Below are 236,266 nucleotides of genomic sequence, written 5' to 3'. Positions count from 1 at the left end.
AGATCTATTCTGGAATTAAAGGAAAGGCTATTCCTACCAGTGATCTGACCAGTGCAATACTGCTAAAATGATAATTTTACATCTTTGAATCAGTTCCAAGTACATTAGGAAGAGGCATGTCTCTATAAAAGGCATCTACATGCCTGGATAAATGGACCATTCCTAAATGGCTCACGAGGTCCAGGAGAGTGATCCTAAAGAACTGATGTGGATGTAAATAAACATGCCTGACCCCAGTGAAAACACGTTCAAATACAAAGATTGCAGCTAAATTTATCACAGGGCCACATGCTGCAGACCCGCACCGAGCCACAGCAGAGCCCCTACACCGAGTGAAGCTTTAAGTGGACGGGCTCGCTGTTGACGTTTCCATAGCAACGGACCACAGCTTCCTCAGCTCTGCATGGGTGATCGGTAGCGCGGCCGCCCCCAAATTCCCAATGTCGCTCAGGCCGAAGCTTAAGAACACACATTGGGTCAGCACTCCATGCTCATAGCGGCCCTTCAGATCCTGTGTCCAGTTCATAAGCGCCGTCGAACACTGTGATGCGTTAGGTCTGCCTGGTGCCGTGTGGGTGTGCGTGAGCGAGTGTGTGGGTGTGAGTGTGACTATGAGGGTAAGAACATGGGGGTGTGAGTAATGGGCAGAGCAGAGGCTTCTAAGGCAATTAACCTTGGCTTCTTTTCATCTTTCCTGAAACATTTCTTATCTTTTTCCATCATGGGGCAAATATTGGCAGGACAAAATGCCCCAACAAGCCATTTCCATAAGTCTCCACTTTATACATTTTAATTGAACATTATACGGCATCCCCCCCCCCGAAGAATTAGAGTACACACTACAGGAGATATTATAGTAATTTTGTGAATCAGTACAACTCTTGAGCTGCACTCCACCTGGTCCGCTCAGTGTAAGGTCATAGCTTGGTGGCCCTCCCCTACTTCCCTACTAAACTAAAACTAACACTTTTCCATTGTAAATTATGTGAGCCGTGCTTGAACCATAATGCTCTGACGTGACCCTGCATGGCCCAAAGCGTGACCGTACTGATTGGTTTGGTTGTGTCACCACCATCTGATTGGTCGAAATTGCACAGAGATTTTGGTGCTCGGTGTTGATATGCATGGATTATCTGAATATATATTCTATATATTGTTCATTATTAGTAGTATCACAATGCATTGATGCATTCCTGATAACTGTGACCATTAAAATTTCCAACCACCTACTTAAAAAGTACTATACTACCAGCTGAACGGAATGGATTCGTAATGCAAATTTCCAGTAGCGAATGCCAATTCCAATGGCGTTTGATGCTGAAATATAATGGCGATTCTCACAGACTTGCTAGCAGAAATTAGCGCATAGTAAATCATGATGTACACCTTGTGAACAATAAATGTCTCTTCAGTTTTATGTCACTGTCGCTCTCCAAACCTGGCAACACCTTTACTGAACCGACCCTTCTGCAGTGGAAAACCGAAGTGAGCTGGAACCGTGCCGTAACTTGTGTCTCTTTGTGGTATGGCACGGGTACGGCTCGGTTCCTGTATGCCAGTGGAAAAGCGCCAAAAATGAACAAACACCATTTTGACTGTAGAGTGGGTGGGCATTTTTGGAGTCTACAAATAGCTCAGATGCAGAGGACCAGGGCAGATTGGCATTCAGCTGACAGAAAGGGGCTTGACTTCCTAGGAATTAATTTCCCCCTTCAGTTTGTGGTTCCATGAGTCCCTTAATGTCACAGCAACATAAAATGGTCCCCAGTGACCTTTGACCTTGCATCCCACGGCCACGTTGGATCTTGTTCCCACATCTCCAGCAGTAGCTTTGCAAATTCTATTTCCTGGGCTATACAGGGCACACGGACTGGGAACAGACACCTCCACTTAACTTGGGGTCCAGCTGAGAGGAGCACACACTCCTGGGGGGTGAGTCAGCTCTGTGAATCACTGCATTCATCTCAGCCCCAGAGAACAGCACTGCCATCCAGCTCCTTCCGGTCATCTGGAGCCGGGTCCACGTTCACTCAGCTGAGCTCGTACCGGCGTCCTCCCCAGCCTGCTGGCATGCGGACGCCACTCCCTCCTCCCGTGTTGGCGTCCAAGTTCCGGGCTCGCTGAGAATTAAACAAAAGGCTCCGAGTTGTGATACAGCTCTTTGTGAGCCAGCTGGCCAGCGGCCGCATGAATTCGAGCGCACGACGTGGGAGAAAATGCGACCATCATCAGCAAGGTCACAACAAATATGGAGAAGGGACACAGCTTTGGCTATACAAAATGTAAACTTGAGAAGAAAGACGTTATGTCTTGCCAGGATTATTATTATTCTAATTTTACACTTTGAGTAATAACTATTGATTCTTGTAGTAAAATAATAAACTTGTAAAATATCTTGCCTTTGTACGTTTAAAATACATTATTTTGAAAATGAATCACTAAATGATGACTTGCTGTGTTATTTTTTGAAGACAGCTATGATCTATCTGTGTCTGCATTTTGTGCGGTTTGGCATGCAAAGCAAAGTCAGATGACCAAAAAGCTGATGTCATATAGTTGTTGCCAAACATGGCGACTTTCCAGGAAGAGGCCAGCATGATTTCTGAAAGACCAGCTCCCACCAGTGTGTCCTGCATGCGTCATTTTAAAATGCACCGGTCTTGCTGCAGGCATGCATCCCTCCATTTGAGCCCGAGGAGATCCGACACAGAATAAACCATGCAGGGCATTTACAATCGGCTTGGTTGATTTAACTTTCCAGGATACTTAGCGCCATAGTTCCACTGATCAAACTGCACAACAGTCCCAGATGCCACTTTGAAATAACACAGACTTTTGCATGCTTTTCTAGGGAGTCTGGAGCAGCCAAATCCAGCATTCTGTTATTGGACCAAACTCCGTGCATTTTTTTTTCCCTTTGACAAACATCTAGTGCAAAGGGTCAAGTAATGTGTTATCTAGCCATAAAAACTGAAGCTGCTGAACTCTGTTTACAAAATAAGATATTTATGAAGATACGAAATCAGTCTGTGATGTATATTAATAAATCTGTATAAATATAATTGTGTGTGTTTCACAGCTGGTGTGTGCTCTGCCTCATTGCCTGTGCTTCCTGGGGTAAGCTTGAAGGTCGTGGAGGGTGACCTTCAGGATCTGATAAAAAGCTACGTTTTTGCATCATCTCTCCAGCTTAGTGTGAATTACGAGTTCTATTATATGTTAATTTCCAGGTTGAGGGAGATCAAAGCAATGTGTGATGCACCTGAGCCTACCCCTCCCCCCACCACGCTTCTGACCAGGGTGCTGCTGTTTGGGACCATATTCTCCACCAGGAATATGAAGCCAGCCCCCTACCCCAACCCAACCCACCCCATCGGCAAACCAGCCAGGAGCACTGAAGGCTGATGGGAAACAAACGAGACAGAGATTGGTGCACCGATCGAGCAAAGCGCATGGACAGATCATGAAGGAGAGGTTATGGTTCTCCAGTGCCTCCCCGGTAAATCTCCCACGTCTCAATTTGTCTGCCTAATCAGCATCCCGTGGCAACAATTTCCTGCCCTAACAAGCTAATTTGCATCTCTTATTTGTTTCTGGGGTCCAAAAATCACAGTCAACAATATCCGCCTTGGAGCGGATCATTGGTGTGTGTGGGTGTTAATATGGTCGACTTGTAGACATTTCTGGTCTTTTCAGCGAGTCTATCAATCGTCGCTTAACATTTATGCAGTGGCATTTGCAATGAAGTGATTTACATCCCATCCCTTCCACACCAATTTTTTCACCCAAACTTGGCTGATTTCATACAGTCATTATAAAGTTTTCATCACAATATTACCATGAAGGTGCAGCTGATCTAATCCTACTTTCGCAAATATTGGATTAATGTTTTCGCCTCATACACTGCAAAGTTTGTAACAGTATTCTAGGTTTGGAAGCCCTTTTGATAGCACGCTTTATAATACATTGATCAGATTATGGCGTAATATTATTTATAAGGTGGTCTCATGCCCGCTAGGTTATGGGTTTGATTTCTGTCCCTAGCTTTATATAAGGCTAAGTGGAAGATGGATGATACCTTTAAAATACAACAATAATAAAAAGCATTCAATGGCCCCAGAGCTCCAGCCCTCAACATACAGAAGATCAAAGTCACAAGCATATGAAAGTGGAAGGTTTGCCTGCCGCAAACAGACGTTCACGCTCCTGGTCTCTGGCAGATGGGCAGAGCCTGGCGTTCTCCTCCTGCACACCATATGTATTATTAAGCAATCTGCAATATACTGGGGGAATCAAACACCTGCACTGCTGTCATCGAAATCAAGACCTTAACCACTGCTCCACCTAGGGCTTATATCACGTAACTATAATGTTTAAGAAAAATCATTATTTGCAATTAATTTTAGTTATAAAAAAACTGTACAGAACAAACAACATTTAAAGATTTTGTATTATTTTTAGTATTATTATAAAATGATTAAACTATGTAGGTTTCCTTCTACTGAACAGATTTTGTTCAGCAGCTGGCAGCTGCTTGTATTTCTGTTCAGATCTGCTTCCTACTGGATCAGACCCTAATTTGGAAATATTTGAGTCAATGTGACAAACCCATAGCTGTGTAGCTGTACCAATGCGCAACATTGTCGTCTGCGATGCAAGAAAATTAGCTCATTTTCTCTGCAGCGTGCCTGCTTACAAGAGCTGCTCGATATACTCTTACTTTCATTCCGTGTCCTTTCTGCATGATTGCCTTGGTTCAACGGCCAGCATCGGGTGCAGCACTGGCGAGTCGACGTCAATCATTTAGCAGCACTGTGTGAAAAGGCAACAAAACTAGGTGGGAGCTAAATCTAAGGTAGATACGCCCACAGCCACAGCGAGCAAGGCAGGGGCGGATTAAGGTGCACAGGGGCCCCTAGGCTACAGTAGTCTGTGGGCCCCCCAACCCCGCCCCCCTCCGCACCAATGGGGGCCCCCTTGCAGGCTGGCACACGTGGGGCCCCTAGGCTTAAGCCATATCTAGCCTGTGCGTTAATCCGCCCCTGCAGCAAGGGAACACCCAACAGATAAGAAAGATTCATTTGCAAATAGTCAGATAGATTCCTTAGTTAGTTAGACTTTATTGTCCCCTTTGAGGAATTTCTTTTCTTCAGCACTGTACATCCCAGAGGAATCAACATCACATTTTACACCACCTGTCATTACATAATGACAACACAGAATATAACGCAAACACCATTATCAATCAACGACAGGAGAGAGTACAGCACAGACGGCATGCAAGAGAAATCCGAAGAGATTGTCGTTGGCCTTCGTTACCAACATTACTTCTGCCACCAGGTGCCGTAGTGGATAAAGTCACACACTGAAGCTTTACCAGGAACAGCCTTACTGTTGGAACCTTTAACAATCATCCAGAACCTTTCTGCTATAACAGCAGGATGCATAAATGTGCGAAAATGCCACTCAGTGCTGGCTGAGCACCTAAATTCTAATTAGGTTTAATTAATAATGTGTCCATCCCTCTATGATGCATAACCAGTGATGCGGCCATGTTTGCCGCATTGCCGCCCCACAGGAAAGTACACAGCTGCCGTGTGCTTGTGCATCTTACCCGCAGACTGTTAAGCAGCACGCCCTGCGTGATGTCTCTCCTGCTAACGCGCAGACCTTTGATGGACCCGCAGCGGCGTGCCACTGTGTGCCAGGCCCCTCCCAGTCACTCGACTCCCGCGCCTTCACTCCTTCCCAGTAATCAGTGCTCGGTGGCTCCAGCTTGTGCAATAATGCTGTGTAAATGCAAGGCTTCATTTTATATTATCATTTTTCTCATTTCCTGGCATATAAGGTACCTTCCTTCCATTTTTACGACCCTGCCTGGAAGTCCAGAGCAGCCTTCCTGGGAACAAATCCCTCGTATTCAGCAAACCGGTAGAGAAGTGGGGGGGAGGTGGGGGGGTGGACTGGATTGTCCCTTAGGAGCGCTGCCTTGAGTCGAGGTCATGTGACCAAGAGCAGCAATTGAGATTCGTTGGCATGGCTGTAGTCAGCTTCACGTACACACACATGCCAATCATCACCCTCATCCCAAATGATCCTTGATAGTTTTCTCTGCTGTCATTTCTGGGGCACTAACCACTATCCTGATCCAGCCCACCAATTTGCATAAATAGCAATAAACTGCATAAATGTCATGCAATCAGTCAATATAATGTGGTCAGCTGGCTGGACGGTTTTTGTGATCCCACTAAATGACAGACTCAATCTACACCTTCATTTTCGCCCAAGGAAGAGCTGGATCTCCTTGTTCCTAAGAGCAGGTTATTAATTACAGCAGATATGGCCACACAGCTGTGTTGTCTCGCCAGGGTTTGACGTTTTCCATCTGCCATACAGCAAACTGAAACAAATAATTAGTTTACCTTGCAATGACCACGCAGTCATGACATGAAAGCACATCCAAACATCATTATTATGACCTATCTGCTGCCTAGCAACCGTTCTCCAGCCAATCGGAGCACAGTATCGGCGCTGAAAGGCTGCCAGCCGTGGCCCGTCTCCGTAGCGGGAGCCATGTGCGGAGGGGACCTCGGGGATGTGGACTTTCAGAAAGTGCAGCACAGAGCCGAGCGGGGCAAGGGGGAAGGCGAGGCTCCCGTTTGTCACCCTCCGTGGGATGCCATGGTCTGTACCTCAGGAGGTCCACGATGACAGTTTAAGCGGTGGTGAGAAATGGCCTTGGGTCTGGGGGACGCTGCTGAATGTCCTGTTTATAGCCCCTCAGTCTTCCGCCTCCCCCCTGCAAACACCACACTACAGGATGCACTGCCTCACTCAGCTCTATGACAAAACGAGCCCTTAAGGTCTAACCATACGTGAGGTATAGTGTACGCTTTCCCCAGCCGCCTTCACAGACTCGCACCTTCATCTCGATTCACTCGAGGGAGCCTCTCTGTATGCCGGCGCTGAAGTGGCCAGTTCCTGTTTTCCTTCCTGCACGTGTTGCCTGGTTGCCATGGCCGCGCGCGTCCACCTCCTTTTCGCTCTCGAAGGCACCGGCATGCGCTCGGCGTTCATGTGTCGCTAGCAGATGAAGAGCATCTGCTGAGGAAAAATGACATCCGCTGGAGCAGAACACTCGATTGTTCTCGGAGGAGAGGGCACACACCCGTGCCAGTTGAGGCCACTCCTCACGGGCCGCTTTGAGAGGCCGAGGCCCTGCGTTAGAAGGTACATGGCCAGACACTCCCCGCTCAGACAGAGGGGGACACTCACACAAGGTGGTGCTGAGGAAAAACTGACCCCAGGCTTTTGTTGCCGTGGCTTCCAGATGGGCGCCACCATTGGTAAAACATATAGCCATCATTGCCGGTTATATTGTGTTAAAGCATAGCGCCCCCCAGAGGCGTGGTCAATAATCAGTAAAACGAAAGTGGCAGTAGTAAAAGCATCCCTCAAACATTCCTTATGTGCTTTTTGACTGTGATCAGAAGTCAGCAGTACAGTCACATGTCCATGGGCTCTTGAGTAGGGCCCTTAACCCCCAGCTTCCCCAGTGTTGCAAGGTGACCCCCACGGCTATGACCCCCCAAGCTTACTCACCTGCATGTGTCCATGTGTCACATGGAAAGTAAGATGGGACAAAGCAAAAAAAAGATTTCCCCATTGGGAATAATAAAGTCTCTTGCTATTTTTGTTATATTCTGTGAAGGAGTGGTGGCTCTGAGGCTAGGGATCTGTGCTAGCAATTAGAAGGTTGTTGGTTCAAATCCCACTAATGCCTGGAGTGATTCTACTCTGTTGGACCCTAGAGCAAGACCCTTAATCTGTAATTTGTCCATCCTGGGTATGATGTTAATCTACACCCAACCCTATAAGGAGGTCCTCCAATTTACAGGGAAATTTGGGGGTTGGTGGCAGGATTGACACTCCAGCCACTGGAAAAACACTCACACTGTTCCATTTGGACTGGTGTGGTGCTGAGGTATCACCCGCCACATGACTGCACTCAGGTTCTCATCCCTGAGGTGGTTTGTCATATGATGGGTGCAACAATGCACTGTACCTCTGCGATGGAGTGAAAGTGATATATTTTGTCAACCATATATACCGCACTAAACTGTTTCCCTAAACAATTCAGCAGTGGCCATAAAGTACACACACGGATATCACACACTCCCATATACAAAATGTCCATAGTAATATAAATTGGCAAAGACATTACACCATACACCAAGACAGTTTTCATGAACAGTCAGAAAAAGGTAAGCAATGAAAGAAAAAGGAATAAAAAGCAACAGGAATGACCCTCGTTAAGCCACCTCAGTGAGTAATGGGTGAGGAGATGTGCAATTGTGTTCTGACGGGAAGGTCTCGGTCGCCGAGGCTGCGGAACTGATGCATTCAAGTCCACCATCAATTTAGCATCGATTCATCCATGAGGTTCTTACAAATAAGAGCTTTAATCTAGAAGGCAGGTGAGGCTCTTACACTCTCTCACCTGCCAGCTTATTAACGGCCCCTGAAGAAGCAGAGGAATAGTAGAGGCAGGGAGGTATCCTTTGACTGCAAATAACTTCCTCGTTTAGAGGCTGTCAATTAAACCTTTGTGTGTGGCACCTTATTTGCAGATTTTTCTAATCTAGTTTCTCTTTATCAAATCCACTTGTCACTGTATATCTGGTTCCAGTAACTGCACTGTGCATTTTCAATTTCTAATGGATTCTTGCTCTTTAAGGAGAACCCAAGGTGGAATATGAAGGCCAGAGTCAGTATCACCGTCGCAGCTTTATAGCTTGAGTCACTTAGGAGACTTCTGGTATTTTTTAAAGGATTTTACTGCCTTTGCAGTGGCGCCACCAGCTGGAGATAAACACCCCACCCTCCAAATCGATTGGGGGGGGGTTTTAACATTCAATCCCTTTTATTGACACATATTCTCAAAGAAGCAGGACTCTGAATCCCAATTGCTGGACTGCTGGGCTCATAAATGGCCACAAATGCCCAGAAACACTCCAAAACCCTCCAAGACACTCACACACTCAAAGGGAAAGACTTCCGAGGCGGGGGAGGGGGGGTGGGGGGGGGGGAATGATGGACAGGTCTTGTTGCTTGGCTACAGTCTCTCTCTTAAAAAAACAAAAATCAATGCGCTTCCATGTCACAAACGCTTTACATAATAGACAGTTTAATCACAATCTCTTTCTCTTTAGTGACAACTGAACTGCATATTTCCCAACCATTTAATAAGCAAATTCAATTTATTCACAGCAAAAGCCCATAATCAACGTACTAAATCAATGGGCCAGAACAATATCATTAATTGCACAACTAGAAATTATTACACAATTGGAAAAAAAAAGTCCAGAATTTATATGCCTGACTAAACACCTAATATGAACTGTGTGCACGACTGCCCTTGGTCTGTACTCCATAGACAGTCGACGGTGTGCTTATGTCACATTTGAGTTCCAGCTGGCTGCTGATTCCACCTGCACCGTGGCCCGGCTGAGCTCCACTAGGCCGTAACTTTTCTTGCACGGCTGCTGATGGCTCCTCCGTAACAGCAGCAATCACCCAGCATCGATGCCCCGAGCATGCCTATTTTCACGGCCCACAAAACTAGCAGCTCTCGGGTAAATCGGCAGAAAGAAACGCCGTCTGGCTGACCCGTTCTGCAGCGGCCATTTTCCCTGAGCTCAGACGTTACTTGGCACGGAGAATGAGAAGTTTGCATAAGCGTCCGATTTGCATTCATGACTGACTCCTCATGCACGCTGAGCAGAAAAGTGAGAGCTTTCACCGGGAACAGGTTTTTGGCTTTAGGCTGTCTCAACAGGTTGCTTGGCAACAGCATCAACAACAGAGAGCAACATTGCCAGCAATGATGGCCTCCTAGCCCGCATTAGCCAGCTAAACAACCAGCTCTATCTTCCCCTCTAACGAGCAAAATCCTTCTTTCAAAGACTGTACCAACCACACAAGTGGAAGGCTGGTGCCGCCGCACTACCAAAGAGGCCTAGAGATCCCATTGCAGCCTGAAGGCTCCCCCGGAAGAGCATGGAAGCCATGACATTTTTCTTCTGCTATGGGATATGCAAAAAATTACACATCAATGCCGTGGCCTAGTGTGTGACTCATGAAAGAGCACAAGAGCACGAAAGGCAGACACATAGAGACCCTACAGACTGTAAGGAGAGGAAGAGCTAGAAAAAGAAAACACATGGGGAAAAGAGGATGAATTGAAAACAACAGTCAAGCCAGTTAATTATGTTGCGGTTCAGGGTCTTTCAAGACCAGGATGCAACTGGCCTTTGTTAACCCAGCAGGCAGGAGCTTCAACAGAGCTTTCAGCTTCCTGAACATGTGGTTGTGGGCAGGTTCTCCCTTTGCCAAAGCATATATAAATACCCTTTGACTGCCTTTTGAGAGGTCAGGTCAGTCCAGCTACCCCATGGGTCCCAGACCTGTTCAGTATCAAATAACAAGCAGTGAGAGGTCCGGATGGGGCTCAACAGAAGGCAGCACAGAACCCAGACAAATGCTTTTATCACTATTCTGCAATTCAGACTTCCACATATGCGCTATTTTTTTGTCCATCGGCAGTAATTCCCAGTGTTACTTTAGTTATTAACTCGTTTACAGAGATTGGCAGACTTCCATGGCTCCATCAGGGTACTGGGCCCTAACCTCGACAAACGGACGCCAGCTGCCATCGCGGTCCCTGTTTTTGGCGGACGAACAAATCAGTAAGTGACAGAAGACAAATTCAAAAATAAATCAACCAAATGCTACTAAATCGGACTGTTGATAGAATCACAATCGGTTACGACATTGACAACCATGTGCGATGACCTGGATTTTCCCGGTACCACACAAACTGATCTCGGTACAGCGCTCAGATCCACATGGATGGAGCTTGTCTGTCAGGCTTTTTAATTAAAATCAATATCTCATCATTAGAGTCATTATTGCAATGGAATCGATGACGACGGATTTCAATGAACCAGGAATGCAGCTCTACTTCTGCGTAGCTCCTCTAGGGCAGATTCAGGTGCCATTGGCTGCTTCCTTTTCTAAATCCTTTCATGTTCTGCACGTTGCATTGCAAGCCCCCAGCCCCCAGCCCCCCACCCCCACCCAAACTCCCAGAAGTCATACATTTTAATTTGAACCCACCTTCTGCATCTCATGTCCATTGTTCAGCGCCGGCTCACTCTCCACAGTCATCACTCTCACCACGCTGAGCAAAGGCACTTCATCCCGGCCAATAATAATTCCCAATTCAGTCAATATTAATTCTTGGCATTTTTTTTTATGTCTGGACTGAATTCATATTGAAGCTGCAGCCTTTCTCCATCCTCCCCTGAGGAATAAAAAGATACTAGTGCTTTGAAACACCCTTTCTGAACACAGGGCGATGGCAGAAAAAGATGAAGAGCAAAACAAACACTGAGTCCCAGCCTGCGTCCGTGTCTGCTGTACAGATGAGTTTTTCCCAGCAGCACCTATGGTTTTCCCCATAACTCCAGCTAATTTTCCCGTTGCTTTGGGGAAACGTTCCCTTGATATACAGTTTATTTATGCTATGCCTTGTGTGGAGAATTGTCTACTGAAAAGAAACAAGAATACAATCTCGTATAGCAGCTTATCACAGAAGCATATTGTCCACGTACAGGAGACAACTTCTCAGACCTAAATGCACCTAAAACTAAACAGGATTATGTTATTGAAACGTAACTCTGAAAACACTCCAAGAATGACATCAAAACCATCTAATTTAGCATCTGGCTATAGGCTGATGTAAAGCTGAAAGATACAGGAGAGACAAATGCAAAGCAGGTAGTGTTACGGTGTGCTGCCTTCCACAGACAGCTTCTGCTGGCTGGCTTTAGTGTCCCATGGGCAGTGATTGATGGCCCACTGATATCCTCCCCAATGTGGGTAGTGAAACCTCACCTCTCCCATAACTAAGAGAAGCAGCCGGTGCCAACTTTCAATATGCTGCCCTCTAGCTGTGGGAAAAAAAAGCCAATGTGTACACTTCTTCTCCAGTTTCATCACCTGGGGAGGGGAGCCCGTCGTGGCGTTTAGTGTATCACCAGCCACAAGCGTATCAACAGGAAATGATCCACTCATTAGACACAGAAACACAAAGTTTAACACACAATAGAAAATACAGGAAGTATATTCATCTTCTAACCACTGCGGCCTGCAGTCTACCCCAGGCAGCAGAGGGGTACATCCTACGCAGGGTGTCGCTCCATCACAGGGCTCACGCACTACAGGCCAGGGCTAGTCAAGTCACGGTCCTCAAGGGCTGAGCCCTGCTGATTTTCCAGCATTCCTTTACCTGTGAGCCAGGTGTGAAGCCTCTGACCAATCAGAATCAGTAATTATTAAACTAGAAAACAAGGCCTGGATTTGTAGGCAATTTATAGAGACCACTTAGCCTAACAGCAGCTCTGGGACTGTGGAAGAAAATTGAAGTTTCCAAAGAAACCCACAGAACACAAGTCACAGGACATGCCAGTACATACACAGAGTGGGAGCAGGATTCGAACCCGCAGCCTTGGACAAGTGAATTAATAGCGCCATCCACCCCCAAGGAAAGGGATCCCAGCCCAAGAATGAATTAGTAATAAATGCGTCACATAAGTAATCATATAAACACATATATAAACACATGGTGCTCCACCCTCCTGCTGACGTGGAAACAGACGCTGCAGGTCAGTGAGAGAAGTGAAGCCAGCCTCAGACAGAGCTGTGAGTGAAGCACTGCTCTGTCATTATAGTGCCCGGAGCGGCACTCAGACACAAGAGAATGTTCCAGAATTCTGATAGATAGAAACAAACACATGTCACTCAGTGAAAACAGTGAGTGTTTAGACCGGGATATTCTTTTTACTGAGTCTTGACAGCAAATGTTTTGACTGGGAAAGTCATGTCACTGAGTCACAACAACGAGTGTTTAGACTAGGATTTTCTTTTCACTGAGTCTCAATTGTAAATCTTTTGTCCGAGATAGTCATGTCACTCAATTAGCAAAATGTGTTTTGACAACGATTAGCATTTCACTCAGTCCTGACAGCGAACTTTTTGACTAGGATAGTCATGTCATTGAGTTACAACACTGAGTGTTTTAAACAGGAAAGTCTTTTCAGTACCTGTTACAGACATGACTCTGAATATTGATGTGTGAGATGTTTCTCCTTCAGTTACAAACACAGATACCCCAAATGCTTTTCAACAGCCTCTCCTGTCATGGCCAGTCGCATGCAACAGAGTGCACGTAGAGCACATATACTCACTAACACAGCGTTGACCTCGCCAAGACACGTCCACTTCTTTACTGCAAAGTAGTTATGCAGTCAAGACCACCTAAACCAAGACCAAGTCATTACCAAGACCAAAGTGTATTGAGACTGAGACAAGACCAAGACCAAGACCAAGGCAGGGCAAGACCAAGTCAAGTTCAGAAGCAGACTACTGTTTGAGTCTGCATAACACAACACACTATAAAATGTGGAGCACAGGCACCATCTTGGGGCAGTACGCCCTAAAATTTGCGTCACAGTATAATTTGAACCATTCTTAAAATTTCAATCTAAATGCTTCTGTACAAAAGTAAATTTTTTTCCAAATAAGACACACCTTATTGGTTGCATTTGAAGTAGGATGTTTTACACCCAATCACAGTACAATGTTAATCCTTTGAACCATATCAAAGGATTAACATAGTCACATGAGTTAGTCACATTTGCTGTATGGTTTTGTATTCAGGGTATTCTAGGCTACTCAGATATGGCATAATCTGATGTGTAAATGCTGACAACAGTCTTGTTATCCTTTTTATGAGGAAAATCTACTTGTGGTTATAGGAATTTCTCAACTTTTTATCTCATCTAATATAAAAAATTCCGGGCACTACAAATATGATCTTATGAATGTTTAGATTGGAGTCTCTATGATGTGGGAATGCAGGGGTTTCATTGGGGGCCTTTCTATGGCTTAGTATTGTGAAGGAATAGATGGTTAGTGCCAGGCAGAAATGAATATCTTTGATTTTGCATGCATTTGGTCACTTGTTGAAGTTATCTGATACACAGCAATGCATGGTTATATATAATTACGTCATAATATCTGAAAGAAATTTAAATAGAAGAGCATTGTTTCGTTTATGATCCATAAATATTAAGCTGCTGTGATAAAAAATGAGGCGTTTTGATGAGTGGTCTTGACTGGTCTTGAAATAAAACCTTGAGTCCTCTATGTCTGAGACCGAGACAAGACCGAGTCAAAATGAAGTTGATTCTGAGACAAGACCAAGACCGCAAAAAAAAAAAAAAGTATAATCGAGACCAAGACCGGTCTCGAGTACTACAACACTACTGCAAAGTGCAAATCATCTGGATTTATACTCCAAAATCCGATGCCAGTTTTCTCATTTCACAGTCCCATCAACTTTAAGAACTCTTAAGCATATATATTATTTATCAGCCAGCCTTCATCTATTAAAAACCAAAAAATCTTAATAATCTCCCTGGTTTCCATTTGGAAGTCATACAATTAAACTTCAGACATGCATCAACTTCCTTCTAATGAATCCTCTTATAGTATTTGCCACTTCCTCAGTTAATAAAAAGATAAAAATAAAACCCGAAGTGGAAGTTCAGGCCCAAAGACTCTTGGGCACCACGCACCCTGACACATTTTGCTAGTTTATTGAGATTGACAAAAATTCAAACTAAATAGATGCCAAAAAAATCTCTCAATAGTTTATGGTTACATGAAGATTGTTCCCATTCAGTTTCAGAATTATCTTGTTACAAAAATATTGCCAACAATTATATACAATTTTCTCAAATAGTATCTGAAACTAGCCTGCAGCAATATTTATATAAGTAAATGCTTAATGAGGAGTCTAATGTATTCATTCGAAGGATTTCTTTTCTTCATAAGTGTAAGTGCAGACCTCAAGGACTCATTGAATATTGATTTTTAAATTCTTGTTTGTGGGGGAAAAAAAGCATATGTTGCATGGTTTTCCTGCTTTTTATCGGACGGTTAACCACCTATTGTCATGCAGACTTGGCACCATGGATGCAGTAGGAAGTGCAGCTGCCTTGAGATTTCACATTATGGGCCAACTGAGAGGTCAGCAGGTGGAGTTAAATCAGCTCAGAGGTGAACTTGGAACTGCTTTTTAATTACATAAATTCTCAAGCAGGAGGCTGAAGAATCAGAACTGCAGCACTAAGCTCTATTTTGGTTCGGCTGTGTATGTTGGCCGGCTGAGATCACAGAGCCTCCTGGCAAGGGCCTGTCCATGCTGCCACTCACCCGCGGACTCGTCAGCCATGGCGATTTGCATACAAATCAAGCAAACTGTTATTCACGCAAAATAACAGATGCGATTTATACTGCCGTACAACAGAGAAAGGAGGACTGTCTCACCAGTGAACGTTTAGACATTTTCACTGTATAATTTGGAGGCTTGCAGTAACAACGACGACACTGGATTGTGGCGGAGACACACACTTCCTTGTTTTTCATTATACAAACACATACACACTCGGAGCCCTCTAGTTTTTAATCACGTCTGAAACTACGACATGCCATAATCACTTGAACTCTGGATATGTGCAGAAATGCTCTTTTAAAATAAGAACAGATTTTTTTGTTGACAGAACATCAAGAAAACTGCAATTTGAGTTATTTTTTCTATATAAATCTTAATTAAATAAATGCCAAAAGACATGAGCTTTTTGCAATTCAAAATTTTAAATGTAAGCTCCAGCAGTGAAAGGTCCTGCATACACATACACACACACACACACACACACACACACACACACACACAAACATACACCAAGATGGAGAGTCGGTCTAAGTTGTATGGTGACACTTGGGCTGAACTTTATTTAGACAAGCAAGATCCCTTAACACACACACACAGACACACCAATACGATTGTGACATCACGAGTGCTTGAACTGGCCCATTCAGCATAGGAGGAAATGAAGAGGATGGCATTGATTGGCCAGGGTACTTACCCACTATCCCCACTCATATTCCAGTATTTCCACCCTTTTGTTTAAAGGACAGGCTGCCAACCGACTCTCTCACATGCATGAGAAACAGCATGCCGAGTGGGGGCTCAGAGGGGGCGTGCGGCTGTCACCTCGAAAGGGGAGTGTCTTTGGGGCTTGATGGGATTTGTGCCTCCACCTTTATGGAGGCAGTAAGGAATGTTAGCTCTCAATAGAGGTGGAAAGTTCAGGTCCAGAAACTACAAATTCAGACCAAGGTTTTGTTTCAACCAACCAGAGTCACAGTTACACAGTACTCAACTGGTTGGTTGAAACAAAACTTTGGTCAGGATTTGTACTCTCTGGACCTGAACTTTCCACCTGTAGTTCCCAACCAAGCTGAAAGCAGGGGCTTAGGAAATGGGGAGGGGGGCATATACCCCCCAATATTTAATTTGGATTCATTCATCTCCCCAGTAAATAGACTTTTGTATTTAAATTATTAAGTTGTGCTCCTCCTCCCATATCAATCTCTCACGCTGTTGGCTGAAACTAAATAATGCAGGTGACATCAGCTCATCTGGATATCGGTGTTTTCCTCATAGGATTCACAGGAGTGACTGAATAATCTAGTAAAATGAAAACAGCTGTGCAAGAAACAATAAAATAAGAGGAAAAAACTTTATTCTATTTTGGAAATACAAAAAACATATTGCCTTCTTTACTAAAAATACAAAAGTGGACACGTCAGCATTAATTTTAAGTTATACTTGCACTGTTCCTCCAGAACAGGACTCACATGTGTTCAGTGAGGAACGTGGGAAGGCAGCTGAAGCCGGGGATCTGGCTGCGGGTGGAGGGACTGAAGTCCTGCAGGAAGCCTGGCCTGGGATCCGGCTGCGGGTGGAGGGACTGAAACCCTGCAGGAAGCCTGGCCTGGGATCCAGATGTCGGTGGAGGGACTGAAACCCTGCAGGAAGCCTGGCCTGGGATCCGGCTGCGGGTGGAGGGACTGAAACCCTGCAGGAAGCCTGGCCTGGGATCCAGATGTCGGTGGAGGGACTGAAACCCTGCAGGAAGCCTGGCCTGGGATCCGGCTGCGGGTGGAGGAACTGAAACCCTGCAGGAAGCCTGGCCTGGGATCCGGCTGTGGGTGGAGGGACTGAAACCCTGCAGGAAGCCTGGCCTGGGATCCGGCTGTGGGTGGAGGGACTGAAACCCTGCAGGAAGCCTGGCTTGGGATCCGGCTGTGGGTGGAGGGACTGAAACCCTGCAGGAAGCCTGGCCTGGGATCCGGATGTCGGTGGAGGGACTGAAACCCTGCAGGAAGCCTGGCCTGGGATCCAGATGTCGGTGGAGGGACTGAAACCCTGCAGGAAGCCTGGCCTGGGATCCGGCTGCGGGTGGAGGGACTGAAACCCTGCAGGAAGCCTGGCCTGGGATCCAGATGTCGGTGGAGGGACTGAAACCCTGCAGGAAGCCTGGCCTGGGATCCGGCTGCGGGTGGAGGGACTGAAACCCTGCAGGAAGCCTGGCCTGGGATCCGGATGTCGGTGGAGGGACTGAAACCCTGCAGGAAGCCTGGCCTGGGATCCGGCTGCGGGTGGAGGGCCTGAAGCCCTGCAGGAAGCCTGGCCTGGCCTGGCACTCACCCACACCCAAAGCGTTAGGAGTCATACCTGGAGCTTCCCTGGGGAGGCATGTCTCTCGTGTCTGAAGTGTTGACAAAGGGGAGATTTTCCTGGGGTGTAGAAGAGGAAGAATATGAAGGGGGGCAGTGAAGTGGTTTGGGTGGGGCTTGTGCTCCACTGCCGGATGTGTCCGTGTGCACAGAGGTCATGGAGGTCATAGAGGTCACGGAGGTCATGGAGGACCGAGAAGCCGAGGAATGGAGCTGGGGCACCCTACCCCCGGAACCTATCAGATTGTCCCGTGACCCGAAGATGGGGGGTGTGGGACTCCGTGACTTGGTAACTCGGGGGCCCTCTGAGTAGCATGGACCCGGGTACAGGCTGTGCAAGCGGGGCATGTCATACACCCCAGGGTCTGGCTGAGGCTGGAAGTGGGATTGGACCTGCAGCTGTCTCTCATCCTCAGTCTCCCGTCGCTCCTGAATGGACGCCATGACGGTCTTGGGAAGGCTGTCGTAGCCCACCGGTGAGGGGTTCTTCGGATGGGGGGAGTGTCTGCCCACCAGGACTGGGCACGGCAACTCGGGCAGCCATGCTGAGAACTGGTTCGTGGGCTGGAATGGCAAGCGGCATCCCAGTGAGGGCGGCCCAGGGTGGGCTAGGCAGTCCATCATGGTGAGGGCGTTAGGGCTTGGGTGGAGTAGGCTGTCATAAGAGAGGCTCCCATTACGGCTGTACAGCATGCTGGGTGTCAAGGCGCTGCTGTGGGGGGCCGAGTCCTCGGGCTTGCCGGGTAGGGCCTGGAGCTGGTCCCGGTGCTGGTGCGACTCCCTCAGGCTGAGCGAGCGCGAGTGGAGGCTGCACGAGTCCAGCTGCAGCAGCGGAGACTGCAAGGCCCAGGGCGCAAGCTGGTTCCTGCAGTCCGGAAGGTCCAGGTCAGGCTCAGAGAAGTAGTCCTGGCCCCTGGGGACGCCATCCAGGCTGGCCGATGCTCTGTGACGGCCAGATATTGTGACCTGCATAGGACACAGATTAGGCACCTTACAACCCTTCACACCTGAACTGAAATTCTCAAATCATTAGGTTATGGGTTGGACAAAAGAACAACCAAGGAACCCTTATGAGCAGCCTGGCGTCTCCTAATGTCACACTCACCTGCTCTCCCGCTGCGCAATACTGCACCTCCGCCACAGACCCGAAGGGGACCTGGTACTTAAAGAAGGCTTGGGCAGATAGGCCTTCAAGAGAGGCAGAAGAAAAAGATTATACTACCAGCAAGGTCTTTCCGTGCCGCATGAGCAGATCTGGCAGGGAAACTGGGAATACGTGTCACAACAGGATAGATGCCTGGGAACAGGAAGTACACTTCCTGCAGTATTGCCTACGCAGTGAATTCTGTTCCACTGTCCTTGTACAAAACACCAACACCTTTTATCACACCTGCACCGGATGACTAATTTTTTTCCCCCTTACATCAGTCGCTCTGTTTCATTAAACACATCACAGCATGTTCTTAAATACTCTGATTGTCTGTTGGCTCATTCAAAGTATTACTAAATTCCTCCACCAGATGGCAGCAAAACTGCAATCAGAGGAATGATGACGGCCTGACCTGGGATTCAGAGACCTTATCACAGACACATGTGCACACAGGAAATAGGGCTTCTCATTCAAATGAAAACACTCAATAAAATAATTATTGCACCACTTCATATATATTACATAAAATAATTAATATTCAGACTACCATATGCATATTTCATATATATTTATGGAACATTCTCAAGAATTATTCTGGTGAAGAATAGATTATAAGACTGATTCTTGTAAGGAAATTCTCCTTTTGCCTATCCCATCTCGCTCTTCTTGGTTCACACATAGGTAAGATCAAGCTTGGGGGTGGGGGGGGGGGGAGAGCTGGCGGTCAAAACCCTTGTCCAGTGGCCCAGTGGTGACATCAATCTGCAGGCCCTGGGTCTCACACTGGTGACCGTATCATAAACACAGAGTCTTAAACCACCGAGCCACACACTGCCCCCAAATTTACGATGTGGAAGCTCGTTAGCGGTTTGTATTTATATATGAAGTCATGGCACATGCCTAAATATTCTTGCGTTTTGCCCAGTCTCATGCTTGCTGTTGGAATCTGCTGGCATGCAGGGGCCCCACCTTCGCCGTCAGCCAGTCTGGGTTTCGGCTCGCAGTCCTCGCCAGGGTCCGGCCTGGGAGCAAGTGTGATCACATCCAGACTTCCTTTAGACTGACCAGAACAGGAGGAGGACACACAGACAGGTGTTAATGGAGTTTTAAACTGGCATCAGGGTTAGCGGTCCTTCACACTGGCCATGTGCCCCATACAAAATTAAGTGTTTCCAAGAGAGCTCCCACGAACCCCTGATGCAAAACCAGTACTATAGAAGCTCAGGTGCAGAAGGATAAAAGAGGAACGTTTATGGTTCGAGCTCACCTTGGTCCAGAAGATGTTACTCTTCCCATTGTCTCTGAACATGAAGGTCATCTGTCCATCTGAAAGCTCAGGCTGAAGAAAGGGCGGTTGGATAGAGACGGAGGGCTGCTTCCTGGGGGGCACCATGTATCTGCCAATCAGCACAAGAAATGGAAAGAATCATGTCCATCAGACCTACCACGTACCTGAGCACCATTAGTAGGTAGTTAGAGTAGGAGGATAAGTGCTAAAGGCAGAACCCTTCTACACATCATTATGGTCAGTTCCTGTGTTACCTGGGAGCGAGGGGACTGCACAGGACGTACTCGGTGTTGCCCCAGCAACCACGTGAGAAGGGGTTGACCCCTCCTTTGAACTTGCCGGTTACCTGTAGAAACCAGATTTATTTTGTTTACACTGCAGGTTTGGAGGTATAGGATGAAATGCAGCAAAGGCAGGTTTGGAGGTACAGGATGAAATGCAGCAAAGGCAGGTTTGGAGGTATAGGATGAAATGCAGCAAAGGCAGGTTTGGAGGTACAGGATGAAATGCAGCAAAGGCAGGTTTGGAGGTACAGGATGAAATGCAGCAAAGGCAGGTTTGGAGGTACAGGATGAAATGCAGCAAAGGCAGGTTTGGAGGTACAGGATGAAATGCAGCAAAGGCAGGTTTGGAGGTACAGGATGAAATGCAGCAAAGGCAGGTTTGGAGGTACAGGATGAAATGCAGCAAAGGCAGGTTTGGAGGTACAGGATGAAATGCAGCAAAGGCAGGTTTGGAGGTACAGGATGAAATGCAGCAAAGGCAGGTTTGGAGGTACAGGATGAAATGCAGCAAAGGGGCACTACTGACCACCTCAAGAATAATGCAAATAATGCAAAGCGATTCAGTTCTAGCCCAACACTTTATACCTCTCTGGCCTCTAAACCAATCAGTTTTTCCCAACCCAGCCCTTGGGGACCCCCAGCCAGTTCACCTTTTTGCTCCCTCCCAGCTCCTCTGACCGAGTCCACATTTCTACTGAACTGTCTCACGCAGGGGTGGGGAACCTGATCCATGGAGAGCTGGTGTGTATGCAGGTTTTTGGGATGACCTCTCAATTAGACAATAGCAGTCATTCTCCAGTCCTGGGTTTGATTCCGCTCCCCTGGTTTAAGGTGTTCCCGAGGATGGGGTTGGAAAACATCGCACTAGGCCATGATTTTCCTTCACAGGACCTAAGCTGGCTTTCTCTTACCTGTTCATTTGTTGTGCGCCCCCTGACCACCAGCACCATGTGGAAGCCAGTGAGGCCACCCACTGGGATAAAGAACAGGCCTGACACGCACATGACCGCCAAGCTGGTCAAGGAAGTCAAGGTGTTTCCATCCATTTTTTGCCACAGCACCACAGTGAAGCTCACACTTTCATTGAATTACCTCATGTACATGATTCACTGTCACTAAATGTACACTAAGAGATATTTATTTAATACTTCTAAACAGATTTGGCTTTACGACTGTCAAGCGAGCGTTTACTAGTGAACAAAAATACTCCAGCAGCGCTTAGTACTGATACCACTAACATCCCAAGGCAAGTGTTCTCTTGAAAGCATGCAGGACCGCAGAACAGTCATGAGCGTGATTAATGAATCACGAACAGCATGAGTAACGATGACCCGCAGACACATTTATATTCCACTGTACAGCTGAAGGAACCCAAAAGCGGCTGCCGGGTGAAGGATAGAAGGGATGTAAAGATACGTGACAGTGGTCTGCAGGGCTTCCAGACGTTCCAGGTGGTGCATTACAAAGAGGAGGCCAAAGGAGAAGACGCCCACCATGTGGATGCTGAGAGACAGCAGGAACAGGAAGAAGTAGCGGTAGTTACGTCTGCCAATGCAGTTGTTCACCCAGGGGCAGTGATGGTCGAAGTCCTAGGGGGCAAGAGCTGAAATTATAGATGCGATCTGGGGGGGGTGATAGCCGAATGGGTTCAGCCTGCCCCCGGCCCTCACCTCCACGCAGTGGTCACACACGCTGCAGTGGGAGCAGCGCGGAGGTCTGTAGAAGTGGCAGGAGGCGCACCACTTCATGCGCACCTGGATGCCCTTCACCTCCACGTTCTTGTAGAGTGGCGCCCGGAAGTCGTCCTCCTTGTCCTCCTCCTCCTCGGTCGCTATGGGGGAGACATGAGGAACCTTGCAGGCGTGAGCCCCCGGCTTGGAAAAACACAGCCCAGAACAAATCCTTCCCACTAATCCAGAGCAGGATCTTATGCCAATTAAAATGCTGAAATAGTGGTTCATTCACTGAATTTGGATCAGATGGTGCAAGTACATAATAAAACTCTACACAGACCTACTCACTTTTATCTCAATGCCACACATTAAAGTAAATGAGTATTCACTTTGTAATTATACGAAACCCTTTAAAACAGAGGTGATGTTTTTTTAATATTGGCTAAAAGTCAGCACCAGCACCATTTGTTGGTTCTTGTGATTGTGATGGACATTAGGAAACACTCTAGCTCATCGATTGTGTTAATGGAAATAAGATAAAGTACCACAAGATGTTTATTTTATTTTTTTTTTGGGGGGGGGATACTGCCAACCCTTTAGTACTCTTCTTCACCACACTGTCCTCGGAGGTACAAGATGAAATGCAGCAAAGACAGGTTTGGAGGTACAGGATGAAATGCAGCAAAGGCAGGTTTGGAGGTGCAGGATGAAATGCAGCAAAGGCAGGTTTGGAGGTACAGGATGAAATGCAGCAAAGGCAGGTTTGGAGGTACAGGATGAAATGCAGCAAAGGCAGGTTTGGAAGTACAGGATGAAATGCAGCAAAGGCAGGTTTGGAGGTGCAGGATGAAATGCAGCAAAGGCAGGTTTGGAGGTACAGGATGAAATGCAGCAAAGGCAGGTTTGGAGGTACAGGATGAAATGCAGCAAAGGCAGGTTTGGAAGTACAGGATGAAATGCAGCAAAGGCAGGTTTGGACATTTCATACCTCTCTGGCCTCTAAACCAATCAGCCTCTAAACCTACCTGTGGTAGGTGTCTTCAGCCACAACACTACAAAGAGCTGTTCATTTGCCCAGTTAAGTACTTCGGTCACATAAAACCTGGGAAAGGTTAAACCACTCACACAGGAGAGAAGGTGGGATTACCGACCTCGGGGGAAAACGCCAGAGTCCATGAAGGTGGCCATGCCGAAGTTGGCCAACACAAAGACGAAGACGATGCCATTGTAAAGCGGGACGATGGGGGAGATTGTGCGGGTCAGCCAAGGGCACCTGCATCAGGAGAGACTTCAGTAAGGTTCTACCATCACAGCCAGGAGCTCAGTCAGGACACATGATGGTCGAGAGCTGACTGTGACTGACAAAGGTGGTCAGTGCTACGTGGCTTAATGAAAAAGGCAGGGACGCCTCCGTAAGCACTTCCTGCTGCGTCAGGCAGAGCCTGAACATTTAACATCACGAGGGATCGCAGACGGACTTTGAATCTGCCTGTGACAGGTAGAAATTCAGCCCAGCTGATGGGCCAAGTCTGACAGACAGCAATTAGACCATGTGTGTGAGGCTCAGTATTCGTACTGCGATAGATAGAGAGCAACTGAAAGAGTAGGCACTGTTCCCAGGTCAGTGAAAGTACACATTCATAACAAACACATTTATGCAACGATCCTTTGATATCGAGCGAGCTGTGCTGACACAGTGCCGACTTTGGCGATTCTGTTCCTGCAAAATGAACGCATCACATCGTCCCACAGGACGCCACTCCGGTGAAACCATCTACAGCAATGAAGCTGGCAACCGTGCATCTCTCTAAATGCCAAAAATAGCCAGCCTCCACTCTCTCTTCTCCCTTTCGTGACTTCAGTTTTTCTGGGACACAAAGAGTGTTTGCTTTGCATTAATTCAGCGTGACTTTTTAAAAGCGCACCGTAAAGACTGAAGCATTACTGAAGTACCACAGCAGTCACAGATATTTATTTATTTCTTTTTATAGCCTGTGTTTGGTGTGAAGATAGACCAGGATCTATAGAATAAACGTGAGGCTAAGAATAGGCAGGGTGTTTGAATGTTAAGTAAACTTCTCAGATGCTGCCAGTCGTGTTGGTCTGGGGAAAGTAGCAGTGCAGACTGAATTCTAGAATCTGTGTCCTTAGGTGGATATTTCATGTCCAGAGAGAACAAATCCAGGCCAAGATTTTGTTTCAACCAACCAGTTGAGTACTCTGTGACTGTGACTCTTTATACTCAACTGGTTGATTGAAACAAAATCTTGGTCTGGATTTGTACTCTCTGGACCTGAAATCTCCACCTCTGTCTGTATCAAGTTATATTGATCAGGGAGCTCCTCATCTCAGACAAAGGGCTTCAATCAAATTCACACATATAGAACTGAAACCAGTTTTAACCTCAGATGGTCCTTCACCTAATATCAGCCATATGGCCACTATGCTCAGTTCCCTCACTGATCTTCAGTCTGTCAAACCAGGAGTTCTAATGGTTCTCGACAAATGTGGGCTCCAACACATTTTCCTTGGCTTCCACTTGCCTTTCAATTCTCCAGCAGCCTTTGGCAAAGTCTACCACCAGATGTTGCTCACTGTTTTTTCATCTTGTCTGGAGAGGCTGAGCGATTCTGATGAGTAACCCACAAAGCCTGTCAAATCCTTTCAGATGACTGCTCATAGCGGTAAAAACGCCCTGTTTACAACCTGGTGCGTCCCGGCGAGCAGTGGCATCGTGAGCTGCAGGGTGCTGAGCTGAATGGTCTACACATCATACTCTTTATAGACACAGTTAAAGGGCAGTGCAGTGCATTAAAGACTGATGTTGGGCTCCAGGCTCACAGTATTCAGAATGCTATAAAAATGGAAGTACAATTATCTCAAGGAAGGAGACTTTTTCGAACTTTGTTCAATGGCTGTAACTTCCACCTCTAGACTGTGGTAGTTTGGTGGGATTCAGAAAACAAATCAAGCAATACTGACATAAACTGCTGTTCTAATGGTTTGAAATGCCCACAGCATCACAGGAGTCAAGCCAATGAATGTAGAATGTAAGAAAGTAAAAGATTAGTCATCTTTAAATGTTCTTTTCTTTGGTCACAGAGGGAGCACCTCTGACACAACTGAAGCAGTGATTTTCCTGCTATGAAGCGAGGAGGTGCCAGACATCACGAGTCACACAGAAATGAACTCGACGCCACCCGACACTGAGCGCAAGGCAGCTGTGAGTCTCACAGGACATTTGTGCAGTGTTTGTCACAGACCCAAGCCAATGGTGTTTGGAGGCCGATCCCAGATGACAGTGGACTGGCCGCCGGCGTGGGCAAACTGCAGTCGTGGACAAGATTTTCATAATTCATCATTCAGTTACCTGACACCCTAAAAAGTCATCTTTATTGCTTCACACGAGATGTCTGTCACCCTCCAGGAAGTACGACCGTTCTGCCTGTCACACAAAAATAATCCATAAGGTGTCTCTTCTTGATGATGTCACAAAGCCACAGTTTTAGGCTGATTCACATGAAGCACACCGTGTCTTATCAGCCTCAAGATGGCTTCCTTTTCCTGAGCTAACCTCTAATTTTGTGTTTTTCTTGATATACAGGGACCCTGCTGAAAACAAATGTCTCGTGTAATGGTTTCCTAAACATCCTATTGATCCAGGTTTTGAATGGTACAATCATAATAAAACAATGGATTCTTTCCCTTCTAAGGTTTCACTTTGCCTGACAAGAAAGGGTTTACAAGCCATTTATTCCATTTCTTAAATCGCAAGTCTATTTCTATGAATGCTAGATAACCGGTCACAAATATGTCGACCACAATCTACTAGTAGCCTGCAAACACTTATTATAAATCAGATTAATTTTACTGTCGTCACCCCCCCTCAATTCCCCGGTCTACAACTTGTATATGGTTACCCACCCCCCCCCCCCACCCCCCGCTTGATATTATCCCGTATCAAACACATAGATCCCCAGGGATACCAGATAATTTTCTTTGTAGAAGTAGCGCTCACCATAAATAAGGTTACAGACCCCTGTGCTATACGACAGACACCCCGCATGACCTGCAGGGGCGTGACCACCACAGCGGGTCAGTGCTTCAAACCCAGAATCCAGGACCAGGTCAGAGGCCGATAAAAACATTGCAGTCAGGCATCCTACATATCTATAGCATGAGAATTTAACACGACTGACTCAAAATTCTTGAGTTTCTTTCATTTCTCAAGCTGCCTATTCCCATTACTATATTTTGTCAAGGCTGAGTACCTGTCATTAGAAATGTCAGAAAATTTATGCTTTTATGTACAAATATTTGTCCAGGTCCTCACTCAAATTTTCAAGACCCAATTAAATTCTCTCCAGCTCAATGGCTCTACTGAGATTCATAAAGCTGTGGGCAAGTCCAAGGCAAGTCTAGGTTTAACTGTTTCTGTACCAGTTTGGTCATTAATTTAGACAAAGATCTGTCATACTTTCGCTATCCACTTCTGTCTTCTGTAGCAACCATCTATAAGAATAATTCATCTGAACCTCTCACATGTGTAACCTATTCGCAGCCTTTTCCAAGCTCAGTCTTCCATCCATATTCCATAAGTTACCCAACATATAGTCACAGAGAGCCTGGAAGCTGTCCCAGGAAGCCTGGGGCACGGAGGGGGCGGGGGGGATGGGGGCAGCAGTCCACCTCCCTAGACCTCTCGATACATCTCGAGTGGGTGGAGTACCAGAATGAACCTGAAAACAGAACATGGATGTTGTTTCCATCACGTTGCAGACTAATGGCTGCTCGTCCTGTTTGGTGGTGCCTACCCATGATGGCCTGGTGCTTTGTGCTTTTACACAGGCAGGACTGCAGCTGGCCTGAGATCTGAGTATGCAGACACAGGAGGATTCCCTTATTAAACTAAATAATTCACAAGCCTAGAATGGCTGACTGCAATCCGGTCGGACCCTATGGGTTGAGAGTTCTATAATAGCGTTTCCCAATCCGGTCCTTGTGGGATCCACAGGCAGTCCAGTAGGGAGCTAGGAGGGAGCAAAAATGTGGACTGTCTGGCAGGGAGGTCAGAGGGAGCAAAAATGTGGACTGGACTGACTCCAGTGGTTTAGTGTAAATACAAGTACATCTCTTGCAAATACTCAGTCTGACCTTTTCCTCAAGGTTATCATCCTCTTCCACCGAACAGCAGTGGGGGTGGGACAGGCGGGGGATTTTACGAGCCCAAGAAGGCAGGTTCGGTCTTAATCTGGGCTACAAGACAAAGCCTGTTCATATGGTAAATTCCAAGAGGTTATTTATGAAAATCCAGGTTAGAGGAGTTGAACACCAAGTGGAGGTTGTACAACCCAATTCTGTGCTGGAGGGATTAGCCCATAGAAAAGCCCCCCCCTCCCCCTCCCCCCATAGCCATCTGGAGCACATAGAGAGTTGATTACTTTGCAAAATGCCTGGTCACCACAGGCCCTAATGAAACAGTGCAGTGCTATTAAATTGTCTGGCCCTGTGAGCGACTGCTTTCTAATTTGAAAGTATCCCCCCTCCCCCTGCCATAAAGAGATGCTGATTCCATCAGAAACAAGCTACTGTAAACAAAAAGAAAGTACTTACACATCCAACTGCAGCTTATCAGACTAAACATGGAATCAAACAAAACTCTAAAAAGTACAGTCATAAAAAGATGATATTCTTTAGGGATACATCAGGAACAAAGCATCCTTTCAGTAAAAAGAAGCAGAAGCAGAACATGCAGGGACTGGGAGGAGATGAGGACCTGGCCTGGGAGTCCCCCTCGCGTCCACATCACCTGTCCTGGCCTGGGAGTCCCCCTCGCTTCCACATCACCTGTCCTGGCCTGGGAGTCCCCCTCGCGTCCGCATCACCTGTCCTGCCCTGGGAGTTCCCCTCGCTTCCACATCACCTGTCCTGGTCTGGGAGTCCCCCTCGCGTCCACATCACCTGTCCTGTCCTGGGAGTCCCCCTCGCGTCCGCATCACCTGTCCTGTCCTGGGAGTCCCCCTCGCGTCCACATCACCTGTCCTGGCCTGGGCGTCCCCCTCGCTTCCACATCACCTGTCCTGGCCTGGGAGTCCCCCTCGCGTCCGCATCACCTGTCCTGTCCTGGGAGTCCCCCTCGCTTCCACATCACCTGTCCTGGTCTGGGAGTCCCCCTCGCGTCCACATCACCTGTCCTGTCCTGGGAGTCCCCCTCGCGTCCACATCACCTGTCCTGGCCTGGGAGTTCCCCTCGCTTCCACATCACCTGTCCTGGCCTGGGAGTCCCCCTCGCGTCCGCATCACCTGTCCTGGCCTGGGAGTCCCCCTCGCGTCCGCATCACCTGTCCTGGCCTGGGAGTCCCCCTCGCGTCCGCATCACCTGTCCTGGCCTGGGAGTCCCCCTCGCGTCCGCATCACCTGTCCTGGCCTGGGAGTCCCCCTCGCGTCCGCATCACCTGTCCTGTCCTGGGAGTCCCCCTCGCGTACGCATCACCTGTCCTGGCCTGGGAGTCCCCCTCGCGTCCGCATCACCTGTCCTGTCCTGGGAGTCCCCCTCGCGTCCGCATCACCTTTCCTGGCCTGGGAGTCCCCCTCGCGTCCGCATCACCTTTCCTGGCCTGGGAGTCCCCCTCGCGTCCGCATCACCTGTCCTGTCCTGGGAGTTCCCCTCGCGTCCGCATCACCTTTCCTGGCCCAGAAAAACAAGGGGGTCCCTTCGCTTATCCTGGGCAGCATCTCACCTTCTACAAATGTGGCACAAAGAAAAGGAGAACAGACTGACAGCTGGTGATACCCATCCACCCACTTTCTGTACCCGCTTGTCCTATTCAGAGTCATGGGGGGATCGAGAGCCTATGGGCACAAAGCAGGGAACAACCCAGGATGGGGCATCAACCCCTTATAGGGCACACTCACACACCATTCATTCACACCTACAGGCAATTGGGTAACACCAATTAACCACAGAATGTTTTTGGACTGGAGGTGAACCAGAGTACCTGAAGAAAACCCCATGACGACATGGGAAGAACATGCAAACTCCACACACATGAAACCTTGGCAGAGACTAGAACCCAGGACCCAAAGGTGCAAGGCAACAGTGCTAACCACTGCACCCCCACGCTACCCGTCAGTGACATCTGATTTTTTAATTATTATTATTTTATTTAGAAGTGTAATAGTTTGGGGTCACGGTCAATATAGGGTGTGCCAGAGAGGCAGAGAAAAAGCTTTACTATAAATAAACGCTGACCTAGTTATTAACGAGTAACCACAGGAGCACAAATCTCTGTGTCTAGCTGGAAGCGCTGACAGACAGTGTGGCTGTGTGTTCCTCGTCTGAACAACACCCCAGGGAACAGCACTGCACAAAAGCCAGTGTAAGACTAATGAAACTGCACAAAACCAGAATAAGAAAAATATTAAATCCTCTCTGATGACACCCAAATTAGCAGAGAACATCCTGTATGACAGGAGGAGGGTGACTGTCTCCTACAAGCCATGACCGACTGCAGTGCTTCCTCAGAGTCCCAGTCTGATGTCACTCACAAACATTTATAACTAATACTGCCCAGTCACATTCGCCCACCTGCTCGGACTCGGCTGATAAAAGCAGGGGAAACGGTCCGGGTTTCATGCATTTGTAAAACACACCGTAATTCACACAACGACCCATAGATTAGTCAACCCTGCTATGGAGGATTTCTGTTAACTAAGGAGCCGGATTCCCCCCTCTGATCCTGCCGACCGCAGTCCACACCGCTCCTGTGAGGTAACCAGGGAGAGGTGACAGTGAAGACTCCAGTTCTGAAGCATGCATGCATCCATCAAGTCAGAGGGCAGGTAACAGAACTGTACAGTGCAGAGTCGGCGGGGGAGGGGGAGCACTGGGGCCTGCAGCAGGACACAGCCTGCCTTCCTGCCTTCACTGCAATGGTAATGGAAGGGTTAAAAATTACAGCACAGCAGTGAAATGCAGACACACACACATGTTTGTACTCATATCTTTGTGGGGACCATCCTGTCATTTCTACGGGCAAAAATTATAACGACATAAACCCCTTTAATCACTAGTAGCCAATTTTTTTTTTAGTTTTTTGATTGCAGTCACAGATTTAATTTAATTGAATTTCCCCTTGGGGGCACCAAAAAAATGGTCACAACAACGTCAAAATGACGTTTTTTATCCCATTATGGGGATATTTGGTCCTCACAATGTAATGCATACCTAGACCATACACACACACACACACACAGAGTTTATAACCCCAATTCCATTTCTACAAAATTGATTTTAAAAATGTTTTGCCAATGAGCTTTTATGTAATAATGTTGCAAAACAAATAACACATTTGAAAGTCATTTGTCCATCACAATGCCTGTATTATGGGGTTTGGCTGTTTCTGTGGGCAAGTCTTCTCTGATAGCATCCCCATAAAAGCTGTGCACACACACACACACACACACACACACTGAGACCCCAGGTGCCCTCCCCAAAGGCACCGTTAGAGCCGGTCCTCAGTCCTGGGGGAGCAGGAGAGCGGAAGCGCGTGCCGGGGATTTGCATTCTGCCGCACCGAGCGATGCTGACGTTTCCTGTTGTGATTTATCCCGCGTGCTGTGCAAGGCACCGAGCCCGGCTCTCCGATTCCCCTGGATAAAGGGAAATAAATCAGGCGGGACAAGTCCTGGCACCGAATACTCCACCCAGGAAAATCGAAGGCAATAACATCTCATCCGGGGCGAAAGCCTCTGCAGCCTCTGCTGCCCGATAGGTAGTGGCCCGCAGGTACCCATTAACAAACTTTCCAGACCAGGGACTTTGGTAATGAAGATATCAAACACCCCCCCGCCCCCCACCCCGCCTCCCAGGCAGCCCACCCCCGACTGCTCTGTATTTCCACCCTAAGTTATGGACTGCTCTTCCTTAAACAGGACACGGTAACACAAGGGCTCCAAGAAGAAGCAAACTATTAAAATGGCCGCCGGAGATCCTGAGAAAATCAGCCTCCTCCTTTTGCGTCAGCTCACTCTTCTCCTGGCGGAAGCCGGCACCATCAATTATGAGGCACTCCCAGCGTCGGCAAGGGCGAACGCAGGACATCGACAAAAAATCCCAAACAGCAGACAAAGGTGCTCTTTTCTTTGAGCTGTTCGTCACTGTCAGACCCCACCGAAGTCATAAGAGATTTTTCTGAATCCGCCGCCTCACAAACAGCCCCCTCTCGTACACACGCCCCATCAGTAACTGCATGCAATGTACCCTCTCAAATGTGTTACTGACCCAGGCAGCTGGACGAGAGGCTGACACGTCCCTCACTGCCTTCTGCAGTTTTGTTTCAGTGACATGCATGTATTTCCATCCATAACCAATTATCCAGTGAAGGGATGCAGTGACCCTCTAAAAACAGACACAAGGAGCACAGCCGTTAACAGACCTTGGCTCGGCTGACTTGGACACATCCAGGTATATGGTGAAGAAGGGGCTATGAGATGAGACCCCTTACCATGCACTGCAGAACACGCCTGTAGTGGGGGGGGGGGGGGGGGGGCATGAAATCATGTCTTCTCAGTTTGCTTTAAAAAACTCAGATAGCTCCTGCCTCAATCATTTTGTCAAAGCCAACTGACCTACACGTTTTTGCCTTGTGATGTATGTCGAGATTTGGCGAATTGTGCCAAATCTAAATATCTAGATATGCGGTGTAAAACAGAGTTGATTGGTACATTTCAAAGCGTAACACTATTGGCCTCACTGCCATATATCTCTGTAAATAAATGAATGAATGAATGGCTGTATTGCCAACACACAAGACTATCCCTGTCTGTGCAAGAAAGACAGAAAGGAGCCAGGGAGGATACAAAATGCAGAAAAAAATGAGATTATAGAGTACAAAATAAACAGAAAACAGAATATAAATAAGTAAACAGAATATAAAAATGAATATAAAAGGAATGTAAAGAATAAAAATGTAATCAAAAAGAGAGAAAAAACACAAGAAGGAGGTGTTTAAATAAGTGATGTTATACATATTCCTCTCCTTGCGATTCAGTTTTACAACAAATATGGAAATATTACATGTTTCAGCAGTGTACTTAAGAAAATATTGCACGCAAAAATACACAGATATAATCCAGGCTTTTATTAATAAAATGTCAACGGTTTGCATTAAATTATTTGTAGGTAATTTTTCGTGACTGATCAGTACTGCATTCTTAATGATGCTCCAAAAGTCACCGAGCTTGGGCCTGCCCCCCTCCCCCACCCCCCCGGTTCTGTGGCCCATGTTCCTCACCGTTGTTGATAACGTTAGACCATAAGCAGCCATTGATAGCCCGGAAACATCTCTGCCAAAACCCTGCTGTGCTGGACCGCTTTTAGGGTACATCTGTGCTCTGTGGGTTAACAGGCCCTTTGCAGTGAGACTCCCGTTTTTTCGGCCTACGATGCTCTGATGCTTCCACCTATAATCGAATATATCTGCAAACGCCATTTGGAACAAGGACACTTGTCAATCATTGTCATCTAAAGTGTGCATCTCTGCTAGCTGTTGTGATAGTAAATCAAGCAGCACCTTGGATGCAGAGCCAATCGAAAAGCAGAATTGCCGGGCTGCATCACAGGCCACACTCTACAGATAACCAGTCAGGCGTTTCCCATGGAAGTCTGTGGCCGACCTGTTTCCAAGCAACCGTGGCTATTTATAGAGTCTATTTGAATGTCATCTTCAATTTTGTTCCATCTACCCTTGTCATCACCCCAACTTCAGGAGATCACACAGTCCCCCCCCAACAAAAACAAATAAATCAATCTGTGATCTCTATTTCACTGGGATATTCAACAACATTAGCAATCTCTGCAATGGTTTTGAGAAATGTCACCTCGACCGTCCTCTATCTATTTTTAGACAGGAAACTTTTTTTAAGCATTTGACGAGGGTGAGGCAACAGATCTCCAATGGTTTTAGGGTCAGACCGCAAAAACAAAGTTTTATGTTACTGAACAGCACAGAAATGCAGCATTTAATTCAAAGTAAACCAAATTTATAATCCTAGTTAATAAAACACCTATCAGATATTAATCATCAATTAGTGGTGTGTGTTCTTCATTGGGAGGGGGGGGGTTGAGATTTACCCTCAAACTCAGGAACCTCAGAATATTTTGGAACCTGAGTATTTTTTTAATCACGCATTCTAGTCTACATGCTTCTGGGTAGGATGGAACATAAACTCCTGCTGTTGACTGCTGGATGGAGGATAATTGCATTTTTCAGATTTTTCTGAACTTAGGACGCAATGAATGATGCGATTGGCCTCGTTTGGTGAAGATGCAACTGATGCATCCTTGATATTTGAGGCGGGAAAAGAACAACATCTGGGGATATTTACTGTCCTGCGTACTTCTGCTCTGTATGGGAATTGGTCTTCGGCAGTGGAAGATGACATCAAACAGGTACACCAGAACACAAGTACGACCAAATATGCATGCTGGCCTAGGCAAGACATTAACAAATGTGTTCTCACCAAGCAAGAAAAGCTGAATTAATTGCTAATTATTCCCATTTTCACTCAAAACTAGAAAGTGAGCGCTAACCAGTGATCTGAATACGTGGTGATTATTGACAACTGCAGTATAGGGTAACTCAGCAATAGGCCTGCCTGCCATTCTCAGAATTCAAATTCGCAGAAACCCGGGTTTTGTCTGCGAGCAAATACTTTGATAAACCATTGAACAAAGTCTCTGTAACAGGAGTGACTGAATTTGCCCCAACCTGTCAAGCTCTTTGTCTGACCAGCATTTAAGATGCAAAAGGGAGCTTGCCTTGCTTGCTAGATGTAGGCTGTGCCAACCCAATCTTCAAAGGACCCAGAATCATCATTCATTAGGAGAGAAGGTAACACCTCAAATTTCACAAGGATAAGTATATCTCTGAAGGGCCCAGACAGTTCCTGATCATTGACTATTCTTCTTGACAGAATGACACGCTACAGAACATGCAGTGCAAGGCACAGTTACATGTGGCTCGGCACATTATTGATGTCACCTTGCCGAAGAATCATGCAGGTTCCCAGCCACCAGCTGGCCGACCGGCTGTTCCTGGCCTCTGGTTAACTGGGCTGCATCCTTCAACTGCAGCGTCACTATCTGGCCTCTGGGGGCACAAGTCTGCCTCACAACTGTGCGTATCAGTGAGATCTGAAAAATCAGTTTAACCTTAAAAAAAAAAGAAAAAGAATGAAGGCCACGAGGTAACCTAAGTCACACCAGCAGCAAGTTAGGATAATAAGGTACAGTAGAGTATTTTTTTTCTTTTGAGCAAAAGTGTTATGCAGGTATGACAAGCTGCAACAAAACTTCACGGGAAGAATGTCACTACTGAGCGGATCCAATGATCAATGACAAGGGAGGCAAGGAAGCCAAATTTAGGGAGATCAGGAGGTACGAGGGCTGAGCTCTCCTCTGACGCTCTCCCAGCTGATCAGGAGGTACGAGCGCTGAGCTCTCCTCTGATGCTCTCCCAGCTGATCAGGAGGTACGAACCCCAAGCTCTCCTCTGACGCTCTCCCAGCTGATCAGGAGGTACGAGGGCTGAGCTCTCCTCTGATGCTCTCCCAGCTGATCAGGAGGTACGAACCCCAAGCTCTCCTCTGACACTCTCCCAGCTGATCAGGAGGTACGAGGGCTGAGCTCTCCTCTGATGCTCTCCCAGCTGATCAGGAGGTATGAGCACTAAGCTCTCTTCTGACGCTCTCCAACTGATCAGGAGATACGAGTGCTGAGCTCTCCTCTGATGCTCTCCCGCCCCCTTATATTGTATAATTTTATATTTTTATGTGTTCAAGGGCCCCTGTAAAGTGCAGGGCCCACTGAATCTGTCAGGGTATCCATGCCCCTCCGACACCCCTGATTACAGCAGTACAGTAACTGCCAACAGCCCCGAGCACCATTGCATTCACCACACGCTCGACTTAAAATCAACACCAGCTGAAAAACGATGCCAGTGCATATTGTGTGCTGTCATACAGCCCCGACCTGGAGGGGATTAAACCGAGGCAACCTGGCCGCCTCCCCAGATACAGAGACAGTGAAAGATTGTCCATTTGCTCCTGCTGATTACTCCAGCTAATACTATTAATTCTAACAAAAAGAGGAATTAGATGGGGTGACCCTGGCGGAGCACAAGCCATTTCCGGTGATGGCCGCTGGTGTGTTTCCACATCACTAAATCAAAGCACTGACACATAAGCTCATGTGTCCCACTGTCCCCCAAGCCTCTCCTGGCTAAAAGACATGCAGGCTGCATGCTTGTAGCATACAACACTCCACCAGAAAACAACTTATGTGTCTAATGTCAAACATCTATTGTGGTGATGCTAGTTTGATGTTTTCATCAGCTGAAACCTACAGGAACCAGTGAAGAAGAGTCCATCAATCCATCCATCCATTTTCCGTACCCGCTTGTCCTCGCAAGGGTTTAGAGCAGGGGTGGCCAATCTTATCTGCAAAGGGCTGGTGTGTATGCAGGCTTTTGGATAACCTTTAGGTCAGCTGTTTAAACCCAAGTGTGTGGACTCTTCAGTCAATCAGTCCACTAATTAGTAATCTAATTAGGGAGTTGCAGCGAAAACCTGCATACATGACGGCTCATTCTGGGTTAGATTGCCCACCCCTGATCTATAGCCTACCCTCGGCACAAGGCAGGGAATAACCCAGAATGGGGCAGCAATCCATCACAGGGCATGCTCACAAACCGGTGAAGACGAGGGAAAAAATCCTGTAGAGACAAATCATGTTTCATCAAAGAAGCCTCGGTATTGCTCTGATGTTTTGAACGTTCTTCTCTACTTTGTGTGCTGGCCTGTGCTGACTATGCCCAAGCTTCCCAACCGGAGAGTACACTGCTGCATTTTCTATTTCCCACATTTTCTTCCGCCAGACAGCATCAGGAAAGGATCCAGTACAACATCGAACCGTGTCAACCGGGAACCAGAGTGCCAGATGAATCCTCAAGCCTCTAGTTTCTGACACTTGAGTCATGTTTAATTCATCCACCTGCTTTACTAAATAACTGCTCCAGCACAACTCCATATCAAGAATCTTTGGATGGTTATTCTCCTTCCATGTGGAACTTTGTAAGATCCCTCAACAAATAACATCCCTCACAAGTAATATTGAAGGACACACTTTGGTACTACTGCAATCAAATGAATATGTGACTCCCAGAACAGTGATCGTAACAATAATTGTTCCCAGGTGAAACTGTCAGGATCGTGGCACACACGAGGACTGTACGAGCAGGGCGTGGCACACACGAGGGCTGTACGAGCAGGGCGTGGCACACACGAGGGCTGTACGAGCAGGGCGTGGCACACACGAGGACTGTACGAGCAGGGCGTGGCACACACGAGGACTGTACGAGCAGGGCGTGACACACACGAGGGCTGTACGAGCAGGGCGTGGCACACACGAGGACTGTACGAGCAGGGCGTGGCACACACGAGGGCTGTACGAGCAGGGCGTGACACACACGAGGACTGTACGAGCAGGGCGTACAGTCCAGGGAGACAGTAGGTAGGCTAGGGCAAATATAATAAAGTTACCCTCTCTAAAAATTATTCAGTGTGATAATTTCAGTGGTGCAGAATTTACCGGAACTGCGGATGATACCATGACAACCTTTGCATGCTAGACCCCCCCAGAAGGAACACAGAAACTGCTCAGGCAGATTCAAAGAAAGATTCTCTGAATATGTTGTTTAGTTTTTAATCTTGTTTTAACTGCCCCACCCCTATCGAATCTTACCATTAGCAATGACACTAGGCAGGTTATCCTGAACATTACAGGCGCTGCTCACTTAACAACCAAGTTCCATTCCTACTACTAGGTCGTTAAGCAAATTGGTTGATGAATGAGGAGCCGCCCATTTCCGATATTTCAAGCATACTGTACAGGTAGTGGGTTTGTGTCAGGCATCACAGTGTGGAGTTTGCATGCTCTCACCGTGTTCACGTGGGATTTTGTCGGGGGCTCCGGTTTCCTCCCACAGTCCAAAAGCGTGCAGAATAGGTTGATTGGTGAGTCTAAATTGGCCCTGTAGTTGTGTGAGTGTGTGTGAGTGTGTGTGTGTGCCCTGCAGTGTGTTGGCGCCTGCCCAGGGTTGGTTCCTGCATGTGCCCATTGTTCCCGGGATAGGCTCCGGTCCCCCCCGCCACCCCGGTTGGGATTCAGCGGTTTCAGAAAATGGATGGATGGATTGACATAAGTGGTACACAAGTATGCATTCACCTTTAAAGCAATACGTGCAGCAATCGATTGTTGTATCAGTACAAATGCGTACTTATTTTATGTAGATTTGAGCTGATATGACAAGAAATGATCCTGCTTTTTACCCTTTACATGCTAATTCGTACTTTCTTTTGCGGTATAAAGGTTAAAATACATGGTAATTTCATGTCACAGCAGCGCAAATGCACCTAAAATACATGCACATTTGCACTGTTAAAATCTATTGCAGCACATATTGCTTTTAAAGGTTCATGCGTATTTGCGTAACAGTCATATATATGCATCCCTGTTTATGTTTACACAGTGCAGTACTAGTTAGTGTAATAAACAGAATAGAGGAAATCAGCTCTAATAAACATTACGTAGGTTTGCATACTGTAAATATACAGGTAATCAATTTCAGCACAATCAGAATACTTTAGAGTATTAGCAGCAACATGGATATTTATTAATTGTTGAGTTTAACTAGAGGTTTCGAGTGGTCAATTGCACACCTGAGAACCAGAACATCTCAACCTGAATGAATTAAATTCCCCGTTTCATTTCTGCGGACTTCAGGACCATCCCAATTAAATTCCTCCTTATCTGCAGCCTGAGAGCAGCCGGTCCCTTCAGCCACGAACTCATTACAGCTCCACTGTCTCTCCCTACCTCAGCTCTCCTCCCCATCTGGCTCTTCAGCACTTTCAGACGCAAACAGCAGAAACCGGCAGAACCTAAATTATGTCCGGCCCATAATCTCCGAATGATTCCTGGAAAGCCAGAGTCTCCAAATGTAATTGAGTGGGAGCAATAAAAAAAATAATATGGGGGGCTGGAAATGAATCTGGCACGCAGATAGGTGGAAGGAGCTGCCAGCAAGTGCTGCCTTTGTTTTGTCATGCCGCCATTCCCATTCTTCCAGCCTTAGTAGCCAGTTTTCTGGGGCACAAAGGGAGTTTCCCACAAACTCCTATGCCAGGGGTGGCCAATCAGGTGTGTTTTTGGGATAACCTTTAGGTCAGTTGTTCAAACCCAGGTGTGAGGACTCTTAAGCCAATCAGTCCTCTAATTAGGGAGTTGAAATGAAAACCTGCGTACTCAACAGCCCTTGCTGGATAAGGTGGCCCACTCCTGCTCTAAGCTGTCTGACGACAGAGTGACCCTAAGGCCCCGTTCACACCTGGTATTAACATCAGTCCTGCGTGATCCGATCACCAAGTGGACAGCACTAAATACAGGTGTGAACGCAGTCAAAACGCATTGAGATCAGATTTCTCAGACCACATGCGGAGGTGGTCTGGGACACGTATATGGCCACATTCTTATAGCAGTGTGAATGCGAATGTGTCCTGGGCCGCATTGAAGGACCGCCGACTCAGCTGACGTTCTCGTGTGAGCAGAAGTGCTCAATAAATGCCCGAGTGGTATTTGACATATGATTTATGTCAAAACACCTGTCAGTACAGAATGAGCCACTGTGTAGTAAACTGCACTGTGTAGTAAACTGCACTGTGTAGTAAACTGCACTGTGTAGTAAACTGCACTGTGTAGTAAACTGCGCGTATTTTTTATACAACACCAACAAGTAAGTTTGAATCTACTGGAAAGATGGTTTAATATCGGACTGTGGTGACCCTTTCGTATAGAAACCTTGTCAAAATATTCCATGAACAATTTGGGAAAAACAAACTATGTAAGAAGGTGTGTTGGAATTTGCACAGATCATATTTAATGCGCACTTTCATGAAGCTTCCTTATTTATGTCAAAGCTGCTCCACGCTTTGTTAATATTGCTGAACGGTGCCGGTAAAAGTTACATGAACGTAAAGTTAAAGCGCGTAGGTAACAATGTATGTCCATAGCCTGGAAAATGGAAGGTTGCAACACTCTTCTCATATTGTTTGGAAACAGAAGCCATCTGTATTACGCAAGGAAGAGGCGCATTCAAGGTAGAAAAACCAGCACATTGTATTGTGTCACCTTGAGACAGCCACTTGTCTGTTTGATAAACAGAGATTGTGGCTGACCTGGCCATCTGATCCACTGAGCAGGTTTAGGGATGACACCATAATCCATAATCCAGATCCCGGGTTCTACTGGGCTGTGAGGGGTACCACTGAGTCTGGCACACAGTATCTGGCACGCCAGCTGGGATGCCTAAGACCAATGAGAGAAAGTCCTAAACCCTGACACCCCATCTGTTGGGGTAATCTACCCACATGCAGAGAATCTGGGTCTGAGGAGACAGAACTGGGTAAATACAAGCCGATCCATGGACCAGAAATTACTATGAGCACCATCTCAGCACAGAAGATTAAACGACATATCTGAATTGCAAAGACTACTGCAAAAGCAGACATTTTCCTCATCTGGTCACCTCTGTTTCTGGCACAGGGACACCCTGGCGCTTGGACCCCCCCAGACTGTTGAGTCATGAGTATGGTCCCTTTTAGCACCTTGCCATCTGCTGCCAGCACTCTGTGGATAGAAGCTGGAGGTTAAAGGTCTATAGCACGGATTTCCAGGGTCATTTCAGACCCATGTCAGACAGACAGCAGCTCCATCCCCTGCTGTCTAAGGCCACTCCCACTGGCCTGAAGCGCACTGGGGCCTGGCGTCCGTATCACGCCGCCTCTTTAAATGCCAGCGCGAGGAGAGTTCCTGGGTTGAGGTTAATCGCTGGCAAACTTCAGATTGTAGCCCAACTATGTCAGCAAGGAAACATGGAGATAAGTTGAAGACTATCCCAGTTACTCTAAGGCAGGGTATGCAGGTTTTTGGGATAACCAGAAGGTCAGCTGTTCAAACCCAAGTGTGAGGACTCTTCACCCAATCAGTCCTCTAATTAGTGACCTAATTATGGAGTTGCAGCGAAAACCTGCATACACACCGGCCCTTTGCGGATTGGCCACCCCTGCTCTAAGGAATAAATAAAGAATATATAAATCAATATGTTATTGATTATAACGAACAAACTAAAGCAATGAGGTGGTTCTGTCCCACAGATCGTACCTCAGATGGTGACTCCTGGATATTCTGCCCTCACTCCCGTTGCCATAGCAGCCATAATTTCAGCTGGGACAGGGAGCACATTTGTCAGTGGATATAAAGATTAGGATTAGTTTTCTGCCCAGGAATAATCTGAAAGTAAACCTTCTATTCTTTGGATGAACAAATTAAGGCCAAATATCAAAGCAAAGTGATATTAGGCACCTCAGCCACATGGCATAAGGTGACATTAAGCATGTATGGAGCAAGGTCAAAGGTCAAACTCTGGCTTGATATCAAATAACTCTTGTTTTTTTTTCTCTCCTGATGTGAAGGTAGATTAATTCAGTCAGCTGTCCTGAATCCATTCTGCTTCATCAAAATATTTGCATTAAAAAACAACTTACTGTATAATACCACACAAATCCTTTGGCTCATAGGAGTTTGACTTACACAAAAATGTTATGAGGGCAGAAGGAACAGTGATTGGTTCAGAGAGATAACCAATCAAATTGTAGATGAGGTGGGTCCAACCAATCAGATGCTTTGGTCCTGCCTCCTCTAGTTGCTGGGATCCACCTCCTCTACAATTTGACTGGTTATCTCTCTGAAGCAATCAAACTCCCACAAGCAATCCTTCATCAATGAAATACCAGCAAATCACCAGCTGGATCTGTGACCAGAAGGCAGTCATTTAACAAAATGAAAGTAAAGGTTTCTGCCAGCGCGTGCAGGCCGCCAGGTGTCCGTAATACTGCCATCTCTCATAGAAGTCTTTCCTCAATCAAACAGGATGAGATCCTTGGCAACGTGAAATACAGCCCCAGCCAGCAGAGTTTTCGTATGTCACAGATGCTGGGGCAGCATTTGAGAAAAGTATAGCTTTTACCTCGATTTCACAGTAAAACAAACCAACGCCTGTGTATGGGCAGTTGTCTGGCACTGATCTGAGCTTAATTGATTCAGTGTGGAGACATGGGAGATATAGCATTCAGTCTGGAAGCACTGAGAGGCTCTGTGACAGGGAAAGGCATGTAGATGACAGAGCGCTGCCCCCCGGATGAGCACTGCGCTTCATTTGGGTGGGGGGGGAGACAGCAGCCAACTAAGCCGATTAAGCTCAGGAACACAGCCCCCCTCTGGTCTGGGCATCCAAGGGCATTAAAATATTTCAAGACATCTCCTAATACATCCACAGTGCGCAGTTTAGGTGCTTCTTTTTTAACATCCCCCCCCGCATGAAGACAGAATGAAATTTACTACATGGTGGAAATTCTACAAAGTGTTCTTTTAAAATGTGCACCGTGTAATTTAATAACATTTCTATAAAGTGTAATAACGGGAATTACAAATGCGGTGCCAAGTAAAACTCTGAACTACAGACAGCCACCGATGTAGAGACGTGGTAAGGCAGCAATAAGTACGCAAAACGGGAAAAACTCTCCCGGGCGTTGTTTTACATATATAGGCTATATTATACAGGACTCATATTTTGAAAACAGGCCGATGGGCCTGATGGTTAAATATTATTTCTTTTTTTCTACAAAATTAAACGAACAAGCATGCAACAAAACGATTTAATGTAGCCAAGACTGGAGCGCAAGGGTGGTCATAATTTTAGCCAAATAAGAGTAATTAAAATTAAGTAAATTAAGGCCAATCGCGTGGAGCGAAGGTTTCGGTTAGCGAGAAATTTCATTAAATATAAATGAAATGATATAGGCAGGTGGGATAGCTGTAGTAATATGATATGATTACATTTGTCGCAACTAATTAAACAACATAATTTACGAAGTACGACGTACTCAAAACAGAGCATAAAACGTCAGTTATTATAGCTTAAGAAATGAAAAAGTTTTCCATTCATCTACAGTGAGAACACAATAAAGAATTATATAATAAAGGCAAACAAGAGCAATTATACTAAAACAACTTTTATGCTATTTTACGGTTACGCATTAAGCTGCCAAATAAAGTCGCAACCGCAACCACTTCAAATTAAAAGGCGGGTTAAGAGTTGCACAAAAAAGGGAAAACTGAAGAAGTAGTCAGTGGGTGCATCTCTGCAACAAAATAACAGCAATAAAAACCAAACACCTGCGAAACTTACGTGAAAACGAAAAATAAAGTTGTAGAACCGACAAGGAGTGTGGCAGCGCTGGACACGGGGATAAACGTTGTGGGTTTAAATGTCTTTCCAACGATGCCGGGCATTCTGTAATTTCCACATCCCTTAATTATTTAATTCGACTGAGCAGTCGTACTGAGATCCACCGCGCCGATCCGCAAAACTGGGCTACGTCGGCAAGCGCCTGTGCTTAACTGGCAGGAGAAAAACGGAAAGCGCACATATTCCAAGATGGACAGAATAAGCATTCATCAGCTGGAAATCCCACTCGGGCAGCCCAGTCTAGCACCGTTATAAAGGAGGAGTCTGCAGGGTCCAGGGGCGGATTGTCCCTCAGACACGATCCGGAGCAGCTCGGTCGGGGTCTCACTTTGCGTCAGATATTCCTCGGCAATTCACCGGTACTCAGATACACCTGTTCATAAAACAGACTTCTTTACGTAATACACCGATGCACCTCTTCCGGAGCATGGTATCTCAAAATTTTATTTATTTTGACAGTGTGATTATAATCTGATTTCACCAAAACGAATCCCAGTACTGATTTTTTACAAAGCGTACAAAACCTTTGGTAAGCGAACGTAGAATATTATTTAACTTTTCGATGTCCACGACGTTGCGAGCATGTAATGATTTAATTACCCGTGAAAATCAGTTGCATAATATCAAATCCACGCAGGTCAGTATATCTTAGTTAGGCATATAGCCTAATAAACACATTTGCTTCACTAAAATAGAAATGACATACAAAACGAGCAGTCACGTAATTTAAATCATACAGAAACGGTTTTGTATGCCAGTTGTATAAAAATACAAGGTTTAAACAGTTTAAACATCTGGCGAAAGAACCATATTGTATTGGAATAAACATTGTATTCCCCCTAGTGGCAAATGTTTGAAAAATCTTCGCTTAAGGCTGCATGTTTAGCCGATCCGTAATGGATAGTATTGACGAGATAAACGATTAATATCTCAGGGTTGCCAACTCATCTGGCGTGACACTCACCCTTTCTGAATTCGCAAGCAATCTTACGGCTAATCTATATTATTCCATTATAACCTTAAAATTAGCTGCATAAAAAAGCGTTGGGGTAGTTTGCAAACCATACAAACATACATATAAATAATTATAAGTGTGCAGACTTGCATCGAACTGAAAATCTCACGCCAGCCAGCTGACAAAAGTTGATATCTGTTTAGCCGTAAGTTTTAAATGGATTTAATAGAAGTAAAAATACGAATATAGACAGGTCGTTGAAATGCAGAGGGAGTAAAATCTTTCCGTGCCACGGGCATATGCCACTCGACATGCCACCGCTACGTGCGCATGGCACTCGACATGTCACCGCTACGTGCGCATGGCAGTGGCAGCTGCCACTCCACATGCCACCGCTACGTGCGCATGGCACTCGACATGTCACCGCTACGTGCGCATGGCAGTGGCAGCTGCCACTCCACATGCCACCGCTACGTGCGCATGGCAGTGGCAGCTGCCACTCCACATGCCACCGCTACGTGAGCATGGCACTGGACATGTCACCGTTACGTGTGCATGGCAGTGGCAGCTGCCACTCTACATGTCACTACTACATGAGCATGGCACTCGATGTTTCACTGTTATATGCGCATGGCAACCGACCCGGCACGGCCATCGGCGCATTTCACGGGACCCGGCACGGCCATAGGAACCTGTCACTCGACCTGGTGTCTTCACATATCGGCTGTCATTCGACCTGTCACCGCTACGTGCGACTGTCACCACTTAAAGCTTGGTTTATACTCGCAGAGGTGCGCGCGGCGAAAATGACTGCATGGTGGGTCATTTTGCGTGGTGGTGGGCACGGTATTTTTTGTAACTTCGGAGGTTAGCAGAGGATTAGCAGGAATAAGCTTTCAGAGCACTTGTAAATTACCCAATATTGTCGGAGACTATATAAAAACATTCGTTTTTCTATGTATTTTTGTCGAGATGGGAATTCACACGCATGTTATCTTTGACATTTGTTTATGTCCTTGAGTATTGTTTGTTTTTGGTCACATTTCAATACATTGTTTTATGTAGCCTAGTTACACCAACTATTTGCAAATCTGCATAAAGTTTAAATTGTTTCTGAATACCCCTTTATTTTTAATTATCCCTCACCCATTTGTCTGTTCATACCTTAAGCACCAGTGTTTTATCAAATTTTACAAATTCAGAGGCCTATAACGACCCCATTTCCTACACCGTTCATTTGTACACTAGTCATTTGATCTGGTATTCTCTGTATGCATCTGTCACAACATTCTCTCAAATTACTATTAAACAACCAAAGGAGATCAAGAAAATTAAAATTGTCATTAATATTAAGACTACTGTCAAGGCTAAATTAAGCAATACGTTTCAATCTAAATTATAATACTATGTTGCTTTTAATATATAGTAACAGCAACCTAAAGTGACAGAAATAAAGTGACAAGAAACACGATATATATAATCACACCAACCACTTCTTTAATAAGACCTCTATAATGTTCCCTATTTGCATTTCTATGATCAAAAATAAATGATGAACGCGAAAGTCTTTTTTATTGTACCGTAATATACTTAGACCGCAATCTGTTTCTAGTAATTAGCACTTTTGTGTGCTCATAACTGCCCATCCTGTTTCACAGGTACATCATGAATTATCCAATACATAACTGCACACACGTCCGGAGTAATTTACTGAGGGGGTTCAGTCTTGAAACGGCAGCTGGCAGGAGGAAGTGACGTCACAGGCACCCGTCAAGACAGGTAGCGGCAGCTGCCACTAAGAAGTGGCAGCTGCCAGTTCTTAGTGGCAGCTGCCACTTCTGTCCGTCGCTAGTGGCGCTAAACAGTGACAGGATCCGTTCGGGAACAGTGCCTGCCGGTAGTGGCAGGTCTAGTGGCAGGTCCCGTGGCAGGTCTAGTGGCAGGTCCAGTGGCAGGTCTAGTGGCAGGTGCCGTTCAGATACAGTAGAGAGGCACCTACCCGCCACTCCTGGAAGTAGCCTAAACCAGAGATTCTGTACATCGGCTTAATGATCATTTTGTGAATATTATAATTATAAATAGTACAACTAAATGCAGGAATTTTAACGTAATTTTATACAAAGCTTCCTTAGCTATAGAAGTTGAGGAAATTAAATAATTTACATACCAAATAACAATAGTATCTAGAGATGTTTCAATGTAATAAGAAATATTATTACATTGTAAAATTAATAAATATAATATAATAAATATAAACAGTACAATCATTGTCTTCTCAAATATGACAATGAAGAGTTTTGCAATCAACAACAATAACATCATGCATAGTCATACAAGGATTAAACAAGTCCTCAATTTATTTCCGTATCCCAGTTTATCCTAGCCGATTCACAGAATCTCTGGTTTACTTCCATGAGCGGTTGGTAGGTGCCTCTCTACTGTATCTGAACGGCACCTGCCACTAGACCTGCCACTACCGGCAGGCACTGTTCCCGAACGGCAGCTGCCGCTACCTGCCTTGACGGCTGCCTGTGACGTCACTTCCCCCTGCCAGCTGCCTTTTTGGGACTGACCCTTACTGATAATTTATAGTATTTCGTGTGCTCATACCTGCGCAATCTTTTTCGAAGGTAGCGTCATCAGTGTTTACGTGCAAAGCGCATTGTGCCATCTCATAAGAGATTGAGATAGTAATCAGTAGTCTTTTGTGTGCTTGGACTTCATACAGTTTTTACAAATTCTAAGTTGCAAGTTCCATATTTTTCTTCATTACTTATAAAAATGCTTCGTCTGTCGGCACATTTATAATGCATATATCGCATTAATGTCATGCCAGGGTAATTTTAACGACACACATTAATTAATTCGTCTTTTAGCCCTGATAGAACTTTAAAACTGAAAAAGAGATTAGCACCGATTGTTACAGACAGTAAGCAAATGCATTTATTTATTCTTTCAAATACTTTCGGGAAACTGAAATCGCAATTGCTGAATCGAGAAATGGGGATTCACTTGTATTTCAAATTCAATTAATTATAATCAGTGCTTGAAGTGGGCCAGAACGCAGCAGAACGCAGTTCCGGAACTTCTGTATTTTCGTCTTTTGGGTTCCGCCACTTTTTTCTGCGTTCCGGTACTTACTGAAACTGATCCGACGCAGCGACAGTGGCCCGAGAATAGACAATATCACAAGACCGATAAAAGACTACATTACCCACGAGCCACGACAGTGCCCTATCATATGCATCCACTGAGTCCCAACCAATCGCATCAGCTTTAGCCCTAGTCTATTGTTAGGCCTACAAGTATCACACTGGTCTGGTTCATGTTGTTTTAATGGTTTTCAGTATTCCATTTGCGAATTAGAAAAAAGTAGCCTATGCCTATAGGTTATTGCTTGGAAGAATGATTAAATTAAAATAGTTTTTGAACCAACACATCCTAAAGACTTGATTTTTTTTTCACCGCACAAATGTCAAATGACGGAAAATTAGAGTTCCTGCACTTATTTTTTCTCACTGATTATAATATAGGCTACATGTATTTTACGATTCCTCAGACCACACTGTTAGAAAGACGTTTCTGTGCAGACCCGAGGTTGAAACCGTGAAACTCGCTTTCATTTGTAAAACAATAAGTGTTGATTGGCGCTGATGAGGGGGCGGGCAGTTTGTGTGGGGAGGGGGGGGGGGGCTCCACGAGAGGTGCGTCCGAGGTATTTCGTAGGTTTCAGGGATTCTAGTCCAGTGGCGTATACAGACGTGTATAGTCGCGTTGAGACCGATGACAGACACACATATAAGTGGCAGCTGCTGTACTGGTAGCAGTGACGTGCGAGTGGCAGCTGCCAGTGCCATGCACACGTATCGGTGACATGTTGAGTGGCAGCTGCCAGTGCCATGTGCACGTAGCGGTGACATGTGGAGTGGCAGCTGCCAGTGCCATGTGCACGCAGCGGTGACATGTCGAGTGCCATGAGCACGTAGCGGTGGCATGTGGAGTGGCAGCTGCCACTGCCATGCGCACGTAGCGGTGAGATGTCGAGTGCCATGCGCACGTAGCGGTGGCATGTGGAGTGGCAGCTGCCACTGCCATGCGCACGTAGCGGTGAGATGTCGAGTGCCATGCGCACGTAGCGGTGGCATGTGGAGTGGCAGCTGCCACTGCCATGCGCACGTAGCGGTGACATGTCGAGTGCCATGCGCACGTAGCGGTGGCATGTGGAGTGGCAGCTGCCACTGCCATGCGCACGTAGCGGTGACATGTCGAGTGGCATATGCCCGTGGCACGGAAAGATTTTACTCTTACTGTTGAAATGCAAGCTAGTGCAGCTGCTTCAGATTTTACTGTTTTAAAGCAACGCGAGTTGTAGGCCTATACACCGGATTATGATTTTGTTATGCCACTTTATTGGTGGCATATTTCATATTCTTTATTACAAGACCGCTTAGCGCCACTGGTGTGAAGCTGTGAAAATCCGTCAGTATTTATGAATATGTTACACATGCTGTGCGAAACATTATATATTATTATTTTAAATGATAACCACAATCCGGTTCAGTTCTTAGTGCTTCACAGGCAATTATCATCCAAAGTTTACAGAGAGAATTGCATTCTTCTATTGCTTCGGACCGTATCGCGTTTCATAATCAAACAGTTTTGTCCAAGCCAACCGCCGTAGTTGCAAATTCCACTTCCGCGTCAAATTGAGCTTCATTTTCAATTTGTGAAGACAAGCAGGCGTTTATCCACATTTCGTAGAAAGCCTTGTGGACGCAGGGGCAACCTCTTTGACGCTGAAGGGAAGCTGCCTGGATTGTGTACTTTCGCAGTTTTTTTAAATGGCGTCCAGGAGAGCTCTGAAAATGATTTTCGGGGTTGCCGGGGGGTCGGCTGCCCTGGCGGTGACAGCGGCTGGGTTACGGGGGCACTTAGGCAATGTTGGGGAAGATCAGCGTCGGAACAACTGGAATATCTTTACGCCTCTTGGAGCAGCGCAGCCGCATCCATTGTCTCTGGAGAACCAAAATCTAACTGTTACACCAAGCGGAAACGACTGGGACATCAACTGGGATAAGTGCGTCCATTTATTCCATAAGAAACGATATCTCAAAGATAGCTAATGTCATATTAATAATCGTATTTAGCGGTCTGCTTTGATTCGTAATGCACTAAATACGAAAAATGCCACCTTGATACGTCTACAGATGCTACCGAAAGAGTTCTAAGTTGCCAGCACTCACGCAAGAAATCACACGCAATTTCATTTTATTCCACTACAAACCTAAAATTAGCTACATCAAAAGCGTTGGGGCGGTTTGCAAACCATACAGATTATTTACAAGGTAATGAAACGGTTACGTACATGTAAATGTGTGTGCAGACTTGTTTAACGTGTCTGTCTCTGAAATCCATTTTGTCTCTATCTTAACTAACAGGCGTGACCCAGTGGCCGTTCTAAACTCGAAGATGAAGCGAGAGAAGGCTGTGAGCAGCACCGAAGACCAGACCACGGAGCTGCAGAATAACAAGCCCAGAGCCACTCGCCACATTATCCTGATTCGGCATTCCCAGTACAACCAAAAGGGGAGCGATGACAAGGAGAGGTTTCTGACATCCTTAGGCAAGGGCAAAACTTTGGGTTGAGCTTTGGTGGGGGGGTTGTGGTTGAGGGCCCAGGGTGTTGTATTGGCTGGTTTTGATTACCCCCCACCCCCACCCCATAATTTTCCTGGGGCTGTGTCCATGGAAAAATATTTTGATTGAGGAAAAAAACCTACGCATTCTATGTTTTTGAATGTCTATGGTAAAATTGCATTTTGATCAAAATGTCTGTCAGAATTTGCCCCACCCCTCATTAAAATCTCTCATTTTCTTCATTCTAATAAGAAAAGGTGAAGGGGTTTAAAACCTGTTTTTGTGAATGAATCCTCCCAGGTCGTGAGCAGGCTGAGCTGACCGCTCAGCGACTGGCGACCTTGGGTTTGAAGTACGACATTTTGATTCACTCCACCATGACACGGGCGACAGAGACGGCGGACATCATTGGAAAGCACCTCCCAGGTCAGGAGAGTCAAGCAGAACCAGCAGTCTAGCACCTGAAATGTTACTGTGTCATCGCCATTGCGACTGATATTTAGCTGCAATAAAAGAGCAACTGTTGATTGGCTTTACAGTCTGCACAGCACCTTACTTTTGAAAATATATTAATTAGAAGGCATTATTTTCTGTGAAATTTTGTACAAGTCGGTGTGTTACACAATAACTTCTGGTTAAAACACTACCGTCTGCTAGTCACATCTAAACTCTGGCCTGTTTGTGTGAGGAAGAGGTGAAGAAGATGAGCTGTGATTTGCTGAGGGAAGGATCTCCTGTCGAACCTGTGCCACGGATTGGCCAATGGAGGCCAGAGTCTGTGGTGAGTGATGCCAGCACTGCACTACAGGAAGCTGTAGGACTACAGATATGACTTTCTAATTAAATCAGCATAGTAGTAGGAATCCTGACCGACCTCATCTCCTGGCAGTATCATGAGGACGGTGCCCGAATTGAAGCAGCTTTTCGGCGCTATATTCACCGTGCTGATGTCACACAGAAGCAAGACAGCTATGAGATCATCGTATGCCATGCTAACGTCATCCGCTACTTTGTGTGCAGGTGCGTTCCTCGGCTGTTTATTCCTGACACACTGTTGTGACTTGGGTCAGACCTCGAGCTGATGGGGGCACCTTCTCTTCTGCAGGGCTTTGCAGTTCCCTCCTGAGGGCTGGCTGAGGATGGGCTTGAACAATGGCAGCATCACCTGGCTCACCATACGGCCCAGTGGCCGTGTGGGGCTCAGGATGCTGGGAGACTCGGGCTTTATGCCCCCTGAAAAGCTCACACGCTCATGACACCCTCCCATCCTCAAGTGCTCTACATCGCCCCCTGGTGGAACAGCAGCTTATCTCTAAGGGAAATACATTGCCAGTTCCCTTCTAATGTTCCTGCAGTAATTCTAATTGACAGAGTGCTGATGTGTATATATGCTTTTAAACGTCACGTTTACCATTTCATCCAATCTGTATGGAAAGTACCTCAGAAAAGCACCCGAAAAACTGCCGTCCATCTTGTCAGGAAGACAACTTTTACAGCAGCATGGCTGTAGTGCTAATCAGCTTCAGATCTGAGGCTGTGTAATATACTGGTGTGAATGTTAATCAAGGGTATTTTTAAATTATTAAAATAAAACTTTTTTATGTTGAGAGGATATCTTCTTTTTTAAGGAGATGTGTGGCGGGGGGGGGGGGGGGGAGTAGTTTGAAACCTGTCATGCAAATGATTGTGTTAACCCTTTAGTGACATCTGTCTCACACCCTATTGGTTTTCCAGCTGAACTGTGTATTGAATGACATGGCGCGGTCCCACTCATTGTGGGTTTTAAAGCCATGTTTCTCCCATCACTGCTTATCTGTTTTGAGCATTATCTCCTCAGCTGAATGCAACAGTAATACCTTCTTGGTACAGCAGTGAAATTCCCCATGTCAGCAGAAAGCAATTTGATCCAATGTTTACAGGTATTAAACTGCAGCACATTTGAGAATGAAGGAGAAGGTGATGTGTGTTGAGAGAGAGACGCTGTGCGTTTGTTTGGAGTTTGTCCATGACCTTCACCAAAGGTCCAGGTGGAGCTTCAGAATGAACATAAGAACATAAGAAATTTACAAACGAGAGGAGGCCATTCGGCCCATCAAGCTCGTTTGGGGAGAACTTAGCTAATATCTCAGAGTTGTTAAAATCTTATCTAGCTCTGATTTAAAGGAACCCATGGTTTTAGCTTCCACTACAATAGCAGGAAGACTATTCCATACTCTGACTACACGCTGTGTAAAGAAGTGCTTCCTCAAATTTGTTTTAAAATGTTCTCCCGCTAATTTCCACTTATGGCCACCAGTTCTAGTATTTAGACTAATATTGAAATAGTCATTTGGCTGAACAGCATCCAGACCCGTTAGAATAAGGTTTAATAATAATAGAACATATGGCAGCAAAGGCCCTGCCGTAAGCAAACTGCTCCAGGAAGTGAGCAGCGCTTACACACTTAGAACAGGATGAAACCGGTGACGTTTCATAACAAACTGCTCCCCAAAGAGAGACCCCTGCTTTCAAACACGTGCCTTACACTGGAATTGTTTGGGTAAGTGTATTATTACAGCCTCACATCCAACATGTAAATAGACTGATTTATGCATCCCCCCCCAAGAAAAGGACACTACAGGCACTAACAAAAAGTACAAATGGTCAGACTGAATCCTAAAAAATAATGCTGTAATGTTCTGCAATAAAATATTCTACTAGAAGGTCGAAACAGACTCTAGCTTTAAAAATTAAATGATAGATTCTGAGTTTCAGTTAAATTCAACAAAACTTCTGTGCCATTTAGGGTTTAAGAGTCCAAGTTAAGTAAACTAATCTTTGTAATGAAACATCCTGGTCAGTTCTGCACTGCCTTCAGCCAATCAAGCTGAGCCTGGGCATTACAGTGGACGTACGGTCACAATTATGTTCCATCTCAAAGTGGAAGGTGGTGCCCAAGAGACAGACCTGTCTTCATATTACATCACTTCCTGGTATCTTAGCGCTTACTACACATTTGTAAACTTTCACCTCTATGTAAAAAATCAGTTTGTGTGCCACCTCAAAGGCAGTGAAGTGACAGTGACTACTTGCAGTGCACTAATGAGAACACCTGCATAAAGGCAAAACTACACTTAAATAACAGCATTGTTTTAAAATAAAACAAAAGCTTTTATAAAATGTACATATTGTGTGGTTCCTGTTAGAAGCTGTGACTGCTTGATGAGACACTATTGATCTCCTTTATGTCACCTACTAAGTCTCCACTCTTCTTCAAGGGCACCACTTAACGTTTATAGCTTGACACCCTTTAGTCAACATACTCATCAAAACAGCTGAAAACAAAAGTTTTTTGTTACCTTTCTCAAAAGGTATCATTTACGTTTCTCTCCTGGGATTCAGAAATTGCAAACTGGTCATAGTGGCCAGTCCCTGAAACAAACACTAAATAAAGCCATGCCCAGTAACTCAAGCCTTAAGGCTATTTTTTACCCTCTAAATGTATTTCCTATTTAGAATTAAAAACCAATATGGTACATTTTAGCAGTATCTAAATAGACTGTTGATCTAAACATCTTTATAAAATGTCAAATTAAAAACAAAATAATTGCTGGCGTAACAGTGACGAAAGCCAGCTGTCTGGCCAGGCTGGACCGATGATCAGCCCGGAGAGTGATGGAAGTGGCTTTGGTAAAGGCGATGGATGTGGTTGTAGCGGGTAGGATTGGGACTGCCAGGGGAAAGGGTGGGGCTACAGGGTGAGCCTGGAGTCCTGGGCCAGTTTTTCTCCCCCACCGGGCTAGGCCAGCTAAAAAAAAAAAAAACGACCATCAACATCGTCATCTGTATCATAGATGAAGCCGATAACTTAGGAGAGACAATCGAGGAACTTCTACATGCAGAATCAACACTGTACATGGCAGGGAGGGTACAAGTTTGCAGGAGTAATGCAGGAAAGCTGAAGCTGACTCACCTCTGCATTTGAGAAGATGTGAAGCCCTGGATTGTGCTTTTCCACTTGTCAACGCAAGGATACTTTCGTGGGTCAATGTCTACGCCTTTGAGAGCGGACAAGACCTCAATGTCCAGCTTGGTGGGAGACTCACTGGGAGGAAAAGCAAGCTGTATTTACTTTAAAGAGAAAACGGGTGCAGGGATATCTGGGAGTTGAAACTGTTTTTTGTTGACTTACCCCTCAATGAAAAGACCCTGTCTAACAGGTGGCGTTGTCCTGACTGTGAGGTCTTCCTGTGAGCCGTGCAGGGATCTGTATGAAGAGCTGGAGGATTCGGAGCCATCCTTACTTGGCTTACGATTCTGAAGAGCATTCGTAGGGGCCTCGTCATCCTCGCCCTCCTCGTCCTCCGCCGTGAAGTACTCCTCAGAGCTGACACTGGACGTGTCCTCGGACTCACCGTCCTCCCGGTCCCCCTCGCAGGTCCTGTCTGAAGGCCTTTCCGAGTCCAGCACAGATGCCTTCTCGAATTCTGCCATGAGGTTGCTGACTGGGGAGGGGAAGCCGCCGGAGCTCCTCATGGTGGCATCTTTCCGAATCTCCTGGGCATCTTCATGTGGGCTGTTCTCATCCAGAAAAGCCCCCACAGAGATGGAGTTGCAAATGTTTCGTGTCTTTCCTAGGACACACGATGAGCCAAAGTTGCTAGATAAGAGTCTTATCATGGAAATTTAATACACAGTGGCTAAAACTGCTTGCCACATGAATACCTTTAATGCAATCACCGGTCCTGCTCTTCCTGGTCTCCTCTGAATCTGCCTCACTGTAATCCTTCTTGTTCAGATATCCCTCCAGCACCTCCAGGCCATCCGCAGCAGCCAGATTGACAAAGGTGCCCAGAAACTCCCAGTACTCCTCCCAGAGGTAACCCAATTCATGAGCCAGTTCCCTGTTGAAGAGCCCCCCCCCAGGCCCCAAGATAACATCAGTTAGAGGTTCATTGTCCAGTGCTGGTCAGTAAACTCTAGGTAGTCATGTGAAAAAAAGTACATCATCTTTCAGTTCAATGGTTTTATGTGTCATTTTAAAAAGAAAAATCCGGTCCTTACCAGATTCTAAAATCATTTAAAACTAACCTCAGATGCAAAACACACAGATTTCACTGTGACATTATTTAACAAAAATGAAGCCAAAATTGAGAGCCCGCGTGTGAAAAACTAAGTACATGATTCAATAGTTTTTAAAACCACCGTTAGCAGCAATAACTTGAAGTAATTGTTTCCTGCATGACTATCAGTCTCTCAGAACATTGTGGATGTATTTTGGCCTACTCTACTTTACAGCGTTGCTTCAGTTCATTGAGGTTTGTGGGCATTCGTTTATGGACAGCTCTGTTAATGTCCCGCCACAGCATTTCAATCGGGTTGAGGTCTGAACTTTGACTGGGCCATTGCAACATCTTGATTTTCTTTATCAGCCATTCTGTTGTAGATTGTGCTTTGGATTGTTGTCCTGTTGCATGACCAAATTTCAGCCAAGCTGAAAAAACCTCACATCTAACTCTACAATACTGTGGTATACAGAGGAGTTCATGGTCGACTCAATGACTACAAGGTGCCCAGGTCCTGTGGCTGCAAAACAAGCCAGATTCATCACCCCTCCACCACCATGCTTCACAGTTGGTATGAGGTGATTGTCCTCATATTCTGCGTTTGGTTTTCACCTGAGGTCGTTTTCGCCAATATCTCCACTTTGGTCTCGTCTGTCCAAAGGACATTGTTCCAGAAGTCTTGTGGTTTGTTCAGATGCAACTTTGCAAACCGAAGCCGTGCTGCCATGTTCTTTTTAGAGAGAATAGGCTCCTGGCAACCCTCCCAAACAAGCCACACTTTTTCAGTCTTTTTCTAATTGTACTGTCATGAACTCATTTAACATGCTAACTGAGGCCTGTAGAGTCTGAGATGGAGCTCTTGGGCTTTTTGCAGTTTCTCTCAGCATTGAATGGTCTGCCCTTGGGGTGCATTTGCTGGGACGTCCACTCCTGGGAAAATTGGCAACTGTCTTGAATGCTTTCCATTTGTGAATAATCTTTCTCACTGTAAAATGACAGACTTCAAATTACTTGGAAATGGCCATTCTCAGATTGATGGGCAGCAACAATTGCTTCTCTAAGATCATTGCTGATGTCTTTCCTCCTTAGCATTGTGGTAACACACACCTGAATGGTCCAGACCAGTAAACTTCTGTTTTTATACAGGAGGTCACACTTGCTGACGATCAATTAATCAAGTGCATTTCGTTAGCATCACCTGGCTGCTATTTACCCTCTTAATTCCTATAGAAGCAGTAAGGATGACACAGTGTAATATGTCATGTGTTGTTGTTCATCTGAGGTTGCATTTACCTAATTTTAAGACGCGCTAAGGACCAGATTATTTTTTATTATGTCCTGATACATAAAACCTTAGAACTGAAAGAGAATGTACCTCCGTTTTCACATGACTGTACACCCAATGGCAGCTCGGAGTTAATTAGGCAAGGACTTTGACAGCGGACTCAAAATAGTCATCAGATGACCATACACGTGTCACGCAGGTTGTTTTCTGTTTTCAAGACTTTCCTGCACCCATTTGGGGGCAGCGTGTCGCTCAATGAGCTAAGCCTGTGTGCCCATGATCAGAAGGTCGCCGGTTCGAGCACGGCTTCGGCACGTCTGTGGCTCCTTGAGCAAGGCCCTTAATCCTCAGCTCCCTGGGCGCCGCTACAGGTGGCTGCCCATTGCGGTCAGCTTGCTCTCATCAACATAGAGCAAGCTGGGAGAGGCGTAAAGAGAATTTCGATAGTCAGTTATTATTGTTTTCAACCTTCTTTACTCTCCACACACCTGCCAACTCGTTCTGCACCACGGTTAGGGTCAGACTTAAGAATGTGGTGGAAATACGAGGCCCGGTCTCTGGGGGGATTTTTCCACGTCTTGCGAAACTCCTCAGCCTGCAGTAAAAAAAATTAATCCATTCATAAACTGCAGAAACATCTACATCTACTTCAGTGTCCTGTATTCTACATGCATCTGGACATTTACAACAATTCCTGTACCAACAAATCAAATAAATTTTGTAATAAAACAGGAAACCTACAGACACAAAGTTAATGATGCTACCTTTGTCTGGCTGAGTGGACCAGCAACAGCTCTAACTGTCATGACAGGATCTTTGGGATTTCCTTGTAGTTCAGGACCCAGCCAATGAGGAACTTGATCCAGATGCTCAGGTGACTGGGGAGCTCCAATCACAGGCTGGGAGGAATTGTCTGTGGCCCTCAGTAAGGGTACATAGTACTGATCTGATTTGAGAAAAGATGTCCAGATGAAGAACTATGTCAAATACCTCTCCCAGTATGAATGACCCTGGATATTTACCTTCCAGGTATTCTTTAATCTTTTGTTTTATTTCCTGAGTTTTATTTTTCCTTTCACAAATGACCTGTGAAAAAAAGCAAAATTATTTCAGATGGTGAGTACTGAATACTAGAGATTTCCTGATCAAGTTTTTTTGCCCCAATACCAATGAAAGTCATTTATTATGTAGTATCTGTTGACACAGAGTCCCGATCCAATACCTATATTTTCCTAGATAATAGGCCACAGTTGCACAGTGCACACTTCAAGTACATTAAAGGTATTAAAATCAATTAATTGTATATTGTATAATCACAATTGAATACCTCTGTAGTACACTAAGGTTTTTTTCTTCAAAATAACAAGGTAAACAGACTAAAAGATATAAATAGTTCCCTCAATTCCAATTAGTGCAGCATAATTCCAATTAGCTTAGTGGGCTAAGCCGTGTGCCTGTAATCACAAGGTCGCCGGTTCAAGCCCAGCCTCAGCACGTCTGCGGGTCCTTGAGCAAGACCCTCAATCCCCAGCTCCCTGGGCGCCACTACGGGTGGCTGCCCTTCGCGGACAGCTTGCTCTACAAAGAGCAAGTTGAGGGAGGCGTAAAAACAATTTCCCCACGGGGATCAATAAAGTATCAATTATTATTATTATTATTATTATTACAGCAGTAAAACTAGAAAACTCAAAATGAGTAATATAATCAAAACTCCACTTCAACTTGCTTAACATAAATATTCACACTCACAACAAATAAGAATCACAATTCCACTTAGTGCAGCATCACAGAAAAACTATACACAGAACATCCAGAACAACGGAAATACGAATTCCACTTGAAAGTGGGACAGCAGCTTAAACATGGAAAAAATCAGGTGCTACGTATTGGGGGAGCAAAGGTAAAACCTGAATATCCAAATAAAATCGCAAGGCACTCTTTTGTTATAAAGAAGTTTACATTAAAATATTTTTTTTTTTTGGTACCATATTAAATTAGCATTAAGTACTAAAGTAGTATTGAACGCAGGTCCGTTTCTACCGCCTCGTGAAATGCTTATATTGCAGACATTACAAGGGGCTATCGGACGCCTTTTGGTTTTCATTTTACACTATACGCACACTGCAGACATTTCAGAGGCTTGTCCTCTGTGTATAACATCACACGCTCTCAGTTTATGATACCTGTGTGACCACTGACTTAAAACAAAGGATCAGGCTAAGGCTTGTACTCAATACAGTCAATACTGATCAATTAAAAAATGCAGAGATTGGCTCCCAATCCGATACTTGAGTTTGGATTGGGACATCCTTACTCAATACAATAAACACTGGAGGCTAAGCCCTGTAATGTATTGTGTGTTCAGGCCCACTTACACTGAAGGGTTTCTGGCTGTACTTGTTTTTGCAGTTTTTGTCAGTATCTGGATGTGAGCACAGTACTTTCACCACCTCAGGACACCCAAACTTGCAGGCGAAGTGAAGTGGAGTTTCAAAAGCCTGAAGGAGTAGGAGACATACCAGAATGACATTTCAGCATCACAATAACTGCTCTACTGGAGGTATCAAGGTACAGGTGGGTACTGGCTACTTTATCAGGGATGTTGAGGTACCAGTAAGTATTCACTGCTTTGTCATGGGTGTTGAGATACAGATGAGTGTTCACTACTTTGTCGAAGATGTTGAGAAACAGATGAGTACTTATGGCTTTGTCAGGAGTGTTGCGGTATCAGTGAGTACTCATAGTCAGAAGTGTTGCGGTTTTAGTGAGTACTCAATGCTTCGTCAGACGTGTTGAGGTTTTAGTGAGTACTCACTGCTTCGTCAGGCGTGTTGAGGTTTTAGTGAATACTCACTGCTTTGTGAAGCGTGTTGAGGTTTAAGTGAGTACTGAATTCTTTGTCAGGAGTATTGAGGTATTACTGAGTACTCACTGCTTTGTCAGAAGTGTTGTGGTATCAGTGAATACTCACTGCTTTGTCAGGAGTGTTGAGGTACAGGTCTACAACATAGCGGATCCGGTTCCTCAGCATGTCTTCCTTGTCGTCAGGGTACATGTGACGCATGAATTCTGGGTTCTCCAGGGTGTCCAGGAGAAGCTGTGCAATACCAGGCTGGTTCTCCTTGGCAGCCACGTGCATGATGTTGTACCGGCAGCCCTCCTGCAAAATCCAAGTGGCTATTGGTAACATAGCCCTGTGCATCATAACTGGTAATGCTGTATATGTTGCCATGGAGACTGTATCCTTCTGTACCTGCACTATAGTGGGATTGTCTCCTGAACCAATGAGGTAGCGAGGATTGCTCCACACTAATTCGCTGAAGGCTGCCCAGTCCCCATTCTCAACGGCTTTCCTCAGCTTGCCAGTCAGGTCCTGTGTGCGTGGGGTCTTGTAGTTGTTTGCCTTCTCCCCATTTAGGTGCTCCACCTCTGGATTGGGCGGCTCATCTAACGGGACAGAGATGTCACACAGGTATCGCCAAACCCATGCTTCACTTCATGGCACCAGAGCTTCAAAAGTCACGCCGCTCAAATATTTACACCCCTGAATCAAGGTTATTAGGAAACAATATGCAAAAGATAAATTCAGCTTACAAGCAGAGCACACTGCTAAGTTTAATTACTGGTTTAAAAGAACTTGATCTCTGTGCCCAGCTGGTTTACACTGTTTCCTTTAATGACAGTGAGACTGTCTTTATAGAAACAAAATATTGCCAAGATTAGGGGTGTAACGATATTACAAACCGAACCGAAATATCGCGATACACCAACCACGATACGTATCGCGAAACTCTCGTGGCGTACCGCGGTACTCTCACGCCCCCTGCTGCCCATTGTTGAGGTTGACGTCACTTGTCTCTAACTAATTTAACCAATTTAAACACATCTTTATTTTATCACATTTGATTAAATTGTATTAGTAATGATGAGCTTTTGTTCTAAATTTTGTTCTAAATATTATATTCTAAAGTTAGTATTAGAATTGTTTTTTTCTGACTAGTCTATATTGGAGGTATTTATTTAATTTTTGTTGTTTACTCAGGTATCCTGACTGTACTAAAAATGTGATGGCAAAGTTAATAAAGAAAAAGTTTAGTTGTTCTTGTTATTAAGTGAATCTATTGTTCCTTAGCATTGCTGTTTAGATGACATCAACCCTAAACCCACAGCAAACAGAACCGAGGCTCCAAAACCGTGAACCGAACCGAATCGTGCCTTTGGTGTATCGTTACACCCCTAGCCAAGATACACCTGCTGCATTCTTCCATCACCGAGGCAGGGGAATAGTTTTTCGAAGGGCAAATCAGAGCATTCCATATTTCGCTTACACATATTTTACTAACAGTTGGGTAGTTTAGCACAGCTTTTGAAAATGTCAGCCAGTTCAAGGACAAACGTAGAAGAGGATAAAGGAAAATCCCGGCACGTCCAGATCGCTGACCTGGCTTCCTCGGAGACAGGTCTGGCGCTGTCCCGCAAGGTGAGGAAGAGCTCTCGCTGCTGCCTCTGGCAAACTTTTCAGCAGCTTCTCGGCTGGAGAAGATTTTGAAACGGGCTCCCTTCATCTTCTTCACAGCCTTCATCGCATCTTTCTTATTTTCATAAACGTGGACTGTCTCTGTGGGGGGGGGGTGCAAGTAGATGGTATCACCCAAATCAGGCTCCTAAACTCTTTCTACTCTTTAAGTATCACTCAGGCTACACAGACTGCCTGAGACCAAACACCACCAAATTAGTATGGTACTGTTCTGAATGATCTCACTTTTTCTCTCATATATGTGGAAACAAATCAGGAAGCCATTTTCCTTTCAGACATCTGAAATACCACTTCACAGTGGAACAGCAAAGGGACTCACCATCGTCAAGAATTACATCAAGCATGGGGGGACACACCCCGTAGAACTGGGAAGGAGATTCATGCCTGTCCCTCTGGGGGGTAAATCCATCCTCTGTGTTGACACAGCTGGTTGCTATGTCTAGTCTGGCCATAGACGGCTCCTCAGGGGGGTTCAGCCCCAGGCTGTAGCCAAAGTCTCCCCCATCGCACATGTTTGACGGAGAGGCGTCTGTGTTGCTGTTCAGCTCCGATGCTTCTCCATCACTTCTCTGGCTCTCCAGGATAGAACTGGCTAGCTTTTTCTCAAAGAGGGCTCTGGTGGTGGCCGTGATGGGGCCACACTTGAGGCCCGCGTTGATGATCTCCATGCGGAGCTCATCCGGGCCCAGGGTCCGGAGCCGGCTCAAGACAGTCTCCATGAGGTTTGTACCTGGGGGGTGGGTTATACACTCAATGCTTTGTTCCTATGAAAGAAAACTTTGGAAAATTATTTTTTAATGAAATATTCATAAGCCTTCTGACTGAAGCTTAAAAGCAAAGTTGCCAACTTTTGTCAGCTAGCTGGAGTGAGATTTTCAATTCCAGACAAGTCTGCACACACACTGACATGTATGTATGAGTTTTATTACTATGTAAATAGTCTGTAGTGTTTGCAAACTTCTCCAATGCTTTTGATGTAGCTAATTTTAGATTTATAATGGAATGATATAAATTTCCTGTAATATTTCTGCGTGAGCATGGGAGTCTGAAAGCGTGAGTGTCACGCCAGATGCGTGAGAGACAGCAACCCCTTACAAATTAAATCAACATAAGCATCTGAATGTCGACTGTCCACTATTAAGAGCTTAATGAGCATTTTCCGTTACCAGAAAACAGTTTAGAACTGTTTGTCTAAAATTGACGAGGTAGGTATGGACACTTAAATGACAAAATAACGAAGAAGCATGCTTAAACCAATTAACAGACAACTGTACTTACAATTAATGACAAAGTACACCTGTCCCAGAAAATGCAAGTGTACGAATGAGTACCTACTTTCCTTACTAGGAGATCATATCAGTCGGATGTTTATTAAATCAGTTAAGCTCCCTTATTTGATGCATGTCATCGCTATCGGTCCAGAACCTAACTTAGTTGCATTCTTCGGATCCCCCTCGCGCATCCTATTTCTGATAACTGTCAACACTTGCGTTTTAATGGCACCCGAAACACCCTATTTTCCTAAGCAGCGATGACAAACAGCAGAACTGTCGGTGGGTGATTTACGATGTATTCCTAGAAACTATAAAGGTCTACACAGCCAGGCAGGACCCTGAAAAGAATACGCAATAGAAATATCACAGAGCATGCGCATGCGCAGTGCGGAGGGGCGGTTCCTGCGCTCAGGAAAGGTATTTGACACGTGGGTGGGGTTGCCAGGTCTGAGAACGGAGAAGGAGCCGTACAGCAGTGACCGTGACTTCGTTTTAGTAATATTTATATATATTCGAAATACATACGAGTGCCTCGGTGATGGGTGACAATGGACCTTCCCGTAGGCAGGAATCTTGATGATTATGATCACTTACGTTATATATATACACGATATTGCATTTCCAAGCGAATTTTGCGTCACTTTTATACGTGCGTAGTATAACTGTGAGTCACCGAAAGACGGATTCATGGTAAATCTCTGTCCTGGTCACTGGCAATTGAAACGCGGTGTTAATGGCTGGGGATCACAGATTTTTTTTTTTTAAAAACGACCTTAAAAAACACAAGAAAAAAAAATCTAATTACTAAGTACTGATTACAATACTCATTTACTCCCAATATACTTGTAATTAACGACATAAGAAAAATGTAACGCCAGTTGAGTGTCACTTTTAATAATTATAATTAACATGTCTTAGCTATACAGGCTACCTTATGGTGTACGGTTTCGAGTTGTCACAACGATTATTGTAATACGTCCGTTGTATAGCTAACGTATAACTAAACCATAACTCCGTTCTCTATCCAACGACAACAGATGGGGAAAAATGAAACCATAAATCAGAACGGTGTCAAATGGCATACGGATATTGCACGATTTTTTGTAATTTTGGCTAATCGTTAGTTTTACTCGCTATTTGGTTTTTGGACGACTTCTTGGTATAAGGTCGACTTTATGCCGATCGTTTATGTGAATGTGTACGTCGAAGCGATTTACCAGTGTCAGTCTTTCACATGTCCACCTCCTTCTTCTTCTGCTCTACAGATTTTTCCCGGAACTCCGTCTTTGCACCGATATGGAAACACCGCCCCCCACCGGGAGTTACGACGACATGCTTCCAACTCATAAAAACCGTCCCATGAAAATACTAGGCACTAACTTCAACTGAAATACAGGAAGTGGCCCTATCGTGGATACTAAACCTCGTTTTACAATTTTTCCAAACTCATTGCGTCGGTGAGGGCAGTGTGCGGCTAAACATTTGTGCCTGTGATCGGAAGGTTCCAGCACGGCTTCAGCAAGTCTGTGGGTCCTTGAGAAAGGCCCTTAAGGTGCAGCTCCCCGAGCGCCGCAACAGGTAGCTGCCCTTTGTGCTCAGCTCACTGTCACATACAGAGAGCAAGATGGGGGAGGTGAAAAAAGAACTTCTCCGAGGGGATCAATTATCATCATCATCATCCCCAGAGGAGTCTTACTTTTAAGAGCTGAATCGCTGAAATTAAAACATTCGGGAATAATGTGTTTAATACACATATTTAGTAATGTTGTAATCAATTATCAATTAAAGTAACAAAGTAGTTTAACATTTTCTATCATTATGTGCATCCATTGAATTTCCCCCACTGTTAGTGAAGAGAAAAGATTTCTTGGTGGATTTTAAAAGCATGGAAGTTGCTACATTTCAACACAAATAAAGGCTCAGACATTGAGCACCAATTAGATTCTGAGCCAAGTCAGGAAAGTAGCCTTGGATGCTGCTGTACAAAGAGGCATTGAATAACATTGGTCAAAGACCAGAAGGCTGTAGGCTCACATCCCACGGGGGACAGCACTACTCACTTACAAAACTTAACCTGCTCTTTCAAATGACCCAAAAGTTTCCTTTGGACTGGAGATGCAGATTCAGAGAGTCCAGTCTGCTCTATTTTTTGTGAAGACTAGACTCCCAGAAAATGCAGGCAACAGCATTTTGAAAATATATCTGAGATCAAAGCTGTTACTTATTTCTATGCATAATAACACAGGTAAAATTACCTTAGGCATCCTCTTACATGTAAATGCATTTCCATAAAAATATTTACAGCCGCTCTTATAGGGGTTAAACAGTTGTGTTAAGTATCACAACTAACATTTAATGATAGTAGATATTAATAATTACTTACAGTGCAGTCAGTACAGAATAATGTTTGGATCATAGACAATATTAACAAAATCGGTAATGCTTTTGGACCCTAACTGTAACATTTCCAGACACTTCCCTGCAGTCTCAACACAGTTAGCCAAATTACCACCCATAGGCTCAACAAAGCAGGTGTTAAATCAAACTTTTATTTCATAATTACCATCATACTTTTTTTCCTTTTTTGCCTTGTAAATTTCCTTTTTTTTGTTTGCACATCTAAAGCTCGTATACAGGAGTCTAAGCAAAACACCACATAACCACAAGGTTGACACAGAGTCTACTGCCGCCCGCCAGTGTCTCCCCTTGCTGTCGGTTTCTCCGGGACTGCGAGGGTGTTCCTGTTCCTGTTCCTGTTCCTGTTCCTGTTCCTGTTCCTGTTCAGCTCCCGCCCATGGCCAAGAAGTCCAACTTGTGCTTCCATCTTCCAGCTGTAAGTGGAGCGCGCCCCTCCCCCATGTTCACCTATCAGGACGTTATGGTGCCGGCTTTGCATAGATGGAAGGTCACAATGTACAGCGGCCCCCCCCCAGTCTTCCAATGAGTTTAGAGCTGTCTGTCCCTCCGGTAACCATGGTAACCTATCCAATGGTTGCAACTGGTGTTCATCTAGAAACAATTAAAAAGCCCAATCAACTGGATTTGTATCCTATCCACAACATATACACATTTCTTTTGTCTTTTTTTTTTTTTTTTTTACAGAAACTAAATAAGATACTTTAACATTGATTTGTCTGCATATCTAAATTAGGCAAAAAGAAGAACAAAATTTTTTACTTTGTCAGAGTAATTTCCATGTACCAAACACTGTAAAATAAAAATAAAAAGCACTGTCAGCGAGACAGTGTCTCCCTCGGATAAATAATGAAAGATCTTATATTAAAGACGCAAATAAAGTACAGCTGAAGTGAATTCTGCAAAAAAGTACAAATTCATATAAATGACTGTACACTGAGGATAAGAAATTTACATTATTCAGTATTCAGAAATTCACTTTGCATGTGAAAGGTAAAAAAAAAAAAAGTTTGAGAAGATTGATATATTACTATCAAGTTTTAGTCATGTATAGAAGGTATTTTGTGAAGTGTCTCTCTGAGGCCCACAGCCACTGTTTGTCACCTGTGTGACACGATACGTTTGTCAGTGTATCCCGCAGACCTGTGGCTCACGTACTGCGCTCCGTCACTGAAACGCCGTTAAGGAGAGTCCGTGTTCGGTGGCCGGCCACGGCTACCGCGCCTCCACCTCCTTGTGGCTGCGGGAGGGGGAGTAGTCGCGAGGGTCCGGGACAGTTCTGCGGGGGGAGGTGGGCCGGCCACTCCCAGCGGGAACCAGGGGCGGGGGGGCCCCCAGCGTGGCGGTGGGCGGCGTCCGGTTGAGGAGCCCGCTGTGAGGGGCGGATGGACTCAGCCTGGGGTAGTGCAGGCCCCCCAGCGCCGACATGAAGGGCGGCATGTGGGGCAGGTGGCCCTCCATCGGTGACTGGTGCAGCTGGTGCAGTCGGGCCCGGTCCAGCTCCTCCCGCAGCCGCAGACGGTCCCGCTCCTGTTCCCGCCGAACCTCCAGCAGCTGCTGCTCGTGGTGCGAGTAATCGTGTGGCTCACGGTCCCGGAACGGCCGCTCCGAGTCGTACAGGGCCTGGAAGCGCTGGCCCGGCAGCTCCAGCCGCCGCTGCAGGTCCAGACTGTGGTAAGCCTCTCGCAGGGGGCTCCCCCAGGCGAAGGCTGGGTGGGGCAGGCGCTCGCGGCTGGCGGGCAGCGGGCTCACCCCCAGGAAGTGGGGCATGCGGGCACGGTCCAGGCTGCTGAGGCTGCCCATGGTGTGCATGGGGCCTAGAGGGAGGGGCAGCGAGTGTGGCAGGTGGGGACCGTGGAGGGAGCTGGGTATGGAGGGGTCGCTGCAGCGGGGCGAGGCCTGGGAGTGCCGGGGGAGGTGGTGAGCGGGGAGAGGCCGGGGGGCCGAGTCCGAGCTGCCCGTCGGCACTTCCTGCTCGTCTTTGCGCTCTTCCTTGATCTTCAGCTCATGCTTGGCATAGTGTAGCACATCCCCGGAGGGCGGGTCCTTGGGTGGAGCGTGCGTCTCCGGCAGGACGGGCTTGGTGCCCGGCGAAGGGCGCCGCTCCTGGCTCTCCTTCACCTTGACGTCCAGATCCCTCTGGCGCTCCAGTGGCTCCCTGTCAGCCTCGCGATGCCGCTCTACACCGCCGCCCTGGTGGCGGCCCATGTCGCTGGCGCTGCTGCTGCGGATCAGACTGCTGATCTGGTAGCTCGCTGGGGTGGAGGCAGGGGACGAGCGGGTGGAGTGACGGGAGTCCCTGAGCAGTGACAGAGAGGAGGGAGAATGTATTATATCATATATCCAGCTAATTAAAAACACTAAATAAGAAATCCTAACACCTTAGTGAAGAACAAATACTTATGTACAAATATAAACTATGTACATCTTCAGAGGGAGGGAAAAAAAACTGCAGTTCTTCATTTCCCTGTTAGGGGGCAGCACTGACCTCTCTCGCTCCCTTTCCTCCTTGGCGATGGACGACTCCCTTTTCTCTGACTCCTTCTCTGAGCGGCTCCGCTCCGGCTCAGGCTTGGGCCACTGCGGGGGTGTGGGGAAAGACGAGGGGGTCCGGTGGAGCCGGTTCCAGGGGTCGTGGTGAGGGCTGCCAAAAGCCGGCAGCCCGTGGGCCTCCTTGTGTGCGAAGACGCCAGCAGAGGCTTTGAAGGAGGAGAACAGCATGCCGTCAACAGGAAGCCTTCAGCAATGCCAGCTCTGATATTACGAGCTGGCTGACTGGGCGTTAGGTTAAGTACCGATTTATTTTCACAGGATTGTGCAAGGCTTATATGCATTCCCGATCACAACCAGAAGGGGGCACACAGTTCACACCAATTACCAATTAGAGAATTGCCGTTGAGCACTGCATACAACTGCATAACGAATCTTCATCCCTCGATTGTGAAGAGACTTTCAGCCTTGGACATTACTAAGAACTGACGTGTTGAGTGACTCATAGCCAATGAGTGCAGAAGTTGACCCAGTGAAGCCAGATTTGGGGTTTTAATGGGATTGAGCTTAGGGTCTAGTTTGATCCGATTGCTTTTAACTGGTCTCTAAGACTGCTGAGGACCGGCCCACCTCCGCAGCCTCACCTAGAGGAAGCGGTACCTGCCTACCTGGGGCAGGACGGGGGCTGGCGCTTACCCAGGGAGGGGCTGCCCAGTCCTCCGAACGCGTTGGCTGAAAGGGTGCCGAGGCCACCAAAGGTACCAGAGCGACTGAGAGGATCTGCAAAATGCCAGATAGGGGGGTTAGCTATGAAAGGCCCCCCCCCCACCTCAGCCATCCTACGGGAGAGTCGCTTCTTGGCTTTTCGATTTACGAGAAGCTCTTCCCTCCAGGTTCTAATCAGCAGTTGGATCACCGACCCCAACTGACGTCACGTCAACGAAGCGGCGTCCTACAGTCTGCAGTCTACTGCTGACCTGGAAAAGTTTCAACTGCTATTTCTGGTTTTTGGATGATTTTCTTAAATGCTCTTTGTAGCTACAAGGTCCGGCAGGGGTTCAGAAACCTCCTCTGTTCTAATATGCCAGCAGAGTCGTATTCACTGGACCCACACGTCAAATCAGTAAGCTGCGTAAATGCTGAAGTGTGCTTTTCTGGGAGCCAAAGCTGAAGTTCATGGCTGTCGATGTCGAGCGTTCGGTGACAGATATGACCCTTGATCAACTGACGAATTCCCAGCTAGAGAGGGAGACGCGGCGAGCATCTCAAAGCAGACATGGGCGTGCTGGCCGGTTACCATGACGACGAGAAAATGGCAACAAGCCAAAGCATCCCTTCCTGAACCTGGTCGCTACCTTCAGCGGGAGTGGGGAGTGTCTCACCTGCCAGGGCACTGGTGGGAAGGAAGTGGCTGTGATGGGGGGAGGGGCCATACGGGGACGCCGCAGGATGGCCGGAACCTGTAGGGGGCAGAGCAACAGCTCAGGTAACCTGCACAGCAGCCCACTCTGACAACACATACTACACCATTATGCCCCCTGGTGGATGGTCTTGGTTTGACAGCAAGGGATGCTTTAGCTTCTGACTCACTGCATATCATAGCTGTTCTATGGATTCCCCCCCCTGGAAGACCACATTGCTGGTCTTTATTTGCAAATAAATCTTCAATCGTTTCACTTCTTGTTGAATTAACGCTAATTCTGGTTTCGCTTCCATGGTGAAGCTTGCGCCAGTGGCTATCGGGACATTTAAGTACATTAACTCCTAGCAGGGCCAGGCTGTGACCCTTATTCTTAAGCTGAATTGTTCCTGTTAGACTCAAAATAAAATTACAAGCTGCATTAAATCATTCTGTTGACTAGGCAACAAAAGCAAACGGCAACAAATAACATTTTAGGCAATGACCAGAACGCAAGCCCGGATATGTCTAATGCGTTTGGAGACACTGGGTCAGTAATAATAGCGCCATCCTTAGTCAGTACAGGGAAATGCAGGGAGAAAAAGACCTACTGTGTCTAGGCCCCTGACCTGAGGAGGAAAAGAGAGGTCGGGCCAGTTCGTGGGGGTACGGCAGCCCCGGGAAGACCGCGGCGGGGCCTGGTGAGCGGCTCAGCAAGTCCAGCTTCCCGCTCAGGTCCAGTTTGTGGGGCTCCAGCTGCATCTGCTGGTAACACAAAGGGGGCACAGAGTAAGGCAGAGAGGAAGGCAGGGGTGCCATGTGTCATAGCAACCTGTGCTAGCCCCGCCCATCAGTGCCCCTCCCCCCTCCCACTCACCTTCATTTTCTGCTGATGCTGGTGAATCTTCCAAGCGATCTGCACGTGGAGAGCACACCACTTCCCCGGCTTCTGGAAGAGCCAAGAGGGACAGAAATGACACAAGTCAGTGAGACCTTCATTTTACAGGGTACTTCTGGAAAACTCATTAATATTCATAAGAAGCGCTACCTGATTGACCAGTGAATGCCTTAGAGCTCACCGACCAATCAGGTAGCTTTTCTCATGAATATTAATTCGTTTCCCCAAACCACCCCCTAAAATGAAAATTTGCCTCCAGGACAAGTGTCCAAAGGACACCTCCATTGACCGGGGAACATGGACGGCAGCCCACAGATGGTGAGAAAATGGAGTCGTCCTTACCCTGACCAACGTCCTGAAGGGGTCTGACACCTGTGATGAGACAGAAAGAAGCGTCATGAGTTTTTGATAATGACAGGAATTAAAGACAGGGTGTCACAGGGAAGGTCACCCTGCAGGACGAGCGCGGGAGCTCGGCGGACGTGTTGGGGGCCTCACCCGGGGGTCCTTCTGCAGCAGTGTGTGGGGGGCCGCCCCAGGCCGCACGCCGATGTCCTGGCACACACAGAAACGCACACGCGTCTTAACCAAAGTACAAGAATTTGGCCTGTATATTATATGAGCATGAAATGTCCAAAAGTAAGAAAATATGAGATATATCCAAAATGCCTGACTGACTGACTATTGCAAATTAAAAAGTTTGCAGGGAATATAAGAAAAGCAGTAGTACGACCACAAACACCACTATACTAGCAGAAGGGTCTTAAGGAATAAGCATGCTTCACAGCCCCCGCCCAACACCGGCCCCCCCCGCCCCCCGGCCCCCCCGGCCCCCCGCTCTGTGGGTGTAGCTGCCACTGACACCGTGCTGACTGTTCTGGTGGTTCTGGTTCCGCACGTCGGAGAGACTCACCTTGGGCTGAAAGGCCCCCTGCAGTTGGCTGAAGGGTCCAGCATGGGGCAGCAGAGGGCCCAGGCCTGGCATCCCTGGGGGGCAGGTGGGGAAAAACTGGAAGGGGGCAGAAAGGAGCTGTCAGACCCCCCCTGGCAGTCTGCTGACTTCCTGCCCCTGCAAGCATGTTATTCACGCTGCCAAACGCAACCCCCTCTAGGAGTCTGTGAACCTACGCTGGCGCTCATTAAACAGCGCCCCCCCCCCCCCCCCGTGCATCAACGCAACAACCGTCAACAAGGAGAGAAGAGACAGCTCCTCTCATCCCAGCACCAGGTCCTGTCTGAGAGAGGAGACGCCGGCATGCCCCCCCAACGGGACTCACGCTGTGCCTCAGGAACGGGCTGTCCAGCTTCGGAGCATACTTGTCAAACTGGAAGACAGAAGACGGGGGAGAATCGCGTCAGCGAAGATGCCATTGCGGAGTCCGGATAACGGGCAGACATTGTGAACATTGAGTGCTGAGCTGATTGCGGGTCAGGCTTCGCCGGTCGACCTGCCGCAAACGCCCACGCCCAGACAAGCATGCTGCCAGAAATGGGGGCGCAGGGCTCTCAGAAAAGCCAAGATGACAAGAATCCATGCTTTGCGAAACAGAACAGAATAGACTCGCTATCGCCCCCTTGTGGAAGGGACTACGGGGTATGCTTTTATGCTATGCTATGTCGCTGTTTCCGGAGTCCGAACAGAGGCTGGCTTACGCCTTACCTGGGGGCAGTGTCTCAGTCACACACCACCCCCATTAAAGCCTACTTTTCTGCTATACTCTCCAGCTCCCGTTAAATAACCAAAGCAAGGAGAGCTTGTGACGGTGTTTAAGCTTTAAACAGCCAGAGGTGCCTATAAGCTGAGGAAGGCCCTGGATCTCCCACACATGCGACTAAGGCCCCACCTACACATGCACTCCCCTTGGTGCCGTTACCCTGGTTTCTTTGTGGGGGGGGGGGGGCTACTTATCCTCACGTTTTGGGCCCGGGTACGCACCATGGGCGGTGCCGCAGGGGGAGTGATGATGGTGGCCGGGGGCAGGCCTCCGGGGTAGGGCGTGAAGGTGTGCTGGTGGGTGTGCTGGTGCTGGTGCTGGTGCGTGTGCTGGTGCTGGTGGAACTCAGCACGCAGGAGGGAGGGGGTGGGCGGAGCGCCGCTGCGATCCGAAGACTGAACCAGGAAGCGGCTGTTCAGCTCCTGCCGCAGAAGGTTGTGCTCTGGAGAGGAAGGAAGGGGTGGGGCTTAGTAGGGAGAAGCACATGCCCCGCCCCCCCCCCCAAAAGGGGAGGCTTCCCATATAAGGAGTTCACAGTGGTATGTGGTCATGCACCAATCAGAGTCATCAGTCACCAGCAGCAGAGAATGCTGGGAGTCACCCCTGCTGACCTCACGCTGACCCTTCAGCTTTGGGAGGCTCTGCTTACCGGGATAGCCTGCACCAGGGTGGTGTCCCGCGATGCCATTGGTCGGTAGGGTCGGAGGTGGTGGCAGCGGGGTGGGGCTCACAAACATGGCCGGGTGCCGGTGGGCGGGGCTCGGCAGGGAGTAGCCTGGGAGGCTGGAGATGGCAAGTGTGGGAGCAGCAGAGGGGGAGGCGCGGCTCACCGCGTGGTGGGACGAGGAGGCGTGGTGCCGGGAAGGGCCAATGCCTGCAGAGCTGCCACTGCTGCTGTGGGGGCGTGGGAGAAAAAGGGGGGGGGGGCATTTAAATCATCAATAGGCAGCGCGAGAGAGAGAGAACAGGTGTCACAGGGTCACGGAGGTCAGGGGGCAGGACAGGGAGACACTCACCTGACACTGTGAGGACTGTCGTACTGCAGAGACGAGTGTGACAGGTGGCTGGGTACAGCCAGGGCGTGTCGCTGAGGAGGCGGGACCCGCTGCCCCGGTTGAGGCTGCGATTGGGACTTCACGAGGGGGGGCGTGGCCGCCGAGGCAGCCACCTCCTTCTTGATTGGCCGTGGAGGCGGCGAAAGCGCGCGAGTGGCGGGGGGCGGAGCGGCGGCGGCCGCGGGGGCCGGCGAGCCGGTAGGCGGGGAGGCGAGGGTGGGACTGGCGATGGGGGGGCCGAACGGCACCTCGCTGCTCTGCTCCTGGCTGCGCTGGAGGCCCGATACCTGGGCGGAGCTGCAGGTCTTGGAGTCGCGGGTCTCATTCGCGGTCAGGCCTGTGCGCCACAAAACACGCCGACATCAAACTGGGGGCGACTGTTATGGTTGTTATGGCACAATGTGATGTAATAAATAACACTGATACTTTACTGATCCCCATGGGGAAATTCTCTTTATGCCTCCCTCAACTTGCTCTCTGTGGGTGACAGTAAGCTGGCTGTAAAGGGCGGGCAGCCACCCCCCCTAGCAGCACCCAGGGAGCTGGGGGTCAAGGGCCTTAGACAAGGAGCCACATACATGCCGAGGCTGGGCTCGAACCGGCGACCTTCTGACAGACACAGAGGCTTAGCCCACGGAGCCACACATTGCCCCAGTGGTGAATGACTGCTAGTCAGGTGATGTCCCGCCCACAGGGACAGCCAATCCAAGCGAGTCTAATGAGCTTTCCGAAGCCGCAGGTCAAGGTGAACCCTCTAGCGTCTTTTTGCAAAACGCGAGCGGCAGAAGCATCGTACAGAAAGGCGAGGCTCGTTGACCTCAGCCCACGGGCCGCGGTCGTCCTGCAACGACGAGCTCCTGTCGGACATTAACAGGCCTGACGAGCCACTGGAACCTCAAATACCTTTAAAAAACACCCCCCCCACCCGTTTAATCACGCTCTGGGGCTTAGGAGACCCCGACTTAATCGGGAACGGGGTTCACACAGACACACGCACTGCTCACACTCAGCTCTCCTGCGATTCCTCAGTAATTTCACCACAGCCTGCTGAGAACCGGCGTCCCCAATGACACCTAAAAAAAGAGCATCGCTTCTAACCGCAAAGCCAGTGCTACCGTGGCAACATGGCACATGGCCGGTGCCCAAAGCACTGCGAGTACCACGGGGAAATCACAGTCATTACTGGCAGGAGCTGGCTGAGGGCGCCGGCAAGCCGTGGTGCATGCTGGGAGGGACGTAATAGCTTTTCCTCTCCCGGGGGCGGCTCTCCGGACATCAGTGACAGAAGGCCCCCTCCTGCCCGTGACGGCCGCTTCATCACAGCACAACAGGCTCTCATCCACCCCCAGGCCCTCGCTCCATCTCGCCCCAACCCCCCAAAGTGACAGCGGTTCGGAGGAGGCGCGCTTGTGGGTGATCGCCGGGTTGATGCTCGCTTTGGGGGAAGACTAGCCACACCGACAGAACATCATCTCCGAAAAGACGACTAGGTCGACCTCCGCGATCCAAGGGACTTACTGACCTAAGGCTAAACGTGTCGCATAGGGCTGGACGATAGGACTTCAAATCAATATCGTGATTATTTCAAAATTTTACCTCGATTTCTTTTACACTGCCCTCATAGTTCTCCTAAATATGCTGAACTATTAAAGCTGGGATACTTTTTCTAATGAAGCAGTGCATCTCTTTGTGATTTAAAAATAATTTAAGGAAATACACATAGACTATTTATGGCTATTTAGTGAATATTTCGAAAAGCACAATATGGTCAAAATGAAAACATCTTGTGAAAAAGGACACATTTAATTTGAAATAATTGTATTTGATAAAGTGTTTATGTATCAAGTACAGCAAAATCCCGTTATCGTGGACTCGCTTATAACGGAATATCGTCTATAACGGACGAGGTCCGCTGGTCCCGACCGCGCGCCTTTACGAACACGCAGAAAAGCATCGGATATAGCGGACTCGCATATAACGAAATTTCGATTATAACGACAAACAATTTGGGCCGCTTTTAGCTGTAGTTTTGTTCGGCTATAACGGACATGCAGGCTCCGCCTACAAGGCGTGTGGCGTGCCGGTGATATCCAGCGCAGATACGGAGTCGGGATTATTAAGTCACGCCTCTGGTCAGGTAAAGTTGGCCGATTACTACATGTACAATATAATAATCTATACCACAAGTGTGTCTGCTGAGGTGTGGCATGAGTAAATGGTGTCCTGTAGTTGTGTTCTGGGCATACAGCAACTCTGGATGTAACGGACTGTTTTGCCAGGTCCCTTGAAGTCCGTTATAACTGGATGTTACTGTGATCGAACAAATCGGTGGTGTTATCTTTGGTTGCCGAAATCGTTTTTCTGCAGAGTTTACATGTGACTTGTGTTTGTTCAGTGTCATCTTCACAGGGACATTCTTTTTCCGTACAAGCTGCTTGGGGTGAGGTCAGTTCATTGGCCCGGCGTTTGTACTCATGTCACCAACACCAGCTTCACTTTGAGTGAACGCCGATTAATGTTCAGTAGGACATAATATAGTATTGTTTTAAGTTTATGAATATACACAATCAGGGAACAGATTTGACCGACATGAGCAAAAATAAGTGGGTTAGAGGTTCTAAATGTCTGTATCAATCCACTTTTGGTTAACTGCTCAGCCATAGTGTCACATGACTGTGTGTGTGTGTGTGTGTGTGTGTGGGGTTTCTGTAATTCACCCCAAATCAACAAAATAAGGCTTGATCTCCCGCTGGAAAGCCAGATCAACCAAGGATCACCAATGCTGACAAATCCCAAAGTGCCCCAGCAAAGTGAACCTGTAGGCGTTGTGATCTCCACAAACCAAACGTGCGCCGCGGCCCACGGCTGCCCCCCCCACCCAGAGTCTGCGCTCCTGGGGAGGAGACCAATACGTTCAAAAGAAACAACCTATTAAGTCAGGCTTCAAACACCATCTGCTGCCAAGCTTCCTAAGCCTTCTGGCACGGTTCCGAGCTGCTAGCATCTGCGCCAACCATATCGTGCCACTTGGACGGCATGCACAAAGGCTCAAAATTAATCGGTAACACTGGGCTGCAAATCCTATCGGAGATTAAACGCCCCCGCAGGCAACTTGCCGCACACTCCGCTGCTGACTGACAAATGCTTGCACACCCCCGGCACAGGCCTCAAGCAAAGCTTATGGGAAAAACATCCCCCCCCCCCCCCACATCGCTCTGCTCGCCTACGTACACCCTGCACCTTGCCTGTGCACTCATACGGCTGCCTAGTGAGCGACCTCACTTCTCTGGCAGACATCAAAATCCAAGAACCAATCAGGATGAGCCCTCGTGTCACATGACGAGGTTGCTGACTGTGCATTAACACAGACTGCTACTGCAAAGCAAAGTGCCTTCGTTACACAACCTGCTGTGTGAAAATGGGAATGAAGCGCAACATGGGGGGGTGAAGCAATGTGAATCACAAGCAAAGAGCCCACATTTGCTGATCACTGCACCCCCCCGGCCAGCTCTGCCCCGCTCTTCTGCTCTTAATTGGAAGACAAACACTCAGATGGGAGACAAAGCTTAATTACTGTCACCGTAACAACGGATCAGCATAAAAAGGCCGGTAAATATTTAGAGAGAGGAATACGAGTTTGTTTGAACACGCCTGATTAAGATTCCAGCACCTGCTGAGACTCGGCTCACATCACAGATAAATGAAAATGTAAAAATTAATAATAAAACACAAACAGCTTCACAAACTGACACGATTCATGAGCCGTGTCTAACTCAGATGTACGCATCCGGCTAACAATGGCAAGTGCGTTGCTCATCGATGTCCTACTCTCTTCCAAACCATCGGCGTGGATGCGGAGTCGACCTCGCTGTGTCAGTTTTAAATAGCAACATAAAAAAAGGTGCATTTCATGTCTCCCCGCAAGAGTGATGTCCCTAGAACCCCGCAAGAGTGATATCCCTAGAACCCCGCAAGAGTGATATCCCTAGAACCCAGCAAGAGTGATATCCCTAGAACCCCGCAAGAGTCCAAAGCACCACTGTTCTTACTCACTGAGCACAATGTAATAAAACTTAAGTGCAAATTCAGACTTCCCACCGCACACAGCCCAGAGAGACGTCTCAGAGCGCCGCAGGGTTTAACCTCACCTCTGCTGACCGTGGGGGAGAAGAGCTTCTCTGATCCGACATCGGATGCCTGAAAACGAGAGGAGAGAGCGGGGAGGTTAGTGCCACGAGGTTGAAAGGAAGCGGCCGACTCAGCAATCGCCTGGCGCACGCAAGACGACTCATCTTCCGCAGATCGTACCATTTCTGCTACGAAGGAGACATCTTAGATCAACGCTGCTCACCACCCCCCCCCCCCCATCTCACTTTTCATACATGGGAGAGGATTCATATTCCAGAACACTTATACCCCACCAAAGTAGAGCCAAGGGGCCATTTCCTGTATCGATCTTGCCATCCAGAAGACGCGAGGCCATTCATACACCTAAAACAGCAAGCTATTTATGTATATGTCATGTAGGTCATGGACCGGAACAGATGACTTCTGCTGGACCGTCCCAAACCAAACAGCACCCTACTCTGCCAACATCACCAGTCTTTGGTTTTGCCAGTCCAACATATACATGGGAAACTCCACACAGGACCCTAGCTGCAGTTTCTGAGAGATCCAGCGGAGGGCAGTGTCGCACCATCCACGGCAGGGAAGTGAGGCACCAGCTGGCAGAATTCAGCAGGGAAGACAAAAACAGACCATCTCCCTCAAGCACCCAACCCCCTTCCCCCGAATGGCACAACTGGCAGCTCTCCTCTATATCCTTAGGGACGGCTGAACGCTCTCGGGGGATTCAGACTCTCAGGGGTGGGATAGAGAAGGAAAAAAAATAAAAATCTTTCGCCGAGAGCGACACACTCGTCCACCGCAGCGTTAAAAAAAGGAAAAACATGTGACCAAGACGGCCTTTTCCTCCAACGGCCTCCAGTGAGCAGAATCCTAATTTTAATGGCCTTTTGAGGGGAGTTTAATACTCTGCTCCTCTCCAAAAGCTGGACCGGACTCTTCCGGAGCTAGCAGCCCCTTCGGAGTCGCTCCGCAGACTGAGAGGCATGTCATACGCAGCAAAACCCGAGAGGCCCTCGGGCCCAATCTGCCGAATCGGGGACTGTGGGAAACGCTGCGTCCTCAGTCAGTCAGGTGTCCGGCCTTGGCTGTCCGCTATCAGTTACCTTCCACCACATCCTGTGTGGGTTTCGCCGCTGACAAACATGAGTGGCTGGGGGAGGGGGGGTAAATCCCACCGGGTGCTACAGGCCACAGACATATGTCACTGGGAGCTGGATAAATTGGGGTTTAGAAAATCACTGTCAGCTGATGATCGTTCAAAAAAAATAAAGGGAAGAGAAAGAATGCCCTGTGCTGAAAGACGAGTTATTATTTCAGGGACAAAAACAGCACGCGAATTATGCAAACTCTGGAAAATCCCAGACTAAACATTGCTAAAGTTTCCCCTGGATCTTGAACGCATTACTGGTTCCTGACAAACTACCAGAGAACAAAAGTCCTGCATGTTGGCACAAAACACACACAGGAACAGCGTATCGATTTCTCTGCTTCTCTGCGCCTTTCTGAAAACACTGGTGCGTTCCCTCCCCAGTCCCTCCCATTACTTTGCAGTGGGGCTCCCCTGGATGAAACTGTCCTTGTTGACAGAGGGTTGAAGGGTTCAAATCCCAGGGAATTGCTGTTATACCCTTAACTGACATGCCAAATAACACCTCAACAGAACAGGACAGCCACAATGCACTGATGAGAAAACAAATGATGACACGTTTCAGCGCGCGCACACACACACACACACACACACACACACACACACTGCTAGCTTTGGGGGGCTCTAGCCCTCCCAGTCTGCAGGGGCCACGCTCTGAAATACTTCACACTCCCCTTGGGGTGAGATGACCTCTGACCTTTATGACAAAGGGGCAGAGGAGTGAAACAGGAAAAAAAAGCAAAAAAAAAAAAAACACACACCAAAAGGCAAAGGGTTTCCAGACAGGAAGTGGGCAAATGCTAACATTTAAAAAGGGCGGAAACTCAAGCTGTGCTGGGACTGGATGCCCTTGGACAGGGCTGCCGGAAACCCGACCTTTGGGGACGTCGGGTAATTGAGTCCGAGGCCCGGGGGCTCGCCCCTGCCCCCCAGGGGGGCCATCCACGGTTCGCAGCTTTCCGCCCGCACTCCGCTCATTAGGCACGCTTTTACGAGTCAGTTTTCTTTAAAACCATGGGGAAAAGTGGATAAAAAGGCAAGAGGCCAGCCACAGCAAGGTCGCCGGGCTCGTTTGGGCCTGCTCGTCAGTGCTGTGGAATGTCCCGTCCCACACACACACATACACACACACACACACACACACACAGGTTTGTAATTATAACTTTGTGGGGACTCTCCATTAATTTCTATGCGGAAAACTCTAATCCCAACATGACGACCTTAACCCCTAACCCAGTCCTGACCTTAAGTAATCAAAACTAAATACGAGACTTTAGGTATTTTTACTTCTTTGATTGCATTCACAGATCTTTGCAGGGAACTGAAAAACTTTTGGTCCCCACAATGTAATATAAACATAATCCACAGACAGACAGACCACAAAGCCCAAATACAACAGCATACCACCTTGTGTTTGCCTACTAGAGTTTCAACTATGAAAAGAGCTTACACGCACAATTAAAATCAAATTCTCTGTATGTCACTACTACAGCGATTTCTGTATTTTGCCCAAACTGCCTAATTCCTCAGTGTTAATCATCACCCTGACCTTGCGGTGTTATTTATGGAAGATATCGAGCGGTTAAGGATTTTGTGCCGGTCAATAGCGATCATGTTTCAATTAACCTCCTCCCGCAGATACTTTGGGTCCGTCTCAGCGGTTCAGCTTAAACCACAGTTCACTTATTCCTGTCGTCTTCTCTTACTCGGAAGGCCACTGAGCTACTTCAGGCACAGTGACCTTAGCAGCTCACGCAGAAGCTACCGGAAGGATGCTGCCTTCATGCTGGTGTGAAAGTGTCACTTTGTAATGTTTACTTTGGAAGGTCAGTCAAAAGTTGATACTAAAAACAGGGCAGAATGAATGTGGGCGTGGCCTATTTGAAATGCAGGCGGCCAATGGGCAGGGTCTCAGTATCATTCGAAAAGTTGATCTGACAGCTTAGGCATTTCTCAATACGCATACTTGACCGTACTTGTGTTCTCATGTACCCATTTTATGTCATCTTCCATTGCCGAACACCAGTTCCAATACTCAAGAACAGAAGTATACAGGAAGGTAAAAATCCTTGGATGTCGTTTTTGCTCCGCCCCAAATATCCAGGATATTTCGGCCACATCCTCCTCAAACTAGACCAATCCCATGATTCATTGCGCCCCAAGTTCGTTCCTGTGAGGCAAGCCAGCAAGACTGGTCTTGCCAAGACCCCAAATACGATCTTCACTTAGCCAGTGTTCCCCAATCCGACCCTTAGTGACACCCAGTCGGTCCATGTTTTTGCTCCTTCCCAGCTCACTGCCAGACAGTGAAAATTTTTGCTCCCTCCGAGCTCCCATGGATTGTCTTGGGGTCCCTGAGGACCCGTTTATGAAACTCTGCTCTAAGCCACACTGAAACTCAGGGTGATGCCGGTTTGAGTGGCGGCCACCACCAAAGGCTGAAGCTCCAGCGAGGCAGTCCAGGCGTGAAATATCCTCCTCGGGCTACAGCAACTGCTCATGTCCCGCCTCTCCTGCTATAGAAAACCCCTTTAAGCCAAGAGGCGGAAAGCGGACTGTCACAAATCAAGGAGACGAAAAAGCCCCAAGGCAGAAGAGGGCAGAAGGCCTCACAAATAAAAGCCATAAAACCCATCAGAGACCACGAGGGACAAAAGAAGGTCACATGACCAGCCTCTAGCCATCCAGGCAGGTGGTAAAACAAGAAGATAAAAGCAGTGGAAATGGAAACCAAAACGTTTAGCGAGATTTCCTGAGAATGAGAGGGTAAGTAAAACTCCATCATTTTCTGAACAAGTGACTTTCCTTCTCCTGCACATGGGGTCATCAAGGTGGGTCGGCAGTCGGAACGCACCACCCGCTGAACCCCCCCTCCATACGACGGTCCTGGGGCGGGGGGCAGGATCCTTCAGCTTGCTGACGTGCTGCCTGTTTAAACAGCGCACACCTTTACCCGTCTACGGAAGCCCACCATCTGGCGCAAGCAGCCCCTTTCTCCGCATTAGAGATTGACGAGTGAGTTAATGCGACTCCCTTTCGCGTGACGCTCCGTTCATTATTCATGCGAGGAGGACAAAACGAAGAAACACTGGGCTGAATCTCAAGGAGAACATCTTAAAAGGCAGTTATGTGGGGGCGGTGGGGGGGTAAAGAAGGAACGAGACGCTTTCAGGAAGCCGCATGCCATATACTGGCCTCACAGGGCACAGTCCCAACTGGTGGAACATTGTTGGGATCCTAGTCCTGTCTGCTTTTGGAGATGGGTGAGGCGGCATCACGCCAAAGCCGGCTCCACGGAACCTGAAATGCCTCCCTGCAGCCTGTCAAGCTCTGCAGTCTCGCTAAGAGACTACAGGGGGCGCTGACTTGCCTGCATGAGGGTACATCACTGTAGAACCTCCAGGGGAGAACATTCAGGGCTCTCTCCTGACCAAGGAGAACCCTTAAAGACCTCTTCCCAGAAAGCAGCAGAGCTTTGAGAGCGGTAGGTTAATACAAGGATGGGAGACCGTTTTGGTCCTCGTACCCGGAACCACGTAGGCAGCTTCAGGCAGCACTGGGGATCCAGGGCAGATGTAAACACGGGAGTGGAATGAGGGTTTGCTTGAGGGGGGGGCAAGGAGATTTATCACACAGAGCCTAGAGGCTCCCCTCAGTCACTGACCCGGAAAATCTCTCATCCCACTATGATTCTGGCATTTAAAAGAAACCCCCCCCCCAATCCGAAGTCTCTCCTGCTTTTACATTCCTGTGTAAAACCGTTTATAATTTCCCTTTATGAATTTTTGGTTTTCAGCAGTAAGATCTCACCACTTAAACAGTGAAAACAGGCATCTAATGAGGTGATTCCACGCGCATCCCCGGCCGTGAGCAAAAAGAGCTTCCGGTCTTACTGATCTCCCAGAAATGCGGGTCGCAGTGAAGCCTCATCATAACAGAAGGATTGAGATGCTCATTCAGCTCATGTTTTTATACAAGTTCCATTACGACATCCACCAAAGCTCCACGCAGACGGACAGAGGCGGAGCCGTATCAGAGCCACACCCCTTCACCTGTGAGATTACTTTGCTACGTGCCAACACACCACACTGCCCAAAGGCAGGGGGGGGGGGGGGGTCTCGGTCTCACACTGAACAGAGCCAACACTTAGCAATGAGCCAGCATAATAAAAACTCCCATAAAACTCCCTTGTGTACTCTTGTAAGCACGCCCTGGCCCAGCCATAAACAGGCAGAATACACCACACACGCATCCGCTCCTCCGCATTACACATTTTTAAACACTCTTTAGCATGCAGGTGATCGAAACAGGCGTGGTGTAGCCATGGTCACCGACAAACGGAGCCCGATTGGTCACATCTGGCCGTCAGACCCTTTGATTGGCTTCTAAACGGAGCTTCCCGTCTTCCTGACTTGGAACGCGACCAAACCGGACCTAAGCCACTGTGCCGGCCACATGAGTGAGGCTGTCAGGCCCATTCAGTAGCCCCCCCCCCCTCCCAGTCAAGGACAGACAGGCTGCACCGTGTTTTCAAACACGACGGATTCTGGCGATGGTTTGTCAAACCCAAGATCAACACTCTCTGTGCATCAAAGAAACGGAAGAAAACATACCATGAACACAGACCTGAATCTATGCAGGGATAACATCCTCTCACCCTTCAGAGCAATATGAACATGACTTAACAGATAGTGACCCCAGCCAGATAAAGAGGAAAACTCTGGAAGCTGTCCAAGGTGCTCTGAGGTTCGTTGGACCAAAAAAAAAATAAAAAAATCAGATAAAATAAGGAACACAGGGCACGATTCAATGCCGACCGCCCACACATATCCCGTAGGATACAGCACCTCAGAGGTCCAACGATCGGTTGGACTGGGGCTGATTCCGTAACAGCGCACCATCTCCCCCGCGCAGGTTATACAGGACGCGGCCTGCCCCCGTTCCGCTATCGCCCCGGCAGCACGATCAGCCCTGCAGATCGCAAACAAACGGTCCGGCCGCTTATCCGCTTTCCCGCGAAGACCCTGCGCTTATCAAAACGCCTCGGGAGATAAAAAAAAAAATGAATGAGTTTTCGAGATGTATGAAAGAGCTTTTCATGGACCCAATTCCACTGTTGCCTGGGCTGCGACCAGAAGATTAGCGTTCGGCTGAAGAGATAACGCAAACGACGGCGGGCGGGAGGGCTGCTTGCAGTCGGGCTACGACCCGGTCAGGTGGCTGCTCTGAGTTTTCATGAATGACATTATTCTCCTGCACGGGGGCAGTGGAGGGTGACATAGGGCAGAAAGAAACAGAGCCGATTAAAGCTCAGGTACACTGAACCGCTACAAAGCTACAAATGGCCACAGCATCTCTTCTGCGCAGAACGAGAAATAATGACTCCGGAGACCACATTTACATACACACAAAAATAGAAAGAATTAAATAATACATATGGCACATGCAGGCTTCTCAAATGAGCCCTCCCCAACCCGACTGATAAATTCAATTGCTCTTATAAGCAGAAGTCAAATTAGTTATTTCCCTCCCTTTTATGTGCATGAAAATGTTGGTTGCACACCCCCACTACAATCACCCTGAGAGCCACCCCGCAGCACGCTCAGTGTCCCGGTCCCGTGCCAAGCCGAAGGGGCACTCCCTGATGTCAGAAAAGCATCACTCAGCGTGGGGGGAATCGGCGCGTGCTGGGATGCAGCCACGGAGCGGTAGGCACCCTGTGACCTGCGCCCACACTACACTGGGGGGAGACAAATGAAGGGAGGACTTGTTCCAATTTACCATTAGTAAAACATGCATCATTCAGTTTTAACAGGTAAGCGGAAATAAGTGAAATGAAAGCATCATATATCGGCAAAACTTACAACCAGCTGACTAAAAGCCGACGTTGAAGGGAAAAAGGTTTAATATTATTAATGTATTTTAGGGGGAAAATGGGTACCTAAAGACGGAAGCGAGATGTGATTGTCTGCTTACATTCTGATGCAAAGGCATTGGGATGTAGGTACAAAAATCAGCAAACCTTCGCGCAAAACGACACCCAAGCGCTAGATGTAAAGGATATACATGCAGATCTTACAGCATCCAACGCCGACTTGTGTATTAGCTTCGGTGAAGCTGAAAGCTCACCCCCATTCAGCGAGGTGCTACAGCACGGCTCCCCACACGCGTGACATCCCAACGACATGGATGTAATTATAAGAAACTGGCACGACCGCAGTCCGATGTTTATTGTTTGTCGAAAGTAAATCATTCCGATTAAAAAAAATTAATAACTTGTGCGCTTTACTCCCAGTTTGAAATAATACAACGATGATGCACGACGTAAACAAATAAGATTATAAGCTTACCTAAATCTATAAGCAGTGATCCCCGACGTACAACAAAAAGCATGCATATCCAATACCGAGGGCTAATGGCATGTTATACCTAGTTCTCGGAAAACACTTGCAGTTCAATCGCTTTCAAAACAAGTAACATTCCGGGAACAGTCCATTTCACCGATGTGCATAAATAAAACGGCTTTCAAACGAAATCTACGTCCCGTAGTTTAATGTTTTTTTCTGTTTTTGTTTGCTTGGTTGAAGCAATATCCCCAATAATTCAAAAGGAAGTCAGACACACGTCCCTTGGCTAGAAAAACAGGCAGATCGGCGCTGAATCCCTCCTGGCGCCCATTATAAGAAGAATCCGAAGTACCGAGATGAACCGATGACTGGAGGGGAGCGGGAACAAAAAGCGTGCGGCGATCCCGAAGAGTACCGTGCCTCCCAGACCTTTTTATTTATCTTCAAGTTGTAAAATCCACAATTTCTCACAAGCGACGGCTCCAATAATCGGGAGCAGCAGTGGCGTCGCTCTTCTCGACAGCGCAGAAGCGCGATTCACTCCGCGGAGTCGGACGGACGGAGCTCGGAGCGGCCGGGCTGGCTGGGTGTGTTTTAGAGAAGGGGGGCGGAAAAAACCCCGACACGGAACCAGACCAAGCAAATCAGCGCACGGAAAGCGCGATCTTTACTACATGTCAGTTCAACTTGACGTTAGATTCAACCCCCAAAGCCGCCGGTAAAGACCAGCGGCAGCGCCGTGAAACTGCATCGACGCAAAGGGAGCCGCTAATTGCGCAACAACGAAACATGAGCGGCTGCCTCGCGTCCGCCTTTTTTTTTTTTTTTAACACTCAAAGGCAACGCACCTTAGTGAATAAAACATGAACCTTTTCAGCCGCCCGGGGAAGTGCGGCGTCCTATAATAGTCCCGTTGTGGAACGTGCTTGTGTTTTTAAGCATCCCGCTTTCCTCAGGCGTTATTCGGTATCTGATATTTTCATTCACCTTTTTTTTTTTTGCGGGACCACACTGCATGTTTGTGCATCCCAAGAAGAAAATGCTTCTGGCATCTATTATAACAATTTAAACGTGCATCATTGCAGAACCTAGACAAGGGCTAAATTTTAATGCACTTGCAGTATTTAATTCTAAATGCTGTATCATTTGACGATTCAGTTGATATTACCCTCAGCAGGGTGCTCCAGGTGGATAGTGTTGCAATTGACTCATTTAATTGCGTTTGGCAATAATCTGACAAGGGAGGGAAATGAGCTAAAGCTCATTGCTGCATATTTTTTAAAAAGGTATTTTCCAATTTTTTTGCCCCTAAGGGGGCGCGTCGATATAACCACATTTAAAGATACAACGTGGGCACTGTTAAATCTTGGAGACAAACACGATTTATTTATGGTCTCTTCCGAAAAATAAAAAATACACGCAGCGGGTTTTGAGTAAAAGCACCACACTTAAGGATGATACATGTTCTGAAGACAGCGTACAATTTATGTTTTGTTATTTTTTTTGACTTCTCGACATCCATCGTCGTATCATCTATCCCAATGGAGACTTATGTTCATACGCTTCATTTAAAAGCAGTTAGTGTTATCAGTAACGCACCGCAAACTTCACGATGGTATTACTAATGCTGTAAAACTTGGTTTAATTTATTCACTCCGCCCCCCATTCTTACCCACCCACAATAAAAGCGTGAAATCTTGGACCGTTCGCCTTGTAATTACCCATATGACTGTAATTATGGGTCAGCGCCTACCGGCTTCGTGCTCCAGAACCACTCCGCCAAAACAAGTTAGTGCCACCCCGTGCATGTCCGTGACAACATCCCTGGGGGTTCATAAGGACAACAAAGGCTCCCTGGCCGACTCGATTACAGGCCGTCAGGGACCTTTAAAGGGCAGACTGTCCTGCGTCCGCGCCACCAAATCTCATCTTTAATTTTAAGCAGCGTTTCCAGGACAATGGAGGGTAAGGGACCGCAGGGGGGAGGGGGGGGGGGGGGGGTCATGTCGTGCTTGTCAGGGAACTTACTGCTTTTCAAGTGCCTGCAAGCTCAGGGGAGACAGCAATAATGAGCAATCCTCAGCCGGCTGTGTGCAACATTCGCGGCGTTTCTGGCGCCAGTTTCATGAGCAAACTCTCTAAATAAATGATTATGTCCTGACAAACGGAGAATTAACCCAGAACAAAACCAGCCAGGATAACAACGACCATAGCCTGTTTGGAAACTCATCTAGGGTGGGTGGGTGGGGGGATTCACACAAGAACACTTCAGCAGAGTCTTCGCAGCTACGACACTTTGGGAAGCCAAATCCTGCCAGCGGTCCTCTCCTTGAGGCTGAAGACGACATTTTGACAGGGACAGGCCATGCATTCACGAGCTCATGGAATCAAGGCGTCTCGGGGGTGAAAGCTTCAGCCCTGCGGAGGAGGAGGTGACGTGTGGGTGGCTGGGACAGCCAGAACCGCGAAGACAGCCAAACAGTTAGGAATTTGACACAGGAGAGCGCCTGTCCCTTATCTGACACGGCCCAGACCAGCCAGCCTTAGATTAGATGCAGGGTGTAGGGAGGTAATATGCAATCCCCTAAGGCTGGTCCTGGGGGTGTTATATGGGGATTAACGGTCTTATACGCATCCCTCCTCATTAGCCAGTGTTCCCAATGCGCGTGGCGCTCTGAGAAGCGCAGATGTTGCACGCAGGCCCCCAGGGCAGGGGCTGAGCCCGGTGCGAGGACGTGTCCTCCAAACGGCCATGTGCGAGGAGACTGACAGGGAGCATCTCGCTTGTTTGTGCTGCTCCCAGATTCCAGGCTAGCGACGAGGCCCGGACTGCGGAGGAAGAAAATGAGCAAATGCTGGGCCTCGAATCGACACGGTACCGGGATCACACCACAGAGGGGCCGGTTCTGCCACGACGTTCTCAGTGTGGGCTGCTGTGCCTTTAAGAGCAGAGCACAAAAAAACCCCCCACAAAATTCAGATCACATTCAAGCAGCAGAAACCTGCCAGAAAGGTCACTTAGTTGAATCAGCCGATTTTTTCTTTCTTTTTTTGACGTCAAGACAAACTTCTTGAGAACAGGAGAAAAAAAATTCGCCAAATGGCAGGCAAAGCGATGCAATGTCGGAAATGCTATGTCATCATCTGAAGTTTACAGGTATGATGTCATATTGCTGATGACACTAAGGGGCAATAAGCCTGACATTTATATTCACGTCCCCTTTGTAAAAGGTTCTTGGAAGTAAAGCCATACATATTACAAATAAGTAGCAATTACATATCTCTTAATGCCATAAACTAAAAAGTGTAAGCAAAGCAGTTAAAGGACACCACGTCTTACGGCGCCTTCTGCTGGCCATACAGTGACCTATCCAAAGCCAAACCTCACCATACATTCAGATATTGGTCCATTGCAGAAAAAAATCTAAAGTATGGGTTCAACTGGAAAGAGGGTAAATAGTCCTATCAGTTGTAAGTGCATTCAGACAGGCTGTAGCGATATGTCTTCGCTTTGTACCTTATTGGGGCTGCCACATATTTACTGGGAAGGACAGGAGGGCAGCACACACACTTGCACCAGTAATCCATGAAACCACAGGACTGGGCATGCTGTGACTGGCTGCAAGAAGGCTGGGTCCGGGGTCATACTTACTGCATTTTAAACAATGAACGAGCAACATTCCACAGGTCAAAGGTCACTGGCCACACGAGATTTGCCCAAGACCCTCTGACACCCATTAGTAGTCAGTCGTTTCCATGGGAGAATTAAAAATATCCGGCGAGCAGGAGGTGGTTAGCTGCCTGAGTGGGGGGGGGGGTGACAAATGACTTGGTGCCATTTTACCAAATCTACGCCACGTGCTGAGATCACCTCCTCCCAAACTCTCACCAGTGCAATTCGATCCTTTGGAGAAACCAGGACCCAAAGCCGCCAGGTTTCCGCTACGAGTGTCTCGCTGTGGCTCTTGGCTGCGGTCACCGTGGCAATGGGATCGCCACTTGGACTGGGCGCTGCAGTTCATCTATGAGCGGGATCATTACTTAGCTCCAAAGCTGCACTTGAACTATAAGTGGGATCATTACTTTGCAAAGCTGCAGTTCATCTTGAAGCAGTATCATTACTCAGTCCCAAAGCTGCAGTTCATCTTGAAGCAGTATCATTACTCAGTCCCAAAGCTGCAGTTCATCTCGAAGCAGTATCATTACTCAGTCCCAAAGCTGCAGTTCATCTTGAATCAGTATCTATAGCAGCTCATCTATAAGGCTATCAGACTTTCATCACATTCAATATTTTAATTACACTGAATTCAAAGATTTTTATGAGTTTTTGCCATTGTTAAAATTATTCCTTTAAATGCTTTTCTCGGGAGCTGTTATTCATTGATCTTCCACTTCAGTACTGTGCAAATACACCTATTAACTTCACAGTAATTCAAACACTGTAGTATGTGGTGCCTCGCAAACCAAACTAGGCTGTTCTCAGATGTATGGAATCGCTTCCAACCTCACCACAGACCTGCCATAAAGCCCTCACTGCACGATAAAAGAGCCAAACACCACACACAGCACACCACTGTAGAGACAGAAACAATTCAGTCTCACTTTCAACAGCTTCAACATTGGGTCAAAGTCAATTTAAGTCAGTTTAGGTCTGGCTTGCTTTTAAGAAATGCTTCTGGTAAAATATAAATGAATATATAACCCCCCCCCCAATTGTGGTTTAGGGTGACAGTACTGAGAACTTGACCAGCAGTTGCATCATGTATTTGATCTCGGTTCCCCAGGGAAAGTTTAACCTCGGATCACATCCAGGGGTGTGCGGCGCGGCCCGTGTCCAACTCCGGGTCCTAAACAAGGTCCGGCCCGGCGTAATGACAGCTCCATGCCCCAAACAGACCGCTGGGCCCATGAGCCGACCGGCACAGAGCATTAGCGACATGGCGAGCGAGCAGGAGGGCGATGAAATAGGAGACTGAGTCGTTCTGGGACCAGCAGGGTGTCAGAGAGCCTGGGGTAAGACGACCCCCCCCCCCCACACACACACACCCCCCCCCCCCCCCGAGACAGCACCTGGGCCAAGACGACTGAAGTCAGCCCCTGAAATGACTTCCCTTTGACACAAGAGCTGGGTCTTTTCACGGTAGATTAAACCGATTCTGAAACGACTCCCCCCCATGTGCGACTGGAGCCAGCAGCAGTGGACAGGGAGATGAGCGAGGAAAATCTAGGAGGGGGGGAGGCCTTCACGGGCATCATTACCGCGGACATACAAGGCGAGTACTGTTCGAAGGGCTCCCACAGGGATTCTTTAGCATCCTGTCGCTAACCCCCGGGTGCCCGCGTGCTCATTAACGAGCCCCCGGCCGCAGACAGACGGACAGACGGCCAACTGGCAGGGCTCTTTAAGAGGCACAAAGACAGCTCAGATAAAGTGGCCTGTAAACGAGAGCCGGCACTGGGCGTCCGGTGAAGCTTTCAGAAGCTCACAGAGCAGGGTTAGGTGTGGGCTGCCACGGCGACAGCGATATAAATACCCTGTTACAAAAAAAAAAACCTTGTGCCTATAGTGCAGGAATAATGAGACTGCGGCATAGGGCTCTGGCTGCGTCCAGCTAGGAGAGAAAATGACTCTCGGTTGCCATGATTACAGCAGGCTGAGAACATGCAGGCTTTTATACATGCTGCTCAGACACCTGCAGAGGAAGCAAATGCGGCGGCACACCCCGGCCTCTAGGGGGTGCTAGTTTCCAAATGAGGCAAGAACCAGTTGTGACCAGTCAAGCAGGCACCGGCACGGTACTGGTGATAAAAACCAGGACCTTCTCTGACCAATTTTCACCCAGGTACTGCTAACAGGGAATGGACGCTGTGCGGCAGGAAGGAAGAGTCATGTCTAGACTTCACTCAGACATGGCGGCCCGGCGCGCAGAGGCCCCGCCTCCCCAGTCCACGCTATTCCAATAAAAATGGGAACCGTGTGCAGGATGAAGGGCACTGCGCCGTCTGCCATAAGAGCCCCTTTTCAGCTCATAATACCGCTTCCATTAAGATGCTCCGCGGCAGTTTACTGTTTGTTTTCTCTGCACAGATGTGCTGCAAGCCTTGGTGCTCCCGGTGGATCAAAGGCCTCACTCCCCCTTCCCCCTCCCCCAACCTCAAACAGGGGTGTGGATGTGGTGGTGGTGGGGGGGGGGGCTAATGTGATCCAAGCCCACTGCTTCCTTCACCGATCCTTTTTCTTGTTGATAATTCAGTAGCTGTTCACCCATCGGGCCACCCCCGCGTGACCGTGACCGTGCCCCTGACCCCCCCCACCCCCACCCCCACCTGCACCGTCGTTCCCGGAGCTTCGCTCCTGGCTGTTGGCTGTTGGCCGTGTCTGAGCTGCACGGCAGCACATCAGACTGTCTTAACAGATTTGGATCGGCCGCATTTTCGCCGGATTCCAGGCTCTGATAACTTAAAAATAATAAATTATCGTAAAATAAAACTTGCCACCCAGCGGCAGCTCAATATCAAACACTTCTGCAATCAACCTGGGAAGTTTCCGGCACTGTCTAGCAAAATCCAGCAAGAGCTATGTGGGATTCCACTTCCATTGTTCCCAGTAGAGCTTCTTTGGGAACTTATTAAAAATAATATAAATCTCCCAGCACAATTTCCAAGAGCAAATGTCAGCACAGATTATTCCTGAGGTGTGCATATAGATTTCCACATGTGTGATAGCACAGGTGCAAGTGTGTGATGCCTTTGACTGACAATCCAGCTTTGAGCTTATTAGAAGACAAGCGTACGCATCACTGAAGTCCCACATTTATGGAAATCGGATTGGATACAATAGTGATCACAGTCCAATCAGAAACATTCTGTCCACCCCTGCAGGGCTCGTTGTCCTGTCAAATTTCATCCTACCCATGGATTTTGCATTCACCACCACCCCCCCCCCCCCCAGTGGAAACACACAAATACACAGTAAAATATATATATAATCATAAACATACATATGAGAATATTCAGAATATTCCATTTCAATCTGTTCAGACACCTCAGTTACTTTGAATTTGGTAACTGAGAGAAATTTGGTAATTGGGGGGACAAAAAAATTCAAAGCGAGTGGGAGCACGTTATTGGTTTAGGGTTTTTATGCTTAAACCCCCCCCCCAACCCCCCACCACGCCTAAACTACATTAACAAGCCACACTTCTGTTTTTTTTGTTTTTTCTTAACTGGACACTAAATAGCTGGAGCCTCAGAAAGGACATCTGGACGTTTACTGGGCTTCCAGATTCCACATTACCGAAAAATAAACGAGACATTGTAGGCTGCGCGGTGCATTGTGGGATTGCAATTTACGCCATCGCTAAAATCCGACGGAAGGCTAGCTTTATCTGCCACACCAGGAGCGAGGGCGCCTTGGGTCCCACCTCGCCACGGCAACGAGCAACCCATAATTACAGGCCTGTCCAGCAGCGGGCGATCCGGCGACCACGTGCTGCCCGTCAGTCTGCCAACGGGACATAAAAACAGGGCAAGTGCAAGTGGGGAAACAGAGACAAATGACACTGCATCATTAACTAATTATGGCCGATGCTTTTCTATTAATACGGCTTTATTTTCCCAGTAAGACAAATTAGGATGGGGCTCAGGAACGTCACCGTGAGGAACTCGGCTGGGTTGGCCTGCTTCCCCTTGGCTGAGCTCACGCTAATGAAGAATTTAAATCTCACAAGCCGTCCCCTTCCTAAGGATGTGACACAGAAAGGCTTGGTGCCTCATGGGAAATTGGAGGGCAGGAGGAGGAGAAAAAGACGGCGGCTGGCTTTGGTGGTGGGGGGGGGGGTCACTATTAAGTAGGGGAGACATCACAATCTGTATTTGCCACTCAGTTTGTGTCCTTGGCTGCAAAGCAAAAATAGCTTCTTCGTTTCTAACAGTGCTGCTGAGTATGTTCAGCCGGAGAGGCTCACGCACAAAGGTGTCCCCCCCTCCCCCCATGATACCGGCTCTGACTGAAAGCCACATACATGCAGCATCGCTACGAATCACAATCGCTGATGGCAAAAAGCACTTCACAGGAAGCATAAAACCCAATGTGTGGTTTTTGTTCGTTTTACACATGGACAGAGAAGCCACACAAAAAAAAACAACAAACAAACGAATCACATAAAAACAACACGACTACTTGTGGCTTACAAACCATTTTGTTACCTCTCCCCCAAACCCCCACCCCCCCACAGTTGCACGCTGTCAGGTTTAATATACAGCAAGTTCAAACTGCAATTTCTGCACTTTTTTTTTTTTTTAAACAACCTCAGGTCTGACTTCCCGCATGTAAACAAACTTTTTTGTAAACGGAACCAGATAAAAGTATTGCAAGGGGTTTCATTTCAGGTGCAGCTCTTAATGGGGCAGTTCACCCTAAAAGCAAAACATTTTTCAGATATGCTGTAGTGCTATTTATCCATCTAGATTGTTGTGAGACTTGCCTGGTTATTGGCCGTAGAAATGTGAGTCTTCTCTGAAATATAATGAGACTGAATGGCACTCCTTGGTGGGGATTAAAGAACCAGAAAAACACATTTGAAAAATTCAACAGCAATGTCTCACAATCATATCGTATCGCAAGTCATGACCCGGTTATTCAAGTAGGGCTGGAATTCAGTCAGATAGGAATCGAGAGTTGACTCCAAAATATTGTCGGTGTGTGTCGATGATTGGTCACTATGGCGCTGTCACTTTGCCACCCTCATTGAATTGGACTATTTCCACCCAATCAGAGCGATCAGTTCTTGGTCGTTGTTTACCTCAGTGTATGTCAAAAGTACAAATGAATGAAGAACTTTGATTATGTGATTAGAAGAGTGAGGTGAACGAAACAAGGTAATTTATAAGTTCAACCATCAACGCAACATAGTTTTGCGATAACTTTATTTACTGTCTTGTTTAAAGTTAAGTACAGTATTTGTAATAAAATGCAGGCATTTAATAAAACAGCATCACCTATAATAAAATATTTGAAGACTACCCATCACCAAGGAGATGAAACAGGAAAGTCTGGTGCAGGTTTAGTCATTAACCAGCTAAATTAGTCAGCTCTCCATTTTACTGTATGTCACTAAATAAGCCTGCAGTTTTTTATGACTATTTCAATTAAATTAACGTCAAAGAAAAGTAACTTTGAGACCTGAGATATAACAATAGTACCTACGGTCATTTTCATTTAAACATGGATTTTAACATAAAGGAAGTTTTGTTTGCATGTTTTTTTGTTGTGGAAGTTTTGTGAAACTCATTTTATTTTCATACAAAGTATGCAAACGACACAAATGATTAGGTATACTGTTATGTATATACATTTTAAAAGGTATACTTGCCAATAAAAGATTAAATTCATAAAATTTATTGGCAAGTATCCATTGTCGTTCATACTACTCTCACTTGCTCCTTTTACAAAACCTTTTTTCTCACATATTTTTAAGTCTTTGGAATTGAGAATCTGGAAAATTGGTGTTTGTAATCAACTCCTGCGACTGACTCCATCAATTCCCAACTTTTGGAACCATAATCAGAGTCAACTCCAAAATATTTGTAATCAAACGGCCCCTAACTCAACATAATCCACAGACCTTGTAGTGAGCAGTTTCATGTAGGAATAATTTTCTTTCTAACGAACTCCACACACCAATCGCATCACTGCATAGAAGACCGCACCGGGTGGGACTGGGCCGATATCTGAATGTGCATTATCCATTACTGCCACAAAAACATCATGATTATCAATCATATCTAAACATGTGATCATGAATGAATGAATATTTATATGGCCTATTTTGCATTTCTATTCACAAACAATACAAAGGTAACACTGTTTGTTTAAAAATGCCCTTCAAACAGTGCTGTATAGTCTATAAATTCCCATATGTGGCAAAAACTACGCAAGAAAAAATGTAAGCATTGTTTTCACCTTTTATTTTGAAACAGGAGCAGGAAATATTTCCCATATGAACAGGGCACCGGTGGTTATTATTGTATAACAAAAGTACACGATGCCCAAATTATGATTAACAGTAATGATCATAATCACAAAGAAAGATAGGAAGCTATGCTTTGGTGCACATTTTTAGTGAGAAACACAAGAGTGTTTACTTTGCTGGGGTTTAGCTGTGCGTGTCATGGACACGCCAAGTTTGCGCCCTTTTTGCCGGGCTGTGCTTATCACAGAAAAAGGATTTTTCATGTGGTTGTTTTTTAATCCAATAACAGTTTGACCCGGTGAAAATATCATTAGTTGCAACTGACAATGAAAACTCTTTCCACACACATTGCGATTATATTATATATAGTTGGAAAATATAGATAAGGAAAAAAATATAATATTTATCAATAATATTGATTGCCTGCCCAACCCTAGTTCCAGGGCTCACATGCACCTGAAATTGTGACTGGCTGTAGACATCAATGCTAGCACTTTGGTGCTAGGTGAGCTAGCAGTATCGAGCTATCATTGCCCCTAACTTAGATAGTGTGGTTGCTTTTCGTTATTGTTGGTAGCTGGTGCTAACTGATACTGCTAACTCACTTAGCAACACTGAGATAGTTAGCGTTAGCGCTCAGCCGAGGAGGACGCCATTGATGTTTACATCCGGTCACATGGTCAGGAGCATGAGGGCCCAGCGTCCTAGCCAGTGACACAGATGGTGTGTGGAGTTCGGCAGATAGAAAATGGTTCCTGAATGATACTGCTTATCTTGAGTAACTGGGTCATAATTTCTGGTAAGAGCCATTGCTGTCGAATGTATTTTTTGGTGCTTTAAGCACAGAAAGAATTCCACCCAGTCCCTTTATATTCAAGAGAAGACTAATATATCTATAGGCAATATCTCCAAAACTAGGCAACTCTCACCCCAACAATCAATTTGTGGTGAACTGATCCTTTAAATATCCACTTACAAAACTTACTTTTTCTGTACAACACATCTTTATATTGACAGACTAAATAGATTTACAACTTAGAACAGGGGTCTCAAACTCCAGTCATGGGGGGCCGGAGCCCTGTGTAGCTTAGTTCTTTCCCTGTTCCACCACAAATGATTCAGCTCAAGAGATGTGAGGTAATTAGCACAAGGAGTTGAATCAGGTGTGTTAAATGAGGGGAAACCCAAAAATGTGCAGGGCTCCGGCCCCCCAGGACAGGAGTTTGACACTCCTGACTTAGAAGGATTCTAAGCTGTATACACCATTGCCATTAACCTCAAAAACATTTCCTGATTTCAATACAATGGCATCTTTTGAACCCTAAGCTCTCCCCCACACAGACATTAAAGACAAAGGAACAAAAATCATGGTCTTATTACCTTGTCATCGACGTCACTCTCGCTGTCACACTGTAAGGAGGAGGAGAGAAAGAAGCATGAATATTCAGCCGTTTACACAACCAACCTTTTTCACCTTCTGCAGCAGCGGATGGCATCAGCACGAACTGTACGTTAAAAACCTTACATTTGCAATTCTTCAGTGAAATTAGTGGGTGTGTAAGTATCATAAACAGCTGTGGAATGATACATATTCAGATTAGGGCCACTGTGAAGCTCTGGGACGGTACAGAAACAGCCCAGTTTAAGGTCCTGGTCGATCCATCACTCTGGCAGAGCTGCCGTTTGCATACACTGTGAACAGCGCGCACATTGTCAGCTGGTACCAGGCAATGGACACATCCGGCCTACACAGACGAACAGATCATCACTCCATCATCCTTCTGGCAAGGAGATGTCACCACGCCGATGGTGACGGGTGAACACACACACACAAACCTGCTGGGAAGAACCCAGCAGGGCCATATCAGGACTGACAACTTTTCAAGACAGAAAAGTACAAATGCATTCTGGGAAATCCCTATGCTAAATGCCCGGCTGCCCCTGCTATGGGGGCAGATGTCCCCGGCTATGCGGCGTCCACACATGAGCTTTTAAGGATCGAGCACTAAATGCAGACATTCATGAGCAGAAGCGTGAATGTAACCAACCCCTAAACCGGGATGGAACCGGCAAGGCGGGGGGGGGTTAGGCAGCAGGCCCAGCATGCCCTCCGAAAGGCACCGCCTCTCGAAACCTTCTGGCGAGGTTCCAAAACCGCGGCGAGATAAGAGGCCCGGCGACACCACTGCGGCAAAACCAGAGATTTCAGGGGAGGTGGGAGGGAGCTTTTCGCACCTCGCAGTGTGAATTCATACTAACTGGCTTATCACGCCCTCGCACAGGAAGCCCAAACCGCACGCTTCAGGGCCAAGCCTGCGACAGCGAGATGCACTCCGAGGCCTTGTGTGCCTTCTGCTTCCAGCGAACAAATGCACGTTTTTAGCCAGACGACCAAGAGCACCGCCTTCCGCTTCTCACACTGTCAATTTTTAATTCATTTTAGTTTCTTTTTTTTAATTAAGGACTTAAATCTGCCACCTTTAATGACATTTACAGACACCTTTAAAGCAGGCCAGACACACGCACGTGCGCACGCACACACACACTCGCTGTGGCTCATCCCTCAATGCCGACACAACAGTTCCTACAGCGACTCAAATCCACACTGAGACCTCAAAGGGATGGCAATTACTAAACAAAGGAAGCCATTACCTTCTAATTTCCAGCCGCTCTCCTGCTCCGAAGCCATTGAGGCAGCATTTCCAAAGCATCTGCCGGGACGGGCCTTCGGTTAAGTCCAGAATCGTATAATAAAAATGTCGGCCCAAAATTAAATCCCCGGGCCAATTTCAAGCGCTTGACAGTGACGATGAAACCACCATTTATACAGAATAACAGGGCATGAAATTTCCATTTCTTCTTGCCGATACTGTCTGACACTTTTCTGGCTGTTCTTACCCCTGTTCCTCTGCACCCCCGGGGGTTCAGTCACTGCTAATTCTGTGCTAATGTTCGGTTGTCCCCAGAACCCGAGCCCCAAAGGGCTTTAATTACATGTTAATGAGTTCACCGGTAACTTTCCCAGCTGCCCTTGTTGCGCTGGGCCATACTTGAGTTATAATTTTTCCACCCCTTATTGAAAATGAAATAACTCTCTGAAGGGCCCCTAAGGAGACATGTGAACTACTGTGAGGGTCCCTGACGGGCGATAGAGCAGCCAAAAGGATCACTAAAGGAATTAGGCAGCTAGATGGAGACTCATCCGCTCTACATCTAAGGGGCCTCTTGGCAAGGGTAGCCCCACTTTCTGCTGCCGGTTTCGGGAGTCACATGACCGCAGGCCTCCAGCAGCAGCGGTGACTCACAGCAGTGCAGGTGACAAACCAGCCACAACCCACCACCTCCAACAAGATGGGGAAAAAAATACACCCAGGGGACAATCGGGACAGGGCAGGGCAAGGCAGGGCATGGGGGGGTGGGAGGAGGGGGTGTCTCGAGGGAATTGGCGAGCAAATATGAAACCTCCAAAGAAAACAAGTCTAACTAGAGAAATAAATCACACAAAAAGCAGTCTGATTAAAATGCATATCAAGAAAGACACAACACACAAAGGCACAACACTTTTGTACAGCAAAAGGTTCGGTTAGGTAAGCGATCCACAGGAATTATGGGTAATAGACAGCGAAGGCTCCTGCCTTTACCTCTGAGCCGCAAATATGGCAAATCGAGAGACTGCATATATTCCAAGGTGCTTTGACTGCGGTAAACACCCCCCACCCACCACTGCCCCCCGGGCTCCTTCAGATCATGATCGCAGAACTGATGCCTTTTCCACAGCCACAAGCAGAACCTCTCAGACAAAGCATTTCTTAAAAAACCTCGCATTCCCCACAAACGCGGCACTCACAGACAAACACAGACTGCACTTTATTAAAGAGCAGACTGAAATCATCAGCAAGGACTTTCTAACAGCCAAATGGTGGCTGCGGACTGATCTGAACAGGCATTAACGGTCACGCAGACACCTAACGAGCTTCAACCAATTAGCCAAACGGCTTTCCGGGAACCAGACTTAAACCTGTGTGTGTGTCATGTACAGATTACATTGTGGGGATAAAATGTCCCCACAATAGGATAACGACCTTTTATCTTGACGGTGAGGTGACCATATTTTTAGTCCCGCAAGGAGAAACCCAATTTTATAAAAATCCTTGACTGCAATCAAAACAGCCAAAAGTCTCGCATTGTGTTTGGTTACTTATGGTTATGGTTAGGGCTGGGTAGGTATTAAGGGTGTCATTGCTGGGATTACAGTTATGCACATAGAATGGATGGATCGTCCCCACAAAGCTGTAGATAGAAACGTGTGTGTGTGTGTGTGCGGGCATGCGTGAGTGTGTGTGGGCATGCGTGTGCGTGTGTGTGTGACCGTGCGTGCATGGGCATGCGTGTGTGTGTGTGTGTGGCCGTGCGTGTGCGTGGCCATGCGTGTGCGTGACCGTGCGCGGGCATGCGTGTGTGTGTGTGTGACCGTGTGTGTGTGTGTGTGACCGTGTGCGTGTGTGGGCATGCGTGTGTGACCGTGCGTGCATGGGCATGCGTGTGTGTGTGTGTGGCCGTGCGTGGCCGTGCGTGTGCGTGGCCGTGCGCGGGCATGCGTGTGTGTGTGTGACCGTGTGTGTGTGTGTGTGTGACCGTGTGCGTGTGTGGGCATGCGTGTGCGTGTGTGGGCATGCGTGTGTGACCGTGCGTGCATGGGCATGCGTGTGTGTGTGTGACCGTGCGCATGTGTGGGCATGCGTGTGCGTGGCCATGCGTGTGTGTGTGTGTGACCGTGCGCGTGTGTGGGCGTGCGTGTGTGTGTGTGACCGTGTGTGCATGGGCATGCGTGTGTGACCGTGTGCGTGTGTGGGCATGCGTGTGTGTGTGACCGTGCGTGTGTGTGGGCATGCATGTGCGTGTGTGTGGGCATGCGTGTGGGCATGCGTGCGCGTGTGTTTGCGCGTGCGCGTGTGTTTGCGCATGCGTGTGTGACCGTGCGTGCATGGGCATGCGTGTGTGACCGTGTGCGTGTGTGGGCATGCGTGTGTGTGGGCATGCGTGTGCGTGGGCATGCGTGTGTGTGTGGCCATGCGTGCGCGTGTGTGACCGTGCGCATGTGTGGGCATGCGTGTGTGTGTGTGTGACCGTGCGCGTGTGTGTGACCGTGCGTGCGTGGGCATGCGTGTGTGTGTGACCGTGTGCGTGTGTGGGCATGCGTGTGTGACCGTGCGTGTGTGTGGGCATGCGTGTGCGTGTGTGTGGGCATGCGTGTGCGTGTGTGTGGGCATGCGTGTGCGTGTGTGTGGGCATGCGTGTGCGTGTGTGTGTGACCGTGCGTGATGCTCTCTTGATGCACCCAAAGCAGGAGACTCAGCACAGGCGGCTCGCAAAACCACGTCCTGCACTGGCTTTGATGATCTTACCATGGATGGGGAGCGAGAAACTGTGGGGGGGGGGGGGCTGTATGCAGCGAGCAGGAGCCCCACAGCTGAATGGCACGGCACGCAGACCCGGGGGGCTGCATGTGTGAGCCGAGGCCACGCTGTGTCCACAGTCACGCCGGGGGCAGCGTGAAGGGAGCAGGTTCTGGCAGACAGGAAGCTGGCCCACTTGGAGCCAGAGCGAAGCTGCAGTGAGCGGAAGATCTATTTTAACTGAGAAAGTCGGACTTTCTCCTGGGGGGGACAGGGAGGTTGGGGCATGTGCAGCCATCCTGGGCCAGGCCCGCGGGTGAAGGAAACAGCGGAGCTCCACAGTCTGTAGCGGAATGAGGGCAGGGGCGGGGGCTGTGATGGGTTTCCATGGCAACAAACGCTCTATGTTTCTCGCAAATCACTGATTGTTTCCTAGTCATCGGAATGAAACAAATGTGGGGGGGGGGTGGATCCAAGTGTCCAAAATAAATCCATTGATTAGCACAAGCAAGGCAGAGGGGATTTCGTCTTTACTGAGCTCTTCCCAGTAAACGGTTGCTGTGGACTAAGGCCGATTCCACCGGGTGCAGCTGGGAGGGACATGACTCTCATGCCAGGCCTTAAATCTGAGGCGCAGCCCTGAAGACTTTCGCTGAAATAATATTCAAGTTTAATTTTCTCTCTCTCAAAAAAATTGACATTTATGCATAATACATAGGCCAATATGAGACAACCCTGCAGTAATTAATTTCCAAGGAACCTATTCATAAAATAACCAATCGTCTCAGTTGAGCGGAAGCATACCGCTTCATGAATTCTTTCCTTAACAACAATACAATATTCAGAAGTTCAGCACTGTTTGGGGTCTGAGGTTTTTTTTGGGGGGGGGCGGGGGGGGCAGATCCCACGGACTCATGGTCCCAAAAAGCCATGCTGTTTTACATTCATTATTCATTCATTATCATGGGACAATAATTACGGGACATGAGAAGAGAGGGAGACAAATTACCCAATTAATCAGCAATTAGGCCTGAGCAGCCCGTTATTGCGAGAAACTATTGGTAGGTTCATCATATGAGAGACAGCTGTCAGGGAGACAACTGTGAGAGTGTAATAACGGGGGGGGGGGGGGGGGAGAGCACAGGCCAGGGAAAACGCGACAAACTCCTAAAGAGCAAAGACACACTCTGGACTATCCATCAAACCGGGACCAGCAACCTCAACACTGACGTTGAGTGGACACCCGACATATCCATGTAGAAATGGCCAGTCGCTCTATCGTCTGTTACTTAAAGATCAGGATAAAAGAACCCACTACTTCGATGACTGATATCATCAGACCAACTATGTCTTCACCCTAAATTAATTCAATTCAGGATAAATTACTCGCATGAATAATGTACGGAAGAGTAAGGTTAATTTCTCATTCATCGTAGAGTATGGGGCTACCTATACCAGCAGCAACATCAGCGCAGACCTTCTGCAAATCCCGGGGCTAAGAGCAAAGCATGCTGGGGCATGGAGAAGAAACTTGTCCAAATTTTGGATCTGGACACACCGGCAAGGGGGGGGGGGGGGGGGGGGGGGGGAGTCGCTGGAATCCAAAACAGCATTGTTATAGACACCAGCCTGACCTCACACTGAGCAGGTCAATTACATCCTAAAAACACGAGACCCTCTCCTACACCTCGCTCCACCCAGGGCAATCAGGCAGATGCACATCCATCTGGAGCTTCTCCATGGTAAAGTGAGGATGAGACACAGCCGTTTCTCATTTTCTTCTTCCAGGAAGAGGTATGAGAGCTATTACCCACATTTATGCTAGAACTAAGATCTGAGCCCCTTGCCAATGCACTACAAAGGAAGACTGGCCTGCTAAGACGTCAGCCCCATATATATGATAGCTGTAGGTCTTCTGCTGTTCAGTAATATTCCAAAACAAAGTAAAAGCAAATTGAAAGGCCAGTTTGCAGAGTACCTGGTACTAAAATAGCAGGCAAGCGGAGGAATCAGAATCAGGAGAGAGGAACCGACAGGACCTGACCAGTGTCACCATTCCTCCAAGGTCTTGCCCAATCATTAACAGAAACCATTATGGCAGCCAGGCATGCAGGCCAACTGACAGCTGCTCCCAACATCTGGAGCACAAGAGACACTGAGGGGGGGATTTAGAAGAATCTGCAGGAAGTCGGAAGCTAGCGTGACCCTCCATAGGATATTGGCAGACTGGCTAAGGGACCAGGTTCTGGAGCCGCTGTGGCCGCAGGAGGTCAATGAAAACGCTTCCAGGGGGCGAGGGGTCTGAGGTTTCCCGCCCGCCGAGATGGGCAGTGCCAGCCGATCCACCGACCCACCATCTTCCACCCAACCTTTAAGTTGACCTTCACTCCGACAAAGCCATGAGCATGTAATGGTGGCCTGTTTGGCAAACATCACGTCGGTCAAGTGACAGAAGCTCGAAGCCACCCCAGAAGACCCGGACACTCCTCGTCACGCATGGAGTAAACACGCAGGGTCAAGCAGCAGGCAGGATGCTTTAACGTTACGAACGTCAGCGGAATCCCAAACCCGTCATTAGCAGAGCTAATGAGCTGGACGTTATCTTTTTAGTGGCCTGTCCGTGTTTCACGAGCCAACAACAAAACGCGTCGCTCACTAGCGCACACCGGGGAGAAACTGTTCCTCTGTACACCCGTCACGTTTCAGATTTGGGAATTTTTCCCTCCATCTCTGGCATTTCCTGCTAGCAACACTCTGTTGCTATTTCCACGCTTGGCTTGGCTGCGTTGACCGCACTGTAAATTCGGCATGTGCACAGTTATTTTCCTCAGCAGCAAATAATCCCGCCTTTCATCCCGAGTGCGTCTTTCGTTCTCCTTTCTTGGCCAAGCGATGGGGAGATCTGGCATAGCCAGAAACGGGTGCACCGAGGACAGCCAGCGCCTGCGGTGATCATGGCCCAGTTCTGGGCAAGGCTGTGGGGAAGCATTGGGTTCCAGCGATCCCTGGCCTGCCCAGAGCCGGCATCGTACTGGAACCCTCACTAATGCCACAAAGAGCAGCATAACGAGGACTCTGTCACCTGGCTGACCGCACTCGCCGCTCCACATTCCCAATCACCCTCCCTTCCTCCATCCATTTTGCACCCTTATTTCAGTTCGGTTCCTGAAATCCCTCAGTGGCATTCTTAGCTTCTTAGCTTCTTGTGAATTTCATGGGTGAGGAGAGCTGAGGTCCTCCAAGGAGACTTAAAGAAAATAAACAAGTCTCCACAGCACGGCAAAGGGCACAATACTCCGACTCCCAGCTCTGGAGTGTGAAAATCCCTCCCCGAGTGGGAATGCTGGGTTTACGATGAGCCGCTCCCAGAGCTGAAAGGTCAGCGCGGCTTTATGGGGTCGTGTTCCCCGGATTTACGACACCGATTATGAGCGACAGAGGCCTCTCCTGTGGAATGTGGCCTTCGACCTTGGCTTTGTGTCATGACAGACTAATTGATTCCTATGAAGAGGTGGGATATCGCCTTTCAATTTGTGGCGTAACGGCCTGGTAATCACACCGATGCCTCTGTGATCCTCCTCGCTCAGGCTAAACCTAATGAGCAGCGATCATGGTTTTCAAGGTAGATCGCTCTCTGGTGGAATCCTCAAAATTTTATTAAATACACCAACTCATGAAAGCACGACCCCAAACAAGAGCCCATGTTAATCCACAGCCAATGGGGTATTAAAAAACATTAGGGGGCACTCCATACACCTACAACTATTAAAACCCTACTCAAGAAACCCTCATCTGTTCCAATGTAGAGAGGGGTTCCTAATTGTTGCACAGAGAGACTGATAAGCAATCCTCTCTAGACTGTAATACAGTAATACATCAATCCTGTAGCTTCCTGAATGACAAAACAACAATGTAACCTCAGCAGACAGTTTTAAGGGGGAGAAAAAGACGTGCTAATTAATCTGAATGCTTTACACTGCGGCTGTGACACAGATATCGGCGTGAGCCTTGACAAACGTGCAGAAAGATGGGCGTTCTGGCAGAGCCAGGTTGCCCATGTGTTCCCAATCGGCGGAGAGCAGTTGGCGCAGGTAGCAGAGCCGCGATTTATCGGATGGTAATTAGACCCAGATGGCCCGCCCCGAGCGCACGCTACACCAGCCCTTCCAAGCCCTGGCCAGCCCAGGAAGGATCTTGCAAACAATGCGAGGCTATCATTTAAAAAAAAAAAAAAAAAAAAGCGAGAGAGGTCTTAATTATCCTGGAAGGGAAGGCCAGGCACGGCACGAGACAGACAGCGAGCGGCTTGGCCGCTACGTGGGGGTAGGGAGGTGGGCCAAGCGCGAGCGGATCAGGATTGAGCTCCCCCGCAGATGTACGAAAGGCGAGAGCAATCCCACTCGCCGATAAAGGAATGAAAGCGGCCATTTTGTTCTTGGCTGGGAGGGACAGTGTAAGAGCTTAGCTGGGGACGATCCAAAGGAATCAGGAATGAGGAGGAATTATAGGGTATTAAAGGAGAGCAGAACTATGCTTTTCAGTCAGAAATAAATAAATCATGCCCAGCCCCAATCGAGACCAAAACACTGGGATCAAACCTGCTGGGGAAGAGAAGCTGGCACTGGGGTAGACTCCTCCCGCGCTGCCTCCTCGTCCACAAAAATCCCCGTTCAGGCCGGAGAGCCCTTATCTCCTTCCAGCACATAAGTTCCCACTTATCCTGAGCCCTTTTCCCCTCCCAAATGAAGTCCTTATCTGGCCAGTTCCGTACCTATCATGGCGATCCAAAGTGTGGCCTCTAATCACAGGCCAGGACAGTCTATCTGAGGGATGAGTACCCAGCATGCTTTTGGTCACGGAACAGCCAATCAGAGAAGGCAGGCGCGAGAGCAGTGACTCCGCGGCTGCCTTTGACGGAGCTGAGATGGTTTTTCACACCTCCGTGTCAGAAAGGTCAGCTAGCAGCGGAGGGATGCAAAGCCAAAATCCGCCCTCCATGTGATCCACGCACCCCGGCCCTTGTGGATAAAGTAACGCGCACACGCACACACATACACGCACACGCTATAATGGCCAGCACATAGCAAACCGGAAACACACAGACAGAGACACTTACAAATACAGGTCACAGCATACCACAAGTGACAGGTTGTAAATCGATAACTGTAGCTGCCAGAATCCACACAACAAGCACGGAAATCCGAAGCGGACGGATCGGAAGAATGTGATGCAGTGAAACCAGCGGCAGGAAGCGGCCTGTTTGAAGCCTGACCTTTAATAAACGTGCTTGTTTACAAAAAGATGCAGAGAAGGGCACCGCAAGGCGGCCTGCATGCATGCGAGTGCGCAGCCCGCATGCGACTGCGCAGCCCGCATGCGGGGCGCGCTACCTGCTACCAGGGTGCTGGAACAGGAGCAGTCAGACTTCCTGCATTTTTGCCCTGAGAGCAGCAGAAGATTTCAGGTGAGGTTCATTTAAAAAAAATAATTACATTTCACCCCCCCGGTGTCTCACCAGGGTTCGGATCAAGCCGCCATCAGCGACCCAGGACTCCCAGAATCCCCCAGCAGCGCGTGGGCCAACGCGGCATAAGCGTGGCACGGTGGGGCCTGACAGATGGATACACCACATTCCCTAACACACCCATGTCACCGCGGGTGGCCAACGCCGAAATGTGCAAAGAAAGAAAAAAAAAAAAAAAAAAAGATAATTAGCTGGCAATACATCCGGTAGCAACCTGCCATCTAGCTGCAGCGAGAGCGGGTGGTTAGGTTCAGCTAAACCTCTCAGTGCTATATATTTTAGGGAGGGAAGACATTGCACTGGGGGGGGGGGGGGGTGGCGAGCAGGCAGCGTGTCTGATGCCGCTCTGAATAATTCATTTGTAACCCCCCTGCACCATGTAACGCTGACACAATTTGCCTTCTTGTGGGGGCGTTTTACAGTGCCTGAGTCACCCTGACAGGGGCTACATCACACGCCAGACTGGGGCTGCGACCATGTGTAATGGATGGGGGTGGTAGGGCTGAACGGCAGGAAAATGAGTTTAGATAGATAAAAGCGGGTTTTATGGCATAAAGGCAAACTAACTGGAAGAAATACATACTGCTTACGATCATAATAAGGCTCATTTGACAGCTATGTGGGTGCGACGGTCTCTCTTCTCCCAGAACTATTTTGGGGCGAACCAGCTGTTATATGAAGCTTGGCACCCTGTTAACGGCAGGTCCACACAGGACAGGAGACGGCCCAGCTGACATAGAGGATCTAGGGAGAGACACCAGCCTCGTCCCCGTTGACGGGAGGCCCCCTGGGGCCGCAGGGGCCTCTTCTGGGCAGCAAATCGGCCTTAAATTTGATATCCCCCAGACAACTGCAAGCTTGGCATGTTCATTGAGAGACACCAGAGAGCCGCCCATACTGAGCAGAACGCATGGTGAGCTCAGGCCCAGCCCCCACGGTGGAGAAGACGCACCCAATAAGGCAAATGTGTGGGGCACCTTGGCAGAATATCCTTCCAGCCAATAGGATCAGTTCAAGTCAAAAGTCTGGGGGGTGGGGGTCACACCATTAACAGGGGATTAGGGTTACATTGCAAGCAGCAGTGTCACCCACTGTATTCATCTGGCTGGCGTGAGATTTTCAATTCGAGACAATTTTGCACACGCATTTACATGTATGTAATAGGTTTATTACCATGTAAATAGTCTGTAGGGTTTGCAAACTGTCCCAACGCCTTTGATGTAGCTAAATTTAGGTTTATAACGGAATAATATAGATTTGCCGTAAGATTTCTTGCGTGAGAGTCTGAAAGCGTGAGTGTCATGCCAGATGCGTGAGAGTTGGCAACCCTTACGCTGAAATATCTGCCAGGGTCTTGGGGCGCCTACCCGATGCCCAAGTGTGAAATTCTCTGCTTAATGTCAGCTACTCTCTGCATTACAAGCTGTTAAACCGAACCAGAGCCCCCACCCGCTCATTCCAGACCATTCCACACCCAAATACATAAGTCTATTGTACACAAACATGGATCTCGTACCCTGACATGCTAACGGCTGCCTCTCTCATTGCCAAGTGAGTCCATTTCCATGAACTGGTACACAGATAGGTAAATACACTGATCCAGTTCTGCCTTCAAGAGCAGCGCGATAGCAACACGCAGTCTTGGGGGGGGTACCCCTATTCTATGGGTATTAAACGTCATTCTTGGAGGGCTGAGTCTGCTGATTTCCAATCCAGGCTCCGCACCTCCCCCTCCAGCTAACTGTTCCCATTAGCAGTTAATTTTACGAAGCATTCATGTTATGCCAACACGCTGTACTGTAGTAAAGCGTGGCTTAATTACAACTTAAAATGAGCAGTCTTTACATGTACTATCATCTTTCTGAGAAAACCGGCAGAAAACCGAAAACGATCTGGCTAATTAAGCGAACGAGAGTGAGATGAAGTGAAAACTCGCGCACACACAGTGCCTGTGCCCCCCCCCAGGTACCGAGTCTGACAGCTCTGCTGCCAGCCATCTGTTACGGCGCCCCCTGTGGGAGGCGGGGGAGGCCCACACACGCGCCTGCTCCCTGGCTGAACCGGGCAAATCGGGTGGCAAGGGAACACCAGGTGAGCCCGGCATCAGCGCGGCGGGAAAGCGACGCGATTAAAGCCCGGCCCGGTCCTCGGTGGGCGGGGCCAGCCCTGCGGTCACCACGACGAGCGGCGCTCAGTCGTCGACCGAGACGTTTCAGCAGCACAGTCCCACTGTGCGCGCAGTTCTCTGGAACCCAGGCACCTGTGCCCACACTGTCATTCCCATGAGCTTTCACGCCTTGCACCCCACCACAGGAAGTAAGGTGTGGGGCGCGCTGTGAAAACCACAGCCCTGAGCGTTCCCACTAGCACCGGGCGCCGAGGAGGGTGCCAGAATCCGAGGACCGGTACCAACTCATTAATCTGCAGTAAATCTAGGGGGCCACATCGAGTCGATACATCTTTAAGAATTTAACATGTAACTATTAAGCTATTAATCAGGAGCTAAGCCTGTCAGAGCAGAGGTGTTGAAAAGGTCAGTGGGTCGAGAAACAGCCGGAGAGAAATGACTCGCTTCAGGCCAGGGCTATTTTTGCAGTCTCAGAACGCGAGCGGGACGGGCCAGGACAAGACCCGTCCAGCAGGACTGCCACCAAATAAATATTCATAGTGCGGCGGTGCAGTTTATCCAGCCCGCGCAACCAGGCCACGGCGGAGCGATCGGAATAACAGAAGCTTCCGGAAATATTACAGCACTCTGGTGTAGCCTAGAGGCCTCGCTTTCTACCTGACAGAGCCCTGCAAGCTGTTCACCTCATAGCCAAACCATCTGTGGCATATTTAATCACAGCCGACGGCACAGGAACGCAAAACAGCTTTGCCCCCCCAGCCAAAATCAGTGGCACAGCCAGCTTATTAAGCCGTTAACACGGCCTTTAAGGGGCAACTGCATTAAAAGCTGCCCCTGCCAAACACAGCCACGCTGTGGAGGTCGGGAGTTAAGCACGTTCGGATTGGGATAACGACACTAATAGCAGGCTGTACAGGACGAACAGAGACGGTATTACAAGGAACCCGGGGAGAACCGAGTACGTTCCGTTACAGACATGAATGATCACCCCAGACAGGCAGTACTTCGTGTTTTACCTGCGTTTGTCCAACTGGGCCAGAGAACATTAAATCCCATCAGAGAGAACATGCCTGCCAACTTCTAAATAATATCCTTGCTGGATAACATTGTACAAATCAGGAGCCTTGCATGGACAGGGGGTATAATTACATGGTCTCAGAGCATGCCGCAGCAAGGGTGGGGTGAGGGGGGCTGGGGCAGACGCGAGTCTCACGCTCAGCCCCGCACGGGGAACGGTGTGACTGCACGGTCGCTCCTCCGCTGGGATGGGGGCTCGTTCCACGCTGAGGGTGTAAGTTCAACAGAAACAGTATACCGGCAAAACGATAGCGTCTGATTTTTGTCACGCATGGCTGCAGGTTACAGTACGCTTAAGTAGGGCCGCCCCGTGCTTCGCGCATGAAGAGCCGCTTCAGGAGCCCCGCAAGGCCAAGGCGGAACGCGCGCGTCGTGAAAGCCGCAGTACCTCGGTCATGCTAACCCAAAATGGCAGCTGCGGTGACCTCGTTTAGCAGGAAGCGGACTCTCCGAGCCGCCAGATGGCTCGGTGGCAACAGCTGACAAGTGACGGGAACCAGCCAATAAATAAAAAATAATACATAACACATTACCGCTTGGCTCCCTGCTAAGCCCGCTGAAATCCGGAAGGAGCGAAAAAGACCCGGACACTTGACCTTGTGAACGTCTGGGGCCCGATAAACAGCAGTGTTCCGGAGCCGGGGGGAGAAAGACGAACCTCCAGGCACAAATTAAAACCTCTGGGTTCGCGGTACGGGAAGAGGGCCGCTCCAGCTAAACAGCTGCGCTGATTCATAGGCGTGAAAACGCCGCATCCAAGCCGGGGGTGACTTCCAGCCCGCCCGCCATTGGCCGACGGCTCATACGGCGGCTCCAAATAAAAGTCCCCGTTGAATGATGTCATTGCTACAGCCAGATTGCAGGCAAAATAAAGTAACGAAGCAATAAACGTAATACACACCAGACAAACTTGAAGGGCAAAAGGCGCACACACTCATCACAGGGGAGGTGAGAGGGAAGATGGACACCAACGCTAAAGACTTACCGAATAGCCCCGTCCGGAGAGGGAATGACCAGAGCTCTGCAGAAAAAGAGAAGGAAGGGTAACCTCTGCGCTGGGAGGCCAGGGGACAAGCTGTTGGACCAGAGACTTTAAAACGCACTGTCAGACACTGGGCTGGTTAGAGGGAGCCGTGTCAGAAACATACACACACAACACACACATTTACTTTCCGGTAACAAAACAGTGAACAACTTTCCAGACAAAACCAAAGACAACGAGGAGACATGAGGCATGAGGCATGAGACATGAGACATGAGGCATGAGGCATGAGGCATGAGGCATGGTGGCAGATTCAGCTTCTAGAAGAATGCAGACAGACAGCAGACGGGCAGTTGGGCTTCGGAGGCCGCTCCCGTGTGCTGCCATTTTCTGAGCGTTTCTCTGTAACTGTAAACCCCCCCTCCCCCCGCATCACCACCCCCCCTCGCTGTCATTCATCGAAACTGCCACGCCTGTTTTTACCGTTCTGTGAAAACAACGCTCCCACCAACCAGGGGTGACAGCAGGGTGACGGAGAAGAGGTGGGATGGAGAGAGAGAGTGAGAGAGGGAGGGAGAGATAAAAAAAAATTAACAGGGGGAGGGTAGGAAGTAAAAACTGGAAAGGAAACAATGGAGAGTGATGGTGGCAGGATGTGGCGCCCACCCCCACGTTATCTAACAGCCCCAGAAATGACTAATCAGGTGTTATGGCGTGATAATCAAAATTGATTGATGCTACAACCTAACCCCCCCCAGCCGCCACAGTGCAGGCAAACAGGCATTCATTGGCATTGTGTTTGCGCACCTGTTTAATATACAGCAAGAGTGCGAGGGCGGGGCTTTGGCATCCGGGGTGTTTTTACGGCTTTTGAGTCACTGACTGCATGTCAGACAAACAGGCTACTGATAGCGGATGCATCCCATAATAAAAGCTACCTGTCTGGCTGTGAAGGCTGGCGGGCGCAAACGAGACCAAACTCCACACCAGTAAAACTCCATATGTACTCAAGCCTCTACTGGACTGTGACCAGTTTCCACGAACTGTTTATGTTACACGGCGCAATCATCAAACACCTCCTCCTTTAGTTATAAAGTCTGCACAGTAAAGTCTTTACAATAATTGCTGAATGTCCATTTCAACCTGCGAGATTTTATAAAGCTGGGTAGTATTCTCGCTCCATAAAGTGTTTAACAGCATCCATATTGTGTTGGCTGCTGGTTTACTTAAGGAACGAGCAGCTATGGTATTAGAATCCTAACAGAAACTAAAGCCTTTCATCGTTTAATAAAGCCAGATTCAGTCACAACATAACCATTAACTTTATGATGTCACAGCTCTGCTATCACTAGTCATGTGACTGCACAGTAACTCCCCCTCTGCGAACACCATACCCTCACACTGTCTGCCCCCACCCCCTTTAGTGCATAAACCAATCAGGTGGTACGCGTAAGGAATTTTAAGGGATACTGGAGAAGCTACAGGCCACCTTACCTCACTGAGTCTGTCTTTGGTGTCAGACCTCCAGGGAACGCCCGTCGTCTCGCTGGGCCCATTTCCGTCCAGCCGGCCGAGGAGCCCCTTAACCTGGGGAGACACGTGTTGTGAGGAGGTGAGGGTGACCATGGGTGGCCAGTGAAAGGCCAGGTGGAGGAGAAAAGCCCAGAGATGGCCGCACCCGCGACAGCGGCCGCTGTAAACGTCACATAGGACACGGGTCGCGACCCACAACCCGCCGGGGCGGTGGCGGCCGCACCCAGCGCAGACACATCGCCAGATTGCTCAGGCGCCCCGTCCTTCTCATTCCCAGATACGCTGCCAAACCAACTTCTACTCACCACAACAACAAGACAGGCGTGCTGCCATCGAGTGAGTGCCAAACACCCACCGACAGTAAATAAAGATAGTTCAACTTAACAGACTGTAAGATGCAGGGTGACCTTCAGTTTCAAAGACCATCTGGATCCTTCTCAGACAGGCACTGCCATGACGGGCAAGAAACCAACTCCAGCAAATGCCTTCCTATATAATTATTAAGACACACCCCACAACACAAACGGGATACGCAGCGAGAAGATGGATAGACGGATAATTAAATACATTCGTAAGATAATTGGCCCGATTAGTGATGAAACTGCGGCAATGACCGGGCTTCCTTCAGCCTGACAGATTTACTCAAAACATAACCGCTGTGTGGGAGGCAGCGGAACCGACAGGCACGTCTGGCGAGGGGGGGGTGGGCGGGCATACAAATTAAACTTGCAGGTTTCACTTTCGTTGTGGTGGCAGCTCTGGGGAGAACATTAAACAGCAAACAGACACCCCTCCCCCGCTCCCATCACCTTCATATCTGCTGATCTACTTTTACTGTGTGTGCGAAATTAAAGTAGCGCTGTTGCTAACAGAGTTTCCCCGAAGCGTTTATAGTTTCACCAGAGCAAACAGCATCACAGACAGAAACGGCAGAAATTTCCTTTTACCTTTAAATCGGAGGGAGGGAGGGAGGGAGGGGGGGAGGGAGGGGGGGCACTAAAGCCAGGCAAGAACTGAAGAAAGGAAAATCTGGGCAGAGTCAAAGGTCGGCTGTTACACCTGGGGAGTCCCTCTCATGTTGTCAGTTTTGGCATGGAGGGATAAAGGTTCCTTTAACCGATACACCCCCTGCTGGCCCTCCAAGCAACAGGCACAAGATCAGACTGCCGGCAGGGCTTTAACACTCTCTAACACCATCAGAAGGTAGCAGATGGAAGCCCTATCTGGCTCTTCATCTTGCATACCCAAAGAGCGGCTTGCTGGCATTCTCCAAGGTCATCCACACGGGTCTGACTTAGCCCCACCCACCTAACAGCAGCATCTGTCGATTTCAGAAGCCTGCACATGGATTCGTCCCACACTGACCCCCCCGGGCTTCAGCATCTCCGTGCCAACACGACCCAAGCACTGCGGGTTCTGACCCTGAGGCCAGAGCCTAAACGCACCCCTCTGTTAGCCTGAGAGACACGGCAGCTACGTGCGAAAAGGTATGACTGCGTGTGTCTGCGATAGACTGGCATCCCATCCAGTGTCTAGCCCAGCACCGTGCCCTGCGATAGACTGGCATCCCATCCAGTGTCTAGCCCAGCACCGTGCCCTGCGATAGACTGGCATCCCATCCAGTGTCTAGCCCAGCACTGTGCCCTGCGATAGACTGGCATCCCATCCAGTGTCTAGCCCAGCACTGTGCCCTGCGATAGACTGGCATCACATCCAGTGTCTAGCCCAGCACTGTGCCCTGCCAAAGATATTCTCCAGGTAACCCTGACCACAATAAGAGGACAGATGGATAAATAAAACCCAGTGTGAGAAATCTGCAGTCAAGCAGGCAATCACTTGCAGTGAGACAATCAGCTTCTGGAACTGTTATGCTTGAGATGTGGCTGTTCTCACAGTAAAAAAAAAAAAAAAACAAAGACCAATTTGACTAATAACTATTTTGGTGTGTAGGGACAGGGGTCAAAGTAACAAGAGCTTAGAGAAAAACAAAGACTGGACTGACAAAGCAGGGTAATACAGCTCATGGTGCTGCCACGCTAATCTGAACTTTAACCACACCACAGCACTGTAAAAAAAAAAAAAAAAAAAATTATTTATAAAAAAAACTAAGAGACCTTTCAAACGTAACCCATCTGTGGCTTTGCAGTACAAACCAACAATTCTCACTTCTCAGAAATGGTAATGACATCACAGGAAGCATAAACCAGCGAAATTATGAAGGGGGTGAGGAGCTGCTCACTTTGATGTGCACCGTCTCCTGAATCACACTACCAGCTCAGGAGGAAAAACTGCTCTTAATGACCTGGCTGTCACTCATTGGACAACAGCTCCAGCAATCATCAGCTAGGACCCATAGTAGTGGTAGAGGGGCGGATGAAATTCTTGTCCATCCTTTCACGATATAAAACAAATAAGTTTGAGAGCCGTAAAAAGCCAGGCCACTTTAACTCTATAGCCCGGTTTGTGTTTTCTGTTTTGTTTTGCAGGCTGGAATTTCCCAAGTACTGTGGCTATTAAGGATAATGACAGAGTGACAAGACCATGCTTAACTGTCCTTTGATCTCTTATGATCTTGAACTTAACTCCCCACGCAAGGACACCGACTGTAGGCTATGAAGCAACCACGTGAAGTGACCCCCCCCCCCCCCCCCACCCCACACTGATCCTGTATTACCTCCCCCCCCCCTTGCAAACAGCCCATGGCCTATTTCCATCTCGATCTTATTTACCAACATGAAGCTTACAGAGGATGACAGGAAATGTTTATGCTTGGAGAAGAGAGAATTCAGAGTGAGGAGGCGTGCCTGTTACATTTCTCCAGCAGGTGGCAGTATGACCCTTTTGGTTTGCTCTGTACACATCGTGGGATTAAGATACTCTCATTGCACTTAGCTGCCCTATAAAGCTATTAGGCAGCCTAGCTAACAGGTACTTAATGTCACTGCCTGCCTCTGTGGAGTCTGAAGTGATCCACTGTGATGAGAAGCCGACAGGAAGCGGCCAGTCCGCCATCTTTGATTTTTAGACACCAATTTTACAAGTTAGACCCCACTGGGATTGCACTGGAGTTACATACAAAACTGTCAGTCCGTTGAAACGTTACACCGGGATGCCAGCAGCTGCAATGGTAACTAAAAGGTACGTAACACAGAGCCCAGACCAGGGTATAGGACTGCTGGCACTCAGGGGGTCTCTATATTTACCCTGGCTGACCTTTGACCTACACATCCCTTGTGCTTTCGGAGTGTCCTCTACATAAAGACTTGGGGAGACGTAAAAAATGAAAAGCAGCCATTAATTAACTCACGGCAGACTTACCAGACTCCCAACTCTCTCATAAAAACAACCCTCAAGACAAACCGAACCATTTCAAAACACACGACGACTGCTATAGAAAATCAAAGTGGCCACACTCACATCCATCCATCACAGCAGGACTGGAGCGTGTCAAGCCTAGAGCCTATCCCATAATACACAGGGTACAAGGTCAAGGACACCCTTGATGGGACGCCAGTGCATCACAAAACAGAGACACAGACACCCAATCACACACTAAATCAAATTCAAATTCGAAAAAACTTTATAAGGGCAATTAATAAACACCACTTCATCAAAATTGCATGAATCTAATCAAATTGCAGAATTACATTAATAAGACTGGCTGACGCAAGAAAGGCAAACAGACTAACTTGTCTCAACTCCTTCGCTCTTCCAAAAACACCAAGTTCCCCGAGACGTGATGCCCTCTCTAGAAGGTCGGCTGCACTGATTATGTTCCGCCCACGTGGCTGTTTGCCCGTCTGTGTTTGATTCGACACACTCGAAACATCACTCACGGATGAACAAGGCCGAGCGCACAGACAGAACAAAGCGTCCACATTCCTAAAAACAAGCAGCAAGCTTTTTTGGCATCTCGTTTTAGCGGAACGCAAACCAAACAGCTACCCATAATCTCTCGGTCGTTGATACTCTTCCCCCTTGGTATGACTTTGCTAGGCAATTATTAGCCCTTGCAAATCTAGCACCAGGTCCCATGTGAGCACAGCATCTTACTCTCAACTGAGATGTCCCCAATTCTACTGCCATAACTGGCAAACAAAGAGTTAACCCACAATGCCCCACTGCTCTGGTATCTATTCACACTGCTACTCCTGTGCAGCAGGGGGCTCTCTTCCACCATACAAGCACAGAAAACCACCACAGCAAGAAAAGGCAGGAGATGTGACACGGATAATATCAACATCTGTTTCAATAACACCACTAATCTGATTTAATACAATCTCAGATCATGTCCTGCCTTGTTCTTTTCTAGTCGTGGGCAATTAACAAAGGACTACAGTTTTAACACACCCCTCTGGTTTATTGGCCTGACAATGGCTTTAAAAAAAAGAGCTTTATTCAAACACACACACACCCATAAGTGCAAATGTATACAGGCACACAGGGTAGAGTCACTGTAGCGAAAAATGATTCTGTAAGTGTACAGTGACAACAGAACAGGGGAAGTGAATGGGTTCGGGAGATCAGACAATGATTTCCTCATAAAACTGCAAAAAGACGACTGACAAACATATCGACTGGAAGCAGCAGGAAGCAGAAAGTGGGAACAATGTAATAATGTAACATTGATCTGCCATCTTGCGTAATCGAGTGCAGGACAGCCGGCGTTCAGAGTGGAGGTCGCTTCTCACACCAGCCAGATCAATGGTCGGTCTTACTGGTCTAGATTAAGCACTGGGAGTCAGCCTGTGCGTGTGTGTGTGTCTATGTGTCTCTGTCTGGGTTATGTATATATTACATTGTGGGGACATTTGGTTATTTTGTCATTCCCATTTTTCCCAGTTCCCACAATGGGAAACTCAATTTATTTTTTTTTTAAAAAGAAAAACTGCCACAAGGATATGCGATCAAAAAACTAAATACTATATATGTCAAAAATCTTGCATTTTGTTTGATTACTTATGGTTAAGGTTAGGGCTGGGTAGGGGTTAAGGTCATCATTGTTGGTATTTCGGGTTTTTCCCCATAGAAATGAATGACGAGTACCCACAAAGATATCATTACAAACCTGTGTGTGTGTGTGTGTGTGTGTGTGTGTGTGTGTGTGTGTGTGTGTCACAGAGCGAGGGAGACAGCCAGCCCAAGCGGAGCCCAGAATCAAGCCTGATGGTCTGGCTGTCAGCCCTTGATGCCACACAGGGATCACTGGAGTATTCCGGAAGGAGCGTCTGGGTGGACTCAACCGGCCAGCCGTGGTATCAGCTGCCTCACGCGGCTAAGCCATCTGCAATTAATGAGCCCTCGGAGCCGGCAGGCCACACAGCCGGCAGGCGGGATCCAATGCGATAACTATGCCCCGATTACACATGTGGGTCTGACTGGATAAAAAATGAGCAAGATGGGTGTCGGTGGCTCGCCGGACCCGGTGCTGAAGCAGAATGGCAGGGAGAGACACTTAGCTTTCCGGGGAGGCCACCATGGCAAAGCGAGGAACAGAGGTCCAACAGGCTGGGCCCGGATCTCAGTGCCTCCTCGAGGGTACCGAGGGCAGCAGCTGTGTCCCTGGCTCACCTGATCTGCTGCCAGGATGGCGCTTTGGGGGGTGGGGGGGACTTATCCTTGTGGCAAAGTGACAGCTTTGCTGCAAAACCAAGGTAAACCCAGACATCTGGCTTCAGCATCTGCAGCTTTAGGTTTTTGTCCCTCTATCACGTGGAAGGCACAGATTCTATGAATATTTCCCCCAAAAAAGTCAGAAATAGCTTAAATGCTTCGATTCAGGCTCCCATGTGACTTCCTGTGGGTCCAGCCTCCCAGCATTCTAATGGCCGCCAGCTTGTGTCCTGCAGACAAGCTCCGTGGCCAATCAGAGGCAAAGCAGGGCATTCTGGGCAGGGCTTAGTCCTGCCTACCCTCCACTTAGCTGTGACTGCTCCCCTCCAGCCCAAACGACTGGCCATGCACTAGTACAACTGGCCAACGCTGCTACACTGCACATGAGGGCCCGGCAGCCCAGTGAAATAACACACGGCCGCCAGCCAGACTCCGTATTACGAGCTGCAGCCGCTAAGCTTCGTACATTTTAATGTGCGCTTCTTCATGGGCTGCCAGCTCCAGGACAGGAATATCAATCTACAGCAGAAGTGTGACACGGCAGCCACCAACAGGACTATCAATCTACGACAGGTCTCTCTGAGACACAGCTGAGCGGGCGGGAATATTAATCTACTTCAATTTTCTCGGGGACGGTTACCTGGACGAGAGATGTCAGTGTACATCAGATCTCCCCCCGGCACCATCACGCTGCAGCGATGCCCCCATCAAATGATTAATTTTGCTTACTGACGACTGACAGGAACAGTGCTCTCATTAGCATACCCCCCATCGCCCACACTGGGTGCAGCTCTCAGAAAGAAGAGGTCCCCAACATTATGAGCACAGAGAGACCATTGGCTCTCTGCTGCCCCCTTGAGAGTCCCCGAGGGCTTGCGGCCGCACGGCCCCACTCTGTATTCTGTTGCCTGGCAGCGGTTTCCCATCTCGGCCCCCTGCCCTTTCCCGGGGACACAAAGTAGCCCCTGCTAATGGGGCGGCGCTGGCCTGTAGCCCCGGAATCTAAGCCATCGCTCACCAGCTGAAAGGGACAGCAGGGAAAAGGCCTCCGACTTAATCCTTTATCAGCACACGGGAGCTCACAGGCACTGAACTCTGCTCCACCGCACAGTTAAGGCAGCCTAATCTGATCTTCACTGCCAGTGGGGGTGGTGGTGGGGGGGGGGACCTTGCTAGATAAAGCTGGCCGCCTGTATACCACCCTCGCAGTTTCCAGTAGGATCGGGTTACACGTGTCTCAACGGCCACTGGCAGGAACAATGGGACAGCGGCCCGGTTTCCTGGAGCGTGGGCCCTACAGTGCAGCCAACCCGATGCCGATTCCACGAGGGTTCCCTATCAGCACTGTGCCGTTCAGGGTGGGGGAGGGGGGGGGCATACACGTCTAGCGAGACAGGATGCCGGGAGCATTAGGCATTTCTGATGGCGTCAGCAAGCCGATACGGTGTGGGAATATTTTTTCACTTTAATTTGCAACCTGAGGCAATAATGTTCTTTACACATTGAGCTGAGAGATCTGCGTCAGTCATTTGAGATTAGAGATTAGAAAAGAATGGTCAACAAGCAGTAAACAAAAAATTAAAATCACTGCTGTCATCAAACTGAGTATAAAGCTACTGTTTAAAGGTCCAAATTTGAATTCCAATGGTGTTTCCAAGCCTAAACAATGTTCTAAAATCATTAAAAAAAAATTGCCATTTGGCTACCAATTCTCCAGTGAGAAACCAATTAGTCATCTTAAAGTTATTCTATCATTTCAGTCCAGCTAGATGAAAACCTGTACCTCGATGCTGAAAAGGCAGGTTCACACAGAATGAAAAATGCAAGCTAACCAACAGAGCGAAATCGGCTAATCACCAAATCGGCACCTGTGGTGACGTCCCGAGCGTCCAGGTGTTGATGAGACCACAATGCTTTTAATGGCAACTGAAAATGCGATGGTTTTGCTTTTAAAATAAGTGCGTTAGAAATAAATAAGGCTACTGCATGAAGTGGGAAGGACAATGTGCAGCAGGCATATGAAACGTTTTTACAGCCCGATACAGCGTCTTTGAAACTTCGGATCACCGCAAAACCCAACATGCAGTAATAGATATCCACACAGACTAACTGAAGATACAGATATAACAGATACATGGGTGGAAACCTTTCAGCGGCACCTCGATGATGTACATGCTGGAGCCTAACAGCAAACAACCTTGTCCCTCTTAAAATCATAAAGAGCTCCCAGAATACACTGCAACAAAGATGCATTCCTGGGTATCCTTTGCGCAGACGTTTATCAGGGCAGTCCGGAAAAAACGGACGCAGGGTAATAAACTCCACGATAGATTGCTCCTCCCTTTGGCGCAGAGTTACCATATCTGAGGAAGATAAGTGCACATAGAGGACCTGATATCCACAGGCTCCGTTCCTGCCAAGGGCGTTTCGGCAGCAGATAAAACACTGAGGCTCCAAGCAGTCGCAGCTCCAGCCTGATGACAGGCTGGACTGTGCTACGAGATACACTAGCTCTAGGACAGCCTTGGAGGCCAGCCAAGAGGATATGCTAACAGGCCTCTTGAGAGGAGGGCGAGAGGTTATCCAGCCTCCATGTTCTGACACCTATACATCTTCAGCTGTAGCAGCTGTCCGGAATCACTGCTCTGTTGGTAGCACAGTGTCATTATTCCTAGCATTCCCACACTCTTCGCTCCTCCCGCAATAGAACAGCAGGGATTTAATGGCACAGTCAGAGTCTTATCTTCCGGTAGGGCTGCTTCCAGTTCTTCATTAGAACAGTACTACAACGCTAATCCTTTCTTTTCTGTCATGTGCTTGCACCCCAGCCGAACCCACTTTGCGAAGGAACGCTTACGCTCATCATAAACTCAGGTAACGATCAGGTGTCTTACAATTTTTAAAGGAACCTCATATGTCATCTGCCAAAACCTTCCTCATAGAAACAGGCAATACAAAGCCCATTAAAAACATGCATACCCTGCAAGATGGCTCTCTAAAAACGAGAAATTAACGCACAATGTATGATTAGCTATTAGGACATTGCGATCGCTTTATATTAAGCTATCAGTTCCACTCACGGCCCCTTCGGACTATATAGAGCGATAGGATGTAGGAGCCCAGCTGCGGAAACGGTGTACCTGCTTGTTCTTCTTAGAGTAGGTCCTCATCTTGCCCCGTTCTCTGCCCCGATCAAGGTCACGCTCGGAGCCGGCCCCATGCTCCAATGGGCCATGCTCATGGAGGCCGTTCTCCGAAATAGGTGCAGTCACGCCATTCTCCAAGGTCCGCGGCCTCTTGGGTGTCTGACTGTCCCAGCGCTCCTTCATGTCTGTTGCCCTCAGGCTCACTGTGGTCTTCTTCTGCAGGACCAGCTGAGGGGACAAAGATCGAGGATGGGAGGTTAGTCCCCCGAGATCACAGCCTCAAAGCGACCGAAGAAGTCTTCAGTGACGAGCCGCGGCTCGTTTGTGCAAGCCAGGTAATTATGCCAAAGCGGCGCTTGAGAGCCCTATAATTCCACACTCGGCTGGTATAGAACAAAAGCCCCTTGGCCACAGCATTGCTCATCGCCTGCCAGTTTCCTCAAGCTGTTGAAAAGCTTTTTAAATGCAACCGGCTGTCTCAGTCGTCGGACTTAAAAAGACCGGCTGCCTGGTGCCCGTGCTGTCCGGTCTTGATTCATGGACTGGGACCTGCACTCTACAGGAGCACCGGGGGTATGGGCTGCCTCGTAAACACTCCTGCAGGCCACGGCGAGCGGCAAACTCTGTTTGAAACCCAGCTTATGGTGCCAAACAGATGGGCCACAGCTTCCCGGCTATGCGAGAGGCAACAATCCCGCCATTAGCCCAATTAGAGCCCAACGTCACTCATTCAGCTGTGCGGCCGGGTGCCAGGCGGCCCACATTCCCATCGCACGGGGGATCGACCCTGACGATTACGGCTTCTGGACCACCACGGAGAGACGTTCAAGTGAGTTAGTTAAAGTGAAACTAAGCACGTGGGGTAAAATTAACCGGGGGATGGGTTGTCAAAAAACACTCAGAACGGCCCGCAGCAAGCAGTATCAGGAACGGGGCGAGGATGTTATGGCGTGTGCTCAGCCTTCTGCACAGCCTCAGATATCATGAGCTAATAACGATAAAGAATGCAAAGAGTCCAAAGGGATATCAACCAACAAAAAGGATCACCAACATTACATTATTAACCTTATCAGAGAACAGATTCCCTCATATTGAAGCCTTGTGATTAACTAAAACATGATTAAACCACACGGTTTGAGAAGCTTTTATTTTGAAATTAAAACACTGAGTTTGGAAAAAATAGCTAAGAATTACGTAGCAGGGATCAAAGCCTTTGAGAACATATGGGGTCTTCAGAGGTGTTGGTGCATCTCCGAAAACCTCCTTCACCCATCTGGGAGAGCCATTGAGGGCCCGCAGTTATATTTAGCTCACTGAATGGGGGTGGGGGTGCATAGTGGGGAGATGTCAGCTTTAGCGTCTGGGCAGCTGGTATCTGCTGGAACAGCACCATCGTCTCAGCTGGTCCAGCCGCTGCACGTTGCTACGGCAACCTCCAGGCGAGCCTGCCACCTTCTGGCATTCATCAGCCCTCCTGCCGAGCCAGTCGGCACAAACCCAAAAAATGTGAACGACACGGGGTGACCATCAGCTTCAGAGAGGTGTGGAAAAAAAAAAAACCCCAAACAAATAGCTTTTTCTTAGGGGTTTTATTATGGAACCTTTCAAAACCAAAAATCACAGATTATAGTCAAGAAAGACACCTATAAAATGGCCCTTCAAACCCCGTCCCACTGATGATTATGAGTTGTGAGACATGTGAAAACCCCAGTGTGGCTCGTTCAAGCTCCTCAGATCCATCAACCAATCAGAGAGAGCAAGTAAAGGCCAACAATATGGAGGATCCAAGTACTGCATGCAGGAAGCTGTTAAACTGAACTGAAAGGTTATCTAGAAAGGCAGCGGGCAAGCAAGGTGGGTAAGGATTTCAAAGTGTCACCAAGTGGTTGCTAAATTAGGTCCCTGTGGGCTCCGCCTGCGTGGATACTACTCTAGCAAGTAAAACTGCATGTTCACGCAAGCACCTTGCACTTTACCACAGAAATAAAGCAAGTCATACCGATTTCATTTTATTGAGAAAATCATTCTGTCAGAACCTCCAGCAGATGGAATGTCACAGGGTCATCGAGTAGCATTGTGGAAAAGAATATGTGGTTACTGGTTAAAATTCTTGTATGGGCCCGATCGCATGAAACATGCAGAGGTTTAAGACAGGAAAACTTCTAGCTGATGTTGCCAGAAATGCCTCTTTACAATGACTCCTATTGTTTGACAGAAGTTCCCTTTCAGGAGCAGAAACCTGCCACATCTCCACCAGCGGACCTCTTCCCCTTTGCAGACTATTTCGATTTCAGAGGTCAGCTCAACAAGATGGCCGCCGGTATTTAATGATGTATGACACGGTGCCTAAAACAGGTAGCGTAGCGAGGCAGAATGGCACGTCAGGTAAATAATGTGCGGCCTCACTCGCTCTCCCGCTTCCTGAACGGGCCGGTCGAGTTAGCTGGAGGCCTAGGTCAGGCTCGCTCGGAGACAAAGGGGCGGCACACTTCAGCACTAAGCCATGCCTCTTTAATAGCTCTGACAGGAACACACTGGGCCGGCATCATTGAGCATCACCCCCACCCCACCCCCACATCCAGCCACCCCCGTTCCATCATTATGTCATTTAGCTGCCTAACAGATGGGCGATGACCTCAAGTCCGACGGTCTCTCGTCATATTTACAACTTGGCACTCTGAAAGCCATTAAACCGTGCAGCGAGCACCTCCTCAGCAAGGTGAATTCCTGCGAGGTTTCAAAAAATAACAAGCCCACTACTTGACTTGTTTTCCAGCTGTTAGACTGCGAGGGTATTGTATCCTGGCGTCGTGGTTCCGGCCATTTCCGGCACCTTTTACACGCATTTTGAGTGCGGGGGGAGGCAGCCTCGGAAGACCTTGCTGACAGAAGCGAGGTGCATTTATTGCAGCTTAGAGCATTTGGTGTTTATTCTCTCAGGTTCCCCCGACGACACCCAGGATCCCTCAGCCTTATCTGTGGCTCAGTGGCCTCCTCTGAGCACTCCAGCCCCACCGCTAGTTATGACACGTGGAGAGAAGTAGCTTATTCCTCCAGGGGCAGAGGAAGCTCTCTGCTGGGGGGGGGGGGGGGTACCGGCCTGTCGTGTTTACTTATGTATACCGCAATATTGACTAGAGAGGACGTGGAGGAAGGAAGACAGGGAAGGACAGGGAGGATGACAGAGAGAGAAAAAGACAATGAGATCGAAAAGGACAACAGGGAGAGAATATCTAGGTTTGCACTGCAACCACACAGAGAATATCTCACGTATACACAGAAATGTAAGAATGTAAGCATGCATGAACACACAGAGCTCACAGGATCTTGGGACATGTGCTTAATTCTGTAAACGTCCTGCGGATTTACTGGTTTCCCAACAAACCTTCATTGACGAGCAATGTTTGACACGTCTACACATATCTTCCACACACATTTTGTCTTTAAATATTAAATGTAATTTTTGTGACTCACTCTCTCAGGTATGTTCTTTACACTTTGCTATTAATTGCAATTGTAGTCACTGGCTCCTAAAATGACGCAAAACACAAATATTTGGTGTTTTATGCTATTGCAAAGGTGTAACTAATTAAAAAGCACCCAATGAGACTGCTTGTCAGTGAACTTTTTAACTGGAACAGCTTTTAGAACTATAATTTGGGTTTTAATTTATTACTGTTTGAAATGAATGTTTTAATTAAAACTACAGTCTTCTATATATTTATATATTTTGTACACAAATGATTAAAGTAATGATTTATGTTATAAAACCAATCAATTTATAATATTTTTACCAAATAAAGCAAGTGTCTCATGACATTCTGTGAGCACTGTATGGGGGGGGAGTGGAATGTGGTGGAAGCTTCTGGTCTCAGGTAGGAGATGTGGGTCCCTGAATTTTCCAGAGCACCACTGCATGGAGGAACCTCTAAGCACTAGCTTGCAGGCAGAGTTTCAGAAACAGTAACGGCCCGACCTGAAATCACAGCATGACTCTCGGTCTTGTTCATGAAAATTAGAAGCAGACTCATTTGGTGTGATTCATCTCCCCTTTTGAATACAGCTCAACCAGGCCTTAATTTCGGTTCGTTTTTATAAAGCATGAATCACTCTAATCGCCTCTGATGCAGAAGTTCTACATCAAGATCTTCTCTTACAGCCGAATGACTCTACTAAGCTTGATCACAAGAAGGAATGCGGAATTTTACCGCAAAATCGGCCCTATTGTCTCTAATTATGCGTCTAATTAGGATGTATCACCATAATAAATCACCATGCAAATTGCTGCTTTTCTAGTAATCCGCTGCGTAATGAACACAATCAAAGACAGGAGGCAGAGAAAAGGATACCGTCACCTCGATGACGCTTGTGCTGGCCTGTTAGCGAGGCGCTAACCTTTAAGAGTCACCTGGTACCTCACACTACCCAAGCACATCTTACCAAAGACAGGCAACTCTTCACAATCGGCCAGAGACAACATCACAAAATTAATCGAGTGTAACGAATGTCATTGTGAAAGGATGCTTATTCACCAGACCTGCGAGGAAGCGTTGACCGTCTCCTGTCTGAGAATCATGAGAAACACCGCAGTTGAACCCTGTACGATGATTTTTATGATGATTATAATTATCTACATTAGGGGTCTTCACCTTTGGTCTTGGAGAGCTACTGTCCAGTAGGTTTTCCATCCTACCTGGCTGCTGATGAGCTACAGTTGTTCTCATGTAAATAGCAAACCTACTGTCCAGTAGCTCTCCAGGATCGGAGTTGGAGACCCCTGATCTAGATCATGCATTATTCTTCTGCCGAGTATGGCCGTCTGGACCAGACTGAACCCGGCCCCCCCCACCCTGAGCTTCCCAGGATAGATATGGAGAATGGTACTAAGCCTCCCTGCCCATTGGGGAGGGGGGGGGCTATCGGGGGACATTACTTAATTTTTTTTGTCCTGCCTACCATCGGCCTCTCCGTCGAGCTGGAGGGAGCGAACACCATTCCGGGGGGGGGGACAGATCCCAGGCACATCGCTCTGTTCCATTTCCAGGAGAGCTGGATCCTTCCAGAAAGATCCTTAATCCCCCCCCCCCTCCCAACCACCACCACAGACCATGCTCTCCAGATATCAGAGCTGGGACGGCAATGGCCCAGGACCACTGCCGAGCTAAAAACGGCAGGTGACCTAGTAACTAAGCAACCGGCCGTGGGTCCAAAAGTGGCAAGGGGAATAGCCGTTGTACCCTTAAACATGAATTACTTCAGTAAATACGCATTACCGTGACCTATTTAGTTTGACGTCATATCCCCAGAGGCCGGTGTTAATTAATGAAGATATTCTGGATTGCCCTTCAGGCTCTTAGAACAATACCACCGTGTGCCTGAACTGAGATTGTAATTCTAAAAGAAAGCTTAACATCAGAAAGCAAAACACACACACACATTCACACACACACACACACGGCAGACCCTGTCAAACACCTAATTAAAATCGCCCCGCTATAAGTGTCTCATTGCAAACAGCTTGTGTTAGGGGTTGCTGCCGAACAGATGTCAAGCAAAATTAGCAGCTCTCCTCTGTCTGCACACAGTGTTTACTAAGTAAACACATTTTGACAGCGGTGTCATGTTGTAGAAATTACAATGTCAAAGTGCCCCCCCGCCCCCCACACACATACACTGTAATGGTTCCTGAAACCCACCCTACTCCAGACAGATGAATCTGGGTTAAATATGCATTGGAGATCCATTAGGACACAGACGATCTCTACAAACTGGATGAGATATGGCTTCCTTAGTCGACTGCCTGGGATGCGGGGTGGGCAATCTTATCCGCAAAGGGCCATTGTGTGTGCAGGTTCTCGCTGCATCTCCCTAATTAGATTACTAATTAGAGGATTGATTGGTTAAAGAGTTCTTACACCAGGGTTTGAACAGCGAGCCTAAAGGTTACCCCAAAACCCTGCATACACACCAGCCCATTGCGGATAAGATTGCCCACCCCTGGTCTAAAGACTCGGTGGGGGGTAAAATTAAAGCAGAGTGTAAAACTGCACAACATGTTTCCCATCTCTCTCTGCACATTAGTCTGCTTATCATAGATAAAGTCAGGAGGCCACTTGTTAACACACGTACACCTATCAGCAGGATATGACGGCTCTCGGTCCAACCGGTTGTGTTCAGCATCCATTTCGGCACATTCCAGTTCAGATTAAAAAACTCACTGCGTGACATAAACGTGGACCTACAAAGATACAACTCCATCTTTCATCCCCACAGATGCCACCCTGAAGCGGTTTAAGAGAACAAGCGTACCAAGGGCTGCACACGATGAACCCGAAACAGTTCATCATAAAAACCTCTATGTTTTTTTTTCTTCTTAATTACAGGCGCTCTCTGTTGGGTTCCTTTGCCAGCGGCGGTGACCGGATAACTTGCTCAAAGCGAGTATCTGTGGCAAGGTTGCCATTTCACTTCCACTTCCGATGAGTTGTCCGACTGATGACTAAATACACGACTAGACACCCGGCGCTTCTGTTGAGATCAGACAAAGAGTGAAGGCGCTTCATGATTTAGGTTTACGCCCCTGTTTTAACAGCCCTTCTAGTGACTAAGGTAGCCACAGCCTGCTCCTCCATCCTCAACAGCCAGGTTTCGTTGGTGTTGGGCAGGCAGCCTGATTTTCCTGGAGATACCTGGAGATACCGAACTTCCAGGAGGACAGAACCACGTAACTCATGCGGCGAGTGTGGTGTACACCAGCGTTCACAACTTTGGTCAGCTGGCTGGTGTGAGATTTTCAGTTTGAGACAAGTCTACACACGCATTTGCATGTACGTAAAGAGTTTTATTACCCTGTAAATAGTCTGTATGGTTTGCAAACTACCCCAAGGCTTTTCATGCAGCTCATTTTAGGTTTATAATGGAATAATATAGATCTGCCGTAAGATTCCTTGCGTGAACGTGAGAGTCTGAAAGCGTGAGCAGATGCATGAGAGTTGGGAACCTTGTTGTAGACACAAGTTCTCTGAACTACAAACAGCCATTCTGGTGAAAAGGGAACAAGGAACACAAGCGTGTTTCATCTGGGGCTTGGAGCTGCCACAAACCAGTTTGGGAATGGAAGCGCACCAACCAAACAATGAAACATCTATGCAGCTTCCCGCAAGTCGTGAGACTAGGCTCCCAGTTTCACACCTCTTTGCTGCACCAGTCATACCCTTGTAGCTGCAACTTAAAAATCACACCAACTAATATAAAGTCCCTTCGTTCATCCCAGTGACAGTGTGCAGCCCACTTGCTCCATCACCATCTCCACGAACATCCAACAGGATGAGCAGAGTCTGCCCACAGCTCGCAGCCAGCCTGCCGCCCACGTTCCTTTTGTGCCTGAAGACTCCTGAAAGCTTCGGCGGGCCGGAACGAGTGGCGGCACTGTCGGAAACGCGACTGGGAACAAATGATGTCAGCAAGTCTTGCCATTTTACGTGGCCCACCTGCTCAGAGAGGCTGACAAAACCGTAACGGCTCATTCATTTACGCGCCTGGATGATCCAGCGTGCGGCAGCCGGCACGGAATCAAAGGCGGCCCCCGTCACGAATCCAGTCTGTTCCATGACACCGGCTGCCCAGAATTTAACCACAGGGGATACTGCTGAAAAAAAGTCTACTTGATTTTCACGAGCCGAACAATATCGCTTGTATCTTTTACTTCCGTTAGATGACATCCTGTCAGATAAAGGACACGGAGATCCTAAACCCGCGAATAAAAACATCTCCACAGAGATGATAGCCGTCAGCGATTCAGCTTTGTTTTTTTTTTGTTTTTTTGTTAAATCGCATCAGTGGACCTCCCACATGAAGGTGACCTCGTTCGATTCCCTCAATGCAGCTCTGCCCTAGAAGATGTTAAGTGCATTCGAACACATTACCCCCCCCTGCCCCACCCCCACACAGAAATCAGATATCGCTCCTCATCTCCAGACCTCCATCCTCAGTTCAAAAGATGTGCCAGGGGAAACACTGACCAATCAACTATCCTGTATTGATGCAGCCTCACCGAATCTCTCTCAGGCCCAACTAACAGGTAACCACAGGCCCAGGTGACGAGCAGACGGCTCCGGCCTCTCAGACACTGGACCCCGGCTCCTCTCACGCCCTCGCTAGGGGTCCTGAGGCAAACCCACCCATCTGGCATCAAAGGCAGTGCCCAGAAGGATTCCTGCCGTGACCTTTGCACATCCAGCCTGCACTGAAGACCACCCCCCCCCATCTCTGTAGGGGGGCCAGGGCAGGGCACCACACACGGACTGATTAAATCCACTCCCTCGAAGTCCTTAAGGCTGAAGGCAATTAAATGACTAACAAGCTCCGCTTACCTGGTCACCTGGTCACAGGCCATGAGTGAGGTCCTGTGAGATCGGGGGGGCATAATTAAATGGAGCAATCCCTTCTGCTAATAACAAACCAGAATAGAGGGGACAGAGCGGAAGGACAGCAGGTGGCCTGCTGGGTAAAAGGCTGAGAGGCTGAAACCCAGGAAAGCAGCTCTGCAGACAAACCTGGCCTTTCTGTGCATATATACAAGGCAGAGAGAGAATGTAACTATTCAGACTGCCTACACACACACACACACACACACACACACACACACACACACACACACACACACACACACACACACACACACACACACACACACACACACACACACACACACACACACACACACACACACACACACACACACACAGGTACAGACACCCAGGCATTGCTAATCTGGGGACTGGCCGAATCTGCTTACTAGTGTTGCCCTGTATGAGAAAAACAAGGGGTTAATGGATCAGCAGACTTGCATGCGCACAGACATGCAGCACAGACCAGAGACCCCCCAGGGAAAGGCTGCAGCTCTGGGCCACCGCTGAGAGCCTGACTACCCTCCTACCCCCCCCCGCATGGGGCACATGCCCGTGTGTATCTGCACGCTGCCTGAGATGTACTGTGATCCAGCCTCTCTCCTAGACACACTGCAAACCGGGTCTAACCTCTGCCACGCGATGGATTTAAAAACGCATTCCATCATGCCAATAATGAAAAGGTCAATATTTATCTTAATTACCTGTCACATTAGCTTAATTACAAGCGGATTGTGTTGACTTTCTCATTCTCCCCGGCCCGTGGGCTATTGTGTAAGTCACTGCAGTCCCCATCCATCAAGTGTAGCCCTTCCGGAAAAGCGACACGTCAGCAAGCCAAAGGTCCTCGCATCAGACCTTCGGTTCAGGATTCAGCAGCTCCTGACACACTGGGCACAGACTACTGGCCTCTGAGGAAGGATTTCCATCAGCACGCTGTCACTTTAAGGGTTTTTTTTTTTTTTTACGGGCCGTGGGGGGCCCACATGCAGCTACACACGCTGCCCGGGCAAGGATTGCAGCCCGTTAGCTGCCGCGCCGAAAGGAACCCGGCGTGAGATTAACTCAAGCACTCGCCCAATAGGAAACGAGCATCTGGGGCCAATGAAAAAAGAAAAAAAAACAGATTCCAGTGTGTCACCCTCCACATGCTAAATTGCGCCCGGCACTTCCACTCTGAATGGGGCCCTTAAAATTTTACGGCAAGACACAGTGGCAATACTCACGTCTGAGTAACCGGCCGTCGGGCGACGGTTCTCTTTCCGACTTGATCGTAAAAAAAAGAAAAAGGAAAGGAGCCCCGGATTGGGCAGCTTCCATGAGGCGTGGAAGGCGGCCGACGAATCGCGCAATAAGACGGCAGGAAACAAACCACAACAGGAAATCCTCCAAGGAACTCCGCCCACTTTCATCCTCTCACAAAGAAAGAAAACAAACAGAGGAAAAAAAAAAAAACATGAAACAATATCACGGCTTTTGTCGCTGCGCGGGATCTTCACTAACGAGGGCTTTAAGCCCCGGCTGGGCCTGCAGGGAGTACTCTCTGGCTTCTACCTCATTAAAATCCAACATGGACCCCAGAATGGAAGCGTCCAGAAGTGAAACGGATAAACCTCCCTCCCTCGAGTGGGATTTAAATGGCCCCACCTGCTCCCCCAGTATAAAAACATCAACAAACAAAACCTAACCCAACGGGACTTCAGAGGAAGGGGGGCTGAAGACTCCCGGGGTACTTTTTGGAATGGGCTACGGATGGCGCTCTTTGCTTCGTGCCTCCCCTCTGGGCCTCCGTTCGGGCTTCTAGTTCAGGAACACAAACCAGGCCATTTCACGTTAAAATGCCAAACCGACCATGCGCCTCATCACATGCACCAAAAAAACGGTCATCCTATCGTTTCAACGATGCCCCAGTCCGACCGTTACCGAAGTAAATTTACATTTTTTCCATTTGACATGTTTAGTAGACATTTTTCTCCAAAGCGAGACAAAACATATATGCTGTCGTGGAGCTAGGCTGAGCTTCCAGCGAATGCAGATACAAGTGTAAGCAGCATTGGAGCAGAAGTTATTTTTAACAAAGCAAGAACCAGATGAGACTACTCAAGGACCACAAGTGCGACAAGAACATTCAGGGAACGTAGAAGCATAATTCGGGGTAAATCGTTGACGTAGCCCCCTCCCCCACGATAACGTAGGCCTCGCTCTGGGCTGAATCAGCGCCGTGCCGCATTTCCTGACCGCGGTTTCGTGAGCAACTCCAGTACGGTGCTCAGAATCAACATTAAAAAGAAAGCCACAGGATATTCCCCGCCCCCCCCCCCCGCTGCTGCCACCAGTCACATAACGAGGACACCTGACCACAAAAACAACCACCCCCACATAGCGAAAGAAACTGTTGCAGAAACCCTCATGATGAGCTCACTTATAGAAATACGCACGTATGTGGTGACACGAGCGTCTGACGGCTCATTCTTGGAGGGCTGTCTGCGTGCTGGCAGATTCAGACACATTAAAACCGTGTTCCCGTTCTAGTGTTAAAATCTACAACTCCATCTCCGGAAGGATCAATGTTTCATTCTTATCCTTTAATAAAGGCTTCATTCATTTAGATCTCGCTGCAAAACAACATTGCTAATCATCATCGATTGTGGATTCAGAGCTCCCGTCTTACGTCAGACACCCGATGAGGTAAGAGTCCTCGGTCCCAGGGGGGAATCTGTCAGCTTTCACGCAGAGCAGCTGGATTCCAGCTGTGACGGGGTGTGAAGCCCGGGATCCAGGAGACTCGGAGGAGTCATTTTTTAACCAATCGGCGCGAGGGGATGTCAAGGGCTTGAGAACCACTAACATAACCCAGGCCTGTGTCCAACCTTCCAAAAGCTACACTGGAAAGAACATGTCCTGGAGGCCCACTGGGACCACAGAACCACACATGATGCGGGGGGTTTGGGGGGGGGGGGAGATTTGACCTCAACCCCATTACACCCCAGATACACGCTTACACAGGCTACCCCACTGCCAGGCCAGACGTCCTCTTCAACAACACCTTGCATAATTCCATTCACATTACACATCCTCTCTGATACTATGCAAGATGAGGGTATAAACGACATGAGACCCCATGCATTCTGACACACTCCCTCAGCAGAACAGGGCCACCATCGACGCGGGGCGTCAAGCCCTCGAGCTGCCGCTGACGGCCCCTGGAGATCCTCATTAGAGGTCGATCTCACGCCGAACAGAATGCGAGAGGAAAGGGGGAGGGGGGTGCAGCTTATTTGGCTGAGGCTAAACCCATTCGGGCTGGATGAGAGGTTCGAGAGAGCTCGCTTCAGTAAGTCAATATGAAGACATCCGCTCCAGAGTTGGTGGCATAACCCACAGAGGCGGTCGGAGAGCAAGCGGAACGGGAAGAGGGGGGAAGAGGGGGGAAGAGGGGGGCTGGGGGGGGCTGGGGGGGCGTATTATACATGCTGTGCAGGCTGCTTTTCTTTCAGCTGCCCGTCCTAAAGAAGTGTTTATAGAGAGACGGGAACGTGACTCACATGCGATGGGTGAGCTCTGAGCCACCGTATGGCACTCCGGGGGTCGGCCCCGCCTCCCCCCCCCCTCGAGATGGCTGGATTAGCTTCTCTAATAACACAAGGCCAGCAGACTGGACCCAGTCCAGCCTGTCAGTTACATTATCTGTTCATTTAGGAGCGGCAGGAGACACTCGCCAGCAGTCGTGCATTTTTGTAAAACATCTGGATGCTGTCAGTTCAGCTTAAACAGCGGCTTAGCTGAGGGGGGGGGGGCGGTCACCGGCACAGAGCCCCCGCGCCCGCAGGGATGCTGGGTCTCGTCACTCTTTCGGATCCCTACACTCCTCTGAGGGACCCCGAATGAGCTGTATGACTGCGGAAGGTAAATATTTGAGTCACGCACCCCGCTTTAGATAAAAGAATGAACCAAACAAGGCGGGAAGCAGAACGGCACAGGTTATATGTTTTTTTGGGGGCGGGGGGGGGGGGCAACTTAAAGCCGACAGCAGACTTTCGGATTCACTGGTTGAACCAGACAAGCCCAGGCAAAAAAAAGGAAGGAGGGGGAGTAAAGCTCATTCTCTCTGGGTCGCATTTAAAGCCCCATTCATATCTTCCTTGGCATAACCCTGACCCCCCCCCCCACCAAACTCCACTGGTCCAGCCCTCAGAGGCTCCTTAAGCTCCCCATTCAGCAGCACGAAGACGTCCCCCCCCCTCACCCCCGAAAGGCCTTAACCCTAATCCTCTTACCATGAGTGCTATCTGACCAACGGCGGGACCATCACAGACACGCAGGCACCCAAACGCACAACACAAGCCGTACTGCGTCTCCTGTTATCACAAAACAAAGGTGATAAGGGCTCCACAAATGTGGCTCAGCCCATCAGAGTCGAGACACAACATACTCTTCACAAAAAACCCACCCATTCGAACTCAAATAGCTCAAGTGCAGAGTCAGAAAACAGAGTGAAGCCCTGGTACAGTTTTGTACCCCATGGTACAAAAAAACATTCATGTAGCCACAATGGCACAAAAATGTTCCTCAGAGTCCATTTCTGTACCTTAAAAGGTACATTTACCTACAACTAGGGTACAACTGGCATAAAATGATGGTACAACCCCAGTGATGAAAAATTGTACCCTCAAAAGCACAAACTGCTACTTTTTTCTGACAGTGTATCCTATCTACATAAAACGTACAAAGATGTACATAAAGAAGTACACAAAGATTTAAAAAATGTATTCATAAACTTTAAGAATGTGAACAAAGTCATATAAATCAACTACGATAACAGAAACTGTGCAGAAATAACTGGACTCTATTATTCCTTGTTCCAAAATGGAGATGAGGCTTCCTTTGGAGAAAGAGAACGTGGCCCCAAAGGCCAGCCACAAACACCAAGGTAAAACTATAGCCTGTTTTTGGGCTCCACTAATATGACATTCAAAGGCCTGCTCAAAAAAACTGACACAAAAAGAGCAACGTATGGAAAATGATAAAAGGCAGCAATTAGCCGAGAGAAAGAGCAACGAAAGCAGAGAGTCAAAGCAGCCCTCAGATATTCAAACCGGAAAGGTGACAGAAGCAGGTCAGACTCGTTCTTAAATCACTAATTATACGAAGCGCATTGAGACATGAGCGCAAAGGCTGGTCCTGTTTGGCACAGGAACGACTGAACACACCTTCTCCTTGTTACATTAAAAATCGGGTTTCACAGCAAAACTCCAGGCTTCAGTGGTACAGTCACCCCCCTTCAGCGATTTAACTTCAATGCCACAAATACCTGAAGTAGGGGGGGGGCAGGGGGTCTTTATGCTAATGACAGGATAAGAAGTTTTGCTCTCTAGGTTTGGCGCTGGTCGTATTTCCAGCTGATTGGCTGGTCTTCATCCCTCATGTGTCCTTAATGAGAGTTTACACACAAACACGCAACGCACGCACACACACATAGTTGGGAACCCCACCCTCATCATTCACTCTGTTCACCACCTGAGAGCCAGCCTTTGTGTTACCACACTCCTGGGACGGCGCCCCCGGTGGCCGGGGCATCCAGCCAGTGTGGCGAGTCCCAGTAATCATTAACCAGATGTTCATTACATTCACCATGGGTTTCCTAACTCACGCAACAAACTGAATGGGGCTCGTAAAAGAGCAGCGGGGGAAAAGCAAGACGGAGGCCAAGCAGGGATTCTCTGCCCACAGCAGGCCGCCAGCTTCTTCTCCGGACCTAAGCGTCTTGTTTTGTTTCATACTTTTTCTCCGCCCCAGAAGTTAACTGAAGTACTTTCTGAAAATATTATTCTTGGCTCTGTGCTGATATTCCACTCGGCCAAATGGAGCAGGGCCTTGGCCGGACCCACGCCGGCCGGGTCAGTAAACAGAATCCCAGCAACAACCGGCACCATGAAACGGGAGCCTGGGGGAGAGGACCCCCCCCCCCCCCCCGCCTCACAGGCCGCATGGTGCCAATTAACACCTCGGTTCTCTATTCTAGAAGGGGGGCACAGGAACGGATTTGGCTCGAGGCTTTTGCCCTAAACGGGCTTCTAGTGTGTTTACTGCCTCAGAGTCCAGAGCGTTCATGGATTCTGGTACATCCACTGGAATATGGAGCATCTCTCCCACCACCCCCAATGGATGGCTGTTGGCAGACTGCAGCTGGAGGACTTTAAACATGCTTTGGCCGTTAAAGCGCACAAAGGATTCACCTAGGCTTCAGCAGTATTAAGGTAAAAGGGTTTACTGTGGTATTTGGGGTTTACCTCAGTATTGTGAAATCACTGGGGGGGAAGGGGAGGGCAAAAAACTATCGGCGGGATTTTCCACAGATTCCCCACCTGCACCGCCCCCGTCTGGTAAAGGTTGGACCCATGGGCTGATGTGCCAAGACTCACCATGGGAATGAGCCAGAATGCATCGTGAGTCAAAATCCTCCTCCGCTGCATGCTGATAGGGCCAGCACACGTCTGAGGATCACCTGATGTCACACAGAGCAGAGGCGGGAAAGTGATACAAATGACGTGAGACCACGGAAGAGGGGCCTGATGGGTAGCAGTTTACAGGAGAGTGGGCTGATGGGTAATGTAGTGCAAAAATAGCGTAGGAATTCTCAATCCTGACAGGAACACAAGCGAAGAAGCTGTAGATGAGAGTGAGGCGGTTCAAGAAAGGGGGCCCATGGGGGCAGGTGGAGCGCGGTAAGATTTACGCAGTAATGGATCCCCGCCTGGCCCGGACGGGGCTTTGGAAGCAGACGGGGTACGCTGTGTGCAGTCTGAGAGGCCGGAGCCAGCCCCCCCCCCCCCCCCGCCAGCAGCCGTGCATGCTGGGAAAGCAAACGGCACATTTTCTCAAGGAGAGCCTGGCCCCAAAGACAAGACAGCACCATTCAGAAAGACCAAGGGGGGAGGGAAGCCCTTCTGACAGGAAGCTGCCTTGTTCCCGCAGCCCCATTACGTTCCTGTTCCCCCCACAAATGTGGCGAATCCACGAGTAACACATACCTTTTAATACGCAGACCCAGCAGAGACACAGGTTAGCCAAAGCAGGGTGAGTTCAGCGTGAGCGCATGTGCCGATGAGGAAGCGGAGCGAAGCCTGGCCGGGCTCACTCACCCTCCTACTGTTATCCGTCCCGACCCAACCCGACCGGCACAAGTCCCTGCAAATTGGGTCCCTGTTTTCAGACTTTCTCAGGCAAATCAGGGGACAGCCCCAGAGAAGCCCCGAGGACCACCCTCCTCCACCCGCTGGGAGATCCCAGGGGAACAGGTGTCTCTTGGCAGGTGAGTAGGAGCATCTCTCTGCTCCCCCTTTCCCCGGCCGCACTCCCACTGGCCTCCCCAAGGGGGAGCCTCGGGTGCAACGGCACCTCCCTCCGTAACACTGCGGACGCTTGTAGCGCTCATCAGCTCACGAGTACGGACAGGCCAGTCAAGCGATAACAGATAACGGGGTAGAGACCCAGGGCGGGCGAGCGGAAGCCATCACTGCACAGAGTGCTTGGCCAGGTCAGTTAAACGACCCTAGCAGAGCATACATAACTAATGAAGCCCCCGCACAGGAAAGGCCAGCTGCTGTCCTGTGGGTTCGATGTTGGGAGGCCCCCTCCCGTCCGCTGGTACGCGACCAAAAGCAAGCAAAGGTCTCCCTAATGAGGTGCATCCCATTACAGGCAGAGTTCACCTCAGCTAATGAGATAAACGGCGACAGTCAAATCCCGGTCACACGCCCCTCGGCACGGAGCCATTCCTGAGAACCTGCAAACCCAGGAAATGACGAACGGCAAACTCACGCCATGCAACTGGCACAGTGGGATCACGCGGGCAGAACGACACCCCCCCCCCCACCACTACACACACAGAAAGCCAGCCGCACGGGGGCTGAAAAAAGGGAATCAAAAGCCTGTTTTATGAGTGCTATGACCTAATTGACACCTTGATTATAAGCCATTCATAAAACCTTTATAAGGGTAGCCTTATTGTAAAGTGGATCTGATATCCTACAGCCAGATATACTTCAGTCATTATCTTGGAGCTAGTCAGCTGTTTTAAAGAATGAAGATCAACACATTTGTCACCTTCACCTGCAGTAAGCCTGAACCTGAAGTGTGGCAAGCCGGGTAGCCCCTATGCCAAGCTGTTTTATTCCTTACATACTGAAATAGGCATTTTGTAGTTTGTTTGGTAACACTTTACTTAAAGCCATGATTTTAGTAAATTACGAACACATTCATAACAAATGATAATCCATTCATAAAGCATTATAAACATGCCTATACATATTTATCAAGAGGCATAACGGCGGGGGGGTCGGAAAGGAAGCGCCGGTGGCACGTGAGGTGACGTCACACAGGGGATGTCCCTGAAACGGCAGGGACAATGCCTCACACACACGCCCGTGAGTGCTGCGTCACCCCAGGCCGGGAGGGGCTGAGCAGAGGGTTGGGGTTCTACCAGCCCCCAGCTGGGACAGACCTGTAGTGCCTAAGAGCAGATCGCTGAGGATTTGCGGGGGAGGAGGGGTTAATGCGTACCCCCCTCCCCAGAAGGTGGGGCCCAATGGCAGCAAGGAAGCCTCCACGCTTAATCTGTCAGCTCCTGCAAACGGCTCCCTGGGGTAGAAGCAGGGCGCACAGGCAGCCGGCTCCATCCCAACGCCTTCGGCCGGATACAGACGAGCGACACGACGCTTCCCCGGGGAAAAACAAGATGCTGAGACAGCGAGGTGTCACCCCTCGCCACCCGCCACCTTCGTATGACTCAGGGAACAAAGAAAAACAGACCTTTGCATCAGCCTCAAAGAACGTCTAACGGCGAGAGAGAGAACAGGCCCCAGACTCAAATACCAGTAAAATATCCTCATTAATCAATCCCACACAAACAGGTACACAAAATCATAACCAGAACTTCCAGAAACGCTAACAGGACCAGTAAAAGAGGCTTAACATTGCCTGTGCAAAAAAAACACAAAAAAAAAAACACAACATGTAGTGACTTATCAAACCCCCACAACAAAACCAGCCTAAGACTTAGAAGGGAGTTAATGTGAGATTAAGGCAACAACTGGCGTTATTTTAGAAAAGCACTTCTCCATAATTTCGAAGAAGAACTATGACCTCAGACCTACTCCGTATCAGAACCAGAACCACGGAAGGGGTCAGCGGCAGGCACAGCCCGGGCATCCAGGGACTCGCCCCTCCCTAACTCAGACGGCACAGCCCGATTCACGCCGGATTCGCGCTTCATCCTGCGATCAGACGGCTTCTTGTCTTTTTCCCCCTTTAAACACGCCAGAGGTTTCAAAAGCTGAGGGCGTCTGATCTACAGTAAGGCTATGGAGTGCATGTCAATCAAAGGCATGGAGAGGAGATGGGCCGTCGCGGTCAGACCACCCCCCCCCCCCCGACAGGTAACGGACCCACCCCCCAGCCTGGCCAAAAACACAGGCTGTCCTGTCAGTGCTGATGGAACATTGGAGCACCAAGAAAACTTTCACCACCCCCCCCCCCCCCAAAAAAAGGAAAAAAGTAAAAGCTGTAGTGTTCAAAAGGGAAATCAAAGTGCACATTCCCCGCTCCTGCTGCGCTTTTTATCTTTTATCCATCACAAGAACAGGATACATGTTACAATAGTCCCTGCTGAAGGGTGCATGGGCAGCTTGTGGGGGGGGGGGGGGTTCATCATGTGGTTGGATCTGAGCCTGAAAGACTCAGGTTACCTGTAAGCTTGATGGGCTACAGGAAGCCAGCGAGCTCTAAGGTCGCCTGAATGCAAAGCAGAAGCGGAGAGGAAACAGGGTGGCAGCTGGCGTGGATCCCGTCGCCGTCGCCCCCCTGCCGCTACCCGCCTTCTCTAGCCTCTGATGCTCCGTTTAGAAGAGATTTTAATTATTTCAAATGGATGCTCTTCCCCTGAGAGGCAGAGCTCACAGCAATGATGCAGAAAACCGCCGCAGTCGGACCCGTAATGATGCAGTGCCGAGTCAGAAGGAGCCGCCACAGCAGCCACCCGGAGCGCCATTGGTCCAGTGAAGTCAGCTGACCCGTGACAGTCCCACTGGGTTCCGAGGCAAGCTGCTCAGATTATGATTTTCAGCCCTTCATGGGACCATAGTGTAGAGTTAGGAAATGCTATACATTTTATACGACCAACCCTTAGAACCCAACTAAAGCGAAACGGGTTGGTTTTCGCACCGATTAACTCTGGTAACTTTCGACAAGTATAACGCACAGACATGAGTCGCATATCGTTGGAATTGAGAGATCCAACAGGATCCGGTTGTCCAAGTGGTGTGTGCTAAAGTACTCCAGAGTACTCCACAGTAATCCTGTGCAGAATGAGGTGTATATTTTCAATATTTTCCAATAAAATGCACCCCAGAAAACAAAGCGCATATTCGCTTCCGCACTACCGTCAGAACAGTAAATATAAACAAAACTATTGTATTTGTTTTGAGCAAATCTTTATATTAGATGAGACCAAAAATTGAAAAATTTCAATAGGTGCAAGAAGTTTTTCCTAATAAGAAGGATGACATCAAAACTGTCAGCATTTACATATCGAATTATGACACATATAGCCCAGAATGTCCTGAAAATAAAACCACAAAGCATATTGTGACTAACTGATGTACATACAATGTAACAAGCCTAAAAATCAAAGGGGTAGAAAAACACTCAAAAATGGACAGGGCTTCTAAGGGTTAATTAGAAAAATTTCAATCCTAAAATCTAACTTGACCATCAGGGTCAAGGCACAAGTATTAGGAGCCGAGAGGGTTAAAACAAACCACTGACAGACAGCAAAGCATTTCCAGGTCCGAGAAAAAGCTGCGCTTCCGATAAGATGGGGGGGGAGATCGATGTGGGACTCGCGCAGCCGTTTGCTCCTCCAGGACGGCTTATAATTGCCTTCACTCCTCACGTTTCGCCTTGGCCACGTGCCTGCCTTTCCACAGATGAATTCTCCAGCTCCACAGGGGGAAAAAACACACACCTGCTTAGCAGGTAGATTACAGAGGAAAAACAAGCCACATCGTAATCAAGACAGCGCTTCAAAACATCACAAGTAATCTGATCTCAAGTCACTGAAATCTGGATATGAAAGGCATGAAATTAGATTATGTAATTAGCAAGCTAATTTAAATCCATAAAATACCTAATTTAAGGGACAAAAAGAATGTAATACCAGAATCCTATTATGCCAAAAATTGTTTCAACCAGATGGCAAGTAGGTTTGTCAATAGCAGAAGGGGTGGTTTATACCAGCTGGCCAGTGAAGCATGTCGATAACAGAGAGGATGGATGGGCTCGACCCAGATGGCCAGGGATAAGAGTCGATGACAGAGAGGATGAATCAGCTCAAAGCAGCTGGCTAGGGTGGAATGTCGATAACCAAAAGGATGGATCGGCTCACGCGAGCTGACCAGCAACACACTATAACTGCAGTCACACCTCGGTAACAAAGGACAAGCCGCTCATCGATACTTATCGCTAACAGGTCAGCAGCAGGGCTAAGGGATCTGAGCCAGCACTGGCCTGCCAGGAGCCAGAAGCCCCTTAAAGGGGCCCGACAGCCGCATAGCGGAGGTAAAGCTTCACGCTTGGCTCACCTCAGATGGAGTGCAGGCTGTGCTGACCCAAAACGAGGCACAGAGCACAGGCGGAGGAGGCCAAACGCTGGCCAGTACAGCACAGGTGCAAAAGCCCAGGGGTGGGCGGGCCCAACATACCCCCGCAATGCAAATGAAGATTTAAAACCAAACTCACACGAGATGTCAAACAGGCAACTGAGGCTTCCCCGGATGAACAGGAAAAGCGTGGAAGACTCAGAGCGGCCCAGCTATCCCATTACCGACCCAGAGGACGGGAGCGAAATTTCCATTCTCTCATGCATGAGGAAAGCCAAGACTCATATCACCCGTCAAAGGCTAGAGCCAGAACTTTCCCTGCAAAAAAACACACACACACACACACACACACACACACACACACACACACACACACACACACACACCTGTTTCAAGGTGAGGGAACCAACAGGCCTAAAGAGGCTTTTTATAGGGACCAGTTTAAACCAGCCCCTGAAAACCACAACACTGGATGAGCAGGTGTCACAAGGTTTTACAAAGAACCGTAATGCAGCCAAAAGCTTCTTAAAATGTCCACAAAGGATTTGATTCAAATAAAATTTTCTTGATCTCTGCACAGCATTCTCTGGGATTATGTGCGTGCACGAGGTAAACAGACTCTACCTATTCAGCCTTTGGACTAAAAAAAAAAAAAAAAAAATCATTGGGTCATGGCTGATCGATAGAGCAGACACAGCGACGGGCCCGGCCCAGCACCCCCCACTCGTCTGCATGTCCACTGTGGGGAAGACGCCGAGGGTCACGACACCGACGTCCCGATGACACACGGGAGGGGTCCCAGTGAGGCTGGCTGCCAATCACATTCGAGCAAACAGAGAGCCGAGCCAAAGGCTATATTATTGGAGGGAGATGATTCAGAGCAGAGGGGAAGAATGTGGTCAAATGGGTAAATAAGGTGGAATCAGCACCCAGTAAATCAGACTCCCTCCTACGTTCCAGAAAAACAACGTTGGAGGCACGATAGCAGCAGATGCAAGAAGCCCAGTTAGAGCATGCCACCGGGGGGGGGGGGGCGGATGCAGACAATAAAGGCATTTTTTTTTAGCAAATGAAGGAATACCACCCCCATCCCCCAGGCTGAAACACTTGGGAAAGTTAAATGGTTTTCACCAGTGGTTCAAGGACACACTGGCCCTGCTCACGGGGACGTCTTCACCTCCGGCACAGAAAGTTCCAGAAGGCTCGCTCGCTCGCTCACTACGAACTGAGTGTTCGATGGCACACCTATGGCCCTGATATTCCGCCCTGCGTGTCCCCAAAGATGATCTGACCATGGTGACGAGGGCGTCCCCAGACACACACTCCGGGCCTGTTTGCCCACACACACCCCAGGTGGCACCTCAGCTTCACAGGAGGATTGTGGGAGTATTTCCAAGGATACTGCACCAGGGCACAAGCGGACAGAGCCGTCAGTGGCTCTTTTCGTTAACGAGAAGGCAAACAACGGTAAAATGTCAAATGGAAGCAGAGGGGAGGTGGGTCAGTGATCGGCCATGACCCAATCATGCCCCCTTTCAGATGTCAATATGGGGGGGGGGCTTCCTCTCTTCAGATAGGTACCATCACGTCTCCCCCCGACAGGACCCTCTCCAAGACGCGACACCTTCCCCACACATTTCAGGGATAAAGACCACCAACCCCTTAGCCAGTTACTAATTAATCAGAACACGCAGCACAATTTCAGCAGAATGTCCTGCTTTACAAACACTACAGGATATACACCTGCCCCCCCCCCCCTTCCAAAAAAGGCATTGTCACAAAGCCAAAAACAACTCTCCATCATTCTTCCAGGAAGAGGAAACAAACGACACTCATCACGCAGTCTGCCTGCACTCGGACTTACGGGGAATCCGCCTTCTCTCCTCACCTCATGCTCTGCCTTTTACAAATGTATCTATTATTTAGCATTAATGTGATTTATTGGTTTGCTTCAGCAATGAAGGGCCAGGAGATAAGGGCACTTAACATGTGTAGTGCTTTGTGGTCTGTTTACTTAAACTTTAAACAGCTATTTCATCATGCCAATCGGGCCTTACATGTTGCACGCGTTTTTCCCCTTTCATTTTTTGCAGTATTGTTTCTACATGGACTATTTTGGTGTCTCTTTGCGGAGCACATTTTCTGGCACGTCCTCTGTTGTTTAAACAGCGCCACACGCTTGAATGGAAAGCAAGTGGTGTACTTAACCTGACTAGTTCCTGTAAAGTAGCGAAGTGCAAACAGCCGCTTGGCCGGAGAAAGTGGCGTCTATTGAAAGGAAAGACACTAAATGAAAGGTTAACGACAGCGGGCCGGGAAACAAACGTTTCATAAAACTCTGGCCGATGCATCCTCCCCGGTCAACAAAAAGCGACATAACACAGAGTTTGACAAGTGGCAAATTCTGGAAATGTGCATTGCCCTTGAGATTCCTGGGGTGCACATAAAACCCTGGAAACGACGCCCCCATAAAGCAAACACAGCTAAACCCACCATCAGACCCCTTACACTGGAGATGCCGGGAGGAGCAGACGTCCCCACAAGGTACACAACAATCGACAGGGCTTGACAGGATAATTTCGCGGCCGGCTTCAAACTGACAGATCCGCGTTCATCATATGATTACTATTATTACACACAATTATTATAATATATGGAGAAGGATCCTTGAAGGGGCTTAGATCCACAATGGATCCCCCTTAACACAGCAGTTTTCGTTTAGCAGAGTAGTTTCACATCGTAAAGGACCAGAGTCCCCAGCGTGTTCACCAGAAAGCTTCCCGCGGAGGTGTCAGTCGCATCCGTCGCTGTACAGACACTGCCTGCCACAACTCATTACCGGAGCAGATATGGCCTCTTTCCGATTATCGGGCCTGACAATCGATATCACATCGGATATCCGCTCCCGCCGCCAATCATCAGTCACGCTAAATCGGGCACAGCAATACCGGGACACAGTCCATCAGGGCCAGGTCGGGTCTATGTGCAACTCAATCAGCTTTCAGAGCCGGCCTGGTGAGTAGACGGGAATTATGTAATTTCTCCCCGAGCTAGGCGGCACAAAGAGGCACTGCCACACATGGCGGCTCGCTCCCGACACGCATGTCGACTGTATGTTCGCGATCACACACCAGCCTCATTGTTCGCGATCCGCAAGTCGCCGACATGCATTTGTGGCAAATAGCTGAAACGCTACTACAACCTCTAATGAGTACACGTTAGTCAGTGGGAATGCTTGGGGGCGTGGAGGGGGGGCGGGTAAAAAACAAAAAAAAAACAAAAACATCTTTATCCCATCATTACCTCAAGAGAATCCAGACTCACGAAACTGGTTATGGCAAATCCATCAATAATATCCTCTTCCTGTGAGCAGGATCCCCGTCTCTTTCGGCGAGGGGGGCGCGTAGCCCGTGCAGAGGGTGTCATGTTGGGTTTTTGTCTGTCCTGGGAAGACGCGTGATCCCTGGCCGGACTCCGCTCTCCGTCAGAGCAGGACGAAGGGCTACGGTTTCGGGCATCCCGTCTCCGCACCCTGTCCCGCTGGGATCGAGATCTCCGAGTCTTCAGTTTCCCATCCATTTTTTTTTTTTTTTTTTTTTTTTACAAATATTGTTTCAATGCTCCACAGAAACTGACCGGGGACTTTGTTGTGATGGATAAGCAGAAATGCGGGGCCGGTGGGGGATCCCGGAATATCTACCTACGACGACTAGATTCACGGGAATGACCTTGAATATAAACCTAGCGAATATCGTTAACAAACATTTCTACCTAATCCGCGGTGCCGGCGAATAATGCAAAGACTCCCCTCCCAAGAGACAGCGACCCAGCCGGGCTTCGGTACAGCGCGACAATCAATACAGTCCAGAATCGGAACCGAAACTGTTACACAGTTAAATACACTGAAATATGCAACTGTTTCACTCGTTTTGCAACTTTAGTTGCAATGTAACAACGCAACATCGGCTGCTGCATACCGCAGACAACGGCAATAAATCACATCTTACTTCGTCTTTTCCTCCACCCAATCCATAATCCGACCACCGACATATATAAATATATCATTTAAAGGCCGTCCATCGGGACGCCACTGGACATAAAACGCCTGGTATTTGCACGGCAGACGATTCGCTGTCGGCGGCTAGCTAACGCTGCGAGTTATATTCACAAGTTTTTACCAGTGAGCCGCTTTCTTCATTTCTCAAGTCATACCACTACCTAAAAAGCTCAAAGCAAAGCGTGATGAAACCTCTGATCCCTGAAGCCAACCGCCTCCAGATCGCAATATTTTTAAATAATCGATGTATTTATTCAGTTGCAAAGAGCTTCATAATATCCCCACCCCCTCCTCCTCCTCCTCCTCCTCCTCCTCGTCGTCGTCCTCCTCCTCCTCCTCCTGCCCGTGTTCAAACCACATCCATTTCAAAGGAAAGGAAAGCACTCGATATTCCAAGGCCTGCTTTAGTTTATAAATCCACTGGCGGAATCCGTCTCTAGCGGCTCCAGATGTTGTTAGATCGCCGTGCTCTTTTTTCCCATGTCCCCTTTTCGCGCAAACCTTTGCGATAAGTCCCCTTAAAGAGACAGATATCGGCTAAAAATCCTCTCTCTCCCCTGCCTTGCCTACGTCTGATAGCTGAAGTGGTTCTGTGCGGTGAGAGCACCCCCCCCCTGGTGAAAGCATCTGACGTACTTCCGCCACCTCCGCAATTACCAGAGGAAGTGAGCACCTTCATTAACGGGTTATTTAATATAATAAATTACTTGGCGAAGTACACAAGTGCCGGGAGCTTTATATGTTCGTGGTCATCGGATAGTCGCCGCGTCGCGGTTTCCGTTTCTGGATTTTTAACCCCCCAGCCAAGGGCTCCCTTCCCCCCCGCTTGCTTGCTTTCTCTCCCGTATTCTCAGCCGCTCGTCCTGCGTTACTGTAGCCCGATCGCTCCAGTCCAGCCGCTGGCAGTCTGATGTTAATGTAAGGTCTGGCCGATCGTGCATCGCGAAGCCTTCATCATGTCCTCACGCACAAAAAGCCGATGGTTGCAGGTCACCTAGCCTTTGGCCGGTGCGCTGTACCAAAGCAATGCTTAAGTGCACATTTGTGCAGGTGACATCTGTAATATCGCATTTTTGGCGCATCCCCAGAGCACCTGTGATACGCACGAAGCGCTAATATCTGCTGTCACGGCGTTGTAATATCGATTACTTTTTTATAACGCACGCGGAAAAGTCACTGATAACTACAAACAGAGAAATCGATATGTTTAAATTTACCCTCTGCAGGAAAGCGACTGGAGCCGTTTACGCGTAATTGCTGTCTTGTGCCTATACTCAACCCTAACCCTGAATCCGATATGATTTCCACAGTGCCTTGTTTAAATGCAATTTACGGAGCGGTAGTTGATGAAACTGCAAATAAAATAATAGTGCATTTCTGGTGCATGTCCCGCATATATATAGGCCTGTACGAATATATAGCTATACCCTGAGCTTCCTTCAGTTTTACCACTGGAAACTAGTCAGTCCAGATATAAAAAAGGTCCAGCCTTCTAGAGGAGTAGCCAGCGGAACGTGATAGCTTGGGGCATTTATAGAACTATCACAACTTGATGCTGTTGGTGTAGTCTTATGTTCCCCTTAAAATACCTATGCATGTGGCAAAAATGAATATCCATCTAGGTGTAAGTTATATAACACCCAAATATATGACAGTAATTGTGTGTGTGTGAGTGTGTCACCCAAACATATATGTCAGTGATTATGTGTGTGTGTGTGTGTGTGTGTGTGTGTGTGTTTCTCGATAATGTGTAAGTTTCCCGCCTGACATGACGCAGAGACATTGCACTCGGCTGGTATTATCGGGTGTAAATAGACATCGGTTTGTTACTTGAAGTTTTGCTCATCGTGTTCACGCAAACCTGTGCTGTCACATAGATGAATTGCTTCCCACACTCTGATTAATTCCCAGATGGTGTCCTCAAATAACTCTTGTGAATTTCTCCAACAATAGTTTGATTTCATATTTTTTCATTTAATTTTTTAAAATATTTTCTGAACAGTTTCTATAAATGCTTTGTGACAGCTTAGATAAAGAAGCACGTGGTCACCTTCAGCGATTGATGTCTATCTCTTTATCACTCAATATGAGTTAAAGCACTAACTCTCACGTTTTGTCTTCATCATCCAAACTATGAGCGATGCCTGTAGCTTTGTTAGACACCAGTCCTGCTGTAGCCATGGAAACCGGGCGCAGTCACACACACGTCTGCCGGGCCGCTGTTCTGCTCTCGCATAGCGACGGATTGGGACCCCTTCAAAAGGAATCCCAACCGTGCATTAAAGAGCACTCGAAGAGAACATATGGGAATTGATCTCAACAGAAACCATGCCCCCCCCCAAAAGGATTACCCAGAATGTATATTCTAAGTCTCATGAATGTTTGTGCTGGGTGTATGCACTCCAGTTGACCTGTCTAGGTGCCTCTGTGCTCCCTTCTGTTTACCTGAGACAATGTCGAATTCTCACATGGAGTCCAGTCCGTGCATCAAGCAACGAAACCTGCAAGTAATTTCACCATCTGCAGCAGGCCCAGAGCTTGGCTTCCGGTCCCAGCCCCTTGGAGCTTAAAGGGACGGCAGCCCAGGGGTAGAGAGGGCTTGGGGTGGGGGTGGGGTGGGGTGTTTGGCGTATACGGTTGTTCAACAGACCGGCGCTCGCAAAATGGCCGTGTGGATTTATGCTTTTGTTAAAAAAATAAGAGCCAGCAAGCCGTCGCTAGGAGAAGACTTATCATAGAAGGTCATTCATCAATTTTCAGGTTGCTTCTGGTTGATCATCACAGGCTTTTTATACTGTAGATATCCGTTGTGTCAAACCAAGGAATGTTATGTGCTTTGGAGACCCGTGTTCCACTTCTGACTACGGTGTCTAGGAAGGCCATCTTGGAAATATCCTGTTTAAAAAGGCGCAGATTTTAGTATCCAGTGGAGAAAGAAAATTAAATTTCATCAATATGTTCCCTAAGTATCTATCAGTCTTCTGCTGCTTTTGAACTTCCCAGTTTGGTTCAGAGCTTGCAACAAGGAAACAAGAAGTGTCTTAAACTGACCTTCTTCCCAGATAGGACCCTGGGGAGAAGTCAGGAAGGGCAAAATGGCCGCCATCCTTTGCAGCCGCGGCACTGCCCATAAACGTAGGCACAGATAATTAAATAACAGATAGCTCCAACAGATCTGCCTCCCCGAGATAAAACCAAAGGGTCGACAAAGGTCGTCGTCCAGCTGGCAAAAGTTTTCAACATGTGGCAAAGAACTATTGCATTTATTTCACCGACACTTTTATCCAAAGTGAGATACGACTGAAAAAATAGGATCAGCCAGTCACTAGAGCAAATGGGGTTAGGGGTCTTGCTTGAGTCACTGGAAATGTTTTTGTTTTGTCTAATAAGGACTGTAAGGATAAGCTCTTAGAAGATGGATGGATAGATATGTACAAGGATAGTGATGGTTAAAGAGGCGAAAACAATGAGCACAAGAGTAGGCTGTCCGTACCGAGCCCCAGAACATGATATTTCCACATTGAACATGGCAGGTGAATACTAAGTCGGAGGAAGCAGGCGTTCAGAGCCCAGCTTTGGGACAATAGACGCGCTCCTTTGATCCATGCTGCCCTAAACGACTCCGATCGGATTCCAGGTCTCGGGTTTCCCAGCTTTCACGGGCCAGCAATCTGTCCCAGGAAGAGCCTCAATGTCATAAATTTAACCATGACACTTAACCCGATTCAGTGAAAACATCACACCTAGATGGATGGCTACAGGGTTCATCTGTGAGTTTTTTGTAATACCGTTTGCCAAGAAAAGCAAAAAAAAAAAATCGCATGATACTTAATAATGGAGGATGGGGGGGGGGGAGGGGAGTTAACGATAACAAAACGGGGGAATCTGATCTGGCAAATCAAGCTGGCACTCTGAGAGTCCGTGAGCTTCTGGCGTTTCCATTCTGCCTCTGTGGGTGAGGTTCATCGCTACGGTGGTCGCCGTGGTGAGGGGAGGTTGGAGACCCGAGAAAGCTGACCGATGTCAGACCCCCTGCCCAGGCTGCCGGAGAGACGGCTCACTTATTTTTGTTCACTTTCAATCCTTAAAATGTCAACATGCGTCGCAATACGATCTGCAATGTGAAGCCATTAATTTTTTTCATCCCTTTTATTTATGTTTAAATGTCAGCCAGCTCAGGAATACTCCAGTCCGAAATGCTGCCCATGTGTCATTCAAGGCAGTAAAATACATTTTTAAGGCCTTCTCTGTTGCCAATCCTGTACTTCCTATGTAGTCCTGCGCTGCGCTGCATCCCAGAGCCACAATAATAAAACATCACAAACAGGATTGACCTTGTTCACATGCGGGATATGGGTCTAACGATATTGCTTTTCTAAAATAAATAACACATTTGCCTCAACTTGTTTTTTCGCCTGGTGTGATGAATTCTCCCTAAACGCTCCGATTTAGGGTATAACTGTCAGACGTGCCCCTCACATACCACAAGTCCTGACAGGCTGGCTTGACACGCTAACTTGCTAAGAGCATCCAGGGCCTGTATACAAGAGAAAGATGAGTTTTCTACATTTGCGTGCTCGTATCTCTCCTCTGATTCTGCCGGAGGCCATTTTCCTCGCTTGCGCTATCTACTTAAAGAGCTCTGAAAGCGCGGATGTGGGATGCTGGTTGCTGGCCCACGGTGCGGCATGCGGGGCCCGTTTGCAGGCAGTGCTGACCTCCACTGCATACCGCCATTTAACATGACAGCACTCTGCCCGTCGTCAGGCTCCTTGTGAACCAGCTGTCCCATTCACTGCCATTTTTCTATCAGGGGCTAACATCAGTTTGACAGTTTAGCTCCTGCTCTTATCCACCTTATGGATCTTTAAGCGTAAATAATTTTCAGCAGGGCTGCTAACGAAGGCTTCGGCACTGGATCGGCATCCGCCAGGGCCTGCGCCCTTAACGCCCATCAGGCTTAATCTGTTTCGTCATCTCGACATTGTGTTTTTTTTGCTTGTGGTCAGACCAGGCCTCTCTCTCCAAAACCACAGTCTCTAGCTCGTCCTGGGCGATCCCCAGATGTTCCCAAACCAGTGTGTGCAGTACCTGCCCCAGGGCCTCGGCCCAGAGACACGTTTCCAGAACAGCTGACTCCTCTCGATTCAGTGGCGGCGGCTGTATGTCGAGGTCGCGGAGAGTGAAGCCCCACAGCCTGCAGAGAAGCCTCATTCACCCCCTCGCTCCTTCTGTTTACCGGAAGCCGGCTGCAGCCTCTCACTGCAGAGTGGAGAGGCCAGTCTGTCCTTCCTCAGTTCATAAATAATGCAGCATGTACGACGCGGCGTTTTCCTGACTAACGGTGACGTGGCCATTTCTCATCCGTCAGGTTCCTTCCGGTCCCCTGGATTTCTGGCAAAGTGACTCATGCCAGATATGAAACCAGTTTTTCGGGGGGTTATCTCTGAAGTCTCGCTGATCCTCGGGTGGTGGGTTGGGGCGGGTTCATCTCAATCTGTGACATCATGAATGCAGCCTTCAAACCTGCCCAGTCACACAGCCTGGCATGAAAAACCAGCTCAGTGATGGACTTTGGCTTTCACCATGACCACGGTCAACACCTTGCTGTTTGCAAGCAAGCCCATGTTCTCTTTTTTCAATAATATTATCCTGCCCAGGGGGGGGTTGGCCAACCAGTTGACCCTCAGAGGTTTTTTCTCTCTCTACTTTTTGATTCCACGCATTCGTTGTCATTTCACTTTATTTCTTCCATTTTTTCTTTCTTTGTCTTCCCTTTTCCTTGTTTTTGTATTATTCTGTGTATATGATGTAGAGATGTATTATGACACCCCCATGTAAAGCACCTTGGGGTGACTGCTGTGAAAGGCATCGTATAAAAATAAAATAAATTGAATCTCAACTACAGGACAATCCGGGCTGTTTGTCAAATCTATAAAGTCCCTGTTCAGTCACCCTATCCACGTGGTACATGGCTCTGCTTGCCATCCCAGCTAGTGCAAGCTGTGCTTCCTTGTGCCAGCGTCACCTCCCAGGAGAGCCTCAGCTTCAGGAGACGTTAAAAGCCTCAGCTAGAGCAGTGGCCCCGTGGAGGGGCTGGATAATGAAAGCATCCTGTCCGCAGCCTCTGCTTTGCTTTCACAGAGAAGCGATAGGTTGAGATTGAGAATTATGTGGCCCCTTGACCAATGCGGCAAGCCAGCTGTGAGACCAGGCCCCTCAGCAGGCCTGTCTGTGAGAGGGGGCCAGGCGGGGGCCTCTCAGGAGGCCTGTCTGTGAGAGGGGGCCAAGCTGGGGCCCCTCAGCAGGCCAGTCTGTGAGAGGAGGCCAGGCAGGGGCCGCTCAGGAGGCCTGTCTGTGAGAGGGGACCAGGCGAGGGCCCCTCAGGAGGCCTGTCTGTGAGTGGGGAGCCAGGCAAGGGCCCCTCAGGAGGCCTGTCTGTGAGTGGGAGCCAGGCAGGGGCCCCTCAGGAGGCCTGTCTGTGAGTGGAAGCCAGGCAGGGGCCCCTCAGGAGGCCTGTCTGTGAGAGGGAGCCAGGCGGTGGCCCCTCAGGAGGCCCGTCTGCAAGCCTGGAAGCCGCCCAGCGAGACAGTGTGACAAAATTCGCCGAGTTCTTCTTTTCTGCAGTGACTTTGATTATTTACATGTTTGCTGGCAGGCGGGGCCTGTACGGGGAATGAGGAAGGAAATCATTTTGGGTGTAAAACATGCCCCCCACCCTCCAATCTTACTGGACATGCTAGGGGTCACTCAGAATTTTTTGGCTGCTGTCCCCCAAAAAACCAGCAACATACACCCACGCTGCATCCCCACACACAAATCCCTGATACAGAAAACACATTCGTGGTGCACAGTGGAGCAGCCAGCGGCTCAGAGGAATGGATTCCGCACAGACGCAGAGAGTGCGCAGTAAGAGGCGGCTTTATCGCGGCTTTCTCGCGGCCGTCGTGTACCTTGCACAGCGGCAGCTCTAACGGGCTTTAAATAAGAGGCCCTCCCTGGAGCGCAGGCGGCTGTCAGCTGCATAAATCACTGGCAGGCTGAGTGAAAGTCCACGGCTGCCTTAACGACCCCCAAGCCTCTTTGGAATCATTAGTTGTCTCCATTGCGCCAAGCACGTCCGCGAGATGCAAGGGGAGCGGCGTGCGCTTTGATAGCGGCTGTCTGTCTTTAAACAGTGTGTCTTTCATCTGTCTAATAATCAATCCTCCACCACACACACGCGTGTGCAGGCAGGCTGCCTACTGCTGCGTTTTGTCTCTGCTCTCAGTGCTGCCGGAAGGTGAGACATGAGTCTCTCTCATTTTAATTACAAACTTCTCATCCGCCGGGCCCCGCTGAGCTCTCTCTCTCCTCCTCTCTCTCTCCCTCTCTCTCCCCATCTCTCCCTCTCCCTCTTTCCCTCTCTCTCTCCTCCTCTCTCCCTCCCTCTCTCTCTGTCTCTCTCCCTTTCACTCTCCCTCTCTCTCTTGCTCTCTCTCCTTCTCTCACTCCCTCTCTCTCTCACTCCCTCTCTCTCTCTCTCCCTCTCTCCTGTGCAGGTCACTTTGTTTCCTCTGTAGCGGACGTCAGCTGCCAGCGCTGTCCCGGTCCGGATCCCCTGTCTGTCAAGGTCCCTTTGATCTGAAGTGACACCTCGAGCTGAAACGACAGGTCCACAAAGTCCCTGGTCCGAGAGGGGCCACCTCATTGGCACGATGCCTCGACCAGGCGCTAATTGGCCCTGCTACCAGCCCAGCGGCTCAGGCGGTAGGCAGGTAAGTGACAGCTCGCTCCCAGCAACAACGGCACTCTGGCGAAAGCTCTCTGTTAGAGGAAACAAACAATGTAATATGACATCGGCAGAACACCGTCTAAGAGCCTGAAACGTCTTGTCATACAAATCAGATGTTGCCGTTAATAACGTCTAACTCCCCCCCCCCCAGTGGGCTCCCAGTAGGTTTTAACTCATTACCATATTACGGCTCTCTAATCTGAATGCTCAGTATCAATACGAATACTATAAGCAGTACAATGGTGAAAGGGATTTCATAATTCCCAAGTGAGATTCCAGCGTCTAGCAGACACTGAGGATTTCGGTGGGTAGCAAATCTCTCCGCAAGATCTGAGTCTTTTAGGCAAGTGCTCATTGCTTTTTCTCTTTTTAAATCTGCCGCTCCGATAAACTTCAGAGCTGCGGTTTCTTTTCAGATCCCAGTGCCTTATTTTGAGGGATTTTTGACCATGCTGTGGATCTGGTGTCTAAACGTCTCCCGCTTCTTCGCCTTACCGTATCACCTTGGCCGTGTGACGTGTGACGTCAGGTGTATTCTGGAGCCTGTTTGCTCACTTTGATGCACCTTGCATGGCAAATATTTTGGAAGAACACCTGTTAGCTTTATAACAGTGTTGGGCTTTAATGGCTGGGGGAGGGGGGAGGGCTGTTATGCAGCCAGCTGAAAGCGGCTCCAGTTTCCAAAAAAAAAAAAGAATGCAACAATCATGCTCAAAAAAAAAGAAAAACTTAACCGGAATTGACCACTTATATCCATTTCCATTCCTGGAGGAGTCGCAGTGTGCTGGTCCTCGGCCAGAGAAGGTCTCCTTCAGACTGTTTCTCCATTCCACCAGCAGCTCTTGGACCAAGGCCTTGTGTTCTAGATTCACCCACCTTGTGTTACAGCTCCGTTTTCTGCCTAAATGGGCCTGTTTTGTTGCGACTGGTCCCTTAAATCTTTCTTGACTTAACTATCAGCGTCTGGGCTGAGAGTGCCCTCCCCATCCTACACTATGTGAGCTGCAGACTTGCTTAAACCCACCTTGGCCTTTACATCAGTGGCTCCTTGGCCTAATTTGCTCCCCAGATCAATGCTGCATCGACCCAGTTTGCTCCCCGAACTGGTGCCCAGCCCAGTGCCCAAACCGGCACTGTCATGGCCCAGTTTTTCCTCCGGAGGGAGCCATGCCTCACCAGCACTGTCACTGCCCTCTCTGCACCCTCATGCTCTCCCACCAAAATGCGTTTTCCTGGTTAGCGGGGGGGGGGCTTTCAGACACATTATAAGCCCCACTGACTCCTGTTCTAATTGGGGGCGGATGTGAAGAGGTGGTCGGGTTCAGGTTGGGGTTTGTTATAAAGGTGCAGCTCCGGGTGTTTCACAGGAAGTGGAGGGGCGGGGGGGGGGGGGGGCTGGGCAGCATGGAGGCCTTCGTAAGACGGACGTCATGTTGAAGTTCACTCCTGTTGTTTCTCGTCACACTGTGCTGGCATCCAAACACCCACCCAATGCATTTTACCCATGAGAGACATCCTCGGCGATACCTTGTCCCCCCCCCCCCAGTCTGGCTTCCCGCCTGCCTTAATTATGAGGACACTGTCGAGCATAAAGCGGCAGCGATCTGCTCCAGGCGGGCCGGCTGCAGGTGGCTCCGGCGGCGCGTCGCAGTTAATCTCATCTTTCATTCCTGCTCCCCCCAGCCCAGTCGGGGCTGAGGTCAGTCACCAGGAGGCACTGCGATGGCAGCCAAGGAGCCAACCAAGTCTCCTTTGTGAGCCAATCGGTTTCAGTGTCTTCTGGGATGGGGGGGGGGGGGGGGCAGACGGACCTGTCAGTGTAAATTATGAACTCACGCCAAAATGCGGTAAGCGTGACTAAGACCCAGCACAAGTGTGAGTTGGACACCCCCACAAAACAGTACAGCAACTAGGGTGTGGATGCCGGGCTATCAGGCAGGAGAGAGAGAGAGAGAGAGAGAGAGAGAGAGAGAGAGAGGTTTCATGTGCTGCTATAGAGCAGTGTGACCGCCAAGCCACACGGCTAAGCCCCCAGTCTCTCTACCAAGAATCCATTCACCAATCATCTGCACCCCCCCCTGGCTCACCCACCCATCCTCCTCACAGAAACTGGAAACAGGAATCAGAGGAAGGAACGCAGCTCTGCTCTGGAAATACATACATATTGTCCCTCCCTGGTTCACTGTCTCAGTTCTGCGTTCCGACTTTGCGCTTGTTGACAGCACCTTTCCGGCGGCATCGCCACATCCCCCCCTCCCCCCCCCCCCCTCCCCACCTCGACCACTCGCTTCTCAGTCCTGCCAGTGTTTCATCATAGGCCACAATCATGATCAAATGCACTCAAATAAGCCAGGCTCTGATATGCTAATCAGGCTGTTTAGGGGACTTTAACTGTCTGTGTGCTTTTAATGAACGGCCTAGACATGTAACTGGACTAGTGGAGGCTGTTTAACAGTCCCAGCCGCAGAGTTTGGTCATTTTTAATTTTAAAATTATTGATTTATTCATTATTGATATCTTTTAAATTATTAGGCGTCAGCTGTCATGTAAACATACACGGCCAGATGAGTGTTTCCATAAATTCATTGTTCCGCTGCATGTCATTCAGCCTGCATGTTTGCTGAGGAGAACAGAGGGGAAGTGAAGGTCTCTCAGGGCCCAGTCAAAACCAGACCTGACCATCTGTGGGGGGAGGTAACAGGCACAAGGGGGTCTCCACGGAAACCGGAGAAACCTGAAAGAGATCCGGAAGAAGCCAGCAAATCCTCACATACATACAGCTCTAATTGCTGCCCAAGGGCCATTTTCACCAAACGTTCAACAACCTGGGAGACCAATGCTCAGATTTTAAGTTGCAATAACCCACAGCAAAGGCTAGTCCAGCCTTAGGCGTTTTCATTCTGAGCCTTCATGATTTTAATAAGTACATTACAATTATTGCACAAAGCTTTGCATTTAACCTTTTTGTACGCTCACAAATGGGGAGGTAAGAGAATTATGTATGATATTGTACACAACACAGGCAGGGCGGCGATGCTGTACACAGGCAGGGCGGCGATGCTGTACACAGGCAGGGCGGCGATGCTGTACACAGGCAGGGCGGCGATGCTGTACACAGGCAGGGCGGGGATGCTGTACACAGGCAGGGCGGCGATGCTGTACACAGGCAGGGCGGCGATGCTGTACACGGGCATGGTGGGGATGCTGTACACGGGCAGGGCGGCGATGCTGTACACGGGCAGGGTGGGGATGCTGTACACAGGCATGGGGGCGATGCTGTACATGGGCAGGGTGGGGATGCTGTACACGGGCAGGGCGGGGATGCTGTACACAGGCAGGGCGGCGATGCTGTACACGGGCAGGGCGGCGATGCTGTACACGGGCAGGGTGGGGATGCTGTACACAGGCATGGGGGCGATGCTGTACACGGGCAGGGTGGGGATGCTGTACACAGGCAGGGCGGGGATGCTGTACACAGGCAGGGCGGCGATGCTGTACACGGGCAGGGCGGCGATGCTGTACACGGGCAGGGCGGCGATGCTGTACACGGGCAGGGCGGCGATGCTGTACACGGGCAGGGCGGGGATGCTGTACACAGGCAGGGTGGGGATGCTGTACACAGGCAGGGTGGGGATGCTGTACACGGGCAGGGCGGCGATGCTGTACACGGGCAGGGCAGGGATGCTGTACACGGGCAGGGCAGCGATGCTGTACACAGGCAGGGCGGCGATGCTGTACACAGGCATGGTGGGGATGCTGTACACGGGCAGGGCGGCGATGCTGTACATGGGCAGGGCGGGGATGCTGTACACAGGCAGGGCGGGGATGCTGTACACAGGCAGGGCGGCGATGCTGTACACAGGCAGGGCGGCGATGCTGTACACGGGCAGGGCGGGGATGCTGTACACAGGCAGGGCGGCGATGCTGTACACAGGCAGGGCGGCGATGCTGTACACGGGCAGGGCGGCGATGCTGTACACGGGCAGGGCGGGGATGCTGTACACAGGCAGGGTGGGGATGCTGTACACGGGCAGGGCGGCGATGCTGTACACGGGCAGGGCGGGGATGCTGTACACGGGCAGGGCGGCGATGCTGTACACAGGCAGGGCGGCGATGCTGTACACGGGCAGGGCGGGGATGCTGTACACGGGCAGGGCGGCGATGCTGTACACAGGCAGGGCGGCGATGCTGTACACAGGCAGGGCGGCGATGCTGTACACAGGCAGGGCGGGGATGCTGTACACAGGCAGGGCGGCGATGCTGTACACAGGCAGGGCGGGGATGCTGTACACAGGCAGGGCGGGGATGCTGTACACAGGCAGGGCGGCGATGCTGTACACAGGCAGGGCGGCGATGCTGTACACAGGCAGGGTGGGGATGCTGTACACAGGCAGGGTGGACACCTGCAGAGAAGGGAAAGGACTTGTCCCTGAACCCTGGCTGTTGTTTTAATTGTGCTCAAGGTCATCAGAGTCGTATCGTGACAGGGAAGTTCGCAAGGCAGAGGAAACATCAGACAGGACACCATCTATCATATCATGTGATTCACCGTTGTGTCTTTATTTGGGGGGGGGGGGGGGGGGGGTTGGGGGCGAAAGGGCCCAGAGGACAAAAAAATACAGAGAATGGGCCACAACATGTGAAGAATCCACCCTAAATGCTGAACTGCCAAGGCACTCACAAAGCATGCTGGGATATTGCTCACCAGGCCGGCGGTATAGAGCACACTGGTCATATGGCCGTGGTGCTTTGCTGGCGTACAGTGGCGTACAGTGGCGTACAGTGGCGTACAGTGCCAGTAAGGCTGGAAAACACCACCCATGTGCTGCTTGTGCTTGCCACTGTCTTCTTAAGTGCACCACTAGTCACCTGACCTGCCACGCACACGCCGGCACGAATTCATCAACCGTTCGGTCTTTCTGCTCGCTTTCAGATCCACCTGCCAGAGGGAAACCCAAGTTACGCTTTTTATCTCAGAGGCGACGGGGCCCGTCTGTCACAGAGCGTCCGTGTCGTCCCACCAGTGAGCCGTTAAATAAAAGCGACAGCTTTATAGTCAATATCTACCTCCTTATTTATCTCAACCAGGCCAGCGTTTGCTGGGGGTGGGGGTGTTGCGGGCAGCATTGACTGGTGAGTTTTAAACTGCCACCATGTCGGACCAGCAGAGACTGAAAGCCGGAGGTCGCTGTGCAAGTAAAGGTGAAGGTTTTTTGGTGTTTCGTGTTGCTGGTTGTATTTCCTCTCCGGAAGCTGTGTTGCCAGGAAACCACGCAGACAGCGGGGAGCTGGCGATAAGAATGAAAATCTGGTTGGCATGAGAAAATCTGTGTCTGCCGCTGTGCTTGCCTGTGCCCGCTTGTGCCTGCCTGTAACTGCCTGTGCCCGCCTGTGCCCACTCTGCCCGCCGGTGCCTGCCTGTGACCGCCTGTGCCCGCTTGTACCTACCTGTGCCCGCTTGTGCTCGCCTTGCCTGCTGTGCCTAACTGTGCCCACCTGTGCTCCCCTGTGCCCGCTGGTTCCTGCCAGTGCCCACTAGTGCCAGTATGTGCCAGCCGGGTCTGCCTGTGCCCGCTGTGCCCACTGGTGCCTGCCTGTGCCCGTTTGTGCCCACCTGTGTCTGCCTTGCCTGCTGTGCTTGCCTGTGCCTGCCTGTGACCGATTGTGCCTGCTTGTGCTCACCTTGCCTGCTGTGCCCACCTGTGCCCGCTGGTGCCTGCCTGTGCCCACTTGTGCCAGTCTGTGCCAGCCAGGGTTGCCTGTGCCCGCTGTGCCCAGTGGTGCCTGCCTGTGCCCACTTGTGCCCACCTGTGCCCACCTTACCTGCTGTGCCCACCTGTGCCCACCTGTACCCGCTGGTGCCTGCCTGTGACCACCTGTGTCCACTTGTGCCAGCCTGTGCCCACTGGCGCTGCCTGTGCCTGCCTGTACCTGCCTGTGCCCTGTGCTGTACCACAGTCAGCTCCACTGCATTCAGCTTGCTGATAGGACAGGACCCCCAGATGGATATCACTTTCATCTTAAATATTTTATATGAAAGAGTGAAAATATTTACATCTGAAACATACACTGGTGATTTTGAAATATTTGGCTTCTTTTTCCCTGTTGAGTCTCCAGGTACCATCCCCCAACACCATGTGTTCAGCTCTTCTGGGTTACAACTGGGAGGGCTAACATATCCTCCCAGCCCCGACCCAGACATGATGGAGCTGAAGATGAGAGGCGGAGCTTCCTCTGTCACTCCCGGAGCTCTGTGAAGGCCAGTGAAGGAGCTGAAACCTGTATTCACACAGAGATAAATCATGAGTGACTAACAGGGAGTGAATGTGTCTCCGTTGTACATGTTGTAGAGCTGCAGCATAGGAGTCCACCTGGCAGGGACTCTGGGAGGATGTCGGTCTTGCAAGGACTCTGGGTGGTGTCTGCCTAGCAGGGACTCTGGGTTGTGTCTGCCTAGCAGAGACTCTGGGTGGTGTCTGCCTAGCAGAGACTCTGGGTGGTGTCTGCCTAGCAGGGACTCTGGGTTGTGTCTGCCTAGCAGAGACTCTGGGTGGTGTCTGTCTTGCAGGGACTCTGGGTGGTGTCTGCCTAGCAGGGACTCTGGGTGGTGTCTGCCTAGCAGAGACTCTGGGTGGTGTCTGCCTAGCAGGAACTCTGGGTGGTGTCTGTCTAGCAGAGACTGTGGGTGGTGTCTGTCTAGCAGAGACTCTGGGTGGTGTCTGCCTAGCAGGGACTCTAGGTGGTGTCTGTCTTGCAGGGACTCTGGGTGGTGTCTGCCTAGCAGAGACTCTGGGTGGTGTCTGCCTAGCAGGGACTCTGGGTGGTGTCTGTCTTGCAGGGACTCTGGGTGGTGTCTGCCTAGCAGGGACTCTGGGTGGTGTCTGCCTAGCAGGGACTCTGGGTGGTGTCTGTCTTGCAGGGACTCTGGGTGGTGTCTGCCTAGCAGAGACTCTGGGTGGTGTCTGCCTAGCAGGGACTCTGGGTGGTGTCTGCCTAGCAGAGACTCTGGGTGGTGTCTGTCTTGCAGGGACTCTGGGTGGTGTCTGCCTAGCAGAGACTCTGGGTGGTGTCTGCCTAGCAGTGACTCTGGGTGGTGTCTGCCTAGCAGAGACTCTGGGTGGTGTCTGCCTAGCAGGGACTCAAGGTGGTGTCTGTCTTGCAGGGACTCTGGGTGGTGTCTGCCTAGCAAGGACTCTGGGTGGTGTCTGCCTAGCAGAGACTCTGGGTGGTGTCTGCCTAGCAGTGACTCTGGGTGGTGTCTGCCTAGCAGAGACTCTGGGTGGTGTCTGTCTTGCAGGGACTCTGGGTGGTGTCTGCCTAGCAGTGACTCTGGGTGGTGTCTGCCTAGCAGGGACTCTGGGTGGTGTCTGCCTAGCAGGGACTCTGGGTGGTGTCTGCCTAGGAGGCTGCTGTGTCACTCACTCATCTGCCCTACAGAAGTGAAGGTTTATAGCTGCTGCTTGATGCACAGCTGCTGGTCATGGAGGGACTGACCACTGTTATTTATGACCCATTAGCTCTGAGTGCCAGCAGCCGGATCACAGACCACTACAGCCAGGCACAAATCTGACACGCTCTATTAAATATTTACAGATATGAATGTGTGAAGTATAAAATCTGCAGAGTAAATAATCCTGTATCACAGCAGCTTCAGAGATCATCGCCTCCAGCTTTAGAAGCACAGACTGAAAGAGACACAGGTGCAGTTTTGCAATTAGGGATATTCTGGAGTGTTCAATACAGCAGGAGCGTCTGAGTCAACATTTTGGGGGATCTGAAGGATGCTTTGCTGTTCTAGTCTCAATTTGATTCATCAGAGGGAGTGAAATGACTGTTAATTAGGAATCTTTCTAAATTCCAAATGAGGGGAAACAGACAGCAATACTGGAGTCATCAAGAGGAATTCAGCCCCTCCTGAAGGTGTCTTGCATGACTGGGACTTAAGTCTTTGTCTGCTAATATCTGTAAGGGCGCGAGAGCATAGTAGGGACTCAGCTCAGGGTCAGGTCACCTTTATTTTAAATATCTCCATCTTCTCCTTCCACCTCCTGTCCATTAGGGCCCCAGATCAGCGGCACTTTATCTCTCTGTGATGAGCCTTTTTGTGATTCCGTTTTGCTTCCAATACACGGTCCTTTGAACGGATCTCTGCGATGGTAACTGAGCATATATTTGAGTTGTAGTCCCGGGCACAAGGGCTCGTGTATTACTTTTGCTCTGTTTACCCTCCTGTTTCTCGGTTGCCAAGGAAACCTTTTCTGGGGTTTGCAGCCGAAGCAGCGGGAGGCTACATCTCACGGCGCCGTGTGCCAGTGTACTGAGGAACAGGGTGTGGAAGCCAAGTTCTCCTGGAGTTCCCTCACTTTGGTTGCTCTACAGCCTCATTTTAAACCTTTATTTTTTTTTTTGCTCATGGAGTTCAGTGCTCTAGGATCCAACCTAGAGAAGCAGACTGGGCCAAATGTGGGGCCCGTAGTTCCAGGTAGAGCTAGTAAAGTTCCCGCACCAAACACCAGGGAACCACGGAACCCTGAAGGTTTCAGAGACACACAGAGCCAAGGAATAAAGAGACAATCTGCTTATGCACATGAAGCAAACTGATATTCATTTTAATGCAGTCCAATATGTACTAAACAGGCAGACCCTGGGTTAGGCACGAGATCTGTTCCCTAAGTCTGTGGAATTTGTAGGTAAGCTGGAAAAATACAGTACATAATAGTAATAGTAATAACAACAACAACAATAATAATTATCATTATAATTATAATACAGTAATAATAAAACATAACTGCACATGCTACTGCACCTCGAGCTGATGGACCACTAAAGCCATGCGATGTTTCCACAAGTGTCATAAAGTAATGTGTCTGTTCGTTATTGTAAACCATTGCATTTAACCCAAATTTTTAATATAAGTACGAGTTCTTAATATAAGTACATTGTTAACCTGAGGACTGCCTAGATGCCCTCATTGGTGGCTGTTACTGTGAAAACCTTTCAATAAATGTAAAAAGTTATTTTAAATTGTTCTTTATTTCTTACTCGGAAAACTAGATGTATGTTTTTAGCAGCATGATTTGTGTCTGGCATATAGACACATGGCCAGACGGAGGCATCCTTCCCAAAAGCTTCCATAATAATTTAACTTAGTCATCAGTTGCTTCTTCACATCTGATTATGAGGAATTAACAGAAACGCCACATGAATTTGCACCACGGAACAACCACAAAGTTCAGCTGCTTTCAAGCAGATTGCACAGTAAAAAAAAACGCTTAATTCAAATGGAGCCATTAGCCCGAAAGTGAAAGCTGTCAGCTGATAATTCACAGGACCGTAAAACATTTGCTTGCATGTAATCAAACGGAAATAAATCACTTTCTGTTATAGCCATTTATTAAGGACTGTTTATTATTTATAAAGTCACTTGGGGCCTGGGGATTGTAAGAGTTTGGCTTTTGTTAGTGATTAGCAATATATCATTTTTATTTGCACATTTTTAAAGGTGTGTCTTCGGTTCTAAGCATATTTACAGCACAAAGACACAGTAGGTTCAGGCTGTTGTGTGGCTTCATTCTGCTGTCACTGTATTCCTGGCAAATCGAAGGCCTGCTGACACCTGCCCCCCCCCCCCCCACTAGGGAATGGATCTGCTTTTAATTAGCAGCTCCCACAGTTCTGGCTCCTCCATGCTGGACTCCATGAGATTCATCACCGGGGGTGGGGGTTCTGCCATTTGCATTTGCCCCCAAGGTGCTCGCCGATCCGCTTCAGCCGTCCACATTTGGCCAGACACAAAGCCAAGTTGGGGGGGGGGAGGGGGGGCGGAATTTAGCGTCGGTGTGCAGAAAGCCGTGTTCAGTTTAAAGGATCCACTGGCTGAACGCTGACAGGGAGCACCGTCCCTTTAAATCGAGGCCACTCCGCTTCTGTCATGCTATGCTTAGGATTTTTGCGGTTTGTCATTATGGGCTGACGCGGTGAACAGCAGAGGCTTCCGGCTTACAATCTTTATAAAACTGTGGGATTTTTGTCACCAACAGTAATGGACGAGTTTGAATTTGAATAAATAGGAACATTTTTAAAAGCCATAAGCAGTTTTGGTTCCTTTCACTCGAGTCGACCGTAAATCAAGTGTGAACCGTATGTCCGCAGAAGTATCCCATCGCACCTCACAAAAGCTTGGCGCCCCTCCAGTTTGGCTGTGGCTCAAATGGGCCGGTTCCGTCCCCTCATTCCCACCAGCTCGCAGGAGCGCGGCACAGAAATTGCCGGAATGTGACGGGAAGAGCTCAGCCTTGCTGACAGCTCATGGGTCTGATATGGTGAATGACAGGGATGGATTTTTATTCATAATCAGATGAGTTTCAGGGAAACAGGTGATAGTGGGAGGGAAAGGGGGGCCCGCAGCGGTGGGTGGGGGAGTGGGGACTGTTGTCACTACGCAGTCAGACCTGGACACCTGACAAACCCGACCGACCCGATTTCTGACTTGTGCCTCAGTGACGTGACCCGGTTCTCCCACGCTGCGCTGGGGGGGCCCTCGTGACACAGCTCCGGATCTGGCACTGCTGGAACCCTTATCCTGGCCTAATTAGGCTCCATGATCTAATTGCGCTAAATTGGGCCGCTTCCGCGGTGCCCCTGTGCCGGCTTCCTCGCCACGGCCCACCTATGTGAGAGACGCTAGGGGCCCACGCCTCAGGGCATCTGCTGAGATGATGCAGCTACAGAGATGATAGAACTACAACAAGATCATGGAAAATTGTGATTATAAGTCAGAGCTGTTGCTTGCAGGAGTGCTGGGTTATGACTTTAGCAAGAGCACAGTGCAGGAGTCCAGTGTTCATACTGGACAGGGGGATTTTCCGTGCGAGACAGATCCAGCCTGTCCGAGGGATTAGCGGTGGGGGGGGATGTTCATCCGTGGGGGCGGCCGAACAGGAAGTGCAGCGGGACGGCGAACGGGAAATCGCTGCCCTTGTGCCGGCAGGTAGAGTCTTCAGATCGCGCTCCAGTGGCTGCCTTTATGAGGGTGAAGTAAACAAAAAAAATGAAAAAAAAAAAACCAAGATAAAGTGGTATCTTAGTCCAAGGTGCTGATGATAAGAGAAAGAGGAAATAAGACAGGAAATAACGTGTGGTTTGGTGAAAGGAAGAAAATAGCATGGGTTAGAACCGAGGGCAGCTCAGACGGGGCGGGTGCTGGGGGGGGGGGGCAGGATTTAGTTCCAGGGCACGCCTCGTGTAGATGAGGTTTTGTGTGTGTGTGTGTGTGTGCATGCATGTGTGTTTGTAATTATTACATAGTGGGGACCAGATTTACCCAATATGTGATAAAATCTTTTCCCTTATGGGGACATGGCTTTACTTTTTTACTTTGACTGTGCGTGTCTGTGTGTATGTGCGTGTGTGTGTGTGCGTGTGTGTGTGTGCATGCGTGTGTGTGTGTGTGCGTGTGTGTGTGTGTGTGTGTGTGCGTGTGTGTGTGTGTGTGTGTGTGTGTGGGCTGCAGGTTATCTCCCTTGGTAGTGGGTGAGAGGTGTGTTATCTGTGACCCCAGGAAATGCTAGCTTAACAGAACCCTGGTCCAACTGCTTGGCTCAGCACCGTATTGATACGGCCCAGCCTGCAGGATTCTGCCAGTTAGTTTCACAGCTGGCTGTGCAAGCAGATCGATAGGCCAAGGCTTGTACCCCCCCAGCCCCCCACCCCTTGCTGCAGGGTTAAAGACTCGTTACAGTGGACAGCAGTTTCCAGATCCCTTCTGGGTTCACATTACGGACCCTTCTCTGTACATTTACAGTAAACACACCTCCACACTAGACAGCTGCCTTCTCTGCAGGCTTCTGGCCTCAAGGCAGTATTCTCTCTGCAGCCTTCAGAGCATTGTGGGTACCCTGTACACAAATGTATGCAAAGTGAGCTGGGCATTATGGGTACTGTGCACACAAACATATGCAAAGTGAGCATTGCATTATGGGTACTCTGTACACAAACATATGCAAAGTCAGCAGAAACCCCAGAGCTGTTTACGCCATCACTCTGTTCTCGGGTTCTATTGGGACTGATGGCTGTATGGCTTCGGTGGAGGGCCATGAAAATGTGGTGTCCAGCAATGTACCATTACTGAAGTGGAAAGCATGAGAAAATAAGCTACAGGGAACACAAATATGGGTGTGAAACAAACCTCCTACCCCCAACCCCCACCACATAGTGTGTTTCACACATTCCTGTATTTGCCTGACCTCTTCTGCAGATTTGGTCAATTAAACGAGCAGAAACCCCACCAGAGAGCTGGCTGTTTGCCTCCAGATCAGCCTAACCTGCCACCCCGACAGCAACCAATCTCTCCAGTAGGTATCTAGCTTTTCTTTTTAATTTATGTCTGCAATTAAGCCAAATTTTTTTGCGTTTAAAGTTGTTTTTGTTAAGGCCATGGGTTTCGGTAAAGGAAGACTAGCAGGTCGAACGAACAAACCCTGCAAACCTCCATGCAGCGACGTAATCTATCAAAGCCAAATGCTCTGAGTCATCAGGTTCTCCGGCTCCCTCTTCCAGAACGTTCTCAGCTGATGTCAAGACACAATGCTTTCCTCTGCTCCTGCCAACCGTGAGCTACGACTCTCCTCCACGAAGTGGCAGACAACCAGTCTCCCCCCATCTCCGTTCCCTGGGGATGAGGGCAGTGAATCCATCCTTGGATAATGAAGGAAACTTGATGGCACATGGAAGCTGCCATGCTGAAGTGCGTGGGCACAGCCAGAGTAAGGCAGCTCTGGATGTTGCTGTTTAGACTAGCACCCTGATTGGGGGGAACCAAGGCATGCTGGGTACATGGCTACCCTTGACTGCTACATCACAGCCAAGAAGGCTCTTTCCCAACAGTGATTTTAATGCCGCACTCTCATCACAGACTGATCCCTTAACCCGCATCCCACAAAGGAAACTTATTTCCCTTTCTCGTTATATAAATAATAAATTTACTCATTAATTACTTTAGGTTGCTCATCTCCCCCACTTCAGGGTCTGTGCCGTTTGAGATGCAGGGCTTCTCCAGGATTAAATTCATTATTTGCGGTTGTTGATCTGCAAATATTTTGACAGTGTCGGTTTCTTTTCGCTGAATTTATTTATTCACAGATGCTCCTGGCCACGTTTATGATATACTGTACACACACGATATACTGTAAAGCATGTGTAAAATATGCATTAAAAACATGAATACTCAACAAACACGGAAACAGTCAAGCTCTCATATCAAACTACAGTTTTCGGTTTTAAAAACTGAAAACTGCTGCTGACATATTATTCAGAATAAAGACCATGATCATTCAAACAAGATGAACAATCTCTAGATTCTGGTCTCATTCTCAGATTTCCTCAGATATAGAATCAGGAAAATAGAAAGAAAATATTTGCTATCAGCTAATGTTCAGCTAATGCCATCTTCAGGTAGGTACATTAAAGAAATCTTCCATGAGAGATTGTGTGATTGATAAACACTGTGAACCTCCCCGGTGAAAAGTATCACCTTTTATCTTTTGCATGGGCCTTGGGACACAAAGTCCCAAAAGCAGGGGGCAGGGTCGCCAGGAGATTCATTGGTGATGGTGACCTTTGTGGCTTTGACTAATGGGCCTGTCATGTATCACACTGGTATGCATGTAGGACACAGTGGAGACCAGCAAATCAAAGCCTAGATATTCACACCAGATGCTGTCATTCTGACAGTCTACCTGTCTATCATCCATGCTGAGGATTGTGGGTAAAAAGCTCAAGGGTTCATGAATAGTGGAGCATTGAGGCATGGGTGGGGGGGGGGGGGGGGGGGGCGGAATCACCCAAATGCAAACGCACAGTCTTCACAGAACCCCTTTGTCTAAAGTGACTTACTTAGCTGTAGTTTTGCAGGTTTTCTTATCGATATAGTCAGATCTTTCTGCTTTCTTGATAACATTCTTCAGGCTAATAGCCATAATATTGGCCTTGGATTGCAATCCAGTAGTTAATTATCCATGGGGCCTAATTAGCATTGTACACCAAAGCCAGTTGTCCTGTAAGGTGAGCGTGCAACTGTAGTCCAGGCTTGTAGTGAGCATCAGGCTGGTGGACAGGACTCACTGCTGGAGGGAACTGTTTGGATTGGATAGCCACAGTCACCCACTGGTGAGAATGCAGCTTTGTACACGGTGCTGGGCGGATATCCCAGTCCTGTTCTTCTGGGTGACTTCCATGTAATTTCCTCCTAACGAGCAAATTAATTGAACGATGGGGCCAGTGAGGATTCCGGTGTAATATGATGCTGTCAAAAGAGTCCCTGTTCTCAAGCTGCGTCAGAACGATGTCGGAGTAGCAAAGAGAAAGACCCTAAATCCACATTTCCCAACTGCAGGATGTTATCCGCTCCCAAAATGACTTGCATGACAGCCGAGAGGCATTCTGCCCTGCGTCCGCGCAGTTAAGGGACTGCTAACCAGGGAACCAGGCAGAAATGGAAATGCAACTAGTTTATCACTGTAGGGTTTAGGGGCCACATGGTTCTGGGAACAGCTGATCCATCACCTCTGCTCTCTGCCAGGATGTGCTGGAAAACGTCCGCTGCCATTAAAAGGGTCTCGTGGCTTTTGTTCTCCTGATTAATGCCCCCCCCCCCGGCTGTAATTCAGGCTCCAAACACAATCAGGAGGCTTTCAGTCACTGGGGCCAGACCACACGACAGATACATCAAAGAGGCCTTTAAATGAAAAATACCCTACTTGCCTCACAGATGACATCACAACATCCACCTTTTCTTATTGCTTTCATCTTGTCCCCGGGGGGATCGGGGAGGGGGGGGGGGCTTGTGTGGCATTTGAATGCTCTGTAATGTGAGTGTCGTAAGATGCTCCCAGTTGGGGGGGCCTTTGACACAAAGCCAGCCCCGCCCCCCCATGTCGAGGCCAGGCCAACACCAGCATCCACCTGACCTGCTCCATCCTCACTTACTTAGTGTTGCGGGGGGGGGGTGATGTAGCCCCTCTGTACGTACCACAGAAGTGCCTGTGGCTCACCTCTCTCATCTCTTAAATCACATCCCGTTGCCCCCGTGGATGCCAGTCATCCCTGGGCACCAGTGCACGGGTGGCGTGACGTGCAGGCGGATGCCATGTAGATGCATATTCATCCATGCGCTGATGGTGTGGATTCAGGAACGTCCACAAGGTTCCTGAGAAGGTTTTTTTTTTTAGCTGAGCTCCCATTTGGGGATGACCCAACGGGGCGGCTTGGTCTTCAGAACCACAAGGATCTTCACCAAACATCGAGGGCAGGTCGCTGCCCTCTCCGGGGTCTACTTTCCCGTTTATAGCCTCATCACACAGCTGAGTGTTTCAGCAGAATCCCCCCCACTGGAGGATCTTCGGGTCAGTTCCTCTCTGCTCAAATGCCTGTCAGGGACGGTTTGGCCGCAGTCCCGGGCTGAGCCAGGGACCACAGTTGTCAGATCCTAATTGTGTTTATAAAAGAAACACTTTCTCCCCCTCCAGTTTCCCGTCTGGATTCATTCGAGGTTTGTAAAGGCTGTTTGGGATATAATTAAGAGAGCAGGTGGGTCCTTCGGGTCACGAGCCGTCGTTAATCTTCTCATTACCTGCCGGTGAAATCTGGAGATTTCAACAGGAAATACAGGGCCTGCCGATTTGGGAGTCACAGTTCCCTGCATCCTTCGACACAGGGACGGACTTCATGTTGTATTAAGCAAGTAAGTAACTATTTTATTTATATAGCACCTTTCTAGAACAAATGTCACAAAGTGCTTCACAAGAGATAAAAGACATTCACTCACCATTAGGAGGCTTCTCTGTACATAAAAGCTTTCAGACGACGTTTCAAAGACCCAGACTGCTGACTGATCTGACGTGCAAGGGAAGCCTGGTCAGCCCTGGTCTTAGATTTGGACCTGGGATTATCAAGTATACCCTGATCAGAAGACCTGCATGTCCTTTATGCTGACCATGGGGTCAAAAGGTCATGGGAGAGGGAGATTATTAAGAGCCTCATTAGTAAATAAAAGAATCTTAAAATCTTTCCTATTTTTTACTGGAAACCAGTGAAGAGAAGCCATAGCAGGAGGAATATGTGCTCTATAGCTGATTCTTTATTATGGGATACATTCTTTTAACTGCTGGGGGCCAAGACTGAATCCGAGGCTGGTGGAAAGGTGAATCGAGATGTGTTCTCTGGAGGGGAACCTGCTCGATGGACTGTAGCTCAGCATCAACTATTAGAACCTGTGCTGACCTTTGACCCCGTGTCATGGCCATGTGACATGTCAGCACTACAGCCCTGCCCTGACTCTTGCCGGGCACCCCCTGCCAGTCCTTGTGCCTTGCCAATCAGAGCCACGCTATTGGTTGACACTCAGCGGGGGTTCCCCCGCGGGTCTTGCAGGGGAGCTGTGATCCTGTTAAAATCTCTCAGTGCCTGATGCCCCACCAGCAGGAGAGCTAGCCTTTATATAACCATAAAAACCTGCGTTTTCTTTGGCCGGATGCCACTGCAACCTCTGTTCCACTTCAAAGCATTTCAGCACATAGCTGTGTAATGACACCATTGCCCAAATGATATGTTTTTTTTCTGCCTCTTTGTCTTTTTGCCCTGGAGTGTGCGACTAAGGAATTATTTTGAGAACCAGAAAATTCCTTTCATAATAAATGAGTCATGTTAAGGGGGAGGGGGGCACTTTTGGGAGAACGTTAGAGTGAAAAAATAAGTAACATAAAACACACATGTTCTTCTGCTGATGGGATAGATCTGCGGCCGCTCTGGTTCAGATTATCCTGCTGGCCCAGCTACAGTGGGGACTGGGAGCAACGCGAGGGCACTTCTCCACACAAGGGGACGCTACGCATATCCGGGGGAGAAAAAAAAGAGGTTAAAAAATGTCTTTTTTACTACATACGGGACCGCCAGCTGCTGGAACCTGGGAACGGGATTTACTGCTGGTTTTGCATTGAACGGCGAGATCCCTATTATATAATTATAGCTGTGCTTTAAATGGATTGCAACCCCTGACCGGAAAAATGTACTTCAAACACATTTTTATCCTAAAGGAAATATGATACTCTTGAGCTGAAGCGGCCATTTCTGAGTGTTAAAGTGCGCACACGCAGCCAAGTGGAATCGTAAACACAGTGTGTCATCACCAAGCTGGGCACGCTGGCGAGCGTGACAGTGATATGTGACATGGCGTGTCGCCACAGAAATATACACGCGCGGCCGCGAGGGAGATAAAAACAAGCCGTGATCCAGTCGCTTGTAGCACCTGACCCAGCTCCGCGCTATGGGATGCTCGCGATTTGCCTTTAAAATTACCATTAACTGGGTGTCTCTTCATTCTCAATGAGGTGAGCCCCCCCCCCCCCCCCACATGGTGACGCTAAGCTGCGCCGCAGCGCTAACGCACCCACAAGTGCCCCCAACCGCATTGCCTACTATGTGACCCAGTAGTGTTTGAAGGCCACCATTACTGTGCAGATTACAGCTTAAACTATTCATTATCTGTAAACAAACTGCAGTTTTAGCCATAAATCCTGAGGGTACATGTGTTTTTTAGTCAGAATATAAATCATTTGGCCTTGATATTTGTCAAGAAACATGTAATCGTCTTTGACATATCTCTCAGAAGTTTGGTCACCAAAAGAAACAGAAATCATGCAATGATGCATGTTGACGGACAGCTGACACTGGCCACGCATCTGATTGGTTCGTCCCAGCACCCCATGTGACACTCCTGGTTTAACCTGCAGAGAATGCAGGGTTTAACTGATTACTGTCACTCCAGTGGTGCACTGAAACACATCACTGCTACAAGAATGTGGTGGAAGATAGAATGATCACATGACTAATAGTGACACATATTATTAATGGGGGATGAGATGGGATTTGATTGGCCTGTCCTCCGTGACAGATGCAGTGGGATGTGAGCATTATCTCTCTGTCTCCTTATATGCGTGCGGGACTCGGTCAGGGAATGACAAATCCTTCGAGATTTGGAGGTTATGAATAATGCATTACAATTAATGGCGTTAAGCTGGTCCTTGAAGATCTCTCCACTTTTGGCACCACAGACGACAAAAATACAGTTATTGAGAATCGAGCGCAGTTCTCAGGAATTTGGAGCATTCAGCATAATCCAACTACATTTCAGTATCCTGAAGTTAAACCCGATTCACGTCTCTGCATGACATTTCACTGTTTTTATTTCACCAACACAAAGAGAGACAGGGGTGGACAATAAAAAAGTACAAAATACTGTAGTACTGTACTTGAGGTCTTTTTTCAAGTATCGGTACTTTACATGAGGAAAATTTTTTTTTGGAAACTTTCACTCCACCACATTTAAAAGAGAAATATGGTACCTTTGACTGGACTACATTTCTGTGAAGGTTCTTGTTACTCATTACTTTGAAGTCAGCAGACAAACTTACTTTTCTAAAATGCGGCAGGCCATATTGTGCTTGTAACAAGAGAAAAAACATCTCAATTTGACGGGAAACTGGCAAATGTAATTGGCATCCATGAATACTTTTGATTAATGACTTAACACATTATTTTAATTAAAAGGTGAAATGGTGAAAATTGCATGGACAAAATTATTGGGACATCTTAGAATTTAAAAGAAATAATCTGGTGTTAGTAATACCTCAAGCAGGCTGTTTACTTTAACTAGTATAACTAGTATCACAGGGGGCTCAGATCTTGTTATCAGTCACTCTACAGCAGGACTATTCAAATCGCGGTCCTCAAGGTCTGAGCACTGCTGATTTTCCAGCCTTCCTTTACCTGTCAGTCAGGTGTGAAGCCTCTGACCAATCAGAATCAGTAATTATTAAACTAACTACCTGGGAGAACTGAAAACAAGGCCTGGATTTGGAATTGAGGGGCAGATTCAAGGAGCCCTGCTGTACAGAATATTTGAATGGAGAGAAGTTCTGACTCAACCGCTTTATGTCACTGTGACACTGTGACTGTGTGCTTCACAGTGACTCAGAAATGTTACAGGGTGGCTCTGCTGACTCTGGCATTGGGTGCCTCGAATCTCAGCAGGGCACAATGAAATCAGTTTAGTAAGGCATTCTGGAGCAAAACTGACTGCCCAGTGTTAGAAAGCTCCGTCTCAGCTGCAGGTCATGGGTCCGCCAGCAGGATAATGACCCATGACTTGCATCTAAGAGCATCGATTTATAAGTGAAAATCAAACAATGGACTGTTCTAAAATAGAGTCCAGATCCGAATTCAACTGAACATCAATGGAAGAGCTGAAACTCACAACGGTGAGATGGAACTTATCAAACATTAACGAGCTAGAGCAGTTTGCAGAGGGAGCCAAATGGGGAATATAAAAGTCTCTTTCAAAGCTACAAAAATCGCTGAATTGCAGTTATTGCCTCAAAATGGTGTGGTACACATTAGGTTCAGCATCACAATCATTTCGTTCATGCCTTTTTCCATTTATTTTGTTATTGACAATAATATGTTACGTCATAAATCAAAAGCAAAGTGCTGCTCTATAGAATATAGAATGGTGGATGCCAATTACTTTCATCAGTTTCAACTTATTTCAGGGAAAATTATATTTCTTTTTAAAAAGTAGACGTGTGCTGGTTCTTTTGGCCATGGCTGTAGTTAGACTCTTCTGCGAATCCCTACAGCGTCTGTTGGGGACAGCGGCAGCGAGGAGTAGCTGGCAGCGATTAGCAGAGTCGTTCCCAGCCTCCAGCTGATTGGCCGATGGCGGGTGTTCCGCTCAGTGCCTGCACGCCTGGCGAGAGTTCCGATTGTGCCGTTGCCATGGCAGTGGTTCCTAGGCAGACGATGGGGTAGATGAGAGGCCCGAGAGGGCGAGGCGGCGTCACAAGCCCCATGCGGTAATTAGAGGAGACAGTGGCTCCCTGTTCCCTGCTGTGGCTGAAACTGCCCTCATCTAACATACGCCGCCATTCTCTCAGGAACACAGGCAATGTTTGCTGAATAGCCCTAAATCTGCCATTATGGCCAGATGGGGAGCAGGAGAATTACACTTCATATATCATATTTTGCTGGACTGACCTTGTTGACCCATAGCAGGTCACGTGGTCAAGGGATTTGCAGAGAAAAGGTTGCAGGTTCCAGGCCCAGGAGAGCCTTCGGGTTCAGAGCTGCGGCGGCAGGTCAGCTGACTCAGGGGGGAGTCTGGGGCAGGCGCACCCTGAAGGTGAGGAGTCCAAATTCAGGAAAAAACAAAGAGATGCGAAGACCGGTAGCCAAGTTCCCACACTGTGATAAAAACCTGTCATCTTGACATTGTGGGGACACTCAATTTTATAAAAATCTGTGACTGCAATCAAAAAACTGAACATACCGAAACTTCTGTATTTCGTTTGCTTGGGTCATTGTTGGGAATAGGGTTTTGCCCATAGAAATGAATCAACAGTCCCCACAAATATATGAATAAAAATGTGTATGTGTGTGTGTGTGTGTGTGTGTGTGTGTAGGGGGGGGGGGGGGGTCCTAATATCAGGTTGAACTTTTAAGTTGAACCTTACAGCAACCTGACAGTGCAGACAGCCACTCTATCAAAACTCTGCTGGCTTTCTTTGTTTTTTACGTTGTAATACTTATTCAAAAGCCAGTTGAGGTTTTTAAAATTGCCGTATGGGTGCGGTGGCATCCTGTCCAGGGTCCCTCAGCCCCGCCTGGGAGAGACTCCAGGAGAAGCTGTTGGACCTACGTAGATTACAGGCAGTATTTGTTTAAAAAGAGTCACCCAGGCAGAAGTGAATAAAATCTTATTAAAATGCTCTAGTATGCTCTGGTTTTAGGCCGCAGTGTGGTATGATGGGACGGTATCTGAGAAGGCGAGAGTAAAATCTAAATAGACAGCGTCAAGAACTGTGCTGACAGCCCTTCATCCAGCCTGAGCCGCGGGTCGATGCTAACCGCTTAATTTTATGTCCTCTGCCATCTGCTGATTTAATAATCACTCCAGTCATGATGTTATGACATCCCAATGGAGTGCAGGAATCTACACCTCCTGGTCACGACCTGCCCCCCTGCCCCCATACTGCATTTCCACAGCTAACAGGTGCCACATACTACAGGTTTAACTCAGAAGTGAAGCACCCCTTAAGAATAAAGCCTTGATATGAACATCCAAAGTGACACGAAAATCTATTTAAATGCCCGAGATGTGTAGGGATGTGGACTGCTTTGGATCTCATCATCAGTCACACGGCTGTTGGAACTGAACCTAAAACCTCCTGGTCACCTTAATTTCCAGACTGTTCACTGCATTCACCGATCAACGGTGAAACGTATAGAAAGGGAATCCAGAGAGACACACAGGGCCCCCCTTTCCCCCTGGGTGCCTGAGACCCATCCAAGCCCTTACATCAGCACCTGGCGTGCCACAGGGGTCAAAGCCCAGAGCCAGGAACCCACCTCGCTCCAGTTCATTGGGGCTCCTTACTTACAGCTCCTGATTGCGCAGGTCCATTACTCATCCTGGAATGGCAGGACAGCAGGTTCTGAAGTCCTGAAAGAAAACAGGTCGTATTTGAACCTGATGTCAGCTTCTTTTAGCGATTTGACATGGAGTCCTACTATCCTACTGCCTCTTTAAGCCACAACTCATGCATTGGATTTGCGGTTAAACATCCTGATGACAAAATTATACATCAGGGAAAGTGAAGCCTCACCTGCCTGCACCAGATGGTTAAGCTACTATCCTGCACAACCTCCGCTGGCTACCGCTATCTTTTACGACAGATTTTAAGATTCTTTTACAAAGCACTAAATGGACTAGCACCTTCATATATCACTGACCTTTTTATCTTTTATTTTCCCACTCGAGCTCTGTGATCTACCAATGCTAGACTTCTATATGTTCCAGAACTATGGAACACGCTGCCAGAAGACGCTAGACACGGTGAGTCGCTTAACACTTTATAAAAGTTATTGGAAACACACATTTTTAGTTTGCCATTTTAACTAGTTTAAAGTATTTTATTATACACCATTTTATTTTTCCTATTCACTCATATTATTGTGGTATTATGTGTTTACTATACCTGTATTATTTATTTCTCTGTCTCACTGTTTTGTTGCTATATCCATAAAATATGATATTAATTACTTCAATTTTTCATTTTTTTTCAATTCAATCTTATACTTTCATAACTTTAATGTTTTATTGTATTTTATTTATATTTTATATTTATTTATTTATTTATATTTTTATATTTTATTTGCACTCTATTGTATTTTAGCTATTTTTATTTATTTATTTGTTCATTTAACTTTAATTTACTTATGTATTTTACTTACTTCCATCTTTCTATTATTTCATTACCTGTTTGTTAGTTGCTTCTCTGTCTTTGGTTTTATTCTGATATGTGAAACATTTTGAGCTGAATTCTTTGTATAAAAAGTGCTATATAAATAGCAATTATTATTATTATTACTACTACTACTACTACACAGAGGATGAATGTATGTATGGATGGATGGATGATGAGGAGATGGTCGGGATGAACACAGTGAGAATAACACTGAGGCCTAACCCACCCAGCAACAGCCTCCATGTTCCGCATACCCAGAATCCCACACTCATTAATTAAGCTGAGAACAGGACCCTGGAGGTACCGTCAGGCGCAATAACAAATTAATTCATGGGTGTCAGTCACACAGGTGGATGCTGAGTGGTGACTAACCAACATTCACGCCATTTGGCGACTCATCTAAAAGTGATACGTGAACAAATGCTCCCCGATTATGGGAAGTTTACTGTCTCACAAAGGCATTTTTCTGGAAAGACCGGTTCTCTGTATATCCGGATGTGTGGTTTTGACAAGGCGTCACTGGGAAATAAAACCCTCTATAGCATGTGGATTCCATCTCCCTCTAAACTTCCTCCCTTTGTCTGCTTCAGACGATTCAGACAGCGATACCCAGGGTGGACAGATCCATGCGTGATGGGATGGGGGGTGGGTACACAGTCAGCTGTCTCAGCTTCAGCCAATAGGGAGCGGGCAGGGCAACAAGATGGAGGTTGGGTCTGCAGGAGGGGGCAGTCTGGGAGTGTGGGCTGGGCTGTGGAGCTGGTTTAATATCACCCGTAATTAGCTACAGGTGAATGATGGAGCTCGTCACCTGCTTGGGACATGACCCCCCCCCCCCCCACCCCCATCTACGGTACACAGACCCTTTTGCTGATTTTCTCCCCTAGGTTGTGTAGCACACTTTTCCTGCCCAAGTCCTGCCCAGACTACATTTAAATCATCCTCCTTTTCCACTCGAGGAAAAATGTGTTACTCGGCACCCCTATTAAATCATCAAGATACCGACATTGGATTCTGCCGTACCGACTCACGCAGAAAGTATGTGGACAGCAATAAATCCTTCCACCTGGCTTATCCCGTGCGCCCATTGTGTGCCCCGCCCACGCCCCGCCCCGCACCGCCCTTTCGGCTGGCGCCCTCACGCATGCACGACACCCGCAGCTCCTCACCGGGAAGCTTCTGGCACCGCCTGCTTGTCCACTGATGGTTTACAGGATGTCGGGATTGACTACTAACCCCTGCCTTGTTTACGCAGCGCAGTCGTGAAATAATTTATGGCTTATGCATTACTTTAAAACAGCGATGGGGTACTCAACAGCGCGGACAAAACGTTTTTCTTTTATGAAGCCAACACCAGCTATTTGCTTGAAAGACGTAAGATAAGACAAGTTTTTGTTACATTTTTGACCACCGTCAGGGTCCGTACCGTCCAACCCTGCCCTTCGCGTCTCCTCCCCGTTTAGCCAGCAGGAGTTACTGGCCAACCTGTCCTCCTCCCTGTCACCTGCCCCTTAAGCCCCTAGTGTGTTTTTCTTGCCCACCGGACTGCTGCATAGGTCAGTGGATTGAGTGTGTGGCCCATTGACTGAGTACCTGCTGGTTGTGGTTTGAGATTGGTTTGACCAGTCTCCTGTCATTAGTGTTTACTGGTTTACTCTGTTCCACCTGGGTCCTGTTTATGTTTTGGTTTCGTGTTAATTGTTCCTAGTTTGTGTTCCATTTTGGGTTTTGCTTGGTACCTTCTGTGATTATACAGTATAGTACTTGTCTTTGTTATATTCCTACTGGTAGGATTCTGTCTTCTAGTCTTCGGGTTTCATGATTTAGTTTGTTATTAGTTCCACCTCTTGTCCGGTTTCCTGCACCTAGTGATTGTTGATGCCGGTTGCTTGCTGTCCCGCGCCCCAGTGATTGGTCAGTTGTCTGTTCCACTCCTGCCTTTTCGTTAACCCGGTATAGTCAGTGTATTTAAGTGCCTGCCTTTGTTCTCTTCCCCAGTATGTCATTGTGCTATTTTCCTGTGTTAGTTGCTTGGTTCCCTGACCTTGTTTCATTTTTTGGTTTCTTGTAGTGAGTTTGCTTGGTTGTGTTCTCGTTAGTTTCTTAGGTTGCTGTTATTTTTCCCTGTTTGTTTTGACCCCCCACGGTCCCTTTATTTTGTGCCCTCCCCCACTGTGCTCCATTTCGTTAATAAACCCCTCTGCCTCGGAGTCACAAGTGGATCGTCACGTTCTTTTCCCACCTGCACCACGCCCCACCATGACAACCTCGTTATTTCTTAGAAGTGCAGTGTGAGTGAGCTGTTTCATATTCTTCTGAACAGACCCAAGCTGTTTCCGCTGAGGAATTTCAGGCCGTAACAGTATGAGGTCTCAAGTCCAGGTTTTTTAACCACAAATCCCCAACCCCCTCGACATCTCAGAAGGCCCTTCCTATGGTGGGGGCTGCTTTCAAAGCTCCGCTCTTGACCTCTGACCCCGTCGCTGGCACTCCACGCAGGACTGGGCCGCTGCCAAGCATACCAGACAAGCCAGTCTACTGTTGGCAAGCGGCGGGCCGATTACAGTGTGACAGAAATCTGTTATCTGGAGACAGTGGCTCCTATTCAAGTCAGTCAACCTGATGGATTGCGTTGGACAGCGATTCTAAATGCCTATCCATTTAAGAAATTGATTTGACAAGAGAGAGACAATGATAGCATTAATGATCTACAATTATTTTGTCACTGTTGTGTTACTCAGACCATAATAATGTGATAGTTTCACCCCAGACAAAGGATTTTTATTATTTAATGAACTAGTTGGTTCTCCTGCTCCAGTTGAGAGCTATTTCTGGCTGCCTGGGGGGTGTCACTGCGCAGACAACCTGCCCGTTTGCTGCAGTCCAGAGGTTGCCTGGTGGTTGTCTGGCTCAAACTGTATCAAAAGAGGAGAAGCCCCAAATTCAGGCCACACTGCTCTGGTCCGGTGTCGAGCCCCTCTTATTTAGAGTAATGTTCGAATCTCATGGGTCGAGGGCTGGTGCCATGCTACAGTTTGTTTATGTTAAGGCTGCCCGGCTCATTCCATAGTGTTTCCATGGAGCCACAGCCAGGATTCTCATCTCTCCTTTGGGCCCCCCTCTCTGGGGAGGTGCATAGTGATAGGCTATCATCCCGAGTGACAGCACCTCTGCCCAATAGGAGTGCCACACTCAACACCAGCTCTCAGCAAACACAAAGTGGCCCCAGCCCTCTTGATAAAATAGCGTTACTTTCATCCTTGGGTTCAAGTAGGCAATGAATTGCTACCACAACACATAAAATGGAGGGGGGGGGGGGGGCTTACTGAGAGCAAAATTACGTATAATTACTTCACATTTAAAAACATTAAAGTAGGTAATTCAATACTAATATAAAAGTATTTCCATATATTTCTAATAATTAAGAATGACCTTTCACAGGTTGAATCATCAATATTGTTCTTACAGAAGATATATGAAGTGTGGTCAACAATTTTTTTTACCTATGTTAATTTCGCCCATAGGGAACATAATTTTTTTGTATATCGCTAATCAGAAAAAGGGACACCATGCTGTGAATGCTGGGAGCTGGACAGAGCCAAGCGGACGTACATTTTCTTTTCAGTACATTACCCACAAGGCCTCTGAGTAACCTCTAACTAGATGCACATACGGGCCTATTGACTCTCAGCTCCCTCGTGATGGATTGTTATCCATATGAATGCTAAAGGCTAAGCGGGCTAAACTACATTTTAAATCCCTTAGTGAGCAGCAATTGGATTTTCCGCCGGGTCATTTATTAGCGGATGGGCGAAGCGAGGGCCTGCCTGCACGCCGAGGACCTGAAATGCGTCCAGACAAACAAGACGCAGCGGACGTGTGTGGCGGCTGTGGTGGGAACGCACCGTAATCCCTCACGGGAGCCAAGCTTAATTCCATTATGTGGTAATAATTGAGGAAGACGGATGGGTCGGTCCCGGGTGATTAATATCAAAGCAGCAGACCATGGATATCTGGTCCATCTCCACCTTTTATGGACTGTGAAATATAGAATGGAATAGTGTGCGGTTGAAACAGGCAAGATACAGTTGCCGTGGGGGACAGTTGTGCAGGTGCACTTGGTGGGTTAAAACAACTTAATTATATAGCAGAATTTCACACCAGGGTATGTATGAACACCAGTGCAATCTGACACACTGCCCCTGAATCTGGATTTGGCATTTTACCTGAATAAATAATCAGCAGTTCTTCAGCTTTTAAAAATCCAATTTCATAGCTGACTATGTCACTGAACTTAAGATTAGTACAGAATCAGGGCCCATTTTGGGACTAGAACCAAAAACCACCTAAACCATTACATCACCTTTTGACCTGTACACATGTCTTATGAAACCCTTGAGGAACTCCAGCATCCACAGCAGCCCTAAGCCGTCAACCATCTCGACTGAGCAGGACAACATCATCGGAGGCATCACTACAGCCGGTGCCGTCGTGGGGATCGACTCCCGCTCCCCCTCGTTACATCAGCTCACTCTTTGATGAGCGTGCGAGATAATCGGAAAATTGCCCTGATACAAAACAGCCTTTCATCTCCGCACAACAGAAGCTAATTAAGCATGAAGGAGATACAGCAGGCCTGAAGTCGAGCCCAGCAGTGAGATTAAGATTGACAGTGCTAAGAGTGACAGCCCCGAATCACCGGAAGAAAAGAACCATGGGTAATTTCTGTCGCTTTCTCCCTGCTGTTCCTCCAGTGTAACACCTTCCGAGTGCCGAACCTCGTGATATTTAAAGGACTACATTTCTAAACTTGTTTGCCTGGTTTAGGGAGGCAAACATTATTTCAATGGGCTAAACCTAGCCTGAGGAAATGAGATCCTTGCTGTTTATTGGTTTACAGCACATTAGACCAAACCCAAGCCAAACACTGGTGCCAACTCACATTCATGTTTTTCCCCTCCCTTGGACAGATTTTGTTTCCCAGTTCCACAGGTAATCTAGTGAAAAGGAGGTTTATTCATAATAGGAATGTGTATCTGGTCAGGTTCCATTAAGGAGGAGCTATATAAATGCTCCAAGGCTTAGACTGGATGTGACTCATCTTGTCTTGACTGTCCTAGACTCCTGCTGTCAGCCTTCCCTTTCCTCCAGCCTGGTTAAGGCTGGCTCTGTGATGGCCATATGCTTATGATGGCTGCAGCCACCGTCCCCCAGGTTCTATCTCCACATCCCCCCTAGGGACTAGCCCGGAGATATCGCTCCCTTGAGTGGCAGATGTTCCTTCTCCCAGGCTTCTGTTGGCCAGGCTGGCTCACACCATCCGACGGACACAGGACACGTGATGAGCGCCATCAAACGCTATAAACTTTCGCGATCGGGATGGCACGGAGCAGATCACCGGGGATCTCTGATTGCAGCTGAAAGAATCATAGGGGCGTTAAATGTTAAACGTCATCTGACCATTATAGCAGAGTCAGAGAAAAAACACTTGGTGGCATTTTCTTTTGTGCCATCCTAAGAAAGCCCGGTCGTTTACCTGCGTAGGCGTTAAAAGAACAGGTTTCGCAGTTACCCTTGTAAATAACAAGGCAGCTTAAACAAGTGCGAAAGACACGTCCCAGGAACACGATGACATCTTGGTAAGTGCTCATTAGTTACACAAGCAATTTCGTGACGGGAGACAATTAGATGGTGAAGTACTAAAAACCGCGGATACTCAGCGCCACCCAGTGGAGGCGGTGGCTCCTACAGCGCGTCTCCGAGCCGCGCAGGTGTCTGCATGCTCTAACAAGCTCTCCAAAGAATCTGCAGTCATCTTGAAACTTGAAAAAGGCACATGAGCTCTCCAAGCCACCGTCCAGCACTGCTTAACAGTCAGCCCTAACATGCTTCAAATATTTCGACCCACTTATAGTGAAAGATGTAATCAGGGAGGATGTTGTTTAGCAGGTTCTCGATTTGCTAACTCGCCCACACTTCGTCCGTCGCTAGGTTGGAGATAACAAACGTTTCGATAACGCTGAATTGTACTTAGATGTCGATATCTGTTTTACTGATCGTTTCGACGAAATACACTGCCCGTAATTTCGGCGATTCGCAAGGGCTGAGTGCTGCTGAGAGTGGAAAATGTAAAGCGGCAAAATGCACAGATCACTCCTCCAAGTGCCATTGTTGTGGGAGAATGGCACTCCCATTAAACCCCTCACACCAACAGCAGAGCGAGTAAGGAAATAAGATGGTAGGGATCAGGATCCCGCACAAGACCTTTAAATGTCAGCAAATGCTGCTTCCTGGAGGCGTGCAGTGTGTCACCGATGGTGCCGCTGCAAACAGAACCGTAAAATCCACCTTCAAATAAGGCAGCAGCGCCTGTAACACGGAGCACGACGTTATCTTTTTCTTTGTTGAATGTGACAGTTTTTTAAAGATAAAGCTCGGATGTTAAATCCTATTTTAACCTGTTAATATTTTTGTAACATCTGGTCTATGAATGTACATGCGATGTAATCAGACTTAGGTATGCGAGCAAAGGTGATGATAATTTGTTTTGTCAAAATCAACACTGGCAAGTGATTTCACCTTCATCCATTCTTACAAATGCCCCCATTCCCTCCCTCCGTTATGTGTAAAATGACTATTCGGGCACATCCTTATTGCCATCTGTTTCAGACTGAAACCTCAGATTAGGTAATCAGATTATTATCACGCTTATTAGCATGTTCTCTATCATGTGTCGCATCAATATTGTCAGACCACGCAGGAGAAGAAAAAGTAAATAAAAGTACAAGCAGGCCCATACTAGACATATTACCGAAATTCTATCTCCATACCGGATGTACATCGACAACCTTTCATCCCATCAAATAATTTTAAGGGTAATCAGTATAAGTATTGAGAATAGATCAAATTTGTGATTAAATCAACCGCAAACCTCTCATTCGCAACCTCTATGCTTGAGTTTATAAAGCTGCCCGCTGTCTGGGGTCAGGGACGGTTGCGTTTGTGCTGCATAGTTTACAAATAAGCCCATTAGTGATCTTCACTGATGTAACGTAAATTCATTAAAGGCAACACTTGACACGTTCAGCGCGATCGGAGATAATGGGCTTTAAGTCGGTGTTATAACGTGATTTCGCAGAGATGGCTCTTCTCTCTATTTTCTAGTGTCTGCAGTTATGAGGGCTGCATTGGTTTCATGCAGCAGGGGTCCCTGAGTGAATTTCCCTTCAAACCCGGCGGCAGATTGGCCAATTCCGTTTGACGGCTTGTGCTTTTCAGCGATCGCCATCTAAAGAGGCAGAATGAGCCATTCACTGAGCACTTTAATGCAAAACTGGAACTTGTTCCAATCAAGGGACCACTTGACGCTGCCTAATTTCCATAATTTCGCCCATTATTTGGAAAGAAGTGGTCACGTGGTGAGTTTGCTGATGAGTGTGCGACTCGCTGCTCCCGCTGTTCCAATATGTTGAAACAGACAAAGGAGGTCCATTTTGTTTATTTTAAAGACTTTAAAATAAGACTTAGAATATTTAAAAAACCCGCTGACACATGCAGCTTTTATGTCTTGGGTTGTGTAATTGTGTAGGTCTGGTAAGAGCCCAGGGGAACAGAAACGCCTTCACGTCTCAACGATGCAAAATTGCACATAAAAAAAACAAGAAAGCATACTCGTTTTTAAAGTTATGACACATCCTGACTTGACAAATGAGTTTTATTGTGTATGTGTCAGTGTTTAATCATTTCCTGACCACACTAGGGTGACAACTGCTTATGAAAAAGTTGGTATAGTGAAGCTTTCCATTCCCCAATCTTAAAATGTGTGATCCAGTGTTGTGTGTTAGCGCACGTAGGTGAAGCAACCGTGTCCTGGCAGCAGAGGGAGACATACACATATCAAAGCGCGTTCCTGCGTAGCCCAGTGAAATTACCTACTTAGCGAATCTCTGACTTAGGTTTTCCTGAGGGGCCTGTATGCCTGCAGAAATTGTGATGTCAAACGAGTGGATAATTGGGTATTTTTTGTTTATATTAGCCGCTAAGCTAAGCAGCAATTTAAAATTGCATGCATATTCATGAACACATTATAGCAAACAATCAGCACGCATCAGTGTACATCAGAGTTGCAAATGTACTGTAATATAATAAGCTTTTTATATACATGTTTGGGGTGTCTTTTTTGGATTTCATGTGTTAGTCTTCAAAAAATGCAAGTTTGGAAAAACAGCACATTTTTCAGGAAGAAATACGGCCCAGAATACGCAGCAGAATACTTACTCTTCAGATTTAAACAGCTGAATTAAAATGTTTCCTTCAACCCAGAATCATCAGAAGTTTCAAACTTAAATTCCCCATCAGTCAGGGAGCAGCTTCTCGGCCCTCTTCCGCTGAACCGGCCTCTGCACCTGCAGTTCCACACGCATTTTCAGATCTTTGTGGTTTCCTGAGTTCCTCCCTCGTCCCCTGAGAGCCTCCCTTCTCTTGGTTGCTACGGCTGAACCTTCTGAGTGTGTTTTTGTGGGTTTTGAAGCCTCGCGCTGAGCCTTTTCCACCTCCCATTTGAGCTTTTATGTCTCTCTACTCGAACCCAGGCGCCTGTGGCTTCTGACTGCATGTCATAGAACTTCTGGTCCCAGATTAAGCAGCTGGAGTTGTTGGAAGAGCCAGAAACTAGGAGGTTGTGGAGTCCTGCTGCAGGTGTTTATCTTAGGCAGTTCAGTAAAGAGATGCCAGGCAGTCTGCTGACAGCCAATGATCATGATAGCCTGTGATTTATGATGATTAAACTCACTTTTCTTCCACAGTTGGGCCAAAGTGATGCATTCTGGGTAACACGTTATGACACGCTGATGTGCTTTGGCTAATGGGATTAATTATGTGCTGATCCCACAATAAGAAAAAAAGACTGAAAATTTGCTAATGAAATTTATATAAAGGAAAAAAATATGCTGATGCACTCTGGGTAATAGGACTAATGATAACTAATTAAGCACTGATGCACTGTGGGTAATGGGACTAAAGAGGTGGGGACACTGCTTAATAAGGCTAAAAGTGAACTAAAGCACTCTGGGTAGTGTAGCTAAGCAAGGCCTGATTCATGCAGCAATGGGACTGAAGAGGTGCTTCTGTGCTCTGGTTAATAGGACCAAATTGCATTATGGGAAATCCAGTTAAGTAAGTACTGATACACAATAGGTATTAGGCCTGGTGGCACTCTAATGATCATTTTGATAGAAAGGATTGTGTAGATGTCAGCTGAGTGTCCTTGACTTTGCTTATCACCTTTTCCTTTAAACCTAGACTGTCTTTTTCCACCGTGTGTGTTTCTGATCAGCCCTGCATGCATAGCCAGTGTCAGAATTCTTTACCACGTCAATGAGATATCAAGGAAAACAGCTAACCTTCCCCCACCCAGGCACTACACAGTATCTCAATGCGGCGTTTGGGCTGTGTGGCAGAGCTGATTGGCCGGCTTACAGGAAGCTTCTTAAATCGGTACCACGGGTCGCTAGCACTTAACGTCCAGTTGGCTTATTGGCGCAGGACGTGCTGAGCCCCTAACATGAGGCACCCAGTGGGGCCGGTCAGGAGTGTTGGGGGCCTGGACATCTTCTGGTCATTTCACTTTTCCAGAAAAATTGACTTCCCCAAGACGGTCCCCTCTTGTTCTGACATCTATCAGGCTACTTCTTAAGGTCTCGCTTAGATGTATAAGCAGGTGTCCCGCCTTCCATGCAGCAGCAGATGGTGCTGCAACAGTTAACCATGTCACCTGGTCGCCGGATTATCGTGGTGTTCAATCCCAAGAAGATCAGATCTGCACTCATCTAATGAGTCTGTTCTCCCAACACTGGTTATGAGCCACAGTGACATAGACTTCAGGAATGGACGCCGCCTTTAGGCTCCTCCAGGCGGCATAACGAACTTGGGAACTCGCTGGCGCAAGCGGCCGAGACCCACATTCCCGACAGTGCCGTATGAAGCGTCTCCATGGCAACAGCAGTGTCTGCGTGAGGCCCTGGTGTGCAGCGCCCTGCTCTTTAAACATGATGAATCTTTTATGGCTTGAAATTTTAATCTCGCAGAAGTGTGATTACAGGCCGGCAGTGGTAGATCTGTGAAGGACGGTCGTTCCCCCTCAGTTTAGGGGAGGGGGGGCATCCCCTTTCCTGAGCTGGTCTGTGGCCTGCTACCTTGACCTCTGTATGAAGCACACACAGCAGCTCACAGAAACCCCCACCCACTGCCATGTATCTCCAAAGTTGGAATGGGGGGGGGGGGGGATGAATTGATTCGTGTTGCTTATTGATCGAAGTGTCCATTCATCATGCTAATTGCAAAGAGGTGCTGTCCAGCGTCGTGGAATCAAATCTACTGACGAGTCCAGCTTCAAGTGTGAGGTGAAGGACATGGTCCTCACTTTGTGTATGTGTGTGTGTGTTTATATTACATTGTGGGACCAAATTTTGACTTCACGGGGACCATTTTCCAGGTCCCCACAAAGATCTGTGAATGCAATCAAAAAACTAAAATTGGCGCAAGTCTCATATTTTGTTTGGTTACTTATGGCTAAGGTTAGGGCTGTGTAGGGGTTATGGTCGTCATGTTGGGATTAGATTTTTCCCCAGATAATGAATGGAGTCCCCACAAAGATATAATTACAAACCTGTGTGTGTGTGGTGAAGCACACCATGTGTGTGTGTGTGTGTGTGTACTCTGTAAAAGCAGTACATGTGTCGTTCTGGACGGGTGGTGTTCGTACCCACATGTTAACGTTTACAAGGCGTGTGAGGGATACTAATGGAGCTTGTCATGACGACAGCACAGGGATGTCATCTGGACTCCGCATGTTCATGGGCTGCAATCACACACCCACCCGTCTTGCCTGCCATTGTTCATTTTACTGCGGGATTTATGTTATGCTTGGTTTTAGTCTTTAAATATATTTACCTAGATTATTTAGTCTATAAATTTGTTATCTTTAAATATATTGACTGTGTGGTTTTTTGTCTGCTGGTGAAATACAGAAGATGGGTTTGCTGTCCACTAAAAACACCATCATTACTGCCACCAACACAGATGAGTTCAGCTAGTAGCGTAATGATTAAGGAGCGAGATTTAAAGTCCCAGAAAACGTTGTGCTTTTGTATCTGTAAGCTCACCAGTACACATGTGGCTGTATAAACAGATAAAATTAAGCAAAGCTATTTTGTGTTTGAACAGAACTATATGCTGTAGCATCACGGGGAATGTGACCTGGATACAGATGCCTTTCTGAACGGTCTTATTTTACTACCGCAAATTAGCATGCAGAGAGCCAGGTAACAAACAAACAAATATGAGTTTTACATTTTCTGAGGAAAAGGGAAGCACTTAAGGTAAACTCATTATCAAGTCCAGTTGTTTTCCTTTTTCTTGTCCAACTTTGAAGGCCTCCGGCTGTTTGTGAACGTGATCGCTCCCTTTAAAGACGCGAGCTGACAGTACTGATCCCAGAAGCTGAAAACTGCCCTTGACTTTAGAGGAATCAATCCGCCGAATTTACATAATCGCTCGGCTTTGCCTTTGGCAATCTTTTACTCCCTTTACATATGAAACGCACACAGAACACACACACACACACACACACACGCGCGCAAAGCAAACGTGGGCACCAACCGGCACAAATGTTTAGAGTTCATTGTGTCACGTTGTGGGAAGAGTATACTTCTGAAAATGTAATAAATAGTTATTTCTTATTAATTTGCTGCACATTTGGTGTTTAAATTCTTGCCTTTTTGTAGCTTTACATTATTAGGGTACAAATCATATTATTAGTCTGCAAAATGCAGTAATTTTCCATGAGTCTGTGGCGGTTGTTAATTGTACAGTTGTGTTCGGTTCACCCCCCCCCCCACATTAAAAACAGGCAGCATGACTGGGGGGTGCTGAATATCTACGCTTGGGAGTCTTTTTTTGTGTTAGTGTGTACTGTTTTTTAACCTCTGTTTTCGTAATGATCTCATTTCTATTTTGGGGCTAATTATTTTGCTGGGGGAGGTGTTTGCCCCCCCCCCCCCACGCCTGTGTTTTCAGAAAAGCTATCGACCGCTGTACCAGGGCTCGTTCTTTTGTTGAAGACCTCAAATGTGCAAATGCAGGAGCCACACAGGGAAGCTGGCTCTCATCCTGCAGGATAAAGAAGTGAATAAGCGAGTGAGAGAATGAGAGCAGGCAGAATGACCGCGGGCGGGACGCCTTTCTGGGCCGCGGGCTGGAGCTGCCGCGTGTTTATCTGATGCGATTTCGCAGACTAAATGCGAGGCGAGGGATTTTCAAAAACAAGCCGCTTGCGGTGTTACGCAAGCCTGTGAACCTGGCCGTTGTCGCATTAAGCTGAAGTGGCAATGACCAAATGCACGGGGGCCATGCAGGGGTGCGGGCAGGCGGGCGGAATGTGGGCCAGTCCATAGCCGCGTGTCTTTGGCCACGTCGCCGGAGCACGGCCGCAGCGCAAACGCACCATAGCGACCCTCCTCTGTCCTCTGTGTTTCCTGCAGAATGCAGACTGCTGTTGTTTTTAGGGGAGAATGTCCTGCTGTGATTGTGAGTTACTGGACTGATGCGGGGCCCCCATCCTCTCTGGCTGTCAAACAGCGATAAAAAGGCCTTTGTTCAAGACAACGCTGTCCGAAATGACGATTCGCTGTTCATTTTGAAAGAAACAATTGAATCTGTCCGGATTAAAGGAATCCATCACAAGTCTGCATTAATCAGCCGGCTTGGCCCTGGGCTTCCGTTCTGTCCGTCACTGAGTGTAAGTTGGATGCCATTGTGAGAAACGGACCAATGATCAGGAACTCTGAAATCTCCGAGGTTCCCCTTTTTGTTCCAGGGCCACCTGAACCTCCTCCTCTCTGCGGTTTTGGATTTCTGCGCTTTGAGTTCCTTCGAAACTTTTCCCTGGCAGATGCAGCTCAGTGGACGAGGCCCGTTCTGTTTCGGGAAAGGCTGGAGCCATGCGTGGCCTGACCTGTGTAGAACCCGGTTCTACCTCTGCCTGAGTGCCATCATACCAAGCACATACTTCCCGTAATCCTTACAGCCCGTGACAGACATTCGCCGATCGCAGTGATACCTAATGCTACCCACGTATCCACCCTTGGAAGAGGAAATACTCCCCGTACGGTCATCATTGTTACGGCAGCACCACGTCTCACCAAGCTGGACAACCATAAAATATTACAGAGGCCTTTTTTATGAACCAGCGAGCATGGCTTCTGTCCAGAGTCCATTACCAGTGTCATAACCTCTTTCCCATAAACATCCCAGAAAAATGTGCTGATGTGAAAGCTGTAATATTGTCTGTGCTGGAAGGGGCCTGTCATTGCTGTCTGGCTTCTGATAAACTTTATGCCCTTAGCCAATAGCTACGGAAAAATGCTAACAATAGCAAGCCTGGCTATTCCAGTCCCAGCGAGTAAGATAGTCGCAGGGTGTGCATTTCCCTGTCAGCCAAAGATCAGCGACTTCTGTTGATGTGCTGCATCTTCCATTACTATCTATCCAGTACAGGGTGTAACTTTTGAAGTCCAAGAGTTAGTTTTTATGGAAACATTTCTTTTACACTTCACTTAAAACAGCCATAATAATGCAGTATTGATACCTTCATAATGCCTTATAATGGTCAGTATAAGCCATTATAATTCATTATGAAGGTATTTATAGTGCATTGTAGATCAGAGCTTCATAGAGCATTCATAATGCATAATAAACATGGCTATAATGTGTTATGCCTTTTTTTTGTAGTTTTATTAATGTCTATGACACTTTGACTGCATTATAATGCATTATGAAGGTATCTATAATGCATCATATATGACTGCTTTAAGTTAAGAGTTACCATACATTTATAATAAATGGTCTTTATATCAAACAATCAATTGAACTACTATCCCTTTAAGAGATGACTGGCATGTTGTGCTCTTGGAATGAGGGCAGCTGAAGGTCACCAATGACAGGAAAAGTCTGGCTGCATAAGCTGCTGTCACAGGCCTGTAGAGAGACAGAGGCCCACAGAAACCATCGCGTCAGCCTGAAGATGCCGCTTCTGGGTCCCGCTATGCACCAGATCCGGCGTCTCCGGTGTGACTCTGGTGGAGACATCGCTGGCCTGCTTTGGCCAGGTCTCAGTGATTCCGTGCCTTGGAGAAAGACGACTTTGGAGTAACGGTGCGGACGGGTGTCGGTGCAAAAAGGGGCAACCTGTTTGTTTTTTAAATGTACGAAAATAGTTTGAATCTGATGATGCATTTCCAAATCAAAACTTTACTTAAGATTACATTAAAATAAATATAAAAAAAAACGCACACACACAAGTGTGATCATTGGTGTAGCGAAAAATACACACTATTCCTTTTGGAAAATCTGTCCATCTTCCAGCTGCTAACCAGTACAGGATCACAGTGAGCTTGGAGCCCATCCTGGGCTTGGGTGGGCCAGTCCTTTGAAGACACTTCTTAATACTGGTATATTTTGATCAGGTCCAGAAGCTGTGCCAAATACGGTCTGAATCATTTCGTACATATTGGTTTCCTTTGCAATACTTCCATTGTTTCTGCTAGAGCAATGACACGCTCCTGTTTATTGATACTAAGGGCAGAGCTGGTTAGCATTAATGCTGCCGGAGTAATAATGGCTCATGGGAGTTTTACTTGCACAACTTGCGGAGGCCGGACCAACCAATCAGATGTCTTGGCCCCATTTCCTCTAGTTGCTTTCATTCTGCCATCAGAACATAAGTAAACCTCTCACAAGCCTGTTGCTCAGGAGTCACTGATTTGCTCATTGACTGTTTTTAGTCAAACTGTCATGCCCCCTTTTGCCCTAGTTGCCTCTAGTCAAAATTACGATTTTAAGAGCCTTTTTTACGGACTAAATGGCAAATCCAGGGCAATTATAGGTGGGGATCACACTATGTAAATCAGACAACCAAGTATAGCTTCCTTTCAGTCAGTATCCAACACAACTATAGGCCCAGCTCTGAGACCAGTCGATAGAAGTATTGATCACTAGTCTGTAGCATAATAATAGGAACTGTGAAGACAAGGAATCATTCCGAAATATGAGTCGGACAATGGAATATGAATAACAGGAAAATACCTGATAAAAATCCTCTCTGTGGGTGGGTGGGTGTGCAGAATATTACTGAGGTCATCGGGGGCTGAAGAACATGATTTGAAGGACATGGTCCTCATTTTGTATGTGTGTGTGTGTGTGTGGGGAGGGGTTTGGGTTCTGTCAGGCAAACAGCACGAAAACCTGCGGATAGGAAAAGCACTCAGTGCTGGTGTGTAGTGAATCATGCCGTGTGTGTCTGTGCACTCTGTAAACACAGTACATGTGTTTGTTTGTTTGTTTGATTGAAAAAATGTGGTATTTGTAGGCACATGTTAGTGTTTATGGAGCGCACAAGAGACACTAAAGGAACCTGACATGATAACGAATCACAGGGACGTCACCTGACCCCAGTTTTTTGAGTCCACTCCCAGGTAACCAAAACTAAGCTCTTCTCATTGTGCTTCTTTTTTCTTAAAGCCAACCAGGAGAAACTATTTGGAATCCTTCCCCGCTCCAACAATGCAAAATCCATACGCAGCAAAATAATATTAATAACCACAACGGCAACACAAAAGAAAAGCCTGGGGCTCTGATTTACTCAGCATGACAGGAAAAGATGGCTGACCCGCTTTGGCCTTGAAAGACGGAATACGCTTCATATTCGTAATCACCGTGGCCGCTCTTTCATTCTCGGAGGAGAACGGACGAGTGCAATGGGTGACATTGATCTTCATGTCCTGGGAAGCTGGGTATAATCTAATTTGCCAGTTTTACATCCTTAGGTCAGTTAATCAATTGGGGATGTGACTGGGATTCAGAGAGAGGCACGCAGGGGACGTGGTGCTGGGAGGGGACCTAGGAGACGAGGACAAAGAAAGCGGGACTGAATTATCTCGACATCTTATTAATGAAAGCTTAGGCTCATTAAACCCTTATGTTTAGCAGAGCCATGCTCCTGTTATCACTGCCTATGAACAGCAGGGGGCCTGGTGATTAAGGACTGTCACCAAAACATTGACATCTGCGGTTGTACCTTTGAATACTGCGTTAATCCTTCATTATTAGAATGCACAAGTAACTTTTGTCAGGTAACTAAAAAAATGTCTGATTTTAAAATATTTCCAGAATCAGTGTTGGGTTTAGCCGCTCTTGGTGTTGCACCTTAAAGCAGTGTTTCTTAACCTGGTCTTTGGGGACCCCCAGATGGCCCGGGTTCTATCTCCCTCCCAGGTCACAGCCAGACAGTTCACATATGGCGCTTTTCTACAGGCACACAGGAACCAGGCCGTACCCAACCCACACTGCGAAGTGACACTAGTTACGGCACGGTTCCAGCTCACTTCGGTCTTCCACTGCAGAAGGGTCGGCTCGGTAAACTCATTGTCAGGATTGGAGATCATCAGTAATGTAAAACCAAAGAGACGCTTATTAGCTGTTCATTTGGTGAACATTACAATTTACTATGTGCTAATTTCTGCCAGCATGTCTGTGAGAATTGCTGTGTTATGTTAGCATCAAACGCTAGCATTCATTTGTGGAGGTTGGAAAGTTCCATGTTCTGGGAAAGCATCATTACATGGTGATGTACGATACTACTAATAATGAATAATATACAAAATATGCCATTTTTCCTTCAGATAATCCATGCATATTGACTCAGATCACTGGTATCTCCATGCATTTCGAACAATCAGATGGTGGTGATGCAACCAGCTGAGTTAGTAAGTAGGGCCATATCAGCACAGTTACGTCTTGGGTGCAGTTTGCATAATTTGCAGTATAAAACTGTCTCTTCGTGGTATGATCTGGGTGCGATTCAGTTCTTAGCTCCGGTTTTTGCTCCCAACTGGGTGGGAGCAAAAGTGTGTGTCACGACTCGCGCAGGGAAGCAGGCAAGGGAAGTCGTGGATACGGACAAAGTACTTTATTTGCGGGGTAAACACTAGACACAACATGCAACGTTACATCAATGACCGGACTGGGGAAACGTGGACTAAATACACTGAACTAATGACGGTAACAGGAAACAGCTGATGAACACGGGGAATCCACACGGGGTTAATGAGGGGGCGTGGCACACGAGACGAGCGGATCATGACAGTGTGGACTGTCTGTAGCTCCCCGTGAACCGGATTGGGAAACACTGGGCTATCGGATCAGAGCTGTACTGGACAGTGCTTCTGGATTCTATAGAGTTAAAATACAGCAACAAGAATTTGAGTCTCAAACAGCTGAACTCGGGATCAGCTCCCATTCGTTTAGAGAGAAATAAAATCCATTAACTCAAAAATGATTACTGACCACTGCTCCAGACGGTAAGAGAGGTTAGTGACTCCCCGTGGACCAGATTGGGAAACACTGGGGTATCGGATCAGAATTATACTGGACGCGGCTTCTGGAGTTAAAATACAGCAGCAAGAACTTGAGTCACAAATGGCTGAACTCAGGATCAGTTCCCATTAATTTAGAGAGAAATAAAATCAACTCACAAATGATTACTCACCACTGCTCCTGACAGTAAGAGAGGTTAGTCACTCCTCGCTGCCATTCATAAATAAGAGCTTTCCCTGGTCAGGGGGTCCCCAAGGACTGGTTTGAGAAATACTATCTTAAGGAAAGGAAAACTTTCGAATGCAATCAAAGTGCGTGCTTAGCAGATGCAAAGCAACATGAGGCGCCCAGGCTAGGAGCGCTGGCGGAATCGGTAAACGGTACGAGTGCAAACAGCGGCACAGCTGCTGCTGGCTTCCACACTCGGAAGGGCCGCAGAATCACTCCCGTCACAACGCCATCGCTCCTCCCGCTTCCTCCGCCTGCCTTGAAATTATCTCATTAAGTGGCTCTTCGCCTCTCTGTGCCTGTTTTTATTTAATCATTAATGGCTTTAGAAGAATGACACCTTCCTGGAAAAAGCCTGCTGGGACAGTTACATCACTCCAGCGTGGCTGTGGCCTGAAACCAGGAGACAGGAGATGCATCACAGCCAAGAGGAACCGGAAACGCCTCCACCGGAGGGAGAATAATTATAAAAATTTGGGTGATTTTAATCAAATGTAGCGTCTCAGATTGTCTCCTGGGGCCGTGATTTATGGGCATGACCAGTCAAATGATGCTTTTGGTGATTATACTGAGTCATGTAAACTTGGAAAGCAGTCACACCTTCATCTGCCTGGGTGGTGACAACCTCTTATTATTATTATTATTTGGTATATGCAAAAGAGCAGGGATTTTTGCTATCGTTTCCTATGTGGATATATGAAACAATGTCCCCTTCACAACCCCAGGGTTGAGGGTACAAATCCTGTCCTCTGTGTGTGGCTTTCCTTTAGATACTCTGATTTCAACCTGCAGCTAGGTGACTCGTGTCTCTGTATCATGTGTGCCCTGTGAGGGAATGGCATCCCGTCCAGGGAGTCCCCCAGCTTTGTGGCCTGTGAGGGACCGGCATCCCGTCCAGGGAGTCCCCCAGCTTTGTGGCCTGTGAGGGACCGGCATCCCGTCCAGGGAGTCCCCCAGCTTTGTGGCCTGTGAGGGACCGGCATCCCGTCCAGGGAGTCCCCCAGCTTTGTGGCCTGTGAGGGACCGGCATCCCATCCAAGACGTTCCCCAGTGTATCCGGGGACTGGCTCCAGTATAACCTCAAACCTGTACTGGATACGCAGCTGGGAGAGGAATTTAAGGACACATTACTTATTTACTATATTACACGAGTGTCTCATGAGAACAATAACAGCACCTGATCTACACGCTCACAGGGATGGGCCTGTGGGAAAATACCACAAGTAACAACACGCCCTGTTTTGATTAATGAAAAGCTACAGTTTGGGTTCACTGAACCCAGGGTCCCATCAAATGCTCATGCTTTAGGTGGCAGCTGGATCGATGACAAGGGCACACGACCCAAATTGCTTCTGCAAATGTTCTTCTCTGGCATGGTGTAAAATAGCTTCAGTCACCATGCGTAAGGGTTTTCAGGGAGCTAAGAAGTCATTATTCCCCACAGTGGACACCATCAAGTTCCACACAGTATGAACTGGTTTATTTTCAATTTTCATACAAAATGAGGTTCACACCTTTATACCACAGGAATAAATAGAAAGACATACCAGAGCTTATGTAAGGGACGGAAAGAAGATATACCTGGGGCCAAAAAAATTGTCTCCCGCCAATTTCTTTTCTGCGGAAAGGAACCGGGAAGGAGCAGATAGACCGTAATAACTGTCTCTTCAAGTACCGATGGCTCTCCTGGCCCACTCCAGTTCTTAAGTGCTACTTCCGTCTGTGTAGTAAAAAGGGCTTTATAAAAGAACGATCTACAGCGGCAGATGCGAGAGGTAACATTTCCTAACATCATGTTTCTTTTTCGCGAAATAAAAAATATCTCTCGCATTTTGAGCGTAATCATGCCATGCATGCAGAGATTGCTAAGCATTCAAATCAAAGCACATAGGCTAATAATAGAATGCAAATATGCAGGACGAAGCGATATCCAATACGTAGGCTATGTAATTGCATTAATCGATCCCTCTTCCATTCCCGCTTGTCCTATGGCACTCACACCATTCACAACCGTGTTAAGCAGGCGTGCCCTGCAATTGCGTTAATATTTCCATTAATAATAATAATAATAATAATAATAATAATAATAATTACAAAGCTTCAATCAAAAGAGTAGATACAGTGCTATGAGAAGGGGCCTCCCTTGATGTACATTTTAATTTGTGCCTGGTCAATTCACAGTGAAGAACAGTTTTATGGAGTGCAAATTAGACGTCTTTAATTACTTTGTTGAATGACATTCCTCTCCGCTGCATCAAATATTTAAAATCATATTTGATAAGGAGATCTAACAGACACCCACAACCAGAGAGAATGGAGGACTGTGCCCTGTTTCAGCTTCAAACAAACAGTTTCACAATTTCTACGGGGGCAAAACGTGGGTTACTAATCTCTTACTGTTAATTAAATCAGCGGGGACTAGACGGTTGTAACACCGAGGCAAGAGCTCGCGTTCCACCTGAAATCGTCTATAGCCTCTTTTCCTCAATGCATATTTATGCACACATTTATAATCATGCATATTTATGAACGTGCTTCCTCCGGCGTCACTGCCGAGCGATGCTTTCTCCGGGAGGGGAGGGTGAGTTTGGGAGGGGGCAGAACCGGGAGAGAAGGGGAAGGCAGACGGGAGAGGGGAGCGAGGGAGGGAGGGACGAGCGGGAAGCCTATAGAGAGGATCCGCCGTGCGGAGACATCAGTAGGCATCGGCACCGTCCGGATAGGAAACCCGATTCAACTCCAGCGCTACAAGGACTGCTACTTTCTTTGTCATGCTGAAGCCCTGCATGCAAGCAACAATACCAGTAAATAATAAGCCGAAATGATTCCGTACATGATGCTTCATTAGTGTCATTATTGTTATTCTTGTTATTGCATGGCGAAAGAGCGGAGAGATGGCTTGGCACAGCTGACCGTGCGGCGATTGTGCGGAGTTGGCAATTATAAATGGTTTTGTCGAAGATCTGATGTTTGGCAGTAATTTGAAGAAACGCGCAGATGAAGAAAAGCGTCTAGTCTTCTTAGGTTTAGAGTAAGCAGCTTCCTGATCTGTTGGTGATCTGTGCCCGGTTCTCCAGGGGTGCACACTGAAAGCTTCGGTATTTCTCATAAACAGGAGCAAAAAGCGAAACCGTGCAGTATAGATAATGGTGTGGCAGATTGCTCTGGGCTGATCATGCTTTAATCCACCATGCCCTGCAACCTCCGAGTTGTTCTTCACCAGCCAGTTTATCCATAGTCTGCGTGGAAGGCAGCATCACACCATCACCGCGGACGGCTCGAGGCGGATATCCGAAAGGACATATCGCCGAAACCAAAGAGCTGATGTCAGGCTTTTAACGCATCTGTCTCCCGTCCCCGGCTCGCTCCCTCCATGGGCACCGCGCCACGCATTTGAATGACCTTCCCGGTCTCATGGCTGTGGCACGGAGAATAAAAACTTTGCTGACCGTCAACATCTTCGTCTTCGTGGGGATCATATTGTTCTCGGTGTACTGCAGGATCCAGGAGCGCTCGGAGGAGCTGGTTCAGTTCGGAAGGAGCGCGGAGCAAAGACTTCGCGGCAGGAATGGCAAAGTCACCAACCTGGTCGACAAGCAGGCTATACTTCAGAGACTGGAGCACCTAGAAGATGTAGTGTACAATCAGTTAAACGGTAATTAATATTTACGCGCATTTACCATCGTGTTCTTTTTACTTTATTTGGTTTATAATTATTATTATTATTATTTTATTATTATTATTATTATTATTATTTTATTATTATTATTATTATTATTATTATTATTTCAGTTCTTTTTGCTTTCTAACGCACAGCTCCTTTGTTCTTCGTCAAGCTGCCAAAGTGGTCCGGGATTATTAATTCCGTTGGCCTCCTTTTTGGTCCCACACCGCAGTGGGGCTGATATTTTACTTGCAGGTAATGTGGGCGTGCATAAGAGGCGTATTTATGTCAGAATTTCACTTTAATTCTTTTATGGCAACACGCAAACCTCACAGCTCTGGTAATCCATGTGAAAATCAGTACAGCAGGTAAACCAGCCAATCAGAACTGCTCATTTTTATTTTATTTTTTCAAAACAGTGCTTGTTTTCCATATGTAAATGGAAAATAAGGTTGATTCCTTCATATCCAAAAGCTGAATGAAACTCATGAAAAGTTCAGGAAGATTATATCAGCGGGACAGAGTACGTTTAGTATTTATATTTATTTATTTAGTCTACACTTCTGTAGGAAGTGACATACAACCAAGGATCTGAGGTCACAGGGTACGACAGTGTCCACAGAGCGATTTGGATTAAGGGGCTTTCTCATGAGCTCTAATATGCAGAGCAGTAATATGATTCCAGTCGTGGGTCTTGAACCCATAACCAACTAGACTTAGGCACAGATCCTTTGCCCTGCTGAGCTACACACCGCCCCAAGTAGACAGTTCTACAGAGAGCGGATTGCTTCTGACAGTTTGCCGAAATCTAGGTGTGGGGTCGCTGGCTGACTGTGAGCCTGGGAGTCGAGACTCCTTCTCCACTGTGTTTCCCGGGTGACTGAGCGACTCCAACTGTGGCTGCTAACCTCGCCTCTGGCATGTCAGGACAGCGGCATTCAGCACTGTGATCTAGTCCCAGGAGAGGAAAGACAGTGATACACCCCAGGACAAACTTTTCTGTCCTATCCACAAGCGCGAACAGGTACGAACACTGGCTGATACATCAGCTGTCCCTGACAATGGGCTGTCCTGATCCCATTAATAATGCATTTCCGAGGGAAAGCTCTTATTTATGAATGGTAGTGAGGAGTCACTAACCTCTCTTACTGTCTGGAGCAGTGGTCAGTAATCATTTTTGAGTTAATTGATTTTATTTCTCTCTAAACGAATGGGAGCTGATCCCGAGTTCAGCTGTTTGAGACTCAAATTCTTGTTGCTGTATTTTGACTCTATAGAATCCAGAAGCACTGTCCAGTACAGCTCTGATCCGATAGCCCAGTGTTTCCCAATCCGGTTCACGTGGAGCTACAGACAGTCCATACTTTTGCTCCCTCCCAGTTGGGAGCAAAAACTGGAGCTTTTCCACTGGGACCAAGAACCAAATCGCACACGAACCATACCGTGAAGAGACAGTTTTATATTGCAAATTATGCAAACTGCACCCAAGACGTAACTGTGCTGATATGGCCCTACTTACTAACTCAGCTGGTTGCATCACCACCATCTGATTGGTCGAAATTCATGGAGATACCAGTGATCTGAGTCAATATGCATGGATTATCTGAAGGAAAAAAGGGCATATTCTATATATTATATATTCAATATTAGTAGTATTGTTCATCACAGTGTACTGATGTATTCCCAGAACTTGGAACTTTCCAATCTCCTACTTAAAAAATGAAAGGGATTCATAATGCAAATTTACACAAGTGAGTGCTAATTCCGCTAGCGTTTAATGCTAACATAACACTGGATTTAGCACATAGTAAATCATAATGTACAGCAAGTGAACAGTAAATAAGCGTCTTTTTGGTTTTACATTATTGTTGGTCTATTGCTGGGGGCAGCGTGTGGCTAAACCTGTGTGCCTGTGATCACAAGGTTGCCGGTTCAAACCTAGTCTCAGCACGTTTACGGGTCCGTGAGCAAGGCCCTTAACCACGAGCACCCTGGGTGCTGCTGTGGGTGGCTGCCCTTTGCGGACAGCTTGCTCTTCAAAGAGCAAGTTGAGGGAGGCATAAAGACAATTTCCCCACGGGGATCAATAAAGTATCAATAATAATAATAATTATTATTATGAGTTTACAGAGCCGAACCTTCTGCAGTGGAAAACCAAAGTGAGCTGGAACCGTGCCGTAACTAGTGTCACGTCGCAGTGTGGGTTGGGTACGGCCTGGTTCCTGTGTGCCTGTAGAAAAGTGCCATATGTGGACTGTCTGGCTGCGACCTGGGAGGGAGCTAGAACCCGGGCCATCTGGGGGTCCCCAAGGACCAGGTTAAGAAACACTGCTTTAAGGTGCAACACCAAGAGCGGCTAAACCCAACACTGATTCTGGAAATATTATAAAATCAGAACAGTTTTTTTAGTCACCTGAGAAAAATGTGGACTTTTTGGCAGGGATTATGGAGGGAGCAAAAACACAACCCGACTGTGTGTCCCTGAGGACCGGATTGGGAAACACTGCTATAGCCCATTGGCTAATGCTGGTAGGCCATGCAATCTGTAATGCAGGAGAGATGTGATGACATTTTGTCCTGTGAACACCAGGGCTTCAGTTAATGCTTCCATCTCTCATACCTTCTGGAGGCTTGCAACTTTAAGTGCCAGGGCTGTAAAATCAGTTTAATATCCCCCTGTAGGGGGCGGTGTGGAGGCTGTGTGCTGGTTGTGGGTTAGAATGGGACCCTGGCATTGTGTAAGTGTCCACAAGGGCTTCCCTTGAGTGCATTGGTGTCATGTCACCATCTAAAATGGAATGTTCAGGTGAATTTGGGTCTTTGGAATGATGTCACCATGACAACACCTCGCTCCGTGCTTCGTGGGACAGACTCCTGATTGACATGTCCAGTGACAGGATGGGCTGATTTCCCTGCCGGGGGGGGGGGGGGGGGTTAGGGACACAGTCAACAACTGCTCTCAATCCTGTGAAAAGGGTGCTTGCTGCATCGTCCTCAGAGAGCTTCTGCCCTTCAGGCTGCTGTGTCTAAATTAATTAAGCCCTATAAATGAAATACCCTTTGACATCTGGGGGGGGGGGGCAAGGGGATGGATGCGAGAGGCTGGACGGTGCAGATCTGGGTGGATCTGAACTGTGCCAGTGGTCACTTTGGGGTCACTGGACACAAGCTGCTTTCATGTATATTTCAGGGGGCTGGGGAACTTTCTGTTTTATATAATCACGCACAATGGACACAGTAAAGTACATGACTGCTGAACACAGCTCTGGGGGAAATACCACGCCTAGTGACACTTGTAGGTCAATGCATTCAGAACAGGAAGATGAACTAACAAGCAGCAGAATGGCTTTAACTAATTCATGCAAAATTTTTCAGCTGGAATTGAGTTTCTCTGGAACTGTGCTCTGTCGCATTGTGAATTTCTAGGTTGTCTCTGAGATAGAACATGTCTGTGCTAGACACTGTTTTGTGAAACACATCCGTCTATGCTTGGACCTTATCTGTGATGGAAGGTATCTATGCTGGGTGCTCTACGCTCAAAAATATCTATCTTAGGAACTTATCTGTAATGGAATGTAACTATGCTGGGTGCTTTATACTGAAACATGTCTATGCTAGTATTGTGGGGTTCTTTATGCTAAAACTGAAATATGTCTATGCTGTCAGTGTGGGGTTCTTTATGCTAAAACATAGCTATTGTGTGTAATTGAATATATTTAGGCAGGGTGCTCTATGCTGCAGCATATCAGCTTCAGAAGGTTAATGTGTAATGGAATATACCTACGCAGGGTGCTCTATGCTGCTCTGCATATCTATGCTGGTCCTTTGAGCCAGGAGATCTGCTGAGTAATTCAGTAGGGCCTCTTTCAGCCCTTAATGTTAACCATGGATGTGGTGATGGAAGAGGCCTGTCGTATGATTTCAGCACACATTAGGAGTTACTGCGCAGTGCTCACCCCACTCCCAGTCATGGTTCTGTGGGAATTGGCCATCGATGAGTCGCGCTGTCCAAACGCCGTGTTTGTATGTGGGGCTGAGCAAGCGAGCCACAGCTAAAATCATTAATCTACTGGCCGTTTGGTTGCTAAGCAGTGTGACACACGCGACTTACAGTTCAGCTCTTGTAATGTTGGGTGTTTTTATAAGAGAAAAACAAGTTAATTACCCAGCGTGAGGGTCCAACAGCAGAATCCTGGGTGGGAGGTGAAGCTGTTTCCCTAATTGCCAAGTTACTTATTCCCCCAAAGCAAATGAAAGGCTTCATCTCTGCCAGCAGAGACTCCTCTTAATTGTCTTAATTGGCAAGATTTGGGTAATTTAACTCTGTCGTCACGCCTCTGCCTTTTGTCTCTGTAGTCTCTTTTACTTGCCTCTTGCAGCACTCAATAAATGTTTGACGCTGAGGTGACTGGTGGTTATTTTTTGGACATGTTCTGGGGAGGTTCCATGAAGAAATAATTGTTAAAGGCCGTCACATTTAGGGAGAAGGCAGAGTTTGGACCTCCATCCATGGGAGAGAATAAGTAAATTGAAGAACAGACAAATACCTTCGCTAAACAAAGGCTTCAGGCTTTGAGGAATTTTTACTCTTGATTCATGGTGTCTGGTCATTTTTTCAGTTATAATGACTGACATTTATTGAAAACTAGATATGTCCAGGATGCCAAATTGGTAATCCAATGTCCCTTGTCACCTTCCGTGGTATTGAACAAGAGTTGGGTTATGCATGTTGTGTAGACAGGCACATATGGTGAAGGTAGAGTTGGGATTAGAGCATCTGGGCTAGCAGAATTGATGTTATGATGCTTACAGTACGTTTGTCTGTTTCCTTAAGGATGCAGGAGGCAGGACCAAGAGTGTGGTGGTGTTAGACTATTCTGAACACAGGCTGTGGTCTCCGGCACAGCCATAGGGTTAGAGGCCAGTAGTGTCATTTGAGGGAACCTGGGCAGGTGAAGGTGGAAGGTGTTGTGACGTCAGTGAAAGTGGGACAGGCTATCACGTCCAAACCTTCCGCAAACCCGAAAAATTCAATCTTTAACTGATATACTTTTGTCTAATATCACCGGTTATTAGCGGAACAACGTTACATCAATTTTTTTATTCCGTGGAAAACGAAAGATCGATCTGCTGGTCAAATTATTTAATAAAACATGAACATGTTACAAGTTGAATAAATAAAATATTGTGGTGCTCAAGTGGTGAGGAGATCATGAGGCAGACAGCAAAGTTCAGCTTTTTGCAGACTTTTATTATGCGATCCTTAAAAGGACAGCGGGAAATCAGCGAGTGACAAACCAACAGAGAGAAACTGGGGAGAAATACAGCCTTTAAGGATACAAAAGTGGTTACAGGCAATAGACACAGAGTGCAAGGAGTCATACTCTGACTTTTCATTTGGGCAGCTTCTAAAATATTAAAATCCAAAACAGATAATAAAATAAATCCAAAAAACAGAATTCATATGGACCTATACTTTACTCTCACTTCCACCTACATTCCATTTCCATTCTTTTCTTTCTCTTTTCAGCACCGGCTCTGGCTCCATGTTGGTGGAAATGAGGAGTAAATGTCTCAGTTCCCTGTAATGCCCCCCCCCCCATTCCCACTACCGTAACTGGCTGACCCATCTGACATGGCAGTACCCCTGGGGGTTTATGGTCTCTTAACAAGGACACGGCACCCCCCCCCCCCAGTCACGTATCCATTGCACCTTTAATAAGTCGCCCCCCCCCCTCCGTCCATGCATTCGTGACCCACCATCACCTTTTCCCGTTTTTATAAGCTGATTGACTCATTGATGGCTGGTGTGCTGAGAGACCGGCGAGACTCAGGATGGGCTCAGTCTTACATTCGTCTGCATTCTGTCCTCAGGAGAAGAACCTTTCATTATGTATTATTTATGTTATTCAGGCCTTTAATGCAAGCTGCCACAAATCGATCTGGACTGGAGAGAGTCCTTGCTACGGCTGTCAGTTATTTTTTAATATTTCTGAATAATTCACATGCCTACTTGCTTATTATCACTTCAGCACGGCTGTTTTTCTGTATTTTTTGTTGGTCCTTTAGTGTTAAGATCCGTTTCTTTTTTTTGTGTGTTTTGTTTGATTCTAAAATGGTCGATGCTCTAAATTCTTAATGATCTCAGGACAGATGAACCATTCAGATGAACCTGGACAGGGCTGTGAAGCAGAACCACCATTTGGGCTGGTCTTTCCCGCCGACACCTCAGTGGGGTTCTGGGTCAGCCAATTGGGTTCTGGTTCCGACGACTACATTCTCTGTCATATTCCAATTTCCCTAACAGATGTTATATTATATATATATATTGTTGCTGCTCCCCCCCCATTTCCAGAGCAGTGTGAACTTGTGTAAATGAGACACGTGTCGTGGGGAACTAGGGGCTGTGCCATTTTGCCATTTAACTTCAGTCAGAATAATAACCGTCAGTGGCTGCCTGGGATATCCAACCTAAGGATGTAGGACTGAATCCTATAGCGTTAGGGCTTGACAGGCCGGCCTGCCACTTACAATATGCTTACTGTCTCGCTCGTCCTTCCAGAGGCCCAGCTCTGTGTTTCTGGTGGTCTGAGGCAGACAAACGGGTTACTGACCAGAGGAAGTTGATGCTCAGAGCTCAGGCATTTTTTGTCTGACCCCTTGCATAAAAGAAGAATAAAGAAGGTCCGGTTTAGAAGTGCTCTCTTTTCTCCTTTCCCCCGTTTTGTGTAGAGGTTGTGAGGCAGGACGTTGCTGCTTCATGCCGGTGCTTCCCAGTGCATGATGGGTATTTCAGGCACGGTGTAACCGCGGTGATCAAGTTTATCCACGTGTCTCTTGCATCCCATAGGGTGTTTCCATGTGATCGACCGGATGGGGCACCTGTGTCTTAATGCCCTAAAATATGATCATTTAAAGGGAGGGAGGGCATTCCTCATCCTCCACATAAGCACAGCCGCCGCTCGCGGCCGTCATGCTGCCAAGTGGACACCTGCCTGCCGACGGCCGCGTTCCCCCTGCCTGGCGACTGCCGCGTTCCCCCTGCCTGGCGACTGCCGCGTTCCCCCTGCCTGGCGACGGCCGCGTTCCTCCTGCCTGGCGACTGCCGCGTTCCCCCTGCCTGGCGACGGCCACGTTCCCCCTGCCTGCCGACGGCCGCGTTCCCCCTGCCTGGCGACGACCACGTTCCCCCTGCCCTGCTTTGGGTTGCAGCGCCGTTGCATCACAAGAAGGGCCGAGGCAGGCCAGCTTCTCTCATAAAGCCGCTCTCAGATTAGTCAGGGCTCCACTGCCGCCCCCACCGCCGTGCCCCACAGGATGGCGCCGTGGGGGCCCAGGCTGGACGGCTTCGTCGAAATTCCAGATTCTAGGTCGTCTGCCCCTCTTCAGTTTGGGATGCAGCTCTTCAGCCTTGAGGTGAATTTTCAGCGTGGACTTAAAATGGGAGTCAGCGTGATCGGGGAGGGGATGGTTTACTGCAGCATGCTGGTTCTGTAGTGTCCAGCGTGCTGGTGCTGTAGGTGCCAGTGAGCTGGTTCTGTAGAGTTCCATGTCCAGTCAGCTGGTTCTGTAATGTTCCGTGTCCATTGAGCTGCTTCTGTAGTGTCCAGCGTGCTGATTCTGTAGTGTTCAGTGTGCTGGTTCTGTAGTTGCCAGTGAGCTGGTTCTATAGTATTCAGTGTCCAGTGATCTGGTTCTGTAGTATTCAGTGTCCAGTGATCTGGTTCTGTAGTGTGCAGTGTCCAGTAAACTGGTTCTGTAGTGTCCAGTGTGCTGGTGGAAGGCTTGACGCTTATGTTTCATGGACACAAACACTGTGGACGTTCTTGTTTATGTGTTTTTTTGGGGAGTGGATTTCACAGCATGATGGTGCTTTATGCCTGGAAGCGTTATGAGTTGACATATCTCTCAAGTTCACAACATCGCCCCAGTCTGGCTCTAGCGCTGCTCCTCGTCTGTGACGTCCAGACGGGCCGGGAAGCTGAAAGCTCGTTAAAACATCCCTGTGGAATCCCCCTGGCAAGTGCCAGGTCACACGTAAACACAGTCTCTGCACGCACATGCCCACCCAAGATGGCTGTTGATTGGCTGTTGGCTTGTCTTGTCGCGCTCTTCTGCGTGGGGACTCGCTCGCTGCCTTGTTTCTTTCTCACATATGGATTTTAATTGGGAATCCTGAGAGCCCAGCTGTGTCTTAACAACGGAGACACGGCAGCGTGCTAATTTTCCCATCGTACCCTCATAATTACCCTTCCGGTTCGTCCTTGAAATGCTACTGTTGTTTTTACCGATACACGGGGATAGAAAGAGTGAATTTTCCCATCGTAATGTGCATAATCAAGGAATATAGAATTTTGTGAAATATATCAGGTTGTGTAATTGAACTGTTTGTTAACAAAACAACATGTAAGACGTACCAACAGTTATTCTACCAGTCTATATTCATCAAATGAAGACAGGGCCTTTTCCATGTCCTGCTTTGAATAGCCTTTTTAATGTTTTGCTTAAAAACCCTTAAGATTTTAATGATATAGCAGTAGTGCTTGTAACATGAGGTGAGATCCAATTCCAACACTCAGCTCCAGTGTCAGTGTAAAAAAGATATACAGGGGGCTGGTTCTGATCTGCATGCTGGTGTTGGTGTAAAGGAGGGATACAGGGTGTTTGGTTCTGATCTGCATGCTGGTGTTGGTGTAAAGGAGGGATACAGGGTGTTTGGTTCTGATCTGCATGCTGGTGTTGGTGTAAAGGAGGGATACAGGGTGTTTGGTTCTGACCCGCATGCTGGTCTTGGTGTAAAGGAGGGATACAGGGGGCCGTTTCTGACCCGCATACTGGTGTAAATGGCTGGTTTTCCCACACTCCTGTCTGTCTTCTCTGGAGGTGACAGATTGCCTCGGCGATCCCCGTAAGCCGGCCTCAGCGCCCAGCCGCCAAGCGGCTCCCCAGCGGTGGCATTTCCTAGGCCTGCCGGATTACGGGCCCTGCTACACGGTTATTGCGTCGCCCTCCTTCCCGTCCGTCTGGGACACGGAAACGCAGCCAGAATATTTCTGAGGACAAGAAAAAGTATATTTCTAAGTGAACAGGAAGGAAAAATCTAACTTTTTGGGGCAAGGCCCTTGTTTCTTTGACTGAGATATCAGTTTTCCTGCTGGTATTATGCCAATGAAGAATTCTCAGCGAAAGCGCGGTATGAGAGCAGGCGTACGGGTGCATGACGGGGGGGCTACCGGGATATGGGCTTAGAGAGAGTCGAAAAGGCCAAGGAAACACCTGGGAAGAGAAGTTAGGGGAGGGATAGCCAGCAGCATGGCTGAATGTGTCACCTGGGCTTATATTAATGGTAATATGGTAATTAGGTAGCGCACTCCCCTCGTCTAACAGCGGGGTGGCCAGTGAGTCAGGGTGACATGACATGTTGCTTTTTTTTTATTTTTATGACGAGATGCTGTGTCTCCTATCTGACAGGCAGAGACAAAAACATCAGCTCGTTTGTGGTGGAAATCTGACCTGAAGCTTCCCTCTCTCCCAGCAGGAGGAGACCTCAGCGGTGCGGGAGGAGAAAACGCCTTGACCTTTAACGGCCCCCCCGCCCGCTGACCTCCTGGGGTCGGTGATCCTCTCACACTGGGCTGTGGCGGTTCGGTTATAATAAGCCTGAAGCGGTTGGAGCCGTAGACGGCGCTGGCAGTAGCGGTATGTGAGTGTAGCGAGCGGATTTTAGCTGGGATCCAGTTGAGCCTCACGGTTCCTGACTGGGGGAAGGACGGCCGGCTTCGCAGAGGCTGCGAAAGGCTTCACCTTTGCTCATTTGATCATCTGCTCTCTGTACTGTATCTTCTCGACGGGCAATATTGAAGTCCACTACAGAAGGAGCCTCCCGACCACTGGTGAGCTGAGCCTCCCCGAGACTCACCGCCTTCCTGTTTCCACAGGTCTCGCCAAACCGATGGGACTGGTGGAGGGTCCTGGGGGGCTGGGACAGGGGGGCGTGGCCGCCAGCCTCCGTGACCACGCCCACGAGGCGGAGGGCGGGAAGTATGAGGAGTACGGCTACAACGCCCAGCTGAGCGACCGCATCTCATTGGACAGGGTCATCCCAGACTACAGGCCCAAACGGTGAGTGTATCAGCGAACAAGGTTAACAAGAGAATGCACTCAAAAATGTGTGGCTTATTTAAAAAACAGGAATGCAACAAAGCACAGGGAATGGGTGACCAGCTGAGCAACTTATTTAAACATCCTCCAGTGATTATCCAGGACAGGATTGCGAGGGGGTCTGAAGCCAATCCAGAGCAGCACAGGGCACAAGGCCTAGGTACACCCTGGATGGGATGCCAGTCCCTCACAGGACACAAGGCCTAGGTACACCCTGGATGGGATGCCAGTCCCTCACAGGGCACAAGGCCTAGGTACACCCTGGATGGGATGCCAGTCCCTCACAGGGCACAAGGCCTAGGTACACCCTGTATGGGATGCCAGTCCCTCACAGGGCACAAGGCCTAGGTACACCCTGGATGGGATGCCAGTCCCTCACAGGGCACAAGGCCTAGGTACACCCTGGATGGGATGCCAGTCCCTCACAGGGCACAAGGCCTAGGTACACCCTGGATGGGATGCCAGTCCCTCACAGGGCACATATATGGGCATTATGGGCAGGTCAGGGACACCACTTGGCTGCTGGAAGAAAGCAGAGTGTCACAGGTGGGGAACGCGCACAGTCAGTGGGGTGGTGGGGAGGGGGGGTTTGCAGCCCCAGACCCTGGAGGTGCGGGACCACAGTGCTCCCTAGAAACTTCTTACCTTTATTTAACCAAGAAAATTGTTCAAATTAGGTATTTAACAAGCGGAGACCCATGAGCCGCCAATTTATCCTCTAACAATTAACAGTTAAACTGAAATCAATGTGGTTGCTGTTTAAGTCCAGCTTATGTGTCGAAGGAAAATAGAATAACTTCAGGGTCCAGTTCAGCACGTCACACCAATAGCAAAATTAAAACAAATTAGTGCTGGGATTGCTGGTGCGTGTGGCATGATTCCTGAGAGTAGCCCCCCCCCACCCGTAAGGGACTCCTGTAGAGCCTGAAATACGAGGCCCTTCAATATGGTGAAAGTACCTTTAAATTAGCTGATCGTTCACAGCTAGTCAACCTTTTAGCTGTGTAAGCTTCTCTCGCTAACAGTTAGCTAACGGATTCAAATGTAACATGGCAATTGGTCTCGGTAGTCAAACAATGGCTTCAGTCAAAAAATTAAGAGCTGAAGCTGTTTTAATAAAAACCACTGAAGACCACAGGCCTCTGATTCCGGGCTTCACAACGCTCCCTTCGCAGGAAAATTGCGGCAAGTGTAGACACCGTGCAGTCGTTTATCAGCGACGTCTTTAATCGCAGCATGAAAGGACAGCTTCCTGACCGCTTGTGGTGGGACGAAAACGGGATTTTTATGGACGAGTAAAGGCGACACGAAGGAACGGGCTGATTTTAGATTAATAACGCGATGCATCCAAGTCACAAAGACCTTCAAAGAAAGCCGTAACTCTGTGGCATTTTATATCGGCTTTGGAAACAGATAATAAGACACAGTAATAAATGGGAGAAGCCAGAGCGCTCCGGACAAGAATCTCTTTTGCTTGCAAAGAACTCGATAGATTTGCACAATCCTTGATAATCTTTCCAAAACGTTCAGATGGAAGGACTAATTAATAGCAGTTGTTATGGAGATGAGATTTGTGGATGTTATGGTCTTGGTGGCCCAGTTTTGAGATGTGAATGTAAGTCGATGATCACACTTCCAGTGTTATGGATTGACCTGGAGGTATTCAGCTGTCCTACCGATCCAGCCCTCACAGAAACAAAGGACAGACAAGTGGTGGTCAACAAAACAGGCCTCACAAAGGAAATAATCTGAAATTGTGGTTAAATGAGGATATTTAAATGGTTTATCAGGTCAGATCAGATTGGGGAGCATGCACTGGTATGGTGGATCCCGGTTCATAACCCCCCAGGCAGATATGCGGTCAAGTCCCACTCACCAGAAATAGCCATCTATCTGCCGCAGCCTGGTGTTATGTGGGCGTCCCTTTGGTCTGGTCCAGCTGCCCGGGTCCTCAGCAATGAAGATCCTGCGAGCTGGATCACCCTCGGGGAATCACGCCACATGAGATAAACTTTTAGCTGTCCTACGTCTGTGGCTTTCGAAAAAGAAACAAAAAACAAGATGAGAAATGGTTCTCGATGGGAGCTGAAACTCACCTGCCAATCAAACTGATCCTGATGTGGGGGGGGGGGGGGTGCTGGTGCCTCCTGGGAGGGTAACAACTCAGCAGAAACCCATGTGCTGGCCTCTCTGCAGCTGCAAGCAGATGGTCTACCCAGATGCCCTTCCGCAGATCTCCGTGGTGTTCATCTTTGTGAATGAGGCCCTCTCGGTCATCTTGCGGTCGGTCCACAGTGTGGTCAACCGCACCCCCGCCCACCTGTTGAAGGAAATCATCCTGGTGGACGACAACAGTGACAGCGGTAAGGCCTACACTCACCCCATGTTTGTCTTTGTGTGTGAGTCTGTCATCCATGCCAAGCCCCCTTGGCATCAGTGAAGACGAACCAGCCATGATCCAGGTCCAGAGGTCTATAGGAAGCTTCACATAAAGCGTGGTTCAGACTGCAGGGGCCTCTTTTGGTCTTTTGGATCATGCAGCTAGTTGTCACCTCTCTTTTAGGCCCGCTGTGCCAGATTCCAAAACAACAAAAAGTTTTTCTGTGCCACAAAGGATTGCCACAACCCCCGCCAACCCCAGTCCCACCTTGCAATTATTAGCTGGGGCAGCGGGACCATCAATTTCCGGGAGAGCGGAGATGACACCTCCAGCAAGGTGCCAGACTATGCGCATCCCCTGGGAGCACAGTCTCTTTTATCTCTCAGAATATCCCTGATCATGGGATTTAAATTTAACACATTGGTATGTGTTCAATTTCCTTTGTTAGACTGGTAATATGTGTGTGCAGGTGTCTGCGGAGAAAACACACGGTAAGAATCAGCTTTGGCCAATGCGTCTGACCTCGGTCCGGCTTTCTGGACGTCCTCTGTCCTTGCTTCCGGACGTCTCTGTCTCGACAGCCTTGCGGGTTGTGGTGGACCTCAGGTGTTCGTCCTTCCATATGCGTATGGCAAGCAGCAGCTGGTCTACAGCCAACTGTAGCGACCGGGGAAGCAGGCGGATCGAGGCATGACATCGAGCTCCGGCCAGCAATCAGTCGTGGCTGATTTGGGCCGACCTAGACGCCGACTTAGACGCTGCCGTGTCAAAGTCGAAGCAATAACGCAGCTGGCTGGTTGAGGCATCCCCCAATCTCCTCTTGGGGACTGAGCAATGCGAGGCTCTCAGATCTCAGAAGCAAACCGGCTCTTTGTCTTCCATACTTGCTGCTCTGTGTCCATCCCTCTCAGCCGACTCAACCATTCCTTTCATTTTGGCCGCGCCATCGCCTCACCCATGCTGCCTTACCCAATCCATCCCCCGGGGCCATTTTCATTACTCAAACCTGCCTGCGTACACCCCCCCAGCCCCGCTCCCCCCCAGTGCTGCAAGGAGGAGAGAGAGCAGAGAGCTGTCCCTTTCAATCGGTGTGACTGAGAACGTCCTCAGTGCCACGATGGATTAACCAATCAGCTCCCTCAGCCAATGTGTCCATTCATTCATCCATCCATCATTTTCCCAGTTGTCAGGATCACCTTTCACGACGGTGCCAGACAATATTTTCTGCCTTCTCTCCCAAGTAATATTGCTCAGACCCCGATTCCCACAGCAGTCCTCATGCCCACGGGCTGCTGCCTGTCATCTACGTTATCTTGCCGTTTTCTCCGCTAACTGCTTCTGTGATGTGTCCTCCCACCCTCTCCCCCCCACCCTACTGCAGTGGAGCTCAAGCTGAACCTGGATCAGTATGTGAACAAGCGGTACCCAGGGCTGGTGAAGGTCGTGCGGAACGGCAGGCGAGAGGGGCTGATCCGGGCCCGGATCCTGGGCTGGCGGGCTGCCACCGCGCCGGTCGTTGGCTTCTTTGATGCTCACGTGGAGTTCAACGTTGGCTGGTGAGAGCAGGGCTGGGGTGGGGGTGTTGCGTCGTGATGCACCCAAAGCTCCCATCTACTCAGACACCTTCTGGACTTCCATTCAGAGTCAAATCACCCCGACCTGCCCCCCCAGGCCCACCTCCACCCCCAGCTAGTTCCCAATCACCCACTTACACTCCTGATTTTATTTACAACTAACTATAAAGCCATTCATTTTTTGGGGGGAGTCTGAGCAAATAAACATTGTTTCAATCTCATTAAACAGATTTTTAGGGAAAGGCTGCAGTGGATCTTGGGGGCAGTGTGTGGCTCGGTTCTAAGCCTCTATGCCTGTGAGCCAACGGCTGATGCTTGCAGCCCAAACCTCTGCAGAACAGTCACGTCTGTGGGCCCTTAACCCCCAGCTCTGTGGGCGCCTCTGCAGGTGGCTGCCCTTCTCTGCCAAGCTTGCTCTCACCTACATGTGTGTCTGTGTATCATGGAGAGCAAGATGGGGTAGATGAAAATAGAATTCCCCAACGTGGATTAATAATGTATTATTAATAAATATTTAGAAGATTCTTATAAGAATGGTAACATTTTGCTTTTTAATACCAATTCTTTCTCACTGCTGATCTGGGACACTGTAAGCCCTCCCTCCCAAAAAAAATATTTTTTGCTATACATGGTAAATAAGTGAATGTGGTTTTGTTGACTGTGGGAGGGATATTGCAGGGGGATACATTTCGCTGGCTTTCCTGTGTCCCGTAAACATTATGGGACATTTAATCCTGTCTCTATCCTTGTGAATAATAACGATGGCTGTTTAACGCACGTGTTTTGTGTGAAGACATCAGCTTTATCAGAGAGCACAAGCTGACGTTAGACAGAAAGGCCTATTCAAACAGCTAATTAGTTTCAGGCATGTCACCATTGCCACGCCGCAGTCAGCTCCGCTCCCCCCGTGCCCGTCCGGCGTGTGAGCCTGTTGCACGCCGACACGGGTGTGATCAGATGTCCGCTCGCAGATCGCGGACTCGCATGCATGGCCTCTACTCCGGTACCTGCCTCGTCTGCTTTTCCATCTGCTCCCTCATTTTTAAAAACAGAAGTAGACAAGAATATTTTTCCCCTTCTCTCCATCTGTATTTCCATCCCAAGATGCCTTGCAGATCGAACTGGGCGTGAATCTTGGCTTTCACGTTAAACCGTGCCCACAACCCTGAAGTCGGTCACGTGCACGTTTAAGCTAAATAAGCAAGCCGGCCTATAATTCATGCTCTCAAGCCGCGGATGCGTCTACACCGAACCATATCCGTGCCCTGAAGCTGAGCTTGTCCTCACAGGCTCACTATAATGTGGAAAAGAGAAGCTTAATCTAAGAACATTGTCAAATAACCAGAAGGGAAGGATGGAGGTAAAATCAGAGCATAAAATCAGAGTGTATTTTCACTGGGTACGAAGATTTAGTGAACAGTCAGCTATTTGTGTTGTCACATGATGTGAGGTGCCAGGAATGCAATGTTTCTGCCAGAAGACCTCTGGGGGGCACTGATCAGCTGACCACCATCTATTAGAGATTAGAGAAAGACGTCATTCTTCCGTAGATACGACACATTGGTCTTTTCCGGCAAGTGAATAGAATAAAGTCCATAAAGTCCTAAAACGGGATAAGGGGGCGGAAGAGAAGCTGTCAGGCGTCCTCGCTGGATCTCAGCACATCATTTGCAGGTTGTCTCTGCCTCGGCGTGATGTGAGTCAGACTCCCTGATGCAGAGCGGCCCAATTCCTCCGTCGACTCCGCAGCACAAACTCGGTGGAGGGAGGGAGGGACGATTGGAGCACGTTGGGTAGTGATCTCGTCCATTGGGCCCCAGTGTGTTACTGTTTGAATCTATTAGCTTTACATTTACAGCTCAATACTTCCTCAAGTTGTTCAGGTGAGGAAGAACAGATGTGGATTTGAGTGCCGGACTGTGGTTTCCATGGAGATACCCAGGCCTGATCGGTAGCCCAAGTCTCTTACACCATCTGACACCATTTGTCCCTTGTCTCGAACCTGTGAATTAGCCTTGGGGCCAGAGGACTCTGATCCTCAGGCCTACCAGTGGGAGTGGACTATGCAGTAGGGTGGAGTGATGCGGTTCAGAAACTGGAGGGTTTCTAAATTTAGTCTCCAGTTCTTCCTGAACTCCAGTTGTTCTCCTACTCACTTTAATCCAGTAAGGTTCCAGCTAACAGCCTCGTGTGTCTCAAAACTCCCTTGATGCATTCTGAGCAGGATTCAACCCCAATGAGAGACCGGGATAACCTTCAATCCAATTCATTTTAATTTCAGCTCATTTCATTTCATTGTCATTTCAGTTCATTGGGATTTTTGCTTCATTGAGAAAGACTCCAGAAATGAATGAAGAACTTCTCTCTCTCCCGTTCGGTCCTGGACACCAGTGACGGTGTGTCAGTGAGCTGAAGTCTTAGTCGCGTTTGTGTGCATTGTTGCCTTTAACTGAAGAGTAATTTGTAAATTCTGCATGGGGCTTGACGTGCATCCGTCCTGTTTGCAGGCCTAATTAAATGAACTGGGCCGAGGAGGGCATGGAGTATGGTACCCAGCATCTGCTTGGCTCCCAATTAACCAAGAGTAACTCACAGCTTCTTGCTCTTCTCATTTATTTATTCCATCCAAACTTGTATCTTTAAAAGTCTTATCCAGTACAGGGTTGCTGGGTTATTGGGGCGGGGACTGGGATGATGAGGTTTATTTTATTTTGCTCTGGGTCTATGTGTGATTTATATGGTCATTATTCGGTGCTGATGATTGGCTCGTGTCCCCAATCAGGGTGGAGCCAATCTTGACCAGAGTGAAGGAGGACCGCACACGCATCATCCTCCCTGCCATTGACAACATCAAATACAACACCTTTGAGGTGCAGCAGTATGCCAACGCCGCGCACGGCTACAGCTGGGGCCTCTGGTGCATGTACATCAGCCCTCCACAGGCTTGGCTGGACAAGGGAGACGAGAGCGCCCCCATCAGGTAATCATTATGCCATGCAGGAAAACCCAGGAGTGATTGACGTCTCTGGTCTTGTGTGTTTAAATTATGCAGGCTGGACCGACTTATATAATAAACACTGCAATGCATTTAATCTCGGACCGAGTCTGACGTGCAGTTCTGAACGGGAGAGTCTGTCGGAGGTGGGAGTAACTCTTCATCAGCGCTCCAGCATCTCGACTTTGCTTTCAGAATGCAGCCCCACCTTGAAAACATGAATTATGCACTAGCTATGATAAATCAATCCCTTGCTATTGGAATGCCGGTCGTTCGCGCAGTCCCGCTGAGCGATGTTTCATCGCGGTAGTGCGGACGGCCCGGCGCCTCTAAAGGCCGCGCGCACACCGGTGCCGCTTGATCTTTATGTTAGATGACGACAGAGGCACATATGTTCGGCTAATTGCTTATTTCAGTCTTCATTATAGCCAGGAATGTGCCGTCTCGGTAATGAATGGGTCAGGGAGAGATTTATACACAGTTGCTTCACATATAATGGGCTCACAGGGCGAATGCAGAAAGAGCCGTGAAATCGATTCAGAATTTCTTACCCGATTACTCCCTTTGACATTTGAAAGAAGCCCTCCTGCTCCTTTTTAAATGTTACATTTTCATCCTTTTCATTTGGGCGTTTTAAACGATAGCAGGCAGTCGGGGTGACATTTTGGAGTCGTTCCTGCAGGACACGCGGTCCCCCGCTTGCCTTGTGACTTCTGCCAGCGGCGGAAGCGGATGACATCATGTCCTGGGAGCCGGCTTCCAGTCGCGGCAGGATGTACCTAAGCCTGCTTGTGGCCGGCGGGGGGGTGGTGGGTGGCTCGCGCAAGGCATTGTGGGGAAATATGCGTAAGAGAAAGCCAAAAAAGCAACGGCACATCTTTGAGGTGTAAGAGGTATGGCCTTCAGCAAGGAGACACCAGAGATCGAAGGAGAATGCGTTGGGAAATCCGAGTGAGAGATATTCCCTGCAGGACATATTTGTGGATCCGGCGGCTGTTTCCATGGAGCCTCCCACAAAAAAAAAAAATTAAAATTGGCTGTAATGGGAGATTTGTTCGATATTGAAACCAGAATGACAGACACACAAAAGCTTTATTTTTTTCGCACTTATCTCACCACGGCCATTGTGCGCCAAAATCGGCAGCTGGCATGTAGTAGAACAAAAGACAGATTTGTGTTTTACTCAGACGTTTACCCATTGCTTAACTAGGACGCCACTTACAGTTGAAGCCTGTTGAGCACAATTGTTGTTCCTCATAATATTTATGTATTTCATCTGTTCCATGTTTTGTGACTAGGACTCCAGCCATGATTGGCTGCTCCTTCGTGGTTGACAGAGAGTACTTTGAGGAGATTGGGCTTCTTGACCCAGGCATGGAGGTCTACGGAGGAGAAAACATTGAGCTGGGCATGAGGGTAAGTAGCCATGCCTTCTTGTTCTCAGGGCCCTGGAGTTGAGCAGAGGCTCAGTCTGGCTCTAAGCTTTGTTCATATTCCATAATGGCGTGACGGAAGATCTGTGTTTTGCTGAATGTTTGCCTGGGAGTCCAAATACAACAGGGAGGAGTGATTTGAAGGCAACGTGAGATCCTCTCTGGTCGAAGTTCAAAGAGGAAGAAAATCTAACAAGAAAGATCTAACCGTCTGAGACAAAACATAATCCTGTCAGCATTTTCTAGAGAGGTTTCTCTCAAAGTTTCAAACCAAGAATGAGAACATTTTTCCCAGTTTCGATGACCTGTCACAATAGCTGCTGTGGAAACAGTGAAATGTGCGATTAACAATCTGTGAAATTTGTTGGTCACCGCAGGGGTGTACCCCCATGACAAAATTTGCTGAGCTGGGGGGGGAATTCCCCATGATAAAACTGGGTGGGTGCATGACAAGCATGAGATTTGCAGCTCATGTCCGTCAGGTGGCAGAACGGGATAAAATATGTGAGTCTATGGCACAAGGCAGGGAACAACCCAGGCTGGGGTGCCAGCCCATCGCAGGACACACTCACACACCAGTCACTCTCACACGCACACCTCTGATTAGCTTCAATTACCTTCAGCGTGTTTTTGGGCTGTGGGTTGAAATCAGAGTACCCATACGGGGGCAACATGCAAACGCCACACATATAGTGTCAGAGGCCAGAGTGCTAAACACTGCACCCCCATGTAATTTATTTAAGCTAACGATAATAACATATGGTATAAATATAAATTCAGCCAATAATTTTTATTAATCTGTCAAGTCAATAAAGTCTGATTCATCTCCCCCATGGATTAATTAACATTAACCCTGAGCTTTTTGATCTTGGGCTCTCAGAGTCTCAGGATTATATGACCAGTTTCAATTCTCAGGAATATCTGTCAAGGAAGGATATTCTAAATCGAATAATAGATGCGTGCCGTAATACTCAATACGCAATCCATTTTTTTAAGGATTTAAAATAAATTTTATTTGTGACTGTCAGCCTGAGGGAGATATTCTGGAAAAAGTCCAGCTTTGCCACATTATAAATGTATTGCTTAGAGATAGGTGAAAATCCATAACCTTGAACTGTAATACTCACTTAAATCACAGGCTTTAGGCTTTGTACCCCAGGATAGGTTTAGATTAAAGCTGTACCAGAGTAATACTCAGAGCCTCCTGCTGGTAAAAATGGGCTTTGAGTTACTGCCAGAAATGGCTTGGTGTTTGTTTGGCCTACAGAATTGTTTTTTTTTTTTTTAATTGTTATACTTCCGTTAAATAATGTCTCTGGCTGTGTCTGCTGCTTGGTTGAGCCCTGGGTGGGGGCAGGCAAAAGGTCACAGCACGATCCCCCCCCCCGGGTGTGACTGTGGAAAGCAGCTCAGATGAGCTGGCGGGGGGTGGGCGGGGGGTGCATGGAATTTTGTCCGGTGGCATGGGAGAGACATTCCAGTTTAGCCGCTTAAATAACGTGAACTAATGGATTGTAGCTACACTGGCACCAAAAAGGGAAGATACTAATGCAGGGAAGTACAGACAGAATAATACAAACGAGGTCACAAAGATGGAGAAATGCAGGAAAAAAAATGAATTTAAATAAGTAGGATGAAAGCAATTGTATTTCAAATTAAATTCTCTCCATTGCAAGAAACATGACAAGATTATAATTTTGCCCCAAAACAATTTACAAAAGGATTCCTCCTTGTACAAGAGCTATGACTAGACTTGGAAGGAAATCAAAGAAACATACTTTCAGTTATGATGAATACTACACAATATGAGACATCATAAAGAATGGGGAAGATAGCATATGGCATTTATATATATTGGGGATATATAGATAGGGGTCTACAGTGTGAACGTGCTGCTCATTCTCAAAGAAACATTTTATACTGCACATTTGTACTGAATTCTGCCCAGCAGCATGAGGTCAAAGTTCAAGGTCGTGAGCAACAACAGCAGAATGCACCAACAGGGGTCGCTACAACCTAAAATAGTTCACTTTAGCTGTATGTATTTTTTAATTGGGCTTATGAGGGATCCACAGAATGAGGAATATTTTAGAGGTAACGATATTGTCGCGGGATTGCCATAAGACAGAAACACTAAAATGGAATGATTCTTTGTAGGTGTGCTCACAAGTCTTTTATAAAAGCAAACAAGCTCTTGGTTTTGGCTGCAGATGAGAGATGCGCTTCTGAAGGGAACAGTAGCATTCCAGAGCATTTTGTAATAAGACCCCCTCCTCCACCCCGAGGCAGCCAGTACAAGCTGGTGCATACCCATAATAATCTGAATCGTCCCAATGAAACGTTACCCATTGCTGTCGGTAAGCGCGTTGATTAAAATGGGTGCATTAGCACCACAGAATGCACAGTAGTGCGAGCCTGCCTCAGTGCCGTAAATCTAAAAAAATAACACGTGACCTGCCACGGGCCGTCCCGTCTCTCTGCGGGTCGTACTGCAGTCGGAGTCACCTTCAGAAATAAGGGTGTCCCGCTTTCGCGGCTCTGCGGCGAGCCGGCCCACGGAGACTTCCGGAGACTCCAGCAATGATCGAAATCCTTCCTGCGGCCTGGGTGTCCCTGAGAGGGCAGACTGAGCTGTGTTATGTTCACTGTTTATGACAGTAGATCGCAGTTCCATTCCTGCCCCCCACCGAAAGAATGTCTTCATTCCAACCCACACTGATTTCAACCTACTGCATCCATTATTGGCCTATTAAGCACCATATAAGCCAGGTAAAGGTAGGGTTGGGATGAAGACATTCTGCCTGGGGGGCAGGAGCACTGCTTTATGGTGAACATGTGACTGACTAGAAATATGTTTTTCTCATCCGGAAGCAAATTGTTGGAGTAACATCAGTGATAGTATAAATTCAAATTCTGCTACATAATTAAATAATTTTTGGAGCAATTCAATGTTTTGATGTATGCCTTCTAAAGCAGTTTAATGAGATGTGTGTAACAATATCATATGTTTAAATGCTCAGTGCACTTCTGCAACAAGAATAAACATCCGCACATTTCAGCACCAATCACACTTATATGTTGATCCATCTCTGTCAGGGGCTTCAGGTCTGGTCAGAATTGATGAAACTGTGTGGCAATAGAGCTTAGAAAACATCAAAGATTTTTTTTCCCCTCGGTTACTCGTAAGGTCCAGTGCTGCTGTCTTCTCCAGATCGCCCGCGGGTCGGATGGTTCTCTGAGATTTGGCTCGGTGTTCAATTTCAAAGCGACCCTCCCCCCTGCCCCCCTTCCCCACACACAACTTTGGCTGTTTTTTTAACTGGGAGCCAGGAGCCGCATCTCTGTGCTCCAGATCCATGTTTGACTGAGGATCGCACTGGCCCAGTGAGCAGATGAACGTTGTGCTTTGGTGTCATCATACAATGGTTTGGTCGGCCAATACGTTCCTGTGACAGAGACTAATAAAACCTCACCCCGAGAAGAGAGTTAGGTCCCTTCATTTACAGTGCTGATGTCATTTTATGGTAGTTTAAACATCTTCGGTTTCTGTTTTATCTATAATATTAGAATTCATATTTAGCTAGTTTGCATATAACACTAGCCAACACTTAAGAACTCTAATGTTCATCATTAAAAAAAATTCCCTCATTATCTTAATGAGATTTTATGAATTTATATAAACCAAACAGTGACAGATTTCTATTACGCTGATGTTCATTTTGGGAGCACTTGTTCTTCTTCGTATTTATGAGTCGGAATTCCTCTAACTGGCTTTGATCGGGCAGCATCGCTGTTGTTCTTCTGCTGAAATGCATGGCAGTTCTCTGATTCACCATCCCTGAGGCCTGTCTGCGGCATGTGTTTCTGCGGCAGGCTCCCAGGGATTGTCCAATCAGAAACAGTCCCGTAAGGTCGAGATCCTTTCTAGAGGGAGGAGGCCCTGTGGTCTGTATCGGGGAGGAGCTGTAAGCTATTGAGCATGTCCATCCGCTCCCCTGACCTTTGGCCTCTCGCAGGTGTCCCTGTGATCCCGATCTCATGTTTACGCTTGACCTTTCCAGCTTTTCCCAGCAGTCATTGTGAACTGAGTGTCAGCTGAGCCCAGCTCCTTAGCCACTCCGCCTCCCCGCTGCGTCAAACAGGCAACATGGCTGCCTGGTAGGTCTCGCACAGTCGGGACAAAAAAGAACTGCAGTTTGCCGGCAACGCTCTCTTCCGACGTCTCCCTGCCCTCCTTCAGTCGTGGTCCTTTTTAAATTCTTAATGATCTGCAGTTTCTGTGGCCTGGGGACTTTGTTGTGTCAGAATAAAGCAACAAAGCCTTTTTCATCCAGTTATTTATTCTCTCTGTAAGCATAGCACACTGGGGATAATAAAAATAACGGCACACCCCAGTGAGATACAGGCTGCATCCCCCCACCCTTTTTAATAATCCCCCATGTTTGAGTGTTTCCTTTTGTAACGCTCTGATGAGAACTGAGACGTTCCATTTAGGGAGGATTTAAGCTCACATGACGTGAGTTATGGGGGTCACTCACTGAAGTGTGGGGGGAGGCACAAGTCCGCCAGAGAGAGCTGCATATACAGCGTGGGGAAGTGAGGAAACTGCGGGGGTAGGGGAGGGGGGGGCAGACACAGGCTGGGAGAACAGTAATTGCATTACAGTCAGACGTTACGTTCCAGAACCCTTCGTGAATGAGGATGATTCGCGGATATTTGGTAGAGTCATTAAAAATGGTAATATGTGCTTAATTCTAAAGTTTAAACCCTAAATATGACCTCGGTCATGCTCCCAAAACACTTTAATTTAGTTTAAAAGTTAGCTTAATACATTACTTTTAAAAAAAACAAATGTTTGATGTAAAAATAGAGTACAGTATCGCCTAATGGATATTTGTCACACTAGCACATTTACAGTATAGTATACTAATGTTACCCCTACTAATTCATAGAACACGGCATTGGCTGCCGTTTTCTATTGCATTCACAGTAACGTACAATGAGTAAACGAACAGGACTGTAAATTTATTGACAGAAGTTATATACGTAACCAAGGTACAATTCAATAAAATACGTAAGAAAAACATGTACAGATGCTCCTCTACTTACGAAGGAGTCACGTTCTGAACGGCTGTTCGTAACTTGAAATGTTTGTAAGTCGTTATTCAACATCATTTTAAGGGTATACGCAAGTGCAAATAACTAGGGTGCTGGGAGTACGCACGCTACGCTGCTGCGTGACGGACGTAGCGGCCAGAAGTCATGCTAGGCGGAATTGGGGCGCAAAAAAAGTAAATTGATGTTGTGGACAGGAAACGGGAGCCCAATGAACAAAATCTGGACTTACAGTTATCTTTGTTCGTATGTCTGAAAGTTCGTAAGTTGAAAGTTCGTAAGTAGAGGAGCATCTGTACATGTAATTTTCGTGGATCTGTGAATTCGCAAATCAAAATGCACGAATGCACGAAGGCTGACTATTTACAATCTGACAGTTCGTGCGACTTTCGTGACCTTCAGAAAGGCTGAGAGTTTTGTCATTAACTCATTAACAAGTTTAGATTGTATAAACTATGCATTCATTTTCAAATAAATACAGTTCCAGGTTTTTTTTGGTTTTACCATAACAAGCTGCTCTACATGTATAATGCATATATTAGCTTATATTTTATACGTACATGATTCATCTCTGTATACCTGCTTAATGCACAAAATATGTAATACAGATGTAAAATATTTATGAAGTTAAGGTTAATATATACAGGCAACTGAAATATTGAGAACAAGTGCTTCCACGCAGGTTACTTAAGTAATTCGCTTCCCATGATGCTTAGGGTCATGACCGATTGGCCATAATTATTTTGCTGATGTCTTTAACAGCATAGTTCCTGGTTACTTTGGGAGTTAGGGGATTGCTGGGGCAGGTGCAGTAAGAGCTCCAGTGCAGAACACTGCTCAGATAGATGCTTCTCAACCAGCAGCAGCCATCTGACGATAGTGTGGAAGTCTGGGGAAAAGATCCCATCAACTTTGGGCAGCTGTGAACAAAGGTGAGAAGCTTTACGCTTTGATGTCCGTCCCAGATAAGCTGATCTGACTAGCAGCTCGGAATCAATTCACTGAAGTTTCGCCAAGGGCAGTGTACCGAACACACAGGAGTACCATGGTCAGATACCTATACATAAATTCCTTATTACACTTTAAAATACACTTTCATGTGCATAGTGCTAGAAAGGAAACAGACAGAGGTCAAACGGGACGTGAACAAAAGTCATGTGGTCCGATGAGTCATCTGGCAGATGTGCGTGGTGCAGGTTGAAGCAGGTCTACAGGCTTATATGCCTGCCTCTCACTCTGGCAGCCCAGTTACGGTGTTGAGCACATTTTCCCAGCATGCTTTAGTTCCACTCAGCTTCATAGAGGGTAAGGTGGACACCCATACACACAAAGACATTATGAGTAATAAAGTCCACACTATGGTGAAGAATCTTTAACCTGATGGGAATGGAATCTTCCAGAAGAAAATGTGCCCCACCCATAGTGCACAGGAGGTTGCCAAATGGGTTAACGGGCATGAAAATGCAGTGAATGATACGGCACAGTCATGCCAGTCACTAGAACGGGACCCTGTTGAATGCTTAAGAGGGATTACAGGAGAACAGAGCCACCACCAGCATCACATTCCACCAGTGTCAACGAGGGTGACCATCTAATCCACATCAGGAGGGGCACTACAAGCTATTTCAGGTTTTACAAACTACCTTAAAACTGAATGGCTCCTGTGCTCGGCTAAATTGTTCAGTTCATCTTGTACTTTTACTGGTTTGTTTCCTTGATTGAAAGACTCATTCAGCCATTTAACATTCACTTAATCAACATTCTCATGCATGATTATCGGAGACTAACCAATCAGCACACAGCAAGAACTTGCTTAAATGAAATCCGGGTCCTTTTAATAGAAGTGGTTGAAATGATTTTACAAACCCTGTCGTACCTCATAGTGTCCGTCCTGACATCGATTAGGTGGTCACCCTAGTGTCAACAAAAGAGTAAGTGTTGGTTCTCGCGGAGTAGGGACATCGCTCCGGATTGTGGCGGCATGTTGGATCTCGGCCAAGGCACACCAGATCTGTTTTGCCACTTTTGGGTTACCGTCTCTCTGATTTTGGAAGTTACATTTGTAATTTAGCACAGGCATTTCTATTGTTCTTTTTATCTTCTCCGTGGGTGAAGGCTCGAGTCTCAGCCTCTAGAACTTCGAGAGACGTTTTGCTGGCGGCCTCCTGCTAAACTGGGGATCAGCCGGCATTAACTCAGAGCAGGTGGGATGTCGAAAGACAGGGGGAGCCTGTCGACGCTGTAATCCTGCAAGCTTATCCAGCATGAGGACCAACAACAGGATGAAGGGAGTCTTAGATGCTGATTGGCAGTAATAATCTGCTAATTGGAAAGGCTTTCCCAGAAGGTGTAAACATCTCCACAGCATCTCCCAGATACGCACGCTGACCTTCAGTATCCACTTATATCTGAAGAGTCTGGACTCTTGTTGTCACTTTGTTGTCTTTAAATGCTGAATGATTTTATAAATAGCTACTTGGCAGGGGCGTCTGGAATTTGCCGTCAAAGCCAGGCGGTGATTAGAGCAAGGAGATACTGAGGGTAACTGTTCTGGTTGCAGGACGTATCACTTCTGCCCGGCAAAACGGCTCGACACATCGATGAACAAGTCAATAAATCGAGGGCACGTCTGGATCGTGTTGTATTGAGATCTTAGCACTGGAGAGAAAGATCATATGGCTTTCTGGAGCATTCTAGGAAGAAGCTAATTGCAGGACAGGGTATAGTGATTTACACAACAGGCCCCATATTATTCTCCTTATTCCTGCAATCCCCTTTTTAGTGGGGAAGGCAGATTAAATAGAATGACCTTTCTGTAAATTTAATTACATTTGGCTTCTTTTCAAAGTTGGCTAAGGAAACAGGTGACGGAATCTTTGCCGAAAATCCCCCGACTTCAAACGTTCGTGGGACAAAGAAAGCAGAGCCAAGCAGAAATGGTCTCGGAAAATTCAGTACACCTTGGATGGCGGACAGACGCGCTGGCGGGATGATTAACAGCATGTGTGTTTGGGAGAGGTGAGCGACCACAGAAAAAGGCTTTTAAACTGCCAGGGCGCTGAGTGATGGAAGGTGCTCTCATCCGTAAGCCCTGGTCCGGGTCGTGGGTGGGTGCACTGCCAGGACACCTCAAGACATGTCTGGGAACAAACAAACGGTCATCGACTGCCAAGAGCGGATTGTTCTCGTTTCAGGCATGTGCATGGTGATCACCTGCCTCGTCGGTATTATTTGACAGGTAAAGTAAACATCTGGTTTGCGGGTAGAAAACTAATGCTGAGGATGACGCATGTGCGAAGAGCAGAAGGGACGGTCAGCTTAGCCGAGGGTCGCACAGGAAGATGAATGGATTAAGGAGATGAAGGACAAGAGACAGCTGGATAAAAAGGGAATTGAATCAGAACCAAGGGTTATACAGCATGATTAAAGCGGCAACTTAGACTGGAAGATTGAATGTTTTATCCATCCATCCATCTATACATTTCCAACCACTTCTCCTGAGCAGGGTTGTGGGGTCAAATTTTTATTTTTATAATTCATTCATTTTCATTTTTTTTTACAAAATCAAAATAATAGTAGCCTTTTTGTGTAAATAAAAATAGTTACATGAAATATAAAAATATAATGAGATCCCAAGCTTACCAAAGCTACTCCAAGGTGTGTACATGTAGAGTACAGTCTGAGTATTTGGACAGAGACACTTTTTAAAAATAATTGTGACTTCTTACACCAAGACAATGAATCTGAAATGAAGCGCTCAATATGCACTTAGCATGCATCCTGCCGGCTTTATTCAGAAAACTGTATTTGGTGAACTGTTCAGGAATTATATCCATTTTAATACATACCCCCCTCCCCATTTTAGCTGTCCCTTGGCCAGGTGTGTGTTGTTGCTTCATCAGTTCTTACAGAATTAAGCTGATGAAGGTGTGAAGTTCATTCTAAGTGGAGTGTTTTTATCTGGCATCTGCTGCTGTTGTCACTCAACATGAAGGAGAAAAGAAGTGTCATCATAAGGCTGAAAAGTCAGGAAGAAACACTGAAGACAGGACTAAAGGCAAAAGGCTGCCAGAATACGCCGGAATAGAAGACGCCGTCAGTATAGTGCTGACGGAGCGTCACTGGGCCCGCCTGAAGGCGTCTTGGGGTTCCACACTGAAGCCAGTCATCGACTGCAAAGGATTTGCAACCAAGTATTAAATATGACAATTTTCTTTGAGGTAATATTAATTTGTCCAAATACTTTTGGGCTCTTAAAAGTGTGTTTGTGTGTTTCTCAGGTTTGTGTGTTTGTGGGGGGGGGGGGGGGGCTATATGCTAAAATGTACATACATCCTGCACAGTTCACCAAATATCGCTGTCCAGAGCCTTAAAGCAGACAGTCTGCAATTTAAGCACATGTTGATTCCTTCATTTCAATCAATTGTACTGGTTCACAAAGTCAAAATTATGTATTGTCTCTGTTAAAATACTTATGGTCTGCACTGCACTATCGATCCCACGCACTGTGGAGCCAGCTAGACACTGGAAGCCTCCAGGCAGACACTCGTCTGCACACACAGCACTGCCTCTTTAGCCTAACGTGCCGCATTCCAGAATACCAACATCTTCCGGACAGTTTTATTTCATGATTTTACCGAATGATACAGACAGCATGCTTGACGGACTTTCAGATGTCCTTCTGAAGGTGGCCAGTCTGCACCGTGCCTTATGTCCGAATTTCAGCCAAAAGGCATTGCTTACGCGTGTCCTGTGAAACGGGAAAAGTTTGAATGAATTCCCAGCTGGCAGAGCGTAGAGACATATGTTCTGCTGGCATCCGAAAGGACTACATCCAACCTTCTGATATATTTCAACAAGAAGCAGAAATGTCCCAGTTTTGACTCCGTGCCCAATATTGCTGGAAGTAATATCTGAAAAATAGGATTTTAAAAAATATTTTCTTTGGGCACTTTAGAAAACTTCCTATCAATGTAGAGCAATCTACTTTTTTCATGCCTATTTTTTTCATTGCAATATAACCAATTAGTTTTTTTTTCCTGAACGTGTTCATGAGGTTAGGAGAGTCTCCTCGCGCAGTCCTCCCGCTGCCTTTTACATGAAATGTGAATTCTATGCCATACATTTTATTAAACTGGCAGCTGAATCCGTTATGTTAAGCAACGAGATGGTCTCTCGCTTTAGGGTGATAAGGACGCTGCGGCTTGATTAAGTCTTGTTTTGGTGTCAGTTGTTACATTGTCGTCACAACGTGAAGAAAATATCATCCACGCTTTCTGTCCCATTCATTACGCAATAATAAGAAGAAAGAAACAGAGTACTGCACTCTTGAATGAAATGCATTAAGATAAGCTGATAGATAAGATGCTGCACCCAGATTCACACAGTGTTATCACAGTGGGATACTCGAATTGCCGACAGCATTATAGGAGTATCATTTGTTAGGCTATATTAATGGTTCAGCAGCAGCCCCGATGAAGCACATCACGTGTGACAGGCAGGGTACGGAGACTCTCCTCGTCTCGTTAACCTTAGCTGATCGCATTTACATCGTTTCCACGGGAATTACCGCAGCAGTCGCTCAGTGCGTCCCGTCCCGTCCCGGGCGATCGCCTTCTCTGAGAGATCAGCCAGCGTTTATGAGATTAATCCCGGCCATCACCGCACATTACGCCCGCTGTCAGTATATTAAACGCGAAGTTATATCGTCTGTGCGTTGGGGACAGTTAAGATGCGAAGATGGTCCAATGGTTAAATAACGGGGAAACTGACTGTACGTGGATATGCATGGTTTTGTGGGAAAACAGGGCGGTTATACCTAGGTAAATTGAGAACATATTGATGAATCCACTATTGTTTTAAGGGAATTAATTGCTTAATTAAGCATAACGAACCTTTCAGTTCTGATATTTACGACCTTGGATTTGTTTATTCAGATGAGAAAGTTGACTGGCCTGTAAGATAACAGTACAAAACAAAAGTGCAATTATAATCAATACTGTCACTCACTTATGCGATTTAATAGTTTAATTGGCAAATGATTAAATGAATCATTCATCCTGTGGTGAATATTTCTCCTGTTGTTTCAGGTGCTCAACTGCAGTGCATTAGTTGATGTTAATGATGCACATGTTACTGATTTAATAATTAAAAGTACGACTGAAGAAGCTTATAACCTATAATATATGAAGCATCTAGATCATTAATTTGTAACAAACCATTCAGAGCTTATTAAGATGTTGGCAGCAACAGTATAAACATTATAACAGCGATGTCTGTGGATAACCAGGCCTAAAGAGCCATGAAATTGCTTTACAGTTATTAGGTACTACTAAAGCTGTTAAAACGTGTTCCCTTGTGTACCCAAGGTGTGGGGCACGCTTCAGTACTTTAATGAGATGTCTGTGTGGAGGCTCTCTCTGGTTGGCTGATGACGCTTCCATGGGAATGTCCTTCCAACCTGAAGGTCCTCTTCCTTCATGGAATGGTTGGCTCAGAGCTTGGGCGATGACTGTGGGATGCTAGGTTTTCTTCTGACTTCTGACAGGGTCAACAGCCAGCTGATCTGAATGTCCGAGCATCTCGCTAAGGATACGAGTTGCACACGATGGGGGTGTCTGGAGTGGAGTACTTTACTGCTCTTCATGGGCTTGGAGCAGGTTTTCCTTCATGTTCCAGATTCCTGTAACAACTCCCACTCTAATGATAATGGATGACATCATCCCTCTTCCTCTTTCAGTTGTATTATGAAGGAGGCTGAATTTCAGTCTCTTCAGAGAATACTCACTGTCTAGCGGGTTCTCTGTCTCTCCAGAGCTCCATCTAATAAAATTCAGTTTGCTCGAACTCCCAGCCTCTGGCTTCCTCTCATGCACCATCTCATGAGGAATCCTGTCAGGACCTTCAGACCTGTCAGAGCTCGATGGAGTGGCAGAGAGCTGTGGTGGCTGACCCTCCGTCATCTATTGCTCCGTCGAGTCACAGTCGTGCTCCTCTCTGCCATTTCTAGGAAAGGTCATGGAAATTCTGAAACTTTCCACCTTCGTTCAGTTTTTTTACTTTTACTACAGATAGTCGTGATTAAAACGGTGGTCTTCTGGATTGTTCTCTGCCGTGTGGACAGCCTAAATGCACGCCGGTGTTTATAGCGTCTGTCTGTCCCTAAAAGCCGTAGCCGTGGGAGGGGTGTTTTCAAGGTGAACAACAAGACAGCCGTCACAAAAGCAACCAGTCAGCCATTACTGGGACACGACAGCCGCAGGCCAGAGGGGGAGAGGAAGGAGAGACTCTTAACAAGGGAGAGCGCTGCTGATTCCAAGAGCTCTGGTTTAACACTGAACCTTCCCCGTGGGACTGAACCCAGTCAGACAAGTGTTGTGTCTGTAGCATACTGAAGGAAACCTGCATTTGCGTAATAGATAAATGAGAAATGTTTGAAGGTGACCAAGGAAATCAGTCATCTCGAGGACAATCCGGCCCCATCGTGTGCCTCCTCGGCGACCAAACGGTGTGCAAAGCACGCAAAGAAGGAAACGGAGAGCAGTCGGAGAGCCGCTGACGCAGCTCCCGTTTTAAATGCCGAGAGATTGCATCTCCACATGCGATTCCACCTGGGGATCAGATACGAACATGAGTCTGGTGTCACACTGCGAGTCAGGCAGCCGGCACCCGAGAAACAGACAAATGGGCGCATTGTGTAAATCTCACATTCTGCGGCTGTCGCCTTTCGCCTCGCCTGAGAATCAGACTGCGGCCCATTCTGTCGTTCTAATTTAAGCTCTCGTCTGCTCGGACCGAGTGCAATTAGTCATGGCGAGCCAGCCTGGCTGGGCCGGAACCCGCGGTGGATGAATCCCACTGCTCTCCGACTCCCGGAACCAGCGACTCTAAGGCACGGGGCTGCCTGTGCGTCACAGCAGAGTGACATTATAAACCATAAGAAAAACATCTGATCAGAATGTATTAGCGGGGTAATGAAGTTTCTAATTTGGCGTGTTGCTCCCGGAAGACCCAGGGGGCAGCGTGGTTATTGCATTGCCGTGTCTCCTGAGTATTATAATGTATGAATAGTTAATTTAATAGAACCTCGGCTCGCAGTAATTTGGCACACAAATAAATGCTCTTTTGATTACCGTTGCTGCTGATGCTGATGCTATCCTCACGGGAATGTGGCAAAAATAAAGTTGTCCCTGACCATTGATCAACTGTGATTAAACCTATATCTAAGATTTTCCATTTGTTAGTCTGACCTTTGACCTTACAGTTTCATATTGCCACATCCGTATGTGACTGACATTACAGCAAACCATGGACTTAAGTACACCCAGTATCACTTGGGGTATCTTGGGGGAGTTTTTCCTGTGAAACTAGGACCCAAGTCCCCAGGTGAGGCTGCTAATCAAATGCTAGCCTGGACTCACAGACGTTAACTGAGCTTCTTACTGTAATTGTTTTTACAATCAGCTCTGCTGGATTTGAGCTGTGCACCAGTAGCTCTTTACTGCATTTGTGCACATGGCTCATGGGAGTTTTACTTACACAAAAATGTTCTGAGGGCAGAACAAAAACTGACCGGTTCAGAGAGACAACCAATGAGATTGTAGAGGAGGCTGCAACTAGAAATCCAAGCAACTAGAAGAGGTAGGACCAGCCAATTAGATGTCTTTTTCCCACCTCCTCTACAATTTGATTGGTTGTCTCTTTGAGCTATGGGCGTCATTAGGTCCGATCACTCAAGGCTATTGCCCCAAGTATTTTTAAGTGTAGCCCCGAGTATTTCAGCCCCTATGCCAATCTTCCTTTATAAAAAGTGAAGCCCCTGTTAAACTTGACGAAGCCCCTGATCGTTTCAGTAGCTAGAAACTCCCCTGTTCTGAACCAATCATTTTTCGTTCTGCCTTCAGAACATTGTGTAAGTGAAGCTCCCATGAGTGCACACACGTGCCAGGTGGCCTTAAATGATTCTGGGGGTTGGTAGAATATCCTGCCTCTCTAATGGGACCCATATATGAGTGCATTTGCTGGCTGTTTGTTCAGTTAAAGTCAGGGACAGAAAGGGCTATTCACTGCTTTTCAGTAGTGAAATATTAAATTGTGTATTTACTGTATATTTTTAGTCAATGTGGTTCATTAGGAGGCAGATTCCCTTGATGATTGAGTATGTACTTTTCTCTTACCGTACCCCTTCGTGTGAAAACAGACCAATTAAAAATGCAGATTAGCTGCATACACTCTAGAGATTTCATGTGTCTGTAAATTTAATTTAAAATCTGGCCTGGCTCTGAGTCAGAGCTGGGGGCCATCCAGAGATGCATGAATCACGTGGCCTAAGCTTTCTTATCTTACTTTATTTTTTTTATTTTTTAATTAAAACCCTCTGTAAGATTTATCCCCAGAGGGATGGTGAACAGACACAGGGATGGGAGGAAGTAAAGCCTGGGGACTTTATTTGATCACAGGTGTGGAGAAGCATTTAACCAAAGCGCTGGGTGGTGTAAACACTAGAGCAGCAGACTTTGGGTTGGTGTCGGGGAGCAACTAAAGAAACTAAAGAGGCACTGGGTCATGGAAGGACCATCCATTATTCATCCATCAATCCATCCATCCATCCATGACCATCCATGAATACCACAAAATACTATAAAATTATAGACTGTTCTAAAACAAGCTTGTGCAAATCATATGTTTAATTCTTGTATTCCTAATCTTGTTATAGACGTTCTATGGTTTTCGAGTAGTTTTCTTAACACATGGTTATAAAAACAGAACTTTTGAATAACAGAATCTAAGCCATTAAGGAACAGATTTGGTACATCAGCAAATACTCCCCGTGATGTCACAGGTTAGTCATGTCCGGGTTGTGTCTTGCAGGTGTGGCAGTGTGGAGGCAGCATGGAGGTGTTGCCCTGTGCCCGGGTGGCACACATCGAGCGCACCAAGAAGCCCTACAACAATGATATTGACTACTATGCGAAGCGGAATGCCCTGCGGGCTGCAGAGGTCTGGATGGATGAGTTCAAGACCCACGTCTACATGGCCTGGAACATCCCCATCAATGTGAGTGACACACAGCAGACTGACCTTCCGCACCCCCCCCCCCCCCCGTGGGAATACTCTGATTCAGGGGACCCTGCAGGGTCTGTCCCTGTTTGAGACTCATGAGCTTAAACCCCTGTACGCAAAGTGATGCAGAGTTTATACAACGCAAAAGCCTCCATCAAACTGTTTATGTACCATCACGATTAACAGTTTCGCTTTTATCCAATCAGACAAACATGGGTTAGGAGTTGTAGAATAGCTTAGCAGCTTTACAGGAAGTCATGCACACACTGACGGCCCCTCATAGTGAATAGCAAGGTTGCCAAGTTCGCAACACGACGAGACCAAAACAATAATGCATGTCTCTGTACAAAACTACTCAGATGGCCAGAACTTCTATGTATCAGAAGGGAAACATTAGCTTAATTGGATTTTGAGTTATTTTTAAAGAGTAATGGAGCAAGGATTTATTGTTTCAGGATTTAGAAGAGACTACAATTCTGTAGGCCTATTTGTGCACTTACATGAACAGTGTTTGTCAAGTTTGAATAATTATCTTTATGAGTGACTATTTATGTCCTGTTTATGTAGGAGCCTTCAGATTGTGCCCTGATTTTAATTCTAGAACTCTCCAGAGGCTGTGAAACACCAGTATGTTTGAAGAGAAAGCATACTGTTTCAGAGTTGCCAACTCTAACGCATCTGGTTGACACTCATGTTTTCAGACTCTCACGCTCACGCAAGGAATCTTACGGCAACTCTACATTATCCCATTATAGACTAAAATTAGCAACATCAAAAGCATTGGGGTAGTTCGCAAACCTTACAGATTATTTACAAGGTAATAAAACTGTTACATACGTGTAAATGAGTATGCAGACTTGTCTCGAATTGAAAATCTCACTCAAGCAAGCTGACCAACGTTTGTAACCCTGCTGTTTCATTGGTATTTATAGGTTGTTTATGGACTGGTTGTATCCTGGGAAAACATTGAGCCTTATTAGAGGAAAGTTAAACGATATGAAATGAAGCTATTGCTTAACGCATTTTAAGCGGGAGATCTGTGCAAATGATGTCAAATTGCCCTTTTTACCTATCTGGGGCTTGTTTTAACTGATCGTAAAAAATCGGCTGGCACGTTTAACTCGACAGAGTCCCGGAGTCGATTTCGGCGACGTGTCGGACAGGGTGTCCCTGCGGAAGAAGCTCCGCTGCCGGAGTTTCCGCTGGTATCTGGAGCACGTCTATCCTGAGATGCGTATCTACAATGACACCATCACCTACGGCGAGGTGAGGCTCCCGGTGCTGCCAAACCATAAACCATGAATTAGGCTAAATTTTGGCTCAAGGAAAAAGAAGCGATCAAATGCCGTTGCCCTTTTATGCACTGCTAAAACCCAGCTCTTTCCTGCCGTATCTCCAGCAGAAAATGTAATATGATTGCAAAACAAAGGCGAAAAAAAGCACAAACATGATTAAACCACAGCCCTGTAAATGGCTGGTTAAATCACACCAGAAATGCAACTCCCCCCCCTCGACCCCCCTAGTGTGCGCCTCCGTTTTCCATTTAAATTGCATCACTCGGACAATTTAAAATATTAGCGTTTGATTATAATTTACAGCCAGAATGCGCAGCGGTGCGGAGAACCACTGACATCAATTTCACCGACTAGGCACAGAAGCAGACGACTGATTGCATTTCAAGTTTTCCTTCTCTCTTTTGTTATGTAAATGTCGTTTCCCTGGCTTAAATCAAGTCTGACAACCACTCAACGATGACAAATTACAAAGTGAGCTTTTTTCCCCTCCTCATGTATAGTAGTGACTACAAACGCTGTAGAGAAGAGCAATGATACACGAAAACGAAGCAGATCGGTTCCTCGCAGTAGTTTCTAGAACAAGGAACCTGCTGTGTTCTTGTCTGACTCTGACAAGGGGTGGTATGGAGAAAGCATGTGGCTTTCATCCATCTTATGTTTCTTTGGGAATAACCAGGCCAAAAGTGCTCACTTGCCACACAGATAAATTGTGATTTTCAGTCCTGTAATAATTCTTTGGAAATTATTAAAAAGTAAGCTTAAGAACTGGTGTGATTTTCCTCAGTATGGTCAAGTTGGCCATTTTTTTCCTAATGGATATCCCTGTTTAATTTCGTCAAGTAAACAACAGGGTGTGGAATAGCCTTCTGCCAACAGTGTTCATCTGACAGTGTCAGAGCATTGCATTTCAGAATAAATTAGTGATAGTGTTCTCTAATTCCACTGATATCTCTGAAAACCCCTACTGTATATGCTCTGAACTCTCAGTCGATTGGCTTTCATGTGCCTTCCATTACAGTCATTTTCCTAGTCTTGTATAGAAATATGTGTATATATATCTATGTTTCCTAACTGCAACTCTGTCCACTTATCTATGAATCTGTGTAACTGTGCAGTTAGTTATTATTTTTGTTTGGTTTCTTAGGTACGTAACAGCAAGGCCAGTGGGTATTGCCTGGATCAAGGGTCTGAAGATGACAACAAGGCTATCCTTTACCCTTGCCACGGCATGTCCTCCCAGGTAAGGGCTTTCCTGTTGGACACCCCACCCAACGTTATTAATGTCCAAGCAGAGTAGCATTATCCAATCAGAGATGGCATGCCGTCCAAGCAGAGTAACATTGTCCAATCAGAGACGGCATGCTGTCCGAGGAGAGTAGCACGAGTCTGAATATGTAAAGGCACAAAGGTCAATGTAGAATGGCCAAGGTGTGGTTTGCACCCTAACCATTTGCTCACATGTCTACATGTCCAGCTTGCCCGCTACTCCACCCAGGGTCTCCTGCAGCTGGGTCCTCTGGGGTCCACCACCTTCCTCCCGGACACCAAGTGCCTTGTGGACGAGGGCCGGGGCCGGACGCCTTTGTTAAAGCGGTGCGACAATGTCACACGACCGTCCCAGAGGTTTTGGGACTTCACACAGGTGAGACACAGGTCACACAGGAATCCTGAGAGCTGTAATACCCTGTCTGGTTGCATCCAGCTGTGTTTGACCCATGTGGTGTAATTGCATGACTTGTACATTGTGTACGTCCTTGTGAGCACCTGTGAGCGATGTGTAATAAAAGTAGCTGCTTCAGCGGGTTCTCTTAACTGTTGTCACTGACCTTGAAAGTCCAGGTCGTTGGGCGTACAGGAACCATGTGCCAGCCTGCACTATTGATCGCCTGCAGACTCTTGGGGCATTAGGCTTGTACATTATGTGGCGACTGTGCTCAAAACTGTCATGCAAGTGATATTTGAGCAACGGTGTGACTTTTAAAATTCCTTTGCACAGAACGGGCCCATCATTAGCCGGGACACGGGCCGCTGCCTGGAGGTCGAGATGTCCAAGGAAGCCAACTTTGGCCTGAGGTTGGTGGTCCAGAGATGCTCGGGACAGAAGTGGACAATACGGAACTGGATTAGGCATCCCCGGCACTAGAGGGCGCCATGGAGACATCTTTGTGAGGTGAAGGGAGCCTGCTTGGACCCCCCCCACCTTGAGCAGTGATGCCCCTGGGGGCCTCTGCTTGCATTCTGCGTTCTACACTGAACCTACACTGAACCTTGAACAATTCAGGTTCTTAATGGATCCAAGGACAACAGATGTTCACAGCAAGCAAGCGTCTGAGATGCACATTCCCTAAAAAGGCCACCCTCTGGAGAACCTGCTCTGTTCAGAAACTCAGACAGCTTCTTCTAGACTAAAGACAGACCTCCATGTTGTTTTCTGAGACCTTCGCAAATCTTGAGAGATTTATGCGTCTTCTGACTGTGAATGGACACCATGGCGACCTCATCTCTGAATCCTTGCGAAGGGATGAGAACCACCTTTGTCTACTTTTGTTTGAACTCATACGCAGCTGGTTTCTTTTAATGTGCCTGTTGCCATTTCGATTTGTTTCATCGGGCTTAGAACTCCGAACAACACAAGCATGCCCTGGAATTACTGAAGACAGTTTGAAAATCTGACACAGTAGTGATGCATAAGTTGTCCAAAATAGGCTGAAATCTGAAAAAAAGAAACTGTGATTGTCACAATAAAATATTTTTAGCCGAGCGCCCTCGATGTTACTATAAGCAAGTGGCCGCATCACTCTGTGATGGCAAAAATGGGAATATCGTAACATTTCCTCATTACTTCCAGCTATTATTAATTCCCTGATTATTTCCCCCAGAATTTATTGATCAACTGATTGATTTAATTATTTCAGCTGAGTTATATTGAAATCAGGGTGCGTGTTGCCTGTTTGGTCAGAAAGAAGCCATTTGCCCTTTTTCAGAATGACCCACAGCCTCAATATGGTGGGCTTGTGCTTCGTATCATTATTTTGGATAAATCTACCATTATTTTAAGTGAGCTGTAATAACGCATCAAATGGCCATGATGGTGAGATGCAAACTTACATTTTCTATGTATTTCCGGAATATTTTGCTCTCCAGCGGTGTTGGGCTGTCTGTGTTCGAACACTGATACCTAAACGCCACATGGGGTGTCCTGTCAAGGGGGAGCACTGGGTCTAGTGTAGCTATTTGGTGCTCCAGCAATCCCTGTTTATACAGCTTACGAGCTTCTCTGTCTCTACCGCTGTCCACCCACGGGTTCATGGGGCCTGACAGGCGTGCGTCCGGCTTGTTTGTTTATTTCTGTTCTATTTTAATCCTTCTCCTGGCTTCCTCTTTGCTTGGCCTGTCGGATGAACACAGCCAGCAGGCCACGCCTCCGTCAGCGGGCGTATAATGTCTGACCACCACTCCCACCTGAAGGTCTTCCTACCGGCCTTGTTTCCGGCCTGCTGAGATCCACACTTCCTCCACCCACCTCGCTCTACCGCTGAGATATTTACCGCTGGTTGTTTAGTCACTTCACCACAGTGTTTCTCGAAACAGAACGGGAAATGGAACACGGGCAGCAGCAGCACGGCCCTGTACAGGCGTAGGGGATATTGACGTTTACTGCAGTCCGGCAGGTTATTTCATATCCGAACCGGAAATATCTGTTGACGTGGAAAAGGCAGGAGGTCACAACGGTTTTAGCTCAAGCGTAGCTAATGAATCGTCAGCGGTGTTACTCGCTACACGGTTAGAGTGAGTCTCCGCTCCTGGAAATCTGGGTACAAACCCTGCAATATCCTGGGCCACTGAAGGACGGGAGCAGCAGGGCTGGTGGTTCTGCGTCATGTGACGGGGACAGAAAGTAGTGGGAGGTGGTTCTGAGACACAGATGGATTCTGCCAGCTACCACCAGCAGGCAGTCCGGATGTAATGCGAGTTGTTCTGATACACTTCATTTTTTTTATTTGCTGGGGTGAAGAACATTAACCAGAGTGTGAGTGTTACTGCTTTGGGCCTCCGACGGCCGGCGACTGTAGGACCAGAACGTGGTCGCGTGCCTGTGGTGGAGCAGCGTTGGGCGGCCCTGAGAGAGCTGCCGCAAAAGGGAAGCAAGGCTGTGGGGAAGACAAACAGTTCGGGACGGGGATGTTCTCTCCAGGAGGAAGGACAACGCCCTCAAAGGGGCTCAGGGGCCGGCCGCCAAAGCCGCCGTTTTTCCACTTTAACCTGTAGCCGCTTTGACCAAATGACCAAGAAATGTAATTCTTGGTGGAAGCCGGGTAGACAAACCGACCCTGGCTTTCTATTCCAAGCTTTCTGTTTCAGAAAATCTGTTTTTGTCAAAACACCGAGGGAAAAATGTGGGGCTGTGTGAGACCAACGCAGGTCTGTTTAGTCAAACAAGTCCCCTTTATACGGGCAGCTAGTTGTGTCTGATGTGAAAACTTCCGCTCATTAGCCTGCCTGTCAAAAAATGCGGAAATTGAGTCTTTATCAGCCCTGATAAATATTAAGAAACCATTTCTCCAGGCTGTAAAAGGCTAGGAAGGCTAAAGTAATGTCTTACAGTGATACAGTAATAAACACTGGTCAATTGATGCCTCATAGATTCCTGTTTTCTCATCTTTCTCATGATTTAAAGCTCATATCTAAGGCATTTTGCACAGAACCAAAGTAAATGAATAGGAGGAGTCCTGTCATGTGATCAAAAAGCTATTTTCCACTTGCTGGAACCCTATTACATTATCATAGGCACTGAAAATTCAGGCGGCACCTCAGAACCCAATCTAACATCCAACCGATATTCCTTATGAAACTTTCACTTCATTAAAAATCACATTTCTTGGTATGAAGCTACAGCCACATAAAATTATCTGTGGATAATACTTCTCATAAGGCAGTGACAAGCATGGGGTAAATCATCATAAACATTTCATTGCTTAGCCAATATTTTATCTATCTATCTATCTATCTATCTATCTATTATGTCTCTCTTTGTTTGTCTGTTTGAATATTTATTTAGCCTGGTGAGTTACACACTGGGGAGTTACACACTGGTGAGTTTCACATTGGGGAGTTACGCACCGGTGAGTTACACACTGGGGAGTTACGCACTGGGGAGTTATGCACTGGGGAGTTACACAGCAGAGACACTAGAGGACTCTTCCAGGTTCTTGCTGCTTTCATGCTCCATTATGCTCTTCTATTAGCCAGTCACGACGTACAGTACCTCAGTGACTTACAGTAGATGAACCGGGAAGAGCAAAGGCATCTCAGAGATGAACTCTTCTGAGTCCCCGGGTGTACAGCCTGGATCCCGAGGGGCCAATACTCAGGGAGCGCAGTGTTTCACAAGCTCAGCCATCGGCATACTCTGTCACATGTGCAAAATGATCTCCGTCCCCCAAAACACCACTCACTGCTGCAGTGACAGGGCCAATATCCCTATCCATATTAAGATACATTATTTCTAAAATTATCAAGAAAAACACTGCATGTGCTCGTTAACAGTTCAGATCAACACATTGTATGGTCACTAATGCAGCATGAAAACAACCACACCATTAACAATAAGGTCACTTTGTTGTAGCTTTCGCTACACCTGCATATACCATCAATAGAACAGAGAGAGAGAGAGAGACACTGAAATCTTTTTTTATTTTTCCAGTTCATCTGATGTTTTAAGAGAAAAAGATACCATGGAAATGTTGTAATTAACCATGAATATCTGTTGTTACACTGGAAAAACATGATAAAAATGTATTTTTAAAAAGAGGTTTTTAAAAAAAGTTTTCCCAGAGACTATATGTAAATATTTCATGCATTCTTCATATTTTAATGTAAATCCTAAAATGGGCTGGGGCCCCTGAGATGGGGGGCCGACTGAACGCCAGACAGCCAACGGTCATGGCAGTAATGACAAGCTTGATTTGGGAGCATGGGTGTCCTGCTGTGACAGGGAGTGGGGCCCCTGCTCTAGGGGCCCGAAGCTGAGCTTGGACCCAGGAGCGACTGAGAAACACAAGCGAGCCCAGCTCAGCTTGCGTTTGGTGCCTCTTGGTATCCAAACGGGCATGAGCTCCAGGGCCAGTCGTCCTCTGACTCAGTGGAGCCACGGTTCACGGAAACGGCCGGCTGGAGGGAGAGGACTGATAAAAGACACATTAAGCAGAACGGAATTATAGCCGAATTCGAGACTTAGGATGAAGGATCGCCACTGCTTGGAAAAAGCTGATAAGGATGAAGACAGATAGCAGTTATTTTATTCTACAGAATATAATACTACTCTTGGAATACGAAACTGATTTAAAAAAGCCAAATAAATATTACCTATATCGGACGGTGCCTCATGGCTTATTATTTCTCCCCTTTCCATTTCCCCACAGGCTGGCAGTACACATATGCCTATTCTCTATATTTATCGATTTGTTTATTTAATCCAGTGTAACTTCCAAAGTATTCTCTGCTCGTGTTATTTCCTGACGCGTCTCTGGTTACGGATCTTTGCCTATGAGTAGTCCTTCCCCAAGGGATTCAGATCTGTAATGATATTCAGTCGCAAATCCAGGGCTTTATTATGTACACCGACTCCCACACTGAGACCATTTACTAAGTGCTCTTATGCCTGCTGGATCTGATTGGCTTTTCGCATCCAGGGCCCGGCCAAGCCCCTGTGTGGGAGCTTTCCTGTTATTCAATTGGCTAATTGAATATTTAAGTTGGTTAGTGGTCCCGAGGGTTTCCTGGGAGTGTGTCTGTTCCATTTACAAATGATGTTGTATAATTAAAGTCAGTTTATGGGGAAAGCAGATTAGACGCCACATCACAATGAGGGAAAGCGCGATGAGGCAATAGCATCATGTCGGCCAGCAGGTGGCGTAGTACAGCTCAGCATGTGACAGTGCGGCTAGATGGTTCGCAGGAGAACGTTGGCTCATTTACATAAATAAAAACTACCAGCTGTGAAATTATGATGAGGAATTACATTCCTATAAAATCCTGGGCCTAGGAAATAAAATAGTCACAGATTTTCTGTTTATATTAGAACTGATGAGTGACGCTTGGATTACTGAAGCGTTGTCACGTGTATAACAGGAGACATATGTTAGGTATAAATATGCAGCCGACTTTATAGTTACATTAGACAAGAATGTTAACAACAACTGGCAGCTCGATGGCATTTTCACTGCCAGCGGCACCCACACGTTAAGGCTGTGCTATTACTGGCTTGTGCAAGCTGCGGATCAGAACCGCAGTAGTGTCGTGTGACGGGCTGCACGGTGGCTGGGCACATGCGGATTGTACACTGCATACCAGGAGAGCGTGGCATGCATGTCTGGGGACAGAATGCATCGAGTTAGTATACTTCCATTTTCTTCACTGGCCATTTAAAAAAAGGGAAATTA

The 236,266-nt window shown here is 47.8% G+C and overlaps 5 protein-coding genes and 1 long non-coding RNA gene across 19 annotated transcripts; 3 read left to right on the top strand and 3 right to left on the bottom strand.

Moving 5' to 3' along the window:
* Positions 1-16,693: 16,693 nt before the first annotated feature.
* Positions 16,694-42,868, bottom strand: LOC111849830 (palmitoyltransferase ZDHHC8B-like). The gene is made up of 10 exons (XM_023823059.2): positions 42,474-42,868; positions 23,259-23,380; positions 22,105-22,265; positions 21,851-22,023; positions 21,346-21,448; positions 20,405-20,496; positions 20,130-20,259; positions 19,832-19,922; positions 18,818-18,900; positions 16,694-18,678 (listed from the first exon to the last, which is right to left on the bottom strand). The coding sequence occupies exons 1-10, from the start codon at positions 42,575-42,577 to the stop codon at positions 17,698-17,700; spliced, it is 2,040 nt and encodes a 679-aa protein (XP_023678827.1). The 5' UTR covers positions 42,578-42,868; the 3' UTR covers positions 16,694-17,697.
* A 5,291-nt stretch (positions 42,869-48,159) lies between these two features.
* Positions 48,160-50,732, top strand: LOC111849816 (serine/threonine-protein phosphatase PGAM5, mitochondrial-like). The gene is made up of 6 exons (XM_023823037.2): positions 48,160-48,565; positions 48,927-49,111; positions 49,426-49,551; positions 49,818-49,906; positions 50,015-50,145; positions 50,231-50,732. The coding sequence occupies exons 1-6, from the start codon at positions 48,330-48,332 to the stop codon at positions 50,379-50,381; spliced, it is 918 nt and encodes a 305-aa protein (XP_023678805.1). The 5' UTR covers positions 48,160-48,329; the 3' UTR covers positions 50,382-50,732.
* Positions 50,733-51,656: 924 nt separating this feature from the next.
* Positions 51,657-62,568, bottom strand: LOC111849988 (ankyrin repeat and LEM domain-containing protein 2-like). 3 transcript variants are annotated; one of them, XM_023823375.2, is made up of 13 exons: positions 62,484-62,568; positions 60,312-60,722; positions 59,897-60,073; positions 58,709-58,902; positions 58,427-58,615; positions 57,831-57,953; positions 56,478-56,541; positions 56,220-56,401; positions 55,944-56,050; positions 53,830-54,008; positions 53,297-53,738; positions 53,078-53,209; positions 51,657-52,912 (listed from the first exon to the last, which is right to left on the bottom strand). In XM_023823375.2, the coding sequence occupies exons 2-13, from the start codon at positions 60,709-60,711 to the stop codon at positions 52,765-52,767; spliced, it is 2,337 nt and encodes a 778-aa protein (XP_023679143.1). In that variant the 5' UTR covers positions 60,712-60,722; positions 62,484-62,568; the 3' UTR covers positions 51,657-52,764. The 3 variants fall into 3 exon arrangements, with proteins under 3 accessions (XP_023679143.1, XP_023679146.1, XP_023679145.1); XM_023823378.2 differs by lacking the exon at positions 62,484-62,568 and adding an exon at positions 61,271-61,641; XM_023823377.2 differs by lacking the exon at positions 62,484-62,568 and adding an exon at positions 61,337-61,641.
* LOC111849989 (uncharacterized) lies at positions 61,704-63,077 on the top strand. The gene is made up of 2 exons (XR_002839674.2): positions 61,704-61,956; positions 62,532-63,077. It is a non-coding gene; the product is annotated as an uncharacterized lncRNA (long non-coding RNA).
* A 717-nt stretch (positions 63,078-63,794) lies between these two features.
* Positions 63,795-143,007, bottom strand: LOC111849987 (fibrosin-1-like protein). Of its 10 annotated transcripts, none has more exons than XM_023823368.2 (19): positions 141,602-143,007; positions 118,228-118,461; positions 109,436-109,528; positions 107,945-107,980; positions 94,215-94,244; positions 75,387-75,435; positions 71,200-71,575; positions 70,833-71,077; positions 70,384-70,625; positions 69,746-69,793; positions 69,382-69,477; positions 68,967-69,023; positions 68,811-68,840; positions 68,448-68,519; positions 68,182-68,332; positions 67,554-67,631; positions 66,868-66,951; positions 66,170-66,380; positions 63,795-65,980 (listed from the first exon to the last, which is right to left on the bottom strand). In XM_023823368.2, exons 1-19 carry the CDS (start codon positions 141,875-141,877, stop codon positions 64,897-64,899), a joined length of 3,492 nt encoding a protein of 1,163 aa, XP_023679136.1. In that variant the 5' UTR covers positions 141,878-143,007; the 3' UTR covers positions 63,795-64,896. The 10 variants fall into 10 exon arrangements, with proteins under 10 accessions (XP_023679136.1, XP_023679134.1, XP_023679137.1 ...); XM_023823366.2 differs by having other exon boundaries at positions 68,182-68,335; positions 141,602-143,003; XM_023823369.2 differs by having other exon boundaries at positions 68,200-68,335; positions 141,602-143,002.
* Positions 143,008-192,665: 49,658 nt separating this feature from the next.
* Positions 192,666-233,462, top strand: LOC111849773 (polypeptide N-acetylgalactosaminyltransferase 9-like). Of its 3 annotated transcripts, none has more exons than XM_023822941.2 (12): positions 192,666-192,726; positions 193,646-193,800; positions 203,748-203,931; positions 206,167-206,333; positions 207,732-207,906; positions 210,707-210,904; positions 212,218-212,335; positions 227,338-227,523; positions 228,658-228,795; positions 229,969-230,064; positions 230,299-230,466; positions 230,821-233,462. In XM_023822941.2, exons 1-12 carry the CDS (start codon positions 192,671-192,673, stop codon positions 230,965-230,967), a joined length of 1,788 nt encoding a protein of 595 aa, XP_023678709.1. In that variant the 5' UTR covers positions 192,666-192,670; the 3' UTR covers positions 230,968-233,462. The 3 variants fall into 3 exon arrangements, with proteins under 3 accessions (XP_023678709.1, XP_023678711.1, XP_023678708.1); XM_023822943.2 differs by lacking the exon at positions 192,666-192,726 and adding an exon at positions 192,806-192,949; XM_023822940.2 differs by lacking the exon at positions 192,666-192,726 and having other exon boundaries at positions 192,806-193,800.
* Positions 233,463-236,266: the final 2,804 nt, after the last annotated feature.

The sequence above is a fragment of the Paramormyrops kingsleyae genome, chromosome 7 (assembly GCF_048594095.1).
Source record: "Paramormyrops kingsleyae isolate MSU_618 chromosome 7, PKINGS_0.4, whole genome shotgun sequence".
NCBI lineage: Eukaryota > Metazoa > Chordata > Actinopteri > Osteoglossiformes > Mormyridae > Paramormyrops > Paramormyrops kingsleyae.
Note: the sequence above shows the minus strand (reverse complement) of the source record. Positions and strands in the feature narration are given on the sequence as shown.

Bases quoted from the DNA above. Each gene is read 5' to 3' on its own strand.
- LOC111849830 (XM_023823059.2), bottom strand. From the start codon at position 42,577: ATGCCCGGCATCGTTGGAAAGACATTTAAACCCACAACGTTTATCCCC. The intron at 21,449-21,850 runs GTATCTTTACAT...TTCCTTGACCAG, and splicing joins GCCCTGCAGACCACTGTCAC to CTTGGCGGTCATGTGCGTGT. The intron at 18,901-19,831 runs GTGGGGCCCCTG...CCTCTCTTGAAG, and splicing joins CAGACTGGCTGACGGCGAAG to GCCTATCTGCCCAAGCCTTC.
- LOC111849816 (XM_023823037.2), top strand. From the start codon at position 48,330: ATGGCGTCCAGGAGAGCTCTGAAAATGATTTTCGGGGTTGCCGGGGGG. The intron at 48,566-48,926 runs GTGCGTCCATTT...CTTAACTAACAG, and splicing joins TGGGACATCAACTGGGATAA to GCGTGACCCAGTGGCCGTTC. The intron at 49,112-49,425 runs GCAAGGGCAAAA...GAATCCTCCCAG, and splicing joins GAGGTTTCTGACATCCTTAG to GTCGTGAGCAGGCTGAGCTG.
- LOC111849988 (XM_023823375.2), bottom strand. From the start codon at position 60,711: ATGGAGACTGTCTTGAGCCGGCTCCGGACCCTGGGCCCGGATGAGCTC. The intron at 53,739-53,829 runs GTATTCATGTGG...CGTGTGTCCTAG, and splicing joins GACCGGTGATTGCATTAAAG to GAAAGACACGAAACATTTGC. The intron at 53,210-53,296 runs GTAAGTCAACAA...TTTTCCTCCCAG, and splicing joins CAGGGTCTTTTCATTGAGGG to TGAGTCTCCCACCAAGCTGG.
- LOC111849987 (XM_023823366.2), bottom strand. From the start codon at position 141,877: ATGGATGGGAAACTGAAGACTCGGAGATCTCGATCCCAGCGGGACAGG. The intron at 71,576-75,386 runs GTGAGGTTAAAC...TGTGGCGCACAG, and splicing joins CTCCCCCACGGTCAGCAGAG to GCCTGACCGCGAATGAGACC. The intron at 69,794-70,383 runs GTGAGGATAAGT...TCTGTCTTCCAG, and splicing joins TGCGTACCCGGGCCCAAAAC to TTTGACAAGTATGCTCCGAA.
- LOC111849773 (XM_023822940.2), top strand. From the start codon at position 193,560: ATGGCTGTGGCACGGAGAATAAAAACTTTGCTGACCGTCAACATCTTC. The intron at 203,932-206,166 runs GTGAGTGTATCA...GCCTCTCTGCAG, and splicing joins CCAGACTACAGGCCCAAACG to CTGCAAGCAGATGGTCTACC. The intron at 210,905-212,217 runs GTAATCATTATG...TTTTGTGACTAG, and splicing joins GACGAGAGCGCCCCCATCAG to GACTCCAGCCATGATTGGCT.